Here is a 286,462-nt window from a genome sequence, read left to right as displayed (position 1 = left end):
AATCTCACATTGCTCAGCTTCTGGGAGGCCTCAGGGAGCTTTTACTCATAGCGGAAGGTAAAGCAGGAGCAGCCATCTCACATCACAGAGTGAGCAAGAGAGTGAGTGCGGGGAGGAGGTGCCACACTTTACAACAACCAGCTCTGTAAGAACTCACTATGGAGAGGACAGCAGCAAGCCATGAGGGATCCGCCCCATAACCCCAACACCCCACCAGGATCCACCTACAACACTGGGGATTATATTTCCATGAGATTTGGGTGGGGACAAATATCCAAACTACATCCACTATTCTTGTCCCATAAGAACAAAATGTTAGACAACATCCTTGAGCTTTTGCCTGATTTTCATTCATTCTGCCAGCCCTTCCTGACGTGGCATCAGTTCGCCTTTACTTTCTTAATCACCACTTTATGTTTTCCCAGCTTTTAGAAACAAATAGCCAAAGAGGCAGGTACAAGAACCAATAATGACTGAAAGTAAATGATTGTCAACTGGGCAAGAGTACTAAAGGAAGGGAAAATTTCAAGAAGGAGATTGGCTGACAATGTCCCGTGCCACAGAGAGGTTAAGGAAGACAAGAAATGGAAGTGTTCACTGGATTTGGCAGTCGTGATTTCATTAGTGAACTAATGAAACTGATGACCTAAAAGAGACAGAAACCATGTTACAGTGAGGGGTGAATGGCAGGTGGGAAATGGATGTATGTTTGGAATTCATCTCTTTTTAGGTGGTCATTGAAGTCATGGCCATTGATTCTGTTACTTAAGAGGGAGAGTGAAGTAAGAACAGAAGCAGACCTAGGGCCCAACCTCGAAAAACTAACATTACATAGAGGTAAAGAAATGTATCTACAAAAACAGAGAAGGACTAGCCAGAGAGTAGGAGAAAAACCAGAAGACTCTGGGTTACTTAATCTAAGAGAAAAGTGTTTCAAGGAAGAGGAGTGGCCAGCAGGGTTGGATGCCGCTGAATGGTCAATTATGATGCCTGACAAAAGCCATGGCATTCAGTGACTTGCAAATCACTGATGCCCTAGAATTATGGGGCAGGGAAGCCAGATTGGGTTGAGAATGGAAAAGATATATACAACTTTTTAGAGAAGTACGAGGGATCTTCAAAAGTTTCTGGACCCTTAGTTCTACTCTGAGGCCTCCTTCACATTCTCCTGAACATATAAATGTGTAATTATCAGAAAGAATCATGGCTTGCAATTAGTTCCTACGTGGATTTTTTTTCTTTTTTTTTAAGACAGAGTCTTGCTCTGTCACCCAGGCTGTAGTGCAGTGGTGCCATCTTGGCTCACTGCAACCTCCACCTCCTGGGTTGAAGAAATTCTCCTTCCTCTGCCTCCCAAGTAGCTGGATTGCAGATGCCTGGCACCACACATGGCTAATTTTTGTATTTTTTGTAGAGACAGGGTTTCACCATGTTGGCCAGGCTGGTCTCCAATTCCTGACCTCAAGTGATGTGCACACCTAAACCTCCCAATGGGCTGAGATTACAGGCATGAGCCACTGGGCCCAGCCTGGATTTTTTTTTTTCTTTTGAGGTAAGGTTTCCATCTGTCACCACCACTGGAGTGCCATGGCACAATCACGGCTCACTGCAGCCTTGACCTTCTGGGTTCAGTTGATCCTCCCACATCAGCCTCCTGAGTAGCTGGGAATATAGGCATAGGCCACCATGCCCAGCTAACTTTTGTATTTTTTGTCAAGACAGGGTTTTCCCATGTTGCCCAGGCTGATCTCAAACTCTTGGGCTCAAGCAATCCGCCCACCTTAGCCTCGCAAAGTGCTGAGATTACAGGTATGAGCCACCATGTCCAGCCTGAGGGATTTTTTTTTTTTTTTTTTTGAGACTGAGTCTCGCTCTGTCACCAGACTGGAGTGCAGCAGCGCGATCTTTGCCCACTGCAACCTCTGCCTCCGGGGTTCAAGTGATTCTCCTGCCTCAGCCTCCCGAGTAGCTGGAACTTCAAGCACGTGCCACCAAGCCCAGCTAATTTTTGTATTTTTAGTAGAGACGGGGTTTCACCATGTTGGCGAGGATGGTCTATGATCTCTTGACCTTGTGATTCATCCACCTCGGCCTCCCAAAGTGCTGGGATTACAGGTGTGAGCCACCGCACCCGGCCATGGATTTTTAAAAGAACAGACGATGGGTGCAGTGACTCACGCCTGTAATCCCAGCATTTTGGGAGGCCGAAGCAGGTGGACCACCTGAGGGCAGGAGTTCAAGACCAGCCTGGCCAACACGGCAAAACCCCACCTCTACTAAAAAAATAGAAAAAAAAAATTGCTGTGTGTTGTGGCGCGTACCTGTAGTACAAACTACTCAGGAGGCTGAGGCAGGAGAATCGCTTGAACCCGGGAGGCGGAGGTTGCAGTGAGCGGAGATCACGTCACTGCACTCCAGCCTGGGTGACAGAGCCAGACCCTGTCTCAAAAAAAAAAAAAGTTTGTGGAAAATAGACATAAAAGATAAAAAATATAAACTTATAAGATCCACCAAGGTCAAGACACTTTGACACTTTTGTAAGCAATGATATTAGCCATTTATTTATTTATTTTTGTCTCTTGCTCACAGCACTTAGATACTAGCCATTTTATCCACCCCCAAAGAATTGGAGTTCCTGGGAATTTACATCAATGCAATCTTTTTTACATTATTAACTGGAAAAAAAATGGTACCCTTTACAGATTTTTTTATCATTAGGAAACCAAAAGAAGTTGGAAGGAGCTAAATACCAACTGTAGGGTGAATGCCTACTGGTTTCCCATTGAAACTCTCTCAAAATTTCCCCTGTTTGATGAGAGGCATGAGCAGAACCTTTGCTGTGGTAGAAAAGGACTCTCTGGTGAAGTTTTCCTGGGCATTTTTCTGCTAAAGTTTTGGCTTTCTCAAAACACTCTCATAATAAGCAGATGTTATTTTTCTTTGGCCCTCCAGAAAGTCAACAAGCAAAATTTCTCAAGCAGCTCAAAAAACTATTTCCATGACCTTTGCTCTTGACCAGACCACTTTTGCTTTGACTGGACCACTTCCACATCTTCGGAGCCATTACTTCGATTGTACTTTGTCTCCATAGTTGGAAAGCCACATTTCACCTCCTGTTACACTTTCCCAATAGATGCTTCATGATCTATTGGTTGGGGCAAAAGTAATTGCGGTTTTTGACATGTCTTTCAATGGCAAAAACTGCAATTAATTTTGTAGCAACCAATAGATCCTACTTGTTTAAAATTTCCATTGAAAGCTCTGTTCTTTGCAGCTGATCTGGTTTTGGCACCCATCAAGTGGAAAGTTTGCTCAACTTTTGATTTTTCAGTCAGAATTCTGTAAGCTGAACCAATTGTGATGTCTATGGTGTTGACTGTTGTTTCTGCTGTTAATCGTTGGTCCTTCCAAATTAGGGCACAAAGAAGATAAATTTTTTTTCTCACAAATTGATGTGGATGACCTGCTGCTGCAGGCTTCATCTTCAGCATCGTCTTGTCCTTTCTTACAAATTAACTATTTTTATAAACTGCTGATTTATTTAGGTGCATTGTCCCCATAAACTTTTGGTAAAGCATCAGTGATTTTACCATTCTTCCACCCTAACGTCACCCTAAATTTGACGTTTGTTGTTCCTTCAATTTTAGCAGAATTCATTTTGCTCTGATTGTAGCTCTTTTCAAACTGATGACTTCTCCTTTTTAATGACTCAAACTAGATCCTGTTAAGACATTTTATAATGCGTTAGTACCAGTTTGTTTTGGTGCAAAAAGATTTTGTTTTTGAGATGGAGTCTCACTCTGTCGCCCAGGCTGGAGTGCTGTGGCACGATCTCAGCTCATTGCAACCTCACCTCCCCAGTTCAAGCTATTCTCCTCCCTCAGCCTCCTGAGTAGCTGAGAATACAAGTGTGAACCACCACACCTGGCTAATTTTTCTGTTTTTTAGTAGAGACGAGGTTTCACCATGTTGGCCAGGCTGGTATCAAACTCCTGACCTCAAGTGATCCACCAGTCTCAGCTTCCCAAAGTGCTGGGATTACAGGGGTGAGTCACCATGCCCAGCCCTCAAAAAGATTTTGCAATCCATGCACAGTTTCTTGATAATACACGTTTTCCATGGACTTTTTGAAGACTTCTCATATGGCTGTTGATATGGTTGGGCTCTGTGTCCCCACCCAAATCTTATCTTGAATTGTAATCTTTATGTGTCAAGGGAGGAAGTTGGTGGGAGGTGATTGGATTAGGAGGCTGGTTTCCCTCATGCTGTTCTCCTGATAGTGAGTGAGTCACACCAGATCTGATGGTCTTAAAAGTGGCAGTTTTTCCTATGCTCGCAATTCACCTCTCGCCTGCTGTCATGTAAGGCATGCCCGCTTCACCTTCTGCCATAATTTTAAATTTCCTGAGGCCTCCCGAGCCATTCGAAACTGCGAGTCAATTAAATCTCTTCTCTTTATATACTACCCAGTCTCGGGTATTTCTTTCTACCACTGTGAAAACAGACTAACACAGCTGTGAAAGAAATTGAGATACATAGGTTAATGGAGTTAATGAAGCATTATTTTAAATATGAGAAAGTAAGTTTAGAAGCCAAAAGGAAAGCTCTAGAAGGATGAACACCCAAGAGAAAGAGACTACTAATACTGTAGGCTTCCTGCAAAGGCAGGTGTAAATGGAAGCCAAGATAGAGGTTAGAGGAGTTGGCCTTAAGAGAAGCCATTCTCCTGAACCACCAGGCATGAGCTGACATCCCTTGCCTCTTTGTCTAGCCTGTTGCCAGCCATCTCAAGGCCGTTTTCATGTCAGCACCTCCCTCTTCTGTTCTACTTGCCTTGCCTGTCCAGCTCTGGATAAACCACCCGTCCGCACCCCACCCTCTTCAATTTCTTCCATTTGCTCATTCATTTAGCAAACATGTACCAATCACTGACTGTGTGCCTGGCCCTGGGGTCAAGGATTAAAATAAGTCCTTGTCTGTGTTGAACTCATGGTTCAATATTGGCAAGAGGCAAATAGCAATAATCAGATCATAATGCACAATGTCAGAAGGGTCGAGGTAGCACAGGGTGTTGTGGGAGCCTCTTGCCCCTAAGCTGCAAGTGTCGCTGGAGAAAATCCCTCAGCCAGATCAACCAGTGAAACCACAGGAGGGCCCTCCCTCCTGCGAAGCAATTTTTAAAATCCATCTTTAATTTATATCCTTTCCCCCAATACCACCTTTCTTCTTCTAGTTTGCTCCCTTCCTCTCCTTTCTTGTGTTGTAGGCAGTGGGGGTGAGGACCACTTCCTCATAAAGCATAATTTCATGTCCTTAATAACTATAGGCCAGGCACGGTGGCTCATCCCTGTAAGCCCAGCACTTTGGGAGGCTGAGGCAGGCAGATAACTTGAGGTCAGCAGTTGGAGACGAGCTGGGCCTACATGGCGAAACCCCGTCTCCTAGCATTTCGGAGGCCAAGGCGGGAGGATCACTTAACTTCAGGAGTTCAAGACCCGCCTCGATAACATAGGGAGACCCCCTCTCTACTAAAAATTTAAAAACTTAGCCCAGTGTGGTTGCACCTGCCTGCAATCTCAGCTACTAGGGAGCTGAGGTGGGAGGATCGCTTGAGTCTGGAATGTCGAGGCTGCAGTGAGCTGCAATTGTGCCACTTGCACTTCAGCCTGGGTGACACAATGAGATGATATCTCTGAAAAAAAAGAAATTGAACCAGGCTTATAAAATAATAATTATAAAATGGTTGCTTTTCCTTGGAGATGGAGAGAGGAAATGGGCAAGTTGTCATTTACCATGCCCTCACATTTTTGGTCTTAAATTACTGAGCTTTAGTATATATTAATATATATAAGATATGACCTGATAATCCCATTTAAAGCATATTAGCATTGTTGTAACAGTAACATATTTCATTATACTTCAGGATCATCCAGGGATGAAGCTTTACCATCCAGGAGCTCGAAGCCGAGGTCGATTCTGGTGCCAAGATGGCGGCACCAATCTGGAGATTCAGCAGTAGAAAGAAAGCAGGAAAGTGATATTAACCATAGAAAAGGAGGAGGAAGGGAGTGTTAAGTCCAGATGGCCTTAGGTGTCCTGACTGTCTAGGCAGCCAAAGAGCACACGTTAAGCAATCCAGAAGTGCCTTCAGGGCAAAGAATAGAGAGAAAGGGGGTCGTTGTGCTGGTGGGGTACACTGCAGAGGAGTAAGTCTTGTGTCAAAGCAGGAATCTGATCAGAGGTTCAGAATTGGAAGTACAATTTCATTGCTTTTGCAATTTATACAAATTAATTTTAGTGTCAGAAAAAGCTGATGGTGAGGACGTGCATTGCAATTTGCAGGGAAATGTCAAGCGAGGACTTCATTACGTATGACACAAGAGAAAAGTAAGAGCTGGTTCTAAAATCAAAAGCTGTTGTTCATCCCAAATTGAATTTTCTTTTCATTTTTTTTTTTTTTTTTTAGACAGGGTCTCACCCTGTTGCCCAGCCTGGAGTACAGTGGCTCAATGTCGGTTCACTGCAACCTCCACCTCCTGGGTTCAACCAATTCTCCTGCCTCAGTCTCCCAAGTAGCTGGGATTACAGGTGCCCGCCACTGTGCCTGGCTAATTTTTGTATTTTTAGTAGACATGGGGTTTCACCACGTTGGCCACGCTGGTCTTGAACTCCTGACCTCAGGTGATTCCCCCCGCTTCGGCCTTCCAAAGTGCTGGGATTACAGGTATGAGCCACCATGCCCGTCCATTCCAATCTAGTTTTATTGCATTGTTGATGATAACTGTTGACTTTGGGAAGTGCAGAAGCAACAAGCATGTCCTTGTAGTATAAGTACAGTGAAGGATAGAACAAACTTTTGTTGGTGCCAAAATTTAAATAGTCATGTTACTTCTGCATCTAATGTCCTAAAGTTTAAGGATTAGTTTTAGTTTTTTGTTTGCTTACATGAGCTTAGCATGAAGAATATTTTCAAACATCTGCTTTTATCTTCAGCTCCTTTTTTTTTTTTTATTATACTTTAAGTTTTAGGGTACATGTGCACATTGTGCAGGTTAGTTACATATGTATACATGTGCCATGCTGGTGCGCTGCACCCACTAACTCGTCATCTAGCATTAGGTATATCTCCCAATGCTATCCCTCCCCCCTCCCCCCACCCCACCACAGTCCCCAGAGTGTGATATTCCCCTTCCTGTGTCCATATGATCTCATTGTTCAATTCCCACCTATGAGTGAGAATATGCGGTGTTTGGTTTTTTGTTCTTGCGATAGTTTACTGAGAATGATGATTTCCAATTTCATCCATGTCCCTACAAAGGACATGAACTCATCATTTTTTATGGCTGCATAGTATTCCATGGTGTATATGTGCCACATTTTCTTAATCCAGTCTATCATTGTTGGACATTTGGCTTGGTTCCAAGTCTTTGCTATTGTGAATAATGCCGCAATAAACATACATGTGCATGTGTCTTTATAGCAGCATGCGTTATAGTCATTTGGGTATATACCCAGTAATGGGATGGCTGGGTCAAATGGTATTTCTAGTTCTAGATCCCTGAGGAATCGCCACACTGACTTCCACAATGGTTGAACTAGTTCACAGTCCCACCAACAGTGTAAAAGTGTTCCTATTTCTCCACATCCTCTCCAGCACCTGTTGTTTCCTGACTTTTTAATGATTGCCATTCTAACTGGTGTGAGATGGTATCTCAGTGTGGTTTTGATTTGCATTTCTCTGACGGCCAGTGATGATGAGCATTTTTTCATGTGTTTTTTGGCTGCATAAATGTCTTCTTTTGAGAAGCGTCTGTTCACGTCCTTCGCCCACTTTTTGATGGGGTTGTTTTTTTCTTGTAAATTTGTTTGAGTTCATTGTAGATTCTGGATATTAGCCCTTCGTCAGATGAGTAGGTTGCGAAAATTTTCTCCCATTTTGTAGGTTGCCTGTTCACCCTGATGGTAGTTTCTTTTGCTGTGCAGAAGCTCTTTAGTTTAATTAGATCCCATTGGTAGTCCTTGTTTGATTCTTGACAATCCAGTGTGTGTTTTATCTTAGGTCTCATGATCCGAGTGCGTACCCTCTCCAGGAAGGAAACTGCATCAATGTCTGTTCCTGTTAAATAGCAACTTTTAGTCTCAGCTTGTTTTGTTTTGATGTCAATAAATAGTAACAACATTCAAGTATGAAGCTAAGTGTGTTTATTAACTTCACTAAATAGCTGTTATATTTGAGAAATTAAATTTTTGATACTGAATTAACCTCTGGAGAATTTCGAAAGTGCATGAATGATATTAGTTTCTGCTTTCACTGGCATGCCTTTGTTTTGTCTACCAGGGAAAAATCAGTTCATGGTTCACTCCTATATTAGGCCTGATGTTTTTTGGCTGTGCCCCCACCCACATCTCATCTTGAATTCCTACATGTTGTGTGAGGGACCCAGTGAGAGGTAATTGAATAATGGGGCAGGTCTTTCCTGTGCTGTTCCCATGATAGTGAAGAAGTCTCACAAGATCTGATGGTTTCATAAAGAGGAGTTCCCCGGCACAAGCTCTTTTTGTCCTGCTGCCATCCATGTAAGACATGACTTGCTCCTCCTTGCCTTCTGCCATAATTGTGGGGCCTCCCTACCCATGTGGAACTGTGAGTCCATTAAAGCCTCTTTTTCATCCCAGTTTCGGGTATGTCTTTTTTTTTTTTTTTTTTTTTTTGAGACAAGGTCTTACTCTGTCGCCCAGGCTGGAGTGCAGTGGCGTGATCTCAACTCACTGAAACCTCTACCTCCCAGATTCAAGCAATTCTCCTGCCTCAGCCTTCCTAGTAGCTGAGATTACAGCCATCCGCCACCGTGCCTGGCTAAATTTCGTATTTTTAGTAGAGATGGGAATTCACCATGTTGGCCAGGCTGGTCTTGAACTCCCGACCTCAGGTGATCCACTGCCTCGGCCTCCCAAAGTGCTGGGATTACAGGCATGAGCCACCACCCCTGGCCTCAGGTATGTCTTTATCAGCAGTGTGAAAACGAACTAATACAGGCTGTTCTTACATTATTATAAAGAAATACCTGGCCAGGGCTGGGGGCATTGGCATATGCCTGTAATCCCAGCATTTTGGGAGGCTGAGGTGGGTGGATCACGAGGTTAGGAGTTTGAGACCAGCCTGGCCAACATGGTGAAACCACGTCTCTACTAAAAATACAAAAAATTAGCTGGGCGTGGTGGCACACGCCTGTAGTCCCCAGCTACTCAGAAGGCGGAGGCAGAAGAATCACTTGAACCAGGGAGGTGGAGGTTGCAGTGAGCTGAGATTGTGCCACTGTACTCCAGTCTGGGTGACAGAGTGAGACTCCATCTCAAAAAAAGAAAAAAAAAAAAAAAAGAAATACCTGGCCAGGTGCAGTGGCTCCCGCCTGTAATCCCAACACTTTGGAAGGCTGAGATGGGCGGATCACTTGAGGTCAGGAGTTTGAGACCAGCCTGGCCAAAATGATGAAACCCCATCTCTACTAAAAATACAAAAATTAGCCAGGCATGGTGGCAGGTGCCTGTAATCCCAGCTGCTCAGGAGGCTGAGGCAGGAGAATCACTTGAACCCAGGAAGGTGGAGGCTGCAATGAGCCAAGATCACACCACTGCACTCCAGCCTGGGCAACAGAATGAGACTCTGCCTCAGAAAAATAAATAAATAAATAAATAAAAACCTGAGACTGGATAATTTATAAGAAAAGAGATTTAATTGGCTCCCAGTTCTGCAGGCTGTTCAGGAAGTGTGGCACTGGTATCTGCTCCAGTTTTGGGAAAGCCTCAGGGAGCCTTTACTCATGGTGGAAAGTGAAGCAGAAGACATCCCACATCACAGAGTGAGCAAGAGAGTGAGTGCGGGGAGGAGGTGCCACACTTTACAACAACCAGCTCTGTAAAACTCACTATGGAGAGGACAGCACCAAGCCATGAGGGATCTGCCCCATAACCCCAACACCCCACCAGGCCCCACCTACAACACTGGGGATTATATTTCCATGAGATTTGGGTGGGGACAAATATCCAAACCACATCAACTATTCTGGTCCCTTAAGAACAAAATGTTTAGACAACATCCTTGAGCTTTTGCCTGATTTTCATTCATTCTGCCAGCCCTTCCTAACATGGCATCACTTTGCCTTTACTTTCTAAATAACTTTATGTTTCCTCAGCTTTTAGAAACAAGTAGCCCAAGAGGGAGGTACAAGAGCCACCAAAAATGATTGAAAGTGAATGACTGTCAGATGGGCGAGAGGATTAAGGGAAGGGAAAATTTCAAGAAGGAGATTGGCTGACAATGTCCCATGCCACAGAGAGATTAAGGAAGACAAGAAATGGAAGTGTTCATTGGATTTGGCAGTCGTGATTTCATTAGTGAACTAATGAAACTGATGACCTAAAAGAGACAGAAACCATGTTACAGTGAGGGGTGAATGGCAGGTGGGAAATGGATGTATGGATTTAGAATTCATCCATTTTTAGGGGTCCATTGAAGTCATGACCATGGATTCTGTCACTTTATGGGGAGAGAGTGAAGTAGGAACAGAAGCAGACCTAGGGCCCAGCCTTAAAGAACTCTTAACATTACACAGAGGTAAGGAAATGTATCTACAAAGACAGAAAGAATAGCCAGAGTAGGAGAAATACCAGAAGACTCCGGTGTTACTTAATCCAAGAGAAAAGTGTTTCAAGGAGGAGGAGTGGCCAGCAAGGTTGGCCACTAAAAATACGGCTGGGCGTGGTGGCTCATGCTTGAAATGCCAGCACTTCGGGAGGCCGAGGCGGGCAGATCACTTGAGGTCAGGAGTTCAAGACCAGCCTGGGCAACATGGTGAAACCCCACCCCTACTAAAAATACAAAAATTAGCCGGGCGTGGTAGTGCACATCTGCAATCCAAGCTACTTGGGAGGCTGAGGCAGGAGAATTGCTTGAACCTGAGAGATGGAGGTTGCAGTGAGCCAAGATCGTGCCACTGCACTGCTGCCTGGGTGACAGACTGAGACTCTGTCTCAAAAAAATAAACACCAAAAAAAAAAAAAAAGAAAAAATATTAAAAATACAAAAGTCAGCCAGGCGTGTTGGCACAAGCCTGTGGTCCCAGCTACTCAGGAGGCTGTGTCAGGAGAATTGCTTGAACCCAGGAGGCGGAGGTTGCAGTGAGCCAAGATCACACCAGTGCACTCCAGCCTGGGCAAGAGAGCAAGACTCTGTCAAGAAGAAAGAAAGGAAGGAGGAAAAAAATGGAAAGGAAGGAAGGAAGGAAAAAGAAAGAAAAAAGGAAAGAAAGGGAGGGAGGGAGGAAGGGAAAGAAAGAACAGGGAGGGAGGGAGGGAAGAAAGGAAGGAAGGAAGGAAGAAGGAAGGAAGGAAAAAAGGAAAGAAGGAAGGAAGGAGAGAAAGGGAGAAAGAGAAAAAGGAGGAGGAAGGAAGGAGAAAGAGAAAGGAAGGAAAGAAAAGAGAAAGAAGAGGGAGGGAGAAAGGAAGGGAAAGAGAAGAAGGAAGGAAGGAAAAGAAAAGGAAATAAGGAAAGAAGGAAGGAGAAAGAAAGAAAAAGAAAGAGAAGGAGGGAGGGAGGGAAAGAGAAAGAGAGAGAAAGAAAAAAGGAGAAAGAAAAGGAAGCAAGGAAAAGAGAGGGAGGGAGGGAAGGAGGAAGGAAAGAGGGAAGGAGAGAGGGAGGAATGAAAGAAGGAAGGAAGGAAAAAAGGAAGGAAAGAAGGAGGGAGAGAGAGAAGGGAGGGAGGAAGGAAGGAAAGAAGGAAGGAAAGGAAAGAAGGAAGGAAAGAAAGAAAAAAAGGAGAAAGGAAAGAAAGAAGAGAAAGAAAAGAAAGGAGAGAAAGAAGAGAAAGAAAGGAAAGAAAGAAAGAAAAGAAAGAGAAAGAAACAGAAAGAAAAATGAGCCGGGCATGAGAGCTCTTCCAGGTAATCCTAGCATTTGGGAGGCTGAGGTGGGAGCATCACTTCAACTTAGGAGTTCGAGACTAGCCTGGGCAACATAGTGAGACCCTGTCTCTATTAAAAAAAATTAAAAATGTTGGCCTGGCACAGTGCCTCACACCTGTAATTCTAGCACTTTGGGAGGCCAAGGTGGGATGATTGCTTGAGCTCAGGAGTTCAAGACCAGCCTGGGCAATATAGTGAGACCCCACTTCTAAAAAAAATGAAATACTGATTCATGCTACAACATGGATGAACCTTGAAAACATTATGCTAAGTGAAAGAAAGCAGACACAAAAGGCTACATATTGTGTCTCCATTTATATAAAATATCCAGAATAGGCAAATCCACAGAGACGGAAAATAGATTAGCGGTTTCCTAGGGCTGAGAGAAGAGTGGGAATGAAAGAGTGACTGCTAGGCCAGGCACGGTGGCTCACATCTGTAATCCTAGCACTTTGGGAGGCTGAGGCGGGTGGATCACCTGAGGTCAAGAGTTCGAGACCAGCTGGGCCAACATGGCAAAACCCCATCTCCACTAAAAATACAAAATTAGCCAGGCGTGGTGGCACATGCCTGTAATCCCAGCTACTTGGGAGGCTGAGGTAGGAGAATCACTAGAACCCAGGAGGCGGAGGTTGCAGTGAGCTGAGATCATGCCACTGCACTCCAGCCTGGGCGACAGAGACTCTATCTCAAAAATAAATAAAATAAAATAAAATAGTGGCCAGTGCGGTGGCTGACACCTGTAATCCCAGCACTCTGGGAGGCCGAGGTGGGCGGATCACCTGAGGTCAGGAGTTCAAGACCAGCCTGGCCAACATGGTGAAACCCTGCCTCTACTAAAAATACAAAAATTAGCTGGGTGTGGTGGTGCATGCCTGTAATCCCAGCTACTTGGGAGGTTGGGGCAGGAGAATCGCTTGAACTCGGGAGGCCGAGGTTGCAGTGAGCTGACATCACGCCATTGCACTCCAGCCTGCCAGAGAGCAAGACTCTGTCTCAAAAATAAAATAAAATAAAAAAATGGTGATTTTCATATTACGTGAATTGAATTGTATCTCACTTAAAGAATGGGAGAGAAGTTGGAAACAGTGAATGAAGACAAATCTTTACCAGGGTTTTGTTGTAAAGGGAAGGAGAAGAAGAAGTAGCTGGCAAGGGAGTTGGAGTAAAAAGCAGCTTTTTTAAGATGACAGCATATTTATTTGTATGTTGATGGGAATAATGCAGTGAACAGCAAGGACAGAAAGGGAAGACTAGTCAGAGCAGGGTTGTTGAATGGGCGAGAGAGGTTTGGATCTAGGGCACAAGCGAGCAGACAGGCTGGACATAGTTCAAACGTTTCATTCAAGTAACAGAGGGATGGGGGAATAGTCACGTGGAGGTGTTGGCAGACAGCATGTGTGGATGGGTTGTGGGAGTTCTCTTGGGATTGCTTAAATTTTCTCAGTGACTAGGAAGCCAGGTCCTCAACTGAGTGTGAGAATGGAGGAAGAAGGGTTGCAGGTTTCAGGAGGGAGAGGAGAGTCTTGACATAATTATCTAGGCCTAGGCTCAGCAAATTACAGCCTATGGACCAAACCTGGCCACTGCGTGTTTTTGTACAGCCTGAGAGCGAAGAATGGTTTCTGTATTTTTGAATGGTTGAAAAAAATCAAAAGAATATTTTGGGACACATGACAATTCTATTGAATTTAAATTTTAGTATCTGTAACTAAAGTTTTCTTGGAACCCAGCCACACCGTTCATTTACATATTGTCCTGCAGCTTTCATCCTGCAACAGCAGAGTTGAGTAGTCGCAACAGACACTGTACGTCATCTGCAAAGCCTAAAATATTTACTATCAGAAAAAGTTTGTTGACCAGGTGTGGTGGCTCATGCCTGTAATCCCAGCACTTTGGGAGGCTGAGGCGGGCAGATCACCTGAGGTCAGGAGTTGGAGACCAGCCTGGCCAACATGGCGAAACCCCGTCTCTACTAAAAATACAAAAATTAGCGGGCATGGTGGTAGGTGTCTGTAATCCCAGCTACTCCAGAGGCTGAGGCAAGAGAACTGCTTGAACCTGGGAGGCGGAGGTTACAGTGAGCCGAGATCGTGCCATTGCACTCCAGCCTAGGCGACAAGAGCGAGACTCTGTTTCAAAAAAAAAAAAGCATAATTTTAACAACCGCCCCCACGAGCCTTCTTGTTTCCACTATTGTCCCCATCCCCATCTACTCTCCAGCTGGCCAAAGAATCTTTTTAAAATACTTACATAATTGGCCAGGCACGGTGGCTTATGCCTGTAATCCCAGCACTTTGGGAGGCCGAGGTGAGATCGCTTGAAGTCAGGAGTTCGAGATCAGCCTGGACAATGTGGTGAGACCCTGTCTCTACCCAAATACAAAAAATTGGGTTGGCAGCACGCACCTGTAGTCCCAGCTACTTGGGGGCCTGAGGTTGGAGGATGGCTTGAGCCGGGGAAGTGGGGGTTGCAGGGAGCTGAGAATATACCACTGCACTCCAGCCGGGGTGATAGAGCAAGACCCTGCCTCCAAAAACAACAACATCAACAACAACAAATATATAATTGCCACTTACTCTTACCCTTTAAAAGCTTTCAAGGCTCCCAACTGCCTTCAGCAGTAATTTTGAAAATCCACCCTCAAACAAGAAGGGTCAGGCCAAACAATGAAGATGTAAACTGCCCTGTGGAGTCTGTTCTTTGATGTTGTCTCTTTGATGTATTAGCGTTTGTTCATTCATTCACCAAATATTTACTGCGCATCTACTATGTGTCAGGCACTGTTCCAGGCTCAGGGAATACAGCAGTGAACAAAATACACAATCCATGACCTCATGGAGCTTACATTCTAGGCAGGGAGTCAAACAATAAATAAAATATATGTTATCTCAGGTAAGTAATATGGAGAAAAATAAAGCAGTAGTAGGGGTAGGCAGTGCTGAGTGGGGGCCAGGGGTTGCAAATTTTTTTGAGAGAGAGTCTCACTCTGTCACCCAGGCTGGAGTGCAGTGGCTCAATCACTGCTGACTGTAGCCTCGAACTCCCCAGGCTCAGGTGAGCCTCCCACCTCAGCTTCCTGAGTAGCTGGGACTACAGGCATGTGCCACCACACCCAGCTAATCTTTGCATTTTTCTTGTAGAGGCGGAGGTCTCACCATGTTGCCCAGGATGGTCTCAAACTTCTGGGCTCAAGCCCAGAATGCTGGGCCTTGGCCTCCCAAAATGCTGGGATTATAGGTGTGAGCCACTGCGCCCGACCTGGGGGTTGCAATTTTACTTTATTTTATTTTATTTTACTTTATTTTATTTTTGAGACAGAGTGTCCCTCTGTCTCCCAGGCTGGAGTGGAGTGGCACGATCTCAGCTCACTGTAACCTCCACCTCCCGAGTCCCGGTTCAAGCAATTCTCCTGTCTAAGCCTCCTGAGTAGCTGGGATTACAGGCACACACCACCATGCCCGGCTAATTTTTTGTATTTTTAGTAGAGATGAGGTTTCACCATGTTGGCCAGGCTGGTCTCGAACTCCTGACCTCATGATCTGCCCGCCTGAGCCTCCCAAAGTGCTGGGATTACAGGCGTGAGCCATTGCGCCCGGCCAAGCTGCAATTTTAGATAGAGTGGTTAGGGAAAGCCTCACTGAGGTGACATTGGAAAAAAGACCTAAGGAGACTGATGAAGGAAGCCATGAAGGCGTGGGGACATCTAGGGGAAGAGCTTCCAGGTAGAGAGTAGCGCAAGTGCAAAAGCCCTGAGCTGAGAACTGCCCAGTATGGCCAAAGCCCAGTGAACTGATGGTGAGAGCAGTGGGAGATAAGGTCACAGAGGTGAGGTGGAAGGGGCTGATGTGGAAGCGTATGCCTGTTGTGAGAACTTGAATCTTTAATTTTTTTCTTCTTTTTATATTTTTTTGGAGATAGAGTCTTGCTCTGTTACTCAGGCTGGAGTACAGTGGTGTGATCTCACCTTACTGCAGCCTTGACCTTCCGGGCTCAAGCAATCCTCCCACCTCAGCCTCCTGAATAGCTGAGACCACAGGTGTGTGCCCCGACATCCGGCTAATTTTTTAACGTTTCGTAGCGACAGGGTCTCCCTATGTCGCCCAGGCTGGGGCACTTAGATATTTACTGGAGTGAAATGAGCCATTAAGAACCACTAAATAGGCCAGGCACAGTGGCTCATGCCTGCAATCCCAGCACTTTGGGAGGCAGAAGGGGGCAGATCCCTTGAGCTCAGGAGTTCAAGACCAACATGGCCAACATACACCCCCATCTCTATTAAAAACACAAAAATTAGCCGGGTGTGGTGGCATGCGCCTGTAGTCCCAGCCATTTGAGAGGCTGAGGCACAGGAATCACTTGAACTCAGGAGGTGGAGGTTGCAGTGACCTGAGATCATGCCACTGCGCTCCAGCCTGGGTGACAGAGCAAGACTTAGTCTCAAAAAAATGAAAAATAAAAAGGAGCCACTAAATACAGTGACATGATCAGGCTTAGGTTTTAACAGGGTCATTGACTGCTGTGTTGAGAAGAAACTGTAGAGGGGCAGGGCCAGAAGAAGGGGGAAGAGTTTGAAGGATTTTGCAGTAATCCAAGTGAGAGATGAACGACGGTGGGGGAAATGAGCACTGAATTCGAGAAACATTTTTGAGACAGCTGACAGGATTTGCTGAGATTGGATTAAGGGTGTAACAGAGAAGAGTCAATGGTGAGTTTCTATATAAAATGGCTTTTAAAACAAAGAGCCATTCTGTTAAAGAAATCTGCAAATTACATCGGGCGTGGTGGCTCACGCCTGTAATCCCAGCACTTTGGGAGGCTGAGGCGGGTGGATCACTTGAGGTCAGGAGTTTGAGACCAGACTGGCCAACATGGTGAAACCCATCTCTACTAAAAATACAAAAATTAGCTGGGGATGGTAGCATGTGCCTGTGATCCCAGCCACTTGGGAGGCTGAGGCAGGAGAATTGCTTGAACCAGGGAGGTGGAGGTTGCAGTGAGTGGAGATAATACCATTGCACTCCAGCCTAGGCGACAGAGCGAGACTCTGTCTCAAAAAAATAAAAATAAAAGAAAGAAAAAAAAGAAGTCTGCAAATTGTTGGTCCCCAGGATAAAGCTCAGACTCCTAGGCTGGCTCTGGGAGGCCCTGGATACCTGTTCTTAGCATCTACACCTTTGCAAATATAATCGTCTCTCAGTATCCATGAAGGATTGGTTCCAGGATCTCTTTAATACCAAAATCCACTGATGTCCAAGTCCTTTATATAAAATTATGTAATATTTGCATATAACCTACACACATCCTCCTGTATACTTTAAGTCATCTCTTGTTTACTTATAATACCTAATGTAGTATAAATGCTATGTAAATAATTATTATACTGTATTGTTTTTCATTTGTATTTATTTTTAGAGACAGGGTCTCACTACATTGCCCAGGCTGGACTTGAACTCCTGGGATCAAGCAATCTGCCTGCCGCAGCCTCCCAAGTAGCTAGGACTACAGGTGCATGCTGCCACACCTGTCTATATTTGTATTATTTTTTATTGCTGCATTATTTTTTTCCAACTTTTTTTTTTTTTTTTGAGACAGGGTCTCACTCTGTTGCCCAGGCTGAAGTGCAATGGTGCGATCTCGGCTCACTGAAACTTCCACCTCCTAGGTTCAAGCAATTCTCCTGCCTCAGCCTCCTGAATAGCTGTGATTACAGGTGTGCCACCATTCCTGGCTAATTTTTGTATTTTTAGTAGAGACAGGGTTCTGCCATGTTGGCCAGGCTGGTCTCGAACTCCTGATCTAAGTTGATCCACCTGCCTCGGCCTCCCAAAGTGCTGGGATTACAGGTGGGAGCCACCACGCCCGGCCATTTTTCCAAATATACATTTTTTAACTTGGATTTTTTGGATTTTTATTGCTCATTTATTTAAGAGCAAGCATTTTCTTTCTGGTGACCAGAAGCAGCAGCAAATAAGCTTTTAAGTGCTTATGTCAATTATCCTTTTAATTCTTACTGCTTTTAGAAAGAGCACTTCTTGCTGGTTTTCCTTCTACCTTTCATGCCACCCCTTCTCAATTTTTTTTTTTTTTTTTTTTTGAGACGGAGTCTCCCTCTGTCACCAGGCTGAAGTACAGTGGCATGATCTCCACTCACTGCAACCTCCACCTCCCGGGTTCAAGCGATTCTCCTGCCTCAGCCTCCCGAGTAGCTGGGATTACAGGCGCCACCACCACACCCGGCTAATTTTTTGTATTTTTAGTAGAGACGAGATTTCACCATGTTGGTCAGGCTGGTCTCGAACTCCTGACCTCGTGATCCACCCGCCTCGGCCTCCCAAAGTGCTGGGATTATAGGCGTGAGCCACCGCGCCCAGCCCTCAATTTTTTGTTTGTTTTGAGACAGGGTCTCACTCTGTTTCTCAGGCTGGAGCGCAGTGGCACAATCATGGCTCACTGCAGCCTCGAACTCCTGGGCTCAAGCGATCCTCCCTTCTCGCCTTCCAAGTAGCTGGAGCTACGGGCACGTGCCACCACATCCAGTGGCTAAATTTTTTATTTTTTGTAGAGAGTCTCACTACGTTGTCCAGGCTGATCTAAAACTCCTGGTCTCAACTATTCCTCCTTCCCCAGCCTTCCAAAATGCTGGGATTACAGGTGTTAGCCACTACACCTGGCCCCTGCTTTGCTTTTCTTGATGACACCTCCTTCTGATGTGCCATGTAATTTACATATTTGTTGTCTAACTCCCCACTATAATTAAACTCAATGAAGGCAGAGTTTTTTTTTTAGACTTGTATTTTGAAATAACAATAGATTCACAAGAAGTTGCAAAGAAAGGGACTGAGAGGCCCTGTGTACCCATTATCTAGTTTTCCCCAGTGTTAGCATCTTGCATAACTATAGTACAATATCACAACCAGGAAATTCACATTGGCACAGTCCACAGAGCTTATTCAGATTTCACCAGTTATACATATACCCCTTGGGGCAGGGGTGGGCAGGGGGGAGTTGTATAGAATTGTTTTTTTTTGTTTTTTTGTTTTTGTTTTTTGAGACAGAGTCTCACTCTGTCACCCAGGCTGGGGTGCAGTGTCGTGATCTCGGCTCACTGCACCCTCCACCTCCTGGGTTCAAGCAATTCTCTCTGTCTCAGCCTCCTGAGTAGCTTGGACTACAGGCACGCACCACCATGCCCGGCTAATTTTTTTTGTTTGTTTTGCGACAGAGTCTTGCTCTGTCACCCAGGCTGGAGTGCAGTGGCGCGATCTCGGCTCACTGCAGCCCCCACCTTCCGGGTTCAAGCCATTCTCCTGCCTCAGCCTCCTGAGTAGCTGGGATTACAGGCGCACGCCACCACACTTGGCTAATTTTTGTATTTTTAGTAGGGACGGGGTTTCACCATGTTGGTCAGGCTGATCTCGAACTCCTGACCTCAAGTGATCCGCCCGCCTCAGCCTCCCAAAGTGCTGGGATTACAGACGTGAGTCACCACACTTGGCAAATTCTATCACACGTGTAGCTTTGTGTAATTCCCACCACAAAAAAATCCAGAACCATACCATCGCCACAAGACTCCAAGAGGGCAGGGATTTTTGGTCAGATTTGTTTGCTCCTGTACCCCCAACACGAAGACCCGAACCAGACAGAGTAGGTTCCCAAAATCTGTGTTGAAAAGGCAATAGAGGGTAGTGGTGACAGCACAGACTCTGAAGCCTGGACTACCTGAGTTTGAGTACCGGCTGTGCAATATAGTAGCTGTGTGACCTTGGGTATACAACTTAATCTGTCCCTGTTGCAGTTCCCTCTTCTGTAAAATGAGGATAATTAACCATACTTACCTTGTAGTGTTCTGGTGAAGATTCAAAAGGTCACTGGTAAAACATGGTAAGCTCACAGTGAGGCTTGAATTAATACATGCAGCTACATAGTAAATATCAAGCCCCATAAGCAGCAGCCACTGTTACTTTCATCCTTTTGCATTGCAACAGAACAGATAGTGCTAGGAGCCATAAGAAAGGTACAAATAAACTATTACAACAGTGTTGAAGGGGTGATGATTTCCAGCTAAGGGGAAGAGACAGCATTTGAATTCGGCCTTAGAAGGTGACTGGTGGTGTCATGAGCTAAATTATGTTCCCCCAAAATTCATGTGTTGAAGCCCTAATCCCCAGGACCTCAGAATGTGACTTTAGGCCGGGCACGGTAGCGCACTCCAGTAATCCCAGCACTTTGGGAGGCCGAGGCGGGCGGATCACTTGAGGTCAGGAGTTCGAGACCGGCTTAGCCAACATGGCGAAACTCCGTCTCTACTAAAAATACAAAAATTAGCTGGGTGCGGTAGTGCGTGCCTGTAGTCCCAGCTACTCGGGAGGCTGAGGCATGAGAATCACTTGAACCCGGGAGGCGGAGGTTGCAGTGAGCCAAGATTGTGCCATTGCACTCTAGCCTGGGCAATAAAGGGAGACTCAGTCTTGAAAAAAAAAAAAAAAGAAATATGTGCTATAGTAATACATGGGCTTCTTAACATAGTTCTATTTGTGAACTTATAACTAATATAATTTAAAGGGAGTGTGTAAATAATATATGGAGACATCTGCATCAACTGTAATGTAATATGAAGCCATCTATGATTTCTATTAGTGACCAAGTCACGAGTACTGCTAATGCCACTGTGGTCTGTTGCCTACATTCCTAAATAAAGAAAGCATTACATTTCATTAAATTTGGTGAAAATAAAGTTGTATTTTCCCATTCAAGTTCATGGGATCCTCTGAATTCTATACATGGACTCTTGTGGACTCCAGGTTAAAAACCCTTGCTGTAATCCGTTGGTGTAAAAATGCTTGAGGTGACTGCAAATATACATGGAGGTTTTTGCGTTTATTTATTTACTTTTTCTTTTTTGAGATGGAGTTTTGCTCTTGTTGCCCAGGCTGGAGTGCAGTGGCGCAATCTCGGCTCGCTGCAACCTCCGCCTTCAGGGTTCAAGAGATTCTCTTGTCTCAGCCCCCCCAGTAGCTGAGATTACAGGCGCCCACCACCACGCCTGGTTAGTTTTTTTGTATTTTTAGTAGGGACGGGGTTTCACCATGTTGGCCAGGCTGGTCTCGAACTCCTGGCTTCAAGTAATCCGCCCGCCTAGGCCTCCCAAAGTGCTGGGATTACAAGCGTGAGCCACCACGCCCAGCTTATTTTTATGTTTATTTTATTTACTCATCAAAAAGGAAAGGTTTTTGCTTTTAAATGGGGAAAAGGATGAAAACGGGGAACACTAGCATCCCAAACGCATGTTATTAATTATTGTACATCTTGCCAAAGGCGGGCTACAACGTCAGGCTGGACTTCTAGCAGCCAAGGAAGAGGTTCTGTCCCTAACTTTCTGAGTTGAAAACTTTGGCAACCTTCCGCCTAGTCGAAAACCCCTAGGCTTACATAAGCGTCCACGTGGTCCAACCCCCTCCAACTTCTCCGGCTTCCTCCGACACGACTGTCCCTTCCCACACCTCCCAGCCAGGCCGAAATGACTCGTAACCCTCTGGGAAAATGGCACTTACTCTCCGCCTGCCGAGCTCAGACCCGGCGTTCCGAGTCCCCGGCGCCCGGAAGTGACGGTCGCTTCCCCTGCCCTCCCTTAGGGTTAGTCCCGCCCAATCGGCTCCTTAATTTTTCGGAGGGGCTTCTACTTTGGCATTTATCACGGGCTGTCTGCCTCACTTACGAAGCAGGGTGCCCCTAGCACACTGCCGGGCCCCTGGGGGAACGCACTTAGGGAAGCAAAGCAAAGCTAACTGCATTTGGCAGAAACCAGCGCGCTTTCCCACGGCGCCACGGGAGCGCATCGCTAGACAGAGAAGGCACTAGAAGAGGCGGTCGGTGCATAGCGTCACCTCCTAAGCTCCGCCCATCGGAAGCGCCTTCTAAGCTCGTTCTTCCGCCAGCTTCCTTTCTCTTCCTTTCTCCGCCATCGTGGTGTGTTCTTGACTCCGCTGCTCGCCATGGTAAGTCCATCGGCCCCCATCGGCCCCCATCGGCCCCGGGGTGGCTTCCCAAAACCCGAGGCCGCTGCCAGGAAATGCCTGGGCCGCGCGGAGCGTCGAGGGGCTGGAGCCTTTTAAAGGCTTTTTCAAGAAAAGATCCAGTTCGGCCACTGTTGTCTTTCGTGGCCTGGAGGGAAGCTAGTGAGCCAGCGAGCAACCTGGAGAGGGACGGGCTGCGCTGCGGCCGCGGATTCAAGGGGGCTCTTTCTTTGCCCGGCCGCTGCCGAGTCGGGCAGGGATTCCGGTTTCCCTTCGCTTGTAGCGAACTCGTTCTGGAGGCGGGGGGTGGGAGGTGGCAGCCACCCCCGAAATCGTGGCCTGACTGTGGGCTGCCCGTGGCATGCGCAACGTGGAGGGTAATCAGGAGGGTATTGTGGGCTACTGGTTTTCGAAAAGGGTTTAGCTTGGCGTGGAGAAGCGAACCGCATTTTTAGATCCCAGGACTTTTGTTTCGAGGACGTTTATTCAGAGACTTGAGCGTCACCCCGTGGAAGCGCCTAGAACAAGGGGTGTTTTGCGAACCTGTGTGTCATTCTGGCCTTCTTAGTAAATGGCAGCAGCGAACCAGTCACTCTTTACTGGGAAATGTAAAATGTTGATTTCTAGATATGGAGGCGATAAGTACTGGTATTTTATTACTTGTCAAGTAATAGTTTATTACTTGACAAAGTTTACAACTGCTACTGTGGATGGGGGACGGGGTGTAATCTTTGCCTTCTTTGTATTGGCTCCCATTATTATGCAAGGGTATGTTCGTCCAGGTTGGCCAGGCATTAAACCTGCATCCGTGCCAATTTTGCAAGATTATTCTGTAGATTTGGGGGAGTATTGGGGTTGGCCTTAGATGAAAGCCAAAAGATGCAACTAGAAATTGAGACAGTCATCCTTGGAAAAGTGACATTTCATTTATTTTTAAATTTAAAAGTTTATTTTTTTAGCCAGTGAAATTTAGCAGTAGAGATAGAGTTAGGATTAATACCGAAATGGTGAGTAGGTTAGATCTTCTGAATGTCAGGGACTTTCCCTAAGTCTTAATTACCCTCCCAATGACACTTGAAAAGTACGTACCCCTATTTTACAAAGTAGAGCACTGAGATTCGTTGACTTGCAAATGGTAGATAGGTGGTTCTGTTTGACTCAAAGCTGTGTTCTTCCCAGGAAGCCAGATTCCCTAGCCATTCCCAGTGTGGTCGTCTGAGTACTTGGGGGACCGCAGGGTAAATTGAAAGGTAGCCTCTGGCTGTGGAGCAGAAAGGACCTGGGTTTGAATCCTGGTTCTGCACATTGATGCTCTGATTTTGTGCATGTTTCTTAACCTGATTCCACTTATTTTATCTGAACGATGGAAACTGCGGTATCTGCCCCCAGAGAAGTTGTGAGGGTCAGAGACTTGCTTGGCTTGATGGCTTAGCATTGAAAAGATTTTGGGGCTGGGGTATGTGTTAAGCACTCAAATGTTGGTTTGAAGGAGTTCTTGACTTTGAATCATTCGGGCAGGCTCTAATATTGTCTAAATTGATTGCATTTTCTTCCCAGTCTTCTCACAAGACTTTCAGGATTAAGCGATTCCTGGCCAAGAAACAAAAGCAAAATCGTCCCATTCCCCAGTGGATTCGGATGAAAACTGGAAATAAAATCAGGTAAGACCTCCATCATACTGCTTATATTTTGCTAAATGTAAGAGCCACTGTGTCTGGCCAGGGTTACTTTTTGAGTATAAATACATGATTAAAATTGCATGCAATCCAATCCACCCTCTGACAGCATTCTCAAATTCGTTTTTAAAAACGTATTTCCTTTGTTTCTGCACTGCATCCAGCCCACATCTGGGCTTATGGGCAGATACTTCTCCAATACTTGTTAATTTCCTGGTCATCTTCAGTGTGAGCTAGGTCATAAGGTGGAAGGCTGTCTTATACACATCCTGGTGGGGAAGACCCAGTCAGTATTTTTAGGCTTTTTGTTTTTGTTTTTTGAGACGGAGTCTCGCTCTGTTGCCCAGGCTGGAGTGCAGTGGCACAATCTCAGCTCACTGCAACCTCTGCCTCCCAGGTTCAAGTGATTCTTTTGCCTCCGCCTTCAGAGTAGCTGGGACTACAGGCGTGCGTCACCACGCCCAGCTAAGTTTTATATTTTTAGTAGAGATGGTATTTCACTATATTGGCCAGGCTGGTCTCAAACTCCTGAGCTCAAGTGATCTGCCCCTCTCGGCTTCCCAAAGTGCTGGGATTACAGGCATAAGCCATTGTGCCCGGCCTTTGTTTTTGTTTTTTGAGACAGGATCTTGTTCTGTTTTACATGCTGCGTTGACACTATCTCCCTACCTACCAGACTCAAGTGACCCTCCCACCTCATCTCTCTGAGTAGCTGGGACTACAGGCACATGCCACCACACCTGGCTAATTTTTAAATTTTTTGTAGAGATGGGGTCTCTCTGTGTTGCCCAAGCTGGTCTTGAACTCCTGAGCTCAAGCAGTCCTCCTGTCTCACCCTACCAAAGTGCAGAGATTACAGGCGTGAGCCATCACACCTAGCCCAGTCTTTTAGATGTTTCTCTTTTCTAAAAAGAGACTAGAAAAGATTGGAAAACTGTCCTCTACTGCAGAAGTAGTTGATCTCAAAGGAAAAACATTACTAGAATTGCTATGAAGGACCTCCAAGGTCATCTAGACTAACTCCAGGGAAAGCTAGGCCTGAAACTCAGTCTCCTGCATGGCTTTTTCAGCCCATCGCTCTTTGGACCTGATGAGCCTTGAGACAGGTTTTGAAGGGAGCATCAAGAATCAGCGAGAGTTGCCCAAGGTTCAGCAGTCGCTCTCTCACCCAGGCTGAGTGCAGTGGTGCAACCCTCCCACCTCAACCTCCTCCTGAGTAGCTGGGACTACAGGCGTTCACCACCATGCCTGGCTAATTTGTGTACCTGTTGTAGAGATGGGGTTTCGCCATGTTGCCCAGGCTAGTCAAAGCACTTTCTCTTTTTTTTTTTTTGAGATGGAGTTTTGCTCTCATTGCCCAGGCTGGAGTGCAATGGTGTGATCTTGGCTTACCGCAACCTCTGCCTCCCAAGTTCAAGCGATTCTCTTGCCTCAGCCTCCCAAGTAGCTGGGATTACAGGTGCCTGCCACCACACCCGGCTAATTTTTGTATTTTTAGTAGAGACGGGGTTTCACCATCTTGGCCAGGCTGGTCTTGAACTCCTGACCTCGTGATTCACCCGCCTCTGCCTCCCAACATGCTGGGATTACAGGCATGAGCCACCGCGCCCAGCCAGAACTTGATTCGACTTGTATGGCAAAGCTAGTGGGATTGGTTTGCTAAGAAGACTTAAAGGGGTGGCTTCTTAGGGCTAAAGTTGAGGGCCTATTTCCTTGGTTCATTTAGCTAGTTAGACGTGAAAATTGCCACCCATTGTAATGTTATGGGCTAGTTAATTGCTTACCATTTATTTACTGGATACTAGACACTGTCCTTTATTATTTGATACATCTAGTTGAACGTGGGTTTCTCTGTGTCCTGCCTGATGGTGGGACCTGCTTGTGAAGAGTGAAAGAAGTATATATAAACCAGGCACAGTGCTTCATACTTATAATCCCAGCACTTTGGGAGAGGCCAACGCAGGAGGATTGCTTGAGGCCAGGAATTTGAGACCAGCCTGGGCAACATAGGGAGACCACCCCCGTCCATCTCTACCAAAAATATAAATTAGCTGGACTTGGTGGCACGTGCTTGTAGTCCTAACTATTTAGGAGGCTGAATTGGGAGGATCACTTGAGCCCAGGAGTTCACAGGCTGCAGTGAGCTGTGATCCGGTCACTGCATTGCAGCCTGGGCAACAGTGTGACCCTGTCTCAAAAAAAGAAAAATGTATGTAAAACTCAACGCCTAGTTCAATAAATAACCTGCTATTAAACTCTGTGGTCTCCTAGAATTGGGAAGGTATTTTGTACATAAGATTATATACCCTTGACCCAGATAATTGACCCAATGGAATGATTTTCATTGTCTTAGCTATCTTCCAGCGTTAAAAATGTTTTTGAAAGCAGGTTGCAATTACAGTGCTTCATTTTGTGGAAGTACTGCCATTATCCTGCTGAAAGAAAAGCCGTGTTAATCATTTTTGATTTTGCCTTTATGAGGGTAAAATCATGACAGATTGACATGGACAATTCTGGGATTGCTGTTTCCCTGCACTAGACGTGAATGGAGGAGTTGATCGATTGTAAAGATCATGCGAGGCCAAGTGCAGTGGCTCATGCCTGTAATCTCAACTCTTTGGGAGGACGAGGCGGGTGGATCTCGAAGTCCAGCCAGTTCGAGACCAGCCTGGCCAACATGGTGAAACCCTGCCTCTACTAAAAATACAAAAATACAAAAATTAGCTGGGTGGTGTTGGGGGGGCGGGTGACTCTGTCTCCAAAAAAATATCATGCAGGAGCTTTTATATGTTTGTGACCCATTATGAGGGGGTTCAGAGTATGTCTGTGTACCTCCAGGTCCATTGAATCAAAAGTGGGTACAAGTACACTTGGAGAGAGTGGGCTTCGCCACTACTCTGATCCCAGTTAAGAGCCTAGCCTTGAAATTATTTTGAGAGGATAAAACTTGACTTGGCTAGTTTTTAAACACATAGGGAATTATTTTTTTTACTCTCCAGAAAGAACTCCAAACTTGTTAAAGGAGAGAAAAGCAGTACCCTTTGTATTTTGTGGTACCTAAAAGGTTATGTGAATGGGAACAGCTACATTGCTGTCAGACTGCCTTTGTAACTTGACATTTTTTTCTGTGTAGGTACAACTCCAAAAGGAGACATTGGAGAAGAACCAAGCTGGGTCTATAAGGAATTGCACATGAGATGGCACACATATTTATGCTGTCTGAAGGTCACGATCATGTTACCATATCAAGCTGAAAATGTCACCACTATCTGGAGATTTCGACGTGTTTTCCTTTCTGAATCTGTTATAAACATGTTGGTTGGTTGGTTGCTGTTGTATTGTGGTTTGTCAATTACTGAATTCTCCCTTCCCTGCCAAACCTAATAACAACACTATCCAGTAGAACTTTCTGCAATGATAGAAATGTTCTCTGGCTACCATGTGCTTGAAGTGTGTTTAGTGTAAAGGACTGATTCTGTAAATTTTATTTTATTTTTTTTTATGTATTTATTTATTTTGAGACAGAGTCTGGCTCTGTTGCCCAGGCTGGAGTGCAGTGGTGCGATCTTGGCTCACTGCAACCTCCACCTCCCAGGTTCAAGCAATTCTCTTGCCTCAGCCTCCTGAGTAGCTGGGATTACAGGCGCCCCCCACCACATCCAGCTAATTTTTGTATTTTTAGTACAGACGGGGTTTCACAATGTTGGTCAGGCTGGTCTCGAACTCCTGACCTTGAGATCCACCCACCTCAGCCTCCCCAAAGTGTTGGGATTACAGGCATGAGCCACCACGCCCGGCCTCACATGAGTTTTACAATCAATCAACTCCCCCATTCACGTCTAGTGCAGGGAAATAGCAATCCCAGAATTTTATTTTTAGTAGAGACGGGGTTTCACCATGTTGGCCAGGCTGGTCTGGACCTCCTGACCTCAGGTGGTCCACCACCTCTGCCTCCCAAAGTGCTGGGATTACAGGCCTGAGCCACTGTGTCCAGCCATCTGCTGCCTGTTTTTGTACAGTCTGAACTATATGGTTCCTACATTTTTAAATAGTTGAAAGAATATTTTATGCCATCTGAAAATTGAAATACAAATTTCTGTCCATATAAAATGTTCTTGTTTCACAGCCATATGCATAACTTACGTATTATGTATATAAATGCACCCTTGTGCACAGAGATAATGTGGCCTGCGAAGCCTAAAATATTTACTACTTCGCTCTTTATGGAAAAAGATTGCCAACCCCTGTTCCTGGATTCAAGCGAGTTCACTTGTTTAAAAAAAATCTAGGTTAATTGTTGACATTGTAACAGGTAATGCCATTGCCTGACTTACTGAAGAGCTACAGCTGAGTGAATGTACACGGTGGAAATCTTGTGGATTTGAGCTTTTACCGGGTTAGTGCAGCTTCTTCGGTACCCCTTGCAGTTTCCCTGGCTGACGAATCATCAGGGAATTATGTTTAACATCTCAAAGAACCAGTAGCAACTTCATATTTAGAGAGATGCATTAACAAATTATTGGCCACCTTTGTGTCAGACACTGTTCTAGGTACTTGGGATTCATTGGTTGATAGACAAATTATGTGGCATGTTAAGTGGTAACAACGAATAGGCCAATATACAAACCTTAGCAGATCTTTTCTGTAGAAAACGTGAGAGGGAACAAAGCTCCCCCAAATACCAGTGGAATTAGGATTGAAACTGCAGCAACAAGGGAAAGAACAGGGTTTGGCTGTAACTCCCTGCCCAGTCGATGGGGGGCCTGTGCTGCCTGGAGATAGCTGAGAAGGCAGGTGGCAGAAGATGTGGGCTGCTGCATAAAGTGTGCAAGTGGTAATGGTGGGATTGCACAGTAAAGGGGTCCCTGCCTTACAACCACACTAGGAGGTTCAGATGAAAGCAATTCCGGCTGGGCACAGTGGCTCACACCTGTGATCCCAGCACTTTGGGAGGCCGAGGCAGATGGATCACCTGAGGTCAGGAGTTCAAGACCAGCCTCGCCAACGTGGTGAAGCCTCGTCTCTACTAAAAGTACAAAAATTAGTCGGGCGTGGTGGCGCGCGCCTGCAGTCCCAGCTACTCAGGAGGCTGAGGCAGGAGAATTGCTCAGACTCAGGAGGCAGAGGTTGCAGTGAGCTGAGATCACCCCACTGCACTCTAGCCTGGGCAACGGCAAGACTTGTCTCAAAAAAAAAAAGCAATTCCTAAGAGCATGGCGCTCACCAGAAGTGTGAAGAGTGAGCTCCAGAATACCAAGGAACTTAGGAGCTTTAAAGGGATCTTTGGAACCTATCTCCTGAACCCCTAGACTGCAATTTTTTCTTTTTTCTTTTTCTTTTCTTTCTTTCTTTTCTTTTTTTTTTTTTTTTTTGAGACGGAGTCTTGCTCTGTCACCCAGGCTGGAGTGCAGTGGCGTGATCTGGGCTCACTGCAACCTCTGCCTCCCGGGTTCAAGCAATTCTCCTGCTTCAGCCTCCCAGTAGTTGGGATTACAGGTGCCTACCACCATGCCCGGCTAATTTTTTATTTTTATTTTTTAGTAGAGATGGGGTTTCGCCATGCTGGTCAGGCTGGTCTCGAACTCCTGACCTCAGGTAATCCGCCTGCCTTGGCCTCCCAAAGTGCTGGGATTACAAGTGTGAGCCACTGTCCCCGGCCTGACTGCAAATATTTTTTCTTATTGCATCAGTGATGCCTTCGTATTCAAAGAAAGCTGCCACTGTGAACAGCAGTTGGTAAATATTAACATACTTAAAAATGTTACTCAAGGCTGAGCGCAGTGGCTCGCCTGTAATCCCAGCACTTTGAGGGGCCTAGGCAGGTGGATCGCTTGAGCCCAGGTGTTTGAAACCAGCCTGCACAATATGGCAAAACAAAAAATTGGCCAGGGTGGAGTGCACCTGTAGTCCTAGCTATCTGGGAGGCTGAAGTGGGAGGATCACCTGAGCCTGAAAGGTCGAGGCTACAGTGAGCTGTGATCATGCCACTGCACTCCAGCCTGGGTGACAAGAGTGAGACCCTGTCTCAAAAAACGATACTCAAGTCCAAAGGAGAGGGACTTGATAAAATTAACTGGCAGTCACAAGACGGGGACATTTCTAACCATTTCAGAGCATTAGAAAGCAGTCTTCTGCATCAGAGTAGGTTGGGTGTTTGCTAACAGAGCCCAAGGAGGTTAAGTGACAAGGCCAAGATCTAATGGCATAGCCAGCTTTCTCTACAGACCTCGAATAGTTGGGATTACAGGCACCCAAGTATTGCACCTGTAATCCCAACTACTCGGAAGGTAGGATTAGGATTTGGAGAAAGGGAAAATGACATGGACATGGGGTTAGCCGTGTGTGAGGGGTTTATTTGGAGCCTGGGAGTTGAAAGCTGTGGGGTCTGGATCCAGTGGCCCCTCGCTATCTTGTACAATTGCCAGTACCTGTTTCCCCATATCTATGAAGGGAGTTGGGTTAGATCAGTGCATCTTGAAGGAAGGAATGGGAACTTGCGATGTATTTTAAGATTTCAAAATGGTACTGAAATAGTAAAGAAGGGAAGCATTAGATGACAGGTTTTGAAAGACAGGAAGTCACCCTTGTGGTGACACTGCCCATCCCTTGACCTACTGAGAGGCAGGCAGCAGACTGGTTGAGTTTGCTGCTGTCTGTGTATCACCAGACTATAGTCTGGATTCATTAAACACTGCTCCCGGGCCGGGCATGGTGGCTCATGCCTGTAATTCCAGCAGTTTGGGAGGCCGAGGCAGGTGGATCATTTGAGGTCAGGAGTTCGAGACCAACCTGACCAACATGGTGAAACCCTGTCTCTACTAAAAATACAAAAATTAGCCGGGCGTGGTGGCACATGCCTGTGGTCCCAGCTACTCGGGACACTGTGGCAGGAGAATTGCATGATCCCGAGAGATGGAGGCTGCAGTGAGCCGAGATCGTGCCATTGCGCTCCAGCCTGGGCCACAGAGTAAGACCCCATCTCAAAACTAAACAAAACAAAACCCTGCTCTCCACCACTCACCAGTTGTAAGCCCTCAGTGTCCTCATCTGCAAAATGGGGTCTCCCTCAGAAGGTTGTGAGGATGAAATTTAATAATGCACCAAAGCACTTGGTTCAGTTGCCTGACTAGGAAAAGGAGATGAGGAGTAGGGAGTGAGCAGGAAGAACGTTTTGGTGTCAGTCCCCAGCACAGATGCACCATATGTTGGCACAGGGAGAGGGACGTTGTGATGGGAGGCTGAGATAAAATCAGGCTGAGCTGCCATGGAGTTGGTGCTCAACATAAGCTGCTAAATTGATGCCAGTTCTCTTCCAACTCCAGGGTTTTAATTTGGAGGGACAGAGTAACCCCTCAAGGTCTTGCAGGCAAGCCTAAGGTTGAATCCCAGCTTCATCACTGAACCAACTGTGGGACCTTGCTCTCTTAGAAGACTTTTATATCCAGAGTCATACCTGACTACCTCAGGTTTGTAAGGATTGAATGATGTCTGTAAAGGATTAGTTCCAGGAGTGTATTTTCAAGGTAACTTCAGTCTATGCTCCCAGGTAAAAAGGTTTGTTTTTTTTGGGGGGGAAGGAGTCTCGCTCTGTCGCCAGGCTGGAGTGCAGTGGCGCGATGTCGGCTCACTGCAATCTCCGCCTCCCGAGTTCGAGTGATTCCTCTGCCTCAGCCTCCCGAGTAGCTGAGACTACAGGCACGCACCACCACGCCTGGCTAATTTTTTTGTATTTTAGTAGAGACGGGGTTTCACCATGTTGGCCAGGATGGTCTTGGACTCCTGACCTCGCGATCTGCCCGTCTCAGCCTCCCAAAGTGCTGGGATTACAGGCGTGAGCCACTGTGCAGAGCCTTGTTTGTTTTTTGTTTTGTTTTTTGTTTTTTGGGTTTTTTTTGAGACAGAGTTTTGCTCTTGGAGTGCAATGGTGCAATCTCGGCTTACTGCAACCTCCATCTCGCAGATTCAAGCGATTCTCCTGCCTCAGCCTCCCAAGTAGCTGGGATTACAGACCTGCACTACCATGCCCAGCTAATTGTATTTTTAGTAGAGACAGGGTTTCACCATGTTGGCCAGGCTGGTCTCGAACTCCTGACCTCAGGTGATCCACCAGCCTCGGCCTCCCAAAGTGCTGGAATTACAGGTGTGAGCCACCATGCCTGGCCGTAAAAAGTTTTTAAAAAGAGAAAAGGATCAATTCCACTAGATATTCTTCCATTTTACAGGTAAGAAAAAGGTAAGCTGGACGCGGTGGCTCATGCCTGTAATCCCAGCACTTTGGGTGGCCGAGGCGGGTGGATTGCTTGAGTTCAAAAGTTCGAGACCAGCCTGGGCAACATGGTGAAACCCCGTCTCTACCTCAAATACATAAACTTAGCTGGGCATGATGGTGCACACCTGTGGTCCCAGCTACTTGGGGGGCTGAGATGGGGAGGATCGCTTGAACCCACGAGGTAGAGGTTGCAGTGAGCCCAGCTTGCACCACTGCACTCCAGCCTGGATGACAGAGTGAGACCCTGTCTCAAAAACAAAACAAAACAAAGAAAGTACCACCTCCCATTCCCTTATCCTGGAATGTTCTCCCTCTTCATTTGGTTAACATCCATTCATCCTTCAGGTCTCAACCTGCTTGTCACTTCCACAGGGAGACCTTCCCTGACTTCCCCCTCTCTTCTTTCAGTCCAGTTAGGTTCTTCTGCTTACTACCTCTTAAATTACCCTGTAGTTTTCCTTCACAATTGTAACTATAAGGTTACATGTGTGGTCAATTAATTGATGTCTGCCTCCTTTGCTAGACTGTGAGCTCCACAGGGATAGATCCAGAAGGGTATGTCTTGCTCGCTACACTTTGCTTTCAACAAACTGCATCTGGCATGAAGGAGGTACAATAAATGCATTTGTTGGCTGGGCGCAGTGGCTCATGTCTGTAATCCCAACACTTTGGGAGGCCAAGGCAGGCAGATCACGAGGTCAGGAGATCAAGACTATTCTGGCCAACATGGCAAAACCCTGTCTCTACTAAAAATACAAAAATTAGCTGGGCATGGTGGCACACACCTGTAGTCCCAGCTACTCGGGAGGCTGAGGCAGGAGAATTGCTTGAATCCGGGAGGCACAGGTTGCAGTGAGCCAAGGTCCGTGCCACTGCACTCCAACCTGCCAACAGAGCAAGACTCCGTCTCAAAATAAATTAAATTAAATTAAATTAAATATTTAAAAATAAAGTAACCATAGGAAAACTGGGTGCAGGCTATACAGGAACTCTCTAATATTCTTGCAACTTTTCTGTAAATCTAAAACTATTTTAAAATATAACTTTATGACTTTATTTTAAAATAAAATAAGGCCAGGTAGAGGGACTTACACATGTAATTCCAGCACTTTGGAAGACTGAGGCAGGAGGATCACTTGAGCCCACCAGGAGCTTGAGACCAGCCTGGGAAACATAGTGAGACCCCATCTCTACAAAAAAAAATCCTTTTAATGAGCCAGGTGTGGTGTCACACACCTGTAGTCCTTCTACTTGGGAGGCTGAGGTGGGAGGATCGCCTGAGCCCAGGAGTTTGAAGCTGCAATGAGCTAGGTTTGTGCCACTGCACTCCAGCCTGGGTGACAGAGTGAGACCCTGTCTCAAAATAAATGAAATGAGTATTCATTTATGAAAATAACCGAGCAAACACCTACACCTGAAGTGAAATTGATGAAATATGCATTTTAAAGTGTGGCACTCAAGAAGGCATGCTGATGGTAGAGTGAGTTCCTGGTTTATTTACATATCACCAAAAGTTGATGAACTCCACTGATGATGTCTGCATCATAAACACCTTAAGTTGTGTCTACATAGGTCAGTTCCGCATAGATTGATAGAGAAAATGTCCTATTCATAGGATGTCTTGTCTTAGCAAAACACTTCGTGTAGGTGCTTTGGTTAACTGCATGGGGGCAGCAGAGTGACATGGAGCGCTCACAAAGCTATGGAGCTGGCCGGGCCTGAGTTCACATCAAATACATACCTCTCACTTAGTAGTTGTGCAACTTTATTTTCATTTATTTATTTATTTATTTTGAGACGGAGTTTCACTCTTATTGGCCAGGCTGGAGTGCAATGGCACGATCTCAGCTCACCCCACAACCTCCGCCTCCCGGGTTCAAGCGATTCTCCTGCCTCAGCCTCATGAGTAGCTGGGATTACAGGCATGCGCCACCATACCTGGCTAATTTTGTATTTTTAGTAGAGACGGGGTTTCTCCATGTTGGTCAGGCTGGTCTCAAACTCCCGACCTCTGGTGATCCGCCTGCCTCGGCCTCTCAAAGTGTTGGGATTACAGGTGTGAGCCACTGCGCCCAGCCTAGGCGACTTTAGAGGAGTTACTTAACCTCCCTGAGCATGTGTAAAATGTGTAAAATGGGGTAAATATTGTGCTATAAACTTGCTTTGGCAATTAAATGAGATGGTGTGTTAAAATTGCCTGGCCTATTGTATAATAGCAATCTTTAAGAATGTCTGGTATAGGCCCAGCACAGTGGCTGATGCCTGTAATCCCAGCACCTCGGGAGGCCAAGATAGGAGAATCGCTTGAGCCCAGGAGTTCGAGACCAGCCTGGGCAACACAGCGAGACCCCCCCCATCCGTATTTAAAATATATATATATAAAATAGAAAAAAAAAGAGTTTCTGATATAAACCTATAACTGATATTTGTTTCTTCCCTCCCTGCCTCCTTTCCTTCTTTCCTTCCTTCCTTCCTTCCTTCCTTCCTTCCTTCCCTCCCTCCCTCCCTTCCTTCTCTTCCTCTCTCTCTCCCTCCTTTTTTACTCTTGACATATTTGGGGAGGGAGTAGATAGTTTCTGTTCCGGCAGGCAGTTAACAGAAATTTCACACTGGTGTAGATATGTAGACCCAAACTGAAAACTGAAAATGGATGAATAATAAATACATTGCTGTAAGACTCCCTGAAGTACAAGTCTCGAGCCCAGTACTATTCTTAGGAAAGGGTGAAGGGTCCCAAGAAGATGAGGATGTTCATCTCTTAATAGGAGCATTCAAGAATAAATTTCATTCATTTAACACATATTTACAGAACACCTACATGTGCCAAACAGTGCACTGGCTGCTGGGGATGCAGTGGTGAATAGGTTGGGCATGGACCCTGCCCTTAGGATCTCACAATCTATTCCAGTGGCCACAACACACACACACACACACACACACACACACACAATCCTGCAATCCTGCAGGTTTCTTGATTTCATACTTACTTGTGTGCAATGATTACTTATGTTTTTATTTTATCCCATTTCATTGAAAAAATGGATTTCATGCCCCACTAATAGGTTGCTTGTGTAATTTGAAAGGCATGGATCTAGTCAAGGAGATAAATACATAGACAATTATCATACATTGTTATAAGCACAATGATAGAGAAGTATTCACAGAGGCCAAGGAAAATATTCTGAACTTACATATTTTAAATAAAAAAGGTCTGATAAGGCTGATGCCAAAACAATGTATGTCCGTAGTGTGAAGTGCATATTTATATTTTATTTTATTAATTAATTAATTAATTTATTTATTTTTGAGACGGAGTCTCGCTCTATTGCCCAGGCTGGAGTGCAATGGTGAGATCTCAGCTCACTGCAACCTCCGCCTCCTGGGTTCAAGCGATTCTCGTGCCTCAGCCTCCCAAGTAGCTAGGACTACAGGCGTGTGCCACCACACCCTGCTAATTTTTGTATTTTTAGTAGAGACGGGGTTTTACCATGTTGTCCAGGCTGGTCTCGAACTCCTAACCTCAAGTGATCCACCCACCTCGGCCTCCCAAAATGCTGGGATTACAGGCATGAGCCACCGCGCCCGGCCACATTGATATATTTTTATCACCAAAGTGACATTCATATGCTTGCAATATGCATACACATATATTTAGTATGTAATTTGGGGATCACAGAATGATGACACTTTATACAAACAGAACTTTGTGCTTCAAAAGACAGCATTTCACTGGCATTTTGAAGAATGCTAGAGATAGTATGTGTTCCTGTTATCTATTGCTGTGTAACAAACTATCCCAAAACCTAGTGGCCTAAAACGAGCATTTTGTTTCCATTCCTGGGTCAGGAAGTTGGGAAGACCTTGGCTGGTTGCTTTTTTTCTGATCTAGTGGGGGTAGCTGGGGCTGGAGGATTCGCTTCCAAGATGCCTTTTCCACTCACCTGCTGGGTGCCTTAGTGCTGCTTGGCCTTCCTCTCCCTCTCCTTACATGGCATCTCATCCTACAGGGCCGCTTTATGTGGCTTGGCCTTCTCACTGCATGATGCTTTTGGATAGATGACTGCTTATGTGATGACTGGCCTGATCATGTGTTCCAAGAGACAGGAACTGGAAACTGCCAGTCTCTTAAGACCTGGGCCCTAAAACTGGCACCGGGACCAGCTTCCTGGGGGTGGTCGTGCAGTTGCACAGGGCTCTGTGCTTAGCTTGATGCTCTGATTTTGCTATCTTGAAATTCCTTTTTTTTTTTTTTTGAGATGGAGCCTTGTTGTGTTGCCCAGGCTGGAGAGCTATGGCGTGATCTCGGCTCACTGCAACCTCCACCTCCTGGGTTCAAGCGATTCTCCTGCCTCAGCCTCCCGAGTAGCCGGGATTACAGATGCATACCACCATGTCCGGCTAATTTTGTGTACTTTTAGTAGAGACAGGGTTTCACCATGTTGGCCAGACTGATCTCAAACTCCTGACCTCAAGTGATCCACCGGCCTCGGCCTCCCAAAGTGCTGGGATTACAAGCGTGAGCCACCACGCCCAGTCTTTCTTGAAATTCTTAATTTCTTAAAAGGGGTCTCACATTTTCAGTTTGGGCTCCACAAATTACGTAGCTGGTCCCACCCAGACTGGGTTATCCCTTTTCCTGTATTTTTTTGGTCTAAGCAGTTCCAGAACCCATCCAGATTCAAGGGAAAGTGTGATAGAGGCCACCTCTCAATGGGAAGAGTATCAAAGGACTTATGGTCATCTTTAATCCATCACAGCATGGTATGGGATAGGAGAAAGAGCACTGGTATCAAGAAATCTGAGGCTTAGTCCCAGTTTTACGGCTACAACTAGCCTGCCACTAACAAGCCACCGCAGCTTTGGGGACCTGTTTTCTTCCATTTGAAATGAGGAAATTGGACTTGATCGCTAACCTCTAAAATCATGAACCTATAATGCCACATTTGTAACTGTCTAATGTACATCTAACATGGTGTTCATTAGAAAAACTGTTTCCAGGCCGGGCACGGTGGCTCAGGCCTGTAATCCCAGCACTTTGGGAGACTGAGGCGGGTGGATCGCTTGAGGTCAGGAGTTGGAGACCAGCCTGGTCAACACGGTGAAACCCCATCTCTGCTAAAATTATAAAACTTAGCCAGGCATGGTGGCAGGCACCTGTAATCCCAGCTACTTGGGAGGCTGAGGCAGGAGAATCGCTTCAGCCCAGGAAACAGAGGTTGCAGTGAGCTCAGATCGCGCCACCGCACTCCAGCCTGGTGACAAAGTGAAACTCTTTTTCAAAAAATAAAAGGAAAGAAAAAAGAAAAATTGTTTCCACAGGGCTCTCCAAAGGAAGAAGGGCATGGGAACTGAAGGCAAATGAATACAAAAAACACAACTATTAGTTAAATCAGAAAGCCTGCGGATCTAAATTCAAGGTCAGCTGCCTCCAACTCCCACTTGTTCATTCTCAAACACCCGTTTCAGACTATGAGGCAGATACATAGTGTTGTATCTGTGCTGGGTGCTGAGCTGCAGCAGTGAACCACAACCACAGGCCCACATCTTCTTGGACTCCCAGCCTACATGGAGGCAGATGACAGTGCCGACACAGCTCCTAGTGCAGAGTGCCGCGGCAAGGAAGGCACTAGGGTCTTGGGAACCGGTACCGAACACAGGAGGGACTGAGGAAGAGCAAACTGAGCCCTGGAGGCCCACGAGGAGTTAGGTTTTGTGGCTGAGGCTGCCGGGTGGAACGTTCATGTCCTATGCCGAGGAAACAGACTGTGAAAAGGCCCAGTCAAGAGAAAGCTGGGAGATCGGGAACTGAAAGTTACTGCATGGCAGGAGTGTAGAAAGGGGATGTATTCATGGGTGAAGAAAGAGGATGCGAACAGGAAGTAGTGATGAGGAATGAGGCTGGAGAGGTAAGCAGATGCCAGATCACGAGGAGCCTCTAAGTCTTAAGTGAGAGCTTCAATTCTATCCTGAGGCCAAGAGAAACATTAAAGAGTTCAAAAGTAGGCAGTGGCCTATCAGGTTTGGGTTTAAGAAATCATCGAGGTTAGTAGGCTGGGCGTGGTGGATCATGCCAGTAATCCCAGCACTTTGGGAGGCTGAGGCAGGCAGATCACCTGAAGTCAGGAGTTCAAGACCAGCCTGGCCAATATGGTGAAACCCCGTCTCTACTAAAAACACAAAAATTAGCTGGGCTTGGTGGCACATGCCCGTAATCCCAGCTATTCAGGAGGCTGAGGCAAGAGAATCACTTGAACCTAGGAAGCGGAGGTTGCAGTGAGCCAAGATCCTGCCACTGCACTGCAGCCTGGGTGACAGAGCAATACTCTGTCTCAAAAAAAAAAAAAAAAAAAAAAGGAAAGGAAAGAAAGAAAAAGAAAAGAAAAAACAGAATGTGTTCAACTTCCTGCAACCAAACCTGTGAACTCACCTGTATGTGCGCCCTCTTTTTCCTCCTGCACTCCTGTTATAACAGCTACCATTTATGCAATGTTCCTATGTGCAAGGCACAATGGTAAGCATATTACATGCATTATCTCCTTTAATGATCAGCCCAAATTTATGAGGCAGGTACTCATAATTCCTTTTTTTTTCCCCCTTGAGACGGAGTCTCACTCTGTCACCCAGGCTGGAGTGCAGTGGTGCGATCTCGGCTCACTGTAACCTCTGCCTCCTGGGTTCAAGCAATTCTCTGCCTCAGCCTCCCGAGTAGCTGGGATTACAGGCACCTGCCACCATGCCTGGCTAATTTTTGTATTTTTAGTAGAGACGGGGTTTCACCATCTTGGCCAGGCTGATCTTGAGCTCCTGACCTTGTGATCCACCCGCCTTGGCTTCCCAAAGTGCTGGGATTACAGGCATGAGCCACCAGTCCTGGCCAATTCCATTGTTTTATAGTCAAGGAAAGTAAGACTCAGGGAGAGTGAGTGACTTACCCAGGGTCTCACAGCTAGAAGGTGGTAGAACTAAGCTCTAATCAGACTGTCTGACTCCAGAGTCTCCTCCTCTGTGAGACAAATTCCTAGTCCTATGCTCTGCCTTATCCCTTCCCACCTCTTGGGAGCTTTGATCCATTGACTATTCGTGTTGACTCCTCTGTCTTCCTACTTCTCCTTTTCTTTTGAGTCCTTTGTGTCATTACACAAACAAGCTGTGCCTCCCAAGCCAAAATAAAACCCCTCTCCTGGCCGGGCACGGTGACTCATGCCTATAATCCCAGCACTTTGGGAGGCCGAGGCAGGCAAATCACGAGGTCAGGAGTTTGAGACCAGCCTGGACAACATGGTGAAACCCCGTCTCTACTAAAAACACAAAAATTAGCTGGGCATGGTGGTAGGCGCCTGTAATCCCAGCTACTCGGGAGGCTGAGGCAGGAGAATCGCTTGAACCCGGGAGGGGGAGGTTGCAGTGAGCCGAGATCACGCCACTGCACTCCAGCCTGGGTGACAGTGCGAGACTCTGTCTCAAAAAAAAAAAAAAAAAGAAAAGAAAAAAACCTTCCAGTAACCCCACAGCTACCTCCAGTTCTCTCTTGATTTGCTTATCTACGTATCCAACTGTCTATTGGATCTCTTCACCTCGATGTCATATAGCCAATCTCAAACTTAATGTATCCAAAACAAGTTTTGATCCCCTTCCCCTACCCACCAAAAAAACCTATTCTTCTCATGGCCCTTCCTCTCAGTAAATGACACCACCATCCACCCTGTTGCTCCAGTCAGAAACCTGAGCATCACCCTTGCCACCTCTGCCTTCCTCCTCCCCTACATTCAGTCAATCACAAGTCTTGTTGATTCCATGAAATCTCTCTTATCTGTCCATCTGACTCTACAGACCATAGCCTCTTACCAGTCCCTCTAATCCTAGCCTACTCCTCTCCATCCCGAATCAGTGGGTTCTCAGCAGCAGACCACATGCTAACGTTGATGCTTTTTTTTTTTTTTTTTGAGACAGAGTCTCACTCTGTCACCCAGGCTGTAGTGCAGTGGCGCGATCATGGCTCACTGCAGCCTCGACTTCCCAGGCTCAGGTGATCCTCCCATCTCAGCCTCCCAAGTGGCTGGGACTATAGGCATGTGCCACCATGCCCAGCTAATTGTTTTCTATTTTGTAGAGATGGGGTTTTGCCATGTTGCCCATGCTGATTGAGAACTCCTGGGCTCAAGTGATCCACCCGCCTCGATTCTGTAATCTGTGGGATTACAGAATCCTAGTACTTTGGGAGGCTGAGACAGGCAGATCACCTGAGGTTGGGAGTTCGAGACCAGCCTGGCCAGCATGGTGAAACCCCGTCTCTACTAAAAATACAAAAAAATTAGCCGGGCGGGGTGGCAGGCGCCTTTAATCCCAGCTACTCGGGAGGCTGAGGCAGGAGAACTGCTTGAACCCGGGAGGCGGAGGTTGCAGTGAGCCGAGATTGCGCCATTGCACTCCAGCCTGAGCGACAGAGCAAGACTCCATCTCAAGGAAAAAAAAAAAGATGCCCGGGGCCTCATGAGTGAGTGTAATGGGTAGAGTGTTAACATAGCCTGAGCAGCAGGGAAGACATCCCCAAGGAGGTAACATTTAATCTGACACCTGAAATGAAGGATGAGTGGGTGAATGAAGGATGAGTGGGTCAGGTGAAGTCAGGAGCAAGGGAGAGGGAAAAGTGTTTCTGGAGAGTGAACAGCATGCAGGAACCCCAGGGTTGAGAAGAACATGGCTGTTCGAAGGATCAGCAAGGAGGACTGAGTGGCTGGAGCAGAGTGAGGGAGGGTAAGTGGGGAAGGGAAAAAACAACTTTGGGAGAGGCAGGGTGCAGTGGCTCATGCCTGTAATCCTAACACTTTGGGAAGTTGAGGAGGGTGGGCCACTTGAGCCCAGGAGTTGGAGACCAGCCTGGGCAACAGGGTGAAACCCTGTCTCTACAAACAATACAAAAAGCTAGCCTGATGTGGTGGCATGCACCTATAGTCCCAGCTACTCGGGAGGCTGAGGTGGGAGGATCGCTTGAACCCGGGAGGTCGAGGCTGCAGTGAGCTGTAATCACACCACTGCACTCCAGCGTGGGTGACAGAGTAAGCATCTGTCTCAAAAAAAAAAACAAAACAAACAAAACAAAACAAAACAAACAACAACAACAACAAAAAACAGGACTTTGGGAGAGAATGTAGAGTGAAGAGAAAAGCTTCCAGAACTTCATCCTGGTAAACCCCAGCAATTAAAGCCATAGGAGGTTATGGAAGACTAGACAAGAGTTTCAAACAGGAGGAAGTAGCCAACATTGTTCAGTGCTGCCAAGAAGTGAACTAAGATAAGGACTTGGATTTGGCAGATGGGAGGTGCAAAGGCATGAATATATGTGTCCCTCCAAAATGTGTATGTTGTAGGCCGGGCACGGTGGCTCACACCTCTAATCCAAGAATTTTGGGAGGCTGAGGTGGGCAGATCACTTGAGCCCAGGAGTTGGAGACCAGCCTGACCAACATGGTGGAACCCCATCTCTACTAAAAATACAAAAATTAGCCGGGCGTGGTGGCGGGCGTCTGTAATCCCAGCTACTTGGGAGGCTGAGGCAGGAGAATTGCCTGAACCTGGGAGGCAGAGGTTGCAGTGAGCTGAGATCGTGCCACTGCACTCCACCCTGGGTGACACAGTGAGATTCTATCTCAAAAAAAAAAAAAAATGTGTATGTTGGAACTTAATCCCCAAGGTGACAATATTAAGAGGAGGGATCTTTGGGGAAGTGATTAAGTCATGAGGCTCTGCCCTCATGAATGGGATTAATGCCCTTATAAAAGAGGTGGCTGGGCTCGGTGGCTCACGCCTGTAATCCCAGCACTTTGGGAGGCCGAGGTGGGCGAATCATGAGGTCAGGAGTTCGAGACCGGCCTTGCCAACAAGGCCAACATCTCTACTAAAAATACAAAAAATTAGCTGGGCATGGTGGCGGGTGCCTGTAATGCTAGCTACTCGGGAGGCTGAGGCAGGAGAATTGCTTGAACCCAGGAGGCAGAGGTTGCAGTGAGCCAAGATCGTCATGCCACTGCACTCCAGCCTGGGCAACAGTGACAGACTTCGTCTCAAAAATAAATAAATAAATAAATAAATAAGGCTTCAGAGAGCTGCCTGGCCCTTCCATCTCTTCCACCATGTGAGGACACAAAGGTGCCATAAATGAGGAACCACCTCTCACCAGACACCAAACCTGCCTTGATCTGGGACTTCCCTGCCTACAGAACAGTGAGCAACAAATTTCTGCTCTTTATAAATTACCCAGTCTAAGGTAATTTTTTTTGAGACGGAGTCTCACTCTGTCACCCAGGCTTGAGTGCAGTGGCACGATCTCGGTTCACTGCAAGCTCCGCCTCCTGAGTTCACACCATTCTCCTGCCTCAGCCTCCAGTCTAAGGTATTTTGTTATAGCAACAAGAATGGACTAAGACAGGAGGTCATCATGGGGGACTTTTTTTTTTTTTTCTTTTGGCTCACTGCAACCTACACCTCCCGGGTTCAAGCAATTCTCATGCCTCAGCCTCCTGAGTAGCTGGGATCACAGGTATGTACCACCACACCTGGTTATTAGTAGAGACGGGGTTTCGCCATGCTGGCCAGGCTGGTCTCAAACTCCTGACCTCAGGTGATCCCCCTGCCTTGACCTCCCAAAGTCCTAGAATTACAGGTGTGAGCCACCACGCCCTTTCTGGAAGCAATTACTCTGGGATGATAGAGGCAGAAGCCAGAATGCAGAAAGTTAAGGACTGAGGAAGAGGTAAGGAAATGGAGATGATGAGGTGAGGAGACCTCTCAGCAGACAGGCTTTACTATGAAGAGAAGAGAGAGACAAGTTTGAGCCAGAAGGCTAGGGAAGACTTGAGCTTTTTTGTCACCCAAAGTGACACTCCTATTAATGACTTACTAAATGTCTGTTGTACATGGACACATAGATGGGAATCACACACACTGGGGCCTATCAGAGAGTGGAGGGTGGGAGGAGGGTGAGGATCAAGAAAAATAAATAATGGGAGAGTGCAGTGGTTCATGCCTGTAATCCCAGCACTTTGGGAGGCTGAGACAGGGAGATCACCAGATGTCAGTTTGAGACCAGCCTGACCAACATGGTGAAACCCCGTCTCCACTAAAAATACAAAAATTAGCCAGGCAGGGCATAGTTTCAGCTACTCGGGAGGCTGAGGCAGGAGAATCACTTGAACCTGGGAGGTGGAGGTTGCAGGTGAGCTGAAATAGTGCCACTGCACTCCTGCCTGGGTGACAGAGCAAGAGTCCATCTCTAAATAAATAATGGGTACTAAGCTTAATACCTGGGTGATGAAATAATCTGTACAACAAACCCCCATGACACATGTTTACCTATATAACAAACCCACACATGTACACCTGAACTTAAAATAGGCCAGGCGTGGTGGCTCACGCCTGTAATCCAGCACTTTCAGAGGCCGAGGTGGGTGGATCATGAGGTCAAGAGATCGAGAACATCTTGGCCAACATGGTGAAACCCATCTCTACTAAAAATACAAAAATTAGCTAGGCGTGGTGCAGCATGCCTGTAGTCCCATGTGTCCAGAATGTATTGCTTCCAGTGGGTTATTGGTCTCGCTGACTTCAAGAATGAAGCTGCAGACCCTTGCGGTGAGTGTTACAGCTCTTGAAGATGGTGTGTCTCGGAGTTTGTTTGTTCAGATGTGTCCAGAGTTTCTTCCTTCCAGTGGGTTCGTGGTCTCACTGACTTCAGGAATGAAGCCGCAGACGCTCGCAGTGAGTGTTACAGTTCATAAAGGTAGAGCAGCAGCAAGTTTTATTGTGAAGAGCAAAAGAACAAAGCTCCCACAGCATGGAAAGGGACCCAACCAGGTTGCTGCTGGTGGTTTGGGTGGCCAGTTTTTATTCCCTTATTGGGCCCCACCCACATCCTGCTGATTGGTCCATTTTACAGAGCGCTGATTGGTCCATTTTACACAGTGTTGATTGGTGCATTTTTACAAAGTGCTGACTGGTGCATTTACAAACCTTTAGCTAGACACAGAGCACTGATTGGTGCGTTTTTACAGAGTGCTGATTGGTGCATTTACAAACCTTTAGCTAGACACAGAGCGCTGATTGATGCGTTTTTACAGAGTGCTGATTGGTGCGTTTACAAACCTTTAGCTCCACAGAAAAGTTCTCCAAGTCCCCACTCGACCCAGGAAGTCCTGCTGTCTTCACCTGTCACCAGCTACTGGGGAGGCTGAGGCAGGAGAATCGCTTGAACCCAGGAGGTGGAGGTTGCTGGGAGCCAAGCCAAGATCACGCCACTACACTCCAGCCTGGCAACAGAGTGAGACTCCGTCTCAAAAAAAAAAAAAGTTAAAAATAAAATGTCTGTTGTACTGAACTAAACTGTGGGTAAGTTTGAAGATGCAGGAGAAGACAATTGATGTCAGTAAACCCTGAGAGGAGAGGCGGTTGAGAGCATGAGCGATATCTTGAAAGAGGACAGGCATGCTCCTTTGTCAGAATGAAGGGAAGGAGGGAAGATGGGGAGTCTTGGTGTGGAATATCTGTTATGTTAGCTGGGGTTAGGGGGCATTCCCACAGATGAATAGGGCCAGGAGGTGAAGGACTTGTATAATTTGATTCTCTTCAGAGGATTTCAGGTTTAACTCTCACTCCAGTTTATGACTTTATCTGAAAACAATATCTAACATATTTAATATTTGGTGGGCACTTACTAAGTTGCTGCTTTTACTTCCGTGAGTGAAGAACAAGGTAAGTTCGCTGGTTGCAATTATGTCTGTCTTAGTCCATTCTTGTGTTGCTATAAAGAAATACTTGTAGGCCAGGCGCGGTGACTCACGCCTGTAATCCCAGCACTCTGGGAGGCCGAGGCGGGTGGATCACTTGAGGTCAGGAATTGGAGACCAGCCTGGCCAACATGGGGAAACCCCGTCTCTACTGAAAATACAAAAATTAGCCGGGCATGGTGATGCAAGCCTGAAATCCCAGCTATTCGGGAGGCTGAGGCAGGAGAATCCCTTGAACCCGGGAGGCAGAGGTTGCAGTGAGCTGAGATCACGCCACTGCACTCCAGCCCGGGCAACAGAGCAAGACTCTGTCTCAAAAATAAATAAATAAATACTTGGGGGGCCAGGCACAGTGGCTCATGCCTGCAATCCCAACACTTTGGGAGGCCAAGGGAAGAGGATTGCTTGAGCCCAGGAGTTCGTGACCAGGCTGGGCAATATAGGGAGACATTGTTTGTATTAAAAAAAATTTTTTTTAAAAAGAAATATCTCATCTTGGGCCACATTAAAAAAAAAAAAGAAAGAAGGAAATACTTGGTGGGGAAGGAAAGAAATACGTGAGGCTGGATAACTTACAAAGCAAAGAGGCTTATTTAGCTCACGGTTCTGCAGGCTGTACAAGAAGCATGGCACCAGCATCTGCTTCTGGTGAAGGCCTCAGGCTGCACCAGTCATAGTGGAAGGCAAAGGGGAGCAGGCATCACATGGTGATAGAGGAAGGAAGACAGAAAGGAGGGAAGTGTCAGGTTTTTTTCAACAATCAGTTCTCAGCCGGCCACAGTGGCTCACGCTTGTAATCCCAGCACATAGGGAGGCTGAGGTGGGTGGATCACCTGAGGTCAGGAGTTCGAGACCAGCCTGGCCAACATGGTGAAACCCTGTCTCTACTGAAAATACAAAAATTAGCCAGGCGCGCGTCACCACGCCTGTAATCCCAGCTACTCAGGGGGCTGAGGCAGGAGAATCGCTTGAATCCGGGAGGCGGAGGTTGCAGTGAGCCGAGATTGTGCTACTGCCCTCCAGCCTGGATGACAGAGTGAGACTCCGTCTCAAAAAAAAAAAAAAAAACAAAACGAAAAAAAAAATCAGTTATCACAGGGACTAATAGAGTGAGAACTCACCCTTTACTGTAAAAATGGCACCAAACCCTTGGTGAGGGGTCCACCCCCATGACCCAAACACCTTCTTTTAGGCCCCACCTCCAACATTGTGTGTCAGATTTCTTTTTTTTTTTTTTTGAGACGGAGTCTCGCTGAGTCACCCAGGCTGGAGTGCAGTGGCACGGTCTCGGCTCACTGCAACCTCTGCCTCCCGGGTTCACGCCATTCTCCTGCCTCAGCCTCCCGAGTAGCTGGGACTACAGGTGCGTGCTGCCGCGCCCGGCTAATTTTTTTGTATTTTTAGTAGAGACAGGGTTTCACCACGTTGGCCAGGATGGTCTCGATCTCCTGACCTCGTGATCCGCCCGCCTCGGCCTCCCAAAGTGCTGGGATTACAGGCGTGAGCCACCGCGCCCGGCCCGTGAGTCAAATTTCAACATGAGGTTTAGAGGGGACAAATATTCAAACCATATCATTCTGCTCCTGGCCCCCCAAATCTTATGTCCTTCTCTCATGCAAAATACAATCATCCCCCCAAATAGTCCCCAAGTCTTAACTTGTCCAGCATTAACTCCAAAAGTCCAAAGTCTCATCTGAGACTCAGGACAAGTTCCTTCCTGCTGTGAGCCTGTAAAATCAAAATCAGGCTGGGCACGGTGGCTCATGCCTGTAATCCCAGCACTTTGGGAGTCCGAGGCGGGTGGATCACCTGAGGTCGGGAGTTTGAGACCAGCCTGGCCAACATGGTGAAACTCTGTCTCTACTAAAAATACAAAAATGAGCTGGGCGTGACGGCACGTGCCTGTTATCCCAGCCACTGAGGACGCAGAGCCGGGAGAATCGCTTGAACCCGGGAGATGGAGGTTGCAGTGAGCTGAGATCGCGCTACTGCACTCCAGCCTGGGCGACAGAGTGAGACTCCATCTCAAAAAATAAAAAAAAAATCAAGCCGGGCGTGGTGGCTCACGCCTGTAATCCCAGCACTGCGGGAGGCCGAGGTGGGTGGATCACGAGGTCAGGAGATCAAGACCATCCTGGCTAACACGGTGAAACCCCGTCTCTACTAAAAATACAAAAAATTAGCCGGGCGTGGTGTGGACGCCTGTAGTCCCAGCTGCTGGGGAGGCTGAGGCAGGAGAATGGCATGAACCCGGGAGGCGGAGCTTGCAGTGAGCCGAGATCGCGCCACTGCACTCCAGCCTGGGCCACAGAGCGAGACTCCATCTCAAAAAAAAAAAAATCAAAATCAAGGTATTTACTTCAGAGACACAGTGGTAGAACAGACATTGGGTAAACACTCCCATTCCAAAAGAGAAATATCCCCAAAAGCAAGGGGTAACAGGCCCCACACAAGTTCAAAACACAGTAGGGCAGACATTAAATCGTTTTTTTTTTTTTTTTTTTTTGAGACAGGGTCTTGCTCTGTCGCTCTGTCACCCAGGCTGGAGTGCAGTGGTGCGATCATGGCTCACTGCAGTCTCGACCTCCTGGGCTCAAGCAATCCTCCCGCCTCACCTCCTGAGTAGATGAAACTACAGGCTTGCACCACCATGCCAGGCTAATTTTCTAATTTTGTGTAGAGACGAGGTCTCACTATGTTGCCCAGGCTGCTCTCAAACTCCTGGGCTCCAGCAACCGTCCTGCCTTGGCCAGCCATTAAATCTTAAAGTTCCAAAATGATCTCCCTTGACTCCATGTCCCATCATCCTGGGCACACTGGTGCAAGGGGTGAGCCGCCAAGGCCTCGAGCAGCCCCATCCCCATGGCTATGCTGGGAGCAGCCCATGTGGCTGCTCTCATGGATTAGAGTCCATTGCCACAGGCTTTTTGAGGCTGAGGATGCGTGCTGCTGGTGGCTGCACTATTCTGTGGTCTCGAGGGTGGTGGCCCTGCTTCCACAGCTCAACTAGCCCCTGGTAGGAATTCTTGCAGGGCACCACCCCTGCAGCAGACTTCTGCCTGGGCATCTAGGCTTTCCCATACTTCCTCTGAAATCTAGGTGGAAGTTGCCAAGCCTTCAGTCACTCTTCAATTTTGCAAGTCTGCAGACTTAGCACCATGTGGAAGCCCCAAGGCTTATGGCTTTGGGAGCAGCAGCCAGAGCAGTACCTGAGGCCCTTTGAGACTGGGCTGGAGCTAGAGCAGTAGGGATGCAGGTCAGTGGTACCCCAGGCCTGGCACCCTCTTTCCTTCCCTTCCACCCCCCAAAAAAACCCATTCTGTCCTCCTAGGCCTGTGGCCTTAGTGAATTTTTTTTTTTTTTTTTTTTTGAGATGGAGTCTTGCTTTGTCACCCAGGCTGGAGTGCAGTGATACTATCTCGGCTCACTGCAACCTCTGCCTCCCAGGTTTAACCGATTGTCGTGCCTCAGAGCCTCCCAAGTAGCTGAGACTACAGGCACACACCACCATGCCTGATTTTTTTCATATTTTTACTAGACACGGGGTTTCACCATGTTGGCCAGGCTGGTCTCAAACTCCTGACCTCAGGTGATCCACCTTTTGAGACAGAGTCTTGCTCTGTCACCCAGGCTGGAGTGCAGTGGTGCAATCTCAGCTCACTGCAACCTCTGCCTCCTGGGTTCAAGAGATTCTCCTGCCTAAGCCTCCTGAGTAGCTGAGATTACGGGCACCCGTCACCATGCACAACTACTATTTGCATTTTTAGTAGCGACGGGGTTTCACCACGTTGGCCAGGCTGGTCTTGAACCCCTCACCTCAGCCTCCCAGAGTGAAGGGATTACAGGCATGAGCCACTGTGCCAGCCTGCCCTTGGTGAATTCTAAAATGCCTTCAGGGCCTTTTCCCATCTTGTTGACTATTAGCATCTGGATCCTTTTTAGCCATACTAAGCACTTCAGCAAGTGGTTGTTATGTCAAAAGTAAAAATATATAGCTTGTGAAGAACATCAGCAGAGGAGCCAAAATCTCCTTTGAGGAACAGTCACTCCTCTGGCACAGATGGAAAATAACTTGCAATAAATGCAAATTCATTTTAAAGCTGACATAATGCAGGTAAACCACAAGATCCCTCCTGGACTACCCTAGCAGATAATGTAGTTTTGCCACAAGAACCTGCTGAGCCCCTTAGGATTCTTTCAAACAGCTGTTATTTCCTATTCCCTATGTGTCACGCAGTGTGCCAGATGTTGCACATACATTATCTTGAATGCTCAGAACAAACTTGCAAAAAATATTCTATTGGTTCCATTTCACAGATGAGGAAATTGCCACTCAGGCCAGCAAGTAGCTCAAGGTCATGAATCGGGAGCTAGGATTTGAACCCAGGCAAGGCTGAGAGCTTTCCACCACACCAGTGGTTTTGAATTTTACTCCAGGGGCCACCGTGTAGGACTGTCTCTCTAGAATAGAGGCGGGGGTGGGGAGAGTTACACATGGGGATTCTAGGTAAGCTTCATTAGAGCAAAGACTTTGGAGGAGAAAAAAAGAGAAATTTGAAAGGCACTGCCCTCACAGGGGTCTTTGAACTTCCTGGGGTGAAGAATGACTAATTTTTTTAGAAACAGGGTCTTGCTCTGTTGCCCAGGCTGGAGTGCCATGGCACGATCATGTTCACTGCAGCCTCTACTTCCTGGAATCAGGTGACCCTCCCACCTCAGCCTCCCAAGTAGCTGGGACTACAGGCAAACAGCAACTATAGGCATACAGCCTTGTTAGTATGACTTTTCTGAAAGCATTGCTCTAGAAGTGTTTTGCTTTTGCGATGCATTTGCCGCCAGTTTTCTCCCCTGGCACATTCATCCTCCAGGTGACTGCTAGAGTGATCTTCCAAAATCTCATCATGCTACTCCTCTGCTTAGAAACCCTCCATGATTCCCAACTACCTTTTGGCTAAACTTCATGAACCTCTTTTAGGTGATCTGGACCCCCTTCCACTTCTCCAGCCTTGCCATTAACCACTCCCCAGCTTCCACCCTCCTGCCAAACCCTCTGCCTTTATAGTGCGTGGTACTTGCCACACTCAACGGTCAACTCCCACTCACCCCTCGAGCCTCAGATCAGGCACCACCTTCCTCCCCAAAAGCCTTTTCTATTCCTCTCGACCTGGATCCGGCCCTGCCTCCTGTGCTCCCTCAGCACCCCCTCCCCCTGATCCATCACAGCCCTGCTTCTGTCTCCTCTTCTTGCTTGGCTCCCCTGCTAGAATGAAGTCTTGCATCATCTGCTTAACTCCACTTTGCTCCCCTGGAAAGAGGTTTCTCGGGGAATTTGCTCTTTCTCTTGGGGTAAGCATACCAGTCTTGCCTCAAAAAGCATACCAGAAATGCCAACGGCTTGATGTGAGGCACGGAGAGTTTTCAGCATGGGAGTTTGTCCCCTGCAGCCAAACCTCAATTTTACATGGAGGAGATAGGCTAGGCAGTATCACATGATGAGAAAAATCTGTGGGGAAGAGTAGCTGACTACAGGAAAACTACAGAAAACCGTTTTCAAATCTTCCAGGTAATTTGGTTTTCGTTTTGGAAAGAGTAGGGTGAACGCTTGTCTCAGGCCCCCAGATCTGCTAACAGTTAAGATGCTTAGGTTCAAACTTTTCCTATAAAGAGAGGACTACTGTTATAAGTGTCCTTTGAATGCTCAGCACACGCCAATCTTCCCTGCAAGCCAGGAGCCTGCAGACTCAGCCAAGTGGCAGGAAGGCCCTGCCCTGATAGCCTTCACCAAGCCCAACCCACCTTGGCAGCTGTCAAGGGGGAGGTTGTGGAACAGAAACCACAGTCCTGCATCAGTTGGCCTGTTCCCATCTATAAAATGGGCACGGGGTGGAGGGAGTCAATGCCAGATGCCAATGCCAACTGCCAGAATCTAGGAACTGTTAGCCCTCCCTCCTTCAATTACTAAAGAAAAGAAGTTCATTTAGAAAAGACAAAGGAAGGCCAGGCACGGTGGCTCATGCCTGTAATCCCAGCACTTTAGGAGGCCAAGGTGGGCGGATCACCTGAGGTCAGGGGTTCGAGACCAGCCTGGCCAACATGGTGAAACCCCATCTCTACCAAAAATACAAAAATTAGCTGGGCGTGGTGGTGGGTGCCTGTAATCCCAGCTACTCAGGAGGCTGAGGCAGGGAGAATCACTTGAACCCTGGAAGCGGAGGTTGCAGTGAGCTGAGATCACACCATTGCACTCCAGCCTGGGCAACAGAGCAAGACTCCATCTAAAAAAGAAAGAAAGAAAGAAAGAAAGAAAGAAAAGACAAAGGAAATGCTCTATTACACTGTGTAAGTGTGTTTAAGGTGTAGCTCCTGGAGACATGGGACAGGCTGAAAACAGCAAGGGGGTTTGGATCATTTCATGATTGAGAAGACCCTCATGGGTTACTAAAGGAAGGCAGTGTGGGCCAGGCACAGAGTCTTATATCTGTAATTCCAGCACTTTGGGAGGCTGAGGTGGGAGGATGACTTGAACCCAGGAGTTCGAGACCAGCTTAAGCAACATAGCGAGACCCTGTCTGTACAGACAAAAAAATAGCTGAGCATGGCAACATGTGCCTGTAGTCCCAGCTACTTGGGAGGCTGAGGCAGGAGGTTCACCGGAGCCCACGTGTTTGAGGCTGCAATGAGCTATGATCGTTGCCACGGTACTCCAGACTGGGTAAGAGTGAGACGCCATCTCAAAAATAAAAAATAAAGGAAAATAGGAAAGTTTTGAGCACAGAAGCAAACAGGCCCACCAGGCAGAGATGGAAACCTGGATGGATGGGCTCAGGGTGGCGTTTCTGGGCTGTTTGTTAGTGGTGACTGTTTCTGGCTGGTGTTCACGGACTGGGATGAGAGGGCTGGGGAACGCGACAGTCCATTGCAAGGGCTACCCAAGCCTTCAGGGATACAGTGCTATTTTTAAAATGCACTGTTCTCCAAGGCAGCATGGGTCTGTAGCCAGCAACTGCTTTCCTGGCCTTTCAGGCTCAGTCAACCCTCCTGTAGTCTATTTAATTCATGCCATTTCTGAATGGGAGCAATTTTGCAAGCTACAATTTATGCATTAAACTTAACTTTTTAAAAAGAATTTTACGTAAGTGAAATATATATATTTATTGAGATAGGGTCCCACTCTGTCACCCAGGCTGGAGTGCAGTGGAATGCTTTACTCACTGCAGCCTCCACCTCCCAGGCTCAAGCAATCCTCCCACCTCAAGCAATCCTCCCACCTCAGCTTCTCTAGTAGCTGGGACTACAGGCCTGCACCACTACACCTGGCTAATTTTTGTATATTTTTGTAGAGACAGGGTCTCCCTATATTGCCCAGGCTGGTCTAGAACTCCTGGGCCCAAGGGATCCTCCTGCCTCGACCTCCCAAAGTGCTGGGATTACAGGTGTGAGCCACCACACCCAGCCTTAAACTTAATTTTTTAAATGCTGCTGAGCAGGTGTGGTGGCTCATGTCTGTAATCCCAGCACTTTGGGAGGCTGAGGCAGGGGAACACTTGAGGTTAGGAGTTCGAGACCAGCCTGACCAACATGGCGAAACCCCATCATTACTACAAATACAAAAATTAGCCAGGCGTGGTGGTGCACGTCTGTAATCCCAGCTACTTGGGAGACTGAGGTAGGAGAATCGCTTGAACCCAGGAGGCAGAGGTTGCAGTGAGCCTAGATCACGCCATTGCACTCCAGCCTGGGCGACAGAGTGAGACTCTGTCTCAAAAAACAGTAATAATAAATAAATGCTGCTGGCTGGGCGTGGTGGCTCATGCCTGTAATCCCAGCACTTTGGGAGGCTGAGGCAGGCGGATCACTAGGTCAGGAGTTCGAGACCAGCCCAGCCAACATAGTGAAACCCTGTCTCTACTAAAAATACCAAAAAAAAAAAAAAAAAAAAAAAATCAGCCGGGCGTGGTGGCGGGTGCCTGTAGCTATTTGGGAGGCTGAGGCAGGAGAATTGCTTGAACCCGGGAGACAGAGGTTGCGATGAGTCAAGATTGTGCCACTGCACTCCAGTCTGGGTGACAGAGTGAGACTCCATTTCAAAAATAAATAAATAAATGCTACTGAGGAAAGCCCTATCTTGGGAAAAAAAAAGTGCCCGTGGGTGTGTCTCATTAGAGGCCACAAATCAAGGTAAATTACATGACTGACCGTGGAAATATCAGAAATGTAAATTTGGAAACTTTTGCCTTTTACCCCCAACCCAAGGCCCCTATATGACAACTCTTCTAGGATGAGGCTGGTGCCTTAGGCCAGACCATCAAAGAGCTCAGGACAGAGGTGAACTGTATGTTTCTCCTCAGATCCAAGTGGAAGTAGCTTCTTCTGTGCACAGCTCTGGCCATTTGTTCTGAGAAGGAGGCCCAGAGCCTGCCCCGGGGGGCACAACATCACGGCCACGGTTGGGTGACCTCTACCCTGCAAACATATGCAGCTTCTTCCTTTGTGGTTAGTAAGGGAGGTGGGGGAAAACACTGAAAGGACAGCCTTGTCATGTGAAAAGAACACATATTCCACTTTAATATACATAAGAAGTAACCTGTGATACATGAGAAAAAGTACCAGTAAGGCTGGGTCGTCTCAGGAGGAGGTTGTCAGAGGCTGACTCTACCCGCACCCCAAGACCCATTAATGGCCGAGCGAGGCCGGCAGAGTTAGGCGTTTTCTCTGCATTGGTGGTTTACAATCTTAACTCATTCTTCTAGCGAATGTTTCCTAATAAACCCAGCGCGTCGGCCTGCCCAGAAATGGCCCCTGGAAGCTTAACTTGCCCTCTCCCAAGCAGGACCACGCTCCCTGCTCCCAACTCCTTAGTCCTGTAGCTTTGGAACTCGGAGCCAGGCCAGCTTGGTCCTTCACTCTCTCTTGGTGAGGTGGTGGCCGAATCCCCGGGTCCTCCAGGCCGGTGGTTACAGGAGACCTGAGACAAGTACCTGAGTCGGACCCCGACGTGTTCTGTTCCTTGCAGGCCCAAGCAGCGTCCAAGGCGCCTCTCCTTCGGTGGAACCCGGGACAACCCAGGACCTAGCCATCGCCACAGTGTCACAGCCCCTCCTAGCTCTCCAGTCTCTGTCCCTGTCAACGGTCCTGGAATGAGGGGAACAGATGGCGGAAAAGGCTATGCATTTGCGCCACCCGGCTGCCCGCGGTGTCCTTCGCCTTGGTCCGCGACGCTGCCACTCTCCTGCTTGTCTCCACAGCCGTCGCGCCCACTGCGCTCGCGGCCCTCCACGCAGTGGTGCCGCTGCTGTTGTTGTTCAGGTTGGTGCACCCGCTGCCGCTCTCCATCTCCCATTCCTCGGCTCCCGACAGCTCCCGCAACCTCCAAGGCGCGTCGGGCCGCAGGTAGTGGCAGGCCCGGTGGCCGCTGTGGTCGCGGCGCGTAGCGTCAGCACCCAGGGCGCCCACCAGCACCTTGATGACCATGTCGTGGCCCTGAAGGGCCGCCAGGTGGAGGGGCGTGAGGCCGCCGCTGCCTGGGGCGCTCACGTCGAGCCGCAGCCCCCGGCGTAGGGCGAAGTCGTGTACCAGAATGAGCTCCTCGTGGCGCCCGTGCTTGGCCAGCCAGTGCAGAACCGAGTAGCCGGTGATCGGGTCGCCCCGCAGCAGCAGCTCCGGCTCAGCCTCCAGCAGCTCCCGCAGCACCTCATAGCGGCCCTCGGCGGCTGCCAGAATCCACGCGTGCTCCCGCGGTTCCAGGCACAGCCTGCTGCTGCCCGGCCCACTGGGCCCGCCCAGCTCCTCGGCGCGCTCCTCCGACAGCCACCCGGCAGGAGCCGCCCGCTGCAGCCCCAGCAGTTCCCGCAGCGCTCCCCGCCGGCGCCCTGAGCCCGCTGCAGAATGCATCAGCGTGCCTGGGAAGGGGGGCTCCCGGGAGGCGGCGGCTGCGGCTTTGCCCCAGTACCTGCCCAGGCTACCAGTGTCCGCTCTCGAGGGGCGGGGCTGCGGGGCGCACCGCAGGCTCTGCGAGGTCGGCGCGAGAGAGGCCGTGGGTGCCCGGTTCGCGGCCCCTCCGAGCTGGGCCATGGTCTTGAAGCTGCCGCCGCGGCCGTCCCAGTGTCCAGCGTTAGCTGCCCTTCCCGGGCCCCAACGGGAGAGGAACTGGCGCTGGCGTTGGGGAAGGAAGCTGCTTGAGCAATTGGGTTCGGAGGGAGGGAGCAAAGGAGAGGAGGAGGAGGAGGAGGAGGAGGGAGGGAGCTAGGGGAGGGCCCCCGCGCAGGCCTTGGGGGGCGTGGAGGGGTGTGAGCTCCAGCCAAGTCCCCAGGGCAAGCCCAGCTCCACTTCCCTGGGTACCGCCGCCTCTGCAGCTCCCCCGGGTCGCGGGCGGTCCCACCCCAAACGGCCAGGTGAGCTCGGCAGCCCCGCCTCCAGCACCGAAGGGCGGGCGCGGGGACTGGCTGGGAGCTCGCCTGCGGCCCTGGAAGCCGCGGTTCTCAGCATCCCAGCCGGGGCTAGAGTGTAGAGGCGCGAGGGCGCCCCTTCCGCAGCGGGCCGAGCTCGGCTTCCAGCCACGGTCTCCCAAAGCGCGGTCCTGGAGCTCCGAGGCTCTGGCTCCCCGCCCCCTTCCTTCGCCCTTCCCTCTTATCTCTTCAGGAGTCTCCCTGCACTTTGTCCCAGAGTTGCCATTGTCCCGCGCCTAGCATTCACGCAGGCAGCTCGACTGCCCCATGTGACTGGCTCGTCTGCCTGCCTTGCCCTTTGTGTGGCCTTGACCCTCGCCGCAGCACCCGGGGCTGCCCAGGATTCCAGCAGAGAAGCCCAAGACCAGGGTCCAGGCTGACGATCTTCCACGGAACTCAGGAGGGATATTCCCCTTCTGCACCGCCCTCTTTGCCCTGCTCTCCACCCTCTTCCCTCCCGTCAATTTTCCCAGGTTGGCTTGGAGAAGCAGCTACAGGTGAATCTGAGCCGGCGCCGCAGGAGCGCCCTGTTCTCTTTAGAGATGCATCCCTGCTCTCTCCCCAGGGCCCCGCTTTCTACAAATTCAAAGCTTAGGGGCTTTTAAAAAAAGGATATTTTTTTCTTTTTCACTCCTAATACCAGCGTACTCTTTGCTCTTCCCTTCCCTTAGTAAATAGTGGTTCTTGCCTCCACACCCCCAGCATCTTAAGGAGCTCAGTCAGTGAGCAACGGGGAGCCATAGAAGATTGATGAGCCGGGGAGAGACACAGCCATGATGGAGGTTGTGTTAAAAAGGTGATTTGGGAGGTGCAGAGGCAGGAAGTCGGAAGACTGTTCCAGCAGTCTAGGCCAAGGGGGATGGAGGCTCAGGCCAAATCAGCCCACTCCCTCGGGGCCACCTGTGGCAGCAGTGATAGAAGGTATCGGAAGCTTTTCTTCCTTGGCCCTCACGTATTTGGAACAAGTCCTAAATATCTAGAGCTTTCCTTCAGAACAGTTTATGCATTTGTAATTTGGTTTTGAACATTTACTATGTGCCAGGCACTGTGCTTGTTGCGTTATATATGTTAACTCTTTTAATCCTCCCAGTGACCTCAAGTGCTGGGAATCATTACTGTCCCCAGTTTGCAGAGAGGTTAGGCTACTTGCTCAAGGTCACCCAGCAGGAAGTGGCAGAGCAGGTCTGTGCGACACCATAGCCTTTGTTCTGGTACACAGGAACTGGCATTCAAGCCTGGCTTATCAACTGCAAATCACATACAAGCCCCAAATTCCAGCCAAAAGGATAGACTTGTAACGTGAGCGTATCTATACTTACACTCCTCTGCCTGGAAGAGCTTCTATGTAGTGAAGTTCTTTTCTTTCAAGGTTGCGCTTAGTTTCCACCTCTAGCAAGCCTCCTCTGATTATCCCAGCCCAAAGTGATCCCTCTCTTTCCCCAGCCCTGTGTTTCTGCTACTTCTTTGGCCCCAAGACTGCCTTGTGTTACATCTCTCTCCCCTTGCTCTCATATGCCAATTAAACTATAAACTCTTGGACAGCTATGTCATACTATCCTTGTGCACCTAGTAGTTATCCAAGAAATATTTGTTACCTTGTTCTGGTTTGGCAGGCTGGGAAAATGTGATTGTGTGTGTGTATGTTGGGGGCGGGGGACATGTATCCACAACCAGCACCTCAATGCCTGCTCCCACATCCCTGCTCCAGACTCCAATCTGCAGGACATCAAAAGCAACTCATAGATTTGGTCAATTCATTTTTCTTTAAAAGAGATTCAGTGGTTTATTCACTGAGTTGACTGGCCAAAGCCACCTCCTGGCCTTCGCTGACTTCTCAGAGACCAGGCCTAGGCCCAGAATGGGCCCCAAGCTTTCAGGCTTTCATTTTCAAAATGAATCCTGACTGACAAGCAGCTACTTCCGTTGCTCTGGAGACTCCTCTCCGCAACCCCAGATCTGTAAACACCAAACCGCACACATGCACACACACTTCCAGAATATGCAAACAGCTGCAGCAATATTTTTTTTAAGTCAAAATGCCAGCATGGAAAATGCAGGATGGAAGAATGCTTGGACTATTAATTTTCGTCACCACTAAGCAGGCAACTCTCTTCCCTATCAGCATGAATAATATCTGTTTCCAGTTCAAAGATTGCAAAGGCAGCCGCCTGACCAGTGCCACAGACCCATGATACATGTGCCCTTGCTTAACTCTGCTGCTAGAGACCAAAGCCACGGTGCCTCCCTAGCAACTTGTTTCATCTTTAATTAGCAAGTGCTTTCTACCCTAGGTCACCAGCTGCACACACCACTCCCCAGAACCGCAACACCCGTCTCTATTTTAGTAGAGAGGGTCTCAGGAATTTGATAGCAGGGAGTAGGGCAGAGGGAGTGGAAAACAGAAGGGATGGTACCCACCCACCTAAAATTAACATGCCAGTTATCTGAAACATCTGCTACCCCTCCAAGGGAGTGGGGCAAAAACCCCTCAAGCCCTGGGAAATGACTTCCCAAAAAGCTGGAGGTAGAGTAGATATTTGCATTGCAAATTGTAATAATACTGATGTCTTTTCCAAATAGCAGCCTCTCTAATATATTTGTGGGTTTATTTACTAGATCTTGGACTATTAGAACTAGAAGAGATCGGCTGGGCGCGGTGGCTCATGCCTGTAATCCCAATACTTTGGGAGGCCGAGGCAGGCTGATCATGAGTTCAGGAGATCGAGACCATCCTGGCTAACACGGTGAAACCCCGTCTCTACTAAAAAATACGAAAACTTAGCTGGCCGTGGTGGCGGGTAGTCCCAGCTACTCGGGAGGCTGAGGCAGGAGAATGGCGTGAACCTGGGAGGTGGAGCTTGCAGTGAGCTGAGATCACGCCACTGCACTGTAGTGTGGGTGACAGAGCGAGACTCCGTCTCAAAAAAAAAAAAAAAGAACTAGAAGAGATCTTAATGTTTCATTGGCCTTTATTTTCCAGATGAGGTTTAACTAACTCAGGGAGCGTGGCAGAAGGCAGAGGAACAGAGAAGCTGATGTGTTAGGCGTACACTGAAAATCTATCTTGATGAAGAGAGCAGCTCAGAAATCTTAGTGGATGTCAGTAGGAAATCATAGTTGATCTGCAAAAATTTAATTTACATGAAACTTCTCAGAAACATGCTCCTTGGGCGAAGCCAAATGCTGGTGTATCCTTGGGCTCTCAATGGAGTTTGCCCCGGGGGCTTATGGATTCAGAAAAATCCATGAGTGCAAAACAGTTGAGAAGCAGATGTGTGGAATATGGGAAGTAAAGTCCCTCAGGCGTCCATAACCCTCGGTCATGGAGGGAATGGGGAACATTCTTTTTTTTTCTTTCTTTCTTTTTTTTTGAGACGGAGTCCCATCTGTTGCCTAGGCTGGAGTGCAGTGTGGTGTGATCTCGGCTCACTGCAACCTCCGCCTCTCTGGTTCAAGTGATTCTCATGCCTCAGCCTCCTGAGTAGCTGGGATTACAGACGTGCACCACCATTCTCAGCTAAATTTTGTATTTTTAGTAGAGACGGGTTTTACCATGTTGGCCAGGCTGGTCTCGAACTCCTGGCCCCAAGTGATCCACCCACCTTGGCCTCCCACCACACCCAGTGGTGTGAGCCACCACACACGGCTGGAACATTCTTGAGGTTCCAGATATAGAATGTAAATTTCCTTTCCTCCAAAGACCTGTGCTGATATCATCATGATTCTCAATGAGAAACCCATGAAAGAGAGAGAGCTCCTTTCTCTCTGTTTGCATGTGAATGTGTGTGCAAGAATGGATGTTTGAGTGGTATGTATGTGTACCAGACATCACTGTCTGGTTGTGTGTATAATGCGTATGTGTCTGTGTGTATGTACTCTGCCAAACATCACTTTCCCCTTCCCAAATGTCAGACCTTTACATGAGATCTCATTTTGGATCCCTTTTCCTTAGACTATGGAACAAGTCATATTTGGTAAACACTTTAAAAATTATTTCCTAGTACTTTGGAATTACCCCCACCTTCCCACCCCCCTCCCCCGCCAATCCTGCAGTAAGACCTGATGTATCCAGTTAAAAAAAGAACTTACAATCTTATTTTGAGAGCTTGCTGAGCTTGGAAGAGTAGAAAGTGGTAGAACCAAGTTGACACCAGGGCTTCTAAAAATGACTAAGGAGAAAGGGGGTGGGCAGGGAGCAGGAAGAAATCTGTAGGCCTGAGTGGAAGCAGGAAACCTGCCTAAACTCAAGCTGGAATGGCTTAATTGGAGCCTGAGAGTCAAGCGTGGGCTTTGAAGTGTGATGAGAAAAAAATTTCCATTACACATTTTATTGATACTGAGATTAAAAGAATGCCACATCCTGTAAAAGACTTAAGGTATTACCATATGGAGACACATGAGGGCGCTCTGACCAACTAGCAACTGAGAAAAGTAGAAAGGCTGTGTCTGTTTCAACCTGTAGGCAACGAAAGAAGCATGGCAGGCCCTTTGTTTAATTTTTTTTTTTTAGGACAGGGTCTCGCTATGTTGCCCAGGCTGGTCTTGAACTCCTAGGGTCAAGCGATCCTCCCACCTCAGCCTCCCAAAGTGCTGGGATTACAGGCATGAGCTACCGCGCCCAGCAACAGGCCCTTTTGTTTTGTTTTGTTTTGTTTTGTTTTGAGACAGTCTCACTCTGTCACCCAGGCTGGAATGCAGTGGCACGATCTCGGCTCACTGCAACCTCTGCCTCCTAGGTTCAAGCGATTCTCTTGCCTCAGACTCCCGAGTAGCTGGGATTACAGGTGTGTACCACCACACCCAGCTAATTTTTGTATTTTTAGTAGAGATGGCATTCCCCTGTGTTGGCCAGGCTGGTCTTGAACTCCTGGCCTCAAGTGATCCACCCACCTCTGCCTCCCAAAGTGCTGGGGTTACAGGCACGAGCTACTGCGCCCAGCAATAAGCCCTTTGTTTATATGAATTCAGGCTTCTACCCTGGAGCAGGCCATTGGCCCTTAAGTAGTTGCTGGGAAGAAGGTACTAGCCCTAGGGGTGAGGGGGCTGGCCTCATCTTGAAAGGAATGTGAACCATCAGGAGAGAGGGGGAGGCCAGTGAGCAGTACAAAGTGGTTCCTTCCTTACTTTATCAGTTGGCTTCTGTCATACGTAAGGCTTGGAATAATAAACTCTTAGTTTTCAGAGTGCTTTCATATTTTTAATTATCTCTTGACCCAGACAGCAAGCTTGTGAGATACGTAGAGAAGACAGTATTTATATGCAATTGACACACAAGGCTGAGGGAGGTTAAGTGGCCTGCCCAGGGTCACACGTCTCGAAAGTGGTAGAGCAGGGTCCGTGCTCATGCCTCTGTTTGATGCTGCCATACTGTACATTTGGGTACGGCTGACAGGAACAGCTCTTAATAAAATTGTGCAGTGGGTAAATGTTGTCCTTGGTGCCTTCAGCCATCCATTTCTGACATCCAGGCATCCTGTACCCCAGATCACCTAACGTAGCACTCTGTAATAACAGTGATTACAGCTGCCTACTGTTCATTAAGCACTTAGGTGGCTGGTGACTTAGGTCCTGTGCCAAGCATTAAACATGCATTTTCATACATGAATGGTCACAGCAGAACTATTTACAATAGCCAAAAGGTGGAAACAGTCCCGATATCCATAGTATATCCATACCATGGAATGTTATTTGGCCATACAAAGGAATGAAATAGGCCAGGCACAGTGGCTCACGCCTGTAATCCCAGCACTTTGGGAGGCTGAGTCGGGCAGATCACCTAAGATCAGGAGTTCGAGACCAGCCTGGCCAACATGGTAAAACCCTGTCTTTACTAAAAAAAGAAAATACAAAAATTGCCAGATGCAGTGGCTCACACCGGTAATCCCAGCACTTTGGGATGCCGAGGTGGGTGGATCACCTGAGGTCAGGAGTTTGAGACCAGCCTGACCAATATGGTAAAACACCATCTCTACTAAAACTACAAAAATTATCCGGGCATGGTGGTGCGTGCCTGCAGTCCCAGCTATGCCGGAGGCTGAGACAGGAGAATTGCTTGAACCTGGGAGGTGAAGGTTGCAGTGAGCCAAGATTGTGCCACTGCACTCCAGCCTGGGCGACAGAACGAGACTCCATCTCAAAAACAACAACAACAAAAAATCCCAAAAATTAGCTGGGTGTCGTGGTGGGCGCCTGTAATCCCACTTACTTGGGAGGCTGAGTCATGAGAATCGCTTGAACCCTGGAGGCGGAGGTTGCAGTGAGCCAAGATTGCGCCACTGCCCTCCAGCCTGGGTGATAAAGCGAGACTCAGTCTCGGAAAAAAAAAAAAAGGCCGGGCGTGGTGGCTCACGCCTGTAATCCCAGCACTTTGGGAGGCCAAGGAGGGTGGATCACGAGGTCAGGAGATCAAGACCATCCTGGCTAACATGGTGAAACCCCGTCTCTACTAAAAATACAAAAAATTAGCTGGGCATAGTGGCGGGCACCTGTAGTCCCAGCTACTCCGGAGGCTGAAGCAGGAGAATGGCGTGAACCGGGGAGGCGGAGCTTGCAGTGGGCCGAGATCGCGCCACTGCACGCCAGCCTGGGCGACAGAGCAAGACTCTGTCTCAAAAAAAATAAATAAATAAAAAATAAGGAACGAAATAACTGACACATGCTACAACATGGAGGAATGTGAAAAATACTATGCTAAGTGAAAGAACCAGACACAAAAGACTCTTCTGATTCCTACAGGAGATGTCCAGACGAGGCAAATCCACACAAACAGAAAGTAGGTCAGTGGTTGTCAAGGCAGGCATGAGGGAAGAGGGAGAATAGAGAATGATTGCTAATGGGTATGGGTTTCTTTGGGGGTGTTGAAAATATTCTGGAATTAGATAGTGGTGATGAGAGGTGACAGCGTGCTGGCAGTCCTCAGAGCCCTCGCTTGCTCTCGGCGCCTCCTCTGCTTGGGTTCCCACTTTGGCGGCACTTGAGGAGCCCTTCCGCCCGCCGCTGCACTGAGGGAGCCCCTTTCTGGGCTGGCCAAGACTAGAACCAGGTCCCTCAGCTTGCAGGGAGGTGTGGAGGGAGAGGCGCGAGCAGGAACCGGGGCTGCGCGCAGCGCTTGCGGGCCAGCTGGAGTTCTGGGTGGGCGTGGGCTTGGCGGGCCCCGCACTCGGAGCAGCCGGCCGGCCCTGCCGGCCCCGGGCAATGAGGGACTTAGCACCCGGGCCAGTGGCTGCAGAGGGCGTACTGGGTCCCCCAGCAGTGCCGGCCCACCGGCGCTGTGCTGGATTTCTCGCTGGGCCTTAGCTGCCTTCCCGCGGGGCAGGGCTCGGGATGCAGCCCGCCATGCCTGAGCCTCCCACCCACTCCATGGGCTCCTGTGCGGCCCCAGCCTCCCCGACGAGCACCACCCCCTGCTCCACGGCGCCCAGTCCCATCGACCGCCCAAGGGCTGAGAAGTGCAAGCGCACGGCGCGGGACTGGCAGGCAGCTCCACCTGCGGCCCCGGTGCGGGATCCACCAGGTGAAGCCAGCTGGGCTCCTGAGTCTGGTGGGGACGTGGAGAGTCTTTATGTCTAGCTGAGGGATTGTAAATACACCAATCAGCACCCTGTGTTTAGCTCAAGGTTTGTGAGTGCACCAATCCACACTCTGTATCTAGCTGCTCTGGTGGGGCCTTGGAGAACCTTTATGTCTAGCTCAGGGATTGTAAATACACCAATCGGTACTCTGTATCTAGCTCAAGGTTTGTAAACACACCAATCAGCACCCTGTGTTTAGCTCAAGGTTTGTGAGTGCACCAATCGACACTCTGTATCTAGCTGCTCTGGTGGGGCCTTGGAGAACCTTTATGTCTAGCTCAGGGATTGTAAATACACCAATCGGCACTCTGTATCTAGCTCAAGGTTTGTAAACACACCAATCAGCATCCTGTGTTTAGCTCAAGGTTTGTGAACGCACCAATCGATACTCTGTATCTAGCTGCTCTGGTGGGGCCTTGGAGAACCTGTGTGTCAAAACTCTGTATCTAACTAATCTGATGGGGACGTGGAGAACCTTTGTATCTAGCTCAGGGATTGTAAACGCACCAATCAGCGCCCTGACCAAACAGGCCACTCCGCTCTACCAATCAGCAGGATGTGGGTGGGGCCAGATAAGAGAATAAAAGCAGGCTGCCCAAACTAGCATTGGCAACCCGCTCTGATCCCTTACCACACTGTGGAAGCTTTGTTCTTTCACTCTTTGTAATAAATCTTGCTAATACTTACTCTTTAGGTCCACGCTGGTTTTATGAGCTGTAACACTTACCGTGAAAATCTGCAGCTTCACGCCTGAGCCCAGTGAGACTACGAGCCCACTGGGAGGAATGAACAACTCCCCACGCGCTGCCGTAAGAGCTGTAACACTCACCGGGAAGGTCTGCAGCTTCACTCCTGAGCAAGTGAGACCATGAACCCACCAGAAGAAAAAAACTCCAAACACATCTGAACAGCAGAAGGGACAGACTCCAGACCCGCCACCTTAAGAGCTGTAACACTCACTGCGAGGGTCCGCGGCTTCCTTCTTGAAGTCAGTGAGACCAAAAACCCACCAATTCCAGACACGGTGATGGTTGCACAGCCTTGTGAATATACTAAAAACCACTGAAATATACACTTTAAAGTGGTGAATTGCCAGGCGCAGTGGCTCATGGCTGTAATCCAAGCATGGTGGGAGGCGGAGGTGGGCAGATCACCTGAGGTCAGGAGTTCAAGAGTAGCCTGGCCAACATGATAAAACCCCATCTCTACTAAAAATACAAAATTAGCCGGGCTTGGTGGTGCATGCCTGTAATCCCAGCTACGCAGGAGGCTGAGGCAGGAGAATCGCTTGAACCTGGGAGGTGGAAGTTGCAGTGAGCCGAGATCACACCATTGCACCCCAGCCTGCCCAACGATGAACTTCGTCTAAAAAAAAAAGTGAATTGTATGGTATGTGAATTATAGCTCTGTAAAGCTGTTGCCATAAAGTGCATTATCTCCCTTAATCTTTACAACAACTTTAAGAGACTAATGAGAATCTGAGGCCCAATGAAGTTAATTGACCACGTTCACACAGCTAGTACTTGGCAGGAAACCCATCCAGCTTCAACTGATTCCAAGGCTCGTACTTTTAACCATCATGTTACATTGGGTCTAATGCATCCCTCATTTACAAAGAGGATGTTGTAAAAGCCAACACTCATTGAGGGCTTAATATGTGCCAAACACTATGCTAATCACATCACATTCATGATGCTTAACATTATGGTAGATATTATTAAAGCAATAATCTCCAATTTTTTTTTTTTTTTTTTGAGATGGGAATCTGGCTGTGTCACCCAGGCTGGAGTGCAGTGGCACCATCATAGCTCACTGCAGCTTCTAACTCCTGGGCTCAAACCATCCTCCCACCTCAGCCTCCTGAGTAGCTGGGAGTACAGGCATGTGCCACCATGCCCAGCTAATTGTTTTTTGAGACAGAGTTTCGCTCTTGTTGCCCAGGCTGGAGTGCCATGATGCCATCTTGGCTCACTGCAACCTCCACCTTCCAGGTTCAAGCGATTCTCCTGCCTCAGCCTCCCGAGTAGCTGGGATTACAGGTGCCCACCACCACGCCCAGCTAATTTTTTTTATTTTTAGTAGAGGCAGGGTTTCGCCATGTTGTCTCAAACTCCTGACCTCAGGAGATTCGCCTGCCTTGGCCTCCCAACGTGCTGGGATTACAGGCGTGAGCCACTGCACCCAGTCCCAGCTAATTTTTAAAAAATTGTTTTAGAGATGGGATCTCACCATATTGCCAAGGCTGGTGTCCCAACGTTTTAAATTGCATGCCCCTATAATAAAAATATTTTGAGCAGATATTCTCAACATTCGTGAATATTTTGTAATTTCAAAATGATGTGTGTGTATTACTCTACGAAATATGTATATTATAAAGCATACACAAAAAGGAAATTTTAAAAGGATGAGACAAAGATAAAATAAAATATAGTTTAAAATAATTTACAGTTTTATAATGCTTGTAGTACAAAACTATTTGGATATTCATTAAAATTTTATTATTAATTTTTTCACAAGAGAATGTGATTGCATATGCTTTGTTTTTAAAACATCTTTTTTTTTTCTTTTTTTGAGACAGGGTCTCACTCTGTTCCCCAGGCTGGAGTGCAGTGTTAAGAATACAGCTCACTGCAACCTCAACCTCCTGGGCTCAAGTGATCCTCGCCCCCAGCCCCCCAAGTATCTGGGACTACAGGCGTGTGTCACCATGCCAGGCTAATTTTTGTATTTTTTGTAGAGATGAGTTTCACCATGTTGCCCAGGCTGGTCTCGAACGCCTGGGCTCAAGCAATCTACTCGCCTTGGCCTCCCAAAGTACTGGAATTACAGGGGTGAGCCACTTTACTTAGCCATTTTTAAAAAATCTAACATCATTGTTATTAGAAAGTGCTGGCTGGGTGCGGTGGCTCACACCTGTAATCCCAGCACTTTGGGAGGCCAAGGCAGGTGAATCACCTGATGTCAGAAGTTCGAGACCAGCCTGGCCAACATGTTGAAAAACCGTCTCTACTAAAAATAAAAAATTAGCTGGGTGTGGTGGCACACGCCTGTTGTCCCAGCTACTTGGGAGGCTGAGGCAGGAGAATCACTTGAACTCAGGAGGTGGAGGTGTAGTGAGCCGAGACCTCGCCACTGCACTCTAGCCTGGGCAACAGAGCAAGACTCCGTCTCAAAAAAAAAAAAAAAAAGTGTTAGGCTACTATGACCGTTCTTAGGTTAACACTATAATGCAGCTCTTTGAAGGTGCGGATCTTACTTTATTGCAGCACTCAGTTTTAGTGGATGTCACACATAAGCAAGATGTCTCACAAAGATACACAGCTCCAAATGGAAGAAAAATTTAATTGGCTGGGCTTAGTACATCATAATTCTTGTTTTTCAATTCCACCCACCAATTATGCAAAGGTTTCTGATGAAATTCAGTTGGTAAACGGTCATTTTTGCTGATGGCAATCATTTGTTCTTGCAAAACGGTAAGTACTTGTTGCACCTTTGTGTTTTTAACAAATGTGCCGAAAACCCACAAAAAACTCTACATTTGAAATATATTTAAAAAGCAGGTTAGGAATTTTTATTCTGAAGTTTTAAAATGTGCAGATATGATAGGTTTTCTAGGTATGCTACTTACATCATTTTTGGCCACAAAATTACATAACAATGAAAACACAAACATCCATTTTCCAAATGTTCTCTGCCTGTTCTGCATTTCCTTCCAAAGCAGTTACTTTCTCACTCATTGTTAAAATATCAACTTTATCTTGAAGAACTGGATGGGCTGTGTTTATTATGATTTTTTTTTTAAAGTCTCCTGGCTGGGCGCGGTGGCTCACACCTGTAATCCCAGCACTTTGGGATGCCGAGACTGGCGGATCACCTGAGACCAGGAGTTTGAGACTAGGCTGGCCAACATGGCAAAACTCTGTCTCTACTAAAAATACAAAAAAATTAGCCGGGCATGGTGGCAGGCGCCTGTAATCCCAGCTACTCAGGAGGCTGAGGCAGGAGAATCGCTTGAACCTGGGAGGCGGAAGTTTCAATGAGCCGAGACTGCACTATTGCACTCCAGCCTGGACAACAAGAGCAAAACCTCACGGCAAAAAAAAAAAAAGTCTTCTGACTACTCTAAGACACCCCTGAAAATGTCAGTAAATTTGAAATGCATATCTTTATGTGGAAAAAAAAGTGCATCTTTTAGTTTGAAAACTCTTTTAAGGACTTACATAATAGAATTCTTTAAAGATTTTACTGGTATATTGGCTGGGCACGGTGGCTCACACCTGTAATCCCAGCACTTTGGGAGGCCAAGGAGGGAGGATCACCTGAGGTCAGGAGTTCGAGACCAGCCTGGCCAACATGGTGAAACCCCCATCTCTACTAAAAATACAAAAAAAAAAAAAAAAAAAAGCCAGGCCTGGTGACACGCACCTGTGGTCCCAGCTACTTGGGAGACTGAGGCAGGAGAATTGCATGAGCCTGGGAGGTGGAGGTTGCAGTGAGCTGAGATCACACCACTGAACTCTAGCCTGGGCGAAAGAGTGAGACTGTCTAAAAAAAAAAAAAAAAAAAAAAATTACTGTATATCAAGTCTTATTTTGCCAGGCACGGTGGCTCATGCCTGTAACTCCAGCACTTTGGGAGGCCGATGAGGGTAGATCATTTGAGGTCGGGAGTTTGAGACCAGCCTGGCCAACAAGGAGAAACCCTGTCTCAACTAAAAATACAAAAATTAGCTGGGCGTGGTGGCACGTGCCTGTAATTTCAGCTATTTGGTAGGCTGAGGCAGGAGAATCACTTGAACCCAGAGGCAGAGGTTGCAGTGACCCGACATTGTGCTACTGTACTCCAGCCTTGACAACAGAGTGAGACCCTGTTTCCAAAAAAAAAAAAGTCTTATTTTTATACCGTTAACCAGATTAATGAATCCTATAGCACTTTGTACATTTCAGGCTTCAATATCTTTGCTGTGATAGCTCGCCAACTTTCTCAGTAAAGTTACCTTGAAATCCACCCCTACTTTTGGAAAGTTTCCTGTCAGAGTAGCACTTCATCAGTGTAAAAATCTTTATTTCCATTTTTCCTATAAGATGTTACAAAAGTAAACAAGTCACTTTGTGTTCATAATATATCTTCTCCTTTACATTTCTCCTTTGGTAGACCACACACAAAAAAGTAGTTTTTTGGCTGGGCATGGTGACTCACACCTGTAATCCGAACACTTTGGGAGGCTGGGGTGGGAGTATCACTTGTGGCCAGCAGTTTGAGATAAGCCTGGGCAACAAAACGAGACCCTGTCACTACAAAAAATTAAAAAATAAAAATAGCCTGCAGTGGTGGCATGCGCCTGTGGTCCCAGCTACTCAGAAGGCTCAAGTGGGAGGATCGCCTGAGCCCAGGAGTTAAAGGCTGCAGTGAGCTACAATGCTGCCACTATACTCCAGCCTGGGTGACAGAGGGAGACTCTTATCTCAAAATAAATAAATAAATTCTTTGTGGATTTTATTATTGAAACAGTATCTAGCAAATACAAAGCTGAAAATGCTGAAAAAGTTTTGTCCAACTGTACAGAAAACTTCCTACACTGTATCATTTACTCATACTGTTTGTTCAAATCTTCGGCAATGTTACCTAGATGCCTTCCAATGGTATTTACTGACACATAAATGTGTTATAGTTTATTACCACTTTGTTTCAAATGAAATATTTTGACCATGTTTACTAAGATAGTAAAAACAACTGCTTCCTCAAGGGGATCTATGAACTTTTGTTTTTTGTTATTAAGTAACAAACTTCGAATGAAGCTTCTAAACATGTGTCTTTCCGTTCAGTGAGATCTAATAAAGTACTGTTTTGAAAATCACATGACTTTTGGCATTGCTGAAAAAATAGCAGAGACATGTCTTTATGTTCTGTATATCCAGGGTTTGTTAATGTAAAGTTTTAAAATATGGTGACGTGCATAAAAAAATGCACAAATAAGTGTATAGCTTGACACGGTTTCTTGTTTTGCTTTGTTTTGAGACAGAGTTTTTGCTCTTGTCATCCAGGCTGGAGTGCAATGGTGCAGTCTCGGCTTACTGCAACCTCTGCCTCCTGGGTTCAAGCGATTCTCCTGCCTCAGCCTTCCGAGTAGCTGGGATCACAGGCACCCGCTACCACGCCCAGCTAATTTTTGTATTTTTAGTAGAGACGAGGTTTTACCATGTTGGCCAGGCTGGTCGTTACAAATTGAACACACTTGTGTAACTAGCACCCAGATCAAGACATAGAATATCACAGCACCCAGAAGCCTCTTTTGTGGCCCCTCTCTGCCGCTACCCTTCTAGTTCCTACTGCTGTGTAAAAAATCATCCTAAAACTTTTTTTTTTTTTTTGAGACAGAATCTTGCTCTGTTGCCCAGGATGGAGTGCAGTGGCAAAATCTCGGCTCACTGCAACCTCCACTTCCCGGGGTCAAGTGATCCTCCCCACCTCAGCCCTGCAAGTAACTGGGACTACAGGTGCATGCCACCACACTCAGCTAATTTTTGTATTTTTAGTAGAGATGAGATTTCACCATGTTGCAAAAGCTGGTGTCGAACTCTTGACTTCAGGTGATGCACATGCCTCGGCCTCCCAAAGTGCTGGGATTATAGGATTATAGCCATGAGCCACTGCGCCCGGCCTCATCCCAAAACTTAGTGGTGAAAAATAACTATTTTCTTATGCTCATGAATTCTGGAGGTCAAGAATTTAGACAGGGCACAAGGGGATGACTAGCATCCGCTCCATGATGTCTGGCACATTGACTGGGAAGATGTGAGAGCTGGGGGTGACTTGACACTGGTTGGGGTGGGATCCTCTGGAGATGTATTTCCTCACATGTCTGTCATTTGCTGCTGGCTGCTGGCTGGGACCTCAGCTGAGGGCTGCTGGCCAGGACACTTGAGGCAGCCACTGCCCGCGGTTTATGACATAGCTTTGGAAGTTAGGCAGCATCTCCTCTACCATACTCTGTTGGCTGCTCAGATTCGAGGGAATGGCACATAGATTCCTCCTCTCAAAAGGAGGAGTGTCAAATAATTTGTGGATATGCTTCCAAGCTGCCACGAAAAGCAGCCATCATCTGGACGTCTCCCACTGTAGATTCGTGATGCATCCACCTTGTAGAGGCTTAGATTTTAAAGCTCTCATTAATCCTAATGGCTTCGTACTATTATTAGCTAATCTCTCAAGGCAAATTATCCACTTAAAGTGCATTTATTATTAACAATAGTGAATGGGGCCAGGCGCGGTGGCTCACACCTATAATCCCAGCACTTTGGGAGGCCGAGGCGGGCGGATCACGAGGTCAGGAGAATGAGACCATCCTGGCTAACAAGGTGAAACCCCGTCTCTACTAAAAATACAAAACAAACAAACAAACAAAAAAGCCAGGCGTGGTGGCGGGCGCCTGTAGTCTCAGCTACTCGGGAGGCTGAGGCAGGAGAATGGCGTGAACCCGGGAGGCAGAGCCTGCAGTGAGCGAAGATCGGGCCACTGCACTCCAGCCTGGGCGACAGAGCGAGACTCTGTCTCAAAAAAAAAAAAACAAAAAAAAACAAAAAACAAAAAACAAACAAATAAACAAAATAGTGAATAGGAATCATACTTTAAGTAGGCCTTTGTGGTATTTGCTTTATTTATTTATTTTTTTTTTTGGTTGGGGGGTGCTGATTTCTTTTTTCTTTTTTTGAGACAGGGTCTTTCTCTGTCACCCAGGCTGGAGTGCAGTGACACATCATGGCTCACTGCAGCCTCAACCTCCTGGGCTCAAGCAATCCTCAAATCTCAGCCTCCCGAGTAGCTGGGTCTATAGGCTTGAGCTACCAGGCCCGGCTAATTTTTAAATTGTTTTGTAGAGACAAGGGTCTCACTATGTCACCCAGGGTTGTCTTAAACTCCTGGGTTCAAGGGATCCTCCTGCCTTGGCCTCCCAAAGTGCTAGGATTACAAGCATGAGCCACTGCACCTGGCCTGATTCCTGATTTCTTTTTCTTTTTTTCTTTCTTTCTTTTTTTTTTTTTTGAGACCGAGTCTCGCTCTGTCGCCCAGGCTGGAGTGCAGTGGCACGATCTTGGCTCACTGCAAGGTCCACCTCCCGGGTTCATGCCATTCTCCTGCCTCAGCCTCCAGAGTAGCTGGGACTACAGGTGCCCGCCACCACACCCAGCTAAATTTTTGTATTTTTAGTAGAGACGGGGTTTCACCGTGTTAGCCAGGATGGTCTTGATCTCCTGACCTCGTGATCCGCCTGCCTCGGCCTCCCAAAGTGCTGGGATTACAAGCATGAGCCACCGCGCCTGGCCTTTTTCTATTTTTTTTGAGACAGGGTTTCCCTCTGTCACCCAGGCTGTAATGCACTGGCACTATCTTGGCTCACTGCAACCTCCACTTCCCAGGTTCAAGCAATTATCATGCCTCAGTCTCCTGAGTAACTGGGATTACAGGCGTGTGCCACTACGCCTGGCTAATTTTTGTATTTTTAGTAAAGAGGAGGTTTCCCCATGGTGGCCAAGATGGTCTCCATCTCTTGACCTCGTGATCTGCCCGCCTCGGCCTCCCAAAGTGCTGAGATTACAGGCGTGAGCCACTGTGCCCGGCCTGATAACAGCTTTCTATGTGCCAGCTACTGCTCCAAGTTTATATGTATTATATGTATTAATTCATTAACTCATTTGTATTTATATGTACTATTAATTCCTTTTATTAGTCCATTTTCACCCTGCTGATAAAGACATACTTGAGACTGAGAAGAAAAAGATGTTTAGGCCAGGCGTGGTAGCTCACACCTGTAATCCCAGCACTTTGGGAGGCCGAGGTGGAAGGATTACCTGAGATCAGGAGTTTGAGACCACCCTGGCCAACATGGCAAAACCCCATCTCTACTAAAAATACAAAAATTAGTAGGGCATGGGGTACATGCCTGTGATCTCAGCTACTTGGGAGGCTGAGGCAGGAGAATTGCTTGAACCTGGGAGGTGGAGGTTGTAGTGAGCCAGGATCACGCCACTGCACTCCAGCCTGGGTGACAGAATGAGACTCCATCTAAAAAAAAAAAAGAAAGAAAGAAAAAGAAAAAAGAGGTTTAATGGACCTACAGTTCCACATGGCTGGGGAGGCCTCACAATCATGGTGGAAGGTGAAAGGCATGTCTCACATGGCAGCAGACAGGAGAAGAGAGCTTGTGCAGGGAAACTCACATTTTTAAAACCATCAGATCTCACGAGACTTATTCACTATCATGAGAACAGCACGGGAAACACCTGCCCCTATGATTCAATTACCTCCCACCAGGTTCTTCCCACGACACGTGGGAATTGTAGGAGGTACAATTCAAGATGAGATTTGGGTGGGGACACAGCCAAATCATATCACTCCTCAAAATAGCCTTATGGGTAGGTTCCCTTATTACCTCTATTTTACAGATGAGAAAATTAAGGCTCAAAGAATTTGAGAGGTTAAGTGACTTGCTCAAGATTGCACAACTAGTATCTGGTAGAATTGGGATTCAACCCCAGGCAGTGTGGCTCAAGAGTCACATGTTGAGTCAATAGCTCATACACTGAAATATTTGTCTTGTGATTGGGGCCTTCAATGCCTTAACCCAAAGGAGTGGTTCTAATGGTAGGGATCTCAGACATGAGGGAGCCTGATAGTAGTGAGGATTCTTATCTTGGAGACTTTTCCTGGTGGCACACTCAACTCTGCCATCTGAGCCTTACGTTTCATGGTGGCCCCTCTTGTGTGAAATAAACAAGGGAAAATAGTCTTTTTTTTTTTTTTGAGATGGAGTCTCACTCTGTTGCCCAGGCTGGAGTGCAGTGACGTGATCTCAGCTCACCACAACCTCCGCCTCCCAGGTTCAAGCGATTCTCCTGCCTCAGCCTCCCGAGTAGCTGGGACTACAGGTATGCACCACCATGCCAGGCTAATTTTTATACTTTTTAGTAGAGACGGGGTTACACTATGTTGGCCAGGCTGGTCTCGAACTCCTGACCTCATGATCTGCCCACCTTGACCTCTCAAAGTGCTGAGATTACAGGTGTGAGCCACTACACCAGGCCTTTTTTGTTTGTTTGTTTGTTTGTTTGTTTGTTTGTTTTGAGATGGTGGTTCACTCTGCTGCCCAGGCTGGAGTGCAGTGGTGCGATCTCGGCTCGCTGCAACCTCCACCTCCTGGGTTCAAGTGATTCTCCTGCCTCAGCCTCCCAAGTAGCTGTGACTACAGGCACCTGCCACCACGCCCGGCTAATTTTTTGGTTTTTTAAATTGTTTTTCTAATAGAGATGGGATTTCACCATGTTGACCAGGCTGGTCTCAAACTCATGACCTCAGGTGATCCGCCTGCCTCGGCCTCCCAAAGTGCTGGGATTACAGGCGTGAGCCACTGCACCCGGCCAGGAAAATAGCCTTCTAACTGGGCTTGTGGCATCTCTCTAAATTACCTGAAGCCTCCAGGTTGGTGCTATTTGTCAATTGTCAGCCTCCATATTTGAGTGACTCTTATATGGGCTGGGTTCATGTGAACATTGTTCACACTTAAAATGGGCAGAGTCTGGAGAGATTTCAATATGAAACATTGTCAGTTGCTTTTTTTTTTTTTTTTTTGAGGCAGAGTCTTGCTCTGTCGCCCAGGCTGGAGTGGAGTGGTGCTATCTCGGCTCACTGCAAGCTCTGCCTCCCGGGTTCACACCATTCTCCTGCCACAGCCTCCCGAGTAGCTGGGACTACAGGCGCCCGCCACCACGCCAGGCTAATTTTTTGTATTTTTAGTAGAGACAGGGTTTCACCATGTTAGCCAGGATGGTCTCGATCTCCTGACCTCATGATCCGCCTGCCTCGGCCTCCCAAAGTGCTGGGATTACAGGCGTGAGCCACCGTGCCTGGCCATCGGTTGTATTTTTGTATTGTACTTTGTTGTCATCTGGAAATCAAGAAAAAGGGCCTGTGCCTTTTCTGGCACTGAGTCTTTCATTGTCACCTGTGCATTCTGTGGCCAAATCCTGTTTCTGTTTCCACTTATCAAGGCAGGTGTGGGCAGTCTCTCACAATTAGTTTGCTAACAGTGTGGTCCCTTTGATGTGCTGGGGGTTTTGTGCAGGTTGGTAGAGGGCACAAGGGGGATCTCAAGCTGAGCACGGGCTCTCAAGAGAAGACACTATCCAGGCCAGGTGCAGTGGCTCATGCCTGTAATCCCAGCACTTTGGGAGGCCGAGGCAGGTGGATCACCTGAGGTCAGGATTTCGAGACCAGCCTGACCAATATGATGAAACCCCATCTCTACCAAAAATACAAAAATTAGCCGGGCATGGTGGCATGCGCCTGTAATCCCGGCTACTCAGGAGGCTGAGACAGGAGAATCGCTTGAACCTGGGAGGCAGAGGTTGCAGTGAGCCAAGATCGCGCCTTGCACTCCAACCTGGGAAACAAGATTGAAACTCCATCTCAAAAAAAAAAAAAAAAGAAGACACTATCCATGGGTCAGCTCATTCAGTGGGTGGCCAATGGTGCCCACAAACAGCAGAGAGAGAGAGCATTGCAGCTGGTCCTGGTGCCATTGTTAACGGATTTGCACACCATCTCTGCATGAGAGCCCTGCCTGGCCTCGCCAGGACAGTTGAGCTGCCTACTGGGTATACTAAGACCTTGAAACCTGCTGCTCAGCAGTGCCTATCACAAGGTGGTTCCCATTTTTTTGGAAGTTTGGCATCTCCCTTAAGGGGCAGGGAAGAATCTACCCCTGGCCGCTGTTTCACTTGGCCAGCTGGCATCATGAGGAGTTCTGTTCCTATGGCCCCTGACAGCCAGTTTGGCAAGAGCAGTCTGGGAAGAATAGTCACTTGATTTGTTTCCTGTCTGCCAGACGCTCAGAGCTGCTGGAAATCCATGCGGATGCAATAACTCAACTTGGTTTCATTCATCGAGATCCACAGGGAGGATGCGCCCCTTCCAAAGACAGATAGGGCCCACATGCCTGATCTAGCAAGCTGGGTAGGTTTCATACTTCTCCACACATTTCAAAGTATAATTAAGTGTCCGGGCTGCCTCATGCATCTCCTTCTGTGCTCATATAACACTTGTTTCTCAGGGCTCCTGGGGACTGAAGATTTTGCAAAGGAACAAGAGACCAAACTTACATGCAAATTATTCATATTTATGAGTGAAAAATCAGTAAGTCGACAGATTGATGAGACTTTATTACCAATACAGGAATTTGATTCCTACCAACACAGGCTGCAGGAATGGCAGTACAGTGTCCAGAGCAAAGGGGAGAGGGCACAAGAGGTCTGCTCTGCACAGGACCGGCCAGACTCCACCTGGAATATTGTGCTCAGTTTCTGGAGCCCATCCAGCTTTTGGAGTGATGGGACTCCTGATAAGAAATAGTTGAAAGCCCTGGGAATGTTTAGCTGAGGAGGAGAAGACTCATGAGGAACATGAGAGCTGCCTTTAAAAAACTGAAGAGCTGGCCCATGGGGGAGAGGGAGGGGACTCAAGGAAGAGAGGAGGTGTAGAAAGAGTGTGGGCTTTGGACTCAGGAACCCTCAGCTGAATTCACAGTTCTGCACCTTACTAGGCCTGCTCCCTTTGGTAAGTCATCTCATCTCCCTGAGCCTCAATTTCTTCATTGGTGCAATGGGGAGGACAATACCTTCCTCACTGTGTGTTGTGAGGTCAGTGGTGGTGGGGGTGGTCTGTAAAAGAGTGCTTGAGGCCGGGCGCGGTGGCTCACTCCTGTAATCCCAGCACTTTGGGAGGCTGAGGCAGGCAGATCACAAGGTCGGGAGATAGAGACCACGGTGAAACCCCGTCTCTACTAAAAATACAAAAAAAATTAGCCGGGCGCGATGGCGGGCGCCTGTAGTCCCAGCTACTTGGGAGGCTGAGGCCAGAGAATGGCGTGAACCCGGGAGGCAGAGCTTGCAGTGAGCTGAGATCACGCCACTGCACTCCAGCCTGGGGCGACAGAGAGAGACTCCGTCTCAAAAAAAAAAAAAAAAAAAAAGGAGAGTGCTTGAAATCTTCAAAGCACCTGACAGTTGATATTACTGTGCATCTCTGTGGTCCCAAAGCACAGAGCCTGGTCCTCTGGGTGAAATTGACAAAGAAGCAGATTTTGGCGCAGTTCCATTAAGAGCTATCTAACCATGATAGGAGTCTTAAAATGTAAATGACTGCTTTGGGAAATAGTAAGTTCCTCATCACTGGAGACACTTAAGCAGAGACTGGATCAGTATTTTTCTTGGAGGCTGCATGGAGGAATTCCTGCATACAAAAGAGGGTTGGAGTACATCACTTCTAGGGGCTTTTCCAACTTTTAGGTTAGAAGATTCTTTTTTTTTTTTTTTTTTGAGACGGAGTGTCGATCTTGTTGCTCAGGCTGGAGTGTAATGGTGCGATCTCGGCTCACAGCAACCTCCACCTCCCAGATTCAAGCGATTCTCCTCCCTCAGCCTCCCAAGTAGCCTAGTAGCTGGGATTACAGGCACGTGCCACCATGCCCGGCTAATTTTTGTATTTTAGTAGAGACAGGGTTTCTCCATGTTGGTCAGGCTTGTCTTGAACTCCCGACCTCAGGTAATTTGCCCGCCTCGGCCTCCCAAAGTGCTGGGATTACAAGCATGAGCCACCGCGCCCTGCCATTTTTTTTTTTTAAGATGGAGTATCACTCTGTCACCCAGGCTGGAGTGCAGTGGAGTGGCACAATCTCGGCTCACTACAGCCTCCACCAACCAGGTTCAAGGGATTCTCCCGCCTCAGCCTCCCAAGTAGCTGAGATTACAGGCACCCGCGACCACACCCAGCGAATTTTTATATTTTTAGTAGAGATGGGGTTTCACCATGTTGCCCAGGCTGGTCTTGAACTCCTGGCCTCAAGTGATCTGCCTGCCTCAGCCTCCCAAAGTGCTGGGATTACAGACGTGAGCCACTGCACCTGGCCCATTTCTTTCTTTTTTTTATTTTTTATTTTTTTGAGACAGAGTCTTGCTCTGTCACTCAGGCTGGAGTGTGGTGGTGCGATCTCAGCCCACTGCAAACTCCACCTCCTGGGGTCCGGCTAAGTTATGTATTTTTAGTAGAGATGGGGTTTCGCCATGTTGGCCAGGCTGCTCTTGAACTCCTGACCTCAAATGATCCGCCTGCCTCAGCCTCCCAAAGTGCTGGGATTATACTCGTGAGGCACCGCACCTGGCCTTCACTATTATTTATTTATTTGACACAGAGTCTTGCTCTGTCGCCAGGCTGGAATGCAATGGTGCAATATTGGCTCACTGCAACCTCTGCCTCCTGGGTTCAAGCGATTCCCCTGCCTCACTCAGCCTCCTGAGTGGCTGGGACTACAGGATTGCGCCACCATGACTGGCTAATTTTTTTTTTTTTGTAAGTTAGTAGGGATGGGGTTTCACCATGTTGGCCAGAATGGTCTGGATCTCCTGACCTCGTGATCCACCCATCTTGGCCTCCCAAAGTGCTGGGATTACAGGCATGAGCCACCATGCCCGGCTGCCTTCACTATTACTAATATCATGCTTTATTTCATGTAATGGTTATAATAGCCCTGCCAGGGAGAGTGAACAAAACAGGCTTTAAAGTTAGACAGACCTGGTTTGAATCTCAGCCTGAAGACTTAACTACGTGACTTATATAAGGCACTTTACTTCTTTGTACCTGAGCTTCCCCATCTATAAAGTGGAGGTCATGATAATGACACCTGCCCCCTCATCTGCCCATGCCCAGCAGCTGCTCCTGGGATTCTAGTGTTTCTAGAGAAACTGTGGCTGCTGTCTCTCCCAGCGCTGTCGTCTTCTCTGGGCCAGAAGCACACACAGCCTGAGCTTGTTGGACCTCACGCCCCTGCTGTGCCCTCTGTGGGGCTCTCAGCTCCAAGTGGGTTCTGTCTAATAATTACATAATAAGGTGTAATCACATAATAATTACACTTTAGCTATCCTACGAATTAAGGCAGCTCTTCCAAAGACAGCACATCACACAATGCCCAGCATGTGCCAAGCTTCAGTTAATGAGAGCTGGGTTTGGTTTGTTTTGTTTTGTGATCTGACTGGGCTGTGACCTCCTTGGCTGGCTCTGGGTTCATCTGTCCCTCTCCCAGATGAGCAGTCTGCAGCCCTCCCCTTCAGCAAATGGGGCCGCGTAGCCTCCACACTCCTCTTGGTTGCTGCCCAATGGGCTGTGACAGATGTCCTGCCAGGCAGCTGCTGGCCCTGCTCATCCTGTGGCCCCCTTTCTAGCATCTGGGCTCCTCAGCGCCTTGGGGGATGGGACTTCGGGGCTCCTGGTCTTGACTTTGGTGGCTAAACATCGAGTGCCAAGTCTATTTGTTCCCAAGTAGTTGAGATGGCACAAGCCTGGCCACCTTGCCCTGGACGCCCAGCTCCCGGTTGAGGAGAAGCCCCCTGCAGGAGTCACTATTATGCCTCCCTGGCCATTTCCAGGCCTGAAAGTGACATTTCTCTGCTCAGTTCACTGTCACTAAAGATGGGTTCATGTGCTGTTTTCTCCAGAGCCTGGTCTGCCCTCTCATCCATGCCTGTCACTCAGCCCAGCTTGTCACTTCCCTCCTTCAACAGAACCTCAAACTGCTACCATGATGCAGCCTGGGCACTCTTCCATCTGTCAGCCTTGCCTGCCCCTGCCCGGCAGCCGCTCCTAGGATTCCAGTGCTTCTCGGGAAGCTGTGGCTGCTGTCTCTCCCAGCGCCGTTGTCTTCTCTGGGGCAGAAGCACACACAGCCTGAGTTTGTTGGACCTCATGCCCCTGCTGTGCCCTCTGTGGGGCTCTCGGCTCCAAGTGGGTTCACTCTATGAGCCTGGCCGGCTGCCAGCTGGCTGGCTTTGCAGCCGACTCTGGTGAGGAAGTCCTGCCAAGGGCTGGCCTGGATCACTGTTGCTAGAGGAGCAGCCACCTCCCCACCACCACCCCACATAGAAACACTGGGTTCCACATTTGTAAGCGGACATGCCCAAGAATTTGCTACCCCCACTCGTTGTGCGTCAAAAGCTGGCTAAAGGCTGGGTGAGGTGGCTCACACCTGTGATCCCAGCACTTTTGGAGGCCAAGGCAAGCAGATCACTTGAGGCCAAAAGTTCCAGCCTGGCCAACATAGTGAAACCCCGTCTCTACTAAAAATACAACAATTAGCTGGGCGTGATGGTGTGTGCCTGTAATCCCAGCTACTAGGGAGGCTGAGGAACGAGAATTGCTTGAACCCGGGAGGTGGAGGTTGCAGTGAGCTGAGGTTATGCCACTGCACTCCTGCCTGGGCTAGAGTGAGACTCCGTCTAAAAAAAAAAAAAAAAAAAGCTGACTAAAATGGGCAGCCACGAAGAGGGGTAAAGATCTTATTGTGATCAGAGTTCTAGGTCTGCTGGTCACTGGCTGTGTGACCTTGAGTGATTACTTAACCTCTCTGAACCTCCATTTTGTCGTCTGAAAAATGGACATGAAAGGAATTACTTTATTACCTCATAGGCCTTTTGGAAGGATCAAATGAGATCTTGGATGTGAACACTTTTTTTTTTTTGAAACGGAGTCTCGCTCTGTCACCCAGGCTAGAGTGCAGTGGCGCTATCTTGGCTCACTGCAAGCTCTGCCTCCCGGGTTCACGCCATTCTCCTGCTTCAGCCTTAACGAGTAGCTGGGACTACAGGCGCCCGCTACCACGCCCGGCTAATTGTTTTGTACTTTCAGTAGAGACGGGGTTTCACCGTGTTAGCCAGGATGGTCTGGATCTCCTGACCTCGTGATCTGCCTGTCTAGGCCTCCCAAAGTGCTGGGATTACCACTGCGCCCGGCCTTTTTTTTTTTTTTTTTTTTAAGACGTAGTCTCGCTCTGTCACCCAGGCTGGAGTGCAGTGGCACGGGCGCGATCTCGGCTCACTGCAAGCTCAGCCTCCCCAGTTCATGCCATTCTCCTGCCTCAGCCTCCTGAGTAGCTGGGACTACAGGCGCCCGCCACTACGCCCGGCTAATTTTTTTTGTATTTTTAGTAGAGACGGGGTTTCACCATGTTAGCCAGGATGCTCTTGATCTCCCGACTTCGTGATCTGCCCACCTTGGCCTCCCAAAGGGCTGGGATTACAGGCGTGAACCACTGCGTCCGGCCTCTTTTTTTTTTTTTCTTTTTTGCGACAGAGTCTCCCTCTCTCACCCCGGCTGGGGTGCAATGGCAGGATCTCGGCTCACTGCAACCTCCGCCTCCCAGCTTCAAGCGATTCTCCTGCCTCAGCGTCCTGAAGAGCTGGGATTACAGGCATGCGCTGTCATGCCCAGCTAATTTTTGTATTTTTAGTAAAGACAGGGTTTCACCATATTGGCCAGACTGGCCTCGAACTCTGGACCTCAAGTGATCCACCCGCCTTGGCCTCTCAAAGTGCTGGAATTACAGGCGTGAGCCACCACACCCGGCCTCCTTTCAAGCTTCTGATGGCTGCAAGCAATCCTTCATGCTCCTTGGCTTGTAGATGCATCACTCCAATCTCTGCCTTTGTCTTTTTTTTTTTTTTTTTCGAGACAAAGTCTCACTCTGTTGCCCAGACTGGAGTGCAGTGGCGCGATCTCAGTTCACTGCAACCTTCGCCTCCAGGGTTCAAGTGATTCTCCTGTCTCAGCCCCCCGAGTAGCTGTGATTACAGGCATGTGCCACCACGTCCAGCTAATTTTTTTTTTGTTTGTTTTTGTTTTTTGTTTTTGTTTTTGTTTTTGAGATGGAGTCACCCAGGCTGTAGTGTAGTGGCACGATCTCGGCTCACTGCAAGCTCCGCCTCCCGGGTTCACTTCATTCTCCTGCCTCAGCCTCCTGAGTAGCGGGGACTACAGGCACCCACCACCACGCCTGGCTAAGTTTTTGTATTTTTAGTAGAGACGGGGTTTCACCATGTTGGCCCGGCTGTTTTCGAACTCCTGACCTCAGATGATCCGCCCATCTCAGTCTCCCAAAGTGGTGGGAATACAGGTGTGAGCCACGGTGCCCAGCCTCTGCCTATGTCTTTATGTCACCTCTCTGTGTCTTTTCCCTTTCTTTTCCCTTATTAGGACACCTGTCATTGGATTTAGGGCTTGCCCTAATCCAATATAATCTCGTCATAACATTTTTACCTTAATTACATCTGCAAAGACCCCTTTTCCAAATAAGGTCACATTCTGGATGGATATATGTTTTGAGAGAGGTTCCATATTCAACTCACTGCAGAAAGATATTAAGAATTTCAACAGGGCTGGGTGCGGTGGCTCACTCCTGTAATCCCAGCACTTTGGGAGGCCGAGGCAGGTGGATCACAAGGTCAAGAGTTCAAGATCAGTCTGGCCAAGATGGTGAAACCCTGTCTCTACCAAAAATACAAAAATTAGCTGGGTCTGGTGGCACATGCCTGTAATCCCAGCTACTCAGGAGGCTGAGGCGGGAGAATCGCTTGAACCTGGGAGGCGGAGGTTGCAGTGAGCTGAGATTGCTCCACTGCACTCCGGCCTGGGCGACAGAGTGAGACTCTGTCTTAAAAAAAAAAAAAAATTCAACAGGGTCTCAGAAGTGCATTAGACCAATTGCAGGACCCTGCTAAGAGTGGGGCCCTGTCCCACTACACAGATCACATGCCCATGAAGCTAGAGTGTACCAAGGTCATCCATGTCCTCCCTTTATGCTGTCAAATCCAGCAGTTGGGTCTGAATCGTCACCTTACTGGACCCTCTCAGCAGCATTGGACATTGTCGATCACCCCATCCTCCTTGCAACTCCTGCTTCCCTTGGCTTCTGGGACACCCAGCTCTCCTGGTTTTCCTTTGAGCTCCCTAGCCAGTCAGTCATTCCTCAGTGCCTTCATTCTGCTGGTTCTGCTGGCTCCATCCTCTAGAGTTTGGAGATTGGGGAGCCATGGGGCTCGGACCTCGTCCACTTGTCTCTATGTACTCGCTCCCTTGAGAATCTCATCTCATCCAGGTCTTTCAATGACCCCTCTGCACAGACGCCTGCTGCTCCGATCCTTCCTCTGAATTCCAGACACACAGATCCAGCTGCTGTCCAGCAGCCTGCTGACAGCTCCCCTTGGAGCTCTAATAAGCTTCTCAAACTTAGCCCATCCATAGTGAAGTCTTCCTAGTTGCTTGGGTGAAAATCTGCCAGCCATCTAAATGCCTCTCTTTCCTCTCACATCTCAACACAGTCTCAGCAAACACTTCCTGCCCTTCTTAGAATGAGATCCCCACTCCTTGCCATGGCTCACAAGGTCCTCCATGAAAACATGACTGAGTCTTCTGCAACCTCACCTCCTCCATCTCCTACCAACTTCATCCCCACCCCGACCTGCACTGAGGATGCTCCAGTCCTCCACCACCCCGCCTCTGGCTCCTTGATCACACCGAACACTCTCCCACCTCAGGGCCTTTGCACCTGTAGTTCCCTCTGCCTCGTGTGATCTTTCCCAATTCACTCATGAAGCAGGCTCCCCCACTTCATTCAGTCCTGCTCCAATGTCACCTGCTCAGGGAAGGCCTCCCTGACCACCCTGTTGAAAATAACACCATCTGGTCCCTCTCTGTTCCCATCCCCTGCTTTGTTTTTATCCAGAGGCATCTCGTACTTGCATTTGCTTCAAATCTACCTCCCTAGAAAGTAAGCTCCATAATTTTAGGGACTTGGTGTTTTTCACTACCGTCATTGTCACCACCCAGCACAGTATGTGACACATATGTGTTGAATCAGAGAATGAATGAATCTAAGCATGTTGCTCTCCTCGCTTAAAATCCCGAGATGCTCCATCACATCTCCGTGCTTTTGCCCATGCTGTTCCCTATGCTCAGAATGTCCTTCCCCTTCCTAGCCTGCCTGGAAAACTTTTAGTCATCCCTCAAGACCAGAGCCCACCGTCGCCACTTTGTGAAGCCCCTAGTTGCTGTAAGAGACACCTATATTTAGGCCGGGCACGGTGGCTCATGTCTGTAATCCCAGCACTTTGGGAGGCTGAGGTGGGCGGATCACCTGAGGTCGGGAGTTTGAGACCAGCCTGACGAACATGGAAAAACCCCGTCTCTACTAAAAGTACAAAATTACCTGGGCATGGTGGCACATGCCTGTAATCCCAGCTACTCAGGAGGCTGAGGCAGGAGAATCGCTTGAACCCAGGAGGTGGAGGTTGCAGTGAGCCAAGATCGCACCATTGCACTCCAGCCTGGGCAACAAGACTAAAACTCCATCTCAAAAAAAAAAAAAAAAAAAAAAGAAAGAAAGAATAAAAAAGAGAGACACCTATATTTTCTCCTCTATATTAAAACAAAACAAAACAAAACAAAATTCAACTCCAATCATGTTTCCCTTGCCTCTCCCAGGCAACACCTCAACACCTTTTCTGGAGGGAAATTACTGTACCAGAAAAGATAGTTAATTTAAAAAAAAGTTTTTTTTGAGACAGAGTCTCGCTGTGTCGCTAGGCTGGAGTGCAGTGGTGCAATCTCAGCTCACTGCACCCTCCACCTCCCGGGTTCAAGCGATTCTCCTGCCTCAGCCTCTCAAGTAGCTGGGACTACAGGTGCGTGCCACCACGCCCAGCTAATTTTTGTATTTTTATTAGAGACAGGGTTTCACTGTGTTGGCCAGGCTGGTCTCGAACTCCTGATCTCATGATCCGCCTGCCTCGGCCTCCCAAAGTGCTGGGATTACAGGCGTGTGTCGCAGCACCGGGCCTTTTATTTATTTGTTTATTTTTTCAAATAACGGGGAACCTGGAGGCAGAAACTTGGTGAGTCACAAGGGGGCAGCAAAGTGTTCCCACTCGGAGGAAGGCTACAAAGCCTTTCATCATCAGCTAGCAGCAACAATCGGTTTAAACCATGTAGCAATAAAGGATTAGCCACTGGATTTAGTAACAACTGGTCATCACCCACTCCAGTGTCAGTATTTGAAAAAGAAATAGGATTGTAAAATCTCAGCTCAGCCATTTCGTATACGCCCTTGGGCCAATCGCAATCTATTTGACCCTGGTTTCCTCATCTGTAAACTAGGGATACCTGCTTCCGAATGTCACTTCCTCATATGGTTGTCTTGATAATTAACTAGGATGATGAAGGTAATAGATGAGCTGCCTGGAGTGTAGTAAGTGTTCATATGTAAAATACTATTATTACCATATAAAGAACCAAGGGAACTGAGTGTTGCTGAATACCTAGTACGGGCAAAGGCACTTTGAATCCTTAATCAAGTGATGAATGATGAGAAGTTAAATGAGAGGTTGAATGACAAAGTGAGAGGTTAAGTGACATGCCCAAGGCCACATAGCTAGCAACAACAATAGCGGTTCACACCTAGCAGGTACTTACTATGTGCCATGCCAGGCAACCACAGTTCTAAGTACTTTGCATCTTTGCATGAGCAATTTTTTTTTTTTTTTGAGACAGGGTCTCACTCTGTCTCCCAGGCTGGCGTGCAGGGGTGCGATCTCAGATCACTGCAACCTCTGCCTCCTGGACTCAAGTAATCCGCCCACCTCAGCCTCCCGGGTAGCTGGGACCACAGACACTTGCCACTATGCCTGGCTCATTTTTTAATATTTTTTGTAGAGACGGCATTTCGCCATGTTGCCCAGGCTGGGAGCTATCTCCCTTCTTACAATGATCCCGAGAAAAGAATTTTTATCTGAGGAATGCAAGTCAGGCCGGGAGAGACATTAAAATGAGACTGAAATCAGGCCCTACTCCCCACTTTGAACTGTGTATTCATCTCTTGAAATTGCTTGCTATTGCCATAAATAGCTATAAATTAACCCAATAATGCCACACCAGACACTACAACCCACAGTCTGTAGCTTAACAATGTTACTTCTGTAAATCAATGAGAATTCCTGACAAACAACTTTGCATCAGTCCACTCCTTGTCCCCTACTTTTGCCTTCAAAACTCCACCTGTAACTGCTAGTAATTGAAGTGTACATTCAGGGAAACTTGACTTTCTGCTCTCAGGTTGCAATCTTCAAGCTTGGCCCACATAAACTCTCTACTTACATTAATTTTGCCCAAGCTGCTGCTTTTTAGGTCGACAATCCTATGGAGTAGGTACCCTTATTATGCCCATTTGAAAGAAGACTGAGGCACAAATAACTGGGCTAAAGTCACACTGTGGAGTGTGGAGCTGGGCTAAGAGCGGAGGCAGTCTGGCTCCTGAGCCAGGGCTCTCGCTGCCCTGCCACCTGGCGGAGATGAGATCAAGCTGAGGAAAGCTTGTCGTGGTCAAGATGAGGAAAAACTCAAGCCCTTTCCACCACCCTAGGCTGCTTTGAAACTAGCTTGCCTCAAAGCCTGCTCCAGACTATTGAAAAACAAAACCAACACTCCCCTACCTCAACCCCATTACGCCCCTCTTCAGCCACTGGTTTCTCCCTCTTCCCCATCATAACTGCACTTTCTTCGTGGCTCACTGCAATCTCCGCCTCCTGGGTTCAAGCGATTCTCGTGTCTCAGCCTCCCAAGTAGCTGGGATTACAGGCGAGTGCCACCACGCCCAGCTAATTTTTGTATTTTTAGTAGAGATGGATTTTTGCCATGTTGGCCAGGCTGGTCTCGAACTCCTGACCTCAGGTGATCTGCTCTCCTCGGCTTCCCAAAGTGCTGGGATTACAGATGTGGGCCACTGTGCCGGGCCAAGAATAAGAAATTGATTGTAAGGCCAGGCACGGTGGCTCACGCCTGTAATCCCAGCACTTTGGGAGGCCGAGGTGGGCGGATCACGAGGTCAGGAGTTCGCGACCAGCCTGGCCAATATGGTGAAACCTCGTCTCTACTAAAAATACAAAAATTAGCTGGGTGTTGTGGCGTGCACCTGTAGTCCCAGCTTAGTTGGGAGACTGAGGCAGGAGAATTGCTTGAACCCGGGAGGCGGAGGTTGCAGTGAGCCAAGATCGCGCCACTGCACTCCAGCCTGGGCAACAGAGCAAGACTCTGTCTCAAAAAAAAAAAAGGCCAGGTGCGGTGGCTCATGCTTGTAATCCCAGCACTTTGGGAGGCTGAGGCGGGCAGATCACGAGGTCAGGAGATCGAGACCACGGTGAAACCCCGTCTCTACTAAAAATACAAAAAAAAAAAAAAAAAAAAAATTAGCTGGGCGCGGTGGTGGGCGCCTGTAGTCCCAGCTACTGGGAATGGCGTGAACCCGGGAGGCGGAGCTTGCAGTGAGCCGAGATTGCGCCACTGCACTGCAGCCTGGGTAACAGAGCAAGACTCCGTCTTAAAAAAAAAAAAAAAGAATTGATCGTAAGTTAACTGAAAGTTATAAGCTAAAGAAAAAATGTGTCTGAAGTTAGCCTTGTCAGGTGTAAGTCTGAATCCCCACGTCCTACCCCTGCCCAGCAGTGGAACAAGGAGAGGCAGGGCCCCTACCCGGGCTCCTGCAACTAGAGGAGCTTAGCAGGATGAGTCAAGGAGCAAGTCCAAACTGAAATTCATTAGAGAGAAGCTGCAAATTAAGCCTCAAGGAGACCAAGGGCAAATGCTAAAACAAAGAGTCAGACACCAGACCACAAACGGATGCAAAGCTAGGCTATGAAGCTGAGAGTTTATTGTCAGCCAGAGACACAGTCAGGCGAATGTAAGTCATACACAAGCAAGGAAGATCCAGGGCAATGCGATCAAACAATCTTAGGGCAGGTTCTTGGTGCTTTAGGTGTGTTGGGGTGTTTTAAAGTCTGCATTCAGGGCAGGCAGGTTAGCACTGCAGTGGAGATGATACATCAGGCTATCATTGCTTGCTGTCTTTCGACATTAGAGCCATCCAGCTAGGCACTTTGCTCTGGTTCTGTGGTCACTAAGCAACTTCTTGATTAAAATGTGGCCTCCCACGTAGGTGTGCTTTACCAAGAGATAATGGGCTGGCTAGCCAGCATGAGTAGTCCTTCTCTCCTGGCCTTTATTTCTCACTGTAATGTTTTCTCAAAATGAAATATACTTGATTACATTCTCTTATTACAAAAGTAATATATGCTAATTATAGAAAATATAGACAGGCAAAAAGGGAGCATAAAGATCATCCATAATCCTCCAATCCAGAACAACTACTGTTAAGAGCTTCATATTAGTTGTTTTTTTTTGTTTTTGTTTTGTTTTGTTTTGAGACAGGATCTTGCTGTCACCCAGGCTGGCATGCAGTGGTGTGATCTCAGGTAACTGCAACCTCTGCTTCCCGGGTTCAGGTGATTCTCCTGCCTCAGCCTCCTGAGTAGCTAGGATTACAGGCATGCTCCACCACACCGGGCTAATTTTTTGTATTTTTAGTAGAGACAGGGTTTCTCCATGTTGGTCAGGCTGGTCTCGAACTTCTGACCTCAGGTGATCTGCCTGCCTCAGCCTCCCAAACTGCTGGGATTCCAGGCGTGAGCCGCTGCGCCCAGCTTATGAGTACATCTTCATAAAATACTTTAAAAAATATTTTAATTAAGAGGGGGGTGGGTCTTGCTATTGTTGCCCAGACTGGTTTCGAACTCCTGGGCTCAAGCAATCCTCCCACCATAGCTTCCCAAGCAGCTGGGATTACAGGTGTGTATCACCATGGCCTCGCAAAATTTTAAGGTGATAAAGAATCATGTAGAGTAAAATATTGAGGACCTCCAAAACAACTCATAGTAAATAGTTTTGTATTTATCCTTGCAGTTTTTTATGCATTTATATATCAGTATTACATACTATTAAAATAGAAGACCTAGTATCTTACTATCATACTTTAAAAAAAAATTTTTTTTTTTTTGAGATGGAGTCTTGCTCTGTTGCCAGGCTGGAGTGTAGTGGTGCGATCTTGGCTCACTGCAACCTCCCCCTCCTGGGTTCAGCGAGTCTCCTGCCTCAGCCTCCTGAGTAACTGGGATTACAGGCACCCACCATCACACCTGGCTAATTTTTGTATTTTTATTAGAGACAGGGTTTCACCATGTTGGCCAGCTCTGGTTTCGAACTCTTGACCTCAGGTGATCTGCCCGCCTTGGCCTCGAAAATGCTGGGATTACTGGCGTGAGACACTGCGCCTGGCCCCATCATACTTTTTAGTAACTGCCTATTTTTACTAAAGATTCTATCATGAACATCTAATCACATCAATAACTACAATTTACATTATCATTTTTAAAGGCCACACAGTATTCTATTGTATGAATGCACCACGATTTATTTATTTATTTATTTATTGAGATGCAGTCTCACGCTGTCACCAGGCTGGAGTGCAGTGGTGTGATCTCGGCTCACTGCAACAACCTCCGCCTCCAAGGTTCAAGTGATTCTCCTGCCTTAGCCTCCCGAGCAGCTGGGACTACAGGTGCATGCCACCACGTCTGGCTCATTTTTTGTATTTTTAGTAGAGACAGGGTTTCACCATGTTGGCCAGGATGGTCTTGAACTCCAGACCTCATGATCCGCCTGCCTCGGCCTCCCAAAGTGCTGGGATTACAGGCGTGAGCCACCACGCCCTACCCTGATTTATTTAATTAATGAAATAGTTTGGAAATTTGTCCCCACCCAAATCTTATGTTGAATTTTAATCCCCAATGTTGGAGGTGGGGCCTGGTGGGGTGTTTGGGTTATGGGGTGGATCCCTTCATGGCTTGGTGCTGTCCTCGTGATAGTGAGTTCTCACAAGATCTGGTTGTTGTAAAGTGTGGCACCTCCCCCTGCCCTTTCTATTTCCTCACTCCTGCTCCCGCCATGTGAGACACCTGCTCCCACTTTGCCTTTTTCCATGAGTTAAAATGCTCCCTAAAGCTTTCCCAAAGCCTAGCAGATGCCAGTGCCACACTTCCTGTACAGCCTAGCAGATGCCAGTGCCACACTTCCTGTACAGCCTGCAGAACTGTGAGCCAATAAGACCTCTTTTTTTTTATATAAATTACCCAGTTTCAGGTATTTCTTTATAGCAACACAAGAATGGCCTAATACAACTAATATCCTAATTTTTTATTTTTTATTTTTATTTTTTGAGACAAGGTCTTTTTCTGCCACTCAGGCTGGAGTGCAGTGGTACTCACTGCAGCCTTGAACTCCTGGGCTCAAGAGATCCTCCTGCTTCAGCCTCCTGAGGAGCTACAACTACAGGCACATGCCACCATGCCCAGCTAATTTTTTTTTTTTTTTGACACAGTGTTTTGATCTGTCTCCTAGGCTGAAGTGCAGTGGCCTCATCTCAGCTCACTGCAACCTCTGCCTCCCGAATTCAAGTGATTCTCCTGCCTCAGCCTCCTGAGTAGCTGGGATTACAGACACCCACCAGCATGTCCGGCTAATTTTTGTAGTTTTAGTAGAGACAGGGTTTCACCATGTTGGCCAGGCTGGTCTCGAACTTCTGACTTTAGATGATCCACTCTCCTTGGCCTCCCAAAGTGCTGGGATTACAGTCCTGAGCCACCGAGTTCAGCCCCAGCTAATTAAAAAAAAAAAATGTGTAGGCCAGGCACAGTGGCTCACACCTGTAATCCCAGCACTTTGGAAGGCTGAGGCATGAGGATCACTTGAGCTTAAGAGAGTTTGAGACCAGCCTGGGCAACATAGTAGGCCTCATCTCCACAAAAATAAATAAATAAATAAATAAATAAATAAATAAGTAAATAAAAATAAATTCTTTTGGCCAGGCACAGTGGCTCACGCCTGTAATCTCAGCACTTTGGAAGGCCGAGGCAGGCAGATCACAAGGTCAGGAGTTCGAGAGCAGCCTGACCACTGTGGTGAAACCTCTTCTCTACTAAAAATATAAAACCCGGGCGTAGTGGCACATGCCTGTAGTCCCAGCTACTCTGGAGGCTGAGGCAACAGAATCGCTTGAACTTGGGAGGCAGAGGTTGCAGTGAGCCAAGATTGCACCACTGCACTCCAGCCTGGGAGGAGACAGAGGAGACTCCATCTCAAAAAAAAAATTATTTTGTAGAGATGGAGTCTCGCTGTGTTGGCCAGGCTGGTCTCAAACTCCTGGCCTCATGGGATCCTCCTACCTCAGCCTCCCAAACTGCTGGGATTACAAGTGTGAGCCACTATGCCATGCCATATCCTATTGTTGAAGATTTAGGTTGTTTCCAACTTTCTCTTATTACAAATGGTGCTTCACTAAACATCTTCCTGTGTATATCATTATGCACGAGTGATCATTTTCTTGGAACAAAGTCTCATAGGTGGAATTGCAGGGTCAAACAATGTGAACATATGAAGGTCCAATTGGCCTACACACCCACCACTCGGCGTATGGGAGTGCTCATTTTCTTCAACGCTTGCCCACGCTAAGTATTTTCAATCTTTTTAATCTTTGCCAATCTATGAGCACAATAGGATAGATCATTATTGCTTTAATTAGCTTTTAAAATCGTCCCTGAGGTTAATTCATTTCTTTAACAAATATAATCCAGGATCTGCTATGTGCCAAATGGTGTCTTAGGCATCAGAGATACAACGTTCAACAAAATGGCCACAGATATTGTTCTTATGGGGCTTATGACCTAAGGAGAGACACAGACAATAATCAAACGATACGATAAATAAAGGTGAAACTGCAACTGTGATAAGGTCCGTGAAGGAAAAGTAGAAAGAGCTCCAAGAGCATAAAATAGGGGCCGTCGGGTGTGGTGGCTCACGCCTGTAATCCCAGCACTTTGGGAGGCTGAGGCAGGTGGATCACCTGAGGTCAGGAGTTCAAGACCAACCTGGCCAACATGATGAAACCCCATCTCTACTAAAAATACAAAAATTAGCCGGGTGTGATGGTGGGCGCTTGTAATCCCAGCTACTTGGGAGGCTAAGGCAGGAGAATCGCTTGAACTCAGGAAGCAGAGATTGCAGTGAGCTGAGATTGCGTCACTGCACTCCGGCCTGGGCAACACAGTGAGAGTCTGTATCAAAAAAAAAAAAAAAAAAAAGTAGGGGAACTGGAGCCATCAGGGAAGGCTTCCAGGAAGAAATGATGATTGAGGTGATGACTGAAAGAAGAGTTGGAGTCAACAGGTGAAGCAGAGATGGAAGCATTCCATAGCGAGGACAGCATGTGCAAAGATCCTGTGGTAGGTGAGGCACTTGAAAGCAGTGCAGTGTACTTAGAGTACAGAGAGTAAGGGAGAGGTAAGAGAGGTAGGCAGGGGCCAGGACATACAGGGACAGTTAAGTGGGTCAAGAATTTTGGTCTTTATTCTAGGTGCAAAGGGAAATCATTGAAGAGTTTAAAGCACAGGAAGGACATGATCAGACTTACAGTGTGGGAAGACCATTGTGGCTCCAGTGTAGAGAATAGATTGGCAGGGAACATGAGTCGATGCAGGTAGATCATCCAAAAGGGCAGTAGTTGACATGAGTGATGACAATGGCTTGGATTAGTGCAATAGTTGTGGAGATGGAGAGCAGTGCATGGATACAGACTCTGGTAGTGTCAGGACAGCCACTATGTGCTATGGTTTTTATGGTTTGTTTGTCCCCACCAAAACTCACATTGAAATTTGATTCCCAAAGTGGTGGTGTTGGGAGGTGGGGCCTTGTGGGAGGTGTTTTGAGTCATGGGGGCGGATTGCTCATGAATGGCTTGGTGCCGTTTTCGGGATAGTGAGTTCTCACTCTGGCAGGACAGGATTAGTTCCCACACAAGTGGCTTGTTATAAAGCCAGGATGCCCCTCAGGTTTCTCTCTTTCCCCACGTCTGCTTCCCCTTTGACCTTCTCTGCCACGTTTTGACCTAGCACAAGGCCCTCACCAGAAACCCAGCAGATGCTGACACCATGCTTCTCATACTTCCCAGCCTGCAGAGCCATGAGCTAAATAAACATCATTTCTTTATAAATTACCCAGGCTCAGGTATTTTTTTTTTTTTTTGAGACAGAGTCTTGCTCTGTCGCCCAGGCTGGAGTGCAGTGGCGCGATCTCGGCTCACTGCAACCTCCACCTCCGGGGTTCAAGCGATTCTCCTGCCTCAGCCTCCCGTTTAGCTGGGATTACAAGTGCATGCCACCACGCCCAGCTAATTTTTTGTATATTTTTTTTTTTAGTAGAGGTGGGGTTTTGCCATGTTAGTCAGGTTGGTCTCGAATGCCTGGCCTCCCGAAGTGCTGGGATTACACGTATGAGCCACTGCGCCCAGCCAGGTATTTCTTGATAGCAACACAAAATGGATCAAGACACTATGGAACCAGGAATCATGCCAAAAATGAATTGACACCAAGTCTTGGCCTACCTCTATCCTGAATCTCTCTTGAATCCAGTCCACAAACCCTATTCCAGCTCAGGCCTCATCTTCTCCTGCTTGGACCATGCACCAGTCACTTCTGTGACCTCCAGTTTCACCTCCTCCAGTTTCTTTTCCATACCAGCCACCACAAAGATTTATTTAAAAAACAGCTTTACTGACATATAATTCACATATCTTTCAATTGACTTTTTTTTTTTTTTTTTTTTTGAGACGGAGTTTCACTCTTGTTGCCCAGGCTCGCGTGCAATGGTGCGATCTCGCTCACTGCAACCTCCACCTCCCGGGTTCAAGCGATTCTCCTGCCTTAGGCTCCCAAGTAGCTGGGATTACAGGAGTACACCACCACGCCCTGCTAATTTTGTATTTTTAGTAGAGATGGGGTTTCTCCATGTTGATCAGGCTGGTCTCAAACTCCTAACCTCAGGTGATCCTCCCACCTCGGCCTCCCAAAATGCTGGGATTACAGGTGTGAGCCACTGCGCCAGGCCACAATTGACATTTTTAAAATGTACAATTCAATGGCTTTCAGTATTTCACATATGTGCAACTATCACAACTATCTAATTTTAGAACATTTTCACTGCCTCAGAAAGAAACTCCATACCCATTAGTGATTACTTTTCATTTCCTTCCTAAGTCTTCCAGCGCCAGGACAGTACTAAATCTACTTTCTGTCTCTATAGATTTCTCTATTCTGAACATTTCATAAAATTAGAATCATACGATATGTGTTTTTTTTTGTGACTGGCTTCCTTCACTTAGTATCATGTTTTCAAGGTTAATCCGTGTTGTAGCATGTATCAGAACTTCATTCCTTTATTTTTATTTTTTATTTTTTTAAGATGGAGTCTTGCTCTGTCACCCAGGCTGGAGTGCAGTGGTGCAATCTCAGCTCACCGCAACCTCTGCTTCCTGGGTTCAAGAGATTCTCTTGTCTCAGCCTTCTGAGTAGCTGGGATTACAGACACATGCCACCACGCCCAGCTAATTTTTGTATTTTTAGTAGAGACAGGGATTCAACATGTTGTCCAGGCTGGTCTCGAACTCCTGACCTCAGGTGATCCACCTACCTCAGCCTCCCAAAGTGCTAAGATTACAGGTGTGAGCCACTGCGCCCGGCCCTTAATTCCTTTATATTGCAGAATAATATTCCCTTGTATGGATATACTACATTTTATTTATTCATTTATCCATTGATGGATATTTGGGTATTTCCATTCTTTGACTATTATGATGAGTGCTGCTGTGAGCATTCATGTACAAGGTTTTCTGTGGATATATACTTTCATTTCTCTTGGGTAGATACCTAGTTTGAGAGGGGTGGAATTGCTGGGTAATATGGTAACTATTTTGAACATTTGGGGAACTGCCAAACTATTTTCCTAAATGGTTGCACCATTTTACATTACCAGCAGTTGTGAACGAGTGTTCTAATGCCTCTACATTCTTGCCAACTCTTGTTATTATATTTCTTTTTTTTATTATAGCCATTCTAGTGCGTATAAAGTGGTATCTCACTGTAGTTTTGATTTGCATTTCCCTGATGGCCCAATGGTATTGAGCATCTTTTCATAAGCTCATTGGCCACTTGTCTATCTTCCTTAGAGAAATGTCTATTCAGATCTTTTCCCCTTTTCAAAAATTGAGTTATTTTGCTTTTTATTTTTGAGTTGTAAGAGTTTTTCATACATTTTCATTTATAAGTCTCTTATTAGATATATGATTTGTAAATATTTCTCCCCGACTCTGTGGGATGTCTTCTCACTTTATTGCTGGTATCCTATAAGGAACAAAACTTCTAATGAAGTCCAATTTATCTGTTTTTTCTTTTCTTGCTTGTGCCTTTGGTGTCACATCTAATAATTCATTGCTTAATACATGGTCATGAAGGTTTACTCTTGTTTTCTTCTGTTTTCAAATTTTAGTTCTTACATTAAGGTCTTTGATTCATTTTAATTTTTTTTTTCTTTGAGAGACAGGGTCTCACTCTGTCACCTAGGCTGGAGTGCAGTGGTGTGATCACGGTTTACAGCAGCCTCAACCTCCTGGGCTCAAGTGATCCTCTCACCTCACCCTCCCAAGTAACTGGGACTACAGGTGTGCACCACCATACCTGGCTAATTTGTACAATTTTTTGTAGAGACAAGGTTTCAATATGTTGCCTAGGCTGGTCTTGAACTCCTGAGCTCAAGCGATCCTCCTGCCTTGGCCTCCCAAAGTTCTGGGAGTACAGGCATGAACCATCAAGCCCGTCCATTGAAATTTTTATTAATTTTTATTTTGGGGGTGGGGGGGATGAGTTCTCTCACTCTGCTGCCCAGGCTAGAGCATAGTGGCATGATGAAAGCTCACTGCAGCCTCTAACTCCTGGGCTCAAGCAATCCTCCCACCTCACCCTCCTGAGTAGCTGAGACTAGGACTACAAGTGTGTGCCACCACACCTGGCTAATTTTTATTATCGTTTTTTGTAGGGATGGGGTCTAGCTATGTTGTGCAGGCTGGTCTTGAACTCCTGGGCCCAAGCGATCCTTCCACCTTGGCCTCTCAAAGCACTGGGATTACAGGCATGAGTCACCCACCGTGCCTGGCCCATTTTCATTTTTAGATATGGTATGTAGTAGGGGTCCTGTTTCATTCTTTTGCGTGTGAATATCCAGTTGTCCCAGCATCATTTGTTGAAAAGACTATTCTTTCCCCATTGAATTGTCTTGATACCTGCTATGGTCTGAATATTCGTGTCTCCTTCGTCCCCAAGCCGTATGTTGAAATCCTAATGAAGTGATAGTATTAGGAGGTAGGACCTTTGGGAGTTTAGTGCTCTTATAAAAGAGACCCCAGAGAGGTAGCTAGACCCTTCCACATGAGAACATAGTGAGAAAGTGCCATTTGTGAACCAGAAAGTGGGTTCTGACAAATCTACCAGCACCTTCACTGTGGACTTCCTAGCCTTTAGAACTGTGAGAAATAAATTTTTGTTGTTTATAAGATACCCAGTTTATGGCATTTTGTTATAGCAGCCTGAATGGAGTAAGACAACATTCTTGTTGAAAATCGATTGACTGTAAACTACAAGGTTTATTTCTGGACTGTTAAATCGATTCCATTGATCTATGTCTATCCTTATGCTAGGACCACACTGTCTTGATTACTGTAGCTTTGTAGTAAGTTTTGAAATGGGGAACTGTGAGTCCTCCAACTTTGTTTTTCAAGACTATTCTGGGTCATTTGAATTTCCATATTAATTTTAGGATCAGCCTGTCAATTTCTGGAAAGAAAAGGTACCTTGGATTTTGATAGAGATTGCATCTATCTTAGCTAGTTTGGAGATTGTTGTCATTTTAACAGTATTAGTCTTCCAATTCATGAGCACAGAATGTCTTTCCCGTGCTTCTTTCAATAATGTTTTGTTTTTAGTGTATAAATCTTGCACTCCTTTTGTTAAGTTTATTTCTAGACATGTTGTTCTTTTTTTTTTTTTTTTTTTTTTTGAGACAGTGTCTTGCTCTGTTGCTCAGGCCAGATTGCAGTGGCGCGATCTTGGCTCACTGCAACCTTCGCCTCCCGGGTTCAAACAATTCTCCTGCCTCAGCCTCCTGAGTAGCTGATATTACAGGTTTGTGCCACCACACCAAGCTAATTTTTGCATTTTCAGTAGAGATGGGATTTCACCACGTTGGCCAGGCTGGTCTCGAACTGCTGACCTCAAGTGATCCACACACCTTGGCCTCCCAAAGTGCTGAGATTACAGGCGTGGGCCACTGTGCCCAGCCTCATTTATTAGTTCTAATAGTTTTTAGTAAATTCCTTAGGATTTTCTGTGTATGAAATTATGTCACCTGCAAATATAGTTTTTCTTTTTCTTTTCCAATCTGTATGTGTTTTATTTCATTTCCTTGCTTACTTGCCCTGGCTAGAACTTCCAGTACAATGTTGAAGAGAAGTGTTGAGAGTGGACATTTTTGCCTTTTTCCTGAACTTAAGAGAAAAGCATTCAGTTTTTCACTATTAAGTATGATGTTAGCTGTGGATTTTTTCATAGACACTCCTTGTCAAGATGAGAATGTTTCCTTCTATTTCTAAGCTTATTTATTTATTTTATCATGAAGAGGTGTTGAATTTTGTCAAATGCTTTTTTCTGCATCTGTTGAAATGATTGTTTTGCTTTTTGTTTTTTACTCTATTGATATAGTGTATCGCATTATTGATTTTTCAGACGTTAAGCCAACCTTGCATCCCTTGGTAAATTCCACTTTGTAATGGAGAATAATCTTTTTATATACTGCCAGATTCAGTTTCCTAGTATTTTGTTGAGGATTTTTATGCTTATGTTCATAAGAGATATGATTTTCTTTTTCTTTTTCTTTTTGTAGAGACGAGGTCTTGCTATGTTGCCCAGGCTGGTCACGAACTTTCAGGTTGAAACAGTTCTCCCGCCTCTGCCTCCCAAAGTGCTAGGATTACAGGCATGAGCCACTGCGCCCGGCCGGTTTTCTTTTTTATATCTTCATCTGGTTTTATTATCAAATACTTTGTTAACGTGATGCATTAAATTGATTGATTTTCATGTGTTGAATCATCCTTGCATTCCAGGAATAAATCACTTGGTCATGGTGTATAATCCTTTTAATATGCCGTTGAATTCAGCTGCTGGTATTTTGTTGAAGATTTTTGCATCAATATGCATAAGGAATATTGGGCTGTACTTTTCTTTCCTTGTAGTATCTTTGTCTGGCTTTAGTATTAGGGTAATGCTTGCCTCACAGAATGAGTTTGGAAGTGTTATATCCTCTTCTATTTTTTGGAAGAATTTGAGAAGGATTGGTGTTAATTCCTCTTTAAATGTTGGTATAATTCACCAGTGATACCATCTAGTCCTGGGCTTTTCTTAGTTGGAAGTTATTGACTACTGGCACAAACTATTTGTTACATCTCTCTTCAGAGTTCCTATTTCTTCTTGAGTCAATTCCTGTAGTTTGTGCCTTTTTAAGAATTTTTCTGGCCGGGCGCGGTGGCTCACGTCTGTAATGCCAGCACCTTGGGAGGTCGAGGTGGGTGGATCACAAGGTCAGGAGTTCGAGACCAGCCTGGCAAATATGGTGAAACCTCGTCTCTACTAAAAGTACAAAAAAATTAGCCGGGCATGGTGGCACATGCCTGTAATCCCAGCTACTTGGGAGGCTGAGGCAGAAGAATTGCTTGAATCCGGGAGGCAGAGGTTGCAGTGAGCTGAGATCACACCACTGCAGTCCAGCCTGGGTGACAGAATGCGATTCTGTCTAAAAAAAAAAAAAATTTGTTTTCCATTTCATCCAAATTATCTAATTTGTTGATATGCAGTTTTTCATTGTATTCTCTTATAATCCTTTTTATTTCTGTAAAGTCAGTCCTTATTTCCCTTCTTTCATTTTTGATTTTAGTAATTTGAGTGCGTTTTTTTTCTTAGTCCATTTAGGTAAATGTTCATCAATTTTGTTGATTTTTTTTTCAAAGAACCAACTTTTGGTTTCGTTGATTTTCTCTGTGTTTTTCTGTTCCCCACTTCATTAATTTTTGCTCTAATCTTTGTTAATCCTTCCTTTGATGGTTTTGGGTTTAATTTTCTTTTCTTTTTTTTTTTTTTTTAGGGGTCTACAGCTATATGTTTCCTTCAAAGCACTGCTTTAGTTTCTATTTTATTTTTATTTACTTAAATTTTTTTTTTTAAAGACAGGGTCTCACTATGCTGCCCAGGCTGGTCTCAGACTCCTGGGCTCAAGCAATCCTCCTGCCTCAGCCTCCCAAATTGCTGAGATTACAGGTGTGAGGCACCGCACCCAGCCTAGTTTCATCCCATAAACTAGGGTATATTAGTATATTGGCATATTTTGGTATATTGTGTCATAATTTGCATTCATCTCAAAGCGTTTTCTAACTTATGATTTCTTCTTTGACTCATTGGTTATATATGAGTATGTTTAACTTCTTTTTTTTTCCCTACAGGACAGCCAACTCCATGTCTAGTTTCTATATATTTGCAAAATTCCCAAAATTTTGCCTAACTTATCTCTAATTTCACTCCATTGTGGTTGGAGAACATACTATGTATGATTTCAATACTTTTAAATTTATTAAGGCTTCTTTTACGGCCTGGCATGTGGCCTATCCTGCAGAATGATCCATGGGCACTTGAGAAGAATATGCATTCTGTTACTGTTGGGTAGAGTGTTTTATAGATGTCTTTAGGCCTAGTTAGTTTATAATGCTGTTCAAATTTTATATTTCCTTTTAAATGTCTTTTTCCTTTTCATTCTAACCCTTGGGGGTTTTCTGTTAGGTATACACAGATATCCTTTTAACATTCATATCTGACTGTGTTTATCCTCTGTTTGAATATTTTGAATTCTCATTCACCACAATATGGAGAAAGCTCCTCAATATGGCACCCAAGGCAATGGTATGGCTACTGGTAATTTCCAGTATCTTCAAACTCTGACTTCCAGTCACACAATATCTTAGAGTTCCTTGAACATACCATGTTCTTTCTTCCTTCTTGTCTTTGTACATACTATTCCTTTTGCCTACATTGTATCTAATCTCGACTCCCCCTTCCCCAGCTAACTCTTACTCATCCTTCAAGGCCTAGGAAGCCTTTCCAAACCCACATCTGGTTAACTTGCTGTTCTGTGGTCTCTCAGTACCCTGTGCTTACTGCATAGCACTTCTCCCCTTAAAAGTAACTGGAGTAGGGCATAGTGGCTCACACCTGTAATCCCAGCACTTTGGGAGGTTGAGGTGGAAGGATCACTTGAGGCCAGGAGTTCAAGACCACCCTGGGCAACATAGTGAGACCCCTATTTCTACAAAAAAAAAAAAAAAAAAAAAAAAGCTGGGAATGGCAGCATGCCCCTGTGGTCCCAGCTACTCTGGAGCCTGACGCAGGAGGATCACTTAAGCCTGCGAGGTCCAGGCTGCAGTGAGCTGTGATTGTGCAGCTACACTCCAGTCTGGGTGAAAGAATGAAACCCTGCCTTAAAAAAAAGGAATTGAAAATGTATCTGTCGGCCGGGCACGGTGGCTCACGCCTGTAATCGCAGCACTTTGGGAGGCTGAGGCGGGCAGATCATGAGGTCAGGAGTTCAAGACCAGCCTGGCCAAAATGGTGAAACCCCATCTTTACTAAAAATACAAAAATTAGCTGGGTGTGGTGGTGGGCGCCTGTAATCCCAGCTACTCAGGAGGCTGAGGCAGAGAATTGCTTGTACCAGGGAGGCGGAGGTTGCAGTAAGCCAAGATAGCACCAGTGCAGATCTGTCCGGCCTGGGTGACAGAGTGAGACTCCATCTCAAAAAAAAAAAGAAAAGAAAATGTATCTGTTGAGGCAGGCGGATCACAAGATCAGAAGTTCGAGACCAGCCTGGCCAATCTGGTGAAACCCCATCTCTACTAAAAATACAAAAAAATTAGCCGGGCGTGGTGGCGGTGGCGGGCACCTGTAATCCCAGCTACTTGGGAGGCTGAGGCAGGAGAATTGCTTGAACCTGGGAGGCGGAGGTTGCAGTGAGCCTAGATTGCGCCATTGCACTCTAGCCCAGGCGACAGCGGGAGACTCTGTCTCAAAAAAAAAAAAAAAGAAAAAGAAAAAAGAAAAAAAAAGATATCTGTCAGCCGGGCGTGGTGGCTCATGCTTGTAATCCCAGCACTTTGGGAGGCCGAGGCAGGCAGATCACGAGGTCAGGAGATCGAGACCATCCTGGCCAACGTGGTGAAACCTCGTCTCTACTAAAATACAAAAAATTAGCTGGGCGTGGTGGTGTGCGCCTATAGTCCCAGATACTCGGGAGGTTGAGACGGGAATTGCTTGAACCCAGGAGGCACAGGTTGCAGTGAGCTGAGATCAGGCCACTGTACCCCAGCCTGGCAATAGAGCGAGACTTTGTCTCAAAAAGAAAAAAAAAAAAAAGACCTGGCACAGTGGCTCACGCCTGTAATCCCAGCACTTTGGGAGGCCGAGGCGGGCAGATCATGAGGTCAGGAGATCGAGACCATCCTGGCTAACATGGTGAAACCCCGTCTCTACTAAAAATATACACAAAAAAATTAGCCGGGTGTGGTGGTGGGCGCCTGTAGTCCCAGCTACTCGGGAGGCTGAGGCAGGAGAATGGCATGAACCCAGGAGGCGGAGCTTGCAGTGAGCCGAGATCGCACCACTGCACTCCAGCTGGGCAAGAGAGCTAGACTCCGTCTCAAAAAAAAAAAAAAAAAAAAAAAAACATGTATTCAAGTCAAGAGAAATTTGGTGGACCCAGCTGTCATTGCCTCATGCTTCATCTCATGGACTTTGCAAGTCCAGTTTACCACATACTGTTGATGGAGAAAGCAATGAAAATTATTAATTTTCTCTGTGTTCATGCCTTTAGCCATGACCAGTTTATGAGCTATTTAGAAGAGACTGATCACAAGTATGTAGATTTATCGAGCTGTCACCTCCAATCAAGGACTTTTTGCAATAAAGGAGCCACCAAATCTAATTTGTTAGACCTTCTGTGATTCACAAGATTGTATTTTCTTATGGATGTGACAAGACATCTGAACACATTGAACTTGAAACTGCAAGAGACAAATAAAAGCTCTGTTGATTTGTTCATGGAAATGCAGACCCCCAGCTGCACATGCGGATTGGGCAGATCATGACTGGAAACCTCTCATTTTCCATTGCCAAACTGTCTTGAGTTCAATGCACTCATAGATTTTGAAGAATGCTGCACTATATTTGGTAGGAAATAAGTCACAATTGCATGAGGATTCTTTTCCCTGGATACAGGAGGAGGGATGCAGAAGAGAGTTTCAACCACAGGGCCCTGAGAGCCCAGGAAGTGAGGAAGGAGCCTCTCTCACTTAGGCGAAATATGCGGAGCCAAGAACCTGCAAGCCAAAAAGACCAAAGCAGTAACAGGAGGTCAGAGCCAGTCCTCAGGCTTGGGCCAGGCTCGGTAGATGCCAAGCATGGTTGATTGCCTTGCGTTTCCTGTAGCAGCCTTGGTATGGTGCAGAAGGCCCAGGTGAGTTTAAGGCACAGTGATGGGATGGTCAGAAGAGACTCATAGGTTTTTTTCCTTTTCCTTTCTTCCTTTCTTTCTTTCTTTTCTTTCTTTCTTTCTTTCTTTTTCTCTTTCTTTCTTTCTTTCTTTCTTTTTCTTTCTCTCTCTCTCTCTCTTTCTTTTTGAGATGGAGTCTTGCTCTGTTGCCCTGGCTAGAGTGCAATAGCGCAGTCTCAGCTCATTGCAACCTCTGCCTGCCAGGTTCAAGCAATTCTCCTGCCTCAGCCTCCTGAGTAGCTGGGATTACAGGCGTGTACCACCACGCCCAGCTAATTTTTGTATTTTTAGTAGAGACAGGGTTTCATTATGTTGGCCAGGCTGGTGTTGAACTCCTGACCTTGTGATATGCCCTCCTCAGCCTCCCAAAATGCTAGGATTACAGGCGTGAGCCACCGCACCCAGACGGGTTTTTTCTTTTTATATAACACCTTATTGAGTTATAATCCACATACCACTAAATTCACCTCATTCATAGGTTTTGATGAGTATAAACAATGTTTTATTTTCATAAACAAAAGAATGTAATTTTAAAGACATTTTTATGATTGACTTGGAAGTACAGACCTTCGTTTGTATGTTTGTTTGTTTGTTTTCAGAGGGAGTCTTGCTCTGTTGCCAAGGCTGGAGTGCAGTGGTACAATCTCTGCTCACTGCAACCTCCGCCTCCCAGGTTCAAGCGATTCTCCTGCCTCAGCCTCCTGAGTAGCTGGGATCACAGGTGTGTGCCACCATGTCCAGCTAATTTTTGTACTTGGTCTTGTGATCTGCCCACCTCGGCCTCCCAAAGTGCTGGGATTACAGGTGTGAGCCACTGCACCTGGCCCTTTTATTTATTTATACCCTGCCTGCAACTAAATTATGAAACCTACTACTAGAGTGTGTCAACATTCAGCTCAGTGAACTGGAGCAACCAAGAAGTACACCATCCCCCAGGTTTTTCTTTTCTTTTTTGAGATGGACTCTCGCTGTGTCGCCCAGGCTGGAGTGCAGTGGCTCGATCTCCGCTCACTGCAAGCTCTGCCTCCCGGGTTCAAGTGATTCTCCTGCCTCAGCCTCCCGAGTAGCTGGGGCTACAGGCATGTGCCGCCACGCCCAGCTAATTTTTTGCATTTTTAGTAGGGACGGGGTTTCACCATGTCAGCCAGAATAGTCTCTATCTCCTGACCTCGTGATCTGCCCGCTTCAGCCTCCCAAAGTGCAGGGATTACAGGCGTGAGCCACCGTGCCCAGCCACCATCCCCCAGGTTTTGCAGGTGACGTTTATCCCAATTGCTCAGGCTAGATGGCCAAACTCTAGACGAGATTAGGGTCTTCGTGATGCAGCTGAAAGCGCATTCTCTTTCTGACAACTTCCAGAATGAAGCTTCCATCAGGAGTCTGTCTCCAGAGCCAGCATGAGACAGGCCCAGGCTGAATAGCTCCCGCTGTTCCAGTTTATTTTGTTAAATACCAATGTTCTATTCTTATTATTGGATCAGTCAGACTTGACCAATGACCAACAGTAGGCCTATAAATATGCACTTTTGAGTGAATACAATTGATACAACTTTTGGGGGTGCTTTTGTATTACTGTCTCCACAATACATATTGTTAAATAAACAACAAGCCATATTTCACCATTATTATTGATTTATGTGGCCCGTACATATCTACACCTTTTATTATGTAACCTACAATGGAGAAACATTGCCTTAAACAAACTTCTCTAAAATTTCAGGTCTCATGGCTAGATTTGTGATCAGAACTCCATGGTAGGTTATTTAAAACTGTAATCTCTGACAAGGGCTTAGAGAGCTAGTATTTTATCTCTAAATTAAAAATGTTTATTGAAGGCTAATGCATATATTTTGGAAACCAATAGCAGAGGTGCTTTGTAGATATTCTATTACAAAAATTGAGAAGCTCGACCTCTGGTCTTGCCTGAATGGGAGGTCGTAGGAGCTCTCATGGAGGTGGGCCATGAAGCTACTTGCAGTGAAGCCCAGATCTTTCTCAGGAAATAGTTTTGGCCCTTTGCCAACATGTCAAAAAAATGCTTCATTGAGTCCCCATGTTCCATAATACAGAGCAGAGCATTAATCAGTCACTTTCCATGGTCACAGAAAAACGTCAATACTATTGCAGCACTGCAAAGGCCACATGAAGGACCCCTTTGAGAAGTTGGGGTGGTGCTTATCATTCAAAAGCAAGCGTAGGCCAGGCATGGTGGCTCACGCCTGTAATCCCAGCACTTTGGGAGACTGAGGCTGGCGGATTACGAGGTCAGGAGTTCAAAACCAGCCTGACCAACATGGTGAAACCCCGTCTCTACTAAAAATAGAAAAGTTAGCCAGGCATGGTGGTGTGCACCTGTAATCCCAGCTACTCAGGAGGCTGAGACAGGAGAATCACTTGAACGCGGGAGACAGAGGTTGCAGTGAGCTGAGTTCACACCATTGCACTCCAGCCTGGGCGACAAAGCAAGATTTTGTTTCAAAAAAAAAAAAAAAAAAAAAAGCGAGCTTAGATGAGGGGTGTTTTATCCTTTCTCACAAGATCTTATCCACACTTAAGCCAAGAAATTTCTGCCTTGCTTTAGAGATGTCTTCAAAACCCCCATGCCCCATGTCTCCGCAGAAAGAACTATCCCTTCCTCCCCCACATACACATCCCTACTCACCCTCAGTTTTGACTCCAGTTCAAGATAATAGATTCACACTATTGGAATCCACCCCTGTGCTTTTGTTGACATCTGGCATTTCCCAACCCATTTCTGGTTACCAGTGTTTTATTATTAGACCTCATTCTGATAATTTGATAATTTCCTTTGCCTATTTTACCCAGCCACTTCCTACTGCCATTCAGGCATCAACTTAGGTATCAACGCATCTGTAAAGCCTTCCTTAATTACCTGAGTCTCAATTGGGTACCCATCCTGAGGACCCCATTCTTTTCTTCACCACTCTGTATTATAATAACCTATGTGACTTTTCATCCCCCAACTCCCACCCAGACTGTACATTCCATAATGCACTTGTTCACCACTGTTTCCCAATGTCATGCACAGGTCTCAGCACACACAAAATGTTCTATCAATCTCGATTGAATAAATGAATGAATGAATGTATTCCACCAGTTTATTCACCCCTTTAAACCCTGACTGTATCCTTGACTTGGTCTCTCAGCTGAAGGCTGACACTGTGGAATGTCTGATTTTAAGTAACGTGACTTCTCCATGAGTCTGCTTCGTTGAATTAGCTGCAAGTCAATATGCCCTCAGGTGACTGAATCTATTTTATAAAGTTATTTAATATTGACCAATTGAGTTACAGAAAATATATGCCAAAGTCAGGGGTTACAATTTTATCTTGATTACTTCTAACAGGAGTAAAATACCATGACTGATTATCTTTTGAGGTCTCTCTTGGCAGGTAATGATAAAACCTTGTCACCAGCTTCCTAAAGGTCCCTGAATGTGTATTTGCCATGGCAGGGAAAATATCTGTCCAGGTGATTGAAACACACATTCAAATCACTGGAGTAGAAATTTAAAAAGAAGGGCGGGGAGTGGTGGCTCATACCTGAAATCCCAGCACTTTGGGAGGCCAAGGTGAGAGGATTGCTTGAGGCCAGGAGTTAGACACCAGCCTGGGCAACATAGGGAGACCCCTGTCTATACAAAAAACTAGCTGGGCATAGTGGCGTGAGCCTGTAGTCTCAGATACTGGAGAGGCTGAAGTGGGAGGATCATTTGAACCCAGGAGGTCAAGGCTACAGTGAGCTGTGATCATTGCTCCACTGCACTACAGCCTGGGTGACAGAGCGAGACCCTGTCTCAAAAAAAAAAAAAAAAAGGGAAGTGCTGGGTGCAGTGTCTCACACCTGTAATCCCAGCACTTTGGGAGGTGGAGGTGGGTGGATCACTTGAGGCCAGGAGTTCGAGACCAGCCTGGGCAACATAGAGAGACTGTCTTTACAAAAAATAAACAAAAAAACGTAGCCAGGCATGGTGGCGTATGCCTGTGGTCCCCGCTACTTGGGAGGCTGAGGTGGGAGGACCAGCTGAGCCCAGGAGGTTGAGGCTGCAGTCAGCCATGATTGAGCCACTGCACTCCAGCCCGTCTCCAAAAGAAAAGAAAAGAAAAGTAAAAAGAAGGGAGCAGGCCCTTTGCAAGTGTTTTCTGTCCTATTATGATATTTTAAATACTTAGTTGTAAAGATGAAATTGGTTGGGCGCGGTGGCTCACGCCTGTAATCCCAGCACTTTGGGAGGCCGAGGCAGTCAGATCACGAGGTCAGGAGTTCGAGACTAGCCTGGCCAACATGATGAAACCCTGTCTCTACTAAAAATACAAAAATTAGCGGGGCATGGTGGCACTCGCCTGTAATTCCAGCTGATCAGGAGGCTGAGGCAGGAGAATCACTTGAACCTGGGAGGCAGAGGTTGCACTGAGCCGAGATAGTGCTACTGCACTCCAGCCTGGGAGACAGAGAGAGATTCCATCCCAAAAAAAAGATGAAATTAGGAGTGTTACCTGGCCACCGAAAGACCACACAGGATGCTAATACCTTGGTGAATATACTAAGATCTACAGTTTGTTCCTCGTCTTTGCAATTTAAAACACCTCAGCTTCCGAAAGATAATTCATGCTAGCCAAATTCACATTCATCAAAGCAGAGTGACAATTTAGTAATTTACAATAAAATGAAGAACACTAAGGGCAAATATCATAAAGGGAAGTATTGATAGATTTGACTGCATAAATATTTTAAAACTCTTATACAAAAATCCACCATAAATAAATGAGAAAGGATTAATATTCATATGTACACAAAGACCTCTGTGAATTCCCAAGAGAAAGATAAGTGTTTCAATATAAAAGTGGGCTAAGGACATGTACAGGAAATTTATAAAAGAGAAGATACAATTGGCTGATAACTACGAATTTCAATTCTTCTTTCTCCTGTCAGCAGTGTGCTACAGCCTGCTTGCGGGGCTTGAAACGTCACATAGATAGCCTGAAATCAGTCATAGTGAGAGTATTTACACCATGGAAATCGGCAAATGATGCACAGCAGGGTTGTTGTTTGTTTTTTTCTTGGAAAGCCAGTTACTAAACATTTACCAGCCCAGTACTCTGTGTATTCAATCACTACCTTTCACCGGAATCCTTTCCAACAACATTTAACATTCTCATGTCTTTTGTGCCATCTTTCTTTTATTATTATTATTGTCTATTTTTTGAAACAGAGTCTCACTCTGTCACTCAGGCTGGAGTGCTATGGCGTGATCTTGGATCACTGCAACCTCTGCCTCCTGGTTTCAAGCAATTCTCCTGCCTCAGCCTCCCAAGTAGCTGGAATTACAGGTGCCCACAACCATGCCTGGCTACTTTTTGTGGTTTTAGTAGAGATGGGGTTTCACCAGGTTGGCTAGGCTGGTCTCGAACTTCTGACCTCAAGTGATCTGCCTGCCTTGGCCTCTCAATGTGCTGGGATTACAGGCGTAAGCCACCACGCCCAGCCTGCCATCTTTAAAGAAACTCTGACCTCTACATCCTTCTCCAGCTACCATACCATCTCTGTTTTCCTTTACAGCCATGTTGTTTTTTCAAATTGGCTATATAGTACTTGCTGAATCCATTTGTTCATTTCCCAATCATTCTTCAGCATACTTGAGCCTTTTTTTTTTTGCCACCATCACACTCCCAAAACAGCTGTTGATTAGCTCAATGAGCTCCATGAACCCTAAATTCTATGGACAGTTTTCCCTTATCTCCCTTGACCTCTTGGAAGTTGGCAATATTCAGCTCTTTTTTTTTTTTTTTTTAAAGAGATGGGGTCTTTCTATGTTGCCCAGGCCGGTTTCAAACTCCTGGGCTCAAGTGATCCTCCTGCCTTGGCCTCCCAAAGTGCTGGGATCACAGGCATGAGCCAATGCGCCCAGCCAGGATTCAGTTCTGTTGACCATTACCTTCTTGAAATCCTCTTGTCCTTGGGTTTCAGTGGCATGTGGTGGTCTGCATTTTCCTCCAACCTCTCTGGCTTCTCCTTTTCAGGTTCTTCCTCCTATTTTCCATCTCTTAATGTTGAGGTTTTCCAGGGATTAGTCTTGAGTCCTCTAGGTCATTTCATCTATTCCCATGGGTTTAAATACCACCTGCAAACCAATGACTCCTATACTTTTATCTCTCCTCTGAGCTGTAATTGCGTACTCGACATCTTCCCCTTCAATGCCTCAAAAGCTTCTCAAACTCAACATGTCCCAAACTGGTGCCAAAGACTTTCTCCTTCCTCCCCAAATCAGAGGTTCTCCAGTGCTCCCCATCTCAACAAAATGTACCACCACATAAGCCAGAAACCTCAAAGTTGTCCTTGGCATCTCTGTCTTCCTCATCCTCCACCTCCCATCACCAAGTCTGGGTTGTCTTTCCCTCCTAAATATCTCCCAAAGAAGTTTTCTTCTCTCCATTTCCACTTCCAACACCCTAGTACAAGCCTGCATGATCTCTCAGCTGGACCACTGCAATAGCCTCCCAACTGACCTTCCTGCCTCCACTCTTTTTGCCTTTCAATACACTGTCCACACTGAAGACAAGGGAACTTTTCAGAACATGGATCTGATTATGTCACTCTCCTGTCTTAAGACTCTCAGTGGCTTCCTGTTGCTTCCTGTTTGCTTTTTATATTGTCGGATAAAAATATACCCCTTAATGTTGGTCTAGGGCCCTGTGTGATCTTGCTCTATGCTCACCTCTTCAGTCTCATTTCATCCTGCTCTGGTCCCTGTGCACTTCAGCCACATCAGCTTTCTTTTCTTTTTGTTTCTTTCTCTCTTTCTTTCTTTCTTTTTTTTTTTTTTTGAGATAGGGTTTCGCTCTGTCGCCCAGGCCAGAGTGCAATGGTGCAATCACAGCTCACTGCAGCCTCCACCTCCAGACTCAAGCAATCCTTCCACTTCAGCCTCCCAAGTAGCTGGGACTACAGGTATGTGCTACTATGCCTGGCTAATTTTTTAACCTTTTTTTTTTTTTTTTTTTTTTAGAGATGAGGTCTCACTATGTTGCTCAGGCTGGTCTCAAACTCCTGGCCCCAAGCAATCCTCCTGCCTTGGCCTCCCAAAGTGCTAGGATTACAGGTGTGTGTCACCACTCCCACCCTCTGTTTCTTGCATAGAGTTTTCATACATGCTCTTTCCTTTGCTTGGAATGCTCTTCCTACTCCCATCCTCCCTTTACCTTGCTCACACCCATTTAATCTTCTGATCTGAATTCAAACATCACTTCCTCCATGAAGCCTCATAGATGGACATACTAGACTGCTAGACTAAGTCAAATCTGTCCCCATCCCACCCCACCACCATTATAGGCTCTCAGGGCACCATGAGTATCTCCTAGGTGCTCTTATTGCAGTTTTATTTTTTCATTAATGTGTGTGATATTGTTTGCTATCTGTCTTCCCTATTAGACTGTAAGCTCCATGAAGTCAGGGACCAAGTCTGCTTTTGCTCACTGTTAATCTCCAGCACTTAGTCTAGGACTTGACACACGGTAGGTACTCAATAAATATTTGTGGGATTAATGAATCACATAGTGACCTTTGTGTATAGGAAATACATAAAACTATGCAAGCTAGTATTTTTCCTTTTGCTATGCCTTCCAGAAAGCTAAAAATCATATTTAAAGCTTGTGATGGTTAATTTTATATGTCAACTTGACTGGGCCAAGGGATTCCCAGAAATAGGATGTGTCTGTGAACATGTTTCTGGAAGAGATTAGCATTTGAACTGGTAGATTGAGTAAAGCAGATGGCCTTCCCCAATGTGGGCATCATCTAATCTGTTGAGGGCCTGAATAGAAGGAAAAAACAGATGAAGCTGGGCCCAGTGACTTATGCCTGCAATCCCAGTGCTTTGGGAGGCTGAGGCAGGAGGATTATTTCAGACCAGGGGTTCAAGATCAGCCTGCACAACAAAGTGAGACCCTGTCGCTGCTAAAAATAAAAAAAATTAGCTGGGCATGGTGGCAAGTGCCTGCAGTTCCAGCTACTTGGGAGCCCGAGGCAGAAGGAGTTCTTGAGCTTATGAGCCCAGGATTTTGAGGCTGCAGTCAGTGAGCTATGATTGTGCCACTGCACTCCAGCCTTGGGGACAGAGTAAGATCCCGTCTCTTAAAAAAATGCAGTGGAAGATTGAGTTGCCTTTCTTTCCCTAACTGTTGATCTGAGGCATTTCTCTTCTCCTGTCCTTGGATCTTTTTTGTTTTTTTAAAGACAGAATCTCACTCTGTGGCCCAGGCTGGAGTGCAGTGGCATGATCTCAGCCCACTACAACCTCCGCCTCCTGGGTTCAGGTGATTCTCCTGCCTCAGCCTCCTGGGTAGCTGGGATTACAGGCCCCTGCCATCACTCCCGGCTAATTTTTGTATTTTTAGTAGAGATGGGGTTTCACCATGTTGGCCAGGCTGGTCTCGAACTCCTGGCCTCATGTGATCCACCCGCCTTGGACTCCCAAAGTGCTGGGATTACAGGCGTAAGCCACCATGCCCGGCCTCTTTGGACTCTTGGGCTGGCACTTACACCATCAGATCTTCTGGTTCTCAGGCCTTTGGATTTGAACTGGAATTTTGTGCCCCTGACTTTCCTGGTCTCCAGGTTGCAGATGGTAAATTGTCGGGCTTCTCAGACTCCATAATCATGTGGGCCAATTCTTTATAATAAATATCATATATGTTAATATAATAAGTATATAAAATGAATATACATATATTCTGTTTCTCTGGAGACTCCAGTGTAATACAAAGCTGAATCATAGCAATTATATCAACCCACTAGAAATAGCATATTTGAATTCTCTGTTTTGATCCTGATGTACCCATAAAATCTGTTTTGGAATGAGATGTGCGTGTGTGTGTGCATGGGTGTGCACATGTATCTATGTGTACACAGTGTATGGGTACAAAGAGAAATCAGTACATAAATGCAAAGTATTGAGAGCTTGATATAAAATGGATATCTCATCTTGATCAATGAGTAATGGTGGTGATGGTGAAGCCAATATCTCACCAAGGTGTCATTATCATCTTTTTCTTTCTTTCTTTCTTTTTTTTTTTTTGAGACGGAGTCTTGCTCTGTCACCAGGCTGGAGTGCAGTTACGTGATCTCGACTCACTGCAACCTCCACCTCCCAGGTTCAAGCAATTCTCCTGCCTCAGCCTCCCGAGTAGCTGGGACTACAGGCGAGCGCCACCACGCCCAGCTAATTTTTGTACTTTTAGTAGAGACACGGTTTCACCATGTTGGCCAGAATGGTCTTGATCTCTTGACCTAGTGATCCGCCCGCCTTGGCCTCACAAAGTGCTGGAATTACAGGCATGAGCCACTGTGCCTGGCCTTTTTTTTTTTTTTTTCTGACAGACTCTTGCTCTGTTGCCCAGGCTGGAGTGCAATGGTGTGATCTCGGCTCACTGCAACCTCTGCCTCCTGGGTTCAAGCGATTCTCCTGCCTCAGCTTCCCGAGTAGCTGGGACTACAGGCGTGTGCCACCATGCCCGGCTAATTTTTTGTATTTTTAGTAGAGACGGGGTTTCACCATGTTAGCCAGGATGATCTCAATCTCCTGACCTCATGATCCACCCGCTTTGGCCTCCTAAAGTGCTGGGATTACAGGCGTGAGCCACCGCGCCTGGCTCATTACCATCTTTTTCTATCTGTCTCTTATTTTTCTGTGTCTTATTTCAATCCTCTCACAGTCTTTGTGACTTGTCTGTGGAGAACTGTGAGGCCACTGGGTAGAGACCTTGTTTCTCTCAATTCTCTACCATATCTATGGGTTGTTGATCAGTATCACTCAACTTGCAGAACTCGGTGTCTTTGTAAACTTTTTTTTCTTGTGAAATATAACATACATCCAGAAGAGTTCCTAAAGCATAAAGATACAGCAGAATCAATATTGATAAAGCAAACACCCTTGTAAAGACCACCGGGAAGTAGAACATTGGTATTTATTGTCTGTACTACACCTTGGATACTGCCTTATGACGTATTTGGTATTTGCTATTTGACTTTGTGTGTATGTGTGTGTGTGTGTGTGTAGTCTCCCCAGTTAGACACCAAGCTCTTTCAGAACAAAACTATATTTTTTCTGGATATACCCCACCATTCCTTTTTTAGGTTCGGGGGTACACGTGTAGGTTTGTTACATGGGAGTGTTGCATGAGAAACTAGACTTTATATTTCTTTTCTTTTTTTTTTTTTTTGAGATGGAGTCTCGCTCTGTCTCCCAGGCTGGAGTGCAGTGGCACCATCTCGGCTCACTGCAACCTCTGTCCCTGCCGGGTTCAAGTGATTCTCCTGCCTCAGCCTCCCGAGTAGCTGAGATTATAGGCATGCACCACCACGCCCAGGAAATTTTTGTATTTTTAGTAGAGACGGGGTTTCACCATGTTGGCCAGGCTGGTCTCAAACTCCTGACCTCATGTGATCCGCCCGCCTCAGCCTCCCAAAGTGCTGGGATTACAGGCGTGAACCACCGCACTGGCCTAGACTTTATATTTCTTTATACATACTACAGTGCCTAGTGGAGGGTCCTAGATATGGCAGGTGCTCAATACTTTCTACAAGATCGTACTCTATGGCTCTGGGAATACTGCTGAGCAAACAACAGTTGTTTGGGGGAATACAAAATTATATCGTTTGTCTAAATCAGTGTGTATAAACCAGGGTATAAGGATAACTAGTATGTCATGATGTGGGTGGGAAGCCCAGCCTTCTCTTGAGTTCCAGGTCTTGCCTAGCTGAGGACTATTGCAGTACCCTGCTAACTAGTCTCCCTATAGTCTTTTTTTTTTTTTTGGCTCACTGCAACCTCCGACTCCCAGGTTCAAGCGAGTCTCCTGCCTCAGCCTCCCAAGTAGCTGGGATTACCAGCGCGTGCCACCATGCCTGGCTAATTTTTTTGTATTTTTAATAGAGACGGGGTTTCACTGTGTTGGCCAGGATGGTCTCGATCTCTTGACCTCGTGATCCACCTGCCTCGGCCTCCCAAAGTGCTGGGATTACAGGTGTGAGCCACTGCGCCCGGCTTCCTGCCTCTAGTCTTACCTTCATTCAATCAGTTCTTCATGTGGTGACTCAAGTGATCTGCATAAACATAGATCTCACTCTGTCATGCCACTGCTCAATAACCATTCACGCAGTAGTTCTCCAACTTTGATGTGCCTCAGAGCCGCCTGGAGTGCTTGGTACAAATCCACATTCTTTCTCTCATACAGAGATTCTGATTCAACAGATCTGAGGCGGGCTCTAGGGCCCTGCATCTGTTAGGAACACTATAGGTGATTCTGATGCAGCTGGTTGGGTACCACCCATTAAGAAACAGGGATTCAAAGGCTCTTTTATTCCCTACACAGTGAAACTTCAGCATCCATAGAATGGCACACAAGACCTTTAATGGGTGGCCCCTTGTAATGCTGAGTCTATTCCTTCCATGCCACTCCACTCTCATGTCGCTGTCACCAGCATTTCTTGCTTGAACTGCTACAGCAGTGTCCTCACTCCCAAGTCTTGCATATTTTTCTTTTTTAGAGTTGAGGTCTCACTCTGTTACCCAGGCAGTGCAGTGGTGCAATCATAGCTCACTGCAGCCTTGAACGTCTGAGCTCAAGTGATCCGCCTGCCTCAGCCTCCCAAAGTGCTGGGATTATAGGCATGAGCCACTGCACCTGGCCCCTAACTGCTTTAATCGCCTTCTGTTCCAATCTTTTTCCCAAGCTGGAGAGAGAGTGACCTTTCAAAACTGCAAATATGGGCTAGGCATGGTGGCTCACACCTGTAATCCCAACACTTTGGGAGGCCAAGGCGGGTGGATCACCTGAGGTCAGAAGTTCGAGACCAGCCTGACCAACTTGGTGAAACCCCATCTCTACTAAAAATACAAAAATTAGCTGGACCTGATGGCACAAGCCTGTAGTCCCAGCTACTCGGGAGGCTGAGGCAGGAGAATTGCTTGAACCCAGGAGGCAGAAGTTGCAATGAGTAGAGATTGTGCAACTGCACTGCAGCCTGGGTGAGAGAGCGAGACTCCATCTCAAGAAAAAAAAAAAATTGCAAATATGTTCAAGTCACTCTCCTGCTCAAAACTCTTCAGTGACTCCTCACTATTTAAGGGATAGTTTCTCCAACTGGTTCAGGTGGCACAGCATCTGGATGTGGTGGTGCTCTTTCCAGAATGTAATGAAATAATTGATATATTAAATCATGCCATATGAAATAAAACACTTTTCAAAAGACCACTTCTGCTAGCTAAAAATATGTCCACATTATGTGTGTGCAATATAAAATCATAGCCACAAGTACAGATGTCCGTGAAAAAATAAACTGTTGAATTAAGCATGATTAGTACTGCGTTTGTCTGTTTTATATTCGTTGGCAAGTTGTTCATTCATTTTTGTTACTTGCTAGCAGATAAGCAGGAGCATCTGTCAAAGATTTAGGAAAATTTATGGTTAAAAAAAGTTCAAATAGAGAAATTTCTACCCATTAACTGATTTTTTTTTTTTTTTTTTTTTTGCACTGTGAGCATCCCATTTACATTGGGCGTAGTTCCAGGCGTTGTCTGGAGAGCAGAGCTTGAGAACCCCTATTCTGGAGCAAAAAGTGTAAGCAACTTGGTATGACCAACCTGATCCTTCCAGATCCAGCCCCATCTTATCTTCCAGTCTCATTTATAGCCACTGTCCCCTCCTCCTACCACTCCCACTGGCCAAGAGTTAAAATTCCTGAAATGCTCTCTGCCCTTTCTTTCTGGTTTTACTCATGCTATTCTCTCTGCTGCCCCCCCTTGACTGCCAGATAAACCACCACTCATTCTTAAAGATTCAATCCAAATGGCTCTTCTTTGAGATACCTTCCCTCACCTCTCTGGGTGTCTTCCTCCCCAGGGTGTTGCTCCTGACCAATTATGTCACTTATCACATTACTGGTTGTTTGTAGAGCTATCTGGCAACTGTCCTGGGAGTGTCTTAAGGTGAAGGTAGGAGTTCTTGTCACCTATTCTTTCTTGAGTCCTCTGGCACTTAGCAATTGGCAGTTGAGATTTAGTGAGTATTTGTGGAATGAATGAAAATTGCAAAGAAGGTGTATTAGTCATTTTCATACTGCTATAAAGAACTGCCTGAGACTGGGTAATTTAAAGAGGTTTAATGCAGTTCAGCATGGCCGGGGAAGCCTCAGGAAACTTACAATCATGGCCAAAAGTGAATGGGAAGCAAGGCACATTCTTTACAAGGCATCAGGAAGGAGAAGGGCCAGGCGAAGGGGGAAGAGTCCCTTATAAAACCATGAGGTCTGGCTAAGCACAGTGGCTTACACCTATAATCCCAGCACTTTGGGAAGCTGAGGTAGGCGGATCACTTGAGGTCAGGAGTTCGAGACCAGGCTGGTCAACATGGTGAAACACTCTTTCTACTAAAAATACAAAAATTAGCTGGGCATGGTGACGCTCGTCTGTAATCCCAGCTACTCGGGAGGCTGAAGCATGAGAATCGCTTGAACCCTGGAGGCGGAGGTTGCAGTGAGCCGAGATTGTGCCACTGCAATCCACCCTGGGTGACAGGTTGAGACTCCATCTCAAAAAAAAAAACAAACCCATCAGATCTCGTGAGAACTCACTCACTATCATGATAACAGCATGGGGGAAACCACCTCGTGATTCAATTATCTCCACCTGGTCTTTCCCTACCTCCACCTGGTCTCTCCCTTGACACAAAGGGATTATGGGGATTACAATTCAAGATGAGATTTGGGTGGGGACACAAAGCCTAACCATATCAGGAGGCAAAGTTTATCTTTCTAACTCTTCTAGTGAGCTAGCTCCTGCTGGGTTCCCTTCTATTACTTTTTTGGCACCCGCTTTCCCATACCCTCACTCCTCCCACCATAGAAATCCAACAGATCTACAATTATTGGCAATGGCCCAGCCTTCAAACTTCTCCTTCAATATCCTACCAAACCTTACCAGTCCTGTATCCCAACCCATCAGGGCTAGATTTTCAAGATAAACCAGTGGTCTTCAAACTTCAGCATAAATCAGAATCCACTGGAGCACTTGTTAAAATACAGATTCCTGGGTCCCATCCTAGAAGTTCTGATTCAGTAGGTCTCGGGTGGGGCCCAATAATTTGCATTTTTTATAACTTCCCATATGCTGCTGATGCTTCAAAGGCCACATTTTAAGAAACACTGGAAAGAAACTAAAGCAAAACCAGGGGCAGCAGGTGATAATGCTGAATTGAGGAAAGGGATCCTTAGTTCATTTTGACTCAGCCCCTTCACAGAGTTTCTGATTTAATTGGCACTGTCTGGATTTGGTGAATCCCGGATCATTTTCCCTGCTTCACCTTGTCTTCCTCCTCCAACTTTCTTCTCTTTCTTTTCTTTTTTCTTTTCTTTTCTTTTCTCTCTCTCTCTCTCTCCCCCCCCCTTTCTTTTTTTTGAGTCTCGCACTGTCACCCAGGCTGGAGTACAGTGGCACAATCTCGGCTCACTGCAACCTTCACCTCCCAGGTTCAAGCAATTCTCCTGCCTCAAGTAGGTGGGACTACAGGCATGCGCCACCACACCTGGCTAATTTTTGTATTTTTAGTAGAGACGGGGGTTTCACCATGTTGGCTAGGCTGGTCTCGAACTCCTGACCTCAAGTGATCCACCTGCCTCAGCCTCCCAAAATGTTGGGATTACAGGCATGAGCCGCCGTGCCCGGCCCCTCCTCCAACTTTCTGATCTTATTTTTCAGATGGTTCTCAGGGCTTCTCCACTTGAGACTGACTCTACCATCTTTCTCGTTCTCCTATCACAAAGCCACAGTTTCAGGACAAAGCCCTTTCCTGACCTCTCAGCTCCATTTCAGTGCCCTCTTCTCCCTCCCTGTCCCTGAGTTGCTTGCTGCTCCTCTATCCAGTATTAGCACCCCCAACTCCAGCAGTGACCTGTGGAAAGCTGGGCTCCAATTAGGGCCCACTCTTATCTAGCAGGGGTAGCCATTTCTGCTCCCAGGCAGTAGAGTCTGGCTCCACAAACATTGGCATGCTAATGACAGCCACCTGCTTGCCCCTGGGAAGTCTCTGTTTGTTGCAGCTTCTTTAAGGACATGGAAATACTGAACCCACCTCATTTACATGCTTCTGTTCATTCCTTTACTCAACAAACATTGATTGAACACCTGCCAGACACCATGCTGGGCCCAAGGGACCCCACAAGGAAACATCAAACATGAGCACATACATGTTCATGGGAGCGCCCGGGAGTCCCAAATGACTCTTCATAAAGGGGAATCTTTTGGCTTCACTCATCAACGAGGACAGACATTCAAGGAAGAAAACTCGCGAACTGACCACTCATGAGCCCTCTTGCCTCCTCAGCCCTTCCATCTCCCCTGTTCCTGGGAAGGTGACCCGGGACAAAGACTGAAAGGCATGATTTCAGGCCGGGTGCGGTGGCTCACACCTATAATCCCAGCACTTTGCAAGGCCGAGGCAGGTGGATCACGAGGTCAGGAGTTCAAGACCAGCCTAGCCAAGATGGTGAAACCCTGTCTCTACTGCAAATACAAAAAAAAAAAAAAAAAAAGCTGGGCGTGGTGGTGGGCGCCTATAGTCCCAGCTGCAGCAGAGAATTGCTTGAACCCAAGAGGCAGAGGTTGCAGTGAGTAGAGATCACGCCACTGCACTGCAGCCTGGATGACAGAGCAAGACTCCGTCTCAAAAAAAAAAATAAAAAAGGAAAAAAAAAAGAAAGGCATGATCCCAGAGAGTTTCCAAACCTCTTTATTGAAATGAATGCTCTGATTCACACGTCTCAGTTGTTGGCCCACGGCACTGAGTGAGATAAGGTATGTAAAGCTAGTGAGCTAACACCTCTCTCCATATTGACACACATACACTCACCATGCATTGAAATACACTGACACACCAACACATGCCAAAACACACACTGACACACTGAAACACACAACGCAGAACACACCAACTTGCACACATGGACACATACTGACACACACCGGCAGACACAATCACAAATACAAACACAAGTAAACCCATGCCAACACACACATTGACACACAGATGTACAGACACACAGCTAGCACACACCGACAATACACACGAACACATCGACACATCTACTCACACATCAAGACCAACACACACACTGACCCACACCCCACCGAAGGAGGCTGGAGGCCCAGGCCCCAGGAGGGACTTGTAGCCGCAGGTGGGCAGGTATTGGAGGAACCAAAGGGTCCCAGGAGACTTGAATTAAGCACTTAGTTCAGGTCTTCGAGGTTCAGCGTTTTGGAAGAGGAGGCCGCAGTGAGGTTCTGGTAGTCTCTAGGGACAGGAGGGCCGAATGGGGCATATGGATGAGACACCAAGGATTCCGTGCTCAGGTGCCCCCAGCGCTGGGCCGGTAAGTACGGAGCTTCAGTCCGCGAGGAGTGCTAAGGCGGGCGGGGCAGTGCGTGGGGGATTCTCCCGGGAGACCCGCAGCCCTCCAGTCCCCTCCCGTTCCGGCAGCAGCTTTCTGCTCTGGCTTCCAAATTCTCCCCTTTTGTCCCACCACCACCCAAACCCCAAGTCCAGATCGGGGCTAGTGACCTCGGGGCCTTTCAGTCCACCTCGCCCTAGCCTTTGCCAGGGAAGAGCCCTGTCCCAGACACCCAGCCTGGAAGCCGCCAGTCACCTCTGACTCCCCGCCCCCATGCGGTTGGGGCCCAAGCCTCACCGTGGTTCCTCAGATATAGCACTGGTCCCCCGTGTCACTGCCAACCCAGTCCAGGGCTCAGGCCCTGCCTCAAAGCTCCAGAGAGTCTGAAAGACTCCAGCTGCCCCTCTTCCTTGCCACCGCCATCCGCCCTATGGCCTGCGCCTTCCGTCTCGCGGAACTCCTCTGCGCTGATCCCTGATTTTGCCAGGCTCTTCTCTTTAGGCCGCTCCTGGGTCTCCAGCACAATGAAGGCGCACAGTGGCGCTCCCTGAATACTTGGCTCTTCATGACTGTCCTTACTGCTATTCCCTCACTGTGTCTCTTCTTTCTTCTCCCCGCCCCCCTCGCACGCATCCAAGTTCTCTGCCCTCAGCTTAATAGAGTGCCTCCTGACTGCGAGGCCCTGCACTCGGCCCTGGGATGCGTTTGCCGAGTCCTTGTTCTCCAGGCGCACAGGGTACATACATAAAGGGCTTCCCGAGAGAGTGTGAGAAGCTCCATCCAGCAGGTGGAACCAAGTGCCAGGCATGCTCTTCTTTGGCTACTCCATTTTCTTGTCTTCCCTGACTTCTCCGAGACCAGGGCCTCTGGATCGAGTCCCTTCTTCCTCTCTCTCCCTGGTTCCTTCTTTTCTTTTTCCCTCTCTCCTGCCTCCTCCTCAGCTGCTCCAGCCTTGGGCCTCTACGGGGTCATCTTCCATGCTCCATTGGGGCCCCCTCTTGGGCCCGGGTTTCCTCCATAGGCTTGTCATCCCCTCCCCCATCTGGGGTCCCTCTGGCGGGCCCAGGTCTCTCTCCCACACCAGGGAACCTGCCCTTTTGAGGAGTGGAATGTACTGTCCCTCCCGCTGGGGCCTCGGGCATGCCAAATCAGCCAGCGTGCTCCAGTGACAGGGAGCTAGCAAGAGGCCAGTCCCAGGAGACAGGGGAGGGCGCCAAGGCCGGAGAAGTGGAGAGGTGCCCACGAGAGAGGACCCGCGGAGGTGGGCCACGGGGATAAGGAGGGCGGGCGGGCGCACCCCTGCCTTCGGAAGTTCTCTCCTCTGCGCCCTATTGGCCGCCTTGTCCCGGGCTGAATGAGGGTCAAGGAGAAATCAGGGGGCGGGACAGAGTGACTGGAGGCCGCTCCCCGTCACCCGCCCCTCCATTTCGCTCCATAGAGCTGAGAACCTCCATCTCCAGCCCCTCCTCTGGTACTAGAAGGGGTGGGTGGTCTGAGTTTCTGGTCTTGCTGAGCGTCTAGGGCTGGGTCGGAGAGAGGAGGCGCGGGTTCCGTCTGTACTAGGTACCCAAAGGTGGTGAGCTTGGCTCCACGAAATTACAGCCCACAGCACCCAAGGCTTGGAAACCCCAGGGCAGAAGCAGCGTCTCAAGACCTCTAGCCTCGGACCCCACATGCCACAGCTCAGCTCAGTTGCCGGGCTGCAGTGCGGCTCCCCCCACGGGCCCCCTTTCTAAGCTCTACTGTGGAGCGGCAGGTGCCGCAGGCCTCCCCAGTACCTCGGCCGCAGCTGCGCTCCCGGGCCATGGGGGGAGGGAGACACGACAGTGGGGCATCGAGACTCCAGCGGCCAAGGCGCACCCATCTAAGCACCTTGGGATCTCGGTGGAAAGGAAGGGGGGTAACGGGGGCCGGGAGGAGAACTGCAGAGCTCGGCCGCTGAGCAGAGTATGGGAGGGGGGAGGGGCGGGGGCTCCCTTCCAGCCTTCGGGGTCTGGGGACTTAGGGATGTAAAGGAGAGCAGGGGGGTGTGACAATTCAGCAGAGGTCGGGACGTACCACGGAGCCAAGTGGCGGGGGGGGCAGAGGACGTGGTCACCGAGGGGAGCCCCCGCCCCCCTTCGTAGAAGCCTATGGCTGGGGTTGCAGGAAGAACTGGAACTGGGCTGGCCATAGGGGGAAGCGGCGCGTTAAATCCGCCCCCTCTCCATACCCTACTTTCAAGGGGTGGGCGGTAGGTTGGGGTTGGAGCAGCGGCGAGGGGGCCCCTCCCTTGCACCTCCCCCCACCGGACTTGGTCGCGCCCGAAGTGTAACACTTTCTCTTTGTCGGAGGAGCTCCTCTGTTTCCTGTGCAGTAGCTCCCGTTGCGGCGGCACCCGTGGCAGCCCTGGCGGACGCAGGAGCGATGGCAGCGACCGATATAGCTCGCCAGGTGGTAAGTGCAGAGCTTGGGTGGCAGGGCCGGGGCCGAGGGCCTGGGGAGGGTCAAGGAGACCTGGCCGCCGCCGCCACATCGCGAGGAGGGCAGTGGGCAGCATCCAGGAGCCAAGGGCACGGTGGGACTTCTGCTCCCGGGGTCAGCAGCTCAGTCCCTCAGCCTGTCCCGGAAAACGGTGGTGACGCGCGGGGGGCGGGGGGCGGCAGGGGGGCAGGCAAAACCTGCGGGCCGGCGGCTGAACTTGCATTGCCCAAGAGCCGCAGTGAGCGCCGCCGCCTCCCTCGCTGCAGCTGCGGCCCCACGGCTGGGGCGTTGCCGAATGAATGGCCGTAGGAGCCGCTGAGCCCTCCGGGTCCCTGGCACCCTGGCCTTGCCGCGCCCCTGCGCACGGCTGCCCGTTGTGACCCGGGACCGCACAGGCAAAGAGGCGCGGGGCTGGGGTTAGCCTGGGGCAGAAGGCGGTGAGTGGCGAGGGGGGCGGGGAGGTGACTGGCTGGGATAGGGTTTCTCTATATGCATTACATATGTGACTGCGTCTGTGTGTGTCGGTGTGCGCGTATGTGTGCACGCGCGCGCGCTCGTGTCTTCCCGGGCGGGCGGCGGCGGCGCCGGGGTTCTGTCTGTGACCCAAAGAAGTCCGCCTGTTTCTCTGAGTGTGCTCACCTCTGTGGTGTGTGTCCGAACGCCTCTCTGTCTGCTTGTGCTGTGTGCCTCTGGGTCTCATTTGTGCGTCAGTGTGGGGTGCAGTTGGCTGGCCTGTAGGTGGCTGGCTGCGTATTTTGGCATGTTTTGGAGCGGGCCTCTGAGGATCTGTCTCGGGTGCATGTTCAGTGTAACTGGGCTTGTGTGCCAAAACCTGTGGAGCTGGCTTCTTTCTATGGAGACTCAGGAAAATAAGTGTGAGACTCGCAAAAGCGGTGCCGTCTCTTTTTTTGTTGGCGACCGACTCTGGGAAAAAAAGAAAATCTTCATTTAAAGAACTGAAGTTTTCCAGCCTGGGATGTGCAGAGAAACCATGCTGAAGTGACCTGAGGCTCCATGTTTGTTTTTTAAACCAGAAGTTTGGTTGCAAAGGGCGATGAATTCCATTTGGGGGGGACACCCTAGCTATTCTATTCATCCATGGGTATCTGGGACTTTAATAAGCCCACCAGCACCCTGAGGTGGGGAAGGAGTGGGAGACAGAGGTAGGTCAAATCCCATGACACCACATACTACTTGACGAAAATCTCCGAACCACATAAAAATGTTTTTCAACCTTGTAGCTTACTTATTTAGGAAAATAGTTCATGCAATGCAACTACAGTACAAAAAAAAAAGCCTCTAGGTATTTGGTGTAATTGAAATTGATTTTACAAAATCTGAAGCCAGAATCTGATAATATTTTCTCTACAGAATATGTATTAATGTCTCTTTTGTCCCTGTTTGGAAGGGCAGGATCATTTCTTCGGAACCTCCTCCACCCCCTGCACACCCTAGCACAGAGCACTTTATGCAGTCATGTTGTGGAAGGACCAGGAGTAGACAGGAGACATTCTCTGTGATGATGCAATTTGAGAGAATTTTCTTCCCCCAAGATTGGCACTCTCGTTGTTTATTGCTTTAGTGTTTTGAGGGCTCCCTCTTTTCTACTGTGGCTTTTCTGCTCCTGGTTACCTGCATTTCAGAGATGGTATAGCTGAAGTAGAGGAATTAATCTCTGGGATTACACTAGCTCCATCCAAAAATGACGCTAATGATTTTTCATGTCAGCTAATGAATTTGCATCGACCTGTCCTCCATACTCTCACCAGTTTCTCTTGCCTGGATTAGGATTGCAGGGCAGGTGTTGCAATGGGGAACATTCCAGAAGGTTGTGTGTGTTTCACCTCAGGCACAACTCAGGCAACCTAGAGATGCCCTTTGTTCTGCAGATGGGGGTGAGGGGGTGCTTTAGGGCCACTTGGTTTGCTTTGCATGGCTCCAGTTTGCTCTGGCTGGCCTTGCCATACTGTATGATGAAGAACATAATTGTACGCCAGATTCTGAAGCTGAAAGAGCAGCCTAAGCACTCGAGACCTTGTTATCGTGATAAATGGGTTTCTGGGAAAACTGACGTCACTCTCCATGCCCCCCTCCCCCAGCCAGTGAAGCTCCTGTTTATGTGTCATTTGTCTCTCTGTTCTCCTTTGTGTCTGCAATAAGTTGTAATTCACCAGGGAAGACGGAGTTAACTCAGGAGACCTTGGACATCTGGTTGCTGCTTGTTTCCTCCAAGGAACATGTATTCAGGGTTTGGGAACAGAAGACTAGAGAATAAACCTAAGTGTGGCTAGCTTAGGAATTCTTTTTTTTTTTTTTTTTTTTTTTTGAGACGGAATCTTGCTCTGTTGCCCAGGCTGGAGTGCAAGTGGCATGATCTCGGCTCACTGCAACCTCAGCCTCCCAGGTTCAAGCGATTCTCCTGCCTCAGCCTCCCGAGTAGCTGGGATTACAGGCACCCCCCACCACGCCTGGCTAGTTTTGATATTTTTAGTAGAGGGGGGTTTTCACCATGTTGGCCAGGCTGGTCTCGAACTCCTGACCTTGTGATCCACCTGCCTCAGCCTCCCAGAGTGTTGGGATTACAGGCATGAGCCACTGCTCCCGGCCAGGAATTCTTTTTAATGAGCTCTGAGACGTGGTACCATGCGAGTAAGTGCCCTAGTGTGTGTGTGGGGGGGGGGGGGGCGGGGGGTGTTCTTTCTAGAATCAGTTGAGAGTCACTGTGGGTAAACATCCTTAGTGACTAAAACAAGCCTTCAAGTTGTTGGGTAGGGCTTATATTGCACGCAGCCAACTTGGAAGTTCAATTCTGGTGCACATAATACAAGTCCGTCCCATTTGAATGAACACCACAAACGATTTGGTGTGACAACACCATTTCTCCACTGTGTCCATATTTATTTGATTGACTGATATGTGGCCAGCACTATGGTTAGCCCTTGTCACCTGGACAAAAAAAGGTAGCAGGCTTTAAAAAACGTTCGTGATCGGACTGGGCTTGGTGGCTCATGCCTGTAATCCCAGCACTTTGGGAGGCTGAGGTGGGCAGATCATGAGGTCAGGAGTTCGAGACCAGCCTGGCCAACATGGTGAAACCCCGTATCTACTAAAAATACAAAAATTAGCCAGGCGTGGTGGTGCGTGCCTGTAATCACAGCTACTCAGGAGGCTGAGGCAGAAGAATCGCTTGAACCCTGGAGGCAGAGGTTGCAGTGAGCCAAGATTGCACCACTGCACTCCAGCCTGGGCAACAGAGCAAGACTCCATCTCAAAAAAGAAAAAAAAGAGGCCGAGGTGGGTGGATCACAAAGTCAGGAGTTCGAGACCAGCCTGGCTAACATGGTTAAATCTCATCTCTACTAAAAATACAAAAAATTAGCCAGGCGTGGTGGCGGGCACCTGTAGTCCCAGCTACTGTGGAGGCTGAGGGTGTGAACCTGGGAGGCGGCACTTGCAGTGAGCCGAGATCGTGCCACTACACTCCAGCCTGGGTGACAGAGCGGGAATCCGTCTCAAAAAACAAAACAAAAAAAAGTTCGTGGCTTTTAAGCTTATAGTCTAGTTGGAATGACAAATCGTGGACACTGTGAAATAATTAAAGAACTATAGAAGATCCTTGTGATGCCCCACCTCACCTCCTGACTATGAGGTGGCTTGGGCTGCTATTAATAGATATTTCGAGAGGTTCCATGACTTGTCCAAGGTAACCAAGGCACAGGGCAAGCCCCAAAAGCTGCATGTGCTGGCTCTTTTAATGAGCTGTTCCTTTCAATGTTGCATTCTGGGATCCAGACCGTAAATGCCGGCCCATACCAAGAGCATCTGGATGATTCTGGCTTGAACTAGTCCCACAATGTGAACAATGAAGCTTTCTCTAGTGGCAATCTAGGTAGTGGTCATTCTCCCAAGTGAACTTTCAGGGGCTAACTTTGCCCTACAAAGTTAGCTGGGGTTGGTCTGGGTCAACTGTCTCAGAGCAACTGTCTTCAGGTGGGGAAAAGATTGCTGCTGCACTCTGGTTTTGCTATCATCACGTGGCAGTTACCCTTTGATTCCCTTTGAGGTCTCTGCTTCAGGCGTTCCTACCACCACCCACTAAAGGTAGTATCGTACCTCAAACATAGAAAACAAAACCCTATTACCTAGCTCTATTGGTGATACAACACGGAAGAAAGTTTACATGGCCCTAAATATTTAAAAATGTTGATTCTAAATTTGAGGGGTTTTTGGACAGTCATTACATTGTTTTCTAACTTCTCTGTGTGTTTGGGATGTTTCTTTTCTTCTTTTCCTTTTTTTTTTTTTTTCCCCGAGATGGAGTCTTGTTCTGTCGCCCAGGCTGGAATGCAGTGGCGCGATCTCAGCTCACTGCAACCTCCGCCTCCTGGGTTCAAGCAATTATCCTGCCTCAGCCTCCCGAGTAGCTGGGATTACAGGTGTGCACCACCGTGCCCGGCTAATTTTTGTATTTTTAGTAGAAACAGGGTTTCACCACGTTGGCCAGGCTGGTCTCGAACTCCTGACCTCGTGATCTGCCCGCCTTGGCCTCTCAAAGTCCTGGGATTACAGGTGTGAGCCACAGCGCCCGGCCTGGGATTTTTCAAAATAAAAAGCGGGCAGAATGACAATGTCCCCCAAATGCACATGGTCCCTTCTTTCAAGGAACTGGTGGAGGCAGACACAAATCACTATCTAATTATCTTTGTGATAAGTGCTACACAGGAGAGTGACTGCCTGCCATGAGATTTCATTACTAAGGGAACCTAACTCAGCAATGAATGGAGGCAGAGGGTGACAGGAAGGGCTTCCTGAGGGCTTCAAATAGGAAATGGGTAGGTGTGAAGGTGGGTGAGATCTCACATCTGCTACTGGGTTGGGAACATTTCATTTGCCAATTCACCCACTTTTATTTTCATTCATTCCTTCAGCACATATTCACTGGGCACTGATCGGCCAGGCCCCGTGCCAGGTGCTGAGGATATAGTGGTGGCCAAGGCACGCAGGAACTCTGCCCTCTCAGAGCTTCCAGATGAAAGGCAGGAATAAGCCCTGTTTCCTTTTTACATCCTAAATCCTGGAAATGTGAGTGTTAGCGGTGTTCTTAATACAAAACTACATTACAGCAGAGTGATTTGTCTGTATCATCTAATGAGATTTTGATCTGCAGTCATGTGCATAGCATTTACTTTGTGGAGTCTCTGCTGTAAATTTTCTATTAATTGCTGGCTTTGTTACCAAGCATGGCCACTGCCTTTGTGTGCTATAAGGGAGCAAACCTATTGCATTAGCCTGAGCAAAGCCAATTAGGAAGATAAGTCCTCTGGAAAAAGGTATTCCCAAACTAAGTAGGGCTGATTTCTGGACTTGCCTGGGTTTTTGGATGATCAGAGCCATGGTTTAATATTAGCATGAACAATTGAGAAGGGCTTTTAGTTGCATGTACATTAAAACTACATTCAAGACAGATGAGGCCAGGTGCGGTGGCTCACGTCTGTAATCCCAGGACTTTGGGAGGCCGAGGCGGGCAGATCATGGGGTTAGGAGATCCAGACCATTCTGGCTAACACGGTGAAACCCCATCTCTACTAAAAATTAAAAAATTAGCCGGGCGTGGTGGCGGGTGCCTGTAGTCCCAGCTACTCTGGAGGCTGAGGCAGGAGAATGGCGTGAACCCGGGAGGCGGAGCTTGCAGTGAGCCGAGATTGTGCCACTGCACTCCAGCCTGGGCGACAGAGGAAGACTCCGTCTCAAAAAAGAAAAAAAAAAAAAAAAGACAGATGAAAGAAAGAAAGAAGGAAAGAAGGAAAAAGAAGGAAAGAAGGAAAGCCATGGATATATGTAACATGTTTCTTTCAACGATCTCGAAATGCTTCCATCTGTATGATTTCATTTTCCCCAATGGCTTCCTGGACAAGTATTACTGTTCTCTTTATTTAATGGGTGTAGGGAGACCAAGTTACTTAGTCCGAAGTGCTATTGCTGGTCAGTGGGTGATACGATTAAACACCCACCAGATGACACAGATTCCTTGTTTAAAAACACTTGTCTTTTCATGATGTTTCTAAGACATCAAAATCCTGCCATGACCTCTCTTCCCCCTCTTTTCACTACACTCCCTCAGCACCCCCATAGGGCCCAGGGAAGAGTATACTAGGGTGATTCGGAGACTCTCTGATATTAAAAAGATTCTCAGCTTAAATCCAATATAGCACAGTCACGGGTTGTGTGGGTTTTCTTTTTTATTTTTTCTTCTCCATATTGCTTTAAATAAAAATCTTGGAGCCACCAGCCATGTAATGATGGATTATTTTAAGTAACAACTGGAGGGGGGGGGTGCAGAATAAATTAGAAACACAGACCCTTCCTCCTCAGTTTGGCAGGAGGAGGCTTCTGCTGCTGGGATTTGAAACCGTGGGTTTCTCTGCTGCCTGCACAGAGGAAGGAGGCCACATGCTCAGGAGGGTGAGAAATAATGTTATCCTCTTCTTCAGTGTCTTCTCATTAGAGGCAGCCATCTGCTGAATTATGCAGCGCGCTCTCAGCCGGCCCTTCCACTCACTTAAAGGTGACCAGGGAAAAGATCTGCAGGCCTTCTCAGCGAGAGGCCTCAGGGCTCAGGTTTCCCCTGCCATGGCCCTCTCTGACCTGGAATGAAGGCCCTGGAGTAACAGGGGCAGAACTCTGTTTTCCTGGCCCTGATGAGGTGTGAGGTCGTGTTCGGTTTCCTTTCACATTGGAGGCCCCCAGCTCTGAACACTGGCGCTGAGGCAGGAACTGGGTTTTTTCAGATCCCCATTAAACAAGACCAGATGGAGGCAGAGGCAAATTCAGGCTCCCCAGAGGGCAGTTGGGCATTCACCCAGAGGCCTGTTGGGCATTCACCCAGAGGCCTGTGGGTAAACCTTTTCTTTTTTAGCAGATTGGAGGTAACAATAGCCAGAACACCTAGAAAACTCTCTTTCAATTGTCTGGCTTCCAGGGAATCTGGCTGGCTTTTGTGGGAAAGTTTCACTCACCCTGAGCAAGGGTCACCCCTGGCCTGAGGTGGGGATATTTGACCTAGACTTAAGCTTGTGTTAGTCTTGGGGTTCTTCAGCAGAACTGGGCAGCTGGCCAGGCTGAGACTTAGGCCGCAGTCAAAAGAGAGGGAAACAGGAGGAAAAAGTGGGGAAGTGAGTAGAGAGCAGGAACACACAATGAGTGCCTTCCACCGCATTGACTGCTTCAGTTGCCTTCTGTGGGCCAGAACCACCTTGGGGAGCTCACGGGTTTCCAGATTCGGTTCCTTGACCCTTCTGCCCCTGACCAGCATCAAGCCAGAAGCTCAATGTCCCGGAATTTTACCAGTATAAAGAAACACATGTGCCACTTGAGTCAGCTTTTCCATTTGAGAGTGGCCGTTGGCTCGACAGGGGCCTGGATCCTAGCACTATTCTCTGTCACTAAATCAGTCTGTGACGTGAGCCAAGTCACTTCCTCTCTGTGAGTCTCTGTTTCCCCTTTTGTGAAACGAAAGGGCTGGATTAGGTGATCTTTAAGGGCGTTTCCAGCTCTAACATTGTATGGTGCTTATGTTTCCTTTTTCTCCAGCCTCATTTCTTTTAGGTCCTTGCCTGCGTCTGCTTCCGAATGAGGTGGCAGAATTGAACCCCACCCCTTCCCTGCTTTGACCCCTTGAGCTGGGTGGGGAGAGAGTTGTAGGGAAGGTCGATCTATGCTTTTAGCTCAGCAGGCTCTCGGTAAGTGGAACAGAAACAACCCTTCAGATATTGCCTGTCCATGTAGGTGTAGATAGCTATTGTCTTCCTATAAAGGTACATGACAGCTGAATGTTTGTCTATTGAATCCTGCTTTCAATGCAGTAGAAGAGCTGGCTACTTAATGGAATCCTGCTGTGAATCCTTTTATAGAATGAAAAGCCACTCTGGAATTTATCTTGTGTATTAAAATCAGTTTCATCTATTGGATTTGCCAAAAATGGGCCTCCTGCTCTGTCTGGTAAGGATAGTCTGTCTTGTGCTTCTTCAGCACAACTGCTCCCCAACTGAAGGGCATTTCTGAGGCCCCTTGGGGGTGCTGCCAGCTTTTGCAGGCCTTATTTCTCCTTAGAACAGCCCCCACATTTCTCTTTCCCAGGATAGGGCATTGCTACTACTCAGTTTCCTCTTAGCCTGGCTTAATTAGCATGAGGGACATTCTGATATTTGATGTGTTGGATGCATTTGAGAATTGTTTTTAAAACCTGTGGGAACTTGGCTGTGTGCGGGGGCTCACACCTGTAATCCCAGCACTTTAGGAGGCTGAGGCGGGCGGATCACCTGAGGTTAGGAGTTCGAGACCAGCCTGGCCAATATGGCAAAACCCCGTCTCTTCTAAAAATACAAACATTAGCTGGATGTTGGGGTGGGCGCCTGTAATCCCAGCTACTCGGGAGGCTGAGGTAGGAGAATCACTTGAACCCTGGAGACGGAGGTTGCAATGAGCTGAGATCGTGCCACTGCACTCCAGCCTGAGAGAGACAGAGTGAGACTCCATCTCAGAAAAAAAAAAAAAAAAAAACCTCTGGGAACTTATCAGTGCTTTTGTGGTTCTTATGACATAATACAGCGGCATCCTTGGCAGCATTGGAGGCAGCAGGGGAAGCTATCAGCTACCTGATTGTTTCATCAAGACTTTTTGCTACATGTTTCAGGATATATGATTTGACTTCTGGTTCACATGAATCATTATAATAAGAAATTATACTGTATGACAATAAGTTATATATATAATATGTAATAATAAGTTATAATAAGGGGGCTGGGCACAGTGGCTCACGCCTATAATCCCAGAACTTTGGGAGGCCGAGGCGGGTGGATCACCTGAAGTCAGGAGTTCTAGACCAGCCTGGCCAACATGGTGAAACCCCATCTATACTAAACTAAAAATACAAAAATTAGCTGGGTGTGGTGGTACACACCTGTAATCCCAGCTACTCAGGAAGCTGAGGCAGGAGAATTGCTTGAAACCAGGAGGGAGAGGTTGCAGTGAGCCGAGATCGCGCCACTGCACTCCAGCCTGGTTGACAGAGTGAGACACTGTCTCAAAAAAAAAAAAAAAAAAAAGAAGTTATAATAAGGAGACTAATAGGGTTTTATTGTATTGCTGGTAAAATAAATGTTTTATATACAATAAAACTGCCTGAAAGCTAAATGCTCTGATGACCCAAATTGTCAGGCACCTTTTTGGTTGTAGTTCAATATTTTTCTAAAATACCTGAGGCCACTTTCGTACCCAGGAAAGTATCATCATAGAATCTTTTTTTAAAAAGTAACATTTTCCCCATTTATAAAAGTAAAATATGCCTATTGTAGAACATTTGGAAAACCCAGAAAAGCAACATCACCTACAACCTCTCTACCCAAAAGAAATCACTGACATTATTTTGGCATGTGTTCTTCTAATCTTTTAAAAAATGTGTATTTTCCCCCATCATTGGGATGACCCTGTGTATACAGGTTGGTTTTCCTGTTGTTGTTTGCCTTTGGTGAGCATTTCCTTTTGTCATTAAATATTCTTAGAAAACATTTTTCTCAGCTGCTTAATATTCCATCATGTATCACTGAACCGATGATTCATAGTCTTGGAGATTTGCACGGTCTTTCAGACATCAGTGTTCAGGGCTGAGAGTGGAAATGGAGAAAAGGGAGGTGTGAGAGCTTGGGCCCACCAGTAGGTGACTGAAGAGAGTCCGGTTTCAGTGTTTCTTTTCTTTCCTAGCATTTTTGTTGTTGTTGTTTGTTTGTTTGTTTTGAGACAGAGTCTCCCTCTGTTGCCCAGACTGGAGTGCAGTTGTGCGATCTCAGCTCATTGCAACCTCCGCCTCCCGCGTTCAAGCGATTCTCCTGCCTCAGCCTCCCAACTGGCTGGGACTACAGGCATGAGCCACAAAGCCTGGCTAATTTTTGTATTTTCAGTAGAGACGGGTTTTCCCAGTGTTGGCCAGGCTGGTTTCGAACTCCTGGCCCCAAGTAATCTGCCCGCCTTGGCCTCCCAAAGTGCTGGGATTACAGGCATGAGCCACCGCACCTGGCCGCTTTCCTAGTATTTGGATGGGAATGGCCAGAGGAGAAAGTTTAGGGACAGCCTAGTCATCAGCAATGAGTTTCAAACTTTTTGCTTTTATTCTTTAGAATGACAGCTACTAATTTAGCCACCCTGGTTTGAAACAGAGGCGGGAAATTCTCCATTGACACAGATGCACCCTCAGTTCCCAGAGGCCTCAAATACGGCTTGCTTACTATCACAGAGGTTGGAAGAGGGGCCAAGGGGAGTGGGGGACAGAGGTGACCTACTCGGGTGCTTAAGGGACTCTTTATTTTCAGTAACAGCAATGAGAGAAAGATGCGCAGCTGGAACCACCATAACTTGTTCTTGATAATATGAACCTTACGAATATTCAATTAAAAAACGAAATTGGTGTGTCCTCAGGAGAGGAGGCGGAAGAGAAAGAGAGCGGTGTTTCTGCCTGCGATATGAAATGTGGTATAACGTATTTAAAAACCACAGGTGACTGCAGATGAGGAGAAAACAGGAAATGTAATTGGGGAGGGGAGCGGGGCGCTCTCCCAGTTCTCAGGAGCACTCTTTCATTTTGCCTTCCTTTTAGCTCCTCTCAGACTCTCTGCATCCTAATTACCCCTGCTGCAAAGCTGAGTGAGAACTCTTCTTTCTTATATTAAAAATGTTTTAAAATTACATGGGTAACATGCGAATACATTCGTGCTATAAAAGAGTCAAACAATAGGGAAGCATACCGACTACTCCCTTGACTGAGCCCCTATTTCCATCCCCCTCCCCTGAGGTAGCCACGATTGTGGGTTTGGTGGCTGTATTTTCAGTCTTCTTTCTATGCATCCACATACATTTACGTGCAAATACACATCTACAGGGCTTCTGGGGCATATATGGGCTCATATTGTGCTTATAGTTTACAACTTCTATTTTCTTTTTTTCTTTCTTTCTTTTTTTTGAGACAGGGTCTCACTGTTGCCCAGGCTGGAGTGCAGTGGCACAATCTTGGCCCACTACATCCTCGACCTACCGGGCTCAAGCAATCCTCCCACATCAGCCTCCTGGGTAGCTGGGACTACAGGTGTGTGCTAACACACTTGGCTAATTTTTGTATTTTTTGTAGAGACGGGATTCTGCTGTGTTGCCCAGGCTGGTCTCAAACTCCTGGGCTCAAGCGAGCCACCTGCCTCGACCTCCCAAAATGCTGGGATTACAGTCATGTAATAACTTCCATTTTCTTCTATTTTATTACAGTCGCCCTATAACTTCTGTTTTCTGTTTTATAATATGTCTTGGAGATACTCACATCAGTACATACAGAACTACCCACATGCTTCTTAATGGATGTAGAATATTCCAGAATATGCGTGTACCATAATTTGGTTAAATATTTTCCTATTGTTGGACATTTAGGTTGGGTTTTTTTTTTCAGCATTATAAACTGTGCTGTAATAAATTTCCTTGTAATAGATCTTTGTACAGATTCTGAGAGGAGGTTGCAGGGTTATGAGAGAAGTGCAATTTAAAATGGTGACTTTGGCCATTCCAGCATCTCAGTTCAGGCCTTCAGTATGGTAATATGGCACCACCTGCTACTAAAGATGAAAACTTGAGATTTAGTGTCAGACATGCTGGGCCAAGTTGCCGGTTCCATCTCCTCTCGTGCACATTGTAGTCAAGGAACATTCAATTAACTGCAATCAAAGTAATCAGGCCCTCAATTAATCAGGCCACCTTAAGGAGAAAGAGGAAAGAGATAAGATATCAGAGATTTAGTGAGAGAGGAGGGGAGAAACTTCCAGGGGCTGTGCTGGGGTCAGTGTACATTCAGTTCAATGTTGTGTCCTTCTGTCCTTCCTACCTTTGCGTATTTAACTCTGAACAATGCGGACTGATACTCATAATGATGACCTTGACATCTTATAAGATTCATCAAAGCAAGGGTGCATAGTGTTTGCCAGACAGGATTTCCTAAAGTAGGAACTATACAAATACATTTTTTTTTTTTTTTGAGACAGAGTCTTACTCTGTCGCCCAGCCTGGAGTGCAGTGGCGTGATCTCGGCTCAATGCAACCTCTGCCTCCCGGGTTCAGGTGATTCTCCTAACTCAGCCTCCCGAGTGGCTGGGGCTACAGGCATCTGCCACCGCGCCCAGCCAATTTTTGTATTTTTAGTAGAGACGGGGTTTCACCATGTTGGCAAGGCTGGTCTTAAACTCCTGACCTCATGATCCACCCGCCTCGGCCTCCCAAAGTGCTGGGATTACAGGCGTGAGCCATCGTGCCTGGCCACAAATACATTTTTGAAGCTTTCTTAGCTACAGGGATTGAGACAAAAAGTTTGCTGCTTAAATCCCAGTTAGCAAGAAAAACACATTGACCAGGTTCTATGTCCCTTCTTTCCCAAACTCCTCAGTTAATTTAGGTGTATTGGACACTGGGTAACAGATACAAAAGAAATAACGATTCTAAAAGTCACCAGTGGCTGGGCATGGTGGCTCACTCCTGTAATCCCAGCACTTTGGGAGGCCGAGGTGGCCGGATCATTTGAGGTCAGGAGTTCAAGACCAGCCTGGCCAACAAGGTGAAACCCCGTCTCTACTAAAAATACAAAAATTACCTGGGCGTGGTGGTGCACACCTGTAGTCCCAGCTACTCCGGAAGCTGAGGCAGGAGAATCGCTTGAACCCATGGGCCGAGATTGTGCCACTGCACTCCAGCCTGGACAACAAGAGAGAAACTCCATCTCTAATAAATAAATAAATAAATAAAATTAACAGTGTTTATCTCTGGAGAGTGATATTATGGTTGATTTTGATTTTCTTCTTTATTATTATCTGTATGTTCTAAAATTTCTACAGTGAACATTGATTACTTCCACAAAATAAAAAATCTGATAAATGTAATTTTTTTAGTAACAGCTAATTTAAAATCAGTCTCCTCATCATCCCCATTAAACAGGCATCTTTTCCTGGCTTTCCTGTGTGTCTCCATGGTGCTGTTCCCTCTGCCCAATCACTCCTTGAGGCTCATCCCTTCTTTTTTAATTAATTAATGTATTTATTTTTGAGACGGAGTCTCTCTCTGTCCCCCAGGCTGGCTGGAGTGCAGTGGCGCAATCTCGGCTCACTGCAAACTCCGCCTCCTGGGTTCAAGTGATTCTCCTGCCTCTCAGCCTCCTGAGTGGCTGGGATTACAGGCTCCCGCCACCACGCCCGGCTAATTTTTGTATTTTTAGTAGAGATGGGGTTTCACCATGTTGGCCAGGCTGGTTTTGAACTCCTGACCTCGTGATCCGCCTGCCTCAGCGTCCCAAAGTGCTGGGATTACAGGCGTGAGCCACTGCTCCCGGCAGAGGCTCATCCCTTCTTAAGACATCTCTCAAATTTGTTCCTTCTCTTTGAGTCCCAAGTCAGGTCAGTTCACACCAACCAGCATTTATTGTCACAGTGCCTGGATGTCACTCTGCTGGCTCAACATTATTGGAATCATCTCCTCCTATGTCTTCCTGCTCCTAGTCTCTCTGTCCATCCAATCAAGCAAACACCCTGCAGCTGGAGTGGTCTTTTAAAAACACTCCCTGTATCATGGCCCTCCCCGCTCAAATCACTCAAAATCCCCCAAATCCCATTGCTTAGGAAATGAAGTCCATACTTCTGCTTCTTAGGGCTTAAAAAATTATTTCTTTTGGGCCAGGCATGGTGGCTCATGCCTGTAATCCCAGCACTTTGGGAGGCCAAGGCGGGTGGATCACCTGAGGTCAGTAGTTCAAGACCAGCCTGGCCAACATGGCAAAACCCCATCTCTACTAAAATATACAAAAAATTAGCCGGGTGCGGTGGTGGGCACCCAGCTACTCGGGAGGCAGAGGCAGGAGAATCGCTTGAACCTGGGAGGCGGAAGTTGCAGTGAGCTGAGATCGCGCCACTGCACTCTAGCCTGGGAGACAGGGAGAGACTCCTTATCAAAAAAAAAAAAAAAAAAAAAAAAAAAGGAAAGAAAAGAAAATTTTTTCTTCTGCCGTTTAGGGCTCTTTACAGCACTGTCTTCAGTTTGAAAATTCATTTCCTCTCCTTTTGACTTTGGAGCACTTGAAGCTTCATGGTGCTGAATTTGTTGGAGGCCGGAAGAGGCAGCCAGGGGTGATAACGAATGGCTCAGGAAACCTCAACTCTGAGTCCACCTCAATTTCCGATGCCTGCTACATCGGAGGCTCCGTAAAGAAAGCATATCAGTTCTCATGTCCCTGACTCCCCTGCAGCGTTGCGGACCAAGAACTAGCAGTGGGAATCTTGCATCTTACTTTGTTTGCTTTAATAAAGAGAAGGGGAAATGAGAAGGAGAAGCAGAAAGGGGTGAACGTAGAACAAAGCCTTGAGTGATGTGAACCACTCATGAGGCTCAGCTGTCTTTATTATTTTTTTTTTTTTGAGACGGAGTCTCGCTCTGTCACCCAGGCTGGGTGCAGTGGCGCGATCTCGGCTCACTGCAAGCTCAGCCTCCCAGGTTCACGCCATTCTCCTGCCTCAGCCTCCGGAGTAGCTGGGACTACAGGCGCCCGCCACCACGCCCGGCTAATTTTTTGTATTTTTAGTAGAGACGGGGTTTCACCGTGTTAGCCAGGATGGTCTCCATCTCCTGACCTCGTGATCCGCCCGCCTCGGACTCCCAAAGTGCTGAGATTACAGGCATGAGCCACCGCGCCCGACCGAGACAGTGTCTTGCTCTGTTACCCAGGCTGGAGTGCAATGGCGAGATCATGGCTCACTGCAGCCTCGACCTCCTGGGCTCAGGTGATCTTCCCACCTCAGCCTGCTGAGTAGCTGAGACCACAGGCTCACGACACCATGCCCGGCTCATTTTTGTATTTTTCTTGTTGTTGAGATGGGGTTTTGCCATGTTGCTCAGTCTGGTCTCAAACTCCTGGGCTCAAGAGATCCGCCCACTTCGGCCTCCCCAAGTGCTGCGATTGCAGGTGCGAGCCACTGCACCCAGCCTCAGGTGTCTTCAGGGGACCCCCTGGGGCAGAGAATACGCCAACTCTCACTGAATGATGGCATATGGTTGTCTGTTAAGAGTTCTCCACTGGAAGTGTGTGGGGTGAGATGTGTGAGGGTAATGAACTTGCCACATGGCATTCACCGGCACTAGCCCTGTCGCTTGCCCTCACAGGATCTAGTGACACCGATGGGAGTGAGATCTAAAGCTGTGTGAAGGGGCTATCTGGGAGCCGGTTCTGACAAAGTTGGCTGCTGAGAGGCTCCACCACCCTCACAGCCCACCCCTTTCAGTGTGAAAATGTGCCCTTATTATGGACCTAGTCTAAAAGCTGGTCCAGCCCAACAGAAGAGCTGCCTGCTTAGTGCAGCCTGTGATGCTGGGCTGGGCCTCCTGGCACTAACCGTGCCCTTCTTGGACTGCTCTTGGCATCTTTCTAGTTATGGAAAGCTTGGTGCAGCCCCACCCAACAGAAACTGACTCCTTACATAGTACTCCCTTCTTGTCTAGCTCAGCTGTCTCAAGCTCCCTTCTCCCCTGTCCCCTCCCCTCCCCTCCCCTGTGGCCGTTGGTTGGTAGTTGGCACATTTCTTGAGTCCACGCTCCACGCAGGCCCCTTTTATGCTTCCCCCTGGCTCCTTGGAATCCTGTTCCAGTTTGAGTCTCCTCCTGTTTTGTAAAATCATTAACTATAAGCAGCTTTGGGCCTTGAAGGCGAAGCAAAGGCCCTCTGCTTTCCAGGGCTGGGAGTGGCTTGGCTGACCCTTAGGGAGTCAAGGGACCCAGAGGAAGCACGGAGGCAGCTTCTTGTAGCCATAGGGAGCCACAGTGTTCCATGCAGTACCGTTCAGGCTGGGGGTGTAAGGATAACCCCACAGTGAATAACAACAGCAGCTACTGCTGATTGAATGCTCACCACATGCTAGGCACTACGCTAAGGGCTTGAGGAGCATGATCCTGTATAATCCTCACACTCCTACTCAATAGTTTCCGATTTTATGGATGGGGAAAACTTAAGAAGTTTATGTAACTTGTCTGAGGGTGACACAGCCAGGAGATGGTGGAGATGGGGCTATAACTAACACCTGCCAGATTTCAAAGCCTCTGCTCTTAACCTCTACACTACACTGCCTTTGTAGGTCCTCAAAATGCCCTAGAGAGAGAGGAACAATTGCTTTTTTTTTAAGACAGGATCTTGCTCTCTCACCTGGGCGGGAGTGCAGTGGTGCCATCATAGCGCACTGCAGCCTCTACCTCCTGGACACAAGCAATCCTCCCGCCTCAGCCTCCCAAGTAGCTGGGACTACACAGGCACATGCCACCATGCCCAGCTAATTTTTGATTTTTTGTAGAGATGTTGTCTCACTGTGTTGCCCAGGCTGGTCTCAAACTCTTGGCCTCAAGTGATCCACCCACCTTGGCCTCCCAAAGTGTTGGGATTACAGGTGGGAGACATTTCACCAGCCAATAATTGATTTTTTTTTTTTTTTTGAGACAGAGTTTCGCTCTTATTGCCCAGGCTGTAGTGCAGTGGCGTGATCTCGGCTCACTGCAGCCTACACCTCCCGGGTTCAAGCAATTCTCCTGCCTCAGTCTCCCAAGTAGCTGGGATTATAGGCACCCACCACCATGCCTGGCTAATTTTTGTTTTTTTGGTAGAGACAGGGTTTCGCCACGTTGGCCAGGCTGGTGTTGAACTCCTGACCTCAAGTGATCCCCCCGCCTTGGCCTCCCAAAGTGCTGGGATTACAGGTGTGAGCCACTGAACCCGGCCCAATAATTGCTTTTTAAACCCTTTTCGTAATACTTACTGAATACCTCTGCATATACTAAGCTCGTTACATGTATTAGCGCTTCTGAGGCTCCCAGTCACCTCTAAGATATGCCATATTATCTCAGATGGCAGATGTGGAAGGAAACAGTCTCAGCAAGTTACTCAGCTTGTAAATGACTGAGTGGAGATTTAACCCGAGTCTGTGAACCTCGGTGCCAGCATTCTCCTCCCCTGACTCCACTCTCCTGCCCCTAATAAGCTCCTCTGTAATTTTCTCTGGAGCTGTGGCGACATTCACTATTGAGCCTAGAGGATGCCTGTCTCCAAGAATCTGTGATTTCCAAGCTGACGGGCCATTTTGCTTTGGAGCAGGGAGTAGCTGAGGGAAGAGATGACACACTGGGCCTGGGCGGGTGTGACTTCCTTGCACAGCGAACATTTGGATGGAGAAGCGAGACCCAGACTGCTTTTAAGCACATTTTCATTTTCTCCCTCACTCCTTCCAAATTAGGGTGAAGGTTGCCGAACTGTCCCCCTGTCTGGACATGTGGGGTTTGACAGCTTGCCTGACCAGCTGGTGAATAAGTCCGTCAGCCAGGGCTTCTGCTTCAACATCCTGTGCGTGGGTGAGTATTTCCATAGCAGGAAATTCTATTACAGAATATGGATCCTTAATGGCTGGATACGGCTTTGCAGGTAATTAGGTTAAATAGTGTGTCATTCTGATTTAGTTGCGAGAGTGTCTCTCCCCTCTTCTTTTATCTCTCTGCCTGTTTTTTGTAAGCAGCTGGCTGTAATTACTTTTTTCCCCTGGCCAGATCAGAGTATAGGGCCATATCTTGGGGGGAAACTGAGCTATGTGAGACCCAGTGGAAATTCTGTAAGGGAGCTGGCTGGCTCAGTATGGCTATAGAGTTCATTTTGACTACAGAAGACAGGATCCAGGGCAGAATTGGGAGGGAGGGGATAGCTGACAAAAAACGCCTGCCCACCAGCTGTGGGCAGTGGGTTGGGTCTGTTTCCTCTGTAGTTTTGCTGTGCTTGGTTTAGTTTGAGCTCGGGTGCAGGCACCACACAGCTGTATGCAACATTCTTTTATTCCCTTTACCTATCTCTCTACCTAGACTTTTTTTTTTTTGAGATGGGGTCTCACTATGTTGCCCAGGCTGGTCTTGAACTCCTGAGCTCAAGCAATCCACCCATCTTGGCCTCCCAAAGTGCTAGGATTACAGGTGTGAGCCACTGTGCCCGGCCTCTACCTAGACATTTAATCTCAACAGTGGGAGCTGCATCGTAGCCCCCTCTATTTGCTAATCACAGCACAAGTAGAGTGCGGTAATATCTGTGAAATGAATGAATGGGTGAATGCCACAGGAACCATTCATTATACTTTTCACTTTCTCACTTTAGCTCTTTTGGACATTACCAGGACTCTGCGAAGTGAGCAGAGCAAGTAGCATTTGTATCCTCATGAAACAGGTGGAGACACAGAGTCTTGGGGAGGATAAGGGACTTACCTGAGGCAACACAGAAGAAGTGGCACCATAATGAGGACTCAGGCCTGGTTGACCCCTTGTTCCTCCCCCTGCTTCTCTAACTGCTGCCAGCAATATCTCTTGAGCACATGAAAGCACTTTGGAAACCACTGAGCACCAATCCAACAAATATGAGGGATAACGGTTCCTTCTTCAAGAATATCTTCGGCCGGGCACGGTGGCTCACGCCTGTAATCCCAGCACTTTGGGAGGCCGAGGCCGGTGGATCACGAGGTCAGAAGATCGAGACCATCCTGGCTAACACGGTGAAACCCCGTCTCTACTAAAAATACAAAAACAAAATTAGCCGGGCATGGTGGCGGGTGCCTGTAGTCCCAGCTACTTGGGAGGCTGAGGCAGGAGAATGGCGTGAACCTGGGAGGCAGAGCTTCCGGTGAGCTGAGATCGCGCCACTGCACTCCAGCCTGGACGACAGAGTAAGACTCTGTCTCAAAAAAAAAAAAAAATCTTCTTAGATCTTAAATATCTCAAATTTGCAAACATGATCATAGCATATAATTTTCACCCTGTAACATGGGAAAGCATACCTGCATATTTTCAGTGACCTTCTGAACCTTAATGATTATATAAATACCAGAATAAAGTCTGTTTTTGTACTGGCTGAAACACTCAAACACTTTTGCTAATTGCCTTTTATTTTTGTATAGAGTGTATGGGGAACTTGTTCATGTAGTAGATCTGAACTACTACTAAATTGGATATTTTACACTTTAATGTATTCAGAAATTCTGTTTTTTCTTTCTTTTCTTTTCTTTCTTTCTTTTTTTTTTTTTTTTTTTTTTTTTTTTTTGAGACAGAGTCTTGTGCTGTCACCCAGACTGGAGTGCAGTGGCGTGATATCAGCTCACTGCAACCTCCACCTTCCGGGTTCGAGCGATTCTCCTGCCTCAGCCTCCTGAGTAGCTGGGACTATAGGTGCACGCCACCACACCCAGCTAATTTCTGTATTTTTAGTAGAGACGGAGTTTCAATTCCTGACCTCAAGTGATCCGCCCACCTCGGCCTCCCAAACTTCTGGGATTACAGGCATGAGCCACCGCGCCCAGCCTAGAAATTCTGTTTTCTCACTAAGGTCATTCATTTTCTTGGGCTCTTTATCATTTTTTTTCCTCTATCCCCAGCATTCTTTTCCAGGTCACTTTTTGTAAGAGAATTGCTACACATTCAAGGACAAGTAGAGAACAACAGATGACGGGCAGTTGTTCCCACAAGCTAGGCTCACTCCCTAGCTAAATGGCTCACTCCCACACACCAACTTTGGTTTTGTTGTCGTTGTTGTTTGAGACAAAGTGTCCCTGTGTCACCCAGGCTGGAGTGCAGAGGCTCACTGCAGCCTCAACCTCCCAGGCTCAAGCATTCCTCCCACCTCAGCCTCCAAAGTAGCTGGGATTACAGGCATGCGACCGGGCTCATTTTTTTCGTAGAGATGAGGTGAGGTCTCACTGTGTTGCCCAGGCTGTTCTTGAACTCCTAAGCTCAAGCGATCCACTTGCCTCAGCCTACCAAAGTGCTGAGATTACAGGCATTAGCCACTATGCCTGGCCCACATCAACTTTGGAACCTATCAGATGAAAATATGTGCTTCAGTTTCAATCCACAGATTTATACTCAAACTTATTTTTAAGATGTGACTTCTACTATGCATGTCCTTGTTCATAGGGAGAGAAATATACCTGGAGGCATTAGTGAATAAAACAGTACATTAAAAAAAAGAAAATATGTGCTTCACAGAATTACACATCGAGGGCCTTAGAGTCCAGATCTAGGCTGTTAATTCTTCAAATGCTGAAAGTCTAACTGATGGTTATGATTAGGTGCTATTTGGAGAAAAATGTAAAATAACTAGAAGTCACAGTAATCGACATCAAGTGCAAAGACTATCACATCCAATGTTAGCACTGCCAAATCTCTGTTTAACTAACAAGAGCTCCAATCTTTGGCTGATGGCCAACTTATTTCACATAATATTTGATTACCACAATATTTAAGCACAAACATATCAGAGTCCCTTGGCATTCTTCCCAGAACTCCATATGACCTGTACTGAAGTTGAGATGAGAAGAGAAATGACAGATCCACCTTAAGCAACCTTTCAACCAGTGCGATTGGGTGGGCTAGTAAAGCTTTAGGAGGGAGGCCATGTGAATTGAAATGGATCTCTGAGGGTGGAAGTGTAGGGTAATTTGATATGTGGAGCACAGGCTCCCCTAGGGCCCAGAGGCAGCCAAGCTCAAGGCAAAGTGGATGGGAGAAATAGTAATCCCCCATCCTCTAGTTTCCACCTAGACATTGTACAGCTATAAATGCTTCCACTTGCACCTGCTGGGATGGAATTGCTCAAGTACCCAGCACAGACCCTCCAAGAGGGGAGGAGTAGGAAGGAGATGCTCTCATCCTCAAGAGTCACAGACTCTCTTTTGCTCCCCACTTGTCAAGTTTCAGGAAATGGCTGCCTCTGTAGCTCCTGTCTTAGACTCACAGGTGCAACCATTGGATAGGCCAGCCCCGACTGGGTTAATTTCATCCCTGTTCCAAAAAACCCTGCAATGCACGCATCCTGCCCTCTTGCTGTGCTCACCACCCTGTCCTTGCTCAGAGAACCCACAATTTGGGCCAAGGTCATAAGTAGCTTAGAGTAGCTCTGAAGCTGCAATGTCAGCCCAGCCATGAGGCTGGATCCAGTCACTGACTTCGCAAAGGGTCCACAGCTTAGCTGCTGAAGGTGATCTTTTATCTTGCAGAGCTTTTTGTGATGATAGTTCATGCCTACTGCCTGTGTACATTTACTCCCTTAATGACTGTTATAACAAGATGCTGTTTGGGCATAGAATATATTTCCCCAAAGTATTTTCTTTTCTTTTCTTTTGAGACACAGTCTTGTTCTATTGCCCAGGCTGGAGTGCTGTGGCGTGATCACAGCTTACTGCAGCCTCAACCTCCCAGGCTCAAGCAATCCTCCCACCTCAGCCTCCTGAGTAGCTGGGACTACAGGCACATGCCACCATGCCTGGCTAATTTTTTTTTAATTAAAATTATTGTGTAGAGGGCCAGGCGCGGTGGCTCACGCCTGTAATCCCAGCACTTTGGGAGGCCGAGGTGGGCAGATCATGAGGTCAGGAGATCGAGACCATCCTGGCTAACACGGTGAAACCCCATCTCTACTAAAAATACAAAAAAGTTAGCCAGGCGTGGTGGCGGGCGCCTGTAGTCCCAGCTACTCAGGAGGCTGAGGCAGGAGAATGGCGTGAACCCGGGAGGCGGAGCTTACAGTGAGCGGAGGTCACGCCACTGCACTCCAGCCTGGGTGACAGAGTGAGACTCCGTCTCAAAAAAAAAAAAAAAAAAAAACTTATTGTGTAGAGATGAGGTCTCACTATGTTGCCCAGGCTGGTCCCTAACTCCTGGGCTCAAGCAGTCCTCCCTACTTGGCCTCCCAAAGTCCTGGAATTATGGGCATGAGCCACCATACCCAAACGTTTCTTTTTCTTGATAGGGCATTTGTGGTGTAAAATTATGGTAGCACTAGCTTCAATTATTAACAGAGACCTAGGATATTTTTTCACACTATTGTTTATCTTGGTGCTGGGCTGCCGATCATAGGCCTACATCCAGCAAGGTATCCTACATGCATGTGTGCATGTGTGTACATCTGTGCACATATGTGTGTTGCAACTAAGAGAGAGCATTTTTTTTTTTTTTGAGATGGAGTTTTGCTCTTGTCACCCAGGCTGGAGTGCGATGGCACGATCTTGGCGCACCACAACCTCCACTTCCCGGGTTCAAGCAATTCTCCTGCCTCAGCCTCCTGAGTAGCTGAGATTATGGGCGTGCACCACCACACCCAGCTAATTTTGTATTTTTAGTAGAGACGGGGTTTCACCATGTTGGTCAGGCTGGTCTCAAACTCCCAACCTCAGGTGATCCGCCTGCCTCAGCCTCCTGAGTAGCTGAGATTATGGGCGTGCACCACCACACCCAGCTAATTTTGTATTTTTAGTAGAGACGGGGTTTCACCATGTTGGTCAGGCTGGTCTCAAACTCCCAACCTCAGGTGATCCGCCTGCCTTGGCCTCCCAAAATGCTGGTATTATAGGTGTGAGCCACTGCGTCCGGCCGAGAATTTTTGATAATCCAGAACCTAATTTATAGTAAGGATACCAATAAACGGCACCTGCAATTCTTCTTCTTCTTTTTTTTTTTTTTTTTTTTTTTTGAGACAGAGTCTCACTCTGTCACCCAGGCTGCAGTGGAGTGGCACTATCTCTGCTAACTGCAACCTCCATCTCCCAGGTTCAAGTGATTCTCATGCTTCAGCCTCCCTAGTACTTGGGATCACAGGTGCACACCACCATGCCCAGCTAATTTATTTTGTATTTTTAGTAGAGACAGGGTCTCACCATGTTGGCCAGGCTGGTCTCGAACTCTTGACCTCAAGTGATCCGCCCACCTTGACCTCCCAAAGTGCTGGGATTATAGGCATGAGCCACCACACCTGGCCTATTATTCTTTTTAGAGGACTAGGCACATGAGTGTGAACATATTATGACTCCTCTCCAATATATTCTCTAGGGTTGACCATAATTACCGAAGAGGTGAGGTTCCTCTTCCTCCCCATAAAAACACATATACTAGTCCCTTAGCTTTGGAAATTTCAAGGATCCCCTGATCCTAGATGCAGTACAGAATGCCTCAGAGGAACCACCAGAGCCAACAGTACAAATATTCTGGGGCCCGTTGCTTTGTACTCCTGGGAACAAGCCCCAAAGAGACTCATCCATCTAAATGCTACAGTAGCAGTCATGGCTGTGAAGAGCACAAAGGGTCATAATGATAATATTTACTTTGAAGCTGCTCAGGATTCCAGGCTCAATTGGGCTCTGTTGAACATGGAAAAAAACAGTCACACAAGAGAAGCAGGATTGAGGCTTGCTGCAGGAGGAGGGAAAGGGCAGCTAGCATTCTATCAAGGCCAAGGATCAATTGTTTCATCCCTTCATATCTGGGAAAGGCAGCTGCTCATTTGTCTAAAACAGGCTGCCAGCAGTGGTGTGCTGGTCAACGTCACAGCCCATCTCAGGAGAAAAACTGTTGTGGTTTGAAGCATCTGCTGATTTTGTTGGTGTCATTACTCCTGCCATGGCTGCTGTTAAGCTACCAACATGACATCACTGCACGTGGGCTTGGGAAGAGATGCAGGAAGCGGACGAGCCGGCTCCAGCACACCACTGCCTGCCAGGCCTCTGCAAGATCAGGAAGGAGAAAGGACAAGGTCACAGAGCCAGGCATAACCTTGTCCCTTTCCATAGGCTTCCTTAGCCAACCGGAGTTCCTGGAGTGTTTCCTTTTGGGCACCTCCCTGTTGAACTCAGAGACGTTTCTCTGGGTTCAACATTCAGAACTGGAAGAGACTTTAGGTCCACAAGAACAGGGATTGTGGCTATCTTGTTCATTGCTGTATCTGCAGCTCCTATAACTGTGCCTGGCTCCTATTAGAGTCTTTGTAAATACTCATGGAATGACTGAATGAACAAACATATCACACCTATGCGTCTCGCTAGAGCACATTGGTTAAAAGCATGGACTCCAGCGTCGGCCTGCCTGGGTTCAAATGCTGGCTCTGCCACTTACTAGTTTGTGACCTTGGACTAGTTACTTCTTCCACATTTTATTTTATTATTACTAGTTTTCAAAATAGACCTATTATGCTAAGTGAAGTAACTCAGGAATGGAAAACCAAACATTGTATGTTCTCACTCATAAGTGGGAGCCAAGCTATAAGGATGCAAAGGCATAAGAATAACACAATGGACTTTGGGGACTCAGGGGGAAAGGGCGGGAAGGGGGTGAGGAATAAAAGACTACAAATTGGGTTCAGTGTATACTGCTCAGGAGATGGGTGCATCAAAATCTCACAAATCACCACTAAAGAACTTACTCATATAACCAAATACCACCTGTCCCCAAAAACCTATGGAAATAAAAAATAAAACAGAGACAGGGTCTATGTTGGTCAGGCTGGTCTCGAATTCCTGGCCTCAACTGATCCTCCTGCTTCAACCTCCCAAAGTGCTGGGATTACAGGCATGAGCCACTGCGCCCGGCCCCTCCACATTTTATAGATGAGGAAAGTAAGGTGCAGAGATGCTGAGGAACTGGTGCAAATTTACACAGCTAGTAAGTGGCTTGGTTAACCCATCTATAAATTGAGGACAAATAGTAACATCTTCCTCATGGGCTTGCTGTGAGGAATAAATAAGAAAATATATGTAAAAAACTTAGAGCAGTGTCTGTAAACAATAGCTGTTATTACCAACGCTCTCATTTTATAGAAAAAGAGACTGGGACCCAGAGAGGGGAAAGAGCTCAGTTCATGTCACAAAGTAACTTAGTGATAACCTGGCTAGAAGTCTTTTCTTTTTCTTTCTCTGTCTCTCTCTCTCTCTCTCTCTCTCTCTCTCTGTCTTTCCTTTCTTTCTTAGACAGGATCTCGCTCTGTCGCCCAGGCTGGAGTGTGGTGGTGAGATCTCTGCTCACTGCAACCTCCGCCTCCCGGGTTCAAACGATTCTCCACCCTCAGCCTCCTGAGTAGCTGGGATTACAGGAGCCTGCCACCATGCGCGGCTAATTTTTGTATTTTTAGTAGAGATGGGATTTCACCATGTTAGCCAGGCTGGTCTCCAACTCCTGACCTCAGGTGATCTACCCGCCTCGACCTCCCAAAGTGCTGGGATTACAGGCCTGAGCCACCGTCCCGCAAGAGCATAGTTTGAAAAAAACATATTTCGTAGTACTCATATATGTTTTAATTTTTTTTAAAACTATTGTTTCCAGAATACTATCTACATTAAGCAAAGTGAGATGAAATCCTCTTGGCTGGTGGAGCATGCGTTAAAAACCTTACTATCCACTTGGAGGAGCCCTGGGAGGGCTGGGGGAGGAGGAGTGAGAAATTGACCCCTCGGGACTCCTCAGGTTTCCTGCTGGAATCGAATTGCCAAGTCTCCACCTTCCTGCAGGGGTGTGGAATCTGCTGACCTGATCCCAGTTAGGTCACGTGTGCCTCCCCCTCACAACACACTCACACTCAGTACTGGGCCCAGGGCAGCCGTGGGAGGGGCAGCATCCTAGGATCAGGCTGGGTCTGTGCCAGTCATTGACAGAAAGCCTCCCCGACCCCCAGGCTCTACACTGATGGAAAACTGGAACAGGAGCTCTCGATAGCCGTAGGATGAGCTCGCTTGATTTTCTGCCCTCTCTACTATTGCATTTATCTCAATTCCCTAGACACCCGGGTGTTCTTTTCTTCCAGACGTTCATTATTTGGCATCTAATTTCCACAGCGCTTTTGTGCCAGCAGGCATTTGGGTGGTCATTTCTCCTGCTGTTCCTCCCAGCTCCCTGTCCTGCCCTGCCCGGCCCCCATTCCTCCAGCTGTGCAAACAGGGTGGGTCCCTCACGCTGCGGTGCTGTCCCTGAGGCCTTCTGTGTGAACCTTGGGTTAGGCACTCTCGGGGGTACTGAAAGATGGCCCATCTCCTGCTCTCTGAGAATTCTTAGGATCGGGGAGCCAGGGTGCCCACTCTGGGTGCTGGGGAAACAGGACCCCCACTCCCTAGGAGCTACAGGGCATTCGGCAGGGAGCTCATGCAACAGAAGGGTTTTGGGAGTTGGGGGTAAGGATGGTTCTGTTCCATGAGCTCCCTTCTGTTCCATGGGAGGGAGTTGGGGGTAAGGATGTACATGGAAAATTCATCAGGCACATAGGAAGATGAGCTAAACTGTAGCTCAAACCTCAGTGCCCTCGAGAGGGGAGGTGAGTTAGGATGTGGGAGCCACACTGTGTTCCCACCTCCAAGGTGCTGGCCCCGTTTGCAGTTAAGGTGCACCCCAACTTTGGGTGAGGCGGGGTGTGATACATTCCACTGCTTGGCCAAGTCTGCCACCTCCCATGGCAAAGGCCCCACCTCATAAAATTCTTCTTGGGACCCAAATACTTCCTGTTCCTTTAGGGGAAGAAAAAGGGGGCCTCTTCTTCAAGAGTCTTTGCTGCTAATGGATATAGCAGACCCTGGCTTGAAACATGATCTGTGTGAGGAACCATTTCCCCACACTCTGGCAATTTACCAAGTTAGTCAGACCTGGCTATGAAATTGGGCTGGGGGGCCGGGTAGCCAGACTGAACTGAATGTTCTCCTTGTTCTCCCTCCCTCTCCCTGTCTCCCTCCTCTCTCTTATCTCTTCTCTCTCTCTCCCTTCTCTCTGTCCACACACAGAAAACTCTCATCATACACAGATATTTTAAAAGGCACCTCCTGCATTCATAGCTCATTATTTGGGATAAAAGAAGCAGGCTAGACACACCCAGAGTGGGGAGGGGAGATGGAGCATTTTCAGTTCTGCATCATGTAGCTCTAACCGTAGCCCTGAACCACCCTGCAGATGTGTGCTTTTGGTCGCAAGGCGGGGTTTGACAGGCCACAATTTGCCCAATGCAAACCCAGTCCCGACTGTGAAGAGAAGTCGAGGCTCACATTCCCCCTGGGTTGGGGAGAGGAGAGGGAAAAACAGGGATGATGATAGCGGAATAAATGGGAGAGTAGTCTTTGTCTTCAAAGGGCAGGCCAGAGTAATTAATGATATCCTCTCTTCGAAGTGCCTGCCTCTCTACTGACTCTTTTTTTTTTTTTTTTTTTTTTGAGATGGAGTCTCACTCTGTCGCCCAGGCTGGAGTGCAGTGGCGCGATCTCAGCTCACTGCAAGCTCCGCCTCCTGGGTTCACGCCATTCTCCTGCCTCAGCCTCCCAAGTAGCTGGGACTACAGGCACCCACCATCACGCCTGGCTAATTTTTGTATTTTTTTAGTAGAGACGGGGTTTCACCGTGTTAGCCAGGATGGTCTCGATCTCCTGACCTCGTGATCCACCCACCTCGGCCTCCCAAAGTGCCGGGATTACAGGCGTGAGCCACCGCGCCTGGCCCTCTCTACTGACTCTTTAATTCCTGGTATTCCTGAGTCACTTGGGGTGGGCTGAGGGGTCAAATACAGCCTGGATCTGTAGAGATTATAAGCAGCGCCCAGCCCAGTTTGTGGCCTCATATCAGATTCCTGTTTAGCCCCCTTGTCACCAACTCCTGACTTCTTGTGATGTCCCATTCCCTGAAGTCTTGTTAGCTCCTGACAGTGGCTTGGTATCCCTTGATCTCCCAGGAATAAGCTTCCAAAACCTTCACCAGTCTGCCACAGCCTTTCCCCTACTGGTTTCCCTAGTGTGAAGTTCAAGACTTTTAAAATTCCAACAGTTTGACTTATTAGTATCTCGCAGCCTAGTAGTTAAACAAATAAATGGCTAGTTTGTTTAAAATTTAAGGATAAGGGCCGGGCACGGTGGCTCATGCCTATAATACCAGTACTTCGGGTTCGGGAGGCCGAGGCAGGTGGATCACCAGAGGTCAGGAGTTTGAGGCCAGCCTAGCCAACATGGTGAAACCCCATCTCTACTGAAAATACAAAAATTAGCCGGGCATGGTGGCAGGCACCTGTAATCCCAGCTACCTGGGAGACTGAGGCAGGAGAATCACTTGAACCCGGGAGGCAGAGGCTGCAGTGAGCCGAGATTGCGCCACTGCTCTCCAGCCTGGGCGACAGAGCGAGACGCTGTATCAAAAAAAAAAAAAAAAAAAAAGAAGAAGAAGAAGAATTTTTGTGGCCTGCTGGGTCTCCCCCCCCTGCCCCTCTTAGTTAAAAACGGTCTCACTGAAAGTTCAACCGTTCAACCAGGCTGGGAGGATAAGCCAGGAGCCTGCACAGTTTTCACCGTGGGGAGGCACATCTGGGGCATCCCCAGAGGGCTGTTTAGGCCTGGCAGGGAGGAGAGGTGGGGACTGGGATGAAAGGATATTTGTTTGACAAGGGACTGATGTCTTTTTTTTTTTTTTTTTTTTGAGATGGAGTCTTACTCTCTTGCCCAGGGTGGAGTGCAGTGGCACGATCTCAGCTCACTGCAACCTCTGCCTCCCCTGGTTCAAGTAATTCTCCTGCCTCAGCCTTTCCGTAGCTGGGATTACAGGCGCCTGCCACCATACCTGGCTAAATTGTGTATGTATATATATATTTTTTGGTAGAGACAGGGCTTCACAATGTTGGCCAGGCTGGTCTTGAATGCCTGACCTCAAGTGATCTGCCTGCTTCAGCCTCCCAAAGTGCTAGGATTACAGGTGTGAGCCACCACGCCTGGCCACTGCTGTCATTTTTTAAAAAAATTTAAAATAGTCCTCTAATTTTTATGACAAAAACTATACATATTCCACTTAGAAAACTTGGGAAATATAGAAAAGCATAAAGAAAGAGATGAAAACCACACATAAGATCACCACTCAGAGACAGCCATTGGTAAGAGTATATTGTATTTCCTCCCAGTCTTTTTTTTCTAGGCATAGCTATATCTCTCCATTGCTGCCTATAACATAATTTTCTTTTTCTGACTATAAAAGCAACGTATACTTGGCCAGGTGCGGTGGCTAACGCCTATAATCCCAGCACTTTGGGAGGCCGAGGCGGGTGGATCACGAGGTCAGGAGTTTGAGACCAGCCTGGCCAAGATGGTGAAACCCCATCTCTACTAAAAATACAAAAATTAGCTGGGCACGGTGGCGGGTGCCTGTAATCCCAGCTACTCGGGAGGCTGAGGTAGGAGAATCGCTTGAACCCGGGAGATGGAGGTTGCAGTGAGCCGAGATCATGCCACTGCACTCTAACCTGGGTGACAGAGCAAGACTCTGTCTCAAAAAAAAAAAAAAAAAAACCAAAAAAAAAAAAAACAATGTATACTCAAGGTAAAATTTCCAAATGACAGAAAAAAGTTGGAAGAATAAAATGAAAATTACCTCAATTCTACTATCTGAGATGACTACTACTGATCCGTCTGTATAGTTCCTTTCAGTCTTTTTCATTTAACTGACATCATATAGTTCATCTGCTTCTGCTTTTTGCTTTATGTTTTATCATGTTCATTTTCCCATGTCAACAAATGTGTATATGAAACATGATGTGTAAGGGCTGAATAGTCACTATGTGAACAGACCATAATTTATCCTTTTGCTTTTCAGGAGAGACAGGTTTGGGCAAGTCCACCCTCATGGACACCCTGTTCAACACCAAGTTCGAAGGGGAGCCAGCCACCCACACACAGCCAGGTGTCCAGCTCCAGTCTAATACCTATGACCTCCAAGAGAGCAACGTGAGGCTAAAGCTCACGATCGTTAGCACAGTTGGCTTTGGGGACCAGATCAACAAAGAGGACAGGTAAGGAAGGCGGTGGGGTGGGGTAGGGTGGGGAAGTTGGTAGAGGGCCGCAGAGAGGAGCTCACCACAGAGATCTTGAAGACAGCACAGATACCGGGCCCAAGCCTGTCCTCCCAGAATGGTGTGGGCAGCAGCAGGTACCTCCCAAGCATAGGCCCTGTCTGGTGTCCCTGTCTACAGCAACTGTTCCACTCCACTCACTTTGCCAAAAGAAGGGTGTCTTTCTAGTATACATGGGTCAGGTCTCAATTCCATGCAGCAAACATTTATTGAGCTCCTACCTTGCGCCAGGTACTGTCGAGCTCTGACCATCTAAAAAGGAATGGCTTAGTCTCTGCCCTTGAGGGACTCATAGGCAAAACCGGTTTTAAGCAAATAATTTCCATAGAGTATAAGATGTTCTGTAAAGGACAGGGTACAAAGAGATAAAGGACAAGTTACAATGAGAACACAAAGGCGAGAACCATCAATTCCACGTAGGGAGGTCAGGGAAGCCTTCACAAAGGATGTGCCTCCTGAGCTGACTCTTGAAGGACGAACAGTTTTGCCAGACAGACAAGGGAATGGAGAGAGGGGCATCTCAGGCAGAAGTAACTGCCTGTATAAAGGCAAAGTGATGTATAGGATTCTGGTATGTTGTAGGGAAGTGTAGCTTGCTCTCTTTGGCTAGACAGAGGCAGAGTCACTGTGAAGCTAATGAAGATTGCACAGGCCCCTTCCAAAGCTCTGTAACTAATGTTCAATCACAACGTCGTATTATTTTCCTCAGAGAGTCTTTCAGATTGCATAAGCCTAAGGGCTGGAAAAACCTGGTTCTGCCCCTGGGCTAACACTTGGAGTAAGCTTGGGGAAAAAACGGGGAGATGAGGCTGAAGGGGAGATGAGGCTGAAGGGGAGATGAGGCTGAAGAGGTAAGCAGGTGCCAGATCACAGAAGGATTTATTATCAAGGCAAGAGGTAAAATAGGTGCTGAGATAGCGAAGAGGAGACAGATTTGCTAAATACTGAGTAGGTAAATATCAACAGGACTTGGTAGACACTTGGTGTGGGGTTGTGAAGGCAAAAGAAAAATCTAGAATGAGGCCTAAATTTCCAGCTTTGGAGAGTGGACACATGGTGATGGCATTCCGTAACAGAACCAGGGTTCAAAATAATCAGCTCTGTTTTGGACATGTCAAGTTTGATCTGTCTGAGGAATACTGAGATACGCGATGACCTTCAGCAGTAGGCAGTTGAACACACAGAATTGGAGATGAGAAGAGGCTAGAAATAGATTGGGTTATCAAGGTAGAGGTGATATGTTCCAACCATGGACACATGTAAAATCACCCAGGGATCAGAGTAGAGTAAGAAGAACACTGGGCTAAAGACAAAAACCTCAGGATGCTAAGTCAATAGATGGAGGAAAAGACATCCTGAAAAGGGACTGAACAGGAATAAGCTGACAGGTAGGACGGGGGACAGGAAAGATGTTGGGGGGCCAGGCAAGGTGGCTCACGCCTGTAATCCCAGCACTTTGGGAGGCCGAGGCGGGCAGATCACTTGAAGTCAGGAGTTCAAGACCAGCCTGGCCAACATCATGAAACCCCGTCTCTACTAAAAATACAAAAATTAGCCGGGTGTGATGGCGGGTGCCTGTAATTCCAGCTAGTCAGGTGGCTGAGGCGGGAGAATCACTTGAACCCGGGAGGCAGGGTTGCAGTGAGCTGAGATTGCGCCACTGTACTCCAGCCTGGGCGGCAGAGCAAGACTCTGTCTCAAAACAAAACAGAAAGATGTAGGGGGTTGAGAATGTGTGTGAGTGAAGACTAGGTGAGGCTCAGAGATGGGAACGTGATGAGGGGTGGGGTCAGGTACCATCTGCATTTAACCAGAAGTCACATGGTTATCACATGTGCTCATTTCAGAAAGGGCCATTCATCATTTTAAGCAGAGGGTCTTCTCATTCTTTCAGGATTCTCTTGCTTCTTAGGTGAACTTTATGTCAAATTCTTTTATTTCCCCCTTAAAGCTACAACAGCCACACTCACTTCCTTATAATGAATAAATATATGTAGCTTCTTTTTATTTTATTTTATTTTTTGAGATGGAGTCTCGCTCTGTCGCCCAGGCTGGAGCGCAGTGGTGTGATCTCAGCTCACTGCAAGCTCCGCCTCCTGGGTTCACGCCATTCTCCTGCCTCAGCCTCCCGAGTAGCTGGGACTACAGGCTCGTGCCACCACACCCAGCTAATTTTTTTTTTTTGTATTTTTAGTAGAGACGGGGTTTCACTGTGTTAGCCATGTTGGTCTCAATCTCCTGACCTCATAATCCACCCTCCTTGACCTCCCAAAGTGCTAGGATTACAGGTGTGAGCCACCGTGCCCAGCCAAATATATATAGCTTCTTAATAATGGAACTGAGTTCTGTTTTGCATTTGAAATTCTAGAAAAAAGACATCTCTGCTTTTTTTTTTTTTTTGAGATGGAGTCACACTGTCACCCAGGCTGAAGTGCAGTGGCACAATCTCAGCTCACTACAACCTCCGCCTCCTGGGTTCAAGTGATTCTCCTGCCTCAGCCTCCCGAGAGTAGGTGGAATTAGTCACGCACCACCACACCCTGCTAATTTTTCTGTATTTTTAGTAGAGATGGGGTTTCACCATGTTGACCAGGCTGGTCTCGAACTCCTGACCTCAAGTGATCCCCCCCCCCCGCCACCCCCGCCTTGGCTTCCTAAATTGCTGGGATTACAGGCATGAGCCACTGTGCCTGGCCACCTCTGCTTTTTATAGGCATGCTTATTGTGCTAATCTTGTTTGGTTGAGAATAAATTAAACTTTGGAGAAAGGATATTTGGGCCACAATATGAGTGCTTAATCTCAGCTGCAGATTGCTCAGAAACTTCAATTACATTTCTTACAGTTCTTTCAGTTACATACATTCAACATATCTAACATTGGACAATGCCTTGATAATAATGGCTTGGGAGGACTGAACAGATACTGCGCCTCAGAGGCAAATCTACTTCCGTTATAGTTTTAAGATATCCCTATTGTTTCTTCCTGATTATAAATGTGATACATACTTATAATAAATCAAATAAGTAGAAATGAAAAGCCTCCTTGAAATTGCACTGAGGAGCAGGGGTGGAGTAAGCTCCAGGGATCTGTAATAAAAAGCAGTGTTTTCTTCATGCTGTTAGGGCCATGTTAGCATAGATATGTCAGTGAAGCATCATTGAAACAAGGCATTAGAATATCCCGCTTTACAAGGGCTCATGCATAAACTAGGAAGAGGAATGACTAAGGCCGGATACTGCGGAAAGCTACCATTTAAAGGATGCTGGAGGCAGGGCACAGTGGCTGAAGCCTGTAATTCCAGCACTTTGGAAGGCCAAGGTGGGTGGATCACTTGAGGCCAGGAGTTCAAGACCAGCCTGGCCAACATGGTGAAACCCCCGTCTCTACTAAAAATACAAAAAATTAGCTGGGCATGGTGGTATGTGCCTGTAATCCCAGCTACTCGGGAGGCTGAGGCACAAGAATTGCTTGAACCCGGAAGGTGGCGGTTGCAGTGAGCTGAGATCGCGCCATGGCACTCCAGCCTAGACAACAGAGTGAGACTCCATCTCAAAAAATAAAAATAAAAAAGGATGCTGGAGAAAAGGGGATTTAAGGGAGAGACCGAGAAGGACAGGCTGGAGAGGGGAGTGCTTAGGAACCTAGGCTTTGGTCTCAGACCTGGGTTCAAATTTCATCTTGCTGTCTTTTTAGCCCAGGGATCTTGAACAAGGCACTTAAATTTTCTATGCCTCAGTTTTCTCATCTGTAAAATGGGGATGATAATGATGGATAATAATAATACTACCTACCTTAGAGAGTTGTGGTGAAGCACATTTGACATGTGTGGAATATGAAATGCTTAAACACCTGGCACAGAGTAACTGCCTCATAAACTGAAGATATTATGATCATGATTTTTATTGATAGAAGAATCAAGGAACAGCTAAATCATGTAGTATATGGGAAGGAATGATACATGGTATCCAGGAAGACGAGAACTGCAAAATATTCTTTGGGTTTGGTGATATGAAGGTCAGTAATACATTTCAGAATAATAATTCGAGGAGAACTGTGGGTGGAAGCCAGATTACCGTGATTGCTGAGTGAATGGAAAGTAAGGATGTAAAGGCATCAGAAGAGCAAAAAGAGCAATGGAACAGAAAAGTCAGTCTAAGACCAGATTCCTGCTCATATGGAAATTTAGCATATGTAAGTCAGCAGGGGAAGAATGGACTATTCAGGAGATGATGCTGGGAAAATAGGCCATCTATTTAGGAAAAAAATAAAACGAGACCCTCTCACACAAACACCATTCACAAAAATAGATTCCCATTGGACTAAAAACAGATTTCTAAAAATATAAGGAGAAAACATCAGAGAATATTTTTATAACTTTGGGGGTAGAGAAGGCTTTTCCAATCATGACACAAAATCCAAAAGTCATAGAAGAAAAGACTGATGGATTTAAATTCACTAAAATAAAAAACCCTTTTGTATTGAAAGATACCATAAACAAAAGTACAAACAAGCTACAGATGGGGAGAAGATATTTGCAGCCTAAATAACAGACAAAGGATTCTTCTAAAATGGAAAAAGAGCTTCTACAATTCAATGAGAAATAAACAAATAATTTACAGAAGGGGAAATACTTATGTACAATCAACATATGAAATGATGGTCATTCAACTTCCCCAGTAATTAAAGAAATGCAAAATGAAACAAATATTTTTTTATCCATCAGATCTGCAAAAACAAAAAGATGGTATAATATCCACTAACACGAGGTAATTTCATTCACGTTGATGGGACTGTAAATTGATATAGACTTCTTGGAGGGCAAATTTGGCAGTATCTATTAAAATTTTCAATGTGAATAATTTATGACCCAGCAGTTCCACCTTTAAGTATACAGCCTAGAGAAACAGTTGCACATGCTCCTGAGAAGCATAGAGAAAGCATGTTCACTGTAGCTTTGGTTATTGAATGAAAAACAATTTAAACAGTCTAAATTTCTACCAACAGAGCAATTAAATAAACTGTGGAATTACCATACCATGGAATTGTGTTTGGCAGTTTAATAGAATGAGGTAGATCGATATATACTCACATGGCTAGATCTCAGGATATGTTGTTAAGTGAAAAAAAGAAGTTGCAGAATGATCACGATGCGGTGTGTGTAAATCTGCCCCCCTCCCTCCAATAAAACCACAAATATTTCTCTCTATTTATGTGCGTAGATGCATAGAAAAAGGTCTGGAAAGATAATCAGCAAACTGAAAATAGAGGTTATCTGTGAGGAAGGAAGAATCGGTATTCTTTTTTATTTTTTTGAGACGGACTTTCGCACTGTTGCCCAGACGGGAGTGCAGTGGCGCGATCTCGGCTTACTGCAAGCTCCGCCTCCCGGGTTCACGCCATTCTCCTGCCTCAGCCGCCCGAGTAGCTGGGACTACAGGCGCCCACCACCACGCCCGGCTAATTTTTTTTGTATTTTTAGTAGAGACGGGGTTTCACCGTGTTAGCCAGGATGGTCTTGATCTCCTGACCTCATGATCCGCCTGCCTCGGCCTCCCAAAGTGCTGGGATTACAGGCGTGAGCCACCGCACCCGGTCGAGAATAGGTGTTCTTGCATAAATAAATTTAGGTTAAGCGCGGTGGCTCTTACCTCTAATCCCAACACTTTGTGGGGCCAAGGTAGAAGGATCACTTGAGCCCAAAAGTTCAGGACCAGCTTGGATAACATAAAGAGACCCCGTCTCTACACAAAAATAAAAAATTAGCCAGGTGTGGTGGTGTGTGCCTGTAGTCCCAGATACTCAGAAGGCTGAGGCAGGAGAATCGCTTGAGCTCATGAGTTCGAGGTCACAGTGAGCTATGATCATGCCATTGTTCTCCAGCATGGGCAATAGAGCGAGGCCTCGTCTCTAAAAAATAGATAAAAAAGAAAGCTTGTCTGAGCTGGGAGAAATACACAAGGCCATGTCTAGAGGGGGACAAGGAGGTCAGGGGCAACTCTTGAGGATGGGAGAGATGATGAGGGCTTGAACAGGAAGAGAAGCTTTGAGGATAGAGAGGAGGGGCAGATTTGAGAGAATTGACAAGACTGAGAACCAAGTTGCCGTGGAAACCTAGCCCACTTTATAAACTTAAATGTCTACTATGTGACAAGTACAGTGTGAAGTGTCAGAGATACTAAGAAATAAGGCACAGTCTTTTTTTTTTTTTTTTTTTGTTTGAGACGGAATCTCACTCCGTTGCCCAGGCTGGAGTGCAGTGGTGCGATCTCGGCTCACTGCAACCTCTGCCTCCCAGGTTCAAGCAATTCTCCTGCCTCAGCCTCCCGAGTAGCTGGGACTACAGGTGCCTACCACCATGCCTGGCTAATTTTTGTATTTTTAGTAGAGACGGGGTTTCACTGTGTTGGCAGGGCTGGTCTCGAACTCCTGACCTCAGGTAATCCGCCTGCCTCGGCCTCCCAAAGTGCTGAGATTATGGATGTGAGCCACCGCACCCGGCCTCCACATTTTCACATTTTCTTTATTTTATTTTATTTATTTAATTATTTTTTGAGACAGAGTCTCACTCTGTCGCCCAGGCTGGAGTGCAGTGCCTCAATCTTGGCTCACCGCAACCTCCGCCTCCTCGGTTCAAGCAATTCTCCTGCCTCAGCCTTCTGAGTAGCTGGGATTACAGGCGCACGCCACCATGCCCAGCTAATTATTATATTTTTAGTAGAGACGGGGTTTCACCCTGTTGATCAGGCTGGTCTCGAACTCCTGACCTCGTGATCCGCCCACCTTGGTCTCCCAAAGTGCTGGGATTACAGGCGTGAGCCACTGCGTCTGGCCTCCACATTTTCTTTATCCGGTCATCAGTTGATGGACATTTGGGTTGTTTCCACCTTTGGGCTACTGTGAATAATTTACTCAAGCTGGGTTCACCAAGTCCCACCTCCCTGGCCGTCTTCCCATTGCTCAAACCTGTCAGACTGGTTTCTGCCTCAGGACCATCCTCACATTTATTATTCCCACTGCCTGGAATGCTCTTCACCCAGATCTCTCCATGGCTCTGTCATCCTCATCCTTGCGGCTCAAATGTCACACCCTTAGAGAAGCCTTCCCTGATCACTGTATTTAAAGTAGTTGAACCCTCAATCACATGTATATCCCATTATCCTATTGGAGTATCTTCATAGTACATATCATTATCCGAAATGAATAAGTATTATTGTCTAGACCAGGGGTTATTTTGTGCCATTGGCCCCGTTAGCAATCTAGTGAGGCCTATGGGCTCATTCTCAAAATAATGTTTTTAAATACCTAAAATATACCAAGTATACTAAAAATACAGTTACTAAAATATTTAAAAATTGTGACTTAGCAATCCATGTGCTTCTCTATCAATTCCAGAAGTAATAATATCTATATGCAGGCTTAATAATTACCAGAATTTGAATGTTGTAATGAGTATAAATGCTATTTTGAGCTATTTACAACAACTGGAATGGGAAATGATGATATCAGTGATTTCTATTGGTTATGAAATCACAGGTACTGCTAACATTACTATAGATTGTTACCTATGTCTGCAGCTGAAGAAACTGCTAAACTTCAGTTAGAGATTAGTGAAAAAGATGTATTTTTTTTTCCTATCTAAGTTCACAGATCCTCTGAATTCTATTCACAGAACCTAGGAGGTCCATGAACCCTGTGTTAAGAACGGCTGTCTTGAAATGTCAAAGATTATCAGTAGTGATGGGGAGGGATGGAGTCTGTTGGAGCTGGTTTTGGTCGAAAATGGAGGAGATGAGGAGATCACAGTGAGCGAGGGAATCAAGAGCTAGAAGAAAGCTGCCCTCTCTGCCCTTCCATGGGACTTGGGTGTGGAGATGAAGAAATTTCCAGTCGAGAAGGATATGAGAAAAGCAGCATCTCTGAAGGATAGTCAGGTGTCACTTAGAGGAAGGAAGCAGTTTGGGAGGAGGTAGCCTATAAGAGTAAAGGATTTTGTTTACCACCCACTGGAGTCCAGTGAGCAGCACAACAGAGTGTGGGAGAGAGGTGGCCACCGTGGGAAGATGAGTCACTGGGGCCCGGGGGTGGAGGGAATGCAGAGCAGTAGCGGAAACTTTACTATGTTCCAGACAGCAGGCTAGACGTGGAGGATACAGAGATGAATAAGACGAAGATAAGCCACCCATTTAGGATTCGTCTACACCAAATCCTGGTGGCTGATTGGCTGGTTTGGCTGGTCTGATCCATGTACGTCTTGAGAGCTTCCGAGAGCCAGAGGCAATTGCAGTAAGATAGGCACAGGGTATCACTACAGATTTCGGGGTGTGTGGGGGAGCTAAAAAATGTACTTTTTAGCTTTATTTTCTTTCCTCCTTTGATTCCTTCTGCAAAGCAAAAAATGAAGTAAAAAAAAAATTATGTAATTGAGAAAAAAATGAAGCAGTGCCATCATCAACTATTTCAAATCAGCAAAACATCCAAAAATTAATTAAATAAGCCTAGGGGATACATTCCCCACCCTCACTCCAAATTCGTCAGGAACCTTCTAAGGATCTTTGCAACCAAGAGATTCTTTGATGCGATTACCCTTCGGAACAGTGGCTCGGAGGGATCAAAGGAATAAAGAAAGGACTATGTTTTTAGAGTTTTCTCTGGGGCTTGGGAGGCAGAGGTTGCAGTGAGTGGAGATCGCACCACTGCACTCCTGCCCGGGCAACAGAGCGAAACTCCATCTTAAAAAAAAAAAGATTTTTCTCTGGGGCTCCAGAGATAGCCTGCACCTGGATCTCAGCTCTGGCTGCAGCTCTCAGAATCTAGGATCCTGTGATTCTTTCTTAAAAGGCTATTTTCCCCTTCTCTACTAGGGGGATCTTTCAGAAAGGCTCAGCCTGGGAGCTGCTGCAGGTGGGAGGCATTGGCTGGGCTCAGCTCCTCCTTTGATCATCATGTTCCCTTCTGGCAGCGGTATCTGAAAACTCCCTGCCCTGGGCCCACATGACAAGCCTCTTCTAGCCTGAAGGGAGGCACCCCCTCAGCCAGAGAGGCAGCAGACAGACAGGGGAGATGAGAACAAGAGGCAGAGCTGAGCTAAGCTGACCTAGTTAGAGCAGAAAGAGGCTGTAGGGGTGACGGGGATGACGTGGGAGGGGACTGGGACAGAGGGAGAGGGAAGTTTCCCAGGGAGGCCCAGGAAAGAGAGACATAGAGGGCTGACTGTTGTTTAAGAAGCCTTGGCAAGACTTGGGGGCCACCTAGAGGAGCCGCGTGTGGAGACTCAGTGAGCTGGCGGGCCTGTGTCCATGTGTGCAGGGTGTGCGGAGGGGAGTAGCTTTACCAGATTTTGCCTGAATACTTAGTTTGTTTGTTTGTTTGTTTTTGGAGATGGGGTCTCACTCTGTTGCCCAGGCTGGAGTGCAGTGGCATGATCTCCACTCACTGCAACCCCTGCCTTCCGGGTTCAAGCGATTCTCCTGCCTCAGCCTCCTGAGTAGCTGGGATTACAGGCATGAGCTACCACAGCTGGCTAATTTTTGTATTTTTAGTAGAGACGAAGTTTTGCCGTGTTGCCCAGGCTGCTCGAATCCTGAGCTCAGAAGATCCGCCCGTCTCAGCCTCCCAAAGTGCTGGGATTACGAGCCATGATCCACTGTGCCTGGCCTGAATACTTAAAGTCACCACCTTGGCAGAAATGAGAATCAGAAAAATATCTTGACCTTGGGGGAGCCAAGTGTGGAGGTCCGCTAAACCTAGCGAGAATGAGCAAAAGCCCTGAATGTTCTCACAAGATTGCCCAGCAGTGGGCCAAAGAGAGGTCTTGTTACCCACTGTGTACCCAGCTCTCATCTAGGCACTGTAGGGCGAGATAAAGGGAGCAAAGACATGAGCCCAGCTTGGAGGAAAATCAGTCCCTCTACAGATATAGCCAGTGGGCTCCATGCTGTGTTGGGGCCCCCCGAGGGACAGACAAGTGCCCTTCACAGGCCCTGCTCTTTAGGAAGACACAATCTATTTGAGAGAATCCTTGTGAAGCAACAATAAGTAATTGAATGCCATTTCTTGTTATGCCCCTGACTCGCAGAAGGGATTTCTGGCATAAGTGGGGAAGGCCGTAGGAAGGAGGAGGACATTAAGCTGAGCCCTGAAGTCTGGGAGGGCAGAATTGGGATGAGGAGAGAGAAAGGGGCATTCTAGTGAAGGTGCACAGATGGGCATAAGTTTGGCTCATGTAGGGACCAAGAAGGTGGCCAGGCTGACAAGATCGGAGGCCCACTGAAGGGAGATGGAGAAATGCAGTTGGATGGGAGAGAGTCAAGATTACAGAGGGCATCTGAAACTTCCAAAAAGGACGGTGTCAAAATCCAAGTTTTTGACGGGATCCGCCTCTGTCCCTGCTCTCCCTTTTAGCTACAAGCCCATCGTGGAATTCATCGATGCACAATTCGAGGCCTACCTGCAGGAAGAGCTAAAGATCCGAAGAGTGCTACACACCTACCATGACTCCCGAATCCATGTCTGCTTGTATTTCATTGCCCCCACGGGTCATTCCCTGAAGTCTCTGGACCTAGTGACTATGAAGAAGCTGGACAGTAAGGTATATAGGAGGCAGGGGCGGGGGCGCTGGGGGCTCACTCTTACTGATCTCTTGTGCAAAGTAGCTGTGGGATTCCGGGAGAGATTTGTGGCATCCTCATCCTCTCCCTCATTCCCTGTCCCTCCATAAAGATGGTGTTACGGATCCAGCACCAGCATCGTAAGCTTTGTGATCTGTTTTCCCAGCACTAGGGATGGGCTTGCCCTGAGCTGTCTTTCTGCCCTGATCCCTCTTGGGGACTAGCAAGATGGCTCCCTGGGTCTAGGGGCAAAGGCTTTGGCAATGGAAAGCTGTTTTTTTCTTTGTCCGAATGTTAACTGGCTAGAATCAAACATGCAAACTTGACTTTGAAAGTTATTCTTGCTATCAATAATTACTTTTATGATTGCAGTTAACATTAAAACCCTCATTATATGCCAGCCCCGTGAAGTACACATTATTGTTATCTTCATTTTACAGAAGAGAAAACTGAGGCTCTGAGAGGTTAAGTGACTTGCTCATTGTCATATTGCTAGCTACTGGTAGAGTGCAGATTCTGTGACACTCAGATCTGTGACCCCATGTTATAATGCTTCCATGCCCGAGAAAGATGGCTGTGGGAATCAGGCATTGTCTTCCTTTAAGAAAAACTTGGCTGGGTGCGGTGGCTCACACCTGTAATCCCAGCACTTTGGGAGGCCAAGATAGGCGGGTCATCTGAGGTCAGGAGTTCGAGACCAGCCTGGCCAACATGGCGAAATCCCGTCTCTACTAAAAATACAAAAATTAACTGGGCATGGTGGTGCGCACTTATAATCCCAGCTATTGGGGATGCTCAAGCAGGAGAATCGCTTGAACCTGGAAGCGGAGGTTGCAGTGAGCTGGAATCATGCCACTGCACTCCAGCCTGGGCGACACAGCCAGACTCCGTATCAAAAAAATAATCGAATTCACATGCAGCCATTTAGTAGCACATCCACTCTAAGACTGAATTTCAGCTCTCATCAGAATAGGAGCAGTTTTTCATTTTTTGCAGCAATGGGCTCATGGCCCATGAATAAAAGGCTGCTCTTGAAACGTGGCCATGCCCTGCATGTCCTGTATAGGGGCATTGGTGAGCCACATGGCTGCAGGCCTGGTGGATGGGCTGAGTTAAGCCTTTGAGATATATATATATATATATATATATATATATATATATATATATATATATATATTTTTTTTTTTTTTTTTTTTTTTTTTTTTTTTTGAGACGGACTTTCGCTCTTGTTGCCCAGACTGGAGTGCAATGGCACGATCTTGGCTCACCGCAACCTCCGCCTCCTGGGTTCAAGCAATTCTCCTGCCTCAGCCTCCCGAGTAGCTGGGATTATAGGCATGCGCTACCATGCCTGGATACTTTTTATTTTTAGTAGAGACGGGGTTTCACCATGTTGGCCAAGCTGGTCTCGAACTCGCAACCTCAGGTGATCTGCCCACCTTGGCCTCCCAAAGTGCTTGGATTAGCAGCATGAGCCACTGCCCCTGGCCTGATATATGTTTATAGTGTGTCAATGGGGACTTGGCGAAAGTGCCAAGGAGAATAGGCTCTGCCTGCTGTTTCATCTTGGCAAGGGCTTTGACCCTTCTGCCCCTGAAAGACTTCAAGGGAGATGCCTCCACGGTTCAGTCTTTCCTTGACCCAGCAGCTGTGTGATATCAGCCTTCAGAGGCACTCCTAAGCCAAAGCGCAGAGGAAGCAGGATTTTTCTTCCACGTCTGGAGCTCCCAGACTCCCCTTTTAGAGTCCGGGGCCTGAGTGCCACCTATGCCCCTCCCCCACCCCCCGCTGGAGTCTACTGGCAGGAATGATTATGCTCTCCATGTCAACCTGAACTTAGTGTGCTCTGTCTCACAAACACATGTGCATTTCAAGTTTCTTTACCTTCTGACAGTAAAAGCCTTGTCCCTTCTTGGAGGAATTTCAAGAATTAGGGTTCAGGTGGATTGAACTTTTGGTTGGGATTAGTTCTTTCTCCTGATGCCTGAAATTGGGCATTTATACTTGCTTTTCTTACTCAGAAATTAATCATGAGACTCAGGCAGTATAATTCTTTTTGCATAAGTCTCAGATCAAATTGTAACTATAGGTTCTTCCTCACCTAACTGAGTTGATTATTCAGTGTCTCCTGCCAGAAAGAGAGCCAGGTGTGCATCCTCACTGAGCACTGTCCCTGCCTCCTTTCCCTGCCATCTCTCATGTGGGTCCATATCACACCCGGCTTGGGCTAGACTGGACCCGATGGGTTGGAACAATTTACTCTTAGCAAGAAGAGGCCACCTCTCCCCTGTCAGCCACAGATTCCCAGCTATCACCTTTCTGCTTCAAATCTCCCAAGCAGTAACCTTGATACCAAGATAACATACAGCTCATCAACTTGGATCTGAACTGGTAGACAGCTCATGCTTAAGACTATGGACTTAGGAATAAGGCTGAGTTTGGATTTGAATCCCAGTTCTCCTACTTACCTGCTCCATGGCCTTGGACAAGTTACTTAACCTCCCTATGCCTTAATTTCTCATTGGCAAAATAGTAGTAATAATACCTCCTGGAAGGGTTATTGTCAGGATTAATTGTGCTAATTCATGTAAAGCACTTAGTTCAGTGCCCAGCACATAGTTAGTACTTGTCGTTTATTATATTGTCATTTGGCTACAGAAGTGGCCAGTCTTTGACCACTGGGCTGAGCGGCTCCCTCTGGCAGCTGGTGGAAGTCCTAGGTCATGCTGCTATCAGTTGCAGGTTACCAACAATGACCCCACTTTGCCCCTCCTCTCCCTAGGTGAACATCATCCCCATCATTGCCAAAGCAGATGCCATTTCGAAGAGTGAGCTAACAAAGTTCAAAATCAAAATCACCAGCGAGCTTGTCAGCAACGGAGTCCAGATCTATCAGTTTCCTACAGATGATGAGTCGGTGGCAGAGATCAATGGAACCATGAACGTGAGTGGGAGCAATTTCCTGACCATTTGCTTTTTATGATGATTATCATTATTTTAATGTGCTTTAGAGACAGGGTCTTGCTCTGTTGCCCAGGCTGGAGTGCAGTGGTGTGATCACAACTCACTGCAGCCTTGAACTCCTGGGCTCAAGGGATCCTCCCGCCTTAGCCTCCCAAGTAGCTGGGATTACAGGTGCACTCACCACACCTGGCTAATGTTTTAATGTTTTGTAGAGACGGGGTCTTGCTATGTTGCTCAGGCTGGTCTTGAACCCCTGGGCTCAAGCGATCCTCCTGCCTCAGCCTCCCAAAGTACTGGGATTACAAGTGTGAGCCACCACGCTGACCCCTTTATTATTATTATTTTACCAAATAGCAGCAAAACATCTTCACCATCCATCTTAGTGTAGTCAACTCTTTTTTTCTTTTACTTTTTTTTTTTTTTTTAAGACAGGATCTCATTCCATTGCCCAGGCTAGAGTACAGTGGCACAATCTCGGCTCACTGCAACCGAGATATGTTATTTTTAAATATCAGGGTTGGCTGGGCATGGTGTCTCACGCCTGTAATCCTAGCACTTTTGGAGGCCGAGGCGGGTAGATCACCTGAGGTCGGGAGTTTGAGACCAACCTGGCCAACATGGCAAAACCCCGTCTCTACTAAAAAATACAAAAATTAGCCAGGCGTGGTGGTGTGCGCCTATAATCCCAGCTACTCTGGAGGCTAAGGCAGAGGTTGCAGTGAGCCAAGATTACGCCATTGCACTCCAGCCTGGGCGACAGAGTGAGACTCCATCTCAAAAAAAAAAAAAAAAAAAAAAAAATCAGCGTTATGCTTTGCTTTATTAAGTGTGAATGAATAATAATAATAAAAAACCTTGCCATCTTTCCTCTCCTCCCCCACTTTCTCCCACTAGAGAAATGAGTAATAAAGAAGGCAGAGAGGCAAACATCTCCTAATGCTTCCTTACAATGTGTTGCTGTTGCTGTGAAATCTTCAATGTTGTGATTTCAAGGAGACAGCTAATAGCTTTCAGAAAGCCTCCGCTTTAGGAACAGATTTCTTTTTCTCTATTGAGTGTCATCAGTTTTTCCTAATGACATAATGCCTGGGTATAGCCAAACTCAGGAAAGCCTTGTAATAAAAGCCATTTTTAGAAAACTTTCCTGCTGCCACTGCCCTCTAAGTTATCATTACAACTTCAGCTGCCACCTCCTATGAATGGGCCAACAAATTAGCATAGCAGGGCAGCAAGTCATTGTCTCGCCTGACTTCCTGTCCATCAGTACACCCGAGATGTGTTTGTTATCACCATCACCATCTTAGACAAATCTGGCTCAAGGGTAAGGCTATCTGGAGCATGGTAGGTAGAGATAGGTCTTCTCTGACCGGCCGTGGGCATGGAAAAAATAAAAAAGATTAGCACTTGTCCTCTCGAGAAGTCAGGGCATTTTGATGGAAACTAGGCTCTGTTATGAAGAGACAGCCTAGTCTGCAGAAAAACGGGAGCCTCGCGAGAAGTGTCGTCTGGGTGCCACGGGCACTGATGTCTGGAAGCGTCTAGTCACCTCAGGACATCAGTCCCCATAGAGACCTTCTGAACACTGATGCCCTAAGTCATCAAGCAGCTTGCAGGCTTGTGGTTTGCTTTGCTAAGAATAAATAGGGACTGAGAGTACTCAGCCATTTCAAGGTGTCACACAGAACCACATCTTGGTACCTCATGGATTAGGAGTGATAATCATCCTGGGCTCTGTTCTCAGCTCAGCTCTGGCCTCCTGCTAAGCCTAGGGTAGGCTCAACCTCAAGGCTGGAAACCCCCAAGCTAGGCAGCAGCAGTTGTCAAGCATGCTGTTATGGCTGTGAAGGGATTCTGGGTCCTTTATTACTCATAATTGTGTTTCACTTTGAGAAACAAAATTCGAGGCTGAACAACATAGCGAGACCTCATCTCTACTGAAATTAAAAAAAAATTAACTAGTGGCCGGGCGCGGTGGCTAACGCCTGTAATTCCAGCACTTTCGGGGGCCGAGGCGGGTGGATCACCTCAGATCAAGAGTTCGAGACCAGCCTGACCAACATGGAGAAACCCCGTCTCTAGTAAAAAGACAAAATTAGCCAGGCATGGTGGCGCATGCCTGTAATCCCAGCTACTCAGGAGGCTGAGGCAGGAGAATCGCTTGAACCCAGGAGGCGGAGGTTGCAGTGAGCTGAGATCGCGCCTTTGCACTCCAGCCTGGGCAACCAGAGCAAAACTCCATCTCAAAAAAGAAAAAATTAACTGGTGCTGTGGCGCACACCTGTAGTCTCAGCTACTTGGTCGGTGGGTGGCCTAAAGTGGGAGGATTACTTGAGCCTGGGAAGTTGAGGCTGAGGTGAACCCTGATCGAGCCACTGCACTACTGCAGGCTGGGTGACAGAGCAACACCCTGTCTCACAAAAAAAAAAAAAAAGAGAGAGAGAGAAAGGAAAGGAAAGAAAAAGAAAGTAAATAAAGAGAGAGAAAGAGAGAAAGAAATAAAAAGGAAGGAAGGAAGGGAGGAGGGAGGGAGGGAATTCCAGTGGAAGGAAGGAATGGAGGAAGGGAGGGGAGGGGAGGAGAGGAGAGGAGCAGGGAATTCCAGTGGATTCAGGATTATCCCTATCATAAATCACTCACCACTTACTCCCTTGCATCCTACTGTGCTTTGTTTTTTTTTTTTTTTTTTTTTTTTTTGAGACAGGCTCTCACTCTGTCGCCCAGGCTGGAGTACAGTGATGCAATCAATTTCAGCTCACTGTAGCCTCCACTTCCTGGGTTCAACTAATCCTCCTGCCTCAGCCTCCCGAGTAGCTGGGACCACAGGCATGCACCACCATGCCCGGCTAATCCACTATGGGTTTTTTTTTGAGTGGGAAAGAGAGGAGTGGCCTCACAGCTAGTGTGCCTGAATTGGCATGCCTGTGAGAGGAGCTTGCATGTGAGTGTTTTGTGTTACATGCGCTGTGATGGGAAAGAGGGTGCTATCAAATATACACAGAGGATTGCTTAGCCTGCCTGCCACCGAACAACTATGTCAAAAGTCCCCAGAGTCTTCACACAAGCCGTGGTGTATGAAGCTGCATCCTCAGGACCTGGGCTTGGGTGGTAGGAGGAATTGGTGCTGGTCTTTCATTTTGGATTTGACTCCAGCCCCACAGCCTCAGCCACCCCAGCCAATTGTCATAGGAGCTGGATTGGAAGAAGCGGAAGAAATCTGTTGCCTGAGTGGAGAAGACTGTACAATGTCCTGTCTCTCACCATGGGGGATTTTTGTGGCAGGAAATGAGAGTAATGAGGTCCCTGCCACCACCTTGAATTATGAGTGGCTCCAGAAAACCTTATTTTAGATTGAGGGGGAAGAGAAGGGAGAGCGAGGTCTTGTTGCATGCTATTTTCAACCCATGCTCTGATATCTCTCAAGGTTGTAGACTTTAATACTAAGAATTGCTATGTTATTTTAAATTTAATGATGTTCTTTGAATGGCTGAAAGCATGGCCAGGACCAGCAAAAAGGCCCAGTTACTTAATTGACTAAGCTCCATTAGTTGTCCATTTGTGAAGTCTGGGGTTTGGTTCCCACAAAGGCAATTGACATTTGGGCCCAGTGAGAACACATGGCTGAACAGTAGGGTCATAGGAAGACCCACAGGCACAAGTCCATCCCTTCCTCTGAGACAGCAATGGTATTTCCATTGTTGCCATGTACTTTTACAGGAATCACCAGTGGTTGACTTGAGAGCAAATCAGCCAATGGTCTTGTTCAGTCACCAGCAGGGGCCTGAAATGGGGACTAACATAACTGGGAAACACTGTCCACCCTGGGAGGAAACCAAGCCCAATCAGAATATTATCATTAGATGAGGAATAAAGAGTTCTGACAGTGTGTATTTCACTGGGCTAAGTAGTCACCTAGCCTCCCAAGTATAATGGATGCGGTGAAATAAGAATAAAGTAACTCACGCCAATTGGATTATTAAGTACTTTACAATGTACAAGAAGAATTTAAGTTAGACACAAGTCAGTAAAGGTGGTGCTATGGTTTGATTGTGTCCCCTCCAAAATTCAGGTGTGGCCAGTATGATAGTATTAAGAGGTCGGGGCTGGCCGCAGTGGCTCACACGTGTAATCCCAGCACTTTGGGAGGCCAAGGTGGGCGAATCACAAGGTCAAGAGATCGAGACCATCCTGGCCAACATGGTGAAACCCCGTCTCTACTAAAAATACAAAAAATTACCAGGCGCAGTGGCTCATACCTGTAATCCCAGCTACTTGGGAGGCCGAGGCGGGTGGATCACCTGAGGTCGGGAGTTCGGGACCAGCCTAACCAACATGGAGAAACCCCGTCTCTACTAAAAATGCAAAATTAGCCGGGCATGGTGGCACATGCCTATAATCCCAGCTACTCAGGAGGCTGAGGCAGGAGGATCGCTTGAACCCAGGAGACGGAGGTTGTGGTGAGCTGAGATCACGCCATTGCACTCCAGCCTGGGCACCAAGAGCAAAACTCCATCTCAAAAAAAAAAAAAGAGCTGGGCATGGTGCCACACACCTGTAGTCTCAGCTACTCGGGAGGCTGAGGCAGGAGGATCACTTGAACCCGGGACGCGGAGGTTGCAGTGAGCTGAGATCACGTCACTGCACTCCAGCCTGGCGACAGAGTGAGACTCCGTCTCAAAAAAAAAAAAAAAAGGTAGGGCCTTTAGGAATTGATTGGGCCTGGCCAGGCGCGGTGGCTCACACCTGTAATCCCAGCACTTTGAGAGACCAAGGCGGGTGGATCACCTCAGATCAAGAGTTCGAGACCAGCCTGACCAACATGGAGAAACCCCGTCTCTAGTAAAAAGACAAAATTAGCCAGGCATGGTGGCGCATGCCTGTAATCCCAGCTACTCAGGAGGCTGAGGCAAGATAATCGCTTGAACCCGGGAGGCAAAGGTTGCAGTGAGCCGAGATTGTGCCATTGCACTCCAGCCTGGGCAACAAGAGCGAAACTCCATCTTAAAAAAAAAAAAAAAATGTGATTAGGCCATGAGGGCTTCTCCCTTGTTAATGGGATGAAGGCCCTTTTTTTTTGAGATGGAGTCTCACTCTGTCGGCCAGGCTGCAGTGCAGTGGCGCGATCTTGGCTCGGCTAACCACGACCTCCGCCTCCCCGGTTCAAGCAATTCTCTGCCTCAGCCTCCCGAGTAGCTGGGATTACAGGCGCCCGCCACCACGCCCGGCTAATTTTTGTATTTTTAGTAGAGATGAGGTTTCACCATCTTGGCCAGGCTGGTCTTGAACTCCTGACCTCGTGATCCACCTGCCTTGGCCTCCCAAAGTGCTGGGATTACAGGCGTGAGCCACCACACCTGGCCGAAGACCCTTTTTAAAGAGACATCATGCAGTGTTGGGCCAGCTTGTCCTTCTGCTGTGTGAGGATGCGGCAAGAAGGTCCTCACCAGACCAGAATGCTGGTGCCTTGATCTTGGACCTCCCAGCCTCCAGAACTATGAGGAATAAATTTCTTTTTTTTTTTTTTTTGAATAAATTTCTATTGTTGATAAATTACTCAGTCTCAGGTAGTTTACTGTAGCAAGACAAAATGCACTAAGACAGATGGTGAATCTAGGAATGGACTCCCAAGGAAGGCTTGAGATTATCTCTTGTTGGAGTTTTCTGACACTGGGAAATCTGATATCCGAGGGCGCCTCGTTGGAAGTCTGAGTGAGAGAGTCACACAGACTCTCCTGAGAGGCCTGTTTGTGTTTCAGCAGCAACACTGCCCTGCATCTATCAGAGTCTCTTCCCTGGGTCCACACATAGAAAATGTCACCACTGTCTGTCAGTTTCCTGCAGAGACCTGGGAAAAATAGCAGAAAGCCTGGCCTCAGATTTGGATCCCATTGGTAGGACCTAGAAGTATGGTCTGTGGTGGTGCGGGGGGAGGGTGGGTATCTGCTCTCTGCTCTGCTCGACTCCATTCTGGTTGTCAAAGCCATCTGTCTCTCAAAAGCAGTGGAACAGAGGGCCAGAGCCTGGTCCCCATGATTTCCTGCTTGTCATGGTTTGCTTCCTTCTAGCAGATGCCATGTAGCCAGGAGGCAGAGTGCGGACCACCCTAGGTGGCTGGGAGAGGTTGGCAGCCAAAGCTCGGTGGCCTCGCTGCTGCTTCAGAGGATCTGGGCATGGGGGTTAGGGACCTAGGCAACTCGTTTAACCTCCCTGTATCCCAGTTCCCTCAGCTCACGAATGGATCTTTTAATCATTGCCATAGAAGGATGTTGTGAAAATCAAACCAAAGGAGAGCGCTGGGAAATGCCTACCTTGCATATACTTATCAAAGCAGACTGAGGCCAGCTGCAAAGGAGCGTGCTGTGGGAGGGCTGGGGCTATGTTTTTGAGCTAGAAGAATAAAATGACAGCAGTTTGAGAAAGAGGGGGAAGCAAGTCACCCTATCATTCTGACGGTGTCTCTTGATGGTAAAAATGCAACAGGCCCGAGGGAATACTGACATTTTTGTATGCCTTTGTTTTCTTCTTGGTTTTTTTTTTTCTCGAGCTCAGAGAAGCACCTCCCAATTCACATGCCTTCCTCCTCCATCACTTACAGCTGAGAGCCCAGGAGGAGGGAGTGCTACAACGTGGTTTTTCTTTATCACCTCCTCCCTCAGTCTAGCTCTCTGCATTCGCCACCCCTTGGCTCTTCTGTGTCATGTGGCTGAAGCTGTGGGGTCTCTCCAGGGGAAATGTTCTCCCAGAAAGTGTTTAGGGGTGGATTCGAGGCTCCCGATATGTCTTAGGTCCCTGAGTAGGGATGAATTGTGCGCAGATCAACCCTCCTGGCAAAGATTGGACATGCTTAGGCCCTTGGGCAGCATTTTCAGGAATTCAGTGCTTCCCAAATGCCCTGTGTGTCACTTGCCCAGTTACTCTTTTGGTCATTCCCCTCCCAGGACTGATGAAACATTTCCCACCTCCACCCCACACCCACCTTCCATAATCCATAACCTCCTCTTTCCCATGTCCAGATTTAAGGGACAGTCAGTGGAGTGGGGAGGGGTCGGAGGGTGTCTGAGACGATCGTCTGATAGCAGCTGAGAGTGGAGAGGGTGAAAGAAGAGCAGCTTCAGCTGGCGGCCAAGCAATTTGAGGGACTGGTGGAGGTCCTGGAGCTGAGCTCCTGATGAAATCCTGTGTTCTTCTGCTCTGAAGGACATTTTTGGGGTCCAGAGCTAGAGGAGAATGGAGAAAAGAATTGGCTGTGAGATCAGCCTGTGGATTAAACAAACAAGCGACAGATTTGCTGTGGGTTTCCCTGAATTGAATTGCCTCTGATAATCTGGTCTTGCACAACTAGTTCCCCCCAAGGTTTAGAGTACGCACCTCATCTACTGCTTGAACCCCCTAAATGGAGGTAGCAGACCAGCAAGGGGTGGGGTTTGAAGTCATTCTGTTCCTTACTATTGTGTGCCTGCTGACAAGTCTCTTAGCCCTTCTGGACCTCAGTTTCTCCATCTAAAGAGGAGACTAATAAGGCAACTTACCATATAGTGTTGTAGAGATTCAGTGAGACAATGCCATGTAAAGCAGCTGGTACCCAGTGCATAGGGCTTAACAAATTATTGCTAATGCCAATGCTGTTAGTATGATTGCCACTACCTACTCTGCAACAACTTATTTGACTTCCCAAGAATTGCTCCCTCCTCTGTGTTACTCCAGCCCTTTAGCCTCTGTTTACAACCTTGATTTTTCTTTTCTTTTTTTTTTTTTTTTTGAGACCGGGTCTTGCTCTGTCACCCAGGCTGGGGTGCAGTGGTGCGATCTCGGCTCACTGCAACCTCCACTTCTGGTACAACCCTGATCTTGCTGTATGATCGTTGTTGAGATGGCTTTCTCCCTTGGCACACTGTGCACTCTCTGGGGCCAGGGTCTGTGCTTTTTTGCTATTACGTCATTCTTAATGCCTAGCATATATCATAGGAGCTCAGTAAATATTTGTAGAATGGATGAGTGGGCAAATGGGTCAAAATATCTGAGATCATGGCCTGTTTCTGCAGGCAGGCTAAGAAACTTTCCCCACAGGCTCTTTACCTGTTGGTGTAAAGCCCTTTTGGGCAAAGCCCCACCTGGGCTCACCTGGTCAGTAAACATTGATTCCGTGGTTCCATTTGGCTGTGGTGACTTAGCACTCACAAGCTGGCTAGCTCCTTGTGGATTACGGCTCTGTGAGTATTTCCTAGGCCCCATACTGCCAAGTGGGGGCAGCTCTCTCTTCTCTCATCCATAAAGCCAGGCCAAGCTCCTCATTTTCCCTGTGAGCACCAAGCTCATAAACCTATTTGTCCTTTGCCTTTCTTTCCTCTTTCCCTAGCCCTACCACTGCCATTCAGGAAGTATTTATTAAGCACCTACTATGTACAGGGTACCAGACCATATACTTGAGCCCTTGATCACATACTATCTTATATGACTTGAGTTATGTAATTTGGGCTTCCTCAACAAGACTGTAAGCTCCTAGAGGGCGAGGGAGCGTGTCTTCTGCTGCTTCTGTCTGCCTTATAGCACCTACAGAAGAACCCAGCATGGTCATGTGAGTAAATCCTTGGTGACTTGCCTTCTAGGCTCACAAGTTCAATGTGAGCTCTTTCTCCGGGGAAGGATGAGAACAAGGAGAGTACAGCTCAGTTGGCTGTGTGGTCTCAGTATGGACCTAGTCTTGGGGCTCTTGCATGCCAGGGAGGGAGAAGGGCCAGTGATCCCAGACCCTTTGGTACTCCTTTATCCTCTCTATCCACACAGAACCCCCCTCATTCCACTTCCCCTTCTTCCAAAGGCTCTTCCCCTCAGCAGTAACTATGAATAGCGAATAGTTTGGTAATCTGTGTGTCTGCTTATTATTCTGCTTCTTTTCTCTCTTTGTTCCCTATGCATTCAGCCATGTCATTGTTACCCTCTATTGTGAATTTCTGAACAGCAGAGGCTTGGACTAGGCCTCTTATCCTCACATGGTTTGGGAACTTAATAAATGCTTGTTGGTGATGATGACAGTGAGGGACATTGCAGGGTGAGGGCCTGGGGCCCCAGAGACGAACAGCAGTTGGGTTGTGTAACACTCAGTGCCTTTCTTCTGCAGTTCTCAGCTTTCGTTTGCCTTCGGTTTCAGGCCCACCTGCCGTTTGCTGTCATTGGCAGCACAGAAGAACTGAAGATAGGCAACAAGATGATGAGGGCGCGGCAGTATCCTTGGGGCACTGTGCAGGGTGAGTGAGTCTCCGGGAGGGGCTACACACAGGAAGCCCCTTTTGTCTGTCTCTTTGTTTGTCCCCAGCCACTATATGACAAGTTTCTAAATTGTCCCAAGTCTCTGCTCATTCGGCATGGGTCCCAAATAGCCATAGGGGTCACTAGCAAGCTAACTCTGGCTCCATACTGGGATGCTCTGATGGGAGCAAGCTCCCTCTGTTTCTAATGGGAAAAGTTTTCCTAAAACACAAGGACTTGCAAGGTAGGAAGGAGTGTGCGAGAAAGCATGTGTTCTTGCCCAAGTGCACCTGAAAAATGTTCACAGTAGTGTTGTTTGTAATGACAAATAATTACAAACAATCCAGATATTCTTTAAAATAGACTGGATAGGCCGGGCACAGTGGCTCACGCCTGTAATCCCAGCACTTTGGGAGGCCGAGGCGGGCGGATCACGAGGTCAGGAGATTGAGACCATCCTGGCCAACATGGCAAAACCCCATCTCTACTAAAAATACAAAAAAAAAAAAAAAAAAAAAAAAAGACTGGATAGTGGGAGGGTGGGAGGGGGATAAGGGATTTAAAAAAACTACATGTTGGGGCTGGGCGCGGTGGCTCACTCCTGTAATTCTAGCACTCTGGGAGGCCGAAGAAGGCGGATCACCTGAGGTCAGGAGTTCGAGACCAGCCTGGCCAACATGGTGAAACCCCGTTTCTACTAAAAATACAAAAAAAAAAAAAAAAAAAATTAGTCAGGTATGGTGGCATGTGCCTGTAGTCCCAGCTACTCAGGAGGCTGAGGCAGGAGAATCGCTTGAACCCGGGAGGTAGAGATTGCAGTGAGCTGAGATTTTGCCACTGCATTCCAGCCTGGGCGACAGAGTGAGATTCAAAAAAAAAAAAAAAGAAAGAAAGAAACATACCATTGGATTCCCTTTGTATGAATTCCAAAAGGAGGCAAAACTAAACAAGATATATATTCTTAGGAATGCATACATAAGAGTTAAAACTATAAAGAAAAACAAAGGAATGATAATCCCCAAAGTCAGGAGAAGGATTAAGTCTCTGCCAGGGGAGTTGGGGGATAGAGAGGGATGAGATTGGGAAAGGGCACTCAGGGGCTTCCAAGGTACTGGTAATGTTTAACCTGAGTTGTGGAGACATTGGTGTTAATTTTTCAAAAATTCTTTAAATTGTACATACACATTTCATGCTCTTTGTATGTATGATTATTTCACAATTGAAAAGCAATTAGACATATTGCATTACACTCAGGAAAGTTCCTTCTGTGATCTGCCTGACATATGTTAACTTACCCTCAGGGCTAGTCAGTTCAGTGCACAAGACAAGGCCAAGGACGGCGCTGTGGGTAGAAGAGTCTCTGGTCCTCAGAGTCTACAGCTAGAAACTGGGCCGTGGCTGATAGGGGCATCGTGTGAAAGAGTGGCTGGTTCTCTGTAAACTCATCCCTACCACTGGGGAAACACCTGAAAGTGGGTGGCGAGTTGTCCACATCACATACGAAGGCTGGCATGTTTTAGGACACCCCACACACCCACTGGCAATAGCTGGATTTTCCATAGGTAGGACAAGACTGGTTATCAGAGCTGTGCTAAGTTCTGGTCTTCTCTGCTGTTCGGAGCTGGGGATGCTCCACTAGGAACGTTTGCAAATGGTTTCTGGACCCACATTCCCACCCTGGGAATGGACTTGTGGTCTGAGAAACAGGAACCTGAAGTGAGACGAGGAGAAGCCAGTAGACATGGTTCCAATGACTTATTTCATCTGATGTGGACTACTCTGAACCTAAACAAAAAAGGGGGTTTTGAAAGTTTTTCTTGTAAGTCTAAGTTGACTGTTCCGCTTGAATGAGGAAGAAGTTGTATATTGCTCAGGCAGCCTGCAGGGCCCTCGGAGGCACTCCTTCTGACTCACCATTAGAGATCACTGTCCAGAGATGGAGGAGGAGATGGCATATAGCATAGTCCTGAGAAGTTGTCTTACTGATGTCATCTTTAATATTAGCCTGTGTTCTATGACAGCAGGGGGCTTTATTCCTAATTCAGTGGGTCTTAAGCAGAGGGATTATGTGAGCTGATTTGGGCTTTGGAAAGATTAATGACCACAAGGTAGTCTGCTTCAACTATGGCTGACCCACTTATCCCAGACCCTTCTCTGCCCTCACTACCCTCTTCCAGACCCTGCAAGACAGAATCTGGGGTGATTGCCTGTTCACTTCAGACACCATTTTTCCTACTTGTTCAGGGCAAATACCACCATCCGACACAGTGAAGCCATACCTGTAGCCACCTTGACAAAGTGCTCCTCGTGACCTGGTCCAGCCAGAAATCGATTTTGCTATGACTTGGTCCACATCTGTCATTCTTGACCACTGCCCCAAATTGCAGACCTTTGCTTGCACTCTTTTGAGGAGGGGACTTGTTCACACAGGCCAGAAAGTGGGGTCCCCTTGCTCCTAGTCACCACTGCTACTGTCAGGCCATTATCTACCTTCTAAAGAAACCACCTCCTTGGAAGCTTCTACCATCCAGGTGGGCCATGCCTGCGGTCCACACCCCTCCTTGTCACTGTCATCTATCAATATCCTAGTTCTTTCCCCTTATTCTTTGGAGACTTTGTCACCTCCCCTACATTGTCTGGGTTTGAACCCTAACTCTGCAACTTACTAGCTACATAACCTTGCCTAGCCTCATTGACACTTTGCAAACACCATTCCCTTCTCTGGCTGATAAATTGCTATTCTTCCTTCCAGAGTCATCTTAGAGATTTTCTCTTCGGTGAAGTCTTCACTTTCCCAGGAGTTCTTAGGTTCCCCTCTTCTGAGCTTTATTGCAACTTGGCTATCCCTCTATTTTTGTAGTTTTGCACTGAATTGTATTTGTCTATTTGTATCTATTCTTCCTCTAAACTATAAGCTCCTGAGAGCAAGATTCCATCACTTCGTTTCTGAATTCCCAGTGCCTCACACAATACTGGGAACAGAGATTCCACAAATATTGATTGGATGGATGGATGGATGGATGGATGGATGGATGGATGGATAGATGGATGGATGAGTGGATGGATGGATGGATGGATGGATAGATGGATGGATGGATGGATGGATGGATGAGTGGATGGATGGATGGATAGATGGATGGATGGATGGATGGATGGATGGATGGATGGATGGATAGATGGATGGATGGATGAGTGGATGGATGGATGGATGGATGGATGGACAGATGCATATATGCTGTTGTCCTACAAGTGGTGCAGACCAAACATTCTTTTGAGGGTTCTGACTGCTGAATTTAGATTGTGGTGCTACTGACTGTCTTAATAAGTATTTTTATGATATCACAGTTTTTCGTTACTGGCATTTTTGTAACCTTTCATTTACATTTTCAGTAGAAAAGAGAGGAGGTAAATTTGCAGGATCTAAATACACAGATTGCAAGGCAACGTCACTGTTAGACATTTTGCCTCTCGTTTCATCCATTTCTGCTTCTGCTGGCCTTCCTTTCAACATACTTTCAATACCCCAAACCCTGCTATGCAGTTGAAAACGAGGCCCACTGCGACTTTGTGAAGCTGCGGGAGATGCTGATTCGGGTCAACATGGAGGATCTGCGGGAGCAGACCCACACCCGGCACTATGAGCTGTATCGCCGCTGTAAGCTGGAGGAGATGGGCTTCAAGGACACCGACCCTGACAGCAAACCCTTCAGGTACCGCTCCTGCCAGCCCAGCCCAGCCCAGCCCAGCTCAGCTCAGCCCACTCAGGTGGTGTGGAAGCCTTCCCCTGGAGAATTCACAGGGGAGGCGAGACACGGGTGCTAAGACCTCAAGGAGCAGGGGCGACTCACTTGCCAGTTCTGCTTGCCTGTTCACCCTTTGCCTCTGCACACCTGCCAGGAGAGCTGTGGGGAGCAGGCTTGGGAAGTACCGCCACCTTGCTTTTAAGGGCAAGGGAAGGGAGGATGCCCAGAGGACCAGCAAGGCTGATCACCACACACACATGCACGCATCCATGACAGCTCCAAGCAGCTGCGCTGGGGGGGATCCCCAAGCTGGGGCCCTGTTCCACGAGGTGGCAGTTGGTAACTGTCCTCTGCCCCTCTTTCTTCATCAGGCTCCTGGTGCTCAGACAGGTTTCTAGTCTGTTCTTTACCCATTTCCCCATTCTCAAACCCAGATAGGACCAGGTAGCATGCCCTTACCATGCATCGATGAACTGCAGGCTCTTCAATTGCTGTCCTTAGTGTCTGCATTCAAGTGCAAGTTCTGTTTTGACCGCAGGATGTTGATCATCACTGCCATATTTCTTAAATCAGAATGCTTTTAGAGAAGGGGAATGTTTTTGAAAGCAGGTTATTATGCAGAGAGGAGTGATGTGCCAAGTAGAAGTGTCTGATCTATATGCGTGATGTGTGAAATAAGCCCCACAGTTGAAATTACCACGTGGTGCCCTTTATGGTGGTCAGGCATTAATAAGCAAGTGAGGGAGATGTCTACCAGTTATAAAGGCTTTCAAAGAGCCTCTGAGATCTTACTCTACCTGTGCACAGCCTAAAGCTGGCCTGGAGTCAGAGCCTAACCAGTCCCTTGGGGATATTTGCTTCAGGAGGGACAGGCTCATGCCCTATATACTGACAGGTGGGGCTGGGGGAAGCCATGCTTGTCTTTTTCTGGTGGGAGCTCCCTGGCTGTCTTCCCCACCTGCAGCTTTCATCTGCATTTGTAGAGGAGTAGGTGTGCCTCCACCTGGTCATTTTGTCTCCTTCCCTCCTCCTTCACTCCATCCTGAATACCTCTGTTTCCTGTGTCTTCGCCTTCTTCACTCCTTCTCTGCCAGCTCCTTCCCATGCTGCATGTAAGCATTCTTGTGCTGAAGAAACTCTCCCTTAACCCTGCTCTTTCTTACCAGCCTCTGCCCTGTCAAGAAGTCCTTGACAGGATGAGGAGAAAGAGTTGTTCTATGTTTACTGGTTCCTCTTCCCCATCTCTCATTCATTCCTCAATCCACTGCAGTCTGGCTTCTGTCCCCAGCATAACCACTCAAATGCCTCTCTCCAAGGCCAGGAATCGCAGACTTGTGGCCAAGTTCAATGTGGCCTTTGGTTTCCATCTTATTTGATATCAACGCAGCACTTTATGCCATTCCCCACTGCCTCCTTGAAATGCTCTCTGCCTTTGGCTTTTCTAGCACTGGCCTGGCTGATTCTATTCCTATCTCTCCTACTATTTCTTCTCAGCCTCCTTTGCAGGCTCGTTTTCTTCACCTTACTCCTTTAAATGTTGATATACCCCCCGGGATTCTTTCCTAGAGCCTCTGCTCCTTTCACTTTCTGTTCTCTTTGCAGCTGGTTCTTTCTACTCTCACAGCCCTAATTACCACCTAGAAGTAGATGGTTCCCAAGCTAGTCTTACTTCTGAGGTCTAAACCCATTAATCCAACTGCATACTGGATGTCCACTCAGACATCCCATAGAGGACCTCCCCGAAAATCAAGCTCTGTACAAATTCATCTTCTGCCCTCTTAAGCATGTGTCTCCAACATTCCCTGTTGCCATTCATGATACCACCATCCGCCTGGTTGCCCAAGGATAATCAGAATTACCTTTGGCTCCTCCCAAATCCTGGGAGTTCTGCTTCCCTTACTGCTCCCTCCATTCCCTCCCAGCCCTTAACATTAAGATCCTATCACTTCTTCTTTTCTTTTCTTTTCTTTTTTTTTTTTGAGACAGAGTCTTGCTCTATCGCCCAGGCTGGAGTACAATGGCACAATCTCGGCTCACTGCAATCTTGGCTTCCCGGGTTCAAGCGATTCTCCTGCCTCAGCCTCCCCAGTAGCTGGGATTACAGGCGCCCACCACCTCACCCAGCTAATTTTTGTATTTTTATTAGAGATGGGGTTTCACCATATTGGCCAGGCTGGTCTTGAACTCCTGACCTCAAGTGATCTACCCACCTTGGCCTCCCAAAGTGCTGAGATTACAGGCATGAGCCACCACACCTGGCCAAGATCCTGTCACTTCTTACTTGGATTGATGGACAGTCTATCCTTCCCACAGCACAGCCGGGATGGTCCTTCTCATTTTCAAATTGGATCTAGTACTACTTCCTGCTTTAAAACCATGCAGTGTGTACATATCCAATTTTTAAATATGGCATTCAAAGCCTGTTCTCTTCCTCCAGGCTCAGGAACTTCGTCTGCCTCTACTCCACCACTGCCATGGTGCTCTCTGGCCATGTTGAACCATACCTGGCTCCCCAAGAATGTCATTCTCTCTTCACACCTGCTTTCTTACATGCTGCCCTCTTTGGATCACAGTTCCACCTCTTCTTCACCAGGCTATTGCTTTTTTTTTTTTTTTTTTTTTTTTTTGAGATGGAGTCTCACTCTGTCACACAGGCTGGAGTGCAGTGGCGCGATCTCGGCTCACTTCAACCTTCGCCTAGCAGGTTCAAGTGATTCTCCTGCCTCAGCCTCCTGAGTAGCTGGGATTACTGGCGCCCACTACGACGCCTGGCTAATTTTTTGTATTTTTTAGTAGAGATGGGGTTTCACCATGTTGGCCAGGCTGGTCTCGAACTCCTGACCTCAGGTGATCCACCCGTCTTGGCCTCCCAGAGTGCTGGAATTACAGGCGTGAGCCACCGCACCCAGCCTATCTCCTATTTCTTTAAAAATAAGCTTAGGCCAGGGGCATCTCCCACTAGACCATGAGTTCCTTGATGGCAGGTATGATGGCTGTTGGCTCTAGAGGCTGAGTGACTAGCATCATGTCAATTAGTACTGAGTCTAGCACATATGGAGTCTCCTCAAGCATTTGTTGAAATAGTTCATTAATGTGGTCAGTTTCAGAGCCAGGGCCTGGCAGCATTGTGCAGTGGGAAAACCCAGATGAAGAGACAGGAGACTCAGCTTCTGGTCAAAGTTCTCCCTCTAACTAGCCGTGGGGCCTTGAGTAAGACACCTCACCTCTCTGGGCCTCAGTTTTCTCATCCGTAGAACAAGAGTATAGAACCAGATATTCTAAGTCTCTCCAGTTCACTAGGGTTGCCCCATCCCCCTCCAGAATCCCTGTGGGCATGCTGTCATGGGCCAAGCCAGGTGCCCACAGCTTTGTGGTTCTATTTTTGTACCTGGCTCACAACTGGGGAAGGGAGGACAGAGGAACCCAGTGAGGATCTTTGGGGCCAGTTTTATCAAATAGGAGTCATTCCAAAGGAAGAAGAATTAACCTGACCATGTTCGCAGTTTACAGGAGACATATGAGGCCAAAAGGAACGAGTTCCTAGGGGAACTCCAGAAAAAAGAAGAGGAGATGAGACAGATGTTCGTCCAGCGAGTCAAAGAGAAAGAAGCGGAGCTCAAAGAGGCAGAGAAAGAGGTAAATGTGAGCCTGGTGATTATTAAAATGTCAAGAAACAACAGCTGCTGGTGAGACTGTGGAAAAATAGGAACGCTTTTACACTGTTGGTGTGAATGTAAATTACTTCAACCACTGTGGAAGACAGTGTGGTGATTCCTCAAAGACCTAGAATCAGAAATGCCATTCGACCCAGCAATCCTATAGATCATTTTATTATAAAGATACACACACACATATGTTCACTGCAACACTATTCACAATAGGAAAGACATAGAATCAACCCAAATGCCCATCAATGATAGATTGGATAAAGAAAATGTGGTACATATACACCGTGGAATACCATGCAGCCATAAAAAGGAATCAGAGGATGTTCTTTAGAAGGACATGAGTGGAGCTGGGAGCCATTATCTTCAGCAAACTAACACAGGAACAGAAATCCAAACATTGGGCCGGACACTGTGGCTCACGCCTGTAATCCCAACACTTTGGGAGGCCGAGGTAGTTGGATCACCTGAAGTCAGGAGTTCGAGACCAGCCTGGCCAACATGGTGAAACCCTGTCTCTACTAAAAATACAACAATTAGTGGAGTGTGGTGGCACATGCCTATAGTCCCAGCTACTTGGGAGGCTGAGGCAGGAGAATCGCTTGAATCTGGGAAGTGGAGGTTACAGTGAGCTGAGATCATGCCACTGCACTCCAGCCTGGGTGACAGAGCAAGACTCCATCTCAAAAAGAAAAAAAAGAAAGGAAACAATTACTTCACGATTCTCTTCCACATTTAACCTGTCGCACTCTCAAGGGTTCTCACCAAAGCCCATGACAAGGGTATTGATTTTTTTTTTCAGTTTCACTGAAAAAAAAAAATGTCGGCTGGGCGCGGTGGCTCACGCCTGTAATCCCAGCACTTTGAGAGGCCGAGGCGGGCGGATCACAAGGTCAAGAGTTCGAGACCATCCTGCCTAACACGGTGAAACCCTGTCTCTACTAAAAATACAAAAAAATTAGCCGGGCGTGGTGGCGGGCGCCTGTAGTCCCAGCTACTCGGGAGGCTGAGGCAGGAGAATGGCGTGAACCCGGGAGGCGGAGCTTGCAGTGAGCCGAGATCGTGCCACTGTACTCCAGCCTGGGCGACAGAGCGAGACTCTGCCTCAAAAAGAAAAATGTCAGACAGGTGCCTTGGCTCAGGTCTGTAATCCCAGCACTTCGGGAGGCTTAAAGCGAGGGGATTGCTTGAGCCCAGGAGTTTAAGACCAGCCTGGGCAACATACTGAGACCCCGTTTCTATTAAAAATACAAAAAATTGGCTGGGCGCAGTTGCTCACACCTGTAATCCCAGCACTTTGGGAGGTCGAGGTGGGTGGATCACGAGTTCAGGAGTTTGAGGCCAGCCTGGCTAATATGGTGAAACCCTGTCTCTGCTAAAAATACAAAAATTAGCCAGGTGTGGTGGTACGCACCTGTAGTCCCAGCTACTTGGGAGACTGAGGCAGAAGAATTGCTTGAACCCAGGAGGCGGAGGTTGCAGTGAGCCGAGATTGTCCCACTGGACTCCAGCCTGGGCAACAGAGCGAGACTCCATCTCAAAAAAAAAAAAAAAAATTACAAATACAAAAAATTAGCCAGGCATGGTTGCACGTGCCTGTAGTCCCAGCTACCCAGGAGGCTGAGGTGGGAGGAATGCTTGAGCCGAGAGATCGAGGCCACTGCATTCCAGCCTGCGTGACAGAGTGAGACTCTGTCTCAATAAAAAAAACAAAAACGTCACCCAGCACTTTTAGGAGGAGAAGTGAGGGGATCTCAAAGACAAATGAATAAAAGTGCAACAAACAAAAACCAGGTTAAGGCAATTGATAGGCAGCCCTAGTGACTAGTAAGAGCTGCTTTAGGCCAGGCGTGGTGGCTCATGCCTGTAATCCCAACACTTTGGGAGGCCAAGGTGGGCGGATGACAAGGTCAGGAGATCGAGACCATCCTGGCTAACTCAGTGAAACCCCGTCTCTACTAAAAATACAAAAAATTAGCCAGGAGTGGTAGCACGTGCCTGTAGTCCCAGCTACTTGGGAGGCTGAGGCAGGAGAATCACTTGAACCTGGGAGGCGGAGGTTGCAGTGAGCCGAGATTGTGCCACTGCACTCCAGCTTGGGCGACAGAGCGAGACTCTGTCTCAAAAAAAAAAAAAGAAAAAAGAAAAAAGAAAAGATCTGGTTTATACAGCAAGTCTGTCACTCACCCACCTAAGTGACAGTGCCAAATACCCCCAGGACCCGGAGAACTAACCTTCTTCATCGTATGCTGCAAGTGCTACAGAATCCTAAACTCTCTCCTGAATCCATGAAAGAAAGTGAAATTCGGCTTGCTCTGCTCTTACTATTCAGGGTAGTTTATTGCATTCTAGTTTGTGACTGTCTGTGCCTCTTGTTCTCTGATCCACTTACCACAATGGCATGCCAGAATATTCTTTTTTTTTTTTCCCGAGACAGAGTCTCACTCTTGCCCAGGCTGGAGTGCAGTGGTGCGATCTCGGCTCACTGAAAGCTCCGCCTCCCGGGTTCAAGTGATTCTCCTGTCTCAGCCTCCCAAGTAGCTGGGATTATAGGCAAGCGTCACCACGCCCAGCTGATTTTTGTATTTTTAGTAGAGACGAGGTTTCACCATGTTGGCCATGCTGGTCTAGAACTCCTGACCTTATGCCACCCACCTTGGCCTCCCAAAGTGCTGGGATTGAGCCGACTACTGGGATTACAGCACTCCCAAAGTGCTGGTATTACAGGCGTGAGCCACTGTGCCTGGCCCAGAATATTCTTCTTGTTCTTCTTTGGGTTTCTGGTTCTATTCAGGACTAATTAAGCCTACCTTTAGTTAAGGCTGAGGTGTCTGTACTCATTCCATGTCATAAAATCCTTTTTATTTCCTTCCATGTCCAAAGCCAAGTATTTCCATTGACTGGCTTTCCCATACTGAAGTTTTCTCTGAGATCCATGGTGATCCTTCCTGATTGCAGGGGTTAAGAAAAGACAGGGGTTCCTTACACATAAGAGGTTCCATTATATAATGTTCTAAATACTGGGTTGACCATAGTCAAATTCCTTACTTCTCAGACCTTCTGTTTCCTCATAAAATGGAGATAATAACGGAACCTACCTCATAGGAATGTGGTAACAATTAAATAAATTAATATACATAAAGGACTTATAAAAGTCAGTGCTTAGCCTGTAATTACTCGGTAATTTTTTTTTTTTATTTTTTGAGACGGAGTCTTCCTCTGTTGCCCAGGCTGGAGTCCAGTGGCACAATCTTGGCTCACTGCAACCTCCGCCTCCTGGGTTCAGGTGATTCTTCTGCCTCAGCCTGCTGAGTAGCTGGGACTACAGGCACATGCCACAATGCCTGGCTAATTTTTGTATTTTTAGTAGAGACGGGGTTTCACCATGTTGGCCAGGCTGGTGTCGAACACCTGACCTCAAGTAATCTGCCCACCTCGGCCTCCCAGAGTGCTAGGATTACAGGCCTGAGCCCGGCCAGCACTCAGTAAATGTTACATTATTATAATTGATGTTATTATTGACCATGTGTGGTAACTATGGGGACTCTTTTTAACAAAATGTCTGACTAAACACAATGCAGTGTTCCTTTACCATATTCAGGAGCAGAGACTTGGAGATAAAATGGCAGGAAGAGAGAACGATCCAGAGCATGGTGCCTTTGGTGCCATCATAGCAATCCCTGACAGAAATGCCCCCTGAGGTTCCAGGGTCCTGCAGGGTCACAGCCCTACTGGTCCCCACCCACCTGGGCTTGGCCAGGCTGGGGACTGCTCACAGGGGATTCTCTCCAATCTCCCTGTGCTTCCCTGCCAGCTGCACGAGAAGTTTGACCGTCTGAAGAAACTGCACCAGGACGAGAAGAAGAAACTGGAGGATAAGAAGAAATCCCTGGATGATGAAGTGAATGCTTTCAAGCAAAGAAAGACGGCGGCTGAGCTGCTCCAGTCCCAGGGCTCCCAGGCTGGAGGCTCACAGACTCTGAAGAGAGACAAAGAGAAGAAAAAGTAAGTAGCAGGCTGCTCTGGGGTGGTGCCTTCTCTTTCCTCCTGCTCATCCTCCCAGGGCAGGACGTGGCACCTGAAGGGGCTGAGGACTGGTGACCAGAGGTGAGCTGTGGGCTGTCAGACTGGTTGAGGTACCTATAACTGGTCCCAGCATCCCTGTGGCACCTTTGGATTCCCTGAGCTTGGGGAGTTGAGAGTAGCAGAGGGGTGTGGTCCCAGAGGCCCAGCCCATCTGTCCAGCTTGCTCAGGAATGCCCTGCAAACTCAAGGTCCATAGGAAAGGAAGGGAAAAGAGGAAAAGCAAAGGAGAGTGAGAGAGCAGAAGGGAAGAAAAAAATTAGAGGTGCAGCAATATAAGAGAGGAACAAGGCCGGGCACGGTGGCTCACACCTATAATCCCAGCACTTTGGGAAGCCAAGGCAGGAGGAACACTTGAGGTCAGGAGTCCAAGACCAGCCTGGCCTATATGGCGAAACCCCGTCTCTACTTTAAAAAAAAAGAAAAAAAAAATAGGCCGGGCGCGGTGGCTCACACCTGTAATCCCAGCACTTTGGGAGGCCAAGGCAGGCAGATCACAAGGTCAGGAAATCGAGACCATCCTGGTTAACACAGTGAAACCCCATCTCTACTAAAAATACAAAAAAATTAGCTGGGTGTGGTGGTGGGTGCCTGTAGTCCCAGCTACTCGGGAGGCTGAGGCAGGAGAATGGCGTGAACCTGGGAGGCGGAGCTTGCAGTGAGCAGAGATCGTGCCACTGCACTCCAGCCTGGGCCACAGAGCGAGACTCCGTCTCAAAAAAAAAAAAAAAAAAGAGTTCAAGACCAGCCTGAACAACATGGTGAAACCCTGTCTCTACTAAAAATACAAAAATTAGCCAGGCGCGGTGGCGCGCGCTTATAATCCCAGCTACTCAGGAGGCTGAGGCAGGAGAATTGCTTGAACCCGGGAGGCAGAGGTTGCAGTGAGTTGAGATCGCAACACTGCCCTCCAGCTTGGGCGACAGAGCGAGACTCCATCTAAAAAAAAAAAAAATACAGAAATTAGCTGCCTGTAGTCCCAACTACTCAGGAGGCTGAGGCAGGAGAATCACTTGAACCCGGGAGGTGTAGGTTACAGTAAGCTGAGATCACACCACTGCACTCCAGCCTGGGCAACGGAGTGAGACTCCATCTGAAAAAAAAAAATAGAAAAGAAAGAGAGGAACAAAAAGAACTGCAGCTACGGGCCGGGCGTGGTGTAATCCCAGCACTTTGGGAGGCCAAGGCGGGTGGATCACTTGAGTTCAGGAGTTCGAGACCAGCCTGGCCTACATGATGAAACCTTGTCTCCACTAACAATACAAAAAATTAGCCAGGCGTGGTGGCATGCGCCTGTAATCCCAGCTACTTGGGAGGCTGAGCAGGAGAATTGCCTGAACTGAGGAGGCAGAGGTTGCAGTGAGCTAAGATAGCACCATTGCACTCCAGCCTGGGCGACAGATTGAGACTCTGTCTCAAAAAAAAAAAAAAAAAAAAAAAGAAGTGCAGATACAGGGTAGTGGAAGAAAGAGAGAGCCTTTAGCAGAAACTTGGTGCACCCTCTCCCCACCCTTGCCCTATATCTGAGGTTGCTCACCTCTCCATGGCCGTAGTCCCACCCTCACCCTGCCTCAGTTATTACTCTCTGCAGCCAACAGAATTTAACTGCTGCCAGTGAAGGCTGCAGCTCAGCCCTGATTTCCCACCCCTTTGTGATCCCTCCCTGCTGGCTTAGTTCTGCCTAGCCTGGGGTGCTGAGAACTTATGGGGGAGCCCTCAGATGCCAGTGTATGCTGCATGTGCCCCATCCTCAATCTGTGGAATGACTGTAAGACCTTCTGATCTCCCCTGGTATTAGAACAGTGGCTCCTGGATACCATGTGGGTCAATAATCCTCACCCAACCCCAGTCTCTGCTTGCTGAAGTTACCCATTCCTCATCCCAGAACCGGAGAAAAATATTTCAACGGGATCTAGAAAAACTCCTGTGGTGCCCTTGTGCCCTGCAGTTGTTTGTGCAGTGTGGCTTGAGGAGTTCCCAGGTGGACTGTTTAGCTGTGTCTTTACTGAAGGGTACTGAGGATCCAAAAGGTGTCCATGGTCATTGCCTTCTGTTTTCAGCCATTTGTTCCTGGACTTAACTATGGGATATTTTTGCCAGAAGGAAGAAACACCTTCCTTTCCTCTGGCTTATCACTTAGGAATAACATGGTAACTTTTGCATAACAGTAAAATATGTTATATTTGAAGGCATTCAGCTTTGCAATCCAATTACTCTTTATGCAAATGTGTAATTTAAACATCTTGGCCGGGTACGGTGGCTCACGCCTGTAATCCCAGCACTTTGGGAAACTGACGCAGGCAGATCACCTGAGGTCAGGAGTTTGAGACCAGCCTGGGCAACATGGCGAAACCCCGTCTCTACTAAAAATACAAAAATTAGCTGGGCATGGTGGCCCACACCTGTAGTCCCAGCTACTCAGGAGGCTAAGGCAGGAGAATCACTTGAGCCTGGGAGGTGGAGGTTGCAGAGCCAAGATCATGCCACTGCACTTCAGCCTGGGTGACAGAGTGAGACTTTGTCTAAAAAAAAAAAAAGAACATCTTCACCAATTAGTCCAGAAATTTTTCTTACTGAATCTTAATACTATATGTCAAATTCACTGATGAATGAAATTTTTTGGTATTACCTGATGGATAAAGTTCAACTAGCCAGAAAAAAGTCTCTTTGGACACACCCTGTACTGTATTAACTTATCTGTCATGGTGTATTAGTTGCACCAGCAGGAATGAATTCCTATTTTTAAGATCAGAAAAATCTAAATTTGTCATCCAGCTGTAACCTGCTGCCTTCATAGTCCTGTGGTATTTGTTAACTCAGTACCTGGGGCAGTTTCATAGCCTGCTTGTGGGAGTTAGGAATTGGTTTGTTCAGGCTACAATGAAACTATAAATATTCCCTATTCAGATGTTCAGTAAAAGTTCTTCTTACATCAAGCTTTCCCCTTGTTGCCTCATACTGACTGACTTCTCCCACCCCAGGCAGGAGACCCCAACAGGGAGATACCCCTCTCTACTCTCCAGGAATATTTGGGGTTGGTGACAGTGCCCCTTTCCAATTCTGAAATGGGTGAAAACCCTGCTGGCATGTGGCACCTTATATTAGCAATAAGGGCCTAACAGAATGACCTGTCTTCTTCTGTACTTCCAGATGCAGAAGTGGCCCTGAGTCTTGGCTTCTTATGTAATTTCATGAGCAATTTGTTAACTTCTGGAAGAGCCACCGTTAGACCTGTGCTACCCTCCTCCCATAGTCACGGTAGTGAGTTTTGAGGGCAGAAATGGTGGTAGTAGTATTTCTTCTTGAGAGATGGTGGTTGGATCTAAGAGTCACATATTCAGAATTTCCTTTAGCTGCCCCTAAAGAGATTAAGAAAGTACTGGCCAGCCGTGGTGGCTCATGCTTGTAATCCCAATACTTTGGGAGGCCAAGGCGAAGGATTGCTTGAGTCCAGGAGTTTGAGATCAGCCTGGGCAACATAGTGAGACCTTTGTCTCTACAAAAAAAATAAATAAATAAACATTAGCTGGGCCTGGTGGCACTTGCCTATAATCCCAGCTACTCAGGAGACTGAGGTGGGAGAACTGCTTGAACCCGGGAGGTTGAGGCTGCAGTGAGCCATGATTGCGCCACTGCACTCCAGTCTGGGCAACAGAGAGAGACCCTGACTCAAAAAAAAAAAAAAAAAAAGGAGTATCAGTGTTTCAGGGGTTCCTACCAGTCCACCCTTCCCACTTCCCCTTCCTGCTACTCCTAATCACCTTTGACCTCTAACCCTTCATTGTTTGTGTCAAGTCATAATATTTGATTTCCCCTCATGCTCACTCCATCTTCATCAGCTCTTACTGTTTTACAGTTAACTCTGCTGTTTGCTGCATGCTGCATGAGACCCAGGGTCCTGGTAAGCTTGATTAACTCTAAATAGAACTGGCAGTGGCTTCTAGAACATATCTCCCCCAATCCCGCACCCCCAACACAAGCATCTAATCGTAGAAGAAGCTGCTTCATTGGTCTAGCTGGTTTTCTCTCGTGACTTATAATATGCAGAAATAGTCTGGTGTGGTTTCAAGTGTACATGTGGAATGCCTGCCTGCCTGCCTGCCTGATTAAAGTGAGGGGTCGTTTTCAGACTTTTGCTGCTAGAACAGCTGGGTAACACAGGTGGATCCTGTGATCAGTATTTGAGGTTTCAGTGTGGGAAGTTTTTTTCTTAAAGAGCCATAATCGGGCCGGACGCAGTGGCTCACAGACCTGTAATCCCAGCACTTTGGTAGGCCGAGGAGGGCAGATCACCTGAGGTCAGAAGATTGAGACCATCCTGGCTAACACGGTGAAGCTCCATCTCTACTAAAAATACAAAAAATTAGCCGGACATGGTGGCACAGGCCTGTAATCCCAGCTACTCTGGAGGCTGACACAGGAGAATCGCTTGAACCTGGGAGGCGGAGGTTGCAGTGAGCCGAGATTGCGCCATTGTACTCTAGCCTGGGCAACAAGAGCGAAGCTCCATCTCAAAAACAAAAGGAGCTATAACCATTATTTTCAAAACTAATGAAACCGTGGTGATGAGAGAAACTGGGTTTCACAAGCTCCGTCCTGCAATGTCACAGTCAGCATCAACCCTCTCCCATCCCCCTCCATCAGGTTTGAGAATGTCCAGAGTCAATGGAAACTCACTTCTCTGTTTCCCGCTGGTGGCAGTTTCATATCTGAGGGGTTCAAGTTCTCAAATTTCCTTTGACTGTACCCCTCAAAACCATAATAAGGCTGAGAGCAGTGGCTCACGCCTGTAATCTTAGCACTTTGGAAGGCCGAGGCGGGCGGATCACCTGAGGTCGGGAGTTCGAGACCAGCCTGACCAACATGGAGAAATCCTGTCTCTACTAAAAAGACAAAATTAGCTGGGCGTGGTGGTGCATGCCTGTAATCCCAGCTACTCGGGAGGCTGAGGCAGGAGAATTGCTTGAACCTGGGAGGCGGAGGTTGCAGTGAGCCGAGATCGCACCTTTGCACTCCAGCCTGGGCAATAAGAGCGAAACTCCGTCTCAAAAAAACAAACAAACAAAAAAAAAAACAAAAAAAAAACCCATAATAAAAGCGGAGGAAAATGAAGAGATCTTAGAAATTATAGAGAATTCCTTACATTTAATCCTACAAGTACTGGCTTCATGAAAACCTCTTATAAGGAGATCAGCAGGTAAGGATTCCTGAGTGCTAGATGTTGTGTTAATAGAAGTTTATAAAGTTTCACATAGTTTATAGGGAGACTGAAAGCAGGGATTAAGGACCTTCTATCTCCTCTACTAGACTCAGGTAGTGGATGGAAAGGAAATACAAACATTTTTAATTTAACATAATTAGGGTTTTTTTTGTTTGTTTCTTTTTTTGAGACGGAGTCTCACTCTGTCACCGAGGCTGGAGTGCAGTGGCACAACCTCAGCTCCCTGCAACCTCCGCCTCCTGGGTTCAAGCAATTCTCATGCCTCAGCCTCCCAAGTAGCTGGGATTATAGGCATGTGCCACCATTCCTGGCTAATTTTTGTATTTTTAGCAGAGACCGGGTTTCACCACGTTGGCCAGGCTGGTCTCAAACTCCTGACCTCAGGTGATCTGCCTACCTTGGCCTCCCAAAGTGCTGAGATTACAGGCGTGAGCCACCGCGCCCGATGAAGGGTTATTATTATTTTTTTTAAACTTTACCGTGGAAACTTTCAAACATGAGCAAAATAAGAGGATAATACAGTTCAGCCCCCAGCCCAGCCCCCAGGCAACCATAAACATATGCCTAATCTTGTTTCATCAATTACTACAGACTTGCTGAATTATTATAAAGCAAAACTATATCATTTTATCTGTAAATACTTTAGTATATATTTCCAAGAGATAATGATTCTTTAAAAAAACATAACCACAACCCCACCATTATCACACCTACAAAATGAACAATAATTCATTAACATGAAATGTCTAGTCAGTGTTTGAAACATCCCGGTTGTCTCATAAATGCCCTTTTACATTTGGTTTGTTTGGATCAGGGAATATAAAATATAGAGAAGACTTTTCCCCACTCACCCATGTAGTTTATGATTTAAATGGAGAGCCTGCTGTTAGTCACCAAACTGATTGCCGCAGCTATTGCACTGGGGACTCGGGGCAGCTGGCAAAACATCCTGCTTGGAAGCAAATCCTGAAGAGGAAGTCCATAGAGGTTTCTGCAACATAAGGCCCATGAAACCGGGCCAAAGGAAACAATCTTAAAAGAACAGTGACTTGATTTACTGTCTGGCTTAACAGCAAGTCTTGGAGCCCCTGCTAGTTGACTGGAATTAAACAGCAGATTTCCATTTATGAAGACAGTCAGTTCCTAGAATGCCTGTCCATTCTTTGCACTGTATGTAGTTCCAGTGCCTAGTGAAGTGTCTGACATGTAATAGGAACTCAGTTCATGTGTTATGTTCTTTGTTCCCCCATTTTTAATGAGGTGAGCAGGAAATATGTATTCTAGTTAATGAGATTTCAGTTAATTCAGGTTTCACTGCACGTGGCTTGACACAGTTGCTTACAGGTTTCCCCAAGTAAATCATTGTTAGTGGCCATTCCTAAAATGAATTCTGGCAAAACTATAATTAAAGCTACACTTTACAAGTGAGAGGCAATTGGTAAACAGCTGGAACAGGCAACCCCAACCCCAAGTAGGTTGGCTCTTCCTGGCAGGCTTCTCCCTGGCAGACCACGAAAGCAATTTCAGACCAACGAGTCAGGGGAGGCTTTGGCTCCCCAGGATCTGAAAGCAGCAAAGGCAACCCGCCCCCTCCTCAAAGCCCTCATTCAAGGGGTGGATCACGAAGGCCACCTAGAATGCAGGCAGAGTGAGGCTTACTGTGCCTCCACATTTTGAAATTGCTTGAGGCACTACTTATAGCTCTCTGCATTTGTAAAAGCGATTCCTTTGTGACCCCCTACATCGTTGCAGATACTCTACCTCAATCATTATTGGTCCTTAGGAGTGCACAGTATATGGATAGTATACACACATCAAAATATGTCAGCCTTCCCATGAAACCTAGAACATAGGCCATTGCAGTGTTTTTTAGATTACTCTTCCCCTAGGAAGTAGACAAAGAATAAAAATAAGATATGAGCATTTGTATAGCTTTTATTGCTTTCCAAAGTGTTTTTTTGTTGTTGTTGTTTTGTTTTTGTTTTTTGTATAGTATCTCATTTTATACTTACAACAGGTCTGTGAGGTAGAGAAGGAATAATCCCCAGTTTGCAAGATGAGTAAATGGAAGCTGGGCGAGGTGGCTCACTTATGTAATCCTAGCACTTTGGGAGGCTGAGGTGGGAGGATCACTTGAGCCCAGGAGTTGGAGACCAGCCTGGGCAGCATGGTGAAACCCTATCTCTCTATTTTTTTTTTTTTAAGAGAGTTGGCTGGGCATGGTGGCTCACGCCTGTAATCCCAGCACTTTGGAAGGCCGAGGCAGGAGGATCACCCGAGGTCAGGAGTTCAATACCAGCCTGGCCAACATGGTGAAACCCTGTCTCTACTAAAAATACAAAAATTAGCTGGGCATGGTGGCGGGTGCCTATAATCCCAGCTACTTGGGAGGCTGAGGCAGGAGAATTGCTTGAACCCCAGAGGCGGCGGTTGCAGTGAGCCGAGATCGCACCATTGCACTCCAGCCTGGGTGACAGAGCAAGACTCCATCTCAAAAGAAATAAAAATACACACACACACACACACACACACACACACACACACACACACACACACACACACACCAGCTCTGGGCCCAGCTGTGACTCTTTGCGGCCACAGGCAAGTCTGTTGACTTCTCTGTGTTTCTTGGTCTACTCATATGAAATGGGGATCAGTTCTACTTGCTGTATTTATGTCACAGGAATGAAATTTACATGGAAGAGAGGTCAAAGTATTATTTAAGCACAAACCAATGATGGGTTTCCATAGTTCACATTTTCAGGTAACTGTGGTCTGGACCCTAGAACAGAGTTCTGCAATCATCCCCATATGCTCTGCAAACAGGTCTTGCCCCAGAGTACCAGTTAGCTGACTAGGACAGCTCTAAGGATCTCCTGGGGTGAAACCTCAGCCTCCTCTACTTTCCCAATGGGACAGGAAATGCAGTGGCTAGAGCCTGGGGCTCTATCCAGTGGCCTGAGGCCACTTAGAGATTTGTGGAAGGTATTCCTGTACAAGGTATTGGGTGGTGGTGCTGGGGGTGGGTGGTGGTGCTGGGGGTGGGTGGTGGGGGACACTAGTCAGGACCTAGTCATTAAGAAGAGATAGGCCGGGCTCAGTGCCTCACGCCAGTAATCCCAGCACTTTGGGAGGCTGAGGCGGGTGGATCACTTGAGGTCAGGAGTTCGAGACCAGCCTGGCCAACATGATGAAACCCCCGTCTCTACTAAAAATACAAAAATTAGCCGAGTGTGGTGGCAGGCGCCTGTAATCCCAGATACTCAGGAGGCTGAGGCAGGAGAATCGCTTGAAATTGGAAGATGGAGGTTGCAGTGAGCCAAGATCACGGCCACTGCACTCCAGCCTGGGCAAAAGACCAAAACTCCATCTCAACAACAACAACAAAAAAGAGCCGGGTGCAGTGGCTCACGCCTGTAATCCCAGCACTTTGGGAGGCCAAGGCGGGCGGATCATGAGGTCAGGAGATCGAGACCATCCTGGCTAACACGGTGAAACCCCGTCTCTACTAAAAATACAAAAAAAATAGCCGGGTGTGGCGGCGGGCTCCTGTAGTCCCAGCTGCTGGGGAGGCTGAGGCAGGAGAATGGCGTGAACCCGGGAGGCAGAGCTTGCAGCGAGCCGAGATCGCACCACTGCACTCCAGCCTGGGTGACAGAGCAAGACTCTGTCTCAAAAAAAAAAAAAAAAAAAAGAAAGAAAGATAAAATGTATTTTTGTGGTTGTTGATCATTATTTTGCTGGCTAATGCCACTGCTGCCATCATGTGGGAGTGTGTGTGGAGTGTATGAGAGAGAAAGCATGTTCCCCGGAGCCAATGCAATAAGACCTTAAGACCATCTAACATAGCTATATTCTAATTTAGCCATTAGTCCTCATTACTTAATTTTCTTCTGACTTTTTTTTTTTTTTTGGTACATTAATCTATCCATTCATTAACTCAGCTTCTCTTTTCATTTTCAGTTTGGGCTTCCTGTAGACACCCTTTTCCTGCGCAACAGAGCTGGGCCTCCCTTTCTCTAATTTCCCCCTTAACATGCCTGGGGGGCATACAATCCAACCCGCGCCCTCTCCTCTCTTCCTGCCAAGGTTTATAGAAACCTGAGAATCTGAGGGTGATGTCTGGCCGCTGGTCAAGAAGCCAACATTCATGTGGCTCGCAGATGCATCCTGCATCCCAGTCCCCCTCCCAGCACCCCCAGCCATCCCCCCTGTCTTCCCCCACATCTTTGCCAGAGGTGTGACATGGTCAGGGGGCCCATCTGCTACTCTTCCCCACCAGCTCCCCCGTTCCAGTTCTGGTTGCTGTTAGTTTCCCTGAGGTATTTGCAACCACCATGGCTGGGTAACCACCAATCAGCACAGCTGTCCCCTTGGTCTCCTGTATCCCAGTCACTAGTCCTCCCTGGTCCACCCCACCCTCATCCTCAGGAGCCACAGCCATTTCTTAGAGGGTTTCAAAAGGACAGCCTTTGGCGCCTTTTCCTTCTAACCTTTGAGTCCAGCCCTTTCCAGTTTTCATTCACTCGAAGTAACTGCACTCAAGCTGTGCTCAAAATCGGCAACGCATTTATTTACACCAAGCCCTTCCCATAAAACACAACTGCTGAAGAAAATAGCAGACGTTTCCCCTCTCTCTAACTCTGGGTATCCCACAGATGCAAAAGGGAGAATAAACCTGAATATTATTACCAGCCTAGAGTCTTGAATGATAGCCTTACCGAATTCTTCTTGTGAGGTATTTCAGCATCTCGGGGGGTAATTTCCGGAAGGGCTCCATACTGTCCCAATAAGGTGAGGCCAGTAGCAGGAATAATAAATCCCACTTTGTAGGCTGGAAAACTGAGCTGTCAAAAGAATCAAGTGTTTGGGGATTTGCTCTGATGAGTCTTCTAGTTCATTTGGTGAATGTCATGATGATTTTTAACATGCATTTTGCATGCATCCCCCAATAAGAAGAGATGAGACTCGGCCGGAGAGAAGAAAAGGCCCTTAACTTTCTTTCCAATTTAAGGAGTTGAGAGTTTAAAAATATTCCAGCCCTAAGTTTTTATCATGGGTCCCATCTGATAGTGGCTTTGGGAACCTCTGTGAAGTAGAGAGCCCTCCCTTGTCAGGGTTATGAGGCACAGTGGCCTTTGGTGTTTGGCCAGTGACAGTGTGAGAGATGGAGTTGACCTGGCAATGATCTGTGGCTAACATGCCGTCTCTCTGCCCTTCCTTTGCAGTAATCCATGGCTGTGTACTGAATAGTATTCCCCGCTACAGCTGGACTGGACTCCATTTAGCCTTTTAAGCCGAGGTTCCTATTTTAACTGACAGCTTTCCTTTGGGGTGCCAGGCAGCCAGGCCCCCCACCCCTATCCTGCCATGTACTTCAAGCTCACTTCTTCTTTTTGAGTTCCGCAACTTGCTCCTGCCTCCCAGCCCCACTGGCACTGACCATGACCACCTACTTCTATTTTTTTTTTTAGAGTTTCTTTTTTTTGATCACTTACTTTCAAAGCACACAGTCAAACAAGGTTATGCCAAATTTCCAGGCCTTTTTGAAGTATTGAGAAGGGGAAGGGGATTTCTCACTTCAATTATAGATCATAATAGGAAGCAAAAAGAAAAAAATGAAAAGCAAACATATGCACGTACTTTTCTTGTTGACAAAGCAAGAATGTAGGTTTGCTGTGTAGGTTTGGTGCTCTATTGATTGGTGAGTGACCAGAGCAAGTATGAAGGTGATGCTGCCAAAGCACAAGCCAGTTTCTTGGGAAAATTCAAGTTACAGTGGAGTATTTTTTTGAAGACCATATGCTTGGAGGTAGAAACAAACCAACGACCAAAAAAAAAAAAAAAAAAAATCTGCTCAGATACTCAGCCAGTAGCTCAGAGAGATGCTGAGTTAGGCCTGTCAGGTCTCCTTGGGAAAGGCTTCATATTTGCAACTTTGATGATTCTATGTCCAGCTTCAGAGCTGCTTTCCCAGAAATTCACGCTTAAACAACCAACCGGTAACCACCACTTCCCCACACCGCCGCCGGGTAATTATTTGCATTACAAACCGGAGGCGCCCTCATTTGCATTTGTGTACAGATTAACTAGTTAAGGCTTGAGAAGCTCTGAATAATTCAAAAGTATTAGACCCACACAGCTTTGGAGAGACCTTCAGAAACTAAGGAGGAGTTTTATATTAAGGGAGACATTTTAGTCAGTAAGACGATATAACCTACTTACTCCGTAAGGGGAAATGAAGGCCCAGAGAAGGGAAGGGACTTGATCGAGGTCTCACTTCTGTTTCGAGGCAGAAGCCAGACTAATTTTCATGCCTCCTGACTCCCAATCAGTTTCACAAAGGGATTCAATCTGTTTATATACGTTACATTCCTGGATACGAGGTCTTTTGATGTTCAGAGTAACTGACTAGTTAGTATTAGAAGACCCTCGAGGTTTTTTTCCACAGAAAAACATCTGAAGATGGATTGGGTGAGGGCTGGCAAAACGAAGGCATGCCAGGCCAGCTCCTTAACCCAATGACCCAGTGATGCTGCAAGGCTGGAACGGGGTCCAGGAGACTGTGTGTAACAGGTGCCCTAGGTGACCCTTATAATCAGGGAAGTTTGGTGAACAAAAATCGAACCCATGAGTGAACATAAATTAAAAAGTTGATCAACCTATTAAAATGTGTATTTCATTGGGTAGCTTTTCTCACTGTAGACAGATTTTTTCCTTCTTCAATGAAAAGGCTTTTAAATTAGTACAACTGTTACTATTTAAAAAAAAAAATACCCTAAGTACTCTGTTTACTTCTGGTGAAACAAAACCAGTCATTAGAAATGGTCTGTGCTTTTATTTTCCCAGACTGGAGTGGCTTTTCTGAAACACACACACACACACACACACACACGTACACACACACACACACACGTACACACATCCCTCACTTCTCTTAAGCCAAGAAGTTTGCTTTCCCTAGCTGCAGTGTAGATGGCTCTTGTTTTTGTTTTTTTGTTTTAATCATTTGGCATTCACATGTGGCTGTTAATATGTGCTTGTTTTTAATTAAAACAAGAAGCTTTAAACTGGTGTGTGGTGTTCTTAAAACCTTCTCAGCAGATTTCCCCGTGGTGATGGCCCAGCAATGACCCCCATTTCTAACCTGTCTTCTCACACTACAATCTGTGCTACCTCAATATTGCCCATTCCCCTCCCCCTGTCTTACTTTGAATGTCCTCTTTCTTTGGCTAATTTCATGTTTTCTTTCTCTTTCTCTCTCCCTTTCCAGCTTTTTTTAATCTTGTCTTCAGCAGCTGCACTAAGTCTAAAGGAGAAGACTGCCATTATAGAAGAGTTAGGGTTCCATATTGTCTCAAATCAGAAATCAACCAATTTCCTCTCCCCTCAAACTGCAAGCACACACACATACACCACACCACTCAACAAGTGTTCATGTGTCCCTGTGTCCAGGCAAGAAGCTCTCTTCCTGACTCACATGGTATTTTAAATGGAAGTGTCTTGTCCTAACTAACAAGGCAGGAAAAGAACCATCAGAGCTGGAAAATGGACGAAATGTAACCTCAGAGAAACAACTACAGGACCACTCACCCAAGTGTAAGTGACTGGGGCAGGACACCTCAGCTGTGGGTATGAAAGTACTGTTCTGTTCACAAGGTTTTGTTTGAGTTTTATGTTTTTCTTTTAAACATTTCTCTGGTTCGATGGGTTGACTGTCTGCAGCCACTGTTAAACATTTCTGAATATGCAAGAGAAAGTCAAGTGACATTTGTATCTTCTTCAGCATTCGCAGACCTTCTATAGATTCCAGCAAAGGGGGAAAATGTATCCACTATCTAACACTTAGGTAGAGAAGGGAGGGGGTTTAAGCTTAGTGAGGGCAAAATTACTCCATTCCACCTTCCGAGACCAGTTAGGGTTTTGAGAGAGGTTTCTGCTCAACCTGGGATCTGGAGGGAGAGCTTTGATGTTGGTAAATCTGCCTTGAATTCATTGGCTTAACTTGCATCAAAATACCATGTGAGTGTGCTCATTCTCATATATCCCCTACCACCATCACCACCATTCTGCTGTTCAGTGTCTCTTGAGAGAGCCTCTTTGCATGTTTTCCAGAATCTGTGTGTGTTTTTCCTTTCTTCTCCTTTGTTCTTTTTGCTCAAAGGTGTGACCAGTCATTGCCCCTCTGGGGCTTTCATTCTCCAGGAGAAACATCCCAGAACCAGCACTGTTTAGCCTGATACCTTTCTAATGTCCATGTCAATTTTCAATAAAATTCAAAGAAATGCTAAATGGCTGTGTGATCTGATCTTAAGTCACTGGGTGATGCGGCCCACCACGGTTTGCCTGGGGAGTGGGTGGCTGCCTTCTGAGTGGGTGATTTGAAGGGCTCAGGGAGGCACCACCAGCCTATGAAATCTTCCTAGATGGGTTGCCATCCCCCGTGCCCACCCCCTCCAACTTTATTCCAGCTGGGCCTGAAATTCCCAACACCTGGGGTGGAGGTGGGCAGGAAGTCCTCCACTTTTTCTTTATTAGCATGGATTCAACTAAGTTGAGCTGATTATCATTTAGTATATTAGATGGAGAACGTGGAGCGCCAGAGCCTACGGAACAAGATTCAGGTGAGTTTTAATTCTGGCAGGAAAAGAACTCTATGCCACGTGTCTTCTCTCATTTAATCCTGTGATGTGAGCATCCCCCAAAATTCACGGATATGACTATTCTTTATGACTCAAAAAGCATTCTATAGATACTAAGGAGTATTTTGTGTCCTGGGTCTACTAGAGAGCGGAGCCTCCCATCCTCCCAAGCATTAAAGTAGGCAAGAGAGAGAGTCGTCACTTTAAAGAACTCTGGTGGCCCTTAGGAAAACGAATTTTCTTCAACTTTGTTTTCCTAAGGGCCAGGGTGCAGACATCAGGGCATGCATCCTTTCCTTACAGAGGCCTGGAGGCTTCAGAAAATATCCACGTATATAGGCCTGGCTCTGCGCAGCTCACACACTAGGAGACAGCCGAGTGAGACAATACGTCTGTGACGTTTGTGACGTCACTGAGCAGAGGCAGGCACTGAGGTGTTATGGAAAATTACAAGCCCTGGAGCCCTACAGACTTGTGAGCTGTAAGCAAGGTGGGCAGATCACCTGGGGTCGGGAGTTTGAGACCAGCCTGACCAACATGGAGAAACCCCGTCTCCACTAAAAATACAAAATTAGCCGGGCGTGGTGGTGTATGCCTGTAATCTCAGCTACTTGGGAGGCTGAGGCAGAAGAATCGCTTGAACCTGGGAGGCGGAGGTTGCCATGAGCCGAGATCGCGCCATTGCACTCCAGCCTGGGCGACAGAGTGAGACTCCATCTCAAAAATAAATAAGTAAAATAAAAATTTAATAAAACGTCTCCAGAAAAGGAGGACATCAGTGATTGCCTTGCCATGGTCATTGTGAAGGCTACCTGAGCTAATGTAAGTTAAAGACCTGGGCGTTCAGTCAGTGGGCTCCCTTGTTAAGGACTGAGTTTTCCCTGTACTAGAAAGTACTCACCTGGCCAGGTGCAATGGCTCACGCCTGTAATCCCAGCACTTTGGAAGGCCGAGGTGGATGGATCACTTGAGGCCAGGAGTTCAAGACCAGCCTGGCCAACATGGTGGAACTCCGTCTCTACTAAAAATACAAAAATTAGCCAGGCATGGTGGCACGTACCTGTAATCCCAGCTACTGGGGAAGCTGAGGCAGGAGAATTGCTTGAACCTGGAAGGCAGAGGTTGCGGTGAGCCGAGATTGCGCCATTGCACTCCAACCTGGGCGACAGAGCAAAACTCTGTCTCAGAAAGAAAAAAAAGTACTCACCTTAGAGTCCTATAATCCAGAGTTTCTCAACCACAGTACTATGGACATTTGGGACCAGACATCTGGAGGGCTGTCATGTGCGTTAAAGAATATTTAGCACTATCCCTGGCCTCTACTAACTAGATATCAGTAGGATGCCCTCCCTACCCTCCACAGTTGTGACCACCAGAAATGTTTCCAGGCATTGCCAAAATGTTCCCTGTGCACAATCGCCCCATGTGAACAACCATTGCTTTAGGTCAGGAGTTAGCAAACTTTTTTTTTTTTTTCTTGAGACTGGATCTCACTGTGTTGCTCAGGCTGGAGTGCAGTGGTGCGATCACAGCTCACTGCAGCCTCAAAATCCTGGGCTCAGGTGATCCTCCCACCTCAGCCTCCTGAGTATCTGGGACTATAGGCTCGTGCCACCATGACCAGATTGTTTTTAATTTTTTCTGGAGGAGGGTAGAGACTGGGGTCTGGCTGTTGCTCAGTGTGATCTTAAACTCCTGGGCTCAAGCGATCCTTCCACTTCGGCCTCCCAAAGAGCTGGGATTATAGGCGTGAGCCACCGCACCCAGCTGCAAACTTTTTCTGTAAAGCGCCAGCTGATAAATATTTTAGGCTTTGCAGGCCATATGATCTCTGCAACTATTCAACTGTTACTATAGCACAAAAGCAGCCGTAGATAATATGTAAGAGGTTGAGCATGGCTGTGCTCAATAAAACTTCACTTATGGACATATGATTTGAATTTCACATATCCTGAATTATTCTTTTGATTTTTTTTTTTCTTTTTTGAGACAGGGTCTCACTCTTCTTCCAGGCTGGAGTGCAGTGGCATAGTCATAGCTCACTGCAGCCTCGAGCTCCTGGGCCCAAGCAATTCTCTTGCCTCAGCCTCCCCAAGTAGCTGGGACTACAGGAGCGCGCCCCGACGCCCCGCTAATTCTTGTATCTTTTGTAGACACAGGTTTCCTCATGTTGCCCAGGCTGGTCTCGAACTTTTGAGCTCGAGTGATCCACCCACCTTGGCCTCCCAAAGTGCTGGGATTACAGTCGTGAGCCACTGTGCCCAGCAATTTTTTCCCAGCCATTAAGAAACGTAACCAAAACTAGCCTGGTGTCGTGGGCCTGTAGTCCCTGGCCCGCCACCACGCCCGGCTAATTTTTGTATTATTAGTAGAGACGAATTTTGCCATCTTGGCCAGGCTAGTCTCTAACCCCTGACCTCAAGTGATCCTCCCGCCTCGGCCTCCCAAAGTGCTGGGATTACAGGGGTGAGCCACTGCTCCCGGGCTTAATTAAATCTTTTGCATGAGATCTAGTTAGATGCTGCCCTTGGGGAACTTGCAGACTGGCCCCTTGTATCTACTCAACCACGGTTTTCAACACTTCCCAATATTTGCTCTCTGTCCAGTCTATTCTGTCTCTGCACAAACCTCTCCCTGAATTACACAAACTGTTCGTTGACTCTGTCTGAAATATCATCTACTGATTTAAATCCTACCTTCAAGGCTCAGGTCCTACTTTAAAGACTTTCTTGATCTCATCCACCTATCCTGATTCCTGATCTCTTCTCCATTTTCAAACTCCCTAGTTGAACTTTTTTTTTTTTTTTTTTTTTAACACTGTCTAACTCCATCGCCCAGGCTGGAATGCAGTGGCATGATCACGGCTCACTGCAACTGCTACCTCCTGGGCTCAAGCGATCCTCCCACCTCAGCCTCCCGAGTAGCTGAGACTACAGGCACGCACCACCACACTCAGCTACATTTTGTATTTTTTTGTAGAGACGAGACTTCACCATATTGCCAGGCTGGTCTCCAACTCCTGAGCTCAAGAGATCCGCCCACCTCGGCCTCCCAAAGTGCTGAGATTATAGGCGTGAGCCACTGAGTCCGGCCCCTACTTGAACTTATAGAATCTTCTCTGCTTCTTATTTGGGAGACTTCCCTCCTCAAGAGATGTTAAGCTTCATAAGAGTAGGGGCATCATTTATAAGCTCTCCAGAGGTCCCAGTAAAGTGCAACCTCAAGATAAGTGATTAAGAGGTAGCTAGAGGCTGGGCGTGGTGGCTCACACCTGTAATCCCAGCACTTTGGGAGGCTGAGGCGGGCAGATCACTTGAGGTCACAAGTTCAAGACCAGCCTGGCCAACACGGTGAAAACCTGTCTCTACTAAAAACACAAAAAATCAGCCCGGTATGTTGGCATATGCCTGTAGTCCCGGCTACTTGGGAGGCTGAGGTAGGAGAATCGCTTGAACCCAGGAGGTGGAGGCTGCAAGTGAGTAGAGATTGTGCCACTGCACTAGATTTATATTCTTCACCAATGTCAGGAGTTATTGCACTTTTTTTTTTTTTGAGATGGAGTCACGGTGTGTCACCCAGGATGGAGTGCAGTGGCACGATCTCTCACTGCAGCCTCCGCCTCTCAGGTTCAAGTGATTCTTCTGCCTCAGCCTCCCAAGTAGCCGGGACTACAGGCAAGCGCCAACACATCCGGCTAATTTTTGTATTTTTAGTAGAGACGGGTTTCACCTTGTTGGCCAGGATGGTCTTGGTCTCTTGACCTCGTGATCTGCCCACCTTGGCCTCCCAAAATGCTGGGATTACAAGCGTGAACCACTGCGCCTGGCCCACTATTGCACTTTTCAAACTACATTTTGAAATTAAGTTACAAGAATAGTACAATGCGGCTGGGCGCGGTGGCTCACGCCTGTAATCCCAGCACTTTGGGAGGCTGAGGCAGGCAGATCACCTGAGGTCAGGAGTTCGAGATCAGCCTGACCAACATGGAGAAACCCCGTCTCTACTGAAAATACAAAATTAGCCAGGCACATGCCTATAATCTCAGCTACTCAGGAGGCTGAGGCAGAAGAATCGCTTGAACCCAGGAGGCAGAGGTTGCAGTGAGCTGAGATCACGCCATTGCACTCTAGCCTGGACACCAAGAGTGAAACTCCGTCTTAAAAAAAAAAAAAAGAAAGAATAGTACAACGTATACTCACATACTCTTGACCCAAATTCACCAGTTGATAACATTTTGCCCTATTGCTTTATCATTTTTGTGCCCCATATATATGTATGTGCCCCATATATACAGATAATATTTTCTTACATAACTGCAGACAGTTATCAACTTTGGTAAATTTCACATTCTAACACTAATCTATCAAATAATATCCTTTATAGCATTTTTTTTCTCGCAGTACAGGATCTAGTCTACGTTTATGCATTGTGCCCTGTCTTTTTACTCTCCTTTCGTTTGGAATAGCCCTTCTTTGTCTTTCATGACATTGATATTTTTGAAGTCCTATTTTAAAAATAGGATGTTCTCATTTTGGGTCAAGGTGTTGCCCAATTTCTCCAGGATATAATTACTGGTTTTTTTTTTTATTGCTACTAATAAACAATCTGTGGAGAGAAACTGTTAAGTTCCTGGAAATATCTTACTCATCAAAAATTTCTCCTTGGATTGAGCATCTGTTGATAATGTTTGCCTGGACCAATCTATATAAAATGATGATTTTCCAACTCCAGCACTCCCTCCATATTTACCAGTCAGCACATGGTATTCGACTGAAAGCAAAGCCCCTCCCTGCAAAGGCCCTCCCTTCTCTCTCATTTATTTATCTATTTGGTATCACTGTGGACTTATGGCTTCCAAGTTTTCAGTGGTTTATAATTCATTACTGTCTTTAATAATATTGGTGCTCACATTACTCAGAATTGGCCAGTGAGAACTCCTAGTTATGCTTTCAATCCGTTACTAAACATTCCTCAAGAGCACATGGTGGTGCAGAATTTTCGGGTCAAGAACTTTTAGTGATCTGATTTTGGGGATAGTTTATGGGATAGTTAAAAGACAGGTTCCAAGTTTCTGTCTTTTCATTACGTACTGACTCCCCCTATAGGCAAAAGCAGGAAAGGAAGCTCAAAGCAGTCAAAACGGGGGTTTATGTGTCTTAAGACAGTGACACGGCCGGGCACGGTGGTTCATGCCTGTAATCCCAGTACTTTGGGAGGCTGAGGTGAGTGGATCACGAGGTCAGGAGTTCAAGACCAACCTGGCCAAGATGGTGAAACCCCATCTCTACTAAAAATACAAAAATTAGCAGGGCGTGGTGACCGGCGCCTGTAATCCCAGCTACTTAGGAGGCTGAGGCAGAGAATTGGTTGAACCAGGGAGGCGGAGGTTGCAGTGAGCTGAGATCCTGCCACTGCACTCCAGCCTGGGCAACAGTGGATTAGAGCGAGACTCCGTCTCAAAAAAAAAAAAAAAAAAAAAAAAAAAGACAGTGACAGACCCCTGCAATAGAGGGGAGGAGGATGGATGATTACAGGTGGTGTCCGGATTGTTTTTATTTTTGTTTTTTTTTTTTCTTTTTTGAGACGGAGTCTTGCTCTGTTGCCCAGGCTGGAGTGCAGTGGCGCGATCTCAGCTCACTGCAACCTCCACCTCCCAGGTTCGAGCAATTCTCCTGCCTCAGCCTCCTGAGTAGCTGAGACTACAGGCGTATGCCACCATGCACGGCTAATTTTTGTATTTTTAGTAGAGATGGGGTTTCACCATGTTGGCCAGGCTGGTCTCAAACTCCTGACCTCAGGTGACCCGCCCGCCTCGGCCTCCCAAAGTGCTGGGATTACAGGCATGAGCCACCGCGCCCAGCCTTCTGGATTGTTTAGGATTGTAATGGCAACCTTTATTATCTATGCCTACACCTCTCTTCAACTAATGTATTTCTTCTCAGGGGTTTTAACTCCTGCTCACTGAGAAACCATCTGTGGCTGTGAGAAAGGAATGGGCTAAAATAGATTGGCTGATGGATTTTTTTGTAATCAGAAGGATACCAGGGAGAGAAGGACATGGAGAATCCTGGAAATTTGTGTTCTATGGATGAAACTGCTTATTCCTTAGTGGGATTTACAAATGGAATCCTGTTATGGTTGTTCCAGAGCAGATGGCCTCTTACATCAGTTCCAACACCTTTTATTTTGTAATCCAATTTCAAAAGTCAGATTACAATTATTTGTTCCTATACAACGGAAAAGTTTTAATCCAGGCTGAGAGGAAGTAGTTTATCTTTTCACAGATTGTTTTCTAGGAAAGATGTATATTTATTACAATGCTGATTTTGGTGAAAGTTGGCAACTTAGGCTATGTCTTAGTCCATTTATGCTGCTATAACAAGATACTGAGACCTGAGACTTATAAAGAATATATATTTATTTCTCAGAGTTCCAGAGCCCGGGAAATCCAAGATTAAGGCACCAGAAGGTTCAGTTGTCTGGTTGGGGCAGCTCTCTGCTCTCTGCTTCCAAGATGGTGCCTTGTTGCTGCATCCTCCAGCAACAAGGGGAGAGGAGTGTTATATCCTCACATGGCAGAAGGCAAAGGGCAAGTGACCAAACACCGATTAAAGCCTCTTTCATTAGGGCCTTAATCCCATTCCTGAGGGAGGAGCTCTCATGGCTTAATGACCTCTTAAAGGCCCCACCTTTTAATACCATCACATCAGCCATTAAGTTTCAACACTTAAATTTTGAAGGGGACACACTCAAACAATAGCAGGCTGAAATTAATCTAATTATAAAATAACAAATCAGCTTAAAATGTAGGCTCCAAGGAAATGATTTTCACTGGGTTGAGACAAAAGGAAGAGCTTCATTTATTTATGCATTTAATTCAACAAATATCTCTGGAGTGCCTGCAGGATCAAGGTGTAGGTGCTAAGACCAAAACAGATGAGTTCCATGCTTTCATGTAACTGACATTCCAGTGGAATACAGCAAGAATACAAAAAGGAAAGAAAGTGTTTTTTCTCTGTTGTCCTGAAATTGATTACAAGCTGGGTGGGGAGAAATAGCCCTATGTAAAACTAAATGTGCCACCAGCAGTAGGACCACTGGATGAGGTGGCTTTGACTCAGTGCCCTCTTTAACTCTCTAATGACATATTTCTAACTATATGACACCTTATGCGTAGGGGTGTATTGGACTGAGAAGAGCAGAAGATAACAGCACTTTTCAGTTTCAGAATTCTGTATTTCCATGTCTGTCTTTCTCTATGGTGGGCATTCATGTTTATTGAGGTAATGTTAGTCTCTAAACCATCAAATCAAAGAATATAGTACTACGAAGGAAGGTTAGAGATAATAAATTCAAGTAATGATTGTACGAGTGAGAAAAATAAGGCCACAGAGGTGAAGTGTCTTGCCGAAGGCTGTAGAGATAGTTGTTGGCAATGATGAGATGAGAATTTAGGTCACCTGACTCCTCATCTGGTGTTCCCCCAGTCATTTGCCTTTGCACTGCTCTGTTTTCTTTCTTTCTTTTTTTTTTTGAAACGGAGTCTCACTCTGTTGCCCAGGCTGGAGTGTAGTGGCGCGATATTGGCTCACTGCAACCTCTGCCTCCCGGGTTCAAGCGATTCTCCTGCCTCAGCCTCCGGAGTAGCTGGGATTACAGGCGCCTGCCACCACGCCCGGCTAATTTTTGTATTTTTAGTGGAGACAGGGGTTTCACCATGTTGGCCAGGCTGGTCTCGAACTCCTGACCTCAAGTAATCCTCCTGCCTCGGCCTCCCAAAGTGCTGGGATTACAGGCGTGAGCCACTGCACCCAGCCTGTTTTATTTTCTTCACAGCATGTATCACCTTGTGAACTTTTTAAAAACATTTCGATTGTTACCCCAATAAACATGAATGCCCACCACGGAGAAAGACAGACGTGGAAATAAATTATGAAAGTGTGTAAAGTGCTGTTATCTTCTGCTCCTCTCAGTCTAATACACCCCTAACATAAAGTGTCATATAATTAGAAATACGTCATTAAAGAGTTAAAGATGGTAGTGTGTTAAAGCCACCTCATCCAATAGTCCGGCTCCTGGTGGAACATTTAGTTTTATGCAGGGCTATTTCTCCCCACCAAGATTGTAGTCAATTCCAGGACAACAGAGAAAACCCACTTTCTTTCCTTCTTTTTTGTACTCTTGCTGTATTGAGCACACAGTAGGTGCAGTGTAAATTCCCGCCGACAGACACTCATTGATTAACTGCTTTCGTGACACAGGTTGGCAGATAGGGACTGAAGTTATTGAGTGAAGCTGACTCCGGGTGGAGTGATACATTTGGCTACAGTGATTGAGCGGCTTGCTACCTTGCAGTACCCTCTTCTCTGGGCCCCTTTTGTATCTTGTAATCTTTTGCACTTAAGTTGATACGTGAAATACAGACGTGCAATCGTGATCAGAACTGTGTAAACAGTATCTGTGTTCGTAATTGGGATACAGTATGGACTTGAAACTGGCTAACTTGAGAAGCGGCGCTGTGGATGATTTTCTTGGCAAGTGTTTCATTTTTACTACGTTTCCGCAGTAAGCTATTACACAGAGCTAATGATGCACGATGCACAGAGCATTTCAAGCTACTCTCTGAAGAAAAGGCACCTCGGGGAGCTGACTGTTTTGTTTTGTTTTAATGTAAAGTCCAGTGCAGACCTAAATCCCTTACAAGGAACATGGTCTCACTGTCGCGCCGCTTAAAAATCCAGGGAAAAGTGTCAGACCAGCCGTGGGCTACCAACATTCATCTGAGGGCACCTTCTAACCATATTCTCGAACCTCAGAGAACCTTCCTAAATTCCCTTTCTGGAGTCCCCGCCCTCCGCTTGTCACCGTAGTGCGTCAAAGGCCCGTAGTCGTCACTGGAGGGAAAAAAGTACGTCGCGCGAGATTCTGCGACGGGATTTGGAAGTTAGGGAACAGCCGCGGCGCAAGCGCACTGGCCTCACAACCCCGGACGGCACGCGGGTAGGTAGGCTAGAACCTAGAGGAGGGGAGCAGAGCGTGCTGGGGTCTTTTATCGCTCTCCGCGCAGTGCGTGGGTCTGCGGATCCGTGGAGGTGCGGAGCCTGACTCGGCCTCCCCGGCTCGCGCGTGAGTGCGGCGGAAGCCCTTCTGCTCCTCCACGAGTTAGAGGAGTGTAGGGGACGTGCATCCCAGTGTCGGGACGCGAGCTCGTGCTCCTCTTTTCCCCCTAACGGTGGCCCCCACGCACACACTCCAGTCCCCCCGAGAGTTGATCTTCTCCCCTCAGCGCGCCCCTCCTTACCCGGCCCCTCCTACCGGCCCCCCGTTTCCGCCCGCTTGCTAGCTGCCTAGCTCGCGGTCCGTAGTCGGCTTCGTCCCTGGGGTCCCTGCTTGGGGGCGGAGAAGATGGCTGGAGGACGTCTGCTGTTGGGGGGCGACTTCCTGTCGCCGCCGCCGCTGCCCCCCCTCCCGCCGCCGCCGCTGCCGCCCCTCCCGCCGCCCCCGCCCGAGCCAGTGCTGGAGCAGTGGCGCTATAGCCACGAAAGTGACTGGCAGTGGGCTCTGCGGCGCAGCTTCATCTGTCGGCACCTGCACAGCTATCCCGGGGCTGCCCTCGACCAGCTCCTCGCGCTCTCCGCCGCCTGGACCAACCACGTCTTCCTGGGCTGCAGGTGAGGAAGGTGTGGGTGTCGGGTTAGGGACGGGGGTGAGAGATCGGTGATGGGGGATCGGGTTAGGGACGGCGCTGGAGGGATCGATGATGGTGGTTGGGATAGGGACGGGGGCGGGATGCGGAGGATAGGTTGGAGGCTGGAGATTTGGAGGTGCTGGAGGGCACTAGAGGGATCACTATTGGCCTGGGGGTGGGGTGGCCGACTGTGGTGGCTGGGCATGACATAACAGCTAGGAGGGTGCAGAGATCGCGGAAGCGGCCTCTCCAGGACCAGGGATGGAGATGAAGCAGCGCCTAGAAGAGGATTATTGAGAGGTGGTCATTGTAGTTGGTGGCGGTATTAGAGGACGTGGGAAATGATGAATAGCAGCATCTCGGACCTGCGTAGGGCCTTCCAAGGATGCAGTATCCGCAGAGAATATATTCGACAGTTGGGGTTGTTGGGGAAGGGCGAGGGGACCCCACTGTTCTAGTCTCCTCCTGACCACTCTCTTTTTCCATTCCTCTTAAATACCCCCCTCTACTTGCAGCCCCCTAGCAGGGTCTTACTGTCTTCTCCTGGGGAGGCGGTACGTATCAGCTCTCTGAGCCGCAGCAGCGTCAGCCTTGCTTGTAGATTTGCGCATAATGTGTCTGGACTCAAACAAAGAAATGGATATATCTACTGTAAAAATGGATTGCCCTCTTTTTACCCTAAATGGGATCAGAAGGATTAACATTTGGCTCTGAGTGAGGTTTTAGGTGTGTGTGTCTGTGGTGGGGGTGGGGGTGTGTGTGTGTTTGTTTTTCCCCCCTTTCCTAGAACCTGGTGACGTTTTGAACAGGCCTCTTTGAAAGCTCTTTGCATTCAATGGAGACTGCAGTATGGTTCCAAAGCAGCGTGTTTTGTTTTGTTTTGTTTTTTGTTTTGAAGAGGCTACTTGGACCTCTGTCCTTCAGAACCCCTAAATCGGCCCTATACTATTCATTCTTTGACAGACTGGGAGACGACTTCTTTTGACATAGTTTTTTTTGTTTTTGTTTTTTTTTAAATCAGGAAGGGTGAGAGATTCTGGAATATGATCATGTCAATTTTGGCCAGTTCAGTTCCAGGAGTGACTGTAACAGATGCAGAAAAATAGGATTGTCTCCTCCTGCCCTTAATTATTGAACATGGCATTCAGTGTGATATACTTTGCTCTCATCACAGACATTATTTTTCTGTCTTTTCAAGGTTAGCATAATTTCTACCTCCAGAGATAATGATTAGGAGGAACTGGTTACAACTGAAGAAGCCTTAGTTATTGAACAAGTCAGATAAATCTACTTGACCTTTGCCTAACAGTGTTGTTCTTGAGTTCAAAAGTTACCTTTATCCTATAATCGTAAGTCTCCATAATATCACAGAAGGCTGTCGGAAATCTGAATCCTTAAAATAAAAACAAAAACTTAAATGAGGATAACCATCCTTTGTGTTAATAATAAATCTTACCTTCCCACTAGAATGGAAGCTCCCTTAAGGATAGGGATTTTGCTTTCTTGTTTACACCTTTATCCTCAGTGCCTAGAAGATTGCCTGCTAAATAATAGCTGCTCAATAAATGTGTGTGGAGTGAGTGGATGTATACAGCTTTATGATGTACAACGCATTTTAAATATTTATTATTTCATTTCCTACAACAACCTTGGGGATTAGGTGGCGTCTCATTTTTACTGCTAAATCAGTGGAGGCCAAGAAGTTAAGTGACGTTTCCAAGGTCTTACAGCTGGGGCTAGGACCTAGGTCTTCTGATACCCAGACTGATGCTTTTTCCACTGAGCCACAGCTGCCATATTTGGGAAGGATGGATCATGAGTGAAAGCAAGTAACTGAACATAAGCCACATCATTATATCTCAGGATTTAATTCCAAGAACAACACCCTTGTACATAACCAGGGCATTAAAAACACAAAGTAGGCCAATGGTAGTTGGTGTTAAAGGCTCAAGAATTGCAGGCTGTTGTGTGTGCACACAGGTGCATCTGTGGATACTATGTATGCTACATTGTACATACTATGTATGTACACCATGTTACATTGTAGCTAAGTCAGTTTAGTTAATACAAGAATTGCCATTACATTATCAAATAGCTTAACTGAAAAGTAATGTTTGCATTATATCTGATAGCTTCCATATAGAAGAAAGGGAAGGGCCAATGAAGACTCTTGGAAGCTAGGGACCAAGTGCAGTCTTTAGATGGGCTTTATGTTACCTCTCATCTTCAGGTGGGTAAAACTTGTGTTCCGATACTTGTTGATGTTAATGTAGATTTTGGCAGAGTTCTTGTTTTCTGTGGCAGAATACTCTTCTCTCAAGTGAATTGCAGAATACATGGTGAAATAGCTCTTTCTAAACTTAAATTGTTAATTTTTTTTTTTTTTTTTTTTTTGAGACAGAGTCTGCTCTGTCACCCAGGCAGGAGTGCGGTGGCACGATTTTGGCTCACTGCAACCTCCACCTCCTGGGTTCAAGCAATTCTCATGTCTCAGCCTCCCGAGTAGCTGGGATTGCAGGCATGCACCACCACACCCGGCTCATTTTTGTATTTTTGGTAGAGACGGGGTTTCGCCATTTTGGCCAGGCTGGTCTCGAACCCCGGGGCTCAAGTGATCCGCCAGCCTCAACTTCCCAAAGTGCTAGGATTACAGGAGTGAGTCACTGCACCTGGCCTTAAATTGTTGATTTGTTGCTCAAGGTTTATCACTTGACTTTTGGAACAGGCTGTGAAGAATAGCACAAAGGAATTTCCTTGCTCTTTTTTCCCTCTGGCAAAATGTTTTGTATTCCATTTTACTTGGAGCTGAAATAAACTTCTAGGTCAAAGAAATCTTTGAAAATTCCTTCATCATAAGACCAAGCCAGGAGGAACTCAAATGTGCAGGGAAACAGACCATATTTCATTCCTTTTGGTGATGGTGGCAATTTCCACAGAACAAATTTGAATATCTTCTTGACTCTGTAACTGGGGAGTTCAAACTTAAGTACACGTCAAAATCACCTGTTAGGCTTGTTAAAACAGATTGCTGGGTCCCAGCCCCAGGGTGTCTGACTCGGTAGGTCTGAGGTGGGGCCTCAGATTTTGTATTTTTGATAAGTTCCCAGGTGATGCCGATGTTGCTGATCCAGAGATCAGCACTCTCAGAACCACTGCTTTGTAGGATAAAATAAAAATGTTTCTATTCTGTTTTTTAATCATTTTCTCCCTCATTGTCCAGGCAACCAGAAAGCTCAAATGGCTAAAATTGTTTCACTTCATTTTTTCATTTGTCTGTTTCGTCCAAGTAAACAACTTAACCAAGAATTTTTTTCTGCAGGCAATTTCTGAGATATGTCTTGTGGCTAGTGAAAAATTAGTTCAGTTTTCTGACCAACTACATCTACAGCACTTAAATAATTGTACATATGAATGCCTAGAGAACTGTGTGATTTTTACTTAAAATTGTAGATAGTGTCTTTATATTTAATAAAGCAGTTTGATTAACTGGGGCATTTAGTTTTCCAGTCATTGTTGATCAATAAGATTAGAAGGAGAATCCTGGCCTACTATTTACCTTTGATGAGACATTAATTAATAGATAAAATATACCTTAAAATGAAACCAGCTTTGCTCCCTTATTTGTCTTTTCCTGGTTGATACAAGACTGGTGTTTGGAAGGTAGATGTTGGCTGGGCTCATGTTGCAAAACTGTGCACATAGTAGGGAGAGTGCATAAATCACTAGCTAATGAAATGGGTGTGAGAGCTTTTGAAAGATTATCAATAATCTGGGTGTATGTTATTAACTTATGATATCAGGAGTCTTATCAATTGTTGTTGTTGTTGTTGTTTTAACAGAGATGGGGTTTCCCTCTGTGGCTCAGGCTGATCTTGAACTCCTGAGCTCAAGTGATCCACTCGCCTTGGGCTCCCAAAGTGCTGGGATTACAAGGGTGAGCCACCACGCCTGGCCCGAGTCCTTTTTTCTTTTTCTTTTTTTTTTTTTTTGTGTGACAATGTTTCGCTCTTGTTTCCCAGGCTGGAGTGCAATGGCGCGATCTCGGCTCACCGCAACCTCCGCCTCCTGGGTTCAAGCGATTCTCCTGCCTCAACCTCCCTAGTAGCTGGGATTACAGGCATGCAACCACCATGCCCGACTAATTTTGTATTTTTAGTGGAGGCAGGGTTTCTCCATGTTGGTCAGGCTGGTCTCGAACTCCTGACCTCAGATGATCCGCCCGCCTCGGCCTCCCAAAGTGCTGAGATTACAGGCATGAGCCACTGCTCCCAGCTTTTTCTTCTTCTTCTTCTTCTTTTTTTTTTTTTTTGAGAGAACCTTGCTCTGTCACCCAGGCTGAAGTGCAATGGTGCGATCTCAGCTCAGTGCAGCCTCCACCTCCCGAGTGCAAGTGATTCTCCTGCCTCCACCTTCCGAGTAGCTGGGATTACAGGCGTGCACCACCACGCCCAGCTAATTTTGTTTGTATTTTCAGTAGAGACGGGGTTTCACCACGTTGGCCATGCTGGTCCTGACCTCAGGTGAGCCGTCCACCTGGGCCTCCTGAAGTGCTGGGATTACAGGCATCAGCCATTTTGCCAGGCTCCGGCCCATCTTATGAAAAGTTTTTTTTTTTTTTAATTAGTTTTCCTTATGAATAGTTTTGAATAAACAATTTTATACTTGGAAACCTTAATCTTTGCTTAATTTTCAAATCTCAGCTTTTTTATTTGAACTTAGTAGAACAGTTTAATATACTTTTTTAAAGTTTTGTAAAACGGCCGTGGCCGGTGGCCCATGCCTGTAATCCCAGCACTTTGGGAGCCCGAGGCGGGCAGATCACGTGAGGTCAGGAGTTTGAGACCAGCCTGGCCAACGTGGTAAAACTCAGGCGTGGTGATGGGTGCTTGTAGTCCCAGCTACTCGGGAGACTGAGGCGGGAGAATTGCTTGAACCTGGGAAGCAGGGGTTGCAGTGAGCCGAGATCGCGTCATTGCGCTTCAGCTTGGGTGCCAGAGTGAGAGTCCATCTCAAAAAAAAAAAAAGTTTTGTAAGCATCTATTACTGAATATTTATTAAATTTCAGCTGCCATTGTATATTATAGTGGTTTACGTTATTCGTAAGTATGCATATATATGCACCTGTCTTGTGTCCAGAGATGTAAAACTTATGAAGACAGATGTTTTTGTTCATTAGAAATCATCTTTTTATGTGCTAGATATGGTGGGATAGTTGAGTCACATCCTGGTTTCCAAAAGCTTGGTATAATATCAGCTACTTTTGAGAACCATAAGACCTCAGAATTTTGGGGTTCTTTTTTTTCTTTCTCTTTTGAGACAGTCTTGCTCTGTCGCCAAGGCTGGAGTGCAGCCTGTGATCTCCGCTCACTGCAACCTCCGCCTCCCGGGTTCAAGCGATTCTCTTGCCTCAGTCTCCCAAGTAGCTGGGTCTACAGGTGCGTGCCACCATGACTGGCTAATTTTTGTATTTTTAATAGAGACAGGGTTTCACCATGTTGTCCAGGCTGGTCTTGAACTCCTAGCCTCAAGTGATCCGCCTGCCTCGGCCTCCCAAAGTGCTGGGATTACAGGCATGAGCCACCACGCCTGGCCTGGTTTTCTTTTTTAAGCATTTATAATCTAAAGGGTAACTTAGCAGACTTAAAAATATAGTATGCGTGCATCTTAAAAAATTACTATATTAGACTTGCCTTAATGATATCTTACATTTTATTCAATAATATAAATACTGTATAGCCATTAAAACTCATGTGGTAATGATGTGGAGAAAAGGCTTATGATACAGTAAATTAAAAACAAAAAACCCCACCAGATTTGAAATCAACATAGATGACTTGATAGTGATGGGGAGTTATGGAAAACACAGAAAAAGCATTAAAAAATAAACCCCGACATGGCCAGACACGGTGGCTCACGCCTGTAATTCCAGCACTTTGGGGGGCTGAGGCAGGCAGATCACGAGGTCAGGAGTTCAAGACCAACATGGCCAACATGGTGAAACCCTGTCTCTACTAAAAATACAAAAATTAGCCGGACATGATGGTGCGCTCCTGTAATCCCAGCTACTCGGGAGGCTGAGACAGGAGAATCACTTGAACTGAGGAGGCAGAGGCTGCAGTGAGCCGAGATCATGCCATTGCACTCCAGCCTGGGCAATAGAGTGAGACTCAGTCTCAAAAAAAAAAATTAATTAAAACCCAACATGTTGATGAAGTTATCAGTGGTTGGGGTTATTATAACTATTTTTGAGACAGGTTCCTCTGTCACCCAGGCTGGAGTGCAGTGGTGTGATCACAGCTCACTGTAGCCTCAACTTCCTAGGCTCAAGTGATTTGAGTAGCTGGGATTACAGGTGTATGCCACCATGCCCAGCTTTTTTTTTTTTTTTTTTTCTTTGTAGAGACAGGGTCTTGCCATGTTGCCCAGGCTGATCTTGAATTCCTGGGCTTAAGTGATCCTCTTGCCTTGGTCTCCCAGAGTGTTAGGATTACAGGTGTGAGCCACTGCTCCCAGCCAGTGGTTGGGAATGTAGGTGCTTTTCTTGGTGGATTTTCTAAAATGCCTGGTGTTAAAGGTGTTACTTTAAAACACACTATTAAAAAATAGACTCTGGAGAAAGTGAATAATAAAAGCTTTACTGCCTTGGCTTACTTTAAATATGTGGCACCACTTCTTTATCTTTGGATAGCTACTCTGGATTGTAGAAGCCTCGTGGTCTTACTAAACACTCTAGATTTGTATTTACATTGTTCTTTGAATAGTGAAGTGTTTGTTAGGTACTATACGGTCTTTTTCATTATTGTTCATACTGGCTGGGCTTCTTCAGTATTATGACTTCACAGCAAAGGACAGAGAACTGTATCAGCAACCTATGTAAAGACTTATTTTTATGGCCTATGGGTGAAGTTGAATTTTGTGGCAGATGTAATGAATAGGGTATAGTAAGTAGGTAGAATAATTACTAATGCTGGAAGAAACCTGAGAAAAGTGAGCATGAATGAGTGAGCCCTAAGTGCATCACACCGTAAGACATATATGCCATTTGCAGTTGTATACTGTACTTGGAATCGGGCTCTAACTGAAGGTCTGGAGAATATTGACTGGAATTCAAGGTAAGTTGCCTGGTTGTAGGGCCACTTTTGGTAACAGGTGTGGATTAGTAGTTTAAGATTTATAGACTCATCTCATTTTCATAGACTTTTTTTTTTTTTTTGAGATGGAGTTTCACTCTTGTTGCCCAGGCTGGAAGGCAGTGGTGCGATCTCGGCTCACTAAAACCTCTGCCTCCCAGGTTCAAGCAATTCTCCTGTCTCAGCCTCCCAAGTAGCTGGGATTACAGGCATGCGCCATCACACCCGGCTAATTTTTGTATTTTTAGTAGAGACAGGTTTCTCTATGTTGGTCAGGCTGGTCTCGAATTCCCGACCTCAGGTGATCTGCCTGCCTTGGCCTCCCAAAGTGTTGGGATTACAGGTGTGAGCCACACGCGCCCGGCTTTTGTTTTTATCTCATACTTTGGAAATTGTACTCCCAAATTTGAATGGAAGTGATATGTAGAATGTATTGTGTTTATTTTATTTTATTTTATTTTATTATTATTTTTGAGACAGAGTCTCGCTCTTGTCGTCCAGGCTGGAGTGCAGTGGTGCAATCTCAGCTCACTGCAACCTCCGCCTCCCGGGTTCAAGCGATTCTCCTGCCTCAGCCTCCTGAGTAGCTGGGATTACAGGCACCTGCTACCACACCCAGCTAATTTTTGTATTTTTAGTAGAGACGGGGTTTTACCATGTTGGGTAAGCTGGTCTTGAACTCCTGACCTCAGGTGATCTGCCCACCTCAGCCTCCCAAAGTGTTGGGATTACAGGTGTGAGCCACCCCGCCCAGCCATATTGTGTTTTAGACTGTGCTTTCTAATGTTCAGATAAGAGTCAATGAAAATAAAATTACTCTTGGTATTTAAATACTCGTGCTAGCTTTAGCAGCAACAGTTGTCATTGGGAAGTACAGGTTACAACTGAGCTAGCTTCCAGCAATCTGTCGGGGAGGCCACCGTGCCTTGACTTCTGCTTTGCGTGGAATGATACGTGATGGGTGTGCAACCTGTTCTACTGAAAATGGAAAATGTTACCCTCCTTCTGGTTCAGAACTGATTCATGTAAAGGTATGATAGTTACTCATTTTCAGAACTTCTTCCCAAATGCTACCAGGAATCTCTTTTTTGGTCCTAGGCTGGGGAAGGCTCTGAAGGTAGGAAGGGAGAGCAGGTAACCGTGATAACAAACACTTCACTTGAGCTCCTGTTTCTGTTTCTCTGTAGTAAAATGTTATTCTATCAAGCAGCCAATCTTCATAAGGAGCCTTTTTTTTTTTTTTTTTTTTTTTTTTTAAGAGACCATCTCAGCCGGGTGCAGTTGCTCACACCTGTAATCCTAGCACTTTGGGAGGCTGAGGCAGGTGGATTACCTGAGGTCAGGAGTTCAAGGTCAGCCTGGCCAACATGGCAAAACCCCGTCTCTACTAAAAAATACAAAAATTAGCCAGGTGTGGTGGCGCATGCCTGTAATCCCAGCTACTTGGGAGGCTGAGGCAGGAGAAGTGCTTGAACCCGGGAGGTGGAGGTTGCAGTGAGCTGATATTGTGCCACTGCACTTCAGCCTGGGAGACAGAGCAAGACTCCCTCTCAAAAAAAAAAAAAAAGAGACAGGGTCTCACTCTGTCACCCAGGCTGGAGTGCAGTGGTGTGATCACAGCTCACTGCAGCCTTGACCTTCCCAGCTCAAGTGATCCTCCCACCTCAGCCTCCCAAGTAGCTGGGACTACAGGCATGGGTCACCATGCCTGGCTACGTTTTCTGTTTGTTATTTTTATTTTTTGTAATGATGATGTTTCGCCATGTTGCCCAGGCTGGTCTTGAATTCCTGGCTTCAAGTGATCTGCCCACCTCCACCTCTCAATGTGCTGGGATTACAGGCATGAACCACTGTGCTCAGCCAGGAGCCATTTTTTAAATTGTATATTTTAAAGCTTTGTCTTAAAATTTCAAGCACACAAAAGTAGAAAAGAGTTTAATGAATCCCATGTACCCATCACTCAGCAATCATCAGCAGTCTGCCATGCTACCCTTCTTCATCTATTCTGCCCTAGGTTTTTGTGGGCAATAGTCTGGAGTATATTTTATAAAATCCTGACATCATTTCACCTGTACATTCTTCAGTACACATCTGTATCAGATAAGAATTTTTAAAAATAGTCACCATACCATTATTCATATTCAACAAAATTTACAGTAATTTCTTAAAAATCACCCAATGCCTATTGCATGTTCAGTTTTCTTCATTTGTCTCAAATGTCTTTTTACAGCTCGTTTGATTCATTCATGATACAAAGTCTATACAATGTATTTGATTGATCCATCTCCTTTAACCTATAACCACTCCCTCTTCCTTTTATTTTCATTCTACAGTATTTATTTGATGAGGAAACTGGGCTGTCACATACTGTTCCCTCATTCTGGAGTTGGATAGTTCCATTCTTGTGGTGTTTCACATGTTTCTGGGAGTCAGGAACTTGATTAGTTTCAGGTTCAATTCTCTGGAGAGCCATAATGCTTTCTAGATAGTGCCGTGATATCCTATTGTATCACATCGTGGGGTACATGTTCGGTTGTCCCACTTTTAGTGATATTAAGATGATAAAGTCCCCGATCAGCTTTTTAAACTGAAATTTTTCTTGAGATAATTATAGATTGACATGCAACTGTAAGAAATAATACAAAGAGATGGCCAGGTGCGGTGGCTCATGCCTGTAATCCCAGCACTTTGGAAGGCTGAGGCCTGCGGAGAGGTCAGGAATTTGACACCAGCCTGGTCAACATGATGACCTTGTCTTACTAAAAATACAAAAATTAGCCCCATATGGTGGTGCATGCTTATAGTCCCAGCTACTTGGGAGACTGAGGCAGGAGAATCACTTGAATCCAGGAGGCGGAGGTTGCGGTGAGCCGAGATCGCGCCATTGCATTCCAGCATGGGTGACAGAGTGAGACTGTTTCAAAAAAAAAAAAAAAGTTCCTTTTTGTCCCAAGTAGTGTTCCATAGTGTGTGTGTACCAGAATCTAACTATTCACCTGTTGAAGGACATCTGGGCTGATTGTAGTTTTGGGCTGTTACAAATAAAGCTGCTATGAACATTCGTGTACAGGTTTTTGTGTGAACATAAGTTCTCATTTCTCTGGAATAAATGTCCAAGAGTATAATTGCAATCGCTGGATCAAGTGGTAACTGATTTTTTTTTTTTTTTTTTGGAGGCGGCGTTTCATTCTTGTTGCCCAGGCTGGAGTGCAATCGTGCGATCTTGGCTCACTGCAACGTCCACCTCCTGGGTTCAAGCGATTCTCCTGCCTCAGCCTCCAGAGTAGCTGGGATTACAGGCATGCACCACCACGCCCGGTTAATTTTGTCTTTTTAGTAGAGATGAGGTTTCTCCATGTTGGTCAGGCTGGTCTCGAACTCCCGACCTCAGGTGATCCGCCCACCTTGGCCTCCCAAAGTGCTGGTATTACAAGCGTGAGCCACCGCACCCGGCCTGATGTTTGGTTTTATAAGAAACTACCAAACTGTTTTCCAGAGTGACTGTATCATTTTACATTCCCAGCAGCAATGTCTGAGTGATCCAGTTTCTCCTCATTTTTGCCAGCATTTGGTATTGTCACTTTTTTTTTTTTTTTTTTTTTTTTTGAGATGGAGTCTTGCTCTGTCACTCAGGCTGAAGTGCAGTGGCACAATCTCGGCTCACTGCAACCTCTGCCTCCCAGGTTCAAGCGATTCTCCTGCCTCAGCCTCCTGAGAAGCTGGGATTACAGGCGCACGCCACCATGCCAGGCTAATCTTTGTATTTTTAGTAGAGACAGGGTTTCACCATGTTGGTCAGGCTGATCTCGAACTCCTGACCTCGTGATCTACCCCCCTCGGCCTCCCAAAGTGCGGGGATTACAGGCGTGAGCTACTGTGCCCAGCCATTGTCACTTATTTTGGCCATTCTAATAAGTGTATAGTGATACCTCATTGTGATTTTAAATTGCATTTCCCTGGTGGCTAGTGATGAACATCTTTTCATGTGCTTATTTGCAATCTGTCTATCCTCTTTGGTGAAGTATTTCGTTTATGTCTTTTGTTCATTTTTTAATTTGATTTTTTTTTCTATTGAGTTTTAGGTACTACTAGTCTTCTGTCAAGTGTGTGGTTTACAGATATTTTCTCCCAGTCTGCAGCTTGACCTTTCATCCTCTTCACAGTCTTTCAAGAGCAAAACTTTTTACTCTTTTTTTTTTTTGAGACGGAGTCTCGCTCTGTCACCCAGACCTAGACTGGAGTGTAGTGGCACAATCTCGGCTCACTGCAACCTCCACCTCCCGGGTTTGAGTGATTCTCCTGCCTCAGTCTTACAAGTAGCTTGGACTACAGGTGTGTACCACCATGTCCAGCAATTTTTTTTTTCTATTTTTGTAGAGATGGGGGTTTGCCATGTTGGCCAGACTGGTCTTGAATTCCTGACCTCAAGTGATCTGCCCACCTCGGCTTCCCAAAGTGCTGGGATTACAGGAGTGAGCCACCACACCCAGCCAAAACTTTTTAATTTCAATGACGTCCATTTTATCACCAGTTTCTTTATGGATCATGCTTGGTATCAAGCCTAAGAACTGTTTGCCTAACCCTAGATCCCACAGATTTTCTCCTGTGTTTTTTTTTTCAATAAAAGTTTCATAATTTTACATTTAGGTTTATGATGTATTTTGAGTTAGTTTTGTGTAAGGTGTGAAGTTTAGGTTGTAGAGTTGTTTTTTTTTTTTTTTGCCTATGGATGCCTACTAGTTCCGGCGCCATTTGTTGAGAAGGCTATCCTTCCTCCATTGAATTGCCTTGGCACCTTTGTCAATAATCAGTTGAGAATATTTGCTTGGGTCTGACTGTGAGTTCTTCCCCCATTAGCTTTTTTGCTTGGGTCTGACTGTGAGTTCTTACCCCATTAGCTTTTCACCTAATAGGTTTAGCAGCCATTGATAATTTCTTTTCTTTTTTCTTTTTTTTTTTTTTTTGAGATGGAGTCTAGCTCTGTTGCCCAGGCTGGAGTGCAGTGGCGTGATCTCGGCTCGCTGCAGCCTCTGCCTCCCAGGTTCAAGCAGTTTTCCTGCCTCCGCCTCCTAAGTAGCTGGTATTACAGGTGTCCACCACCATGCCCGGGTACATTTTTGTATTTTTAGTAGAGATGGAGTTTCACCATGTTGGCCAGGCTGTTCTCGAACTCCTGACCTCAAGTGATCCACCCGCTTAGGCCTTCCAAAGTGCTGAGATTACAGGTGTGAGCCACCATGCCCGCCTGATGATCATTTTTTATTATAGGTTACAAAATGGTAGTAGTCCATTCCTTCATTTATTAGCTGGAATGCTTCTCTAAAAGACATTTTCCTCATCATCTCTTTGGTTGCTCTAAGTACAATTTATACAGGAGAATACAGGATAAATGTTTGCTTTCTTCCTTTCATATTTACCTGTTTGCAGAATAATGACATGGTTCCTTCCATCCTCCAAAGGTGACCAATAATAGTTTGTAAGTATCATTATGAACTAATGAATTTTCAACATATTTGATATATTTCAATCCATTGCCATCATTGTTCTTATCGATATTTGAGTTGGCTCACTTTGCCAGTAAGAGTCTATTCAAATTGGCTTCTGAGTCCATTTGACACAACACCTTTGATCTTTGACAGTTTCCTTGGTTTTAGGTGCTAGAAGATTTCTCAGGCTCACCTTAGACATTTCCTGCCACAGACTTAGAATCAGCCATTTCTCTAAGGACCCTGATTCCATTTCATGAGAAATGATAGAGACCACAATCAAAACAAGTCATGAATTTATACTGATATTTTCAATTCAAATTAAAGATAAGGTTTTTGCTAAATTTTTTTGAGTTTATATTTGTATGTCTTATGCTGAAAAATCTTGATTCCTAATTAGTAACATAATTATTCATTTGATGGGTAAATATTTTAGGGCCGATTCTTTGGTTTTATAGCCAAGATACCCTGTTGATAAAGTCTTGTGGGAGCAATTATAAGACTGGCTTATTTTGAAGCTTTTTAAAAAAGACATCCTTACCTGTTTTAACTGTAGATTATATTAACTTAAATAGGTACAGCCCACGCTTGATGGAAAAAATTCTCCAAATGGCTGAAGGTATTGATATTGGGGAGATGCCTTCATATGATCTGGTGCTGTCCAAGCCTTCCAAAGGTCAAAAACGCCACCTCTCAACATGTGATGGTGAGTATACTTGTTTCTGAAAGGTGGGATTTGAAGAAACAACATGGCTTTAAAAAAATGATATGAGTGTGGTATATGATTTCAAATAACATTGGTAACATTAGTTCTTACGGGTAAAAGAGTTTTAGCTTTTAATTATATACAATTTTTTGAGGATGCTAAATAGAATTGAAAACTAAGAATATTGAAATCATGTTATTATGCAGTCCTTGAAATTTATGTCATGGAACCGCCCTCTAAATAAAATCTTATACTGTGATCACTTGAGCATCTAAGTCACTAAATCCTCTTGGATGGGTCCAGGATGGACGAGCTTTCTACTGAGCAGTGTTACAGGGAGGAAGCTCTAGTGTCTAGTATAGCTTCATCAGAGTTCATCCATAGCTTTAAATTTGGCATCTCACATAAATCATTAGTTTCCAGCTGTTGTTTGTTCTAGAAAGAAAATAGAGCAAACACCCTTTTGTGATGAATGGGTCAGAGCTGAGGTTTTGAAGTTGAAAACTTTCTGAATCTTTTGATAATTCTTTTTCTTTGATTTTTAGTCACAACTATGTAAAGCACCATCACAGAGTCACTCACCTCTGATACAAAAGAGAAAGGCTTTGTAACTGCCTCTGCTCATCATCTGTCTTGCATTAGAGGCATCTGTTCCATTTTCAGTCCTTAAGTGAGCTTTTCAGCATGGGTGGTATGAGATTGTACTGGAACAATCTTCCAGTCCACTTCACCTTCCAGCACAAGTGAAGAGTATACTTCACCTGTGCTTTAGCTCATTTGATGCAAAAGCAGCTACCAGTCATGTGTGGTGGTGACCTGCATACTTGACTTAATGGTATATTTTCTATCAAGGGTCTTCCCTTACATGTGGAAAGACAGGGAGCATCCCTCCTTATGCTGGAATCTTACATTGATAATTGACTCTCTTCACCCAAATGGCGTGAAGTTTTTGTGATGGAAGTATCTCGTACCAACAATGCAGCTTGCAAATAATATGGTTGGTACTATTTTCCTGCTTGGTTCTTTTGAAATATTCCCATTTTAATGAATTGTAAATTTCACTCATTCTATAGGTCAAAATCCTCCTAAAAAGCAAGCCGGTTCCAAATTCCATGCGAGACCTCGTTTTGAGCCTGTACATTTTGTAGCTAGTAGTTCAAAAGATGAAAGACAGGAAGATCCTTATGGCCCTCAAACAAAAGAGGTAAATGAACAAACACATTTTGCCAGCATGCCAAGAGACATCTACCAAGATTATACTCAAGACTCTTTCAGTATACAAGATGGGAATTCTCAGTATTGTGATTCATCAGGATTCATTCTCACAAAAGACCAGCCTGTAACAGCCAACATGTATTTTGACAGTGGGAACCCTGCCCCAAGCACCACATCACAGCAGGCAAACTCTCAGTCAACTCCTGAGCCTTCACCATCACAGACATTTCCCGAGTCTGTGGTAGCCGAGAAGCAGTATTTTATTGAAAAATTAACGGCGACAATCTGGAAGAACCTTTCTAATCCAGAAATGACTTCTGGATCTGATAAAATTAATTATACATATATGTTAACTCGTTGTATTCAGGCGTGTAAGACAAATCCTGAGTATATATATGCTCCTTTAAAGGAAATTCCTCCTGCCGACATCCCCAAAAATAAAAAACTTCTAACTGATGGCTATGCTTGTGAAGTTAGATGCCAAAATATCTACTTAACTACAGGTTATGCTGGCAGCAAGAATGGGTCCAGGGATCGAGCTACAGAGCTAGCTGTAAAACTCTTGCAGAAACGTATTGAAGTTAGAGTTGTCCGGCGGAAATTCAAGCATACATTTGGAGAGGACCTCGTGGTGTGTCAGATTGGCATGTCCTCCTATGAATTTCCTCCAGCTCTGAAGCCACCAGAAGACCTGGTGGTGCTGGGTAAAGATGCTTCCGGGCAGCCAATTTTTAATGCTTCTGCCAAACACTGGACCAATTTTGTCATTACAGAAAATGCAAATGATGCAATTGGTATCCTTAACAATTCTGCCTCATTCAACAAGATGTCAATTGAATACAAATATGAGATGATGCCAAATCGCACATGGCGTTGTCGAGTGTTTTTACAAGATCACTGCTTAGCTGAAGGTTATGGAACCAAGAAAACAAGTAAACATGCAGCTGCCGACGAGGCTTTGAAAATTCTTCAAAAAACACAGCCCACTTATCCATCTGTCAAAAGTTCACAATGCCATACAGGCTCTTCACCCAGAGGATCTGGAAAGAAGAAAGATATAAAGGATCTTGTAGTTTATGAGAATTCTTCAAATCCCGTGTGCACACTGAACGACACAGCTCAGTTTAACCGAATGACAGTTGAGTATGTCTATGAAAGGATGACAGGCCTCCGCTGGAAATGCAAAGTGATTCTAGAGAGTGAAGTAATTGCAGAAGCAGTTGGGGTGAAGAAAACTGTCAAATATGAAGCTGCTGGGGAAGCTGTGAAAACCCTCAAAAAGACCCAGCCAACTGTCATTAACAACTTGAAGAAAGGAGCTGTTGAAGATGTGATTTCAAGAAATGAAATTCAGGGCCGCTCAGCAGAGGAGGCTTACAAACAGCAAATCAAAGAAGATAATATTGGAAATCAGCTGCTGAGAAAGATGGGTTGGACTGGTGGTGGTTTAGGTAAATCTGGTGAGGGCATACGGGAGCCTATCTCAGTGAAAGAGCAGCATAAGCGGGAAGGGCTTGGTCTGGATGTAGAGAGGGTGAATAAAATTGCCAAGAGAGATATTGAACAGATCATCAGAAACTACGCCCGCTCCGAGAGCCACACAGATTTGACTTTCTCTAGAGAGCTGACTAATGACGAACGGAAGCAAATACATCAGATTGCCCAGAAGTATGGTCTTAAGAGTAAGTCTCATGGGGTGGGCCATGATAGGTACCTAGTGGTAGGTAGAAAAAGACGGAAGGAAGACCTACTAGATCAGCTCAAACAGGAAGGCCAAGTGGGCCATTACGAGCTTGTTATGCCTCAAGCAAATTGAGATCTTAGTAATTTATTTTGTAAATGCCTAATGAGGCAGATTTTTGAATTAAAGAAATGCTACATGTTCCGGTTGCAGAGTATATTCATAAGATGTCTCACCTTGTTCATTTCACATAGTGGTTTATTAGATATTGGAACCTAAAGAATTCTGTCCACTTGTATTAGCTTAATCCAGCAGATGATATTGTGCAGTTACTGTTTGTGTCTTTGATATTGCTGTGTCCCTCAGATTTTAGTAGTTTGACAAGCAAGAACACATATCCAAATGGAATTTTACCCTGAGAAATTATCATTTTAAAGGGCATAGCACAGCAATCTGCAACAATATGTAAAGTTGATATTGACTACAATAAAAATCCAGTCTTAATTCTAGATTTACTGAAAATGTCAGATCATTTTGTATTAATCTATTTTCATCTTTGTGTGAAGCCAGTTATAGAATGTTTGACAATAAATTGTGCTGTACACGTAAATGTCCTTACCAACTAAATGATGTAAAACTTTCTTAAAGTAATTTTAGTGTTCATTTATTTATAACTTCTACCGTGTGATTTCCAGACTATTGGAAGTGATTTACTGTATCTTGTGATATATGGGTTTTAACAAATTCTAGTCTTCACGCTGAGAGAGCACTACTTGAGAGAGCAGTTGAAAGTTTCAAAAACTTTGGTTCAATCTGAAGAAAGGAAGCTTGAACTGTTTGTTCTTGGTGCCTTGCAGAGAGACTCACAGCAACTCTCCATTATAGCTTTCACACGGTTTGGATGTGCAGCACATCCAAGGCAACCACAGCTGTGGTAGAGCTTGGTAAAAGACTGAAGATACATTGGTGCTTTGATGAAAAGGTCAGTTGGCTGGTCCCTCTCTCAAAAAGCTTATTAAGCCTGAAAAGCCAACTTTGTAACATACTTAAAACTGCTATTTTCGCTTATTTCTGGAATGTAAAAAAAAAAAATGTATAAAAAGAATTAGTGTATGCTTCCTGAATAAAAAGGAGCCAAAGTTGATCAGAATGGTGGCGTGCTCATTTCCGGGCAGCAGCCTTGTAGCAACACTGGGTCTTTGGAGAAGGGAAGTGGTGTTTGCACAGAATAGTTCAGCACCCAGAGCACGTGTGGATGAATGTCCAGATTTAACAGATAGGAATCAGTCAACTATCACTTTTTTCCTATGGACCAACATGCTGGCTTCAACCAAATCTTAGGCTGCCCCCTTTTATGTGATTTTATTTTTGTATCTCAGATAAATCAAGTATAACCTCATAACAGCACAGGTGAATTTACCATTGATCACTAGACACCTCTAATGAAATGATGTTCAGGACAATTAGGTGGTTTACAGTGCTTGAAAACATTTAGCACCATGCTTGACATGTAATTGGCCAACAAGAAATCGTAATTTCCTTTCCCCTGTTTTTTGTTTGTTTGTTTTTGAGATGCAGTTTCGCTCTTCTTGCCCAGGCTGGAGTGCAATGGCGCAGTCTCGACTCACTGCAACCTTCACCTCCTGGGTTCAAACGATTCTCCTGTGTCATCCTCCCAAGTAGCTGGGATTACAGGCACCCGCCACCACGCCCGGCTGATTTTTGTATTTTAGTAGAGACGGGATTTCACCATGTTGGCCAGGCTGGTCTTGAAGTTCTGACCTCAGGTGATCTCCCTACCTTGGCCTCCCAAAGTGCTGGGATTACAGGCTTGAGCCACCGTGCCTGGCCCTGTTTTTTATATTTTACATTAAGCAGCTGCCCACTGTAGTTAATGCTTAAAAAATATAAAGGGATTAGCCTTTACACCTGGATTTCTGTAACTGGTAATCATCTACGGTAACTAAACAGTGTGATAATTGTTTTCCATTAACCGTCTTCCTACAGTGCATAGCCTTTCTTAATGTTGGTAGGAAGAGAAATGAGGTGTACATTTTATTTTGCCACTTCATATTAACATTGGCAAAAAAAACTAAGCAAAATGTTTATAGATTTTATAGGATTACAATTTGTTTTTTGAGACAGGGTCCCACTCCGGTTACCCAGTCTGGAGTGCAGTGGCGCAGTCTTGGCTCACTGCAACCTCCACCTTCCGAGTAGCTGGGACTTCAGGTGCGCACCGCCTGGCCTGGCTAATTTTTTGTATTTTTAGTAGAGATGGGATTCTGGTCTCAAGCTCCTGGAGTTACGCAGTCCACCCTTCTCAGCCTCCCAAAGTGCTGCGATTACAGGCATGAGCCACTACACCCGGGCTACAATTTTGTTTTTAATTTACAAGGTTCATGCCAACCTTCAGAAGCTATGGTTGAATTTGTGAGTTAGAAAAAACCTGTTTTCAATTCTCTGAGTAAGAGTGGCTTTGGGATTAAGGGATATGAAAACTTCACTGATTACTCTCTTTACATTTCTTTCTTCCCCCAAATGATTTTGAGGCGGGGAAAGGTAGGGGATTGTTAAATATAATCTGGTTTGTCTAGGTGAGTCCAACAGAACAGAATATTAAGGTAGTTACAGTTAGGAAGGCTCCCAAATAATTGTGCCAAGTAGATACAAATTTGGTTACTGGATTTGAGGGGCCAGATTGCCTAACTTCTTAGGATCTGTGATACTGATACAGAATTAGAGCAAAATCACTTAACTTGCTTGAGGATAAAATAATGTTGAGAATGGCGTTGGCATGAATGAGCTGCTGATAAGCTTGCTGTTGTTCCATTTTGTTCCATTTTGTCCCCTTTCAGTTGGTTACTGTATTTTCCCTTTCTTTGAAATGTAGTCATTCTTAACCCAGTAACCTTCCTATAAAATCTGTACAGGTACATGAGCAATTTCAAATTTTATTTGGATTAAGTGTTTTTTATACTGAGGAACTAACTGTTCTTTCCATTTTATATCTAGCTTTTAGTCTCACAGATCTACTTTTTGGATTTTTTTCCTCCCCTTTGATTGCAAAATGAATGGCAATATCATGCACTTTGTTGGGATTCTTTTTTAGTAGTATACAATGCATTCTCTTTGCTATGAGTAACCCCTGAAGCTGGAGATGGGTCCTAAATAAAGGATTCTAATTGCAGCTTTGGTTCTTCATCATACCTCCTTCCCCACATCAGCACGTGCAGAATTGAAAAGTTCAAACCTGACTGCCATTTGAAAAAGGGACATTGCAAATTTGTTTTCATTAACTTTGTTATCAATACATGTAGCCTGTGGTGTTAAAAATTTTAAAGGGAGAAAGAGGCAATTAGCATGAAATGTTCAAATGAATGGTTTGTGGTGCCTTTGACCATGCATATGTTGTTTTGGGAGGTCAGCTTGTTGGCTCTGTTGTAAGGTTTTAAATGGATTATCCTATGAAAGAGATTGGGTATAGTGTTTCTCAGGAGGTGTACAAAAGAAAAAAGTTATTAAACCTGACCATTCTGAGTCTCGCCTTACATTGTTTCAGGTATGATTAACAGTGTCAATATTTAAAGCACTCAGCCACATAGCAGGATGAAAAAGTTAATGTAAAACTAATCCACCAAATAGAAAAATTTAATGTGGTTCTACTTTGAAGCAGAAATGGACTTGAGGGAAACTATTAAGCAAATTGAAGGACATTGCTCCTAGGTGAAACAATCCAAGTAATGTGGTAATTAGTGCAGATTGTACTCCATACTGAGGCTTCAAGTACCATGTCTTAAAAGATGAGTGAGATACATGTGTCATAAGGACTTAACTTCATTTAGCCCCATCCACCCAACCAAACAAGTACCAAGAGGTGGTAGTTTTTACAAAGTCATTGTCCTTGCCTCTTTCAAATGAGATGGGTTGCTCCTCAGAAGAAAGTAGTTTTGTTTAATCAAAGTGATTGAGGGTATCTGTACTCCCAAACTTTACATAGGATTTAAAATACCATCTAGGCCGGGCACGGTGGCTCAGGCTTGTAATCCCAGCACTTTGGGAGGCCGAGGCAGGTGGATCATGAGGTCAGGAGGAGTTTAAGACCAGCCTAGCCAACACAGTGAAACCCCATCTCTACTAAAAATACAAAAATTAGCTGGGCATGGTGGCGAGCACCTGTAATCCCAGCTACCCAGGAGGCTGAGGCAGGAGAATCGTTTGAACCCAGGAGGCAGAGGTGGCAGTGAGCCAAAATTGCACCACTGCACTCCAGTCTGGGCGACAGAGCTAGACTCCGTCTCAAAAAAAAAAAAAAAAAAAGTTTGGTACTGTTTGTTTTTGAGCTAGGGCTTTTAAAGAGGTGGTATGTCAGGATCAACAAGTTAGATCTTGGTCTCTGAGGGTGCTGATAAATACCTAGGTTGGTTTATCCCTGCCCCCACCCCCGCCCCCCATAATGGACTTCATTCCCTTGATTGATTATAATGTATACTGAGGTAACTTTAATAATTTTACATTCTGTTAAATTTTTTTTTTTTTTTTTGAGAGGAAGTCTCACTCTGTCACCAGGCTGGAGTGCAGTAGCGCGATCTTGGCTCACTGCAACCTCCGCCTCCTGGGTTCAAGCGATTCTCCTACCCCAGCCTCCCAAGCAGCTGGGACTACAGGGGCATGCCACCACGCCTGGCTAATTTCTTTTTGTATTTTTAGCAGAGACAGGGTTTCACCGTGTTAGCCAGGATGGTTGATCTTCTGACCTCGTGATCTGCCCGCCTCGGCCTCCCAAAGTGCTGGGATTACAGGCGTGAACCACTGTGCCCGGCAACATATTCTGTTAATATATTTAAAAAGCATTACCACTTATGACTGGAAAGAAAAAAAAAGTTCTCTCCAGAAGTATCTGTCTTGTCTTTTCCCCTCCCAGAATGAGTATTTTTGCTTTTACCTTAATGTTTGAGGGGGGAAATGAGTAGATATGAGATCCCAATAAGAAACCAATACAAAAAGTTTATACTGAGCTAAAAAAAAAAAAAAGATACCTTGACTATGAAATTTTAAGGTTATTTTTATTTACAACTTTTGAAAAATGTACATTTTTTTTACATGGGTTACTTGTGCAAAGTTAGATTTGGAAGTGATAAATGCATAAAAGGTGACAATAGAACATTAGACAAAACATTTACAAGCCTTGTCCCATACTGCTACTTAAAGGTACTATATATCTAAAAGTATAAATATCCAAAAAAAGATCGCAGACATTGGCTTTAAGGTTCTCAGATGCTGAAAGGGAAGAAATTAAAGCATGCAGCAATAACTCAGGATTTGAGTGGAAAATAGTTTGCCACAGATATGCTATGCTCCCTTCCTTGAATTCATTAAAACTCTAAAATAAAGATGGACAATTGAGTTTATTCACTTAGGGCAGCACTGATCCTTTAAAAAGATTAAAGGAGCTCCAACTTTCCCTAGCTCAAAAACTCACGATTGTTTCCATTCCTCTGCTCCCACGCCTCTTTTAAAAAGCAAAAACCCAGAAGACCAATAATTCTGAAACTTAGCATGAGTGTGCCCAGTCAGCAGCTTGCAAAGAGAGGATGTGTCAGTTACTACAATTGCTGTACTCCTTTAGCTGAGTCCTTCAACTTTCTCCTTCTTGCCAGTAAATACTACGTTGTAATTCATATGACTGAGATCTTAGTATCACAGGATTTTTAGCTCCCATTCCTCCTTCAAAATTGTTTACATGGATTTGTTTCTATTCTCTGTAGGCCATATTCCAAACACATTCACTTCTAAATCCAACACAAGTGAAGGACCAGCCAGGATGAAACACTTCAGCAATCATTTTGTTAAAAATAACATCCTGGTCATCAAGCTAAGCATAAGCACCTCTTGTATAACAATTCATCTTAAAAGCTTAAAGTACAATAATAAAAATAACTGCCTGAAAACTGGAAATGAAATACAACAGAAAAACTGAAGCATTAGTAATTTTTGCAAGTAACCCAGGTACAGTACATTTGATTTCATAGAGGGTGTTTTCTGATGTTTAAGGAGAGGGTAGAAGGGGTAGGAAAACTTGGCAAGGAAGATGGAAACAGCACAACAGTTATTTTGCTTTTAATAAAGTAAATGTAATGACAGGAGTAGAGAGGTGACAAACACATCAATATATATTTTTCTTATGGCCAGCTTCTTTAAACTGTACCCGGGGTCAACAATCGCGCCAGCTTTGTTCTACTATTGCAGAAACACGCTTTTCATATTCCCGTTTGTTCTCCTGGTACAGCTGAGCAGCCTGGCTGTTTGCTGGACTATTGGGATTGGGTTCATCCAACAGAGACTAAAGAGACAATTTTTAAAATGTCAGTTCCTTAATGCAAAACAACTATTTTATAAGGTAGTGACACTCAATTGAATTGTCCTAAGTACAGCTACATTTCTTGTCTTTAGCATACAAACCCAGAGTTATGTGAATCTGCTAGTAGCTAGGAAAATATATGCGGCTTTTTTTTTTTCAAGGGAGAAGAGTCTCACTATGTTGCCCAGGCTGGTCTCAAACTCCTGAACTCAAGCAGTCCTCCCACCTTGGCCTGCCAAAGTGCTGAGGTTACAGGTGTGAGCGACTGTACCCAGCTGACTTGGGTCTTAATGGTCTACTTTTCATCTATAAAACAAACAAGCTTTGACCAAAAATAAAAAGATCTATTACATTATGACTTTCAAAAACAATTGCTAATATAAACATATTAAAAGTTATAGTTCATCACATTAAGGAAAAATTCACCTGTATGGATGTTAGAATGGAAGACACATCATAGGTTGGACTCCAACGGTTCTGAAGTATGTCCAGACATATACTACCATCTGCATAGACTAAGAACAAAGAAGTAGGTACATTAAACGTAACAAGACCACTAAGGTTTTAACATTATAGACAAAACAAAAATAGTCAAGAATACTTTGCTTTTGAAGTTTAAAGATTCCTATGTTGCTTCCCAGTTAACTGCCTAAAAAGATAAGTCATAACCACCACTAGTGAAATAATCAGGATGATCAGAGAATGTCAGATGTGATCAGTATAAAACTGGAAGATATTTAGTGTTCATCCTTTGGAAAAGGCTGCCCTATTATCCAGGAAATCAGAAACATTTTTGAACAGGGTCCCTAGCTATCCACAGACATGTGGGAAATTCATTCCACCAAATTTGTAGGCTGTATCCCCTATCTGAAATAACAAAAGATCACTCAGAGTTCACAAGATTTCATTTTGGCATAAAGATAAACATATCTGATACCCTGAAAAATACTTCATTAACCTAAATAAAAGGCAAGCTGTTCTAGGCTTACTACTATTTTAAAAAGTGCAAAGTGGTTAAGTTAGAATCACCTGTGGTGCTTTTCTGACATACCGTATGCCTGGCCTTCAACAACAGAATCCTATTCAGTAGGTTTGGAGTGGGGCGAAGGCATCTGTGTTTTTAAAATGTTCCACAGTAATTCTGATATGCGTCCAATGAAAACTACTTTTCTAAACGCTAGTGAAAATAATTACAACACAAGACTATCCCAATCTGGCCTAGCATTAAAAGGAAACCTCAAGAGCATCCTTCATTTTGTTTAATAAGTAAATGACAAAGGTCATCAAAATCAGGAGGCTCCCAGACTCCAAGCAAAGGGAAAATACCTCCACTGCTTCAGTTCTAGGACAAGACAGCCACAGACAACCAAGAACAAGTTCAGCTTTCAAGAAGCAGCAAGCTGCCTAAACAAATACTCAGGCACCACAAAATACACAGGAAATGTGGAATACTCCATAATAAACACTATAGTAGTTTAAAACACTGTACTAAAAGTGATACTTGCCATTTGGATGGAACATCTTAGAGACAAATCTAACTGTAGGTGGTTTATTTGGATATTCTTCAGTGAATTCTATTGTAAGTTTAAATGTTCCTGTGGTTAGAAAAGAAAGATTTAAGAAAATGTATTTATCACTTTGTTCAGTAGTACTTTGTTTTTAATGCTATGTGGGTTTTTCCAAGTATTAAATAATGCAAAGATACAGGGTAGAGAGGAAAGGCCAGGTAAGAAATACATCTCTAGGAATTGCTCTAAGAACTACTCAAATGTGATTTTTTGTTTTGCCATTATTTTCCCCCAAACTTGAAGACAGCCATCATAAACACAAAATTACTGCTTACAAGATTTTAGCCACTGTACATTTTGAAAACATCCTTAAAATAAGAAACTGGGCCCAAAATTTGGCCTTCTTCCTTTAGAAGACCAAAAGACCTCAAAGGCCTATTTTAGTCAGCTGCCATCTTAAACTCTCCAGTGATTTTTAGACAGACTAGAAAGAATGAAAGCACAAAGGTTCAAAAACCAATGCCAGAATACAAATCCATAATCAAGTTATTTTTAAAATAGAAGGGAATAAGTATAAAAGTGTTCATACTGGTTCCTTTTCATGTCATAGTGACCCTATAATGAAAACTTAATTGAATTTAAGCCAGGAAAAACTTCATAGTCCCTCTCAGAAACCCTTAAGTATGGCTCATAAGGTACTTCACTATAAAATCAACTCAATTATTCACACATATGGAGGGAATTAATGGCAGAAATAATTTTAAAATCACATTTGGTTTAGATTGCATTCATGTTTCCAGCAAATTTATTTTTCTAATGTTTATGCTACTATTGAAATGAAATTATTTTTCTTAAATATATGTCAACCTAAGGTAGCAGGAGGCCCTAAAGCATAGTAGGTTATAAACAAGGCATAGACAAACTGGATCTCATTCAAGAATTGTTAAGATGTGATATGAAGAGATTATGTCCTTTAAAATATTATTTTCAATTGTTTGTTGAATAAATTGAAGAACACAATTGAGCAATGTTTTTTCCTGACTGAAATCTGTTCAAGTAAACTTAAAAGAATCAGTTACTATATGGTATAAGGTGATGCATGTTCCACTATATTACTCTGGTCCATTTAACAAATTATTCTAAAACAACAGACCATACTTCAGTGTATTTCTTACTGGTTCCTTCAGAGTTAGCAATTTATTTCCTTTTTGTTCTCATTAAAAGGTTTATCACTGCTTAAGAAAGAGAGAAGACTATAATCATTCTAGGACTAGATCTGTGACAAAACAGTATCAAAAAGTTTGTTTTTAGCAAGCTCATTGAAAACAATTTGCTAACAAAGCTGCCCTTACTATGAACAAGTGTCTCAAAGCTTCAAAATAATATAAAATGCAACATATAGAGGCATTATATTCCTCAAATTATTGTTACTCCCTATTTTCTTTTCAAAGCCAGACCTGAAGATACTATGTATTACAACTAAGAAAGTAAAATCTTATGGAATGGACAAACATATGCCCATTAGAAGTATGGAAGTATGTCCATCAGAACATACTTCACCTTTATCACCACCTGGTCATAAATCTTCCTCTTTCTGAGGAAGAAAGCACAGTTCTTCCTTTTCAGTATTTATTGACACTATAATATGCAAGAAAAAGCGGGAATGTGTTAGAGTTCAAAACTTTGAGTTTCCTTATGTATTATGATCTCAAGTGTAAACACATTTGGATCAATGCTGCAATCTGACTAAATTATGGGTAAGAGACACTGCTCTAAAACTGGGCAGATGTAATAGCACATGGAGATCCCAGCTACTTTAAAACCATCACTAAATATGGTATCTAAAGGTAGTAAAGCAAGACATAGGGAAGCCATAAGCAAAAACAGTAAAACACACTGCTAAGAGCATGAGCTCTGCAGTCAGACAGGTCTGGGCCCAAGTCCTTGCTTTGGTACTTACTAGCTGTGAGACTTTGGGGAAGGTGTTCTCCTTGACTAAACCTTAAGTTCCTCATTTGTAAAATGAGATTAATCATAGTACCCACCATACAGCATTGTTGTGAGGTTTAAATGAGAGAAATATGCATAGTTCCACAAAGTTAAGTGCTCCAAAACCATGAGCAACTATTTTTGCTATAATAATTCTAAAGTTTCACATCTCTAGACTCAGCTGAAGGAGGCAAAACCCAAAAATCAGAACTATCAGTAAGAAATATACAATTAAGGCATTCAGATATTAAACAGTACTTTTAGGTCTACATCAAACACTCACAGTTCAAAGCAAGTTGAGTACCTATATTGGTGGCTCACAAGTTCCTTGACTTGAGCTTTCTGCATACACTTGCCCAGAAGTTCAACTAAGTGATTACCTAGCTACCAAAGAAGTTAATCGCAAGTCTTTTAAAACAGTTCACTTAATATCTTGAGAAGTGAAGCAACCTATTTATGTCTACTTGAATATAAATTAAGACTTAACCCAAATCTTATTCAAGGTACACATTAAAAAGAGGGTAAAAACTTCACACTTTTAGTCACACTAATCAGAACCTGTTTAGTATAACCTTCAATGTAATTTCTAAGCTCTAAAACAAATGTTAAGGGAATTTAAAATCCCAGAATTAGTATTATGCAGTCTTGAGACTACAGCTTACCCTGTGAATATTTAGAAGGCTAGGCTTTAAAATATCTGAAAATTTAAGCCTCACCATTGTTGTACATAATGTATACTAATTTTGTTCATCTTCCCGAGGAGGCTAAGACATCGTAAGGAAAGTATCAATTAATCAATCTATACAGGGAGACCACCAAAATTACATAAACGTGTTAAGTGACTGGTGTATGGCAATAAGGAGTGATATGGTTGAACTAGAGGGGGTATATGTTCTGCCTAAAGACACTCACAAAGTCAAGTTTTGGAAAATACTGTGTTGGCCAAAGAAAACACACCTGCAGGTGTTTTCTGCCATTTGGCCACCAGTTTGTGACCCCTGAGAAGAAAGCAAAATACATATAACTTCAAAATTATTTTTGATGACTGAAAATCGATTTTTCAAGTAATATCCAAAACTCTTCATCATAGGATTTATTTATATTTAAAACACTCTTAGTGGACTTTAGAGATTCACTTTGAAAAAGATTTTATGACTCAGAAACATTTCCAAAAATTAAAAAAAAATAAAAACGATTTATACCCCAATTCTAAAGAACACATTATGAAAAGCAAATACCAGTACCTTACCATGTCTATTAACAATTTTTAGATTATGTGATGAAGATTATATTCCATAACCTTTGTATTTAGCATGTATACCAAGATATTCTGATGAGGAAGCATTTCTCCCCAATGTTTTGGTAGTGTAAGCTCTTGAGAATATATTCCTCTTACTTCGAGTGTGTGAAGTTAAACCAAAATGCCCTTAAGTGTTGCTTGTCTTAAGATTTCATCACTCTAACTAGGACCTGGTTGTTCCAGAAACTTCCATAACGAACGGTTTACAACAAAGAAGCAAAAGTAGTTTTGGGGTTCTTAATTAATAACATAATACATTGGAAACAGCAAAATCAACTATGCCACTTATCCCTAATCAGTCTTTTCTCTAACTGTAAATTTCCCAACTATAAATAAAGGGTATTCAAAAAATGGTTAAGGCTGGGCACGGCTGCTCATGCCTGTAATCATAGCACTTTGGGAGGCCGAGGTGGGCGGATCACCTCAGGTCAGGAGTTCGAGACCAGCCTGCCCAACATAGTGAAACCCCCTCTTTACTAAAAAATACAAAAATTAGCTGGGCATGGTGGTAGGTGCCTGCAATCCCAGCTACTTGGGAGGCTGAGGCAGAAGAATTGCTTGAACCTGGGAGGCAGAGGCTGCAGTGAGCTGAGCTCGTGCCACTGCACTCCAGCCTGGGCGACAAGAGCAAAACTCCATCTCAAAAAAAAAAAAAAAAAAAGCTAAAATTTTTTTTGTGGGGGAACCACAGGCCACAGTGTTCCAGACACCTGAGGAAGCATCCATCGGTAGCAGACTGTTCAACAGAACAAATCAGCCTGAGTAATTCCTTTCAGTAATGCTAGGATGGAGATACACATCATCAAAAATAGAACCAGTAATGTCAAAGGTGACAGTCCTGGTAGATAATGGACTCCATAAGTACCTTTTCAATTCATACCACTTAAGAGAAGCACCCTTGAAATATTTAGGTAGCCAATCCCCAGCAAAGTGATGTACTATTAATAAAGCTGTGCCCAGCATAAAACAGAGTAAAACGAGGAAAAAAGAAGCCAATGAAAACAAAGCCTACTACAGCTAAAGCAAATACACAGTTAATCTGTACATTTAAAGCTCAGGTATAAAGAACAAGTGCTGGCCGGGTGCGGTGGCTCAAGCCTGTAGTCCCAGCACTTTGGGAGGCCAAGGCGGGTGGATCCCAAGGTCAGGAGTTTGAGACCAGCCTGGCCAACATGGTGAAACCCCGTCTCTACTAAAGATACAAAAAATTAGCCGGGCGCGGTGTCGCACACCTGTAATCCCAGCTACTCAGGAGGCTGAGGCAGGAGAATCGCTTGAACCTGGGAGGCGGAGGTTGCAGTGAGCCGAGATCACACCATCGCACTCCAGCCTGGGTGACAGGGCGCAACTCCGTCTCAAAAAAACAAAAACAAAAAACAAACAAACAAAAAAACTAGTGCTAATCTGGTAGAAGAAAATTAAGTCTAGCTAGAGTTTTTTGCTACAAATCAGTTCAAATGATTAACCGCGCCAAAGTAGTATGCCCTTACAATCACTGTTTCCTGCTGTCATTTCTTTTCTTTGTAGCCCTGAAGAGTAATGATATTTACCCAGGGGGTAAAGGTAAAGAGGAAGCTAAAAATATTCAGGTGACTGTCCACAGTTTCCTGGGGAAATCTAAGTACTTGAGATGAATTACAGACTTAGTTGAAATTGACTTACCTCACAACATTTTGTGGACTGGTAGCATCAAAAAGCAATCCGGCTCAGCAACATAAGTATGTATTAAGTAGTTTGCAGAAATGTTTTTGTTCCCACCTTCAAACTGAAGTGTGTGTGTGTGTGTGTATAAATGCTACGTGACCGAAGGAAATCATTGAGGAAAAAAATAACAGAAAGATCCTTTTCCTTTTTTTAAAAACCTCAAATATTAAAGAATTTCATGAGTTCAAATACTTTAATCATCCTTTAAATGTATTAAACTTTCAAAAAACAACCACACACACACACAACTGAGTGTAGAACTATCAGTGTCATTTTTCTGGTTGTGATAGGGTCTAGTCATTCAAGATGTTACCAAACGGGAGGGTTTGGGTAGAGGACTGGGTTAAGGGTATAAAGGGTGTCTCTATTATTTCTTGCAACTGCATATGAATCTATAATTATCTAAAATCAGAAAGTTTTTAAAAAGCAATTTACACGTGTTTTTAAAAGTTAAACCTAAATCAATTAAAAATTATGTACCTACTGGTACATGTAGTACTTTCAGGTAGGCAGGACACTGATCAAAAGGGTACATTAAGGCTAACTTCAATTGTGAAGCTGCTTTGAAATTACTCATCATAACGTCTTGATGAAAGCACACACTGCAAATTCACTTAAAAATAAGAAAGAATACTGTACTCAAATGAGGCATTTAAGACCATCTTAGAGCAGTGAGGCTGACAGGCATTCAATGTCAGATTGTAGAAACCAGACAGTTGTATGCAAGGGATTCTCGCATCCACTCAACATCCAACACACATCTACCAAGCACCTGCTGAACACAATTCCTGCCCTTGGGGTAGAATTCTGAACCAGATGGTCTCTGGGGTCTCTGCTGACTATCAGCAACTGGCTGGGTTTATACTAATTCAGTGACGGAGGGCTGAATTTAGCAGAATCACAGCCCAAGCCTCAAAAATCCTTAATACCAGTGCTATGATTGCTCCTTTTAAAAAGTGACTGCCTTACCCAGATTTTTTTTTTAAGAAAGCAAGAAGAAAGGTGCAGTTCTAGTCAAGCATACAATATCCAGAACCACCAGCCACACACTGCATTCCACTCAAGCCTTTAGCAGACAGAGGCTAGGCAGAGGCAGGTTCCTAAGCAGGAGACACTTCCAGGATGACTGGGAACCCTTTCCCCAGATGACCAGGCTCCTGAAAAGTGGGTAAAGAAACTCTCTCTTACCATCCTCAAACGGGGTCCCTTCAGGCCTGCAACACAGAGAAAAATGGTCAGTTCCCACTTAAGGGGCCCCCTTCTCCCTGCTTCATCTGAGATGGCTATCCCGAGCTCTGCCATCTCCAGCACCGCTGCCGGGGTCGGAAGCCACTACAAATGGATGTCCCGGGCTCAGAGACACAGGGCAAGCCGCCGCGCCTAACCGCCACCACTCCCCGCCCCGCCCCCCTAGAACCCCAAGCGGTTCCCCCTGGCAGCGGGAACTGAGCTAATCGAGGCACAGGCTCCGGGGAGGCGCCTAGGCCCAGCCAGACCCAAACATTTTCCCCTACCCCTCGGCCTCCGCGGGGGGCCCGCCCCGGAGCGCAGACCGAAGCTGCTCGCGTCCCCAGTTTTCTCGCCACCGCCACGAACGCAGACTCACCCGAAAATGACCGCGTTCCACACCATTATGTTGTTCTCGGACGGAGCCCCGCTGACTCCGGCTGGAGGATCCTCCTGCAACCTTCGGGAAGACAGACAGGGGTCCCCCTAGGCCGGCACTGGCGCCCGCTCCCGGCCGCTCCCCAGCCCTCCCCGCCCGGCGCGCCTCGGGACCCGCCCTGTGCCCCAGCTCGCAACCCCCGGCCTCGGCCGTCCCCTCGGTTTACCTCTTGAAGTCCCGCATGAGGCGCCGCCGAGCCGGGGTGGACATGTCGCGAGCGGGGTCAGGGGTGGGGCATACACTGGGGTCTCGGGTTCCCGCGGCGGGCGAGGAGGCCGAAGAGGCTGGAGAAGCAGGAGAAGGGGAGGCGGAAGCACCCAGAGGAACCGCGCTGCCTCTCCGAAGTCGAGGGTCGGTCTGGCGCCGGCTAAGCACCACCCCAGTGTAAACGGGGGCTGAACCAACCTGAGAGCAGAGAGAGGGGGGTGGAACGTCGAGCGCCGGACAGGCCGTACCAAGACGGGGCGGGGGGTGCGCGAGGAAAGTTGCTTATGTCATTAAAGCCCCACGGGAGGCTCGGGGCGGGGCCGCGAGCGCAGAGGCGTAGGGTACGCCGAAGCCCCGGGCACTGGAGGAGCTCGTGGTGGAACGGGGTCCATCCCCACCTGCTAATTCTAAGGCAAACCCTGGGAAGTTTTCGGCTTTTTTTCTTTTTCTCTTTTTTTATTCGTTTTTGTTTGTTTTGTGACCAGATCATTCATGAAAGCGCGCACTATGCCTGGGGAGGAGAGGGGAGAAGTTTGGAAGTCCCAAACTAGAGGACGAAGGAGTGGGCGGAGGTAAAACCGGTTCTCAAAAAGCGGCAACTCTAGGGTGCACAACCCCTGCGGACACCGGAGACTGGGGTCGGAGGGGTGGGGAGAGGAGTGATTGGTTAAAATCACGGAAAATCAAAAGAATAAATCGGCCTTGACTATGACGGGGGCGCGGGGCGGGGCTGTGGGATTGAATGCAGGATTGGGCGCTCAACGTTTAGGCCAATGATCACCCCAGGGCAGAATGAAATAGTGTTGTATATCCTGTGGGAGGGAATGGGAGCTTAAGGCAGGCAGAGTAGGGTTTTGTTTTGTTTTGTTTTTGTTTTGTTTTGTTTTGTTTTGGGCACTCACAATTTGGCTCTGGAACCACATTTCCCCTTGGTAGTTCAACAAGCCAAGCGGCTATTTATGTTCAGAAGAGTCCAAGATATGAGACTATCCGACTGCAGGGAGTTGCAAGGACAGTGGGTCTGAAGTAAAAGGAACGTGGAAAAGCTGCAGGTTGCAGGAAGAGTCACAGTCCGTTGACCTGCAAAAGCAATAACAGTTTTAAAGGATAATTTTTAAAGGTCAACCTAAAATAACTTAGAAGATAGGCATAATACACATTTAAAAATTATTGAAAATAGGAGAAAGGTAGATTTGGGTTAAGTCATCAAGAGTTTTGAATGCCAAGCTAATGGATTCCTTGGAAGTCCATTGAGCAGGGAAGTGACATCATTAGAGCTGTGCTTATCAGAGATTGGTCTCAAGAGAGCAGGCAGGAGACTCTTGCAGTATCTAGGTGCGAGATACTGAAGCAGGCAGTGACAATAAAGGCGAGGATATGAATGAATGGGGAGGACTTGGCAACAGGCTGAATATGGGGCAAGAGAGAGGAAGGAGTCAACAGTGGCTGAAACTCTAAGCCCCGAGATAACTGGGGATTTGAAGGTGCCATTAACAGAATTACAGAATAGAGAGAGAGGGACAAGTTTGGAAAAGGAAATTTTGGGTGGGACTTACTGAGTTCATGGGACTGGTGAGACATCCCCGTGAAGATGTCCAGAAGATATCAGATGTGCAGGAATTTGTTTCTAACATGAGAAGCAGGAGGCACTTGACAATGGTAGTGATTCTAGCTGCTGCTTAACAACAGGTACTTTCATGGTCAAGGATTTCTATCTCCCATTAACTCCAACATATCAGTTAAGGCAAGTCTCCCTAATAGCATCACATTATGGCTGTAGTAGGAAGGGGGTACAAAAATTAAAAAAAAAAAAACTTTTTTTCCTCTCATCTAAGAACTTGCAGTCTACTAACACACACATACACACATATGAAATCAACAAAAGCAAGATCTACAAAAGCAAGTATATTCGTTTTCATCACTGCTTAACAAATTACAAGTTGTTGGCCAAGCCCAGTTCATTGCAGTTGTAGGACTTTGGTCCCTATTTCCTTACTAGCTGCCACCTGGGAACTACTCTCAGCTCCTAGAGGCCGCCTGCATTCCTTGCCAAGTGGCCTACTCCATCTTCAAAGTCAACAACAGAGAATTTCTCTCCCACCACATCCCTCTCACTCTTTGAATCTTGTTTTCAGGAAGAGCACAGTCTACTTTAAAGGCTTATCAGATTATGTCAGGCCCACCCCATGGATGATTTCCCTATGTTAAAAACATCTAATTTGGGACCTTTATTACGTCTGCTAAATTTTGTCACTGCAGAACCTAGATTAGTATTTCATTTAATAACTGGGAGAAAGTGTGTGTATATACCAAGGACCAAGAATCTCAGGGGAGGGTAGCATCTTAGAAGTCTGCCTACAACAACAACAGCAGAACCAGAACGGTTTCAGATTTCCTTTTTTTTTTTTCAGATTTTGGAATTATTTGCATTATAAAAGTTTCAGGTTTTGGAGCATTTGGGATTTTAGATTTTCAGATTTGAGATCCTCAACTTGTAGAAGTGTGTGAAACCACAGATGCTGAGAGATTGCACAGCAGAGGAATCGTCATTCTGGTGGGATCAGGACAAGCTTCCTGAAATGGGTGTATTTCAATTTTGTTTCAACAGAGATGAAAGCGGAGCTTGAGAGAGAAGAACTTAAGCAGTTTATATGGGGGCAATGGCACAGACAAGGGCACGGAGCTAAACCCGTGGGCAGATGAGCTTGGCTAATGGACAGGTTCTTGGCTGGGGAATGATGAGACCTCAGCTAGGAAAAGTGAGGGTGACAGAAGTTGATTAAATGCCCTCAAATGCGAGAATGGGGAATTTAGGCAGCTTTTATAGGTGTTTGAGCATGAGAGAGATGTATTGAAAATATCCTGGCCGGGCGCAGTGTCTCACACCTGTAATCCCAGCACTTTGGGAGGCCAAGGCAGGTGGATCACGAGGTCAGGAGATCGAGACCATCCTGGCTAACATGGTGAAACCCCGTCTCCACTAAAAATACAAAAAATTCTCCGGGTGGTGGTGGGCGCCTGTAGTCCCAGCTACTCTGGAGGCTGAGGCAGGAGAATGGCGTGAGCCCGGGAGGTGGAGCTTGCAGTGAGCAGAGATCGCGCCACTGCACTCCAGCCTGGGCGACAGAGCAAGACTCCATCTCAAAAAAAAAAGAAAAAAAAGAAAATATCCTTTTGAGGCCAGGCATGGTGGCTCACGCCTATAATCCCAGCACTTGGGAGGCCGAGGCAGGTAGATCACCTGAGGTCAGGAGTTCAAGACTAACCTGGCCAACATGGGGTAACCCCATCTCTACTAAAAATACAAAAAAATTAGCTGGGCGTGGTGGTGAGGACCTGTAGTTCGAGCTACTCGGGAGGCTGAGACAGAAGAATCACTGGAACCCAGGATGCGGAGGTTGCAGTGAGCGGAGGTCATGCCACTACACTCCAGCCTGGGCGACACGACCAGACAAAAAAAAAAGAGAAAGAAAAAGAAAATACCCTATTAAGAAGTGGCATGTACCATACTAAAAAGTATGAAAGGGACTGAGAAGCTCCTGCTACTGGATATACATGTCTGAAATTTATTGAAGGATATAGATGTATGTAAGTTTGTTGTGAGCTTGTCTGTTTTTTGAAACCCCCTTTCTCTTCCTTTCTTGGACTACATAATCAAGAAAACTAAGGACTGGGCTCAGTGGCCCAAGCCTGCAATCCCAGCACTTGGGGAGGCCAAGTGGATCACCTGAGGTCAGGAGTTTGAGACCAGCCTGACCAACATGGAGAAACCCCGTCTCTACTAAAAATACAAAATTAACTGGGCATGGTGGTGCATGCCTATAATCCCAGCTATTCCGGAGGCTGAGGCAGGAGAATTGCTTGAACCCGGGAGGCGGAGGTTACAGGGAGCTGAGATCGCACCATTGCACTCCAGCCTGGGCAACAAGAGCGAAACTCTGTCTCAGAAAACAAAACACAAACAAACAAACAAAAAAAACTCAGGAGCATGACCCAAATGGTTGGAAGCCCCCTGGCACCTGTATGGGAGTAGCATTCTCTGACTAAGGAATGAAACTGCATTGCAGGAACACCGTGCCCCCACATTCCTCAGCAGAAGCAGGGTTGTCATAGCAAGCAGCAATACAGAAGATTGTTTTCCAGCATGATGATTATCAGGCTAGAACATACTAACTTTAGCACAGTTTGGCCAAGCATTCTTTCTACCCTTTTTTCACCTTGACATCTTGAAGAAATACCCTCTTCACAGCCAAGCACCACCCCTACCCAAGAGCAGGGGTCCAGAAAGGACAAGTCTCCTCAATTTAAAGAAAAGTGGGCTGGGCACAGTGGCTCATGCCTGTAATCCCAGCATTTTGGGAGGTGGAGGTGGGAGGATCGCTTGAAGTGAGGAGTTTGAGATCAGTCTGGGCAAAAATGCAAGACTTGTCTCAAAAAAACCAAAAAAATTGTGAAATTTCATTCATGAAGATTTCAACATGAAAAATAGATTTTTATTTTCCTGAAGTATTTTGGGTTAGGAGAAGAGACGAAATTAAAGATCATTTCTTGCCTTATCAGGCTGTAAGTTTGTATTTCTGTTATCCAGTGAAGGCAAAGGACTTTTACTTTCCTACGGTTTTCACCTCTGTTGATAAAATTTAGTATAAACAGCAACAAAGCACCAACAGAAAATAAAATTGAAAGGTCTTTCTTGACTCAAATAATCTCAGAAAATATTTCAAGAGAATCACTTTTAGGAAGCAACAGTTAGCAAAGTGTGTGCTCTTGCTCTTGACAACTTGTAGTATGTTGTTCATCTTCAGCCTCTAGGACATAAGTGGTGGGGGGAAGAGAGAGAGACAAAAGAGGTTGGGATGAAGGGAGGGGAATATCAAAGCTGAGGGAAATGGGGAAATTAAGGCCTTGAAAATGGGATTTCAGGCCGGGCACAGTGGCTCACGCCTGTAATCCGAGCACTTTGGGAGGCCAAGGCGGGTGGATCACCCAAAGTCAGGAGTTTGAGACCAGCCTGGCCAGCATGGCGAAACCCCGTCTCTACTAAAAATACAAAAAAATTAGCTAAGCGTGGTGGTGCGTGCCTGTAATCCCAGCTACCTGGAAGGCTGAGGCAGGAGAATCGCTGGAACCTGGGAGGCAGAGGCTGCAGTGAGCCGAGATCACGCCACTACACTCCAGCCTGGGTGACAGAGCCAGACTCCGTCTCAAAAAAAAAAAAGGATTTCACTACCTGCTAAATTACTGAATCAAAGAAAACAAAGGCATGGTGTGGTATGCTGAATAATGCACAACCCTGCCCCCTCCCCCCCCCAGCCAGATCTCCATTTCCTTATCTCTGTAACTGGTGAATATGTTACCTTACATGGCAAAAGGGACTTTGCAGATGTGATTAAATTAAGAATCTTGACATGGGGATATTATCCTGGATTAAAGGGGTGGGCCTGAGGCAATCACACCAGTCCTTATACAAGGGATGAAGTAGGAGTCAAAGAGGAGGCCATGTGATGACTGAAGCAGAGATTGGAGTGATGTGGCCACCAGGGAAGGAGCCAAAGTATGTCTGCAGTAGGAGTTGGAAGAGGCAAAAGATGGAAGCCTGAAGCCCCCAGAAGCAATCAGACCTGCTGACACCTTGACTTTAGACCACTGATATTGGTTTTGGACTTCTGATGTCCAAAACTCTAAGATAATACGTTTGTGTTGTCTTAAGCCACCAAGTTTGTGGTAACTTGTTACAGCAGTAATATGAAACTAATACACATGTCTACCATGTTGTACATGGGAATTCAATCAAACCAGCCACATCCATCAGACCAGGGCTCAGCAAACTGCAGCCAAATCTAACCTGCCATTATTTGTCTATGGCTTACAAACTAAGAATGGCTTTCTATATTCTTAAACGGTTGAAAAAAGTCAAAAGATTTAATAATATTATAATGTACATCAATGTTACCAGACTAAGCATTCATCACAATATTCCCAACTCAGAGGAGAGCAATGGCTAGTAAAATTTAAAATTTTAAGTAGAATATCTTATTATGGCAAAATTCATAATAAAACTAAAAAATAGGCCAGGCGCATTGGCTCATGCCTGTAATCCCAGCACTTTGGGAGGCTGAGGTGTGCGAATCACGAGGTCAGGAGTTCGAGGCCAGCTTGGCCAACATGGGAAAACCCCATCTCGGCCGGGCGCGGGGGATCACGCCTGTAATCCCAGCACTTTGGGAGGCCGAGGTGGGCGGATCACGAGGTCAGGAGATCGAGACCATCCTGTCTAACACAGTGAAACTTCATCTCTACTAAAAATACAAAAAATTTGCCGGGCATGGTGGCGGGCACCTGTAGTCCCAGCTACTCGGGAGGCTGAGGCAGGAGAATGGCGCGAACCCGGGAGGCGGAGCTTGCAGTGAGCCGAGATCGCACCACTGCACTCCAGCCTGGGCGACAGAGCGAGACTCCGTCTCAAAAAAAAAAAAAAAAAGAAAAAAAAAAAAAAGAAAACCCCATCTCTACCAAAAATACAAAAAGTAGCTAAGTGTGGTGGCGCATGCCTGTAATCCCAGCTACTCAGGGGGCTGAGGCAGGAGAATTGCTTGAACCTGGGAGGTGGAGGTTGCAGTGAGCCGAGATCGCGCCACCGCCCTCCAGCCTGGGCGACAGAGCGAGACTCCATCCCCCGCCCCCCCAAAAAAAGGAAAAAATAAAAATAAGCCTATAGTCAAAGTAAGTTTCTGAGTGGCTCCTTTGTTAGCCAACCAAGGAAAGTCATTTACTGATACTGAGCTAAATTGTGTTTGGCTGCAGAAGTCAAAGAAATAGGCTCGAGAAAAATAAAACTTGTGAAGACTATTCACCTTTCAGCAAGAACAGTGGCTCTAAGAGTTGAGGACATTGAAAGCAACATCAAAACAAAAACAAACAAACAAAAAAGGGCAAGGCACGGTGGCTCACACCTGTAATCTCAGCACTTTGAAAGCCTGCAGCAGAAGGATTGCTTGAGCCCAACAGTTCAAGACTACCCTGGGCAACATAGCAAGACCTTGTCTCTACAAAAAAATTAAAAAAAAAAATAGCCGATGTGGTGGTGTGCATCTGTGGTCCCAGCTACTAGGGAGGCTAAGGTGGGAGGATCACTTGAGCCCAGGAGTTTGAGGCTGCAGTGAGCTGTGATCATGCCACTGCACTCCAGCCTGGGTGACAGAGCAAGACCCTGTCTCAAAAACAAAAACAAAAACAAAAACAAAGCAAATGATTTCAAGTGGTTTTCCTTGGCTCCTGATGAATGTTTACCAATATTGCTCAGTTGTTGTTTTTTACTCAAGGAGTCAATGTTGACTTTAAAGTGACTGAAGAATTGGGCCGGGCGTGGTGGCTCACGCCTGTAATCTCAGCACTTTGGGAGGCCGATGTGGGCAGATCACTTGAGGTGAGGAGTTTGAGATCAGCCTGGCCAACATGGTGAAACCCTGCCTCTACTAAAAATACAAAAAAGAAAAAAAAATTAGCCAGGCATGGTGGCATGTGCCTGTAATCCCAGCTACTCAGGAGGCTGAGGCAGGAGAGTTGATTGAACCTGGGAGGTGGAGGTTGCAGTGAGCCAAGATTGTGCCACTGCACTCCAGCCAGCCTGGGTGACAGAGCCAGACTCTGTCTCAAAAAAAAAAAAAAAAAATTGGCCTGGGTGTATGGTCTGTGTGGAACAACTGCAGATGAGAGTATTTCAAAGAAGTCAAGAAAACACTAATTCAATTCAGTCTAAAGCATAATTTGCTAAGATGTATTACAAATATGTATGGAGCAGAAAAGGTTTAGACAAATGTACAATACTTGTCAAAATGTAAGTTGTTTAAAATCCTGTAGTTATTAATTATATTATTAAACAGCAGGTACTTTGCAACAAACAAACAAACAAACTTGAATCTGTCTTGTGTTATTCTTGACAGTAGTGTCAACAGTGAAGTTCAGCTGGGCGCGGTGGCTCACACCTGTAATCCCAGCACTTTGGGAGACCAAGGTGGGTGGATCACGAGGTCAGGAGTTCAAGATTTTAGAAAATTTGAATTTGAATTCAAAATTTTAGAAAATTTTCTAAATGAGAAGAACCCCACCCTTGACCACTATTATCGAACATGAATAGTTTTAAAAAATGGCTTTTGCCATAGACTTAGTAATGTTCCTTAATGAATTTAACCTAAAATTATAAGGCAAAACAGTGTTTATACCTGAAACCTGTACTGCAGTAAAGTCATTCAATGACATCCCACATTGTTTGAATCACAAACAGTGTCAAGGTGCTTTAATCACCTCTCGTGCTGTCAAAAGTTAAAAATCCAGATTTATATTCCCACACAAATTTGCGGTGGAAGTATTCTTGTACATGAATGTTCATAGCAGCATTATCTATATAATAACCAAAAAGTGAAAACATCCCTGTTGTCTGCCAGTTGATGAATGAACAAAATGTGATATATCCATATGATGAAATATTATTCAGCCATAAAAAGGAAAGAAGTACTGTAACATGGATGAACCTTGAAAACATTATGGTAAATGAAAGAAGCCAGACAAATGGCCATATATTGTAGGATTCCATTTATATGAAATGTCCAGAATAGGCAAATCCACAGAGATAAAAAGTAGATTAGTGGTTGCCGTGGGCTGGGAAGGTGGGGGATGTGCGGGTCGTGGTGACTACTAATGGGTATAAGATTTCTTTTTGAGATGATGGAAATGTTCTGGAATTAGTGGTGATGGTTACACAACTTTGTGAATACACTAAAAAACACCCAATTACACATTTTAAAAGGGTGAATTTTATGTTACGTGAATTATATCAACTAAAAAATAAGATACCTAAAAAATTAGGTAGTCATCTGGAATAGTCATTAAAATCAAAATCATATTTAGAAACACACCCAAATCAGTATTTTATATATATATATAATATAAACTATATAATGCATAGTCCTTTATTTAGCTGGTCTTATATATACATATGTGTATATATACATATAAATGCATGCGTTATAGAAATGTAAAGAATTTATATAATATTAAGGGTGTTGTGAGAAAGCCCACCAATCTTCATTGAGAAGTGACTCCCAGATCACAGGAGTCCCAGCTAACTTGGCCAAGACAAAGTAGGTAGGCGCACCCCCGTATATCTTAGCCTGATAGGACAGCCCGGAAGTTTATAAGACTTCTGCTAACACGTGACCAGCGTAGCCACAAGGAAAAGGTGCAAGGCGCACTCGTGACGTCATTTCGGGGCGACCCTCTTCTTGGCGTAGAGTTTTCAGATTGCTCTTGGGAACGATGCCGAAAGTAGTGTCTCGGTCAGTAGTCTGCTCTGACACTCGGGACCGGGAGGAATATGACGACGGCGAGAAGCCCCTCCATGTTTACTACTGTTTGTGCGGCCAGATGGTCCTAGTGCTGGGTGAGTAGCCGGGAACTGTGGGGGCGTCTGCAAGGAGCCAGACTTCGGGTTCTTGAAGGCGAATTTCCTCTGGCTGTGATCTGGGAGCCACTTCTCAACGAAGATTGGTGGGTTTTCTCTCTCCGACTAAATCCTCCCTACGCATCCCCGCCCCACTCCAGGGCATTTTTTTTTTTTTCCTGCTTTTTGTTTAGCCTTGTGACTCTGTATCCAGACCTTCCTCAAAACTAAACTCCTTCAGGAGAACAAAAATAGAAACACAAACATATTGTATTTCCCTCTTAATCCACTGTCTTCAAAAACTACTGCCTCTAGAAGCTTTATAACGTTTCTGCTGGATACCAAGATGCTGCAGTTGCTCTTACCTCACAGCAAACGAAAATAAAACCCTCCCTTGATCCTGTATTCCCCTCCAGCTATAACCCCATTTCGTTGCTTCTTTTATAGCAAAGCTTCTCAAAAGAGTTGCCTATATTGGCTGTCTCTGCATCCTGACTTCTCATTCTCTCCTGACCTCACTTCAGGTAGGCTTTCCTTCCCACCTCATCATCTTAACCGTATTTGGCTCCATGTTAACAGTTCTAGTGGTCAGTTATCAATGTTCATTTTAATTCTTTCAGTGGCATTTGACAGAGGTAATCATTTCATTCCTTTTGCAACATGTTTTTTATTTGCTTCCAAGACTCCATACTCAACTTGATTTTCCTCCTACCTCGTATTTCCCCCCCCCCTTTTTTTTTTGAGATGGAGTCTCACTCTGCTGCCCAGGCTGGAGTGCAATGGTGCAATCTCGGCTCACTGCAAGCTCTGCCTCCCGGATTCAAGTGATTCTCCTGCCTCAGCCTCCCGAGTAGCTGGGATTACAGGCGCCCGCCACCATACCCGGCTAATTTTTGTGTTTTTAGTAGAGACGGGGGTTTCACTACGTTGGCCAGGCTGGTCTCGAACTCCTGACCTCGTGATCCACCCGCCTCGGCCTCCCAAGGTGCTGGGATTACAGGCGTGAGCCACCGCGCCCAGCCTTAGATTTTTCCCCTTCTTGTCTGGCTCCCTTTTCTCTCTCAGACTTTTAGGCATTCCAAGGCACTATAGCTCAGTACTCTCACCTATTCTCACTCTGTACCCACCCCCTAGGTGATCTCATTCATTCCCAAGCTTTAAATACAACTGACATGCTGGTAACTCCCAGATGTTCATCTTTAACCTGCACCTCTCCTGAGACTCCAATTGCCTATTCAACATCTCCACTTGAATGTCTAATGGGCCTCTCAAATATATCGTGCTGAAAATTGAGTTCATGACCCTCTACACCCGCTCTCCAATTGCTCCTCTTATAGTCATCCCTATTGCAGTCAGTAGTACAACTATTCATCCAGTATCTCAGACCAAAACCTGGAATCAGTCTTGACTTCTGTCTGTCACGTACCTTACATCTGTCCAGTCCATCAGGAAATCCTGCAGGTGCTTTCGTGAAAATGTATGCAGGATCTGACTGCTTCTTACCACCTCCATTCCTTTTTCTTTTTGAGACAGAGGGAGTCTCACTCTGTCACCCAGGCTGGAGTGCTGCGGCGCGGTCTCAGCTCACTGCAACTTCCGCCTCCCAGGTTCAAGCGATTCTCCTGCCTCAGCCTCCCAAGTAGTGTGCGCCACCAGGCCCGGCTAGTTTTTTTTTTTTCTTTTTTTTTTTGAGATGGAGTTTCGCTCTTCTTGCCCAGGCTGGAGTGCAGTGGTGCGATCTCGGCTCACTGCAACTTCCACCTCCCAGGTTCAAGCGATTCTCCTGCCTCAACCTCCCTAGTAGCTGGGATTACAGGCATGTGCCACCACGCCCGGCTAATTTTGTATTTTTAGTAGAGACGGGGTTTCACCATGTTGGCCAGGCTGGTCTTGAACTCCTGACCTCAAGTGATCCACCCACCTAGGCCTCCCAAAGTGCTGGGATTACAGGCATGAGCCACCGCGGCCGGCCTACCACCTCCACTTCTAACACTGTAGTCCAAGCTACTACCATCTTTCACCTGGATTGGCACAATAGTCTCTTGCTCTCGTTGCTTCCACTCTTTTCCACATAGTAGCTAGAGTCCTGTTCAAAACCAATGGTTTCATATAACACTGAGAATAAAACCAAAGTCCATCCATACCAAGACCCTTGATCAGGCCTGTGGCTACCTCTCAGGCTTCATCCCCTAACAGTCTTCCTCTTGCTCATCGCACTTCAGCCACAGTGGCCTTTTTGCTTTTTCTCCATCATGTCAAAAGTGTTCCTGCCCCCCAGTGCCTTTCTAATTGGTATTTCTTCTGCCCCAAAAACTTTTCCCTCAATCCCTCCCTTACTTCATTCAGGTCTCTGCTAAAATGTAATTTCCTTAGAGAACCCTTCCCTGATTACCTTATCTAAAACAGCATCCCTGTCACTTTGTCCTCTTACCCTGCTTAATATTTAGCACTTATCATTACCCAAAATCATATTATAATTATTTTAAAATATGTTGCCTCTTCCACTAGAATGTAAGCTTCATCAGGGCCGGGACTTTTTTTTTTTTTTGAAACAGTGTGTAGCTCTTGTAGCCCAGGCTGGAGTGCAATGGTGCGATCTCACCTCACTGCAACCTCTGCCTCCCAGGTTCAAGTGATTCTCCTGCGTCAGCCTCCCGAGTAGCTGGGATTACAGGCACCTGCCACCATGTCTGGCTAATTTTTTTTTTTTTTTTTTTGAGACGGAATTTCACTCTTGTTGCCCAGGCTGGAGTGCAATGGCACCATCTCGGCTCACTGCACCCTCCGTCTCCTGGGTTCAAGCGATTCTCCTGCCTCAGCCTCCCGAGTGGCTGGGATTACAGGCGTGCACCACCATGCTCAGCTAATTTTGTATTTTTTTAGTAGAGACAGGGTTTCTCCATGTTGGTCAGGCCGGTCTCAAACTCCCGACCTCAGGTGATCCGCCAGCCTCGGCCTCCCAAAGTGCTGGGATTACAGACGTGAGCAACCGCACCCGGTTAATTTTTGTATTTTTAGGAGAGACGGGGTTTCACCATGTTGGCCAGGCTGGTCTCGAACTCCTGACCTCAGGTGATCCGCCTGTCTTGGCTTCCCAAAGTGCTGGGATTACAGGCGTGAGCCACCGTGCCCGGCCAGGGCGGAGACTTTATCTGCTTTGTTGTTTGCTGAATCTTCAGCACAGTGTTAGAACAGTGCCTGCTACCTAGAGGGCCCTCACGTATTTATCGAAGAAATTAATTCTTGGTAAGGAGGTGTGGTGGAAACAGCATGTGCTTTTGAATCACTTAGAGTTGGGTCTGAATTCTTGTTCTGCTTCTTATTAGATGCATGGTATATCTCTTACCCTTTTTAACCTCAGTTCCTTCATCTTTAAAATAGGAACAACAAATCTCTACTTTAACCATTCATTGTGAAGAGTAAATGAGCTGACATGTAAACTGCCTAGTGTTCTCTAACTCCTCTCTTCACCTCCTCTATTCATCTTGAATTACTCTGACCACTTGACTTTCTCTGTGATCCTTTAGGTGCTTAATTTGCATTATATAAATTTTCTTTTTTTTTTCTTTTTTTTCTTTTGAGAGACGGAGTTTTCCTCTGTTGCTCAGGCAGGAGTGCAGTGGTGTGATCCCAGCTCACTGCAACCCTCTGCCTCCTGGGTTCAAGCGATTCTCCTGCCTCAGCTTCCCAACTAGCTGGGACTACAGGTGTGTGCCACCACGCCCTGCTAATTTTTGTATGTTTTAGTAGAGATGGTTTCGCTATATGTTGGCCAGGCTGGTCTCGAACTTCTGACCTCAGGTGATCCACCTGCCACCTCAGCCTCCCAAAGTGCTGGATTACAAGCGTGAGCCACCGCACCCGGCCCATTATATCAATTTTCAATCTGCTTTACAACTGTACCTAATTTGTTTACTGTGTTTTCATTGTTTTCAGATTAAAATTCCTCCAACTAGGATGGATCATTTGTATACTATATAATCACTCTCTCTCTTCCTTTTTTTTTTTTTTTTTTGACGGAGTCTCGCTCTGTTGCCCAGGCTGGAGTGCAATGGCACGATATTGGCTCACTGCAACCTCCACCTCCTGGGTTCAAGCAATTCTCTCACCTCAGCCTCCCAAGTAGCTGGGCCAGGCTGGTCTTGAACTACTGACCTCAGGTGATCTGCCCGTCTTGACCTCCCAAAGTGCTGGGATTACAGGCATGAGCCACCTCGCCTGGCCTCTTTTTTTTTTTTTTTTTTTTTTTTTTTGTAAAACATAGACAGGGTCTTGCTGTGTTGCCCAGGCAGGAGTACAGTGGCTGTTCACAGGAACAATCATGGAACACTACAGCATTGCACTCCTGGTCTCAAGCAATCGCCCTGCCTCATTCTTCTGAGTAGCTGGGACTATAGGTGCATGCCACCACGCCCAGCCTCTCTCCTTTTCTTAGCACATACCCACTTTTCCCAGTGCTTCCTCGTAGGCATTCCAGTATGCTTGATTGTGTCTCCTGATTCTAATGCATTATAACACAAACCAAGTGTACTATGATCACAGAAATACTTACAGAAACCTGAATTGCAGTACTGGGAAGGACTTTTGAGATAATATCATCTAACTCATCTTTCAAATGAGGCAAAAGTCTCCAAAGGAGGAAGTGATTTGCCAAAGATCACCAGGGTAGTAAGAGAGCTGGGACCAAATACCAAGGTCTCCTGATAGCAAGTCATTTTTAGTTGGAACATTCAATAATAGGTTTCAATAAGCATAGTAATTGTACTAGAAAATTCTAGTGCTAGGGATCCCACTCAAAACTTCTCAGGATATTTTGCAGTGACTCATTTGCTATATTTTGCCATGACTCTAGTGACCAAATCTCTCCATTCCTTCAGACTGCCAGTTAGAGAAATTGCCCATGAGGCCCCGGGACCGGTCCCGTGTGATTGATGCTGCCAAACATGCCCATAAGTTTTGTAACACAGAAGATGAGGAGACTATGTATCTGCGGAGGTAAGAGGTTGATGCTCCCTGTTTAGGATTTCCCTATTGTGTTGGAGTCTGTTTCTGAATAATATAAGTATCACATCTATTGTTGAACAGGTCAGTTGGTCCCAATACTTTGACATTTGTGGTGGTTTTCTAACTTCTGTTAATGTAGTAATATCTTTATTGTGCTTTGTTGAAATGGTGCTCACATGTGATTCCATTGCTTTTTTTTTTTTTAATTGAGATGGAGTCTCACTCACTCTGTTGCTCAGGCTGGAGTGCAGTGGTGTGACCTCAGCTTACCGCAACCTCCACCTCCCAGATTCAAGCAACTCTCTTGCCTCAGCCTCCCCAGTAGCTGGGATGACAGGCGTGCGCCACCACGCCCAGCTAATTTTTGTATTTTTAGTAGAGACGCGGTTTCACCATGTCGGCCAGGCTGGTCTTGAACTCCTGGCCTCAAGTGATCCTCCCTCCTTGGCCTCCCAAAGTGCTGGGATTACAGGCATAAGCCACTGTGCCCGGCCCCTCCATTGCCATTTGATAGCTGTAGTTTGTTTACAATTTACAGGTTTGAATGAGTTCATTCAACCTGTAATCTTGTGGAGCATACCGTGTGCCAGGCACTGAGCTAGGTACTGGATCTGTGATGATGAATAAGGTATGATTTTTACCATTAAAGAGCTCATGACTTTGAGGGAATGACTCCTACTGTGATAGGAAAAAATACTGGTCTTCTGAACGAAAGGAAAGACAGGTGGGAGTGGGTCATTTGTCCTGAATGGTGGCCAGGAAAGGCTTCAAAAGATGATGGCATTTGTGTTTAGCCTGAACTAGGATTTCACCAAGTAGATGAAGGGAATGAAGAGCATTCCAAGTGGAAGGAATATGGAAGCATTAAAAGCATCAAACATGGTGTGCTTTAGAAACCTGAATTGTCGTTTGTGACTGGAGCACAGGTTACTTTACAGGAACGGTATCATGCATACTAGGGTGAGGACAGAGTAAAGTGCTGAAGTGGACAAGTTTGGCCTTAATCTGTAGGCAATGAAGAGCCATCTCCGTTTTTTTTTTTTTTTTTTGACGGAGTTTCGCTCTTGTTGCCCAGGCTGGAGTGCAATGGTGTGATCTTGGCTCCCTGCAACCTCCGCCTCCCAGGTTCAAGCGATTCTCCTGCCTCAGCGTCCTGAGTAGCTGGGATTTCAGGCACCTGCCACCACGCCTGGCTAATTTTTTGTATTTTTAGTAGAGATGGGATTTCACTATGTTGGCCAGGCTGGTCTCGAACTTCTGGCCTCAGGCGATCCACCTGCCTCTGCCTCCCAAAGTGCTGGGATTAGAGGGGTGAGCCACTGCGCCCGGCCTATCTCTGTTTTTTAAGCAGGGGTGTGATGTGGTTAGCTCTGTTTTAGATTTGGGAGTTTGGTATATATGGGAAATTGAAACCTGGGAAGGGATAAAATTACAGAGTGTGGAGCAAGCAGATAGGACTGAATATTTAAAAGGCAGACAAAAGAATTGGAACAGAACCAGAAGAACCTGGTGATGCAGAAAACAGGAGAGAGTATCAAGAAGTGTGTGGGGGTGTGGCTAGGGGACGGTCAGCAGCAGGTGCTAGAAGTCATGGAAAGGTCAATCCTAGGGAATTAAAAAATCCATCCATTCATGCAACAAATATTTCATTTACCGAGCTCCTACTATGTTCCAGGTACTATCCTAGAAGTCTGGAATATATACCAGTGTATTAGTTTTCTTTTTTTTGGAGACGGAGTCTCGCTCTGTCACCCAGGCTGGAGTACAGTGGCGCGATCTCGGCTCACTGCAAGCTCTGCCTCCCAGGTTCACGCCATTCTCCTGCCTCAGCCTCCTGAGTAGCTGGGACTACAGGCGCCCACAACCACGCCCGGCTAATTTTTTTTTATATTTTTAGTAGAGATGGGGTTTCACCGTGTTAGCCAGGATGGCCTCGATCTCCTGACCTTGTGGTCTGCCTGCCTCGGCCTCCCAAAGTGCTGGGATTACAGACGTGAGCCATCGTGCCCGGCCGCCAGTGTATTAGTTTTCTAGAGCTGCCATAGTAAAGTACTACAGCCTGGGTGTGGTGGCTCACGCCTGTAATCCCAACACTTTGAGATGCTGAGGTGGGTGGATCACTTGAGACCAGGAGTTCAAGACCAGGCTGGCCAACGTAGTGAAACCCCATCTCTACTAAAAATACAAAAATTAGTTGGGCATGGTGGCGCGTGTGCCTGTAATCCCAGCTACTCGGGAGGCTGGGATAGGAGAATTGCTTGTATGGGGAGGCAGAGGTTGCAGTGAGCTGAGATTGTGCCACTGTACTCCAGCCTGGGCAACAGAGTGAGGCACTGTCTCAAAAAATAAAAAAAAAAATAAAGTACTACAAACTGGGTGGCCTAAAACAAGAGAAATTGTTTAATAGTTGTGGAGGCTAGAAGTCTGAAATCAAGGTGTTGGTAAGTCCATGCTCTCAAGATTGTAGGGGAGAATCCTTCCTTGCCTCATTCCTGGTTTTTGGCGTTTACCAGCAATCCTTGGCATTCCTTGGCTTGTATTGTAAATGCATCACTCCAGTTAGTGCTTGTATCGTCACATGGCATTCTCCCTTTGCCTGTTCTTTTCTTATAAGGGCACCAATCATATTGGATTAAGGGCCCATCCTCCTCCAGTATGACATCATTTTAACTTAACTAATTATGTCTGCAACATCACTATTTCCAAATAAGGTCACATTCTGAGGTTCCTGGATGGATGTGGATTTTTTTTTCTTTTTTCTTTTTTTTTTTTTTTGAGATGGTGTGTGCTACCATGCCTGGCTAGTTTTTGTGTTTTTAGTAGAGATGGGGTTTCACCATGTTGGCCAGGCTGGTCTCAAACTCTTGGACTCAAGTGATCCTCCCACCTCGGCCTCCCAAAGTGCTGGGATCACAGGCATGAGCCACTGTGCCCGGCCAGAATGTGAATTTTTAAGGGTCACTATCTAACCCAGTACAACCAGTAAACAGCAAAGAATCCTGCCCTTATGAAACTTTAGTGTTGAACCAGAAAAAGCTATAGGCTGACATCTAGCTACATGTTTTCTTTCTTTCTTTTCTTTTTTTTTTTTTTTTTTTTTGAGATAGAGTCTCGCTCTGTCACCCAAGCTGGAGTGCAGCGATGCGATCTCAGCTCACTGCAACCGCTGCCTCCTGGGTTCAAGTGATCCTCCTGCCTCAGCCTCCCATGTAGCTGGGATTACGGTTGTGCACCACTACGCCTGGCTAATTTTTGTATTTTTAGTAGAGACAGGGTTTCACCACGTGAAGCTGCTCTTGTGAGCCTCCTTCTCCTTCTTTGGCCTTCTCAATCCTTTGGATTCTTTTTCTTCTGCCTGCCCCTCAAGTATTGGTATTCCATGCGGTTCTGACCTTGCTTTTGTCTCCACTCTCTTTGTGCCTTCCTTGGGCATTCTTGTCACCTTACATGGCATTAGTTACACTTTTATGCTGATGATAAAATCTAAATCTGCCTACTGTGCCTTCCTGTGTCCCAGAACTGTATAGCCAGTTGCCTACTCTACCTCTTCACCTGATGTCCCACTTTTCAGATCCAACATGATGAAGGCCAAACTTATCATTTCTCTACTGTGGACAGTACCACAGATCGATTCACTCAGTACCACTCCGACACTCTTCTTTTTTTTTTTTTTTTTGAGACGGAGTCTCGCTCTGTCACCCAGGCTGGAGTGCAGTGGCGCGATCTCAGCTCACTGCAAGCTCCGCCTCCCAGGTTCAGGCCATTCTCCTGCCTCAGCCTCCTGAGTAGCTGGGACTACAGGTGCCTGCAACCACGCCCGGCTAATTTTTTGTATTTTTAGTAGAGACGGGTTTTCACTGTGTTAGCCGGGACAGTCTCGATCTCCTGACCTCGTGATCCGCCCACTTCGGCCTCCCAAAGTGCTGGGATTACAGGCGTACTCTGACACTCTTCTGCTACACCCTCCTATACACGAGTGTCTGTAAAGTTAGGGTGCATATTCCAGTCCCCTTCCCCCCAACAACTAAGATTCTGAATATGACTTAGCTTTGGCCAAGCAAAAGAGATGGAAGTAGATGTCAGCTGATGGGTGACTTCAAGCCTTTTTTACCCTTTATCCTTATTCCATCCTGCTTCTTGGGAAATGGACATGATAATTGGAACACTAGCAGCCAGCCTGGAACTGGGAAGGAGAGGCCACAAGAATTGCAGAGCCTTTGCCCTGCTATCCTTGGGTCTCAACCAGTGCTCAGAACTGCCTTCCTCCTGATGTTACATGAGAGAACAAGCTCTTTTGTTGAAGCCATTGCAGTCAGGTCTCTATTACTATTAGCCAAATGCTAGTCCTTCTTTTCCTTCTTCCTATGATGACACCAGGATTCACGCAGTGGCCCCAGCCAGAAATCTAGGAGTCAGTCTCTCTTTGTCTCATCTGTCCCCACCATCCCACCATCATCCCCTGCATACATCTAGTCACTCACCATGTACTGTCGATTCTGCCTTCTAATCTCTTTTGTGGCTGCTGCCTCCTGTTCAGCCCTGCTGCACTGCCGTTATTTCAGTACCCAAAATCACTTACTTAGACTACTGAAGTGGCCTCTTACCTGGTCTTTTGGTCTCTAGTTTTGCTCTCCTCCAGTCTATCCTCTACTGCTTGAATTATCTGAAATACACATTATGTCAGTCACCTGCTTCAAATCTGTTAGTGACCCTTCATCACTTATAGCAATGCCTTTGAAACATTTTTAGATGAAAAATCCTTTCTTTAATTAAATTCTTACCCAGAAGTATAAATAAATAAGACTGATAAGCAGAAAGCTGCTCTGAGTGGGGAGGAGTCTAGCCCAATCCATTAAGGACTCCTCCCTCCTCCCCATCTGATTTCATTTAGGGATCATTGTGGAGTACAAGGAAAACACTCCTAGTTGGCTGAATAAAAATGTAAGCCTGAATGCGCTCTATGATCTGTCCATCTTCATCTTCTGGTACTCTCTTGATTTTTTTTTTTTTTTTAAAGAACAAACATTTATCATTTTATGTATTTTCTGTGGGTCAGGAATTCAAGAGCAAGCTTAGCTAGGTGATTCTGGTCTCTCATGAAGCTGCGATTAAGAAGATGACTATGTAAACAGTCATCTGAAGTCTTTTTTTTTTTGAGGCAGGGTCTCACTCTGTCACGCAGGCTAGAGTGCAGTGGCACAATCACAGCTCACTGCAGTCTCGATCTCCTGGGCTCAAGTGATCCTCCCACCTCAGCCTCCTGAGTAGCTGCGACTATAGGCATGTGCCACCATGCCTGGCTAATTTTTAATTTTTTTTGTAAAGACAGGGTCTTCCTATGTTGCCCAGGCTGTTCTTGAACTCCTAGGCTCAAGCAATCCCCCTGCCTTTTCCTCCCAAAATGCTGGGATTACAGGTGTGAGCCACCGTGCCTGGCCTGAAATCTTGATTAGGGCTGGAGAGTCATCTTCCAAGGTGTCTCATATGGTAGGCAGTTGAGTGCTAACTGTTGGCAAGAAGCCTCAGTTTCTCAACACAGGGATCTTTCCATAAGGCTGCTTGAGTATCCTCATGACATGGCAGCTGGCTTCCCACAATGTAAGTAATTCAGGAGAGCAAGGCAAAAGCCACAATGTGTTTTATGGCTATGACTCAGAAGGCACACACAGTTGTTTCTGTGATGTCCTTTTGGTGTCACAAGTCAGCGTTATTCATTGTGGGAGGTGACTATACAAGGGTGTTAGTACCAGGGACAAGGATCATTGGGGGCCACCTTAGAGGCTAGCTACCACAGCCAGAATGGAGAATTTTTTTTTTCTTGAGATGAAGTCTCACTCTGTTGCCCAGGCTGGAGTGCAGTGGCGCAATCTTGGCTCACTGCAACCTCCACCTCCTGGGTTCAAGTGATTCTCCTGCCTCAGCTTCCCGAGTAGCTGGGATTACAGGCATGCACCACCATGCCTGGCTAATTTTTGTATTTTTAGTAGAGACGGGGTTTCACTGTGTTGGCCAGGCTGGTCTCGAACTCCTGACCTCAAATGATCCACCCGCCTTGGCCTCCCAAAGTGCTGGGATTACAGGCGTGAGCCACCGTGCCCGGCCGAGAATGTTTTGTTTTGTTTTGTTTTTGGTCACAGAGTCTTCCCTATCTCATATATTCCTTGAGATTCAGGATAGGAAAGAAAATCAAGGTCAATTATCCCAAACATCTAGCTCATATTAATCACTTCTTTATAGTCATACCACTTGAAATTCTTACCTCATTTACATTAAAGTCTCACTGTTTCAATAAGATGAACTTTTTGAGAGCAGGAACCCTGCCTTATTTTTCTGAAACCCTTAGGACAGACATCTTGCCTGCTTCTTGGCACATAGTTAGAAATAGATACATTTTTATAAACTTGACAAAATCCAGTTTGTCATTGGTACTTGAAGATTAACTCATTGAGAAATATGCGGCCCCATTTATTTGATATTTCTATGTGTTTTGAAAGCTTGAACTTACGGGATTGGCCGACTTCAGGATTCTAGGGGAAGTTCATTCTCTGTATGGTGAATCTCTCCCTTCAGTATGGGGTTGAATTTAGTCCCAGTGGGACCAGAGAGGGTATATAGAACCAAAAATATTATTAGTGCCCTGGTCCAGTGATGTCAATGAATTGGAGCACCTTTGACATAAGTAATACTTGTAAATGGAGAGGCAGAACATTAAAGATGATGGTCAGCACAGTCTGTATAGTTATATCCCAAGCAGTACCACTTTGTGACTTTGGGCAAGTAATCTTTTAGGCCCCCAATTTCCTTATCCTTCAATTGGGAAAATAATACCCATGTGTTGTCAAAGAGCAACTGGAAGTCTCCTACAGTACCAGAAAGACCACAAATAGTTATAATGACTTTGGAAAGTACTTTGGCAACATCCAGTATAGCTAAAGATGCATATAATGTGTGCCTTAGAAATTCTGCTTTTCACGTACACCTTAGCAAAGTGATTCTCAAACTTTGCCGTGTGCCGGAATCATCTGGAGGAGTTTTTTGTTTGTTTGTTTGTTTTAATGCGAATGCCTCAGCTTTACCCTCAGAGATTTCGTTTCTGTTTTCCATTTTTTTTTTTTTTTTGAGACAGAGTCTCACTCTGTTACATAGGCTGGAGTGCAACGGCGCGATCTCCTTTCACTGTAACCTCCGCCTCCCAGGTTCAAGCAATTCTTCCACCTCAGCCTCCTGAGTAGCTGGGATTACAGGCACCCGCCATCATACCTGGGTAATTTTTGTAGAGACAGGGTTTCACCATGTTGGCCAGGCTGGTCTTGAACTCCTGACCTCAGGTGATCTGCCCACCTCAGCCTCCCAAAGTGCTGGGATTACAGGCGTGAGCCACCACACCCAGCCGAGATTTAGTTTCTTTTAAATTGAGTTATAGTCTACATACCATAAAAGTCACCATTTTAAAGTGTATGATTCAGTGGTTTTAGTATGTTTGCAAGATTGTGCAAAAGATTGGACACCTCTGCCCTAGAGAAAGGAATGCTGCACAGAGGCCAAGAAAAGTCTGAACAGACAGGCCTTGCTGGGTTTAGATCATGTGCTTTTTGTCCAATCACATTTCTACATGGTTGTCAATCATGCCTCTGTAACAAAGCTTCCATAACAACCCAGGAGGACAGGGTTTGGGAAGCTTCTGGATGGCCGAATATGTGGAGGTTCCTGAAGGGTGGCGTGTCCAGGGAGGGCATGGAAGCTCCACGCCCCTTGCCCCTTACCTCACCCTGCGCATCTCTTCTCTGTATCCTTTGTGATATCCTCTGTAGTTAACTGGTAAACATTAACTATTTCCCTGAGTTCTGTGAGCTGCACTAGCAAAGTAATCGAACCCAAAGAGGGGGTCATGGGAACCCCAACTTGAAGCTAGTTGGTCAGAAGTTCTGGAGGCCTGGCTAGGCATGGCGGCTCACGCCTGTAATCCTAGCACTTTGGGAGGCCGAAGTGGGCAGATCACTTGAGGTTAGGGGTTCGAGACCAGCCTGACCAACATGGCGAAACCCTGTCTCTACAAAAAAGTTGCAAAAATTAGCCGGGCAGCCAGGTGCGGTGGCTTATGCCTATAATCCCAGCACTTTGGGAGCCTGAGGCAGGTGGATCATGAGGTCTGGAGATCGAGACCATCCTGACCAACACAGTGAAACCCCATGTCTACTAAAAATACAAAAAATTAGCTGGGCGTGGTGGTGCGCACCTGTAGTCCTCAGGAGGCTGAGGCAGGAGAATCGCTTGAACCTGGGAGGCGGAGGTTGCAATGAGCCGAGATGTGCCACTGCACTCCAATCTGGGTCACAGAGTGAGACTCAGTCTTAAAAAAAAAAAAAAAAAGTTTTGGAAGCCTGGACTTGCGACTGGTATCTGGTTGGTGGCCGGTCTTGGGGACCAAGCCATCAACCTGTGGTATCTGACGCTGTGTCCGAGTAGACAGTGTCAGAACTGAATTGGAGGACACCTAGCTGGCATCCATTTATTGGAGTGTGGGGAAAACCCCACACACATTTGGCCACAGAAGTCTTCTTCTGTGTTGAAGGTTGTTGTTGTGGTGTGAGGTCAGAGGAAAAACCCAGGTTGACAGAGTTTTTCCCAAACAGCTGGCATTCACCAATAAACCATCTGCCTCAGTTGTACTGCCTGCCTGCCCCCTTCCTCGTTCCTCCCTCATCTCTGCCCTGGCCAGTTAAGTTGGAGGGGAACCTTAGGAAGGACAGGGGAAACAGAGGAAGTAGAAATTCTTTTTTTTTTTTTGAGACGGAGTTTTGCTCTTGTTGCCCAGGCTGGAATGCAGTGTTGCAATTTCGGTTCACTACGATCTCCACCTCCCGGGTTCAAGCGATTCTCCTGCCTCAGCCTCCCAAGTAGCTGGGATTACAGGCACGTACCACCATGCCCGGCTAATTTTTTGTGTTTAGTAGAGATGGAGTTTCACCATGTTGGTCAGGCTGGTCTTGAGCTCCTGACCTCAGGTGATCCACCTGCCTTGGCCTCCCAGAGTGCTGGGATTACAAGTGTGAGCCGCCGCACCTGGCCCCCATTTTTAAATTGGTGTATTTGTCTTTCTGTTGTTGAGTTGTAAGAATTCTATGTTATGCATACTAGTCCCTTATCATATATATGATTTGCAAATATTTTCTTTCATCCTGTGAATTGTTTTCTCACTTTTTTGATGATATTCTTTGAAGCACGCAAGTTTTAAATTTTTATCATCCCATATATCTGATTTTTTTCTTCCATTGCTTGTGCTTTAGGCATCATATCTAAGAAATGGCCAGGCGTGGTGGCTCATGCTTGTAATCCTAGCACTTTGGGAGGCCGAGGTGGGTGAATCATTTGAGGCCAGGAGTTTAAAACTAGCCTGGCCAACATGGCGAAACCCCATGTCTACTAAAAACACAAAAATTAACCATATGTGGTGGTGCACACCTGTAGTCTCAGCTGCTCGGGGCTGAGGTAGGAGAGAATCGCTTGAACCTGGTAGGTGGAGGTTGTAGTGAGCCAGCCAAGATTGTGCCACTGTACTCCAGACTGGGTGACACAGCCCAAATCTGTTTCAAAAATAAAAGAAGAAATGTTTGCCTAATCCAAGCATATGAAGATTTGCAGCTATGTTTTCTTCCAAGAGTTTTATAATTTTACTTCTTACATTTAGGTCTTTCATTCATTTTGAGTTAATTTTTGTATATAGCATGAGGTAGGGGGCTAAATTCATCCTTTTGCATGTGGCTATCTAGTTTTCCCAGGACCTTTTGTTAAAAAGACTGAGTTTTTCCCCCTTAATGGTCTTGGCACCCTTGTTGAAAATCAGTTAACCATATATGTATGGGTTTATTTTAGACTCTCAGTTCTATTCCATTGACCTGTATGTCTGTCCTTATACCAGTATCACCCTGTCTTTATTACTATAGCTTTTTAGTCAATTTTGGAATTGGGAAGTGTGAGTTCTCCAACTTTGTTCTTGTTTTTTCAAGATTGCTTTGGCTCTACTGGATTTCTTCCAATTGCATATTAATTTTAGGATCAGCTTAAATTTCTGTGAAAAAGCCAGCTGGGATTTTGAAAGGGATTGTGTTGAATCTGGAAATTCATTCGAGGAATATTGCCACCTTAACAATATTAAGTCTTCCAATCTGTGAACATCAAAATGTGTTTACATTTATTTAGGTCTTCTTTAATTTCTTTTGGTAATACTTTTTAGTTTTCAGTGGACATTTCTTGCACTTCTTTTGTTAAATTTATTCTAGGTGTTGAATAGAAGTAGTGAGAGTGGCATCTTTATCTTGTTCCTGATTTTGGGGGGAAAGCTTTCAGTCTTTCACTATTAAGTATGATGTTAGTTTATGTGGTGCTATGATTTGAATGTGTTCCCCAAAAGTTCATGTGTTGGAAACAATCTGTCTGCCCTATGAATGGATTAATGAGGCTCTGCTGTTATGCATGGATTAACGTTGCTGTCATGTGAGTAGGTCTGTTATTGCAGGAGCGGCTTTGTTTTAAAACCGAGCTTTCTCATACTTACTTGCCCTTCTGCCATGTTATGATGCAGCACGAAGGCCCTTGCCCAGTGCCGGAGCCATGCTCTTATGCTTCCCAGCTTTCAGAACTGTGAGAAATCAATCTCTTTTATTTATAAATTATCCAGTCTGTGGTATTATGTTACAGTAACAGAAAATGCACTAAGACGTGGGTAAACAGATGGGGGTTTTTCAGAGATGCCCTTTATTAGGTAGAGGAAGTTCCCTTCTATTCTTAGTATATTGAAGGGGTTTTGACTTTTGTCAAGTGCTTTTTCTATGTGTCTATTGAAATGATTATGTTTTTCTCTTTCCTTCTATCAATATGATGTGTTAATTTTTTTAGCTTTATTGAGGTATAATTGACAAAAATTGTATATGTTTAAGGGATACAGCTTGATATTTTGATATACATATACACTGTGAAATGATCACCACAATTAAGCTCATTAATGTATCTATCACCTCACAGTTACCATTTTCTTTGTGTGTGTAGGTAGTGAGGATACTTAAAAAATTTAGAATGTACAATACAGTATTGTTAACTATAGTTATGATGCTGTACATTAGATCTCCAAAACTTACTCATCTTGCATAACAGAAACTTTATATCCGTTGGACAACAACCTCCCATTTCCTCCACCTTCAGCCCCTGGCAATCACCATTCTACTCTCTGCTTCTATGAGTTTGACTATTTTGGATTCCACAAACAAGTGAGATCATGTAGTATTTGTCTTTCTGTGTTTGGCTTATTTCATTTAGCATAATGTCCTCCAAGTCCATCCATATTATCACAAATGGCAGGATTTCCTTCTTTTCATAAGGCTGAATAATGTTCTGTTGTGTGTGCATGTGTGCGTGCGTGCCACCTTTTCTTTATCCATTTAGCCATTGATAGACATTTAGGTTGCTTCCGTATCTTGGCTGTTGTGAATAATGCTGCAATGAGCATGAGAGTGCACATATCTCTTTGAGATACTGAACTCATTTCCTTTGGATATATACCAAGAAGTGGGATTGCTGGCTCATAGGGTAGTGCTATAATTTTCTGAGGAATCTCCCATACTGTGTTCCATAATGGCTGTACTAATTTACATTTTCACTAGCAGTGTATAAGGGTTCCCTTTTCTCCACATCCTCCCTAACATTTAATTTTTGTCTTTTTTTTTTTTCTTTTGAGACAGAGTCTTACTCTGTCACCAGGCTGGAGTGCAGTGGTGCAGTCTCGGTTCACTGCAACCTCTACCTCCCGAGTTCAAGTGATTCCCCTGCCTCATCCTCCCTAGTAGCTGGGACTACAGGCGCATGCCACCATGCCTGGCTAATTTTTTGTATCTTAGTAGAGATGGGGTTTCACCGTGTTGGCCAGGATGGTCTCGATCTCCTGACCTTGTGATCCGCCTGCCTCGGCCTCCCACAGTGCTGGGATTACAGGCGTGAGCCACTGCACCTAGCCTTGTCTTTTTGATAATAGCCATTCTAACTGGAATGAGAGGATATCTCATTATGGTTTTTTTGTTTGTTTGTTTGTTTGTTTGTTTGAGACAGGGTCTTGCTCTGTTGTCCAGGCCGGAGTGCAGTGACACAATCTTGGCTCACTGCAACCTCTGCCTCCCAGGTTCAAGCGATTATCCTGTCAGCCTCCCAAGTAGCTGGGATTACAGGCATGTGTCACAACACCCAGCTAATTTTTGTATTTTTAGTAGAGACGGGGTTTTACCATGTTGGCCAGGCTGGTCTTGAACTGCTGGCCTCAAGTGATCTGCCCGCCTCGGCCTCCCAAAGTGCTGGCATTACAGGTGTGAGCTACCACATCCGGCCCTCATTATGGTATTGATTTGCATTTCCCTGATGATTAGTCTTTTCATATACCTGTTGGCCATTTGTATGTCTTGGAGAAATGTCTGTTCAGGTCCATTGCCCATTTAAAAAATCAGGTTATTTATTTATTTGCTATTGAATTGTATGAATTATTATGTGAGAAAAGAAGATTGGTTTGACCACAGAAAAACCTAAAATTTCCACATGATGGAAAAAGTCAAAGACAAATGACAAACTAGAGAATAAACAAGGCCCCTTAATTATTGCAAGTTTCCTTAATATAAAATTAAAAGGTAACTGAATAAACAAAGGACATGAACTAACAGTTCAAAACAAAGAAAATGCAAATGACTATTAAATATATGAAAAGATGTGTAACTTTACTCCTAAAAAAAGAAATACAAATTAAAAGATTCCATTTTTCACATGTGAGAATGGCAGTGATGCAATTTAATGGCATCCAGTGTTGGTGAGACTGTAGGGAAACAGGAACTCTCAGTATATTGGTAGTGTGAGTCTAAATTGGTTCAACTTCTATAGAGAGAAATTTGGCAGCATCTACCAGAATTTAAAATGTACACACTTCTAGGAATTTGTCCAACACGTAAAAGACATTTTGGTTCATCTATACAAAGGAATACAATGCGGTCCTTGTAAAGAATGAAGTAACTCTTTATCTATTGATATGGAATATATATATATATTTAACCAAGTTATATTTTTAAGTGAACAAAAGTAGAGAACAGCGTACATTTGTCTAAAAAAGGAAAAAAAATATTTTCTTTATGTACCAGTCAGAGTTCTTTGCTTATATATGCATCAGCTATCTCTAGGATGAACAGAAGAAACCAGAAACAGTATTTGCCTCTGGGGAAGGGAACTGGGTGGGTGGAGGATGAGTAGGGAAGATATTTTTTGTTTTATACTCTTATGTATACCATATGCATATATTGCCTATTACAAAGTTGAAACAAGGGGAGGGGAAGTGAGGAGACCAGTCAGGACCTGTTGTTACAGTCGTCCAGGGAGTTGATAATGGTGGTGTAGGCTAAGATAGTGGCAGGAACGTGGAGACAAGCAGACAGATTCAAGGTCTTTTCTTGGAGATAAAAATCCATAGAATTTGCTGATGAAGTAAGTGTGGGAGATGAGGGGAAGAGAAGAATCAAGGATGAGTCCCAGGTTTCTGTTAAACAGCCATGTGGGTGGAATTGAGTCCTTGTGTATATGACTTGGTGTCTAAGGTGGTATTGCGTGGGCTCTTGAGCTTGACTGCCTGGGCTTAAATTCAACCTCTGCTTCCTAGCTCCACGACTTTGGGCAAGCCATGTAAACTCTGTGGGCCTAGGTTCTTCATTCATAAAGTGGGAATAATAATATGACCTATCTCACAGTTGTTGTAAGGATTAAATGAGTTAATACATGTATACTTTTTTTTTTTTTTTTTTGAGATGGAGTCTCGTTCCGTCACCCAGGCTGGAGTGCAGTGGCGTGAACTCGGCTCACTGCAGCCTCTGCCTTCCAGGTTCAGGTGATTCTCCTGCCTCAGCCTCCTGAGTAGCTGGGATTACAGGCATCCGCCACCACGCCCAGCTAATTTTTATATTTTTAGTAGAGACGGGGTTTCCCCATGTTGGCCAGGATAGTCTCGAACTCCTTACCTCAAATGATCCACCCACCTGGGCCTCCCAAAGTGCTAGGATTGCAGGCGTGAGCCACCGTGCCCAGCCGAGTTAATACATATATACTTTAGAATAGCTCTTGGCACATAGTAAAGGGTTTATAAGTGGTTGCCGCTATTATTGTTGTTGTTATTACTACAACTACTATTGCTACCTATGATTATGACTACACTGCTCCTCCTCTTCCTCTTCCTTTGTCAGGGAGATACCTGACCTGTATCAGGGGCTCCATAAATGTTTGTTGCAGGAAGGGAGGAATGTTGAACCAATGAGTTGACCTATGAAATGAAAACTTTTTTTTTTTTTGAGACGGAGTTTCACTCTTGTTGCCCAGGCTGGAGTGCAACGGCTGGCTCTCGGCTCACCGCAACCTCCGCCTCCCAGGTTCAAGCAATTCTCCTGCCTCAGCCTCCCGAGTAGCTGAGATTATAGGCATGCACCACTGCGCCCGGCTAATTTTGTATTTTTAGTAGAGACGGGGTTTCCCCATGTTGAGGCTGGTCTCGAACTCCTGACCTCAGGTGATCCGCCCGCCTCAGCCTCCCAGAGTGCTGTGATTACAGGCGTGAGCCACCGTGCCTGGCCCCCAAATGAAAACTTTTGAAAGGGCCTCTTAGCGTTTGAAGAAATGGGATAGTAAGGTTGATACATAATGAGATTTGTTCATATCTTTTTATTTTTTAACTTCCATTTTCTGTGCAGACCTGAAGGCATTGAACGACAGTACCGGAAGAAATGTGCAAAGTAAGTATTAACAATGTGGTTTCTCCAAGCATAGGCAAGTAGAGGCATAATGTGTTAGGAAAATAATTATTTGGATACAACTCTCCATTATGTCTTTTTTTTTTTTTTTTTGAGACAGAGTCTTGCTCTGTCGCCCAGGCTGGAGTGCAGTGGTGCAATCTCAGGTCACCGCAACCTCTGCCTCCTGGGTTTAAGTGATTCTCCTGCCTCAGCCTCTCTAGTAGCTGGGATTACAGGCACATGCCACCATGCCTGGCTAATTTTTGTATTTTTAGTAGAGACAGGGTTTCGACATGTTGGTCAGGCTGGTCTCGAACTCCTGACCTGAGTTCATCCGCCCACCTCAGCCTCCAAAACTGCTGGGATTACAGGCCTGAGCCACCTCGTCCGACCCCCATTATGTCTTTATCCTTATAATATCAACTGCCTTCAGACTTCAACTATGCACAAATACCAATATGTTCCCCAAAGAGGCTAGTCAAAGTTGTATCTTTGACCAGCTGGCCAGAAAAATGAATTTTTTTTTTGAGACAGAGTCTTGCTCTTGTTGCCCAGGCTGGAGTGCAGTGGCGTGATTTCCACTCACTGCAACCTCCACCTCCCGGGTTCAAGCAATTCTCCCGTGTCAACCTCCTGAGTAGCTGGGATTACAGGCACCTGCCACCATGCCTGGCTAATTTTTGTATTTTGAGTAGAGATGGGGTTTTGCCATGTTGGCCAGGCTGGTCTTGAACTCCTGATCTCAGGTGATCCACCTGCTTCGGCCTCCCAAAGTGCTGAGATTACAGGCGTGAGCCACCACGCCCGGCCTAAGTGATTCTTATCAGGTAGAGGTAGTTTTGGGAAACACTGAGAAGAGCCAGTCATTAGTTTATGCCACAAACAGAAATATTCCCAGAGTCTAAGCACACTTTGCAAATTGCTGTTTTGGGAATTTGGATTATGAGACCTCGCAGAAATTCACTGTGTCATTGCAGGTGTGGACTGCCGCTCTTCTACCAATCCCAGCCAAAGAATGCTCCTGTTACCTTCATTGTGGATGGAGCAGTAGTCAAGTTTGGCCAGGGCTTTGGGAAAACGAACATATATACTCAGAAACAAGAGCCTCCTAAGAAGGTAATTACCATTGAAGGAGAGACTGCTTAATATAGCTCTAGATTTAGCTCATGTTTTGAAATAAGATTATAGTGATGAGAAACTGCTCTTTATGGATGTATTCTTTTTATTTCTTTTGCTTTTTTTGTCTTTTTCTTATTTTATTTCTTTTTCTTTTTTCTTTATGGATATATTCTTATACTTTATTTTTATTTTTTAAAAGTTAAAAACGATTTGGGGGGTATATAGATGCACATATTTATGGGGTACATGAGATATTTTGATACAGGTATGCAATGTGTAATCACATCATGGAAAATGGGGTATTCATCCCCTCAAGCATGTATATGGATGCATTCTTTATTAATCGGGTGCCATTTTTGTGTATAAACAGATGCTACGTAATTGTAACACCTGTTATGTGTTCTCTCTTTCCTACAGTTGCCTCATGAGTAAGGTTAGAAATTGTATGGTTTTTACTCACATTAATTTCCTTCAAATTTTCTTCTTTTTATGGAGAGATATCATGTGTTATTTTACAAATGTTTTTTTTGAACAATTAAAAACAATGAATTAGGCTAATTAAAAAATATATTCCAAGCTGGGCATGGTGGCTCATGCCTGTAATCCCAGCACTTTGGGAGGCAGAAGTGGGAGGATCACTTGAGGCCAGGAGTTTGAGACCAGCCTGGGCAGCATGGCGAGACCCTATCTCTACAAAAAAAAGTAAATTGGCTGGGTGTGATGGTATTCACCTATAGTTCTAGCTATTCAGGAGACTGAGGTGGGAGGATCACTTTAGCCCAGGAGTTTGAGGTTACAGTCAGCTATGATTGTGCCACTGCACTCCAGCCTGGGTGACAGTAAGACCCTGTCTCTTAAAAAAAATTAATTGGCCGGGTGCAGTGGCTCACTCCTGTAATCCCAGCACTTTGGGAGGCCGAGGTGGGCGGATCACCTGAGGTCAGGAGTTCGAGACCGGCCTGACAAACATGGAGAAATCCCGTCTCTACTAAAAATACAAAATTAGCTGGGCATGGTGGTGCATGCCTGTAATCCCAGCTACTCAGGAGGCTGAGGCAGGAGAATCGCTTGAACCCAGGAGGCGGAGGTTACGGAGCCGACATCGCACCATTGCCCTTCAGGCTGGGCAGCAAGAGTGAGACTCCATCTCAAAAAAAAAAAAGTAATTAAAAATAAATTTTAAGAACCCATGATGGACCATGCATAGTGTCTCTCGCCTGTAATCCTAGCACTTTGGGAGGCCGAGGCAGGAGGATTGCCTGAGGCCAGGAGTTGGATACAAGCCTGAGACGTTAAGCGTTAAGGATGCTTTTTTATACCTTCTGTCCTTCTTTTTTTTTTTTTTTTTTTTTGCGAGACCCAGTCTCTACAAAAATGTAAAATTAGCCAGGCGTGGGGGCATGTGCCTGTAATCCTAGCTACGTGGGAGGTTGAGGCAGGAAGATCACTTGAGCCCAGGAGTTTGAGGTTGCAGTGAGCTATGATTGTGCCACTGTATTCCAGCCTGGGCAGCAGAGTGAGACGCTATTTCAGAAAAATAAAGTAAATTAAAAAAAAATAAGAGCCTTTGACGGCAAATGTTAGAAAAATATGTAAATAAAAACATTGGCACTTTTAAATAGGTCATCCTGTCCTAAAGAGGTAGTGTTTCCCCCAATACCCACAGCCCCTCACACAGGCGTGTGCGCACACACTCACGGCTCATGGATCCTGTTTTGGTGAACCGGACTGACTTCTTGTTGCCTGCCACTCCAGGTGATGATGACCAAACGGACCAAAGACATGGGCAAGTTCAGTTCTGTCACCGTGTCTACCATTGATGAAGAGGAAGAGGAGATTGAGGCTGTAAGTGTCTCTGGTCTTAAGGAAACTGGAATTTGGGGAGAAGGGTACGAGGAAAGGGGACTCTAGAGCGGGAGCCTTGGAGTAGTGGAAATATTAGAGACTTCACTTTTAGACCCTGCTCTGCTGGTAAGAAACTATGGGCTGGGCGTGGTGGCTCATGCCTGTAATCCCAGCAGTTTGGGAGACTGAGACGGGCGGATCATAAGGTCAGGAGATCAAGACCAGCCTGGCCAACATGGTGAAACCCCGTTTCTACTAAAAATACAAAAAATTAGCCGGGCGTGTTGGTGAGCGCCTGTAATCCCAGCTACTCGGGAGGCTGAGGCATGAGAATCGCTTGAACCCGGGAGGTGGAGGCTTCAGTGAGCCGAGATTGCGCCACTGCACTCCAGCCTGGGGACAGAGCGGGTCTCTGTCTCAAAAAAAAAAAAAAAAAAAAAGAAAAGAAGAGAAACTCTGACAATGAGCCAGTTCCTGTTTCCTTGAATCTCAGGGACATCTGTAAAATGAAAACGAAGGAGTTGGATGAGATCAGTGATTTTTTCCCCCATGCTATTTTTAGAGATGCCTTAGAGGGCAAAGTCCTCATCCCTCTTAATTTGAGAAACTACTGGACTGAAAGATTTCAGTTTTCTTCCAGCCCAACTCGTGGTTTGTGAGTCTGTCCTCAGTAGTAGTAGCAGTTACCTTTATGGTTCTTCAGTATAACGATATTGATGGCAAGATGTCATCTGCTGTTTTACATATGTTTTGGTTAAAACGTAAATGCTACTGAAGAATCACTTGAACCCAGGAGGTGGAGGTTGCAGTGAGCCAAGATTGTGCTACTGCACTCCAGCCTGGGCAACAGAGTCAGTCTCTGTCTCAAAACAAACAAACAAACAATCAAACAAAATACCCTAAGTGCTCCTGGATTACTGAAAAGATGGAGAATGGAAAAGGAACAGAGTCCTGCCATTTTAGTCATGATTTCATGATTTGAGTAGTATACATTATGACTTAACGTCTTTGTTGTTATTCCTTGGTGAGACTTCCGGTTTAAGGATGCTCCTTTTTTCCTTCAGAGGGAAGTTGCTGACTCATATGCACAGAATGCCAAAGTGATTGAAAAACAGCTGGAGCGCAAAGGCATGAGCAAGAGGCGACTGCAAGAGCTGGTGAGTAGCAAGGGGTAGCAAGGTGCTGGGGCCCTATCATTTGGATGTCTTGGTCTGAAAGACCTTTCAGCAGGCAGGGAAATCTTTTAGGAAATCTGTTGGGAGGTTTTAGAGTAGTTGGCTGCCAGTTTTATAACCCTGGTCTGTGACTGTCAGTATACCCTACTCTGTAGTAGTGACCCCAGGATCTAGGCCTTAAATGATGATACTTGTTATAGCCCTAACTAGGATGATATTTTATTTTCTGTATTTTATTTTTATTTTATTTATTTATTTATTTTGGAGCTGGAATCTCACTTTGTCGCCCAGGCTGGAGTGCCGTGGCGTGGTCTCAGCTCACTGCAACCTCCGCCTCCCGGGTTCAAGGGATTCTCCTGCCTCAGCCTCCTGAGTAGCTGGGACTACAGGCACGTGCCACCACGCCTGGCTAATTTTTGTATTTTTAGTAGAGATGGGGTTTCACCATGTTGGCCAGGCTGGTCTCGAACTCCTGACCTCAGGTGATCCGCCCGCCTCGGGCTCCCAAAGTGCTGGGATTTCAGGCGTGAGCCACCACGCCAGGCCAGGATGATATTTTAATCTGCTTCTTGTGGTCCAAGATCAGGAGTTAAAGGTCAGGGTTTCTGGACGTTGTCCCAGGATGTAATGGCACATGATAGGGCTACCTTGGTAGTACCAGGATTGGGGCTGGTCATTGCTTCTTAAAGCACTGGTGGTTTTCTGCACTATTCATGGGCTCATCTTACAGCATATGGATCTGTGTATGATGGTGCCTATATATATTTTTTTTGACAATTACTTAAAATATTTCATCAAAATCAGATATCACTATGTTGGTGTCTCATCCAAAGGTATACCAGTCTCTTTGTGTCTGTAGTGAGTTTTTGGTGACAGAAGTGGTGGGTCCTGGGAGCTGCTTTACCTTGCCATAGTCGTTTAGAACAGTGCTTCTCAACCTTTCAAAGGCAGAAAGACCACTGCTTTCCTTTTTTCAAATTTCCATGAACAGATTTGTAATTTATAAAATACAATAAAAATGAATTGTCTCAATTTTTATCAGATTTTAAAAATTACTATTGTGTCAAATTGCTATAAAAGCTTCTAAATGCTTACTATCCATTTTTGTACATATTTTGCGTGGACCAATAACAAATACTTCATAGACCATATAACTTTAAGTAGCACTGTTGTAGAATGATGTTCTTCCTGTTCTGCCAAGAATAGCATACTGGTATGCCACAGTATTGGTTCCCTCAGCCCGTGGGGGGCGCTGGGGCTGCTGGAATCCCTGTGCTGATTTCCTGTGGCCACAGCCTTGTCTTTTTGCCCATTTTGCCTACAAATAGCATTTTTTGTGTCTGTGCTATAACATCAGAAAGGTTGGAAAGTAGATGTTAGAGGTATATAATGATTTGGGAACCATGATTCTAGTTTGTACACTAAATGAACATTAAGGGAGAGTGTTTGGGTTGGTTAGAATAAGGAAGGAAAATAATTTCATGTCATGTATCAAGACATATGCTTTTTTTTTCTTTCTAGGCTGAATTGGAAGCCAAGAAAGCGAAAATGAAGGGGACCTTGATTGACAACCAGTTCAAATAACCAGGCCTTTTTCTGAGCCCTAGACTAGAGGCAAGCATTTAGATCAGGAGGCAAAGTAATTTCTTGATTACATAGACGGATTCCTATTTATGCCCTAGCAGAAGGCTTTACGTTGTTTCCCATTGATTCTCCTACATTCAGTGAGGTCTTTAACTGAGTCCGTTTAACTTGCTTTCTTTTTTTTTTGTTTTTGAGACAAAGTCTTGCTCTTTCGCCCAGGATGGAGTGCAGTGGTGCGATCTCGGCTCACTGCAACCTCCGCCTCCCGGGTTCAAGCAGTTCTCCTGCCTCAGCCTCCTGAGTAGCTGGGATTACAGGCATGTGCCACCACGCCTGGCTAATTTTTGTATTTTTAGTAGAGACGGGTTCCACCATGTTGGCCAGGCTGGTCTCGAACTCCTGACCTCAAATGATCCACCCACCTTGGCCTCCCAAAGTGCTGGGATTACAGGAGTGAGCCACCGTGCCCAGCCTTGCCCTGCTTTCTAGGAGATGGAGTTTTCTGAATTTTTCTGTATTTAGGTTTTCTGTACTATTTTTTGTCCACTTGATGCAAACTTCTTCAGCTGTGTAGAAACTTTATGAATAGATGAGTGCTTGAGTGTCTCCAGTCTCTAAAGTGGCTGCTTTTATTCTTTCTTCAAAATTAATAACATGTTGCAAGATTTTTGGACAAAATATTATGGTGTGTCATAGGAAAAGCACCATGAATTATATTTAGGTATAGCAAGTCAGATCCTTTGAAGTGACTCTGTCTCTGTTCTTAGAAGGGTTCTTGGAATTGGCTGTGGTTTGAATCTTTCTACTGTCAGAGGAGACCCATTAAAAGCCAGAATCTGCATAAAGCTTTCTTTACTTCAAACACTGAAGCTGTAGGCGAGCCATCCCGTATCGACTTTATACTCAAAGAAGGAAAAGCCAGATTGCAGTGAGTGGGTAGGACAGCTCAGATCCAAATGAAAGTAGGGTCTCAAGTAACCCAAGGGTGGCCGGGTACGGTGGCTCACGCCTGTAATCCTAGCACTTTGGGAGGCAGAGGCGGGCAGATTGCCTGAGCTCAGGAGTTTGAGACCAGCCTGGGCAACATGGTGAAACCCTGTCTCTACTAAAATACAAAAGAAATTAGCCAGGTGTGGCGGCATACCCCTGTAGTCACGGCTACTTGGGAGGCAGAGGCAGGAGAATTGCTTGAACTCGGGAGGTGGAGGTTGCAGTGAGCTGAGATTGCACCACTGTACTCCAGCACTCCAGCCTGGGCGACAGAGTGAGACTCTGTCTCTACAAAAAAAAAAAAAAAGTAACCCAAGGGAGGGAGCTACCCTCTAGTCGGGCAGCTGATACTGCTTCCTTGCATGGATACATGGGAGGGAGACGTTATAGATTAAGAAATGATAGCAAGATAAACAAAATGATTTGTTGGGTATCTTCTACTTTACATTTGCTATTTGCAGAGGAGTGTTGTATATATAGATGTTATTTTATGTCACACTGCTTCAGTGATACCTATATCCATGTGTTTGTATCCATGTTTTTATCCATTCAACTGTATTAAAAGGTGTTGGGACAGGAGTTATGTTAACCTTCTTGTATTATCTACAAAAAGTTGCACTTAGTAGGTGCCCAAGGCAGGTTCATGAGGTGCTACTGGGAGATGATAGTAGGATAGTAGGGCAGGGTTTTTTTTGTTTGTATGTTTTTGTTTTTGTTTGGTTTGTTTGTTTGTTTTGCTTTTTTTCTGATCTCCTTATTTGCAAGGCAAAGTAGGTTAGATGTGAGCTAGCAAGAACTGGGAAAAAGAGGGATGGGGGTCCCAGGAAGGCCCAGGATGGGGCTGTGTTACCTTCTTCCCAGTTATTTTCCTGTATCCAGTGAAGTCTTTGCAACCAATTCTTCCTCTCCACCTTGTTTCCCGTCCTCATTCTGAGAGATAATTAACCGTCATGTGGATGACAAACCATAACCTCCTTACAGTTCCTTAACCTCAACTCCAGACAGTGACCTTTACCTTTCCTGCACTTTAGCCACAAACTCCCATACCACAGCCTGGATGTCATCCACTCCGCCTCTGAAATCCAGTACTCTGCTCTCTGACCACAACCTATCCTTGCTACTCTCATGTGCTCACTTCCTCTAAACCTATTTTATTTTGTTTTTAGATTTGAAGGGTGATTATTTTATTAACAGTAATAATGAAAAAATAGTAGTAAGAATAGCAACAATAATACTAGCTACCTTTTATTGAGCACTTACTATGTGTTGGATGCCATGGAAAGCACTTTACAGGTATTATCTTAATCTAAACAACACGACATCCTACGGGACAGGATTAACTGTTACCATCCTTGTTTTAGAAATGAGTACTCCGAGGCTCAGAGAGTTTTAAGTTTCTCAAGATCCTATAGCCCAGTAAGCAATAAAGCCAAAAATCTGACTCTAAAACCTGAGCTCTTAACTGTGCTGAACTCCCTCTATGAACTTAAAACATATATATTATTCAGAACAGATTATAATTTCATTTTGAAAAATAAAGTGCAAAGTCAAGACAGTTGCATAGAGGACCCCCTGTAGCAAGTGTGTGGTTACCTTTCTACATATTTTCTGAAATACTTGTCTTTAGATACTAATCCTAAACCATTTCAACATCTGGTTGAAATTATGCATGTTGCTTCATCTATAAGACTGTAAAACGTCATTAGCACCAAGCAAGCATATGCTTTTGATTATGTTTTACTCTTTTTTTTTTTTTTTTTTTTTTAAGAGATGGAGTCTCGCTCTGTTGCCCAGACTGGAGTGCAGTGGCACGATCTCGGCTCACTGCAAGCTCCGCCTCCCGGGTTTACGCCATTCTCCTGCCTCAGCCTCCCGAGTAGCTGGGACTGCAGGCACCTGCCACCACGCCCAGCTAATTTTTGTATTTTTTTTTTAGTAGAGACAGGGTTTCACCGCATTAGCCAGGATGGTCTCGATCTCCTGACCTCGTGATCCGCCCGCCTCGGCCTCCCAAAGTGCTGGGATTACAGGTGTGAGCCACCACGCCTCATTTTTAAATAGTTATTAAAATAACATGATATGTTAGTATTTAGTTTCTCTATTTTCTTTATTAACTTATATTTTAACAGGAAATACAGCGTTTTACTGTTGGTATGAAGAGCCATGTTGACATTTTGGAGAGTCTTATCATGTTTTTGTTTTTGCAAATTATCAAGTATGACAAAACATTAAAATGTTGCAAAATGTTCTCTATTAATTAGTGACATTTGGAAATGTCACTTTATTTTTTAAGATAAATTGAAAAGCTTTTTAAAAAACTAGGTTGCCTGAGCCATTTTAGGTTCCATGTCACTCTGCCCATGTCTCCTTGGTCTCCAATTTGCAAAAGTTTCCTCATGGTATCTTGTAATTTTAATTTGCATTTCCCTAATGGCAGATGGTGTGGAACATATTGTTTTCCTTTTTTTTTTTTTTTAAACTGTGGTAAAAAACACATAAAGTTTACCATCTTAACCTTTCTTTTTTTTCTTTTTCTTTTTTTTTTTTTTTTTGAGACGGAGTTTTGCTGTCATAGCCCAGGCCGGAGTGCAATGGCGCAATCTCTGCTCACTGCAACCTCTGCCTCCCAGGTTCAAGCGATTCTCCTGCCTCAGCTTCCCAAGTAGCTGGGATTACAGGCGCCTGCCACTATGCCCGGCTAGTTTTTGTATTTTTAGTAGAGATGAGGTTTCTCCATGTTGGCCAGGCTGGTCTCGAACTCCTGACCTTGTGATCTGCCCGCCTTGGCCTCCCAAAGTGCTGCGATTACAGGCGTGAGCCACCGTGCCTGGCCCATCTTAACCATTTTTAATTGTGTAGTTCAGTAGTGTTAAGTATATTTGAATTGTTGTGATACAGATTTCCAGAACTTTTTCATGTTGTAAATCTGAAACTCTATACCTATTAAGTAACAACTCCCCCTTTCTCTCTCCCCACAACCCCTGGTAACCACCATTCTACTTTGTATTTTTATGAATTTGACTACTTTAGATATCTCATATAAGTGGAATGATACAACATTTAACTTTTTGTGACTGGCTTATTTCACTTAGCATAATGTCCTCAATGTTGAATCATTAGAAAGGAAGAACACCTTCCTTTCTAAGGCTGAGTAATGTTCCCTTGTATGTGTATACCACATTTTGTTTATCCATTCATCCATCAATGGACATTTGGGTTGCTTCCACCCCTTGCTATTGTGGAATAGTAGCACAATGAACATGAGTGTGCAAATATCTCTGAGACCCTGCTTTCAATTCTGATATATACCCAAAAGTGAAATTGCTGGTAGTTCTATTTTTAATTTTTTGAGGCACCTCCATACATACTGTTTTCCACAGCACTTGTACCATTTTACAATTTTTTTTTGTTTGTTTTTGAGACCGAGTCTCACTCTGTCACCCAAGCTGGAGTGCAGTGGTGCGATCTCAGCTCACTGCAACCTCTGCCTCCTGGGCTCAAGTGATTCTCTCACCTCAGCCTCCCAAGTAGCTGGGATTACAGGTGTGTGCCACTATGCCCAGCTCATTTTTGTATTTTTAGTAGAGATGGAGTTTCACCATGTTGGCCAGGCTGGTCTCAAACTCCTGACCTCAAGTGATCTGCCCACCTCAGCCTCCCAGAATGCTGGGATTACAGGCGTGAGTCACTGCGCCTGGCCACATTTTACAGTGTTATCAACAATACACCAAGGCTCTAATTTCTCCACATCCTCACCAACACTTGTTATTTTTTTATTTTTATTTTTTTAATAGTAATCATCCTAATGGATGTGAGGTGATATCTCATTGTAGGTTCTTTTTTTTTTTTTTTTCATTTCTCTAATGATTAGTGCTGTTGAGCATTTTTTCATATGCTTGTTGGCCATTTGTATATCATCTTTAGAGAAATGTCTATTCAAGTTCTTTTGATCATTTTAAAATTAGATTATTTGATTTTTTTGTGTGGTTGTTAATTTTTTTTTTTTTTTTTTTTTTTTTGAGACAGAGTCTCGCTCTGTCGTCCAGGCTGGAGTGCAGTGGCATAATCTCAGCTCACTGCAACCTCCACCTGCCAGGTTCAAGAGATTCTCCTGCCTCAGCCTCCTGAGTAGCTGGGACTACAGGTGTATGCTACCACGCCTGGCTAATTTTTGTATTTTTAGTAGAGATGGAGTTTCACCATGTTGGCCAGGCTGGTCTCGAATTGACCTCAAGTGATCTACCCACCTCAGCCTCCCAAAGTGCTGGGATTACAGGTGTGAGCCACTGCTCCCGGCCTCCAGTATACATTTTAGAATTGGCTTGTTGGTATCTCCAGTATTCTTTCTGGGATTTTGATTGGGATTGTGTAAAATCGAAAAATCACGTTGGGGAGAATTGACATCTTAATAATATTACATCTTCCAACCCATGAGCAAAGTGTATCTTTCCACTTTCCATTTGTTTAGATCTTTGATTTCTTTCACCAGTGTTTTGTTATTTTTTTCGTGTATAGGTCCTGCAGATATTTTGTTTAAATTTATACCTAAGTACTTCATTTTTCCGGTGCTATTGTAAATCTTACCTTCTTTTAAAACTATAACATCTGTCCTACAAACTCTCAATTTAGAATCAGTCCTACAATATGTTTTGTCTGATCTCTTACCCAAATAGTTGAGTGTTCATGTCTTGTCAATGAGTGGATATTTGGCACTGTGAATTTATGGTTCCAATGTCAGATGGGTTCTTACCACAGCTCGTCAATCCTAATGTATGTTTTGGGTCAGCAACTCTCCTGTTTCCCTAAGGAACAGTTTACAGCTGCTTTCTTCAAGCCTCTCCCTGCAAGCTGTCTCTCTTGGTAGATGACCAGAGAGGAATCTCCAAAGCACCAACAACTTAAGGGCACACTTAGTTGTGTCTGCCTCCATCTTTTTCTCTTTCAAATCTCAGAGGAAGAGATCCCCCTCTTCCTACTTAAGGCTAATCTACTTTTAGTCATTCAACTAGTATACATTGAGTATCTATTATATGCCAGATATTGCACTAGGAGCTGAGGGCATAGTAGAGAACAAAGCAGCTCACATTCTGAGGGCAGGGGTGACAGATGAACAAGTGAACAAGAAAATTATCCATGAAAATAGTGTGATATGATAGCGAGTGATGAGTAATCAAGGATGGGCTCTGAGGAGGGGACACATGAGCCACATAAAACCTGAAGGATCTGAATGAGCCAGCCATATAAGGATCAGGGGAAAGCGTTCCAGGTGATGATGGCATTAGAAAGGACAAAGGCCCTACAAAGGGAATAAGTTTACATGTTGGAGAAACAGAAATAAGGCCAGTGTGACTAGGTTGTAGTGAGTAAGAGAAAGCAAGCAAGTGGAAGGAGGCGAGGTCAGAGGAGTGAGCAGAAACCAGGCCATGTAGGGCCTTGCAGGCCTGAATAAGGATTTTGGTTCTCAAAAATACAGTGAGAAGTTATTGATTGAAGGCTTTTAAGCAGAGGAGTAACATGATATGATTTATAGGTTTTTTTTTTCTTTTTTTTGAGATGGGGTCTCTGTTGCCCAGGCTGGAGTGCAGTGGCACCATCATAGCTCACTGTAGCCCCAACTTCCTGGGCTCAAGCAATCCTCCTACGTCAGCCTCCCAAGTAGTAGCTGGGACTACAGGCACGTGCTTCCACGCCTGGCTAATTTTTTCTATTTTTTGTAGAAAGAAATTCCTCCTTTCCTTTCCTTTTTCTTTTTCCTGTCCTTCCCTTTTTCCTGTCATGTCCTGTCCTGTCCTGTCCTTTTTTTCTCACTAGGTTGCCCTGGCTGGTCTTGAACTCCTGGGCTCAAGTGATCCTCCTGCCTTGTCCTCTCAAAGTGCTGGATTACAGACATATGCCACCGTGCCCAGCCAATTTATGTTTTAAAGTCATTTGAGGCTGGGTGCGGTGGCTCACGCTTATAATCCCGGCACTTTGGGAGGTTGAGGCAGGCAGATCACTTGAGGTCAGGAGTTCAAGACCAGCCTGGGCAACATGGTGAAACCCCACCTGTACTAAAAATAAAAAAATTAGCCGGGTGTGGTGGCACACACCTGTATGTAGTCCCACCTACTCTGGGGCTGAGGCGTGAGAATCGCTTGAACCCGGGAGACAGAGGCTGCAGTGAGCCGACATTGTGCCACTGCACTCCAGCCTGGGCAACAGAGCAAGGCTCTGTCTCAAAAAAAAAAAAAAAAAAGCCATTCTAGCTGCTGCATGGAGAGTGGCTTTTTGGGAGGCAGAATGGAAGCAGAGAGACCAATTAGGAGACCATGGCAGTAGTCCAGGTGAGAGGTGAGAATGGTTGGACCAGGGTAGTAAAAGAAGAATTGGAGAAAGTGAATGGATTTGAGATGTGTTTTGGAGGTTTTCCTATCAGGACTGGGTGATAGATTTGGTGTGAGAAGTGAGGGGAAGAGGGGAATCAAGGATAACTCCTCAATTGTGGCTAGAATAACTGGGCAAATTGAAGTGTCATTTACTGAGATGGGGAAGAACAGCTTTCAAGGGAAAGCCAAGCACCGTTTTGAACATGTTATGTTTGAAATGTCTGTTGACTAAGTGGAGTTGTCAGGTAGGCAGTTGGATATGTAGTCAGCTCAACTGGGAAGGGCTAGCTAGAAATATAAATTTGGGAGTTGTCAGTATATAGATGTTACTTAAAGCCATGAGACAGGATGAAATTGCCAAAGATCTAAATACAGATAGCAAAGGGAATAAGTCCAAGGATTGAGTCCTGGGGCATCATTTAATGGTCAAGAGAGGAGGAGAAATCAGCAAAAAAGACTGCAAAGGAATGGCTACTAAGGTTGGATGAAGACAGAGTAAAACTGAGAGTGAAGAGAAGCAAGTGTTTTACATGACTCGAGGTCCAGTTAAGGAAACAGAAAACAACTTTGGGAGGCCGAGGCAGGTGGATCACCTGAGGTCGGGAGTTCGAGACCAGCCTGACCAACATGGAGAAACCCCGTCTCTACTAAAAATACAAAATTAGCCGGGCGTGGTGGTGCATGCCTGTGATCCCAGCTACTCGGGAGGATGAGGCAGGAGAATTGCTTGAACCCGGGAGGCGGAGGTTGTGGTGAGCCAAGGTCACACCATTGCACTTCAGCCTGGGCAACAAGAGCGAGCAACCGTTTTAAAAAAGAAAAAAAGAAAACAAAACATATTCAGAATTGTAAACAGAATTTAACATGAGGAACTGGTACTCAGGGGATAGAAGACCTTAGAATCCCAGGAAGGGATGATGAATTGATCCAGAGATTTAGCAACAGCAGGAAGCTACTTCACCTCTAGGGCTGGAGGGACAAAAGCAGAAGGTGGTATTACCCAAGTCCGGGATCAAGGACCACCCAGCAGAAGCAGGAACACCAGCCCAGCAGGAGCTTGGTCCATGGAGGGAGTGACTATCTAGTGGGAGCCACAGAAGAGATAACAGTCTATGCTGGAGATGACGCTCAAAACAGAGAGAAAGGGAGGAAATACCCTGGCTTCTTCCCTTCTCTTGCTTTCCAGTCTTCTGCCAAAGATTCCCATTCACAGGCCAAACCTCTCAGGAAGTCAGGAGGGAAAGGAGCCTGGGAAATGTTGTCTGCTGCACATAGCAGAGCAGGGGAAGAGTGGAATGGGGCCAGGCACGGTGGCCCACGCCTGTAATCCCAGCAACTTCGGGAGGCTGAGGCAAGTGGATCACTTGAGGTCAGGAGTTTGAGAAGCGGGGAATGAGTCTGAGAGCAAATAGACAAATGACCAGCCTGTGTTTAAAGGAGGAGGAAATGATCATCTGCCAAATGCCACAGACAAGATGAGGACTTGGAAATGACCACTGCATTTAGCAATGGGGAGGTCATTGGTGACTTTTACAAGCTGTTTGAATGGAGTGGCGTAAGCGAAAGGCTAGCAGGACTGAGTTCAAGAGACAATGAAAGAAGAGGAATTGGAGGTAGTGAATATAGGTACTTTTTTTTTTGGAGTTTTGCTATGAAAGGGAAGAAGAGAAAGGGGGTGGTATTTGGAGGGGGAAGTAAGATTAACAGTATTTTCAAGATGGGAGAAATAACAGTATATTTGAATGCTGATAAGGAAAAATCCAAGAGAGAAGTAAAAACTGATAATGCAGGAGAGAGAAAATAACTGAAGCAATATACTTGAGTAGGCAGGAGGGAATGGGATCTGGTGCAGAAGCAGTACAATAATAGGATTTATTTATTTATTTTTTTGAGATGGAGTCTCACTCTGTCACCCAGGCTGGAGTGCGGTGGCACGATCTCGGCTCACTGCAACCTCCGCCTCCTGAGTACAAGTGATTTTCCTGCCTCACCCTCCCAAGTAACTGGGATTACAGGTGCGTGCCACCACCCCCGGCTAATTTTTGTATTTTTAGTAGAGATGGAGTTTTACCACGTTGGCCTGGCTGGTCTCAAACTCCTGACCTCGGGTGATTTGTCTGCCTCGGCCTCCCAAAGTGCTGGGATTACAGGCATGAGCCACTGCGCCTGGCCCAATGATAGGATTTATAGAAACTCAGAGTCACAGGATCTTCATCACTGAAGTTTAGAAAAGACCTTAGATGTCATACCCTCTAACCTTCTCTTGTGTGCGGGAATTTCCTGTGTAGCCTCCTAGACACATACTGGTCCAGCCTTTGCTTTAAAGTCTCCAGGGATGGTAAACTTAGAGTTTCCCAAAACAGTCATTTTCATTTTCAGAGAAATACAATTAATTTTTCCTTTTGAAAACAACCAGATGGAATCGGTGCTTTTTTTTTTGAGACAGTTTCACTCTGTCTCCCACGCTGGAGTGCACTCTGTCTCCCACGCTGGAGTGCATTGGCGCGATCTCAGCTCACTGTAATCTCTGCCTCCCAGGCTGAAGAAACTCTCATGTTTCAGCCTCCCGAGTTGCTGGGATGCATCGATCAATGAAACAGAATAGTGAGCCCAGAAATAAATCCACGCATCTATAGCCAACAGATTTTCAACAAAAGCGCCAATAACACACATTAGGGAAAGGACAGTCTCTTCAATAAATGTTGCTGGGAAAACTGCATATCTATATGCAGAAGAATAAAACCAGACTCCTCTCTCTCACCATATACAAAAAATAACCCAGTGGATTAAAGGCTTAAATGTAGGATCTGAAACTGAAACAGCTAGAAGAAAAGGGAAATGCTTTATGACATTGGGCTGGGCAAGGTTTTTTTTTTTTTTTTTTCATATGAACTCAAAAGCAAAAATAGACAAGTAGGATTACATCAAACTAAAAAGCTGTCCACCAAAGGAAACAGTCCACAGAGTGAAGATATAACCTACATAATGGGAGAAAATATTTGCAAATTCTACATCTGACAAGGGGTTAATATCCAGACTGTATAAGGAATTCAAACTCAATAGCAAAAACTCAATCCGATTTTATTTTCTTTTTTTGAGATGGAGTTTTGCACTTGTTGCCCAGGCTGGAGTGCAATGGCATGGTCTCGGCTCACTGCAACCTCATCCTCCCAGGTTCAAGCGATTCTCCTGCCTCAGCCTCCCAAGTAGCTGGGATTACAGGCACCCGCCAACATACCTAGCTAATTTTTGTATTTTTAGTAGAGACGGAGTTTCACCGTGTTGGCCAGGCTGGTCTTGAACTCCTGAGCTCAGGTGATCCACCTGCCTTGGCCTTCTAAAGTGCTGGGATTACAGGTGTGAGCCACCGTGCCTGGCCTTAATCTGATTTTTTTTTTTTTGAAACAGGGTCTCACTCTGTCACCCAGACTGGAGTGCAGTGGTGCGATCTCAGCTCACCACAACCTGCACCGTCCAGGCTCAAGTGATTCTCAGGCCTCAGCCTCCCAAGTAGCTGGGATTACAGGCACGCACCACCAATGCCCGGCTAATTTTTGTATTTTTGGTAGAGACGGGGTATGTTGGCCAGGATGGTCTTGAACTCCTGACCTCAAACGATCCATCCGCCTCAGCCTCCCAAAATGCTGGGATTATAGGCGTGAGCCACCGCACCTGGCCTCAATCTGATTTTTAAACGGGCAAAATACCTTTATAGACATTTCTGAAAAGAAGGCATACAGAATGGCCAACAAGTATATGAAAAAATGCTGAACATCACTAATCAGGAAAATGCAAATCAAAGTGAGGTGATGTGAGGGAGATATCACCTCACTTTAGTTAGAATGGCTATTATCAAAAAGACAAAAGGTAAGGGTTGGCGAGGATGTGGAGAAAAGGGAACCCTTACATACTGCTGGTGGAAATGTAAATTACTACAGCCATTATGGAACACAGTATGAGATGTTCCTCAGAAAATTAAAAATAGAACTACCATATGATACAGCAATCCCAGTTCATATATATGTATGTGTGTATATATACACATACATACACACACACGCACATATATATACATATACACGATGGAATATTATTCAGCCATAAAAAGAAATGAAATCCCATCATTTGTAACAACATGGATGAACCTAGAGGACATTATGTTAAGTGAAATTAGCCAGATGCAGAAAGGGAAATACCCCATAATCTCACTCATATTGAATTAAAAAAAAGTTGATTTTATAGAAGTAGAGGATAGAACAGTGGTTACTATAGCCTGGGGAGGGGGAAGGAGGGATGGCAGAGATTGGTCAATAGGTACAAAGTTACAATTAGGAGGAATAAGTTCTGATGTTCTGTTACACAGTAGGATGATTATTGTTAACAATAATGTGTATTTCAAAATACAAGAAAGGATTTTGAGTGTCATCACATACAAATGATAAATATTTGAGGTGATGGATATGTTAATTACCCTGATTTGATCATTACACATTGTATACATGTATCAGAACATCACATTGTATCCCATAATATGTACAGTTATTATGTGTCAATTAAAAATTAAGAAAAATGTGGGAGCCAGGCAGGGTGGTTCATACCTGTAATCCTAGCACTTTGGGAGGCCAAAGCAGGAGGATTGCTTGAGCCCAGGAGTTCGAGAGCAGCCTAGGCAACATGGTGAGACCCTGTCTCTATTTTTAAAAAGTTTTTTTTTAAGAAAAATATATGAGGTATTAATATTTAAAAGAAAGTGACACATTATCATTGTTTTAATTAGGCTCTTTTGAATGTTAGAAAATGAGAGGGATTAATTGTAAGGATACACATGGAAATGAACTAGGAATAGAAGAAAACTTTTAAATTATGATTAATGGCATCTATTAAAAAATCTTACAGCAAGCATACTTAAAAGCTTGCCTCCTGAAGTTGGAAATGAGACAAAGATTCCCTTTATTACCATGGTACTGGGAATCCTAGCCAGTGCAATGAGAAGAAAAGGAAACAAAACGTTTAAAGACTTGGAAGAAATAACATCATTATTTGTAGAAAACATGATTGTGTATATAGAATATCCAAAATAACTGAAGAATAAATATTTGAATTGATAAATGAATTTAGAAAAGTTGGCCAGTTGCGGTGGCTCACGCCTGTAATCCCAGCAGTTGGGAAGCCGAGGTGGGTGGATCACGAGTTCGAGACCAGCCTGGCCACTACTAAACCTCATCTCTACTAAAAATACAGAAATTAGCCGGGCGTGGTAGTGTGCATCTGTAGTCCCAGCTACTCGGAAGGCTGAGGCAGGAGAATCGCTTGAACCCAGGAGGCGGAGGTTGCAGTGAGCCGAGATTGCGCCACTGCACTCCAGCCTGGGTGACAGAGCAAGACTCCATCTCAAAAAAAAAGAAGTTGCTGGACATGCGGTTAATATAGAAAACCAATTGTATTCTGTATCTAAGTAACCAGCAGTTGGAAACGTAACATTTAAAATTAGACATATTAAATGATTAAAATAGCATAAAGATACCTAAGGATAAATCTAAGAAAGTATTATGCAGGCCTTTACATAGAAGACTATAAAATATCGTTGAGAAAAATTAAAACCTGAGTAAATGGAATGATACACTGTGTTCATGTGGAAGACTCAATAGCTTTAAAGTGTCAGTTCT

General features: G+C 46.0%; 6 protein-coding genes and 1 non-coding gene across 13 annotated transcripts; 5 read left to right on the top strand and 2 right to left on the bottom strand.

Moving 5' to 3' along the window:
• Positions 1 to 21,759: 21,759 nt before the first annotated feature.
• RPL39 (ribosomal protein L39) lies at positions 21,760 to 26,982 on the top strand. The gene is made up of 3 exons (XM_014343539.5): positions 21,760 to 21,959; positions 23,535 to 23,638; positions 26,787 to 26,982. Exons 1-3 carry the CDS (start codon positions 21,957 to 21,959, stop codon positions 26,833 to 26,835), a joined length of 156 nt encoding a protein of 51 aa, XP_014199025.1. The 5' UTR covers positions 21,760 to 21,956; the 3' UTR covers positions 26,836 to 26,982.
• On the top strand, positions 26,035 to 26,166 carry LOC112438574 (small nucleolar RNA SNORA69). Its single transcript, XR_003026980.1, has one exon. It is a non-coding gene; the product is annotated as a small nucleolar RNA SNORA69 (small nucleolar RNA).
• A 26,252-nt stretch (positions 26,983 to 53,234) lies between the features above and the next one.
• Positions 53,235 to 56,032, bottom strand: SOWAHD (sosondowah ankyrin repeat domain family member D). The gene has a single exon (XM_003846150.6). The coding sequence runs from the start codon at positions 54,770 to 54,772 to the stop codon at positions 53,825 to 53,827; it is 948 nt and encodes a 315-aa protein (XP_003846198.2). The 5' UTR covers positions 54,773 to 56,032; the 3' UTR covers positions 53,235 to 53,824.
• A 63,451-nt stretch (positions 56,033 to 119,483) lies between these two features.
• Positions 119,484 to 197,486, top strand: SEPTIN6 (septin 6). Of its 5 annotated transcripts, XM_008965069.5 has the most exons (11): positions 119,620 to 119,897; positions 137,261 to 137,375; positions 149,412 to 149,607; positions 160,070 to 160,256; positions 163,058 to 163,219; positions 172,385 to 172,481; positions 176,024 to 176,192; positions 179,729 to 179,861; positions 183,705 to 183,895; positions 187,830 to 187,874; positions 193,158 to 193,888. In XM_008965069.5, exons 1-10 carry the CDS (start codon positions 119,868 to 119,870, stop codon positions 187,831 to 187,833), a joined length of 1,284 nt encoding a protein of 427 aa, XP_008963317.2. In that variant the 5' UTR covers positions 119,620 to 119,867; the 3' UTR covers positions 187,834 to 187,874; positions 193,158 to 193,888. The 5 variants fall into 5 exon arrangements, with proteins under 5 accessions (XP_034806454.2, XP_008963315.2, XP_008963316.2 ...); XM_034950563.3 differs by lacking the exons at positions 187,830 to 187,874; positions 193,158 to 193,888 and adding an exon at positions 194,423 to 196,264 and having other exon boundaries at positions 119,484 to 119,897; XM_008965067.7 differs by lacking the exon at positions 187,830 to 187,874 and having other exon boundaries at positions 119,541 to 119,897; positions 193,158 to 196,264.
• A 9,257-nt stretch (positions 197,487 to 206,743) lies between these two features.
• NKRF (NFKB repressing factor) lies at positions 206,744 to 224,892 on the top strand. Of its 2 annotated transcripts, none has more exons than XM_003812620.5 (3): positions 206,744 to 207,507; positions 220,716 to 220,846; positions 221,920 to 224,892. In XM_003812620.5, exons 1-3 carry the CDS (start codon positions 207,242 to 207,244, stop codon positions 223,875 to 223,877), a joined length of 2,355 nt encoding a protein of 784 aa, XP_003812668.2. In that variant the 5' UTR covers positions 206,744 to 207,241; the 3' UTR covers positions 223,878 to 224,892. The 2 variants fall into 2 exon arrangements, with proteins under 2 accessions (XP_003812668.2, XP_054962069.1); XM_055106094.2 differs by lacking the exon at positions 206,744 to 207,507 and adding an exon at positions 220,112 to 220,130.
• Positions 224,893 to 228,789: 3,897 nt separating this feature from the next.
• On the bottom strand, positions 228,790 to 242,021 carry UBE2A (ubiquitin conjugating enzyme E2 A). Of its 2 annotated transcripts, XM_003812622.5 has the most exons (6): positions 238,437 to 242,003; positions 238,211 to 238,291; positions 237,793 to 237,818; positions 231,609 to 231,698; positions 230,530 to 230,618; positions 228,790 to 230,085 (listed from the first exon to the last, which is right to left on the bottom strand). In XM_003812622.5, exons 1-6 carry the CDS (start codon positions 238,478 to 238,480, stop codon positions 229,957 to 229,959), a joined length of 459 nt encoding a protein of 152 aa, XP_003812670.1. In that variant the 5' UTR covers positions 238,481 to 242,003; the 3' UTR covers positions 228,790 to 229,956. The 2 variants fall into 2 exon arrangements, with proteins under 2 accessions (XP_003812670.1, XP_003812671.1); XM_003812623.5 differs by lacking the exon at positions 231,609 to 231,698 and having other exon boundaries at positions 238,437 to 242,021.
• Positions 242,022 to 247,684: 5,663 nt separating this feature from the next.
• Positions 247,685 to 275,992, top strand: STEEP1 (STING1 ER exit protein 1). The gene is made up of 7 exons (XM_003812624.5): positions 247,685 to 247,916; positions 252,794 to 252,911; positions 267,677 to 267,718; positions 268,696 to 268,834; positions 270,593 to 270,682; positions 271,747 to 271,839; positions 273,379 to 275,992. Exons 1-7 carry the CDS (start codon positions 247,793 to 247,795, stop codon positions 273,439 to 273,441), a joined length of 669 nt encoding a protein of 222 aa, XP_003812672.1. The 5' UTR covers positions 247,685 to 247,792; the 3' UTR covers positions 273,442 to 275,992.
• Positions 275,993 to 286,462: the final 10,470 nt, after the last annotated feature.

This window comes from Pan paniscus, chromosome X (assembly GCF_029289425.2).
Source record: "Pan paniscus chromosome X, NHGRI_mPanPan1-v2.0_pri, whole genome shotgun sequence".
Lineage (NCBI taxonomy): Eukaryota > Metazoa > Chordata > Mammalia > Primates > Hominidae > Pan > Pan paniscus.
Note: the sequence above shows the minus strand (reverse complement) of the source record. Positions and strands in the feature narration are given on the sequence as shown.

Coding starts and splice junctions, on each gene's coding strand:
- RPL39 (XM_014343539.5), top strand. Junction 23,639..26,786: donor AAAACTGGAAATAAAATCAG/GTAAGACCTCCA, acceptor TTTTCTGTGTAG/GTACAACTCCAAAAGGAGAC.
- SOWAHD (XM_003846150.6), bottom strand. CDS start 54,772: ATGGCCCAGCTCGGAGGGGCCGCGAACCGGGCACCCACGGCCTCTCTC.
- SEPTIN6 (XM_034950563.3), top strand. CDS start 119,868: ATGGCAGCGACCGATATAGCTCGCCAGGTG. Junction 160,257..163,057: donor TGAAGAAGCTGGACAGTAAG/GTATATAGGAGG, acceptor TCCTCTCCCTAG/GTGAACATCATCCCCATCAT. Junction 183,896..194,422: donor AGAGACAAAGAGAAGAAAAA/GTAAGTAGCAGG, acceptor CTTCCTTTGCAG/TAATCCATGGCTGTGTACTG.
- NKRF (XM_003812620.5), top strand. CDS start 207,242: ATGGCTGGAGGACGTCTGCTGTTGGGGGGCGACTTCCTGTCGCCGCCG. Junction 207,508..220,715: donor CACGTCTTCCTGGGCTGCAG/GTGAGGAAGGTG, acceptor TAACTTAAATAG/GTACAGCCCACGCTTGATGG. Junction 220,847..221,919: donor CCACCTCTCAACATGTGATG/GTGAGTATACTT, acceptor CTCATTCTATAG/GTCAAAATCCTCCTAAAAAG.
- UBE2A (XM_003812622.5), bottom strand. CDS start 238,480: ATGTCCACCCCGGCTCGGCGGCGCCTCATGCGGGACTTCAAGAG. Junction 237,819..238,210: donor TGGAACGCGGTCATTTTCGG/GTGAGTCTGCGT, acceptor TCTGTGTTGCAG/GCCTGAAGGGACCCCGTTTG. Junction 231,699..237,792: donor AGGGACCCCGTTTGAGGATG/GTAAGAGAGAGT, acceptor TTCTAACCACAG/GAACATTTAAACTTACAATA.
- STEEP1 (XM_003812624.5), top strand. CDS start 247,793: ATGCCGAAAGTAGTGTCTCGGTCAGTAGTCTGCTCTGACACTCGGGAC. Junction 252,912..267,676: donor GAGACTATGTATCTGCGGAG/GTAAGAGGTTGA, acceptor TTTTCTGTGCAG/ACCTGAAGGCATTGAACGAC. Junction 271,840..273,378: donor AGAGGCGACTGCAAGAGCTG/GTGAGTAGCAAG, acceptor TTTTCTTTCTAG/GCTGAATTGGAAGCCAAGAA.